We start from the raw sequence: 278,298 nt of genomic DNA, 5'->3' as shown, positions 1-278,298 counted from the left end.
TGAAGAGTCACTTAAATTGTTATGGATCTACAGTGACACATAGGCCAGATCAGGTGAGGACATTCAGCAAACCAGATGAGTTTTAACAAGAATCAACAATAGTTATTTGGTTGCTATTAGAGTGGCTTTTATTCCAGATTTTTACTGAATTCAAATTTCACCATCTGCTATGGTGGGATTCAACCCCATGTCCTCGTCCATTAGCCTGAGGTTCTGGGTTACTAGCCCAGTGATATATATGACAACACAACTGCTCCACCTCATGAACTGAATGTTCATATGTTCCTATGTGTGGGAATATCCAATACTGGGAATCATAACACAAAATAGCTGCTGATCTGTTCACATGGAAGAATAAGGAAAAGAGCCTTTGCTCAGGAAATATTTAAAAGTGAACTGCTGAAGTTAAAGTCTTTACAAAGGAAAATTAGATGAGTATGTGAAGGAAAATGGAATAAAAAACTATGCTGAATGGTGGAGGTGAAATTTATTGGATGATTGAGATTTCTGTACAACAGACTAGATGGGCTAAATGTGCTATATGTTCTATCTAACTACACATCCTCAGGATGAAACTGTCACTAACAAGGCCAGCATTTGTTTGTCATTCCTGCTGCTCCAGTGAAGGTGGTAGTGATGAGTTGTCATCTTGAGCTTGAGAAGGTGCAATGGAATCATCAAGCAGAGGGCTGGGTTATGAGAAACCATCTCCCAGTCACTCTCAGCAGAACACTGGCTCCTGGTTTGAGTCACTGCTCTGTGAGGACCCTGGAATGGATGTGTGGGATGAATTGCTGAAGTTCAGTCAGGCTCCACAGAGAGACTCTTGTGTATTCTCTGTCCCTGCCAAATGTTCTCTGCACAAACAAACATACACACATCCTTTCAGTGTTAACAAATACCACACGTAGGCAGCACCAAGGCTGGAAAGAATAGAAATAATGTCAAAGAGCTTTAGTTTTGAAAAGGTTCAAGGATTTTAAGATGAAGAGAAGATTGAGGAAGGTAAGTACAAATTTTGGAGGATCAAGAAAATCATCTTATTTTCAACAGTGAAGAGGCAGAGCTTAAGCTTATCATTTTATTTGACAAAGTACAATTTGTGATTGAGTTTGGCAGTGGGGGTGGTGATCAGGGAGCCCTCACTTCGACGCTGAGCAAATTTTCTTGCCAAGTCTGAGCAAACTCTTCTTTTATTCATTCGTGAGACGACAGTGTCACTGGCTGCACCAACACTTATTGGCCATCCTTAATTGCCCAGAGGCCAGTTCAGTGTCAAGCACAATGCTGGGGTCTGCAGTCACATGTAGGTCAGACAAGTAAGGATGGCAGTTTCCTTCCTTAAAGGACATTAATGCACCAGATCAGTTGTTCCTGACAGTCAGCAATGGATTCACAGTCATCATTAGACTCTTAATTCCAGATTTCTAAAGTTGAATTCAAATTCCACCATCTGTAGTGGCAGGATTTGAACCTGGAACCCAGGACATTATGTAGGTCCCTGGACTAACAGCCCAGTGATAATACCATGAGGTTGTTGCTGCGTTCATGGCTGTGTAGCATGGATCATGTTTGATTTGTACCCAATGGCACTCTGCAGTGTTCACGGACTGATTCGCCAGTCACATGATACCCCAAATGTGACCAGTGTATCTGGCACAGACAGCATTTTTAAAAGGCCATTGTGCACTCTGTCAGTCAGGAACTGCCCTGCACAGTTCCTGGTGTATGTCCCAGACATGGCAGACCAGGGAAAATCCCACAACCCTTTGCAGTCAGGCACCTGGAGCTCCTGCTGGATGGGGTGATACAGATCGTTTCTTCCCTATGTCCAACAGTGGAGGCCATGACACCAGAACATGCCAAGGTGGTCTGAGCTTGCCACTTGAGTTAAAGCACTCTCTCAGCTATCTGCAATTTTGGGAAAAACAAAACCTTAATGACTTCCACTCCATTCAGGTAGGTGCCACCATCTTCTATCCAATATCTCATAATCATTCTATCCCTATGACTGTACCGATCTCCCAGTGAGACTTATGCTCTATTACTCTCACTGTATCCAGTGACATCTTTGCCACTTGCCCTCACCCTCACCCCCACCCCAAACCCATAACAACACAAACCTGCAAGTCCTCTACACTGTACTCACTCACTTGGGACTCTCCCACCTGCTCCAACTGTAACAGATGTGCCATCCACATTCATTGCCCATTCTATCATGCCAGGAGGTAAACAGCTCCCAGCTCCTTAACCCTTATGAGGTCAGTGTCCTGACTATGAAATGCCCTGAGCTGGCTCTGGATGGAGGTTATCAGAAGCTGCCCTCAACTTACTGCGCAGGATCCCAATAGCAACCTCTCGACTTGACTGAAACTTGCTGCCATCCACGACAAACTTCCCAGCTTTGTGTTAACACTAAATGGCACAAAAAGACAGCAATTGAGAGTGCAGTGCTGGAAAAGCACAGCAGGTCAGGCAGCATCCCTTCATCAGGGCTTATGCCCGAAATGCCAATACTCCAGCTCCTAGAATGCTGACTGACCTGCTGTGCTTTTCCAGCACCACACTTTTGACTCTGATCTCCAGCATCTGCAGTCCTCACTTTCTCCCACAAAGAGATAGCAGTAAAATGAGCCTCATTATCTCTGGCTGAGGGGTCAAAGCACAAAAAGGCAAGCCAAGGCAAGGCAGTGCAAGGCAGACTTGCTGTGAGCATCGAAGTAGGCCCAGAGTGAGTGTGGTCCAGGAGATGCAGCCTGTTACACTCCATGAGCTGGCTACAGGTTTCCTGAATGCAGTTTCCTTACAGCAGCATTACAATGATGGTTGTCCCTACAGCATGAAAGTGCAGAAATGCCCTGTAAGTGGATCAGAATTGTCTCATAAAGGTTCTTAGAATCTGGTACATGTCTAATGACAACATCTGTGGATATAGGCAGCATTCCCTTGTAATTTTTTTCTTCGGCACAGATCTCTGAGGTCCCACACAGGTCAGCAACATTTGGAACTGGAGGTCAACTCTGCGATCCATGTTGACCTCCATGCATTATGGAGTGGGCACATGTGTGTACAGCTCCAAGGGAGTGGTGGACATGGGGTCCATGTGGCTAGTGTCCATGGAGCATGCCTGAGATGTTGGAGCCCAATATCCAACTTGGAGGTCGTTTGGCGAACCTGCCAGTTCAACTCACCAAGCACCCACCCTGGTGTCCATTTTTGGTTTACCCAACATCGAGTTTGTTAGGTGAGTTTGGGAAAGATCACAACTAGAAAAGTGATGACATGAATTGGGTCATCAATTAAGACCTTAACAAGCTCTAATCGACATCAAATGGCAACTTGTCACTGCCCAGCAAGAATCTCACCAAGTCACTTGTGAATAGCATAAAAGAAGGAGTTGGAATGAGTCTCGCTGGACTTCTCACCTGGCCCTGCCACACAACATGTGTCACCATAGCACGTGTCCTTTGGACCGCTATAAGATACCACCCATAAAAACATTGGCGATCATAGTAAAGCTGACTGAAATAAAGGCAAACTTGGGTAAGTTGTGATTATATAGTGTTCAAAAGGTTTTGCTTGGCTTTGATTGTCTTCATCAGTTAATCTGTAGAGTGGGTGGTGGACAAGCATTCCTGATGAAGGGCTTATGCTCAAAATGCCGACTCTCCTTCTCTTCAGATGCTGCCTGACGGGTTGTGCTTTTCCAGCACCACACTTTTTGACTTTGATCTCCATCATCTGCAGTCCTCACTTTCTCCCATAGACATGTATAGCATATGAACAAAATATTCAATCCACTGGCCTGCCAGATTTTATACTCCAAATGTACTGTCTCCTATTTCTCTTGCACGCTACCAGCATATCCTTTTATTCCTTCTTAATTTGCATTTTAAATTTCCTTGTAAAAATCTGTATTGTTCACCTCAAATATTCCTCACAGTAGTGCATATCACAATCTAATTAGTAGGTTATGCTGAATTCTCCAGGAGAATTTTTTAATTTGACCATCTTATATTTATGGAAACTAGTTTCTAACCCACCCATAAGGGAAGATATTTTCCCCACATCTGCCCTATCAAACCATTCCATAATGTTAAAGATTTCAATCAGATCAACATCATGCTACCTCCAGACTTGACATTTCCAACTTCTGGCATCAGAGACAGGTGCCATTTAAGTTGATGATAACCTGGATGGGGGTGCAGGGGAACAGCCAATGGCTTTAAGGGTTAAACTGTATTACCAGCGTACATTGGAAATCAAATTTTCAATATTTTGCCAATTATTATTCAGAGCCATGATTTATCTCCACCTCTCACTTTTATCTTACTAATGTTGTAGAATTGTACAGAAGCAGTCCATTCAGCCCATGATGCTTGTACTGACTTTTTGAAAGGATTATCCAACTATACCCACACTCTCTGCTCTTTCCCCAACACCCTGCAATTGATTCCATCTTGAATACTTTTGAAGATTATTATTAAATCTCTTCCCTTCATTCTTTCAGGTGTTGCATTCCAAAACATAATTTACAGTCTTAAAATATTCTCCACTACTTTTTCTGACAATGGTCTTGTTTGTGACAGTGGAATCCTTTGGATTACGTAGGGATTGATTTCCGATTAAAAACTTTCAATAGCTTTTTTTCAAGGAGGTGTTGCAATGTATAAAACTGGAAGTTTTAATATGAATTATACATGAAAATTACAACACAAAAAGAGTCCACCTGGTCTACACCGGCCTTTTAAATGTTGCATGAACCTGTTCCCGCCTCTCCCCATATAACCCTGCACCTGTGTTGTCTCAAACACTCCCTATGATAATGAGTTCCACATTCATACCACTTCTTTGGGAAAGACATTTTTCCTGAATTCCTTATGAATTTATTAGTGGCTATGATATACTGAAAAAAGTAAAGTCTTTTTGTTGTTGATTGTGTTTGTGGATTTTTGAGAGTGATACCAAGAGCTTTGCAATGAAGAAACAGGAAGATTGCTGTGTATATGATTTGTTAGTCAGGTGACCCAACCACCAAAAATGTCATGTGTCTTGGGTAGAACAAATCTCACTCATAACTTTTTCATAAGACATTATGTAAACTTTAAAAACTCTTGCCTGTAAGATACACAACTTGATGCAGCAACACTACAGATCCGGCTCTCCTCACAAAATCACCGTCCTTTTGTAGCTTCTGTAACTTTGCTGAAGCATCCCAAATGACATCCCCTGTAGCTAATCCGCATTTGGGTCATTACAGGCTGTTCAAATCCTGTTCATGCCTTTGTTCCTCCAAACTAGGCCATTGCAAAGCTCTCTTGGTCAGAATCCCACCTTGCACCTTTTACAGTTCAACCAAAATTCTGCCATTCTTTTCTTCACTCACAACATGTCACAGGAACTCACTGGAATTATGGGAGTCCTTGGTCTGTCACTCACTCACTTTTCAAATTCTAATTCTTTTTAAAAAATCCTTCTATGGCCTTGCCCACCTTTTATAACTTTCATAATCTTCTCTAGCTTTACAACCCAACCAGGTCTCTTTGATCCTTCAATTCTGGCATCTTACTCACCTCCAATTTTCATTGCTTCAATATTACTTTAGCCACCTTAATCCCTAGCTCTGGAATTCTCTCCTCTATACCACAGCTCCTTCTTTAACATATTTCTAATATTTGTTAGCCCAGTACGAACTGTTGCTTGATAATGGTCCTGTGCAGTTTGATATTAGGATGTTCATAAATGCTCTAAATGAATGCAAATTATTGAACCAGACGGTGAAAATTTTAAGCCCAACATCAGATATTAATGGTGAGGTGAAACTGGAGATGGCTCCTAGTTATGGTTGACTTCCAGTGATATCTGTGATCAGATCATCACTGACTCAGGATTAGTATTCCTGCCTAAATCAGAAGTTTGATTTCAAGCTACGTTCTAGACCATCCAAGTAAGCAGCAGCTGACTCTGAACACTGGGCAAGGAACAGCACTGGAGCCCATGCTTACTGTCACTGCCTCGGCATCTATTACCCTATCAGCAAGTGCATTCAGAGCCATTAACAATTCGCTGCAAAGTAACAACTTCTTCTCGTCTTTCCTGTCTGGCACAGAAATATAAAATTGTTGGGGACACTCCATTTGTGTGGCTGCATCTGAGGACAGGTAGAATAATGAATGACAGAATATGTTAATATTGTCAGGTGGTTCGCAGTCCTTTAAGTGGCTGATAGTGCCATTCGCCTTCACTCAGTGAACTATGAGATGAAAACAGTCTGCAATCGTGCAAACAGCAAAAAGCTGCTCTTTTTTGTTGAGAACATGTGTCACATCTAATCTACATTGTTGACAGACAAGAATAGCTGAGTGGAGAGATCATTGAGGGGGATATCAGGTTGCTGGGACTAAGTGTGGGAACCTTTTGCAATTCTACCTGATAGAGGTGAGTAGGTAATGACCATGGGAAATGCACAGAGAAACAGATATAATGTTCAGATGAAAAGCAATTATTCATTCATATCGGACAGAAATCCATTCTTTGCAAGAAACCAGTGATATTTTCAAGAACAGGAACACCAAAGAGCACAGGGTTGCTGATCATCCAACAGCAACAATTGCAATTATATGAACCTTTGATTAGATTAAATGGTCCCAAAGTGCTTCACAAGTTGGCAAACAAAATTTAACATCGAGCCCAAAAGGAAGTATTAGAGCAAGTGATGATGTAGTGATGATGGAGGAGCATCTTACAAAAGGAATGGGAAGCTTAGGACTCCAGCTCGAGTCTGTCTAGCAACAGCAGAGTGATGGCAATCAGAGATGTGTAAAAATGCCAGTGGAGGAGTGCAGAAATTTCAAGTGGGTTATGAGATTAGAGATGGCTGTAGAGACTGAACAATTTGAAAAATAACAATGAAAACCATAGAATCAAGGTATTGTGAGCCCAGGAGATGTAGGTCAGTGAGCACAACTAGAGACTTCAGAAATGAGAATTTGTTCTCCTGGATATTATTGCAAGAGAAGCATCATTGTAACATTTTTTTAAAAAGCTGTGTTTTTTTTATTAGCTTTGAACACCTTTCATCAGTATGAAATTATTGGACTTGGTGGGGGCTGGGGAAGGTTATTTGACTGATGAGAGAGATATTACTAACTACTAAAGGTTGAAAGGTTATGGAGAGCGAGCAGGAAAGTGGAGTTGAGGCCAAGATGAGATCAGCCATGATTTATCAAATTACAGAGCATGTTCAAGGGGCTGAATTGTTTACTTCTGCTCTAAGCTCTTATGTTCTTGTTGATAGAGTTTCTGGGCTGTGTTTGGACCTAGGGGACAGAACTGACTACATCAAGGACATTCCCACCACTTCACAAAACACCCAAGGCTGGCTCAATAGATCTTCTAGCTGGAAGGCAGGTCTTGCTTGACAGAAGTGGAGCCCTGCCATGTTGGAGTTCCCAAACCCACATGCTCATTACGTCAACTAGAGATGGGCAGCCTTCAGATGACCCTGGTCACCAGTGTCAAAGCTTATCATGCGGGAAACGGATACTGCCCTTTCCACTCTTAATGAGCTGACTGGCACGTAATCAGGCGAGTTCTCTCACCAGTGGGGGTGGTGTGTTAATCGCTAATAATTACACTCACCTACAGTCTTAGAAAATATGTGAGTGGTTACATCTGGGAAAGAGAGACACCCTCTCAACATCACACACAGATACCCACAACAAGATACACTCAGAGAGGTACTGGTCGTTCTGGTATAACATGCATTTCGTCAGCATGAATTGGCTATAACACGATTGACAGATTATAGACACTGTTTGGATAACACAAACTTTCTATTGAAAGGGTATTGCGATTTTCTGTTGTGGTTTTTCATAATGTGATTTTCCATAGTGCAAGGCTGCAAAGGAACACGACAGTCATATATGAAAGCAGAATGCCTTGTGCACTCTCTCCCTCCTGATAGAGAGAAAAACAGACAGTCCGTAAAGCAGGGTTATCTAGTTATTGATGAACATCAGGAAAACTGGCTAATTTTGTACCCTCCATAGCCTGAAGGGGTTGAGTCTATCCACAGTACAGGCATTCCCACCCCAGCTGAGGTTGGTTAGCTTCTGACCATTTATCAATTCGGGGTCCTTGCTGGACTGAAGCTCAGTTTAATAATGTATGTTTGACAAGCTTGAGATCTGCCTTGCACTTCAGTCAAACCCACTTCAAATGAGGTGCTGGTTTGATTGACCTCTCCCATTAGTTGTAAGTGGGAAGAACATCTGAGCTGGCCTGGCCCTTCACAGCACTGTAAGAATGCACTCAGCACCTGGCCCAGTAACACTGCCCCAGCACCGCTCTTTGTAATGACGGTGATCTCATTTCCTCTCAGACATTACTGCCAGGCCCTGTGGGAACAACCTACAGGTGTTGACAGTTTGACTTTGTGCATGTTTTATTGCCAGAGTTATACAAAGGAACAAAACATGTTGGACTTAAAGTGGCAAAAAATAAAAAGAAAGTAAACCTTTCATGAGTTCAGCTTATTGCAAAACACTTCACAGGCAGGGACTTTTGAAGATCAGTCACTATAAGAAATACAGCAGTCAATGAGTGCGCAGCAAGCTCCCACAAACAGCAATAAAATAGCATCTCCTTTATTGATACTAATGGTGTGTGATAAATAATTGAACACAGGACTCAGAGATTAGTGTCCTGCTCCTCCTTCATAAAATGCCATTGGATCTTTACATCATCTGAGAGGGAAGACAAACCTGTATGATATTCAAAAGATGGCACCCCTGGCAGAAGGGTGATCGCTCCCTACTGCACTGAACATCAACCTTTTGTTCTCAAGCCTCTGTTGTGGGACTTGAACTAACAGCCAGAGTATTTAAATATTGTGTCTGAGGGAGTTAACCTTTGTTTGCAGTGTTGAAACACTGACTCAGAGACCACAGGTACATGGCTAACTGGGAAATGCAGAGTGATGTGTACATGATACAACAAGGGCTAAGTTAGTTCTGTACTTCATTATCTGTGATATCCGCAGGGGTGTCCTCATGAAAGGCGCCTTAGAAATGTAAGTCTTTACTTTCTTCTGTTTGTACCTCAATCAGTTGTCCTGCCTTTATTAATTAGTTGAGGGTATCGGAAAAGTTTGTTGTAATTTAGCTTGAAGTCATAGAGTTGAAATCTATCCTAAATCAGTGAAGGCAATTCAATACAATGTGGTGTACGGGGCACATTAATGGACAAATGCAACCATCGATACAGCAGTCTTGTCTCCACTTCAGACTCTTCTCAATTACTAGCATGTCCTGGGGTTAAATAACTGGTTCCAATCGCAGTCAAGATGACTGTGCCACTGAATAAGAGTCCCCTGGAGAACTGAAATGAAATCCTTCATGGAGCCAGATTTATAACCCCGTAACAGGAACCAGCTTGAAAATGCCCACCATCTGAAAGAAACCCTATCCATAAATCCTGGCCTGCTGATTTTTCCAGGTTCACCTTTGCCCTTTCACCCTGAGGGCATCATCCAACATAATTATCGTTGTCCTGTTAACACTGATTAGTTGCAGTCTTTAGTTGCAAAGAGTTGCCCCGAGTTAATAGGAGCTCAGAGGCAAGAGATACTTTGCTATGAATGGCCCATGTGAACTTTTACCATCTCCCCAACCCCCCTCACACCACAATATTATCCCACTCCTCTCAGATTGACCTGGTCGCTATATGTTTTCATTCCCTCCACAGTTTGAGGATATGCATTGAGAATGGCTCCTGTTCTTGGTGATGTAAGTACTCCATTTACATTAACCTGTTTCTATAACTGAACTCACTTCATACTTCTCACACTTTTTGAACTCACAAGATTAGAGTCACATGGTCAGTTTAGATAAGGAAGATCAATTCCATTACATATTACATTCCATGGAATTGTCAACACAGAACCTCACAGCATTTTACACACTGGTGTGTTTTGGGTTGATATTTGTGTTCCACAATTCACCAAGCCTCATTCCTACCCTGCTTCATCTGACTCTATTGACACGTCATTGAATTCGATCCTGCTCTGTGTGTCTGTCTTAATTGCATTTCCCGTAACCACGGTAATGGTGAGTTCCATGCTCCCAGTGCTGTATGTGAGGATTCCTCTGAATTCACTATTGGACTTTGACTGACCATGTTAAATTTTTTAATTCCTATTTTTGTGCTAATTTTTCCCAATTGGTCGCAAACCCAGCTTAAGCTTTGATCACATGTCAGATTCCATGTAGTAGTGATTAGGTTTTAGTCTTGACCTTCACAGGGTCAGCCTATGGAAGCCCAGTGGAATTAATGGGAGGACCAGTAGGAGGACCTAAATGATTTGGGGCCTGCATAGAAAGAGGTGGGCCTCCGTGCTCGCGGGTTCCAGTGGCTGTCGGAGGGGAGGGCCGTGGCGGCGAGGGTGACCAGGGTCGTGGACGTGCTGGGTGCCGGGGGCCTGGGCTGGACGTTGCCGCAAGACATAGCGAGCAGGGCAGCGGTAGACGTCCGGTACGTGGCTACCGGCATCTGACGCCTTAAAATGGCGGTGCTCTGACCCGACGTAGTGCACCAGTTGGAGGACGCTCAGGTGTGCGGTGGGATCCCGTCCGCGCTCACCCCTGCCCGGACAGAATTTCACATTGGCCCCAAGGTCCCGTACTTCCCGCGGGAGCCTGTGCCCCACAACCTGAGCCGCCTCCGAAATTTTAATTTTGTCCCCTTCAAGGACGTTAAAAGGTGCGCCCTGTACCGACTGCTGCTGCACACCGTCCACCTCTTCTCCCTCATCCACCGCCCGGACACGCCCTGGCATGCCCATTTGCCACCGGGCGGTGGGGATGCCCAGTGGAGGGCCCTCTACGCAGGAGTCCTCCCCCTTTCTCTCGGGGATCTGGGGTGGAGGGTGCTGCACGCAGCAGTCCCCTGCAACCCCAGATTGCGGTGGTTCACGGACTCCCAGCCCAACTGCTTGTTCTGTGGTGCTGTGGAGTCCGTGGACCACGTGTATATTGGGTGTGGGCGTTTGCACTCCCTTTTTGATTTTCTTAAAAACCTTCTCCTCTGCTTTTGGTTGCACTTCAGTCACACGCTCCTGATCTTCGGGCACCCGGTGCGGAGGAGAGAGGGCAGGTCTGAAGACCTCCTCGTGGGTCTGCTCCTGGGCCTGGCCAAACTGGCCATAAACAGGTCCAGGCACCGGGCCGTGGAGGGGGTCGTTAGGGCCGACTGCCTGCCCCTCTTCCGCGGTTACGTTAGGGCCCGGGTGTCCTTGGAGAAGGAGCACGCGGTGTCCACCAACACCCTGGAGTTGTTCAGGGAGAGGTGGGCGCCGCAGGGAGTGGAGTGCATCATTTCCCCCTCCAACTCTATTTTGATTTAGTCCCTGCCCTCCCCTTCACTGTTTGTTCACACAGCATTGCCCTTTGATGTGAAGGGCACTGCTTGTCACAGGCCACTTGGGTGTTTTCCTACTTTTTCTGGTGGTGGGAATTGAATAAAGATTTGTACACCTTGTCTCTCACTGTGTCTCACACCTGCACACACACACGATGGGTGCTGGGGATAAAAATAAAAGAAAAAAAGAAAAAAAGAAGGAAAAAAAAATATAAACAGGAGTGTTCACACAAAGAGAGAAAAAAAAAGAGGTGGACACTACTGAGGCAGGTGCAAGCATCTGAGAGTGCCTCAAAATGTAGAAGCATACAAGCTGCAGCTTTGGGGTAAAACTGACAACACTAACATCTTAGATACTGCCATACCATGAGGAGACAGTGAGGACCGCAGGTGCTGGAGAACAGGGTCGAAGAGTGCGGTGCTGGAAAAGCACAGCAGGTCAGGCAGCATCCGAGGAGCAGGACAGTCGACGTTTTAAGCCTGATAATGCGCTCATGCTCGAAACGTCAACTCTCCTGCTCCTCGGATGCTGCCAGACTTGCTGGGCTTTTCCAGCAACGTCTGGTTTTGTTTCTGATTTACAGCATCAGTTGTTCTTTCAGTTTTTACCCACTTGTTTCACATCATCTCAATTTTGTCTCTTGGCCATGTGTGTTTAGAGTATTCACATTTTTGAATTGAAAGACTGATACCTCGCTTTGAATGTGATGATGAATCTTCACGAGTTTTGAGTTGTAATTTTGGTTGGATAAAACACTAAGATGAAACAATATTTGTATTTCCTTGATTTTCATTACCTTTGTATATTTATTTCACGGGACAATTGGACAGTTTTCACGCCACACCAGTTGAAAACCACAGATGTACAGTTTATTATGAATAATAATATTATTAAACTTATTTACAACTTTGCCATTGTACCCCTGACTGCTGTGGGTTTGATAATTAAAATGGAACAAAGAAACAGTCATAGGTTCACTGTTGGAAATCTTCAAGACCCATCTCTAGATTATTTCCATCTAAAAATTTTAATTATCAGAATTATCATCTCAGCGTCTCGTGCTACTGCTACTCATAAAGATGATGGTGGAATCTGGATATTAGTTTGTGAAGCCAACACAACTGAAGATGAAGCACAGTAATGGAGTGGATATATTGATGCACTCAGAGAAACAGAGAACACAAGTTTAAGTTCCATTAAGACAGGACAAGGTCCCACAAGCAACGATGTGATGACAAACAGATTATCTGTTTTGATATATCCATTATAGAATTATGCTTGGATAAAATTCCCCTGTTCTCTTCTCCCAAATAGTGCTACATCCATTGGAAAGAGCTGAGAGAAGCTCTGATTAATGCACGACCCTCAGCACTGCACTGCTAGATCATGCACTTAAGTCTGTAGAGTGGTCACATGTGCAGGCAAAAAAGCTGCCAACTGCAATGTAGCTGGCATTGGAAACTGGTCCAGGAGGCAACCATTCACCCAGCTATGAGATTATCACAGGCCTAGAAAGCCGTCAATACAGAATCAGTTGGAATGTTTAAAATGGTAGATAATTAATTACTTAGTGAGTGTGGGTTGCAGGGGATAGGGAGAAGTGGTAATAAGTTGGCAATACAAAGTTTGAGCGTTACCATTGCCAACAAGATGAGGAGGAGGCAAATAATGCTTGGTGGAGCGGGCTAAATGAAAGACTCTGTTCCTTCACCTCCATGAAATGTTCTCTCAGAATAAACTTTCCCCAGGGAATTATGGAGACAGACAAGCCTGTCACATCAGTTATCCTCAGATCAATTAAACCTTTCAAACAAAAGAAAAGAATTGGATGTAGGTTGCTGGCCAGAAAGGAATAGAATTAATCAGACACTCCAGGGATTGAAGTAGTTCTTGAGACCATGGGCCTACCACTGTTGGAATACTATCTGTCAGGGCTGATTAATGTTAGATTGCAAATGTCAGAATGATAATCCTTGAATTTCACTGAGTTGCCTCAGGGTGTAGGAACAGAGAGCTCTCTCTGTCCCTTTAGAACAGGAGTCTCCAACGATGACCTGTAACCCCCAGTAACCCAGAACATGAAAGGCCAAGGAGTTCAGTCCAATTTTGCCTCTTTCTTTTATATTGGCTGCTTTGTCCTGTTTATGGGCCCTGGTGATTTTTTGGGGAAGTCTCATTGTTGTATCACTGATGAGTAAGTCTGCCTGGAGATCATGCACTGGAAATTTCCTTGGGCATTTCCTGTTCTATTGTCGTAACTTTGGCAAGAAGCCTTATTTACAACAAAGGTGGAAGACCCTGAGGAAATCACTGGCTGTAAAAATCAAAGCATTGGCTCATTGTTTTGAGTTCAAGTCCCACTCTGGAGAAATGCGCTCAAAGTTCAGGCTGACATTTCGTGGGCTGTACTGAGGGAGAGCTGTGCTTTGGACTTCCCACAGTGTCACCACACTGTAGCTTTGTCCCAGGCCCCATTTAGGTGGACTTCAAAAGATTCTATGGCATTACTGTGGAGAGCAAACAATGTTCCATACTCAAACTGAGGTTTCATGGAGACAATACTTAGAAACATAGTCATAGAGATGTAAAGCACGGAAACAGACCCTTCGGTCCAACTCGTCTGTGCCGACCAAATAACCTAAATTAATCAAGTCCCATTTGAGAATATTTGGCTTATATCCTTCTAAACCCTTTCTATTGATGTACCCATCCAGATGCCTTTTAAATATTGTAATTGTACCAGTTTCCACCACTTTCTCTGGCAGCTCATTCCATGCATGCAGCATCCTGTGAATGAAAAAGTTGCCCCTTCGGGCCCTTTCCCCTCTCACCTTAAACCTATGACCCCTAGTTTTGGATTCTCCTACATTTAACCTTCATCATCACATTGTTATTGGTGGGAGCTTGCTGTGCACATAATGGTGACTGTGCTTCCCACATTACAACAGTGACTGTGCTTTGAAGACTGCTTCATTGGCTGTAGAGAATTTTAGGAACTCCGGAGGCTGTGAAAACTGCAATGTAAATGCAAGGCTTGTCTTCCTTTCTTCTGGTCCTTATGCCAGCTTCAAGTGTTCCACTGTAGTTTGCTTGTTATGGCAAAGAAACAAACAAAAGAACTTGCATTCATATAGTACCCTTCAAGAACTCAGAACATCCCAAAGTTGTTTACAGGCATTGAAATTCTTTACAACTTTAGTCCCTGCTGTAATATAGGGAAATACCATTGAAAGATTTTAACCTATTTTGAATCCTCTTGCAAGGAAGCCTTCCTTGAAGAAGCTCTCTTCCTCCCTGAACTCAGATTTCTCCAGTTTCCTCATTTCCCCTCCCCCCTACCTTGTCTCAGTCGATTCCCTTGAACTCAGCACCGCCCTTCTAACCTGCAATCCTCTTCCTGACCTCTCCACCCCCACCCCACTCTGGCCTATCACCCTCACCTTGACCTCCTTCCACCCTCACCTTGACCTCCTTCCACCTATCACATCTCCATCGACCCTCCCCCAAGTCCCTCCTCCCTACCTTTTATCTTAGCCTGCCTGGCACCCTCTCCTCATTCCTGATGAAGGGCTCTGGCCCGAAACATCGAATTTCCTGTTCCTTGAATGCTGCCTAACCTGCTGCGCTTTAACCAGCAACACATTTTCAGCAAATACCATTGAAACCCTGGGAGGGGTGAGAAAGGAACCAAGCCAATTTGGAGTAAGATATCTTGGGAAATTCCTCTCTTGATGATGCAAAGTACAGGGAATCAACCTGCTCCAATCAGAGAATAGGAGAGCTGAGCATTGACAACGATCTGTTTTGATTCACACTTAAAGAATTTCTATTCAGGTAGTGGTGAGGGTGAGGTGCTAGCAGTTTACTTGATACTTTCCCAGGGCTAAGGACAGTATTCACTAATGTACCCATGAGTCAGCACTTTCAGAGGAAAGGGGGGGAGACAAGATTGAATATAAAATAAAGTTAGGTTTTCCTCACCTTCCTTAGCAGCACCTTTCACCTGATTCTTGAGTAGTGATAAGAGCAGAGGAACCAGAAACCAAAGATAGGTTCTTGAGTATCAAGAAAATCAAGGGTTACGGGAGAAAGTGGGAGAATGGGGTTGAGAAACATTTCAGCCCTGATTGAATGGTGGGGCAGGCTCAATGGGCTGAATGGCCTAGTTTCTATTCCTATGTCTTATGGTCTAGTTCAGTAGGTAAAGGAGAGACAGCACCATTGAAGGCAAAATATTTTATCGTCTAATAAAATGTTTTGCCTTTTTCTAATAAAAGTATGTTCATGGGAGTCAGGGTGTAGATTTCACACATTTTTACAAGTGATTAAGTTGAAATGTTGCCATTTCGGGATAGTAGAGATATGTTATCCAAATATCGTACACTTCACATTCCTCCTCACACACACTACATTCTCTGAACAGCTGGAACATTCTGTGGATAAATAAAGACTTGCATTTAAATAGCACCTTTTACAATTTCATGACATTCCAAAGCTCTTTTTACTTAATTAGTATCTTGGAAGATTAGTAACAGGTGTGATTTAGGAAGAACAGCAGCTAAAATGCACAAAGCAAAATCTCGTAATGTGATAATGACCAGATAATTTGTTTTTAGTGATGCTGGGCTGGGGGTTAAATATCGATTCAGGAAACCAAAGGAGAACTCCCCTGCTGTGAAACAGTGCCACACGATCACTCTGAGAGAACAAATGGGTTCTTGGCTCAATGTCTTTTGCGAAAAACACATTCAAAACTTCCATTACTTGTCATGGTGGCTGACAAAACACGGTACAGAGTAAAATGATGCACCATGGATAGCAGAAATAATTCCATCCACATGTGTCATGGTCCTGAAGAGCACAACCTGGTTTGAACTTTAACTATAAGGGAGATGGCAGCCCAGTCGTAATGTTACTAGGCTAGTAGTTCAGAGGCCTGGGCAAATTGCGAGTGATGTGAGTTCAAATCCCACCCTCACAGCTGAGGGACTTTATCTGCATTTAACTGATAAGTCTGGGGTTAAACTTGTCTCATTAACAATGAGAATGAACTACAGTTTGTTAATTTAAAGCCACTATGGCTGTTTACAGAGGGGCTAGAGGTACACAAAAGGGCGGCACGGTGGCACAGTGGTTAGCACTGCTGCCTCACAGCGCCTGAGACCCGGGTTCATTCCCGACTCAGGCGACTGACTGTGTGGAGTTTGCACGTTCCCCCCGTGTCTGCGTGGGTTTCCTCCGGGTGCTCCGGTTTCCTCCCACAGTCCAAAGATGTGCGGGTCAGGTGAATTGGCCATGCTAAATTGCCCGTAGTGTTAGGTGAAGGGGTAAATGTAGGGGTATGGGTGGGTTGCGCTTCGGCGGGCCAGTGTGGACTTGTTGGGCCGAAGGGCCTGTTTCCACACTGTAAGTCTAATCTAATCTAAAAAAAAGGCCTACTCGAGGATGCAAGAGTTTCACAGAGGATTTTTCGGACTGGAGGATTATTAAGGTAGGAAAAGGCCTTAAGACCATAAGACATAGGAGCAGGCATCAAATCTGTTCTGCCGTTCAATCATGGCTGATAAGTTTCTCAACCCCACTCTCCCGCTTTCTCCCCATTACCCTTGATCCCCTTTACAATCAAGAACCTACCTATCTCAGCCTTAAATATACTCAATGACCTGGCCTCCACAGCCTTCTGTGGCAGTGAACTCCATAGATTCACCACTCGCTGAAGAAGTTTCTCCTTATCTAAAAGGTCTTTCCTTTACTGTAAGGTTGTGACCTAGGGTCCTAGTCTATCCGACCAATGGAAACATCTTCCTAACATCCACTCTGTCCAGGCCACTCAGTAGTCTGTAAGTTTCAATTAGATCCCCCTTATCTTCCAAACTCCATCAAATATAGACCCAGAGTCCTCAAACTTTCCTTAAATGTTAAGCTTTTCATTCCTGGGAACATTCTCGTAAACCTTCTCTGAACCCGCTCCTGGGCCAGTACATCCTTGCTGGGATATAGGGCCCAAAACTGAGCACAGTATTCCATATGTGACCTCGGAATGAGTTGAACAGGGATTGGTGGAGCGAGATCTAGAATATCTCCATGAGTATAGAGATAATGAATAAACATTTAGTGTGAGTTTAAATGCAGTCAACAGTGACTTAGTTAAGCTCAATTTTATTATTGAAAAAGTCCATCTCTGAAGCAGGAAACGTACCAAGCAAAAGTGGGTGATATCAAGGACTTTGTGATTCCTGATAAGACAAGGAGAGATTTAATCGACTGAGCTCCCAGGCTTATTTCAGAAAGAGATGTTGGGTTTGAAGCTTGAGATATGTCTTGGCAGAGTTGCTGCTTACAAAGTGGAAGATTAATCTTTGCTGTTACCTACTGGTTAAAGCTGGAAGAAAAGTCATCGCATTTCAAAGGTCTGGAATGAAAATAAAGATGAATTGGTTTGTTAATTATCAAACCCTGGAGAATAACCCCCAATGTTATTAAAACAGGAACAGGTGGTCGCTTGTGGAATGTGTAGAGTTAATGGGACACTCACTGGCAGGAACATTGGCTCCTGAAATGTTACTATGAGAAACTACAGCTTAGAGGAACAATAGGTGCAATCTATATCCATTCATCACTGATTTAGTGGCTAAAAGTGCTTTAAAGATGAGATCATCAGACACTTTTAAATGAGAAAATCCTGTTAGTGAGACCACTTGCTCCATTTCAGGCACCTACCAATTATCATCAAGCACACCAAGGTCAGGTATAGCACAGATTAGATACACAGCAACGCTCTCTCTCTCTCTCTCTCTCTCTCGCTGTCTACATCAGTGTTTCTGAACTTTTTCAGAAATGTTGGCACACTTCAGTGAGAGAAACAATTCCAAGAACCATTGACCTTTCTCGCGTCATTTCAATTTTGACCTTTGGCCACACGTGATTACAATGTTCATGTTTTAGAATCAGCAGACCAATACCGTGCTTGCAAATTAAAGAATTTTCATGACTTCTGCGAGTTATAATTTTTGTGTGACAGAATATTTGTTTAAGATGAAACAATGTTAGCTTTGAATTCCATTACCTTTCTACACAACTTCATGGCAACACTTGGATCGTTCACATCAGTTGAAAACCACTGCTCGACGTTGTCACTAGCTCTATCTGCACTGTCCCTGTCAAACACTGTCCAGGTCAGGTCAGCATTGGTTAAATATAAAGTAAAATCCCCTCTATACTGCTCAATCAAACAACCACCTAGTGTGAACAAATGAGAAGTGGTTCTAATCTGATGTTGCTTATGTCTTCCTACCTCCAACCCATTCTATTATTAAATGTTGACATGGGTCTCTGTTCCCATCATTAGTTTCAGTTGCACATTCTGCAGGCGCACAACCCTCTGTTTCCCCTACATGCTGTCTGAAAGCTGATGGTTTCAACTTTATACCCCCCACCCATCAATCCTCAATCACTGAAAACTATCTTTCCATCTGCAATTCTCATCATCCCAACAGCTGGAGAAACAATTGACATTTTCAAGACTGAGATTGATCGATTTAGTTGGATCAGCATTTTAAGGGATATAGAGTAAAGGTACAAAGAAGGAGTTAAGAAACAGATCAGCCATGATGTACTTGAGCAGGCATCTGGGTTTGAATGTGATTCTCCTGTTGGTATGTTCCTATTTACTCCATTCAATCTACAAACACTTTAATGAACAGTAATTCTGCTTCCTTTTGAGATAAACAGTCTCCCTACAGTGCAGAAACAGGCCATTCAGCCCATCAATTCTGCATCAACCCTCCGTAGAGCATCCCAGCCAGACCCAGTCCTCCCACCCTATCCCTGTAACCCCACATTTTGTATGCCTAACCCACCTAACCTATATGCTATGGACGCTTTAGCACAACTAATCCACCTAACTTGCACATCTTTGTACAGTGGGAGAAAACCCTAGACCACCTGGAGGAAACCCATGCAGACACAAGGAGAATGGGCAAATCACACGCAGTCACCCAAGGCTGGAATCAAACTCAGGTCCCTGGCCCTGTGAGGCAGCAGTGCTAACCACTGAGCCACCGTGCTGCCAGATGCAATAGGGAAGTTCTTAAATTTTAAATGAAGAGTCAGAAAGAAGTATTTCTAATGCATAACCCTTTGGCTTTCTTCTGTCAGTGGCTGATTGGCCTGCAGAATGTTCATAGAAACAACATGACAGAGATGAAGGACATTCAGCCCATTGAGTTGACGTGGGTGTTTTTGAAGAACAATTAAGTTAGCCCCATTCTCACTTTTTCCCTGAAGTTAATTATCCACATTTCTTTTGAGAGCTACCCCTGAATCTGTATCTACCATCTTGTTGGGTAAGGCATTCCAAATTCTAACCACTTATCTTTCCTTATGAAGATGAATTTCCCTCACTTTCAGCCTTACCCATCCTTATTTTGAATTGCCAGCTTTCTAAATGTTCCTTTTAATCTCCTAAGACACCTTGTGAAGTCTTGTTTATTGTTTATCAAACACGTGTTGTAATTCAGGTCAAAACACGTTAGTAAGAGGAGGTGATTTTGGTGGGTGTACCGGGGGTGGTGTGAGGACACTGAACTATTCTAATATTTCCTTACATGGCTCAGTGTCAAATGTTGTTTGTTGTTACTCCTGCCAAATGTTTTGGGAGGCTTGATTGCCCTTGAAGGTGCTACGTAAATGTATGCTGTTATTTTTCCACTCCAGATTTCAAACCAATTCTTCCTTCAAACTGAATAAGAGATCACAGTTTACAAAGTAGCTAAATGGTGGGAATATTTCCTGTAGAATAGGAGTCAGCATTCCAGAAATTCCTTCTGCTACAAAAGCAGTAGTTAGTCTCCATAGTAAATACACAATGTCTTTAAGAAGGTGCTCCTTTGAACATCCACATCATTCGTCCAAGGAGGCACACTTGGGATCTCTCTGCAGATACAATTCAAGCACTCTATGACTCCAGTGCTTTCATCTTTTTTCTTCTGAGACCTTTATGTTTACGACTTAAATCTTGTGGTTGTTCATCCTTTGTCTCACATTGAAAGAGTCAAAGTGTCTCTGGCCTTTGCAGACGGAGACAGATACCATGTCACTGACTTTCACAAGACCAGACGTTCCAATTTTTCAGTTGTTCTGGGAGAACTTACCTGAGATTCAGACTAACAGTGAACTATGATTAAATAATGTACCCCCACTACAGCAAATCTCAATATAATGAGTAAAATAGATGATCTTTAACATCCCAAGAATGTGTAGTTGGGCACTTCATAATTGTTCAACAGTGGGGCATTCTGTCATGTAATTTTGATGAGTACAGCACTGTGATTGAAACTGATCAGGAGAAACTAAATAATGTTTGGATTTATGCAGAGCCTTTCATGACATCAGGACATCCCAAAATTCTTTTACAGACAACACAGCACTTTTGAGATGGAGCCACAGTGGCAATGTAACAAATGTGACAGCCAAATTGCACACAGCAAGATCCCACAAATAATAGTATAGAGTCATAGATATGTGCAGCATGGAAACAGACCCTTCGGTCCAACCCATCCATGCTGACCAGATATCCCAACCCAATCTACTCCCACCTGCCAGCACCCAGCCCATATCCCTCCAAATCCTTCCTATTCATATACACATTCAAATGCATCTTAAATGTTGCAATTATACCAGCCTCCACCACATCCTCTGGCAGCTCATTCCATACACGTACCACCCTCTGCGTGAAAAAGTTGCCCCTTAGGTCTCTTTTATATCTTTCCCCTCTCACCCTAAACCTATGCCCTCTAGTTCTGGACTCCACAATCCCAGCGAACAGACTTTGTCTATTTATCCTATCCATGCCCCTCATAATTTTGTAAACCTCTATAAGTTCACCCCCTCAGCCTCTGATGCTCTGGGGTAAACAGCCCCATCCTGTTCAGCTCTCCCTATAGCTCAAATCCTCCAACTCTGGCAACATCCTTGTAAATCTTTTCTGAACCCTTTCAAGTTTCACAACATCTTTCCGATAGGAATGAGACCAGATTTGCACACAATATTCCAACAGTGACCTAACCAATGTTCTGCGCAGCCGCAACATGACCTCCCAACTCCTGTACCCAAAACTCTGACCAATAATAGAAAGCATACCAAATGCCTTCTTCACTATCCTATCTACCTGCGACTCCACTTTCAAGGAGCTATGAACCTGCACTCCAAGGTCTCTTTGTTCAGCAACACTCCCTAGGACTTACCATTAAGTGTATAAGCCCTGCTAAGATTTGCTTTCCCAAAATGCAGCATCTCGCATTTATTTGGATTAAACTCCATCTGCACTTCTCGACCCATTGGCCCCCCCGGTCAAGATCTTGTTGTAATCTGAGGTAACCCTCTTCGCTGTCCACTATACCTCCAATTTTGGTGTCATCTGCAAACTTAATAACTGTACCTAATGATTAACGAATGGTTCTTGATGATGTTGGTGAGGGGATATATATTGCCCAGGGTGCTTCACAGAAACAACTATCAGACAAGACTTGATTAAAGGTGTAGGTGCTAAGGAACCTTTTTAAAGGGGAGAACTGTAGTCGAAAGATTTGTGGAGAGAATTCCAGAACTCAGTCGCAAGGCAGGTGAAGGTACAGCTTTAAAAGATAGTCAATTATTTTGACTTCCTGGTCTTTCACGGACCAATCTTATCTGTTATTTCCTCCCCTCTGCTCTTCCCTGGCCTCTGTAAATGGTTACCACTGTTTTGATCATTGATATTGTTTTACCAGCATGTCATATTTTCTGGTAATGAATCAACTCTTGCTTGTGATTGGGGTCTGGGGTCTACATCAGTGGTAGAAGACCGGCTACTCCATAGTCTTAATAAGAAGAGGCATCCATCTTACATAAAAAGGTATTGTTTGTTGCGAGATAGCAATCAGTACCATTAATTTACATTTACAATTAACAGAAGCCAAGCATGCCATGTTTGTCTCCATTGAGATCCCACACAAAACTGCCTGTTTTTCCACCCAAAAGACATCATCAGATTGGGAGGACCTAATGTGACGTCAACTTTAACTCTTTCCGAACCAATGCTTTATACAACAACCATTCAATATTTGTCAGCTGTATCATCAGACCAAAACATTAACACACATGATGTTGCTTGACTTGTTATTATCATTTTGAGGAAAGTTTCTATGGGTTTTGCACCCAGATTCCAGCACAAATCCCTTGAAGTCTGTGGTATCGATGAAAGGAGTTTTAAATGCAAACGGTTAGCATCTGAATATACTTACTTTGGTATTTGCAGTTATCTTATGGACCAGTTTAAAATCTGTTCAACTACTGTTCTTCCAAGAGAAGGTTGAAAGGAAAATTTGACAAGAATTGTTCAAACACATATGGAGCCTGGACAGAGTAGACAGAGAGAGGAAATTGTTTTTGATGTGGAAGAGGCAAGCACCAGATGACACCAATTTATGATAAATAGCAAAAGAAACAAAGGTAAGATGAGAAATATTTTTATTCAGTGAGTAGTCAGGATGCAGAGTGCACAGCCTAAGCATGTGGTGGAGGCAAATACAATTGTGGCTTTCAGAAGGCATTTAGATAATTAATAAAAGTAAAAACGATGATTCAGGGCTATGGGGAAAAGGCAGGGAAAGGTGATTCCATTTGCAGAATGTCAGAGTAAACACAACAGGAGAAAGTGAGGACTGCAGATGCTGGAGATCAGAGTCAAGACTGTGCTGCTGGAAGAGCACAGCAGGTCAGGCAGCATCTGAGGAGCAGAAGAATCAATATTTCGGGCATAAGCCCTTCATCGAGAATTCCTGATGAAAGGCCTATGCTCGAATCGTCGATTCTCCTGCTCCTCGATGCTGCCCGACTTGCTGTGCTCTTCCAGCAGCACAGTCTCGACTGTAAACACAACAGGTCAGGCATCCTCCTTTAGCACTGTAATTATTATATAACCCTATAACTCTATGGCCTGGTCAGTCCCACAAAACTGACCGTGCATCAGGTTGCAATTCTGTCAACTGTCTTGATTCAAGAAGTCCCTTCAAATTGCGTTTACTTTTCCAAGAAGCATAGGCACTTGTTGGCACGTTTCACAATTTGTTCCGTACATAATTCACTAGGAAACTGACTAGCGTACACTAATGAAGTGATTAAAAAGATCATATTGTTTCTTAAAAGACATTTCAGGTCAGGTTTCTCACATGCAGAGGACTGGATACTTTATAAAAAGTATTTTTTTTTGTCACGAATGTTTTCTTTCAGTTGCGTAAATTAAAGTAGCCCAAGAGTATAATCCATGAAGATTTGAACTGAACCACGAAAGGAGATATTAGGAGAGAAGGAAAATCTTGATCAGAGAGTATCTTAAAAAAGGAGAGTTTTGGTGAATAAATTCTAGTGCTAATGCCTAAGGCAGCCAAAGGCATGGGCAAAACTGGTAGGGGTGATGAAAACTGGGGGTGACATGGAGGCTCAGTGGTTAGCACTGCTGCCTCACAGCACCAAGGACCCAGGTTTGATTCCAGCCTCGGGCGACTGTCTGTGTGGAGTCTGCACATTCTCTCCGTGTCTGTGTGGGTTTGCAGTGGCTTTCTCTCACAATCCGAAGATGTGCAGGTCAGGTGAACCGGCCATGCTAAGTTGCCCATAGTGTTCAGGAATGTGTAGGTTAGGTGTGTTAGTCAGGGATAAATGTAGGGTAGGGGAATGGGTCTGAGTGGGTTACTCTTTGAAGGGTCGGTGTGGACTCTTTGGGCCAATGGGCCTGTTTCCACACTGAAGGGATTCTATGAAAACCAGGATTGGAGTCAACCTCTGATTACCTCTGATTTCTCTCCAAAGATGCTGCCAGAACAGCTGAGCTTTTTCAGCAATTACTGTTTTTGTTTCAGGACTTTATGATTTGGGTTAAATTGGAAAGCACTTTTCCAAGAATCAAGTCAGGCATGGTGGGCTGAAGGTCTCCTCTTGTGCTATAAAATTCCTTGGTTCATCTTTTCTGTAGCCTTACACATTGCCTGTTGCACGTATTCACTGGGCTGTTCAATGTAGCAGTTGATGATTTTAGCACAACAGGATTCTGTTGGGCTGTCATGGCACACAGTAACTAGCTGCCATCTTCCCTGTATACATCAGAGGAGGGGGGGGGGGTGAGGTGGTGGCCGGGGTGGGGGGGCGCAGGGGGCTGCAGTGGAAACAAGTTTTTAAAAGGGAAATTGGTAAATGCCTTAAAAAGACATGTTTGTAGGGAGGGAACATGGATTGCTCTCTACACAAGCCAATACAAATCCAATGGGCCAAGTGGCCTCCTCCCATGCAGTACTATACTATGATGCCTTTAGGTCTGTCCAATAAGACATGTTTTTTGTTGTAACCTACCCGGCAGATTAATTTGCTGCAGGAATAGTTACTAAGTCCTCGCATGGACTGTTAGAAATAGCTGTGAGTCTGAGAAACAAATGGTGAGAAACAGTTGACATGGTGACAACATGTTGGAATGCCATAGCAAATCCACGCCACAGAGTGTGTGCTCTTAAAGTGTCCGTGCACCACACTGACCTCCCTCGTCCCCCGCCCACCCCCACCCCTACTCTCCCTTCCCGGGCCTGCAGCCACAGATTCCTGGTTGTCTGGCTTCAAGCCAACACTGCAGGTTCTTGCTCTCCAACATCTCCTGTTGTGGATTTAAAATTTCACCTGTCACCTATTTCCTCAAATGAATCTATAATTGGACACATGATATTGATAAAATCTTTGCTCCTGTACTATGTGTTCCAGTATCAGCGAAGGCTTCACTAATGGGCCAAATAAAGGCACATGGAATTTAAATTCCTGTCTCCTGCTGTTAATGGGTTTTGTGATATTTTTAAAATAGGTTGGAAGCCTCCTGCCCTGTTAACAGCTTCAATACTCCATTTTCACTCTCTTTGATTTGTCAGAGTTTTGTCAAACATCCAAGGCTCAACCTTACTTTTTTTTTGTCATTGCATCACATTTTTAAAAGCATTGTCACCAGAAGGTCTGTTGCGTTCCCTCCCTAGGTTGTACCAAATTTGCCTCACTTATTATTTGCTGTCTTCCTATAGAGTTTCTCACACTCACCTTATCATCCACTGTTCCTGGAATCACTCCCCATTGTCGGGTTAGGCTGGAATTGACCAGCATGCTTTGCACCCATGCCATCTTCAAAAGCCCACTGTGCACCTGGACATGTGCTGTCAGTCCCGAGCTGCCTTGAACAGTTCCTGACATTTGCCACAGACAGGGGGAAGTTGTCACTTGGAGGGACTTCATCTTCCCACAGGACCAGCACAGTGGCCATTGATACCAGGTCATGCCAAATTGATCCAAGGCTTCAATCTGGGATAGTAGGGTCTCAGCCACCTGGAAAAATATGCACCAGTGAAGGAAACAATGTCAGTGCCCTTCTCCCCTTCACCAGGGTGAGTGCCACCATTTTGTTTCCAATACCTCACTCACTCTGTCCCTGCTACCACACCCACCTGCTATTCTCGAACTCTCTCTCTAACGTCTACAGCATTTTTCCCACCTGTCCTCACTCACCCAATCCCCAACACCATGAACCCTTCTGGCCCTCTGCGCTGCCCATTCACTCACCCGGGGCACCTTTCCATTGTGCCAACAGTATTACTGGGCAACCCATTTCCATCATCTGTAAATCCTGCCTCTCTCTCATTCCAGAAGAAAAACAGCCCTCCGCAAGGCAAAGCGGGTCAAGCTGAGCAATGGGCTTCCCAACATTTAGCTGCTGAATCATTCTGAGATGAACCTGACTCTGAGCACCCCAAGCAGCTGCCTGACTGTGATGGGTGTGGGAGGCTGCCCATGACCTGCTGAGCTGGGATCCCTGAGCGAAATCTATTTTGCTGACAATTTTGTGTCTGTGCTAGACAGCATTGTAAGACATCTGTAATATTAACCCTGATGTCTCTGGTTGAAGGGGTAAAATACATATCAGCACGACAAGGCAAGGCAATGATGCTATGAGCTCCCAAGTAGGCTCACAGTGAGGGAACAGTAAGCAAAGAGCTCAGAGAGCAGCCTGATCGATTCAATGGACTGGGTCCTATCCCTGAGTACACAGTGCCCTAGCTGCAGCATATCATGATGGTTGCCAGTGCAGAATGAAGCGCAAAAACACCTGTAATAAATGTGCCATGATGGTTATTGCAGGCCAATAGAATTTCTTGCACATGGGGTATTTCTCAGATTCTGATGCCTAGTCTTAAACAAGGAGGTCATTCAGAGCAAATGGCAAGCTGAAGTTTCCCTGGCATGATTAACACTGATGTGGAGGAGCCGGTGTTGGACTGGGGTGGACAAAGTTAAAAATCACACAACACCAGATTATAATCCAAGAAGTGTATTTGGAGGTACTAGCTTTCGGAGCACTGCTCCTTCATCAGGTAACTAGTGGGACAGGATCATCAGACACAGAATTTATAGCAAAACATCACAGTGCCATGCAATTAAAACTGTGATCTTCTGCTATAAATTCTGTATTTTATGATCCTGCCCCTATGAAGGAGCAGCACTCTGAAAACTAGTACCTCCAAATAAACTTGTTGGACTATAACCTGGTGTTGTGTGAGTTTTAACCATGATTAACACTGACAGACTAATGAAAACTGGAGAGAGACAAGAGACCAGGATTGGAGGAGCACAGGGATCTCAAATGGTTGTGGGCCTGGTATAGATTTCAAGTTTGGCAGAGCGAGGGCTCAGTTAGATTTGGAAACCTCTGGATGAGAATATTAAAATCAAGGTGTTGCTATAACCAGAAGCCAGTGTGGTTTCACAAGAATTGGGATTGTAGAGTTAGAAAGGTGCAGGGCAGGAAGAAGGGAGAACTGTGGGAAAAATCAACAAAGGAAACAAAATTTACAGCTCCAATTTAACTCAAGCCAGCTGGCGAGAACAGGGCTGGGTTTGGATTGAAGGTCTGTGGAGCATAAAACCAGGTGGGTTATGAGTTAAGTGCTGTCGCTGAGCTGGTTAGGTTAAAACCAGAACATAAATAATTTTACATGACTGTTGTCTAAACTGTAAAACAGTGCACTTGTTTTGCAAGCATCGTCTGGAGATGGAACTGTGGTTGCTTACGTTACCTTCTGCTCCTTAGCTGACACTGTCTGGAATGTATCGAAAAGCTTACGCTTCTAAGATGCCTGCATAATCACCCTGAAGGAGTCTGGAAGGAGGCAGCAGTGTCTGGTCTCAGGACCTCTATGACCTTCGCACTTACAAGCACCCGAAGAAATCTAGGATCAGACACGACGCAAACAGCTGAGACACAAACCATGCCGTGCTACTTTGTAAATGCCAAATGGTTGGCTCTTGGCCAATCAATTGTCTTGAATGGGTAATGCCTCATTTCCCAAAGTTCCTGTTTTCTGTTCCTCCAAACTAGCTGCTGCCAAAGTGTGTTTGCAATTAACAGTAACTTGCCTTTACATAGAAAAGACGGGCTCACATTTGTACATTTCATGACCTTAGGACATCCTAAAGTGCTTTACAGCCAACAAAGTATTTTTGAAGTGTAATCACTGTTGTAAAGTAGGAAATGTGGTGGCTTATTTCCACACAGCAAAATCCCGCAAATAGCAAATTAATGATAAACCTTGGCCAAGTGACTGGGGATAATGTCTCAGCTCATTATCGAATGGAACCTTTTACATCTAACTGAGCAAACTTGGTCTCGGTTTAATACCTCACGTTGAGCATTGAATTAATTACAAAGCACTTTGGGATGTTCGGAGGGCATAAGAAATGCTTCAGTTTTCATTTGGAGTTTGTGTGGGTTATGTTGGGAATTAAAATGCTGAATGGTCACTTGGTTTATTTCAATCAGGATGATCCTGTAGTAATTAGTTTAATTGGCACTTTAAACATTGAGTGTTCCACATCATGGCTATGTTTAGCCACAAACCTGCCATAATTATGGCAAAAGAAGACATAAGAGCATAAGGAATGGGAGCTGGAGTAGGCCATTTGGCCCATCAAGCCTGCTGCACCATTTAATAAGATCCTGGCTGATTTTTTTGTGGAGCCAATTACCCACCCACTCACTGTAACCCTTACTTCCTTTACTATTCAAGAATCTTTGCCTTGTAAACATTCAATGAGGTAGCCTCAACTGTTTCACTGGACAGAGAGTTCCACAGATTCACAACCCTTTGGGTGAGGAGGGTCGTCTTCACGAGGATGAATCTACGATACCAAAAGAAACATTTAGAAGGTGGAAGAAAACAGGACAGAAAGCTTTATCTCCAAGAAAACAAAGCTAATTCACCCATTTGCTCTGTTGTATTTCACTTGAGCTTCTCCCATTCAATTAACTCTTTGTCCATTGCTTCTTCTCCCAGCTGTAAGAGAGTGTTAAATGATCATTAAATACAAAGTTAAATATTACAGCCCATCGTGTTTGTTGATTTGAAAATCCCTTGATTTCAAAATTTTCTTCTCAAATATTGTAATTTTCTTCAAACAATTTTCTTCACTTTGTAAAAACATTGGAGATGGGGGAAAATACAGCAGGCAGTTTAAGCATAGCTACTGGACAATGAATCTTTTAGTTTTCAAATTGGTGTTGAGAGGCAAAGAATGATATGGATGGATGTAAGGGTATGTGATGTGCTGAAACCTTCAGGAATTTGTTCATGTTCTATTGTCTATGAGCCAAGCCTCCTCTCCTTAAATGTACCAAAACTGTGTAATTCAATTATAAAAATCACACAACACCAGGTTATAGTGCAACAGGTTGATTTGGAAGTACTAGCTTTCAGAGCGCTGCTCTGTCATCAGGTAACTGTTGGGGCAAGATCATAAGACACATTCATCCACCCCAGTCCAATACTGGTATCTCCATATCATAATTCAATAATGTTGTTAAACTTGAAAAGATTCAGAAAAGATTTACAAGGCATTTGCTCGGGTTGGAAGGTTTAGGCAGGGACTAAATAGATTGGGACTGTTTTTCCTCGAGCATCAGAGGCTGAGGAGTGACCTTTTAGAAGTTTATAAAATCATGAGGAGCATAGGTAGAGTGAATACAGGGTCTTTTTCCCAGAGTAGGGGAGTCGAAAAGTAGAAGGCATAGGTTTAGGCTGAGGGGGGAAAGATTTAACAGGGACTCAAGGGGAAACTTTTTCATGTAAAGAGAGTGTATGGAATGAGCTGTCAGAGGAAGTGGTGGAGGCTGGTACAATTTCACCATTTAAAAGGCATCTGGATGGGTATATGAATAGGAAGGGTTAAGAGAGATATGGGTCAAATGCTGGCAAATGGGAACTAGATTTAGGATATCTGGCTGGCATGCACCATTTGGATCGAAGGATCTGTTTCTGTGATGTAAGACTCTATGACTCTATAACACGATGAATGAAATTTTAATGATGTTCTTCACTGGATGTATTAGTGACTGTCTTGTCTTTCGGCCTCTTGTTCTACAGAGAAACAAATTAATATTATTTTCCTCTTCTCCTTTTGTTTGCCTTTTATTTATTCTTTATTCCTCCTTCATTCTCAAATCTTAACATAATTTCCTAAGCAAAAGGATAGGTGCAGCTGCACTGAGGAAACAGTTATCTCAGGACATTATTACAACGTTTTTTTTATGAGTGGAGCAGTGTGGAGTTATTGTGCTGAGAATAGTGCCTATCTCTGGCAAAATTATTATTGTTGTGCTAACTTGATACCAAAATTTAAAACCGAAACATTGGAAAAGCAGTTGTAAAGCTGCTCAGCAATAAAATCTGAGAACACGTGGAACTTTCTTGAGACAAAAAGAGGAAAGAACTGAAAATCTGAGGACCAATATGAGAGCGAGTGACTAGTCTTCATTTCAGTTGTTATTAATGGGAAGAAAGAGTGTTGTCCAGTTACATTTCCACATACGGCCCTGGGGTGATCTGCAATTCTGCATCATGAGTATTATGGTTGCCATGGTGAAAAAGCATATTACAATGGTGCAAAGCTGTCCCATCGCTGCCATCTATAGGTGAACATTGGAAATAGCTCAGTGTGTAAGCAAAGTTAAAGTTGACCTTGCAATTCTGTTCAATGGTTCTGCTTACACAGACAGCAATTGGTTTTCCTTCATCATGTCACATCAAAAATTAATCAAGACAGTCAAGCAATTCTAGAGCCAGTAACTATTGTGGTTGAGGTTTATCCATATTTAATATCCTCCCTTCAGTTTTCCACCTCTGTCAGAGTACCCAAAAAGCTCTTATCAAAATCACAAATGACATCTTACATGGGTGTGTCAAAGACAAACTCCTGAGGTCACCCTCACTCCTTGTCTGCACTCATTGACAAGATTGATCACACAGTGTAGTTTGGAGGGAAACTAACACCACATGGAAGTTCCCTTTCAAACCATACACCATCCTGACTTAGAAAGAATGTACATGGGTCTGAAAGGGTTAATACTGATGGCTGTCATAAGCACTCCCACTATGGTAATGTTGTGTAAACTTGTGGCCAGGAAAGCTTGAGATCTCAAAGGAATTAGAGCTAACATTTGGTCTTCCTCATAATCTCTATAACCATGTTTATCATTTCAACATAAAGGTAAAGTCATTATAAGGCTGCTCTGTCATTAGAGAGAGATGACTGGTGGTGGTTTAACCTAAGGGTCACCACACCTGGGTAAGGTGGAAGGTTAACAAGAAGAAACCTTCATGCTAACCTCAGCCAGTGTGGACCTTGAACTCACTCTGCATTGCAAACCAAGCTAACTAACTTCCCTACCCTGTAACTAGCTGCTAACATACAATCATCTACAGTTTATTAACTACAAGAGATTTTCTCGTTAGTCCAGAAAGTGAAACCACACTAGAACAAACCAGCTACATAGTTTCCTACTCTTAAAGTAGATGGTGGCCACAAACTTCATTATGAGCAGCCGTTCATACAGCAGTGAGCTGGCGAGCCAATAAAACAAGAAGTGTATCACCATTCCTACAGTATCTGGGTCAGAAACTTGGATTTCTCTCCCTGACAGCAATGTGAGTGTACCTAGACCATGCGGACTGTCGCACTTCAACAAGTAGCTTACCAAACCATTTCAAGAGCAATTCGTGACGTTAATATCCCATGAACAAACCTAATTTTTAAGAATCCTTCTCTGAAATCTCTTCATCGCTGTCCTGTTGGATGGAACTGCTTTCACGTGGTACCATTCTTAATTATCTAACTGTAAACAGAGAATTATTTACACAGCATTTACTAAAATGGGCTAAACCATTCTAGAGCCAGTAACTATTGTGGTTGAGGTTTATCCATGTTTAACATCCTCCCTTCAGGTTTCCACTGCTGCCAGAGTACTCAAAAAGCTCTTATCAAAATCACAAATGACATCCTACATGGGTGTGTCAAAGACAAACTCCCTGAGGTCACCCTTGCTCCTTGTCTGCACTCATTGACAACTAAGATGCACTAAAACAGAGTTTACCTCTGGTGTCTTTCAAGGAGCAATCCTAGACCCCTTCCTATTTTTTATCTATATGCTGCCCCCTAGTGACATCATACGAAAGTACAGAGACTCCGTGCTCTATGGTCTGTTCCCCGGACGCACACCGAGATGAACATCAACTGCGCCTGGAGGATCATCAACTCGGTGAAGGACGCTCTCTGGGTGGTCCGAAACCTGTTTGTTTTCCAGCTGAAGGAGTTGACCCCGACTGAGTGTTGCAGACTGGCACATTCCAAGGTCCAGGACTACATGTTGAGGGACGCGCTGAAGCTTGGGGCAGCTGCCGCCAAGGCGCGGTGGGGAAAGACCACCGTTTAACATCTGCCTGCCTAAAGAAGAACAGGGGGCCCATGCAGTCGTTTGGGCTCTGCTGACGTCTCAACTAAATATATGGGCATATGAGTGAGAAATGCACAGACCTGTATGTAATAATGATAATTTCTGATCTGTGTTGACATATGTATGGCATGACCAAATGTACAGACCATCAAATTATTTTATGAATAAAGTATATTTTTGAAATTTAAAAAAAATGAAAGTACAGTGTAAGTTTTCACATGTATATTGATGTCTCAGATGAATGTAAAATATTCTGTGACACTCAGCAGAGGCAGGGAGGGAGGAGTGTGAGGGGTTGGGTTCTTTCTTGTGTATTACTCAATTTCTATCTAGTAATTTCCCAAATTACTACAGAAAATGCACCTCCAGGCTGTTAAATCTTTGCAATGCCCTGCGGTAATGAATGCTACATAAATACAAGTCTGCATTTCTTTTATATTATTATGAATACTGCACTTTTTGCGAATGTACTGTGGGAAACCCAGAATGTTTGACTCTAAGTTTTAAAAAGCAGAACATCAGACCAGGATGAACAGGTTAAAATTATTTAATCAAATTTATTTGGAGAACTAATGATACGCAGAAGCAGAAAGATGTTAAAGTCTAATAAACAGCAAAAACTTACATTTTGAAAGAATCATTACATACTGACTGTTACCTCTCAGTATTTTACAGGGTTTGAGAGGGGGAGCAGGGAAGGATAATCTATTGAAGGGTCTCAGATTAGCCTTAATTTAAGTCAGTAAGGACTCCCAATTTGCAAATTACATAAATATAACAAGGCAAAAATCAAGCAGTGCAAAGATTGATCTATATGGAAGGGTGACTAAAGATATTTAGATGGAGGAGTTCTACAAGATAAGGGAAAAAGCAATGAAGGAACAATCACAATGGTGGTGCAGAAAAAGTCAGCATTAAAATTTGATCTCCTGTCAGAGGAACTCAAACTTACAAAAGATAATAATTATTGCAGAAGAAATGTATGTACTTCTGGGCACTGACTCTAGGGTCTTACTGAGGCCTTAAGCCATTCCATCTCACTAATTCTCCTCCTTTGCAACACCACCACTTGAGCCTAGTATAGGTCACCTTTCTAAAATATCCCCCGAATGTAGTGTGGTGTGAAATTTGGCTGATTGTGCCCCTGTGGAGTATTGTGAGATGTTTTCTTGCATCAGCAGTGCTACATAAATGCAAATTGTTGTTGCCTGTTAACAACCCAGCATGTGCTAGTATCTCCTCTACTTTTTGTCATTAACATAAATGATTTGGATGCGAGCATAAGAGGTACAGTTTGTAAGGCTGCAGATGACACCAAAATTGGAGATGTAGTGGACTGCGAAAAGGGTTACCTCAGATTACAACAGAATCTGGACCAGATGGGCCAATGGGCTGAGAAGTGGCAGGTGGAGTTTAGTTCTGATAAATGCGAGGTACTGCATTTTGGGAAAACAAATCTTAGCATGACTTATACATTTAATGGTAAGGTCCTAGGGAGTGTAGCTGAACAAAGAGATCTTGGAGTGCAGGTTCATAGCTCCTTGAAAGTGGAGTCGCAGCTAGATAGGATAGTGAAGAAGGCATTTGGTATGCTTTCTTTTATTGGTCAGCGTATTGAGTACAGGAGTTGGGAGGTCATGTTGCAGCTGCGCAGGATATTGGTTAGGCCACTGTTCGAATATTGCGTGCAAATCTGGTCTCCTTCCTATTAGAAAGATGTGAAACTTAAAAGGGTTCAGAAAAGATTAACAAGGATGTTGCCAGAGTTGGAGGATTTGAGCTACAGGGAGAGGCTGAACAGGCTGGGGCTGTTTTCCCTGGAGCATCAGAGGCTGAGGAGATGAACCTATAGAGGTTTACAAAATTATGAGGGACATGGATAGGATAAATAGACAAAGTCTGTTCCCTGGGATCGTGGAGTCCAGAACTAGAGGGCATAGGTTTAGGGTGAGAGGGGAAAGATATAAAAGAGACCTAAGGGGCAACTTTTTCACGCAGAGGGTGGTACGTGTATGGAATGAGCTGCCAGAAGATGTAGTGGAGGCTGGCACAATTGCAACATTTAAAAGGCATTTGAATGGGTATATGAACAGGAAGGGTTTGGAGGGATATGGGCCGGGTGCTGGTAGGAGGGTCGAGATTGGGTTGGGATATCCGGTCGGCATGGACTGGTTGGACTGAAGGGTCTGTTTCCATGCTGTACATCTCTATGACTCTATGAGAAACCCGGAAAACCATGATAGATGATGTGAAGGACATCACATTTGATAAATGCTATGGTTGAGGAGTTTCCCTGTTCCTGGTGTATTGTTGGATACATGTTTGGAAAAACGCAGTGGTGTTGCGCTCTGGTTTGAGGAGGATGATGTAACATTTTGGAAAGAAATACCCGATAGTGATGGAATAGGTATTCAGAAGAACAACAGCTGCTTCAATACGAGATACAAAATTGTTCGGACTGGCGAAAATCACCAAAAACAGGAAGATCCAGGAAATCAAGACCACTGCCATGCTGAAGGCGATATATTTAGCCTCATTGTAGTTTTTGGGAAGATCCTTACTCAGGTAGGAAAACATAAAGCAAAGCAAACATAGAAAAACAGGTCCACAAACAGACAGGAGTGAATAAAGAAGATTTGTGGGACCACACAACAGAATGCTTTCAGTTTTGGAAATATCATTGATCTTCTCAAAAATTGGAATCTTAGAGAATATCCATGAGAAGGATGATATGAGCTCAATAACAGTCATTGTAAATATAAAGATGTACTGCCCATTGTATTTAACCCAATAATTATAAGCTTTTGGCAACTTGCTAGCCATTTTGAAGATGAGCACAAGCTGAAAAGATCTCACGAGTAGACATGCCAGGCAAGTTGTGTAGCCCACTGTAAATAACAGCTTCCTAGTGATACAAATCCCAGGACCAGGTTCCCCAATGAAGGAATACACGCTGCTGCAGCTGACAAATAATGCCAATAAAAGGACAAAGCACAACTTCCCTCCTGCGGCCTTGACAATGGGAGTGTCAAAATAAATGACAAAGGTGGCACCAATCAATACTTTCAGAATCAGTCCAAATCCTGTTACCAAAGCTATCACAATAGAAATATTCTCATTCCATCTCAGGTACATCGTAGATCTATTATGGCAAATCATGCTCTTTGAGGGTGACCACTGGTTTAAGTCACAAGGTATACACTCTGTAAAAGAAGATAAAAGAACTTTCACGAGCAAGAAGTTGGTCTGATTTTTTCCATTGCCTAAGTAACAATACATCATAACATAGCAAAGCACATCGAATTTGCTTTACACCAAACAGGAATTGTGAGGAGAGCTATAGAGGTTATCATAATTTGGGTTAAAGATGATTTTTCAGGAGAAATTAGAAGGCAGAGAACTGAGAATTAAATTGTGTTGGAGGTGGAGTTAGGATATGAGAATTCTAGTGGCAAAGACCATACAGCCTCTGCCAGTAAAGTGGAATGGAAAGTTTGAGAGAAATCATCGGATTCTGGATTCAGAACAACCCGAGTGTTGTGGGGTGCGGTGGAATGCTGGAGAAGGTCACAGAGGTAGAGTGAGACAAGGTGACTCTGAAACCTGTATGTTAGTGATGAGGAGTCAGGTCTGAAGTGGGTGGTAGTACCTGGATACGCAAAAGTTTTGGATGTGTTGGAATCTACAGAGGGGGAGGTTAGGAAGTCAGTAAGAATTGTGTTGGAGAAATCAAGTCTGGAGGTGGGTTAAATTATGTGTTTCCATTTTAATGAAGTTCCCTGATGTTTTATTAGGTATTAAATACTGCAGGCATGGAACAGAGGCCAAAAGCTGAAGAAAATTTGATTAATGCTTGAAAGAAGATACAGAAGAGGGTAAATGAATGCAGTCACTGTGGATTGGTCTGTTTAAAGAGCTCATTTTAATGTAAGTGTGATGGGCTGAATGGCCTCTTTCTGTGATGACATTTCTAGGTCTCTGCAATCTTTTGAATTGGATCAAAATTCCTGACAAGTTGTGTAAACTTGTCAATAAATCTGTCCAGGAAAGTCCTTTGTTTCTGCTGCATTCCAGAAGGGACTGGCTAAGACTGGGATTTTGTCTATGAGACAAATTGGAAAGAGGATTATATGTTATGAACAGAGGGAAGCATGCCCCTAACATTGCTTATCCCCACCACCCCACCTCCCATCCCTGCCTTCCATTCCTTTCTCTGGCCCCTTTCTGACAGAAACCATCTTGGCAGGAACTGCTTTATACAAACCACTTTCATTCTGGAATGTTCCCTCAACACAATCCTTGCATATGAAGCAACATGTTTGGAAACCAACGGTAACTTTTATCTGGCCAGGTTCACATTCCACGGAACAGTTTGAAGTAGGAATCTGTTTGGAACAAGACAATAGTGATTACAAATTTTAAAAACAATCAGTTTTATATGTTAACTCTTTGAAGAGATATCAATTTTCCCAATGGTTCAGGTGGCTTTAATCTCTTAAAAATCAAATAATCTCTGTGTTTAGGCCAATGGCTGCTTTACAAGATCCTTGAGGGCCAAAGATGTCTCACATCACCCCAGCAAGGGTCAGCATCTTCAGGAGGTGAGAAAGAAATCAAGAAAGGAAGTATTATTTTGAAAGAAGAAACAGGTCTCAAATCAAGTGAGAACTCAGCTAGATTACCTTGCCTTCTTGTGAATTCCATTTGATCAAGGAGCCATTAATTTGAAGCCGTCCAGGTTTGGACTTGTATGATCCAATTGCTGTGAAGGAAACGACCTCATTTTTCCAATCCCAGTAAATGATGTCATATCCTGTTGGAGGGTTTCCATTCTCATCAAAAGAAATTGGCATTCCGTTTAGGGAAAAATTGATTGTCTTCAGAGTTTCAAGAAGCTGGAAGCGGAGACAAGGATAGGGTCAGCTGAAGGGCTTTAGGCAGCTTGGCTATTCAGATAAAAATTAGATGGTCAATAACACCTCAAATTGTCATGTAGCTTGTGAGCTCCTTTCAGAATGCCATACTCCATCCATGGTCTACATAAGACCAGAGAATGTCTCAAATAATCTCAAAGTAAAAAAATCACACAACACCAGGTTATAGTCCAACAGGTTTAATTGGAAGCACTAGCTTTCAAAGCACTGCTCCTTCATCAGACAACCACCACTCCAAAAGCTAGTGCTTCCAATTAAACCTGTTGGACTATAACCTGGTGTTGTGTGATTTTTAACTTTGTACACTCCAGTCCAACACCGGCATCTCCAAATCATCTCAACTAATCTCAGTATTCTGGGGCTTCTTAAAAAGACACATATTCACAGGCTGCAAGAACCAATCCAAACTCATTAGTTATTGTTCTTACATATTCAGCCAAGTGGTTTGCTAGGATATTTCAAAGGGGAGTTAGGAGTGCAGTGGTTTTAGGGTCACACGTAGACTAAACCAGGAGAATTTCTTTCCCTAAATAATGAACTAAATGAATACTTGCAAGAATTTGGCAAGTTTGTGGGTCCTATTGATAATTCCAACTTTTAATTCTAGAACTTCCTTTCATTGACTGAATTTTAATTTCCCTAGCATGATCTCAACAGATATCTGCAGATCAATAGTCCAGCTCTCTGGATTATCCATCCAGGAGCACAACTATTTTAATATTGTGCAAGTGTAGGGCAATCCAGCAAAAAAACTTGGAGTTAGCCAGTTTTGAGAAGATTTGTAGCTCAGGTTGAGCTTCTGGGTGTAAGTTTGCTCGCTAAGCTGGAAAGTTCACTTTCAGATGTTTCGTCATCATACTAGGTAACATCATCAATGAGCCTCTGGTGAAGCACCGGTGTTGTGTCCCACTTTCTATTTATGTGGTTATGTTTCCTTAGGCTGGTGCTGCCAATTTCTGTGTTGGTGATGTAATTTTGTGTTCTTTTTCTCAGAGGGTGGTAGGTGGGATTCAAATTGATATGTTTACTGATAGAGCTTTGGTTGTAATTCCATGTTTTTATGAATTCTAATGCATGTCATTGTTTGGCTTATACTAGAATGGATGTATTGTCCTAGTCAAAGTGGTGTCCTTTCTCGTCTGTACAAAAGAATACTAGTGATAGTGGGTCATATCTTTTTGTGGCTAATTGATGTTCATGTATCCTGGTAGTTAGTTTTCTACCTGTTTATCCAATGTAGTGTCTGTTACAGTTCTTGTAAGGTATTTGTAAATGACGTTTGTTTTGCTTGTTGCCTGTATAGGGTCTTTCAAGTTCATTAGCTGCTGTTTTAGTGTGTTGGTGGGTTTGTGGCTACCATGATGCCAAGGGGTCTGAGTAGTCTGGCAGTCATTTCTGAGATGTCTTTGATGTAGGAAAGTGTGGCTTGGGTTTCTGGGCACGTTTTGTCTGCTTGTTTTGATTTGTGGTTGAGAAATTGGCACTGTGGTCATTGGGTACCTGTTCTTTTTGAATATGCTGTATGGATGATTTTCCTTTGCTGTTCATAGTTCCTCTGTACTGCAGTGTGTGGTGGCTCATTGAAATAATGCTCTAATGCAACTGTGTTTGTGTTGGAGTTTCCATTCCGAATTGCTAGTCATTGGCTGCAGTCAAAAGCACAAGTTGAGTGGTGCGTCTGGATTCTTTTATTCAGCCCTTCATGAAAATGGACAGCTTTGGCATTTGTTGCTCATCCCTAATTGCTCCTGGACAGATGATGGTGACTGCACATTCTGTGTGGTGAAAAAACACCCATCGTGCTGTTAGTGTTCCAGAATTCTGAGCCAGTGACAATGAAGGAATGGTGATAAAGTTCCAATGACTGGTCACGTGTGCAATTTGCATAGAGTGCAAGTTGCAGATCATGGAATTTCCACATCTTTGTATTCCTTGCCCTTCTAGGTGGTAGAGGTTGAATGTCTAAAAGGAGCCGTTCAAGGAGACTTGGTCAGTTGCTGCAGTTCATCTTGATACCTCCACTATCGATTGTAGAGAGCATGAATTATTACAGTGCTGACGACGTGTTGATCAAATGGGCTGCATTGTCCTGGATATTGTTGTGTGTCTTGAGTGTTCTTGGACCCGAATGCATCCAGTCAAGCAGAGACTAATTCCTCACACTCTTGATGTGCACCTTATAGTTGGTGGAAAAGTTAGTTGTGCTATTCACCAAGGGATTTGCAGTGATTATTTGACCCACTCTTGTAGCCACAGTACTTGTGTGGTAAAAACAATGACTGCAGATGCTGGAAACCAGATTCTGGATTAGTGGTGCTGGAAGAGCACAGCAGTTCAGGCAGCATCCAAGGAGCAGTATTCGTGATGAAGGGCTTTTGCCTGAAACATCGATTTTACTGCTCCTCGGATGCTGCCTGAACTGCTGTGCTCTTCCAGCACCACTAATTCAGAATACTTATGTGGCTTGTCCAGTGAAATTTCTAGTTAATAATAACCACCGGGACATCGATTATGGTGGATTCAACAGTGGCAAGGCTGTTAAATGTCAAAAATAGATATTTAAATTTTCTCTTGTTGGAAGGCACTTGCAGCTGCTGCCATTGTTTTTCCTCTTGGCAGAAGCCACAGGTTTTGAAGCTGCTTTCACGGGAGACTTGGTGAATTATTGCAGTGCAGCTTGTAGATGGTACACACTACTGCCACTGTAAATCGATGGTGGAGGGAGTGAATGTTGGAGGTTGTGGGTATGGTCCAATCAAGTGGGCTTCTTTATCCTGGATGGCATTGAGCTTCTTGAGTGTTGTTGGAGCTGCATCTATCCAGGCAAGAGGGGAAATCCCATCACACTTCTAACTTGTGTCTTATAGATGGAGTTGAGTATAGGGGAGTCAGGAAGTGGATTACTTGCTGCAGAATTCCTAGCCTCTGACTTGTTGCTTCAGTCATGATATTTACGGTGAATCAAGTTCAGCTTATGGTCAAGATAACCCTGATGTTGGGGATTTAGTGATGGAAACACCTTTGAATGTCAAAGGGTGATAGTTAGATCCCTCTTGCTGGTGATGGTCATGTCCTGGCATTTGGATGGTGCAGAACCATGTCTTGATTAAGTTGCTAGATGATGGAATTCTAGCCCAGTGTAGATGTTTCCAAGACACGGCTTTCAGGATGAGAAGAGGATCAGGATCTGATTCAATCATCATTCCTGTATTCACTGGCATATATTGGCTCAGATTAAACTTCACATGGATTTTAATTTTCTCATCCTTGTTCTCATTTCTTTATATGGCCTCAATCTTTCCTATCTTTGTAATCCTATTCAACCCCTCAGCCCTTTGAGATTTCTGCTCCCTGCCAATTCCAGCCCACCTTAGAAACACATTGCTCAACTGTTGGTAATGTTGCTTTGAGCTACTGAGGCCTTAAACTCTGTAGTTCCCCACCAAAACTCCTCTGTCTCTCCATCTGTTACTTTATCTTTAAGATGCTCCAAAAAACCTACTTCTTTGACCGTTTGCTGTGACATACTTTTTGAGGATGAAACAATTTGTGTTTGAAACTGTTCTTGTTTAGCACCTTGGAAGAGTTTACAATGTTAAAGGCACTACATAAATGCATGTTGATGTTGTTGGGCAGTGAATTGAAAAGGAAGATTCGAGCAGAGCCCATCATATTCTTGATAACACTATTATTATTCCACAATGAGTAATGATTAGTTAAACTGGAAATATTGAAGATAAAAACACTGGGTGGTAAGTGGGATGCCAACCTGTTATCACTTGCTTTGTGCCACCACATAGAAACAAGATTTACTGGCAATGATTCATGAGAATATTCATAAAATCCCTACAGTGTGGAAACAAGTCCACATTGACCCACTGAACACCCATTCACCTACTACTCTTCATTTCCCCTAACTAATGCACCTAGCTTACATATCCCTGAACACTGTGGACAATTTCACATGGCCAATTCACCTCATCTGCACATCTTTGGATTGTGGGAGGAAACCAGAGCACCCGGAGGAAACCCACACAGACACCAAGGAGAATGTGCAAACTCCACACAGACAGTCACCCGAGGTTGGAATTGAACCCAGGTCCCTGATGCTATGGGGCAGCAGTACTGACCACTGAGCCAACTGTGCCACCCTAAATATTGCTGAAATTAGAGTTTGTACTTAGTAATTTTCTAACCTGCCATGGGAAGGCACCTTCCTTCTTGCAGTTTCCTGAATCACATTGAAGTAATCGATGTAGACCATGGGCTGCAGCATACACAGCAGAGTACACATTAAACTCAATGCGCCACTCTGAATACTCCAATAGTGACTTGACACCATCAGTCTTGCATGGGACGCATTGGTTATAGGTGGCCATGAAGGTATTATCTGTGCAGTCTCGCCTTTCCTGCTGTGGATCAGTGTAGTTTATGCTTTGTTTCATACCAGAATTTAAAGTAATGATATCCCTTAATACAAATTCATTGTATCCTGGCATGTGGCCCTGCATTACTGCAATCCCTAAGATAGTGCCAATTGTCTTAATGTTGGGAATTGCTGAAAGTCTTCTCTTGATAGATATAGCTTCACTTAAAATCCAGACTTTTCCAGTGATGTTCATAGCCACCACCACCTGGAAGAAATATTCTGCATGCTGGATGTCAGTGAACATGACGACAACATTGACATTATTGGCAGTGATGGTGTCAATAATGTTGATGATTTCCTGCTTTGACTCTGATTCATTCTGTGGGATTGTGCCATAAGACGCCACACAGATTCCCACTGCATTGGCACTCGAGATAACTTTGCGTTTTCCAGTCTCCCCATAGTCACTGCTGCTTCCAATCACTGTGATCCAATTCCACCGAAACTTCTGGATCAATAGAACAATTGCTTCAATCTGATTCTCATCATTTGGGATGGTTCGCATAAAATTAGGATATTCTGTCTTGTCACTCAGTTCCTCGCTGGAGGCTCCATAGCTAATCTGCAATGGAAAGACGCAATCAGTCATTTTATATCTAATTCACCATCCAATACTTCCAACACAAATATGTTGGTGATTGATATTAAGTCTGTTTAACTCATCAACTCTGGGCTCACTGGCTTCCAATCCAACAATGCCTTGATTTTAAAATGACCATTTTTGTTTTCAAATCCTTTACTTTCTCTTTCTGTCTCTGTTATCTCTTCCAGTTCACTACCACCAGGGAAAATGGCAATGGAATTAAATTAGTTAGAAATGCCAATGTCCTGCAAATGCATGTTTTTTTTAAAAGCCCTAAAAATCACCCTTCAGGTCATTTCTGTGACCCTCCAATTCTGACCACTTGTGTATTGTGTGTTTCCTTCACAGTACTGTTGCCTTCAGCTGTCTTAGCCCCAAACTCTTTGATTTCCTCCCAAAACCCCTCAGTTTATCTCTCTTTCCCCTTCACAATGCTCATTACAAATTACCTCCTGACTTTGTACTTTGTTGTGTGATCCAATATCTCCTGATGTTTTTTTAAAAAAATCATTGACTGGATGAGGGCGTCATTGGCTGGGCCAACATTTATTGCCCACCCTTAATTGCCCACAGCGCAGTTAAGAGTCAACCATATCCCTGTGGGTCTGAAGTCACATGTAGACCAGACCAATTTCATTCCCTAAAGGACATTAGTGATTCAGATGGGTTTTTTTTTCCTGACATTCAACAATGGATTCATGGTCATCATTAGACTCTTAATTTCTGACTTTTAAAAAAAAAATCATAATTGACCAAGGTAGGAATTGAACCTAGAAGCATTACCTGGATCTTTGGATTAATAGTCCAGGGATAATACTGTGAAGCCATTACCTCCCTGTGATGTGTCTCAATTTGAAAATGCTCCTCTGAAATGCCTATATACTTGGCATATTAAAGGCATTATATAAACGTATTTTGGTGTTGTGCTTATTGAAAGGTAAGGGAGTCTGAGAGATCAAAAAAATCCAAGAAAACAATTGGTGTAACTTTACCTGAGGAACATCGAACAACCTGACAATGTTGGCTGTGATGATAGCAGCATCTGATTTCAATGGACCAATCAGGACTGAGGCTAAAGATTGATATCTGCGATCAAACTGGTCTGTTTCCACCACATGTTCTGGAGGTCTTGACACAAAAGCAAATGATCCCTGGATATCGATGGTAATTGCACAATCATCAAATATCTCATACCCCAGACTGACGTTTGGCAGAAGAGAGCTCGAGTTGTTTATCTCCTCAACTGCGAACCTCATGGTTTCAAAAAGTATATACCCGTTATCGGAAAACCTAGTGAAATATTTTAAAAACAAATGTTATTTCCAAATATCATACTGGTTTGTCAGTGCTGGAAGTATTAATAAGGAAGACAAGCCTGGTTGACCACTCAATGACTACCAAGAATTTCATTGTAGAGAATGTAAGGATTAGGTGATTTAGATGAGGGAACTCAATGCAACATCTCAAAATTTGCAGGTGACACAAAGCTGCGTGTAAGATTAGATTAGATTACTTAACAGTGTGGGAACAGGCCCTTCGGCCCAACAAGTCCACACCAACCCTCTGAAGAGCATCCCACCCATACCCATTCCCCTACATTTATCCCTTCACCTAACACTACGGGCAATTTAGCATGGCCAATTCACCTAACCTTCACCTAACCTAACCTAACCTAAGCTGTGAGGCAGACGTGGAGATATTGCAGCATTATTTGGACAGGCTCAGTGTGTGGGCAAATGCCCGGCAGATGCAGTATAATGTGGATAAATATGAGGTTATCCATTTTGGTCGCAAAAACAGGAAGGCAGATTATTCTTGAAAGGCCGAGAGAGGGGAATGTTTAATGAGACCTAGGTGTCCTCTTGCACCAGACAGTGAAAGTAAGTGTGCAGGTGCATCAGGCTGTAAAGAAGGCAAATGACGTGTTGGCCTTCATAGCAAAATGATTCAAGCACAGGAGCAAGGAAATTTTGCTACAACTGACAAGGCCACATGTGGGATATTGTGTGCTGTTTTGCACTACTTATCTGAAGAAGGATGTTCTTGTTTTGGAGGGAGTGCAGTGATGGTTTACCAAGTTGATTTCTGTGATGGCAGGATCGATGTATGAGGAGACATTGAATTGCTTAGAATTGTATTCACTAGCATTTAGAAGAATAAGGGGAGATCTCATAGAAACCTATAAAATTCTTACAGGTTAAATGAGGAAGGAGTGGATGAGTCCAGAAACAAGATCCTTGTTTAAGGATAAGGGTCAAACTTTTAGCACTGAGATGAAAAAATTATTCAGCCAGAGAATGGTGAGCCTGTGAAATTCACTACCACAGAAACATTACGTGTTTTCAAGAAGGAGATAATTATAACTTCTGTGACTAAAAATATAATTGGAGAAGATGGGATTAGAGTATTGAGCTCAAAGATCAGCCATGATCATAATGAAAGTTGGAGGGTGTGATGGCTTGTGCTTGATAGTTAGCCTGATATCAATTACTCAGTGCTGGAGAATTCTTATCTTAAATGGTTGAGATAATAGGGAATGACAGCAACAAAACTGTAAATTGTTAAAATGGTAAACCAATAGAGTAGAAATGTTATTAGAATTAGACTGTGAGGAGATTCTACAAGTTGAAAGTTAAAAAATACATTTATATAAAACCTTTTATCACAACAGATATCATAAAGTACACTGCACTACTTAAGTACATTTGGAATGTGGTCACTGTTGTAAAAAACATTTGTTCACAGTAAGCTCCCACATTAAGTGTTATAATGACCAGATCACCTGTTTAATTTAGTTAAAAAAGGGAAGAGATGTCTCATCACATTGTACCCATAGGAGTAGCATTTTACAGCCAAATAAGTACTTTTGCAATGTAGTCTTACGAGAATATGGCAGGCAGCTCTTACAAACAGATAAATGCGTAAGAGATGCAACAGATACATTCAGAGAGGTATTGAAAGCTTTACATAATCATTTCAACCTCAGAATTAATACAACTATATAAAGGATTATTTAACTGAAGAATTCAGCATCCAAGGGAATTCATAGATGACTTCAGTAATAATCTCTGCAGACTATTGGAGGGTGTGACGAAAATGACTTAAAATCAGAATTCATAAGTTATAGGCATTACTGATGAGCCTTTGTCAGATTTATTACAGTTCAAAGAAGACCAAATTCTAAGTAGAGTTGACCAATCTTTATACATGGAAGACCATGTTTCAAGTTTTCTCTCAAATTTCAAAAAACTGACTTTATATTCCTGATGAAGGGTTTATGCCTGAAATGTTGATTCTCCTGCTCCTCGGATGCTGCCTGACCTGCTGTGCTTTTCCAGCACCACACTCTTGATTTTGACACAACAGCAATTTTAATAAAATAACATTAAAAAGTGCCAAACTGAAGAGCCAAATAGTATTTCTTTTTAGTCATACTGGTTATGAAATGGAGCTACAGAAATTGAAGGCAATTGACAAGGATCCCCATGGGAGATTGGTTAGCAAGGTTAGATCTCATGGAATACAGGGAGAACTAGCCATTTGGATACAGAACTGGTTCAAAGGTGGAAGTCAGAGGATGGTGGTGGAGGGTTATTTTTCGGACTGGAGGTCTGTGACCAGTGGAGTGCCACAAGGATCGGTGCTGGGTCCACTACTTTTCATCATTTATATAAATGATTTGGATGTGAGCATAAGAGATATAGTTAGTAAGAGTGCAGATGACACCAAAATTGGAGGTGTAGTGGACAGCAAAGAAGGTTACCTCAGATTACAATGGGATCTTGATTAGATGGGCCAATGGGCTGACAACTGGCAGATGCAGTTTAATTCAGATAAATGCGAGGTGCTGCATTTTGGGAAAGCAAATCTTAGCAGGGCTTATACACTTAATGGTAAGGTCCTAGGTAGTGTTGCTGAATAAAGAGACCTTGGAGTGCAGGTTCATAGCTCCTTGAAAGTGGAGTCGCAGGTGGATAGGATAGTGAAGAAGGTGTTTGGTATGCTTTCCTTTATTGGCCAGAGTATTGAGTGCAGGAGTTGGGGGGTCATGATGCGGCTGTACAGGACATTGATTACGCTACTGTTGGAATAGTGCATGCAAATCTGGTCTCCTTCCTATCAGAAAGATGTTGTGAAACTTGAAATGGTTTAGAAAAGATTTACAAGGATGTTGCCAGGGTTGGAGGATTTGAGTTATAGGGAGAGGCTGAACAGGCTGGGGCTGTTTTCCCTGGAGCATCAGAGGCTGAGGGGTGACCTGAAAGAGGTTTATAAAATCATGAGGGGCATGGATAAAATAAATTGACAATGTCTTTTCCCTAGGGTGGGGGAAGTCCAGAACTAGAGGGCACAGGTTTAGGGTGAGCGAGGAAAGATATAAAAGAAACCTAAGGGGCAACCTTTTCACGCAGAGGATGGTACGTATATGGAATGAGATGCTAGAGGAAGTGGTGGAGGCTGGTCAAATTGATTTAAGAGGCTTCTGGATGGGTATATGAATAGGAAGGGTTTGGAGGGATATGGGTCAGGTGCTGGCAGGTGGGACTAGATTGGGTTGGGATATCTGGTCAGCATGGAAAGGTTGGATCAAAGAGTCTGATTCCATGCTGTACATCTCTATGACTCTATGACTCTATGATTAACCCTCAAATCCTAATCACCAGGGAATGCAATACAAATTGGAGCCAAGACAAGTTGGGCTCAACTCATACAGGCCTTGCATAACTTTTGGTGGTATAAACTCTTAGCTAATCTTGGTGGAATTTGTACATTTGTGGGAGTCAGAAGTGGATAATTTCTCAGTCTGAGTTTCCAATTCTCCCAGCATGGGTTGGGTTTTGTAGAGTAAGAGGAGGGAATTGGTGGGCATGTGTCAACCTTATGCAGCCTCAGGGTTCGTGCTCACTCTTGCTGTTCACACACAAACACACTCAGTCCCATCAATGCACACAGACACATTCACTCTCTCCCACCTCCCTGCAGATTCCTTCCCTCCCTCCCACACACATATTCTCTTTCTCCATGTGCACAGTCCTCAGCCACCCACACAGTTTCTCTCCAAACATAAACTGATAATGGTACATATTATACAATTATCATTTTGGCAATTTGGACGTTAAAAATGAGATAAAATAGGCATTTGGTTTCAGTTCTGTGAAGGATTTTGTTGTTAAGATCTCAGAAAGTCATTGGGAACAGTGAAGTACCTACATAATACTGAAGAGAGCAGCTGGCTTTAGTCAGGTGACTAGCAGGATTCCTGGTGTGTTAATGGATGAAGTATTTGCAAAGTGGAACTGGTATGACATAAAGAAAGGAGCCAATAGTGACTTGAGTTCATTGTAGAAGAACAGTTTCATCCCAGCAGCAGCTTGATAGTTGTGTAGAAATCTCCAGATTATGAGAGATTGGTTAGTGAAATTTCTGAGCTGTGAGAGCTGTGTGGAAATTTTCAAGCTGTCAGAATCAAAAAGCGATTTAAGGCATTAGAACTGGAAAGCATCGCTCAGGTAAGGAATTAAAGAGTTGAGATGGAAGTGACACTTCACTGGGATCAATGATTCATAAAGGCTATAGCTCGGTAAAGAGGTTGAAACTTTGTTTTGCTGACTAATATCAAAATCTTTCTAAATTGTCTTTTTGGATAGCTATGCCTGTTTTTGTCATTGTTTTATTTTGTGTAATGAACTTGTGTTATTTTGTCAAAGAACATTGACAGTCTTATGTGAATGTGCTTGGTAAGTAATCCACAGGGTAACCTATTGCAAACATTAAACCGATGATCTATCAAGCCAATGTTCATTCTGGGATCTGACATTTTTCATATTTCCATCAGCAAGATTATAGCAACAAACTCTTCCTCCCTCGCGCACACTGTCTTCCTTGCACATATGTACATTATCCCACTTTCCCCTCACCCCTTACACACAGACCTTCCTCTGTTCTATGTAATCATAAACAAACAGACACAACATTGTGTGGGCTTGGAAAGGGTTAGGATTAGGATTTAGGTTAGGGTTACATTTAGGTTAAGGGCTAGGGTTAGGTTTTGGGTTAGAATTAGGGTTCTGGTTAGGTTTTGGGTTGGGGTTAGGGTATGGTTACAGTTGGGGTTCAGGTTTGGATTGACTCTTAGAGGGACCAGATTTGTATGCAAAGGACCAATTTTCATAACACAGCACAGTGACTAACTAAAATGAGAAATCACTCTCACATATTCAATACAGAGGTAACTAGGAAGGGACAATTTCAAATGGAACATGTTTGTTTATGATTATGTAGAACGGAGGAAAGTCTGTGTAAGGGGTGACGGAGAAGTGGGGTAATGTACAAATGTGCAAGGAAGGCTGTGTGTGTGAAGGACGAAGAATTTGTTGTTATAATCTTGCTGATGGAAATAACAGATATGAGATCTAGCCAGAAGAACCCCTAACGTAACGTCAGTTAGTAAACAAGTTAATTTAACCAATAATTCAACGACTGAGGGTGACCAAGAAAGTCCAAACTCATCCAAAGGTTGAAGTAAAACATCTACATACGTCAGTTCACACATGGAGGTAGATTGAGGATAAATACCCATTGCTACATGAATATTCAAGATGTGAAACATGTAACTCCGTGAAAGGCAGAACTAATAACAGAGCAGCAATGCCTAAAGATTCTAGATATGGCAAATGTAAATATCTGTTGTCACCATTGTCTGTGAGACAAAAATGGCATTAGAAGCCCTCCAGTTCAAAAGAGAAGCTCAGGACATCAGGAAATTAATTCAAAATATCTGCCTGAACTCAACAAACTAACAGTCTTCCAAGTTTGATGTGAATACATTCGGGAAGAATAGTGAAACCTCTAATATCTTGTGAAGAGGCTCTTCCAGTTAGACCGAAGGGTGACTATTTTCATCCACATTGGATCACACAGACTCTATAAAAACAGAAAGCTGGAAGCTATTGATAGCAGCAGATAAACCAGATCATCTGCTCCTTACTGTCATAAGTGAAATTTCTCTGAGTGATACATATTAATCAGAACAACACTTTTCAGCCTTCTGTGGTGGTAATTGAACAAGCTCATCACCCTCTGAGAAGCAACATTTCCTCATCCCAGTCTGAAATGGACAATCATGTGTCCTGAGACTCTGACTGCTGGTTCTGGACCACCTGGTCAGGGAAAACATTACCCATGCACCCAGTCTGTCTGGCCCTGACAACATTTATCACATTAACTTCATTGTGATCTCCTCTCATTCTTCTCAACATTAAGACAGTGTTAGATAGGTTCTTGATTAGGAAGGAGATCAAGGGTTACGGGGAGAAGGCAGGAGAATGCGATTGAGAAACATATTAGCCATAATTGAATGGTGGAGCACTCTTTGAGCCAAATGATTTAATTCCACTCCTATATCCTATGGTCTTAAGGTCTTTAGTGAATACAGGCATAGCTGACACAGTCTCTCTTTATAAGACAAATCTGTGATCCTTGGAATCAATTAGGCGAATCTTTGCTGCACTCCTTCTATGGTAAATATATCTTTTCTTAGGTTTGGAGACTCAAACTGATTACAATACTCCAACTGTGCTCTCACCAAGACCCTGTATAATTGCAATAAGATTTCCTCACTCCTAAACACAAACCTTCTTGCAATGAATTGCAACATTTAAGACGCATTTGGATGGGTATATGAATAGAAAGGGTTTGGAGGGATATGGGCCAGGTGCTGGCAGGTGGGACTAGACTGGGTTGGGATATCTGATCGGCATGGATGGGTTGGACCGAAGGATGTGTTTCCATGCTGTACATCTCTATGTCTATATTTGGCTTCCTTACAGCTTGTTTACAATGAGCAGTGGACAAGGCTAACTAGGTCCCTTTGTACATCAACATTTCCTAATCTATCACTCTTTAAGTAATACTCTGCCATTTTATTTGTCCAACTAAAGTGGATAACACATTTATTCACATCATTTTGCATCCGCCACGTGTTTGTCCACTAACTCAATTTGCCTATAAAGCACAGAAGCCTCTTTACAATCTTCACATCACTCACATTCCCATTTAGTTATGTGCTGTAGCAAACCTGAAAATATTATACTCAATTCTGTCATCCAAATGACTGATATATACTGTGGCTAGCTGGGGCTGGAGCCCTGATCACTGTTTCATGCCCCCTTGCTTTCCAGTCTGAAAACAATCCATTTATTCCTATTCTCTGCTTTCTGTCTGCTAACCAATTCTTAATCCATGCCAAAAATTAGCACCAATCTCCTATGTTTTGATTTTGTATGCCAACCTCTTATGTGGAACTTTATCAGAAGCTTCCTGAAAATCCGAATATGCCATATTCATTGGTTCTCCATCTATGCTACTAGTTACATCCTTAAAAAAACTCCAGCGGGTTTGTCAAACACAATTTCCCTATCATAAATCCATGTTGATTTTATGTAATATAGTTGGCAAATAATAATTGTCATATTGTCACAACCTTTATTGTAGACTTCAGAATTATCCCAGCTACTGATATTAGGTGAAGCAGTCTGTAATTCACAAATTTATGACTCTCTCCTTTTTTATACAGTGGGATTACATTAACTACCTTTCAATATACCTGAACTGTCTGACAATTGACAAAATTTGCAAAGTGACATCAATATATCTCCTATCTTCATGGCCATCTGACTTTTCTACTACTCGTCAACAATCTTGTATTTTCGTCACAATTTGAATTACTTTCTTGTAGGTCAGCCAGCAAAACGTCTACTTACATTTTACACATGGGAACCTCTGGCTTTGAGTGGTTTCTGTACGATTCAACATGAATCGGAAACAGTCCTCCAATAACGTAGTCCCCAGGCAACTGAAGTTGCATCCGGCAACATTCTGCATCATGTCCAATAGCGAAGACTTGTGCAGAAAAGCACCTCACAAGTAACACAAGGTAGAACATCATTAATGTTAAGAAACATGCTGCTAGTGTCAGCTGTTTTGATGCTCTGAACAATGGCACCAGGAGTTTTGTACCCATTCCAGCATCAAACTAGTTTGGAAATACGAGTACACAAGATTATTTACCTAAGAGAATAGAATTTACATAAAATTAAAGTGAGGATGTTTGTTGTTTGCAATGCACAATTTTAAATGGGGATGATGTAGCCAAAGTTCCATCAAAAGCCATATTTCAACATTAGGGGTGAGGTTTGCCTTCTTCATGGAACCGAGCTAATTTATCCTGAAGTCCTTGTACCTATGCTGCAGAACTTTGAAGCCTTTGTGTCCCACAAACTGGAAAAGATATATGTGTGTCCACCTCATTTTTGCTCCTCTTTTTATTTTGGCTTTTCTCAAACTCCTTCTCTTGCCTTTCTCCCTGTCCAGCCTTCTTTCAGTCTCATTCCCTTTTGTATTTCATTTCTGTTTTGCTTATTCTCTTTTATTATTTCTGATTCCCTTGTTCTCAAGATGTAAATTATTATCCATCTAGAGTTGCCCTGAAGAAGTGATATTGGGTCTTGTCTTTGATCACTGTAAGCCAAATGGTGAAGGGAACTCAACCAGTGGCAGTGAAGGAACAGTAATAGTTGTCCATGCCAAGATCATCAATCACTTGGAGTTAATGGTGTTCCCACAATATTGCTGGTCATGTCCTTTTCAATAACAACCTGTATTTCTATTGCATCTTTAACATATTATAATATTCCAAGGTGCATCACGTGTGCATTACAATAAAAAATGGATACCACGTTTCTTAAGAGAATGTTAAGACAGGTGAACAAGAACTTGGCCAAAGAGATAGATTGCAAGGAGCATCTTAAAGGAGGACAGGCAGAGAGATTTTAGAAGTGAATTCCACAATTTAAGGTTGAGGCTGCTGAAGGCATGTTTGACAAAAGTGGAGCAATTAAAATCAGGTTGTCCAAAAATTTAGAATTGACAGAGTGGACATCTTGGAGTGGTAGATGACAAGACATAGGGGCAGTAATTGTGGGGGGATATTGTCAATGGTAAGATTTGTTCCAGTGTAACCTATCTGTTGGGAGTCTGGGCTCAGTTGGTCAGTACAGGAATCAGAGTAACACCAACAGCACGCAATTCAATCCCCATTCCAGCTGAAATAGATTTAGGACCTGCCTCTGGCTGCTACCCACTATAGGAGATCACAGCACCTGTTGTGGTTCAGCAGACAATCATGAACGGTCTTCTTTCTGGCAGAGCACTAGAGAATGAATATCCTGTACAGGTCATTCTGCCATAACACGCATTTCGTGAACGATGAATTAGGGACACTGTTTCTGAAGTGCCAACTTTTAAAACATGTGTTGGCTGTAACGTGATTACATTGCCAACTCTTAGCGCAGTTTCTGAAGTGTGATTTTTCTATAGTGCGGGCTTGCTCGAGAACGCAACCATTGCATTATAGAAGAACTACCAGTCGATTGTACATACTGCAGCCGCCCGCTGTTAGTGGTAAAGATGGACACTGAGCAAGCTTTTTAAGCATTGTCATAGCTGCTCCTATCCAGGGGAATGGTAGTTCATTACATTGGTATTGGAGAAGATTTAAGCTCGGTAGAGGTGAGGGTACCAGGATGAAATAGCAAAGAGCAATATCAACAGAATGCTGGGATAGCCCGAGAATAGGAATTAGTAATTCAATAGGTGGAGAAAGGATAAGGGGAAATGTAATCAGTCTATCTCAGGGTTACTGTGCATTTTTGTGAATGGTGAATGCATGCAATATTGTATCCTCGGGAATCATTGTGGTCACCCGTTGAAGCCTCTTCAATGCTGTATTTCTGCTCTGTAGCACAATGGCCATTGAGATAAATAAACTTCAATAAAAGCTGACTTATATTTCTCACACCTCGATCTGTTACTGGTTAACAGTTAAATAACTTTCCTTTATGTCTTAAACATTGTCAATCCCAAGTTTAATTTTATATCCTCCAATATAAATTTGCAAAGGCAAATCAAATTTGACTATGTTGATATAAAATATGTACTCTTGAAACATTTGGCTGAACAATTATTTCACAAGTTGCACAAATTAAAAATACAAATTCTATATTTATTTGGATCACGGACACACCAAAGGCTGAATCTTACCAAAAGTCAACTAAGTCTCAATTTCAGGGACCTTTTTGTAGGTTTCTTTCCCTAAGTGCAATGAGTTACCTCACAATCTTACACTGTCAATGTCGTTACATTTGCACTGTCCCTTCCTATCATTGATTAGGTTGAGGATGTTCTCACCATTGCCAAGACTTTTGCTATTGGCTCCATGTTTAAAGATTAATTAATAAAATGCAGTAGGTCAATTGCTGCCATCTAGAAATAGTCTGTCACATAGCATGTAGAGAAAGAAAAGTTTCTGAGGGAACATTAGTGTCACGGGTGACACTCTGTTGCAATAGAAGCACTCCTTCATGAATGTATTGTCACGTTCCAGATTACCTATCTGATTGACTGACATTGTTACTGCAGCTACAAGAATCAAAGCTACACCGACTACCTGTCCTTTGCAGTGTACACAGTTAGAATCCGGTCTACAGGAATGTTATTCTTTTCTAAACATTCAGGGCAGCATAACGTTGTCATGTTTCAGGATTGAGTGTGGTCCACATTCCCCACAACCAACTTGGAAGCACAGCCCCAACTACTGAGTGCTCAGACCTCTGACTGACCTTGTGCTGTTCCCTTCTGATTTACCGTAATCTCATGCTTGGTTGCACTGGACCTGCAGAACTGTCCTCCACTCATTCCCGGAACTGTAATAATAGGGAGTGTCTCTCACTGACCACTTCTACAGCCCAACTGACCATGTCCATGCCCCTGGTCTGATATCGGATTGATCTACCGTGCCTGTGCTCCCTGACTGACACCCATACCTTTTGACTTGATGGAGATTTATTCTCCTTAATCTTTGAGCCATGACCATTTGGTTGAAACACATTCAATGCTGCTGGCAATGTTATAGTATTGATGTAAAATAAAACAGCATGTCCTCCCCCTGGACTGATCACAGTCGACAAACACAAAAGCTGCCTAGCTTTGTGTCTGCACTAAGAGGCAAGGCAAGAGAAAAGGACAATGAGCCTGTAGCTTCTGAATGGCTTGGTAATGTGCAAAAACCCAAAGTGAGGCAGGGATGCAGTGAGCATCCAAGTAGGTGCAAAGTGAATGAGCAATAAGGGAAGGAGCTAACAGGCTGATATGCAGTCTTTTCCAATGTATTACTGTAGCTGGATGCCTGTCTCTGTGAGCAAAGTGACCTGGCAGAATGTGATGTAAGGTGTCAATGTGTTCCAACGTGCAGTATTTAAATAGTGAATTGTATTGCAAGTTAGCTCCAATGTACCACGATGATGTGACAAGGCTGGTGTATGCCTGATGCTAATCTTTGGACAGGGGGTGCAGGTAGTCACTGCCCATGGAGAGTACTCTGGGATGTTAGGGACAGCTGGCCAAGATGGAGGTCTGGAAGAGCAGGGGATGGGCTAGAGCTGTCCAGCTCAGATGGGGTAACCCCTTAATCACTCATTCTGACTTGCATGCTGGAATTGTCACTGTCTGATTTCTCTCTGCCATGTGGAAAAATAGGAAATTGCATTCAAATGAGGTGAAATTAGGTGTTAATGGGATGTAAATGTGTGCAGATAAACATCCTGCCATTTGAAGGTAAAATTCCGAACCTGCTGTTAAAATCTTGGTTGGAAAATCAGACTTCCTTTTCTCTGTGACAAAAGTTCAATTTTCCCAACTGAATCATCACTGTCCACATAGCTCTTGGATCTGGGAAAATTCAGCCCGGATTCTTACTGCCAACGTTGAAATAAAACATTAGGTAATTTGTGCAAGATTTAATACAAACTTTGACAATAGTTTCCTGTACAAATTTGGAAATGCAAATTTACAGCATAAATATACATAAGTGGGAATAGGGTAGTTGGATGGTTCATGTTTGTATAACACTGCTCACCTGACTTGTGTTTACCTATACAAAGCTGCATACCAGCTTACTCTTCTGTTTGGCTGGTTAACCATTTCCTTTTCCAAAGCTGGAACTAAATATTCAGGGATATATGACTTTCCAAAAGGACAGGCAGAAAGGAAATGTAGATTTAAAAAAAAGGTAATGATTCATGGCAAAGATATATTCCTGTGAGGAAGACAGATTCCAGGAAGTTTAGCATTATTCATGAGTGATGGACTAAGTTAGACAGCAAGAAATAACCTTGAATCAGAAGAAGCCGAATGCATTTGGATGGAGGTAAGAACTGAAAAGGGAAAGAAGACACTGGTAAGAGTAGGCTCCATGCCCCTAACAGTAGCTACATGGTGTGACAGAGAGCAAATCAGGAGACAATGAAGGTGAGTAACATAGGCTGCACACTAATCATGGCTGACTATAAACTTCATGTCGATTGGCAGAGGAAGCCGTGAGAAAGAATTTATGGATTGTAATTGGGACAATTTCCTAGAACAATATGTTGTGGATAAAACCAAAGATTGGGTTATTGTGGATCTGGTGATGTAAAATAAGGCAGGTTTAGCTAATGATGCCAGAGTAAAAGATCTCCCGTAATAATAACAAGGTAGAATTTAGCACTCGGAGGAACTTGGGTCAGAAACAATGATGCCAAGTTTAAGTGAAGCTAATGACAGGAATGAGGGCAGAGTTGGCTGAAGTGGACTGGAGAAGGAGTTTAGTAGCAAAGAAGAACAATGGAGATGTTTAAGAAAATAGTTAATCACTCACAGCAAAGATATATTCCAGTGACGAAGAATGATTCTCAAAAGGGGATTAATCAACGATGGTTAACGAGGGAAGATAGGATAGCATCAGATTGAAAGAAAAAAGAATCCTACAATGTGGCAAATATTAGGGGTAAGTCAAAGGACTGAGAAAGATTTTAAATGTACCAAAAGATGACCTGAAAAATAATAAAAAGGGAGAAAATAAACTTTGAGGGTAAATTTTCAAGTAATATCAACACAGGCAGCAAGAACTTCCTTAAATATATGACAAGAAAGACAGAAGCCAAAGTGAGTAAAGTCCCTTTAGAGAGTGAGGCTGGGGAAATAATGACAGAGAATTGGGAAATGGCAGGAAATGGATACTTTGCATCAAGTTTCATATTAGAAAGCACAAGTAACATCCCAAAAATTACAAAAGGAAGAAAGGAAATCAAAATAATAACAGTCACCGGGGATTAAATGTTCGGGAAAATAATGGGACTAAAGACTGTTAGGTTCCCTGGACCTTCTGGGGTACATCCTAAGATATTGAAGAAGTAGACACAGAAATAATGGATGTCGTGGCAATAATCTTCCAGGAATTCTTAGGTTCTGGCAAAGTCTCAAGGATTGGAAAACTGCCAGTGTAACATCTTCATGTAAAAGGGAAGGAGACAAAATATCGGTAAATATAGGCCAGTTAGTTTAATGTTTGTTATTGGAAAATATTGGAGTCTATTATAAAGGATGAAAGAACAGAGCATTTAGAAATACATCATATGATCAAGCAGAGTCATCATGGTTTCACAAAGGGGACATCATGCTGAACAAAGTTATTAGAATTCTTTGATGAAGTAACAAGCAGGATAGATAACATATTTAGATTTTTGGAAGATTTTTGATAAGGTACTATACATTAAGCTATTATATAAGAGCTCATGGTGCTGGAGATAGTATATTAACTTGGATAGAGGATTGATAAACTCATAGAAGACAGACAGTTAGGACAAGGATTTTCAGGGTGGTAAACTGTAACTAGTGGTGTATCACAGGTATCAGTACTGGAGACACAATTACTTAATATGTCGATTAATAACTCAAAAAAAGGTGCATGTATTATAATCAAACTTGCGGATCACTCAAAAATAGGTAGGAAGGCAAGTCTGCAGAGAGGTGTAAGTTACAGGAATGGGCAAAAGCTTGGCAGTTGGAATATAATGCAGGGAAAAGTGAGATCAAGCATTTTAGCAGGAGTTAAATGTTATTTAAATGGAAAAAAAATGACAGAACAATACAAAACAGAGGGCTTTGGGAGTCCTCATCTTGGAATCATAAAAAGCTAACATCCAGGTTCTGGGCCCCTCATCTCAGGAAAGATATACTGCTGTCGGAGGCAATCTAAAGAAGGTTCACCAGGTGATATCAGGTACGGAGGGAGTGTATTATGAGGAGTGGTTGAGAAGGTACTGTACTCATGGAAGCTTGTACTCATTGACATATCCAAGAACAAGAGGTAACCTTATTAAAACACACAAGATTCTGAGAGGACTTGACAGGGTAACTAAGGAAAAGAGTCTGGAACCAGACAGTTCTAATCTCAGAATAAGCCACACAGTTAAGACATAGGTGAGGAGAAATTTCTTCACTCAGAAGATAGTGAATCTGTGGAATTCTTTATCACAGAGGCTTGTTGAGATTGGGTCATTAGGTATATTCAAGGCTGAGAGAGATTTTCAATAAATAAGGAAGTTAAAAGTTGTGGGGAAGAGGCAGGAAAGTGAAGGACCAGCCGTGATCTCATTTATAGATAGAGTGTCATCAATGACCTGAGTGGTCTACGCCTTCTCTGGTGCCTTATAGTCATATGGAACCCCATGTAAAGGAAGGCAGTTGTGGGCAGGAGGGTGGAATGCCTGTCGTTCAGTTGTAGTTTACCTCAGGGAGCAATAACCTCGCACTATCAGCATTACATTAGTGACAGATATTAAATACCTGCATAGAGTGACATAAAGTGGGCAGGTACGAGTCACATTTCAATTTCCTTTTTGTTGCCTGCAACCAAAGCTCTAGAATTCCCCCATCAAATCATTCTGCCATTTATCTATCACTCCTCCTTTAATTGACTCCTTAAAATTAAATATGCTCCTGTCAAAATTTATCCACTCCCCTATCCTTAAGTCCATTGTGTTTTGCTTTGTGGTCCTCTTTCTTACTGAAGTACGTTTCCACAGATATGGAGACTTTAGGATATTCAGCCAATCTTCATCAGTGATCACTCAGTGGTATCATTGCTGAAGCAGACACTGAGGTAGATGATCAGTCATGCACAAGCATAATGGGCTGAATGGCCTACTGCTGTTCTTCCATTTCTGTGAAACACTCATTCAACCCGTGCCATTACATTCTGAAATTAAGGACAGAATAAAGGGGACATACTACTTCGCTAAAATATCTGCCTATATTCACACAACTTTCCTTTAATCTTTCAGCAGAAACAGACACCTATAGTTTGGACAAATTCAACTCAGAACTGCACTTTATTTTTCACTACGCAGGCCCATGACTCCTTTGCATTTATTCTGCCTGAAGTGAAATGGTTTCCTGGCAACAAGCACAGGTGGGATCCATTAGTCAAACAAATTAGTCAAAATTTGGATGAAATGTTCCACCTTGCACCTTTACTTTGGTTATTAGATTCATTCCCTTGGACAGTTTATTCCAACTCTAAAGGCAGATACTTGGACCTGACACCAATGGAGGCTCAGTGGGGGGGGGGGATTTCTGGCTTTGAACTGGACAGATTGTGGGCTCAAGCCCTATTCCAGAGAAATCATCATAAACTCCAGGCAAACTGTGCAAGGCTAAGGAGTGCTACTCTGTTGGAGGTGCTGTCTTTTAATTGAAGCGTTAAACTGAGTCCCTGACTGGAGCTAAAAAGTCTTATGGTGCAATCTTACAGAAAGCAGGAGAATTCCTCGTGATGTCCTAGCCAATTTTTAACCATTAACCAAATTATCCATTCATTGTCACATTACTGTCCATGGTAATTGCTGTGCTAAAATTGGTTGCTGTACCTTTCACAATGACTGAACTTCAAAAGCATCAAATTAGCTGCATAGTGCTTTCGGATGTCTTGAAGTAATAAACAGTGATAACTAAATGCAAGCTCTTCCTTCTACTATGAGTGGCAGAACTCCTGAATTACAGCCAGGGCTTTGATTTTTCATTCAAGTGAATGACTTTTGTGAGAGTTAAGCTGGTTGTAGTAAATAAACCAGATCCCATCACCAATACATGGGATTTCTATCTTAAAATTGGAGTGATTACTCATATTGCCAAAATAGTCCTGGTACACATGCAGACACAGTCCTTGACATTAGCTGGCCACAGCAGACTGCAGAAGGTGTCTGCACATACATTACAGATGAAGCAGAGCTTCCCCTCCCCAGCTTTCCTTCTTTATCAAGGTTTAATATTGAGGCTATCAGCTGGCTGTGCAAAAGAGGGACAAGTAATCAACGAATTTACAATTACTTTTGAACAGCTGCTTTTAAAAGATTCCTGTTATGTATTCACAAGGTTACATTGTATCTTATGATTGAGTATCTCAGAACAATGCAGAGATTATGCTTATTTAAATCTTTATTTATAATACTTTAAAGCATCTCAGTACATATAGGATTTGTACATAGGCTTGTTTACAGCTCAGAGCCCAGATCATTTCTGGAATATTCCCAGCACCATCTCCAACCACAAGCTTGGGCAATCAAGCAGTGTACAAGGATCATTTTGTTAAAAAATCTAACCTATTTTTCTAATCAACCAGTTCCGAGATGTTACTACACACCTCTGGAGCCAATGGGAATTGAAAACAGGACTCCCAGTCCAGGAATAGGAACACTACTACCGTACCACAAGAGGGCCCACAGGAAACAGTTATCAGAGTAGCTTAATTGAACACACGTGAAACAAAGCATTGACTACTTTAGTTCTTATATGCGTACAGGCTGACAGAATAGTGGTTTGGAATCTTAATCTAATTCGAAAATCTGATGAGTCTATCAGCTGACTCAATCACAATTAGAAGTTGCTTAAATCATTTTACTAATAAACTGTAAAAATAATGAACAGAAAACAAACAGGAAGCAACTGGCTACATTAATTACTATAATTTTTCATTATATATTAAGCCTATTAAATTGTACAATTAACTTTGGTCATGTGGAGGTATTTTTAGATGTTTCCTATATAGACCTTAAATCCAGGAATGAAATTATGGGATTCAATTGATCAGTGGAGATTCTGTTCAGGTCACTATGTCGCTGAATGCCTGATTGAGTAGAAGCTAGTGCAATAAGTTTAGGGTCAAATCCCAGGTACATAACTATTTGCATAACATAGATAACACTCTGCCATTAATGATGCTTGGTGTTTTCTCCATAGGAAGATGGGCAATTTACACCTGCACGTTCAGCAGAAGATGTGGAAGAAAATAAACTGAAATAGATAAAATAAATTGTATTGTGCTTATCTCAGAGCATTGCGCTTCAGGATGGATGGCAAAGTTTTAGGGACTATGCAGAGATGTTTACCAGATTGAAACCAGGGACTACAGTTGTGTGCTGGGAGATGAGAGGAGTGCAATAGCAGACTCAATAACAAATTTGAAAAGCGAAATTAGATAAATACTTGAAAAGGGGAACATTGCAGGAATATAGGGATTGAAGAGCTGGATGGAGACTAATTGGGCAGCTCTTCCAAACACAATAGACAGAATGGCCTCCTTCAGTTCTACAAAATGTTCCAAAGATTTATTGCTTATGTTGTTGTTTCTTGCCCATCAATAGTCAATCTGACAGATCCCTTGCACATTTGCAGAAATTAGTGGAACCACACAATATCCTCTGTTAGCTAATGGGCTAATGGCAATGTAACAGCCCAAAGTTCCCCAACACTATCTTTTCAAATAAATTTGGACTCACGGTCATGTGAAAACTTTAAAGGGGGGAGTAACTCACTCTCATGTTCCAAGCACACATCCTGCCTTCTGGTGTTGTGTCACATACAGTGGGATGGGATGGGGTGGGGGGAATGGGTACAGGTTGCACAAGTTAATGCCACTCTTGGAATTTTTGAAGGTGGTCTTAAAGGAACAGGACTTAACACAGATTCAAATCCACATTACTATCACTACCCAAATTTGATAAATGTTCCTTCTAAAATAGTCTCAAAAGTTCCAAGCTATAATCCATCATATTAACTGGAACCTCAATGGCAGCTGAGTTTTTTTTAATTTACCCATTGGATATGAGCCTATCAGGCTGGCCAGCATTTATTCCCCCCACTGGCTGCTTTTGAGAGAGTGGTGGTGAGCTGCTGCTGCAGTCCATATGCTGAAGCAAGACCTACAATGCCCTTAGGGAGGTACTTCCAGAAGTTTGACCCAGTGACTGTGAGGGGCAAAAAGGTGCCAAATGTTTATGCAACAAGCTTTTCCTTGCTTTCCAAAATAATGCCACTGGCTGCTTTGTGGCCAACAGAAAGGGCAGATAAGACCTTGATTCAATGTCATTTCCAAAGGTTGGTGCCTCCAGATGTGTAGCACTCTCCCAATACTGTGCTGGGTTTGCAAACCTTGATTACTTGTTCAACTCTCTGAAGTGAGACTTGAAGTCTTCATGCTTCTGGGTCAAAAGAAAATAATTCAATTGTGAAAACGTTGAATGGAAGAAGAAATTCTTGACAAACTCATCAATAGCCATATAACCAAGACTCACTATTGGTTAGGAGGATCATTTTCATAGATACATTCTTCATACTGTTCATTTATGGAAAATGTCTCATTTACATAAAAGGGCTCCATGTGTTTTATATTTACATATGCCTCCACTACGTGTCGCTCAGTCGTGCCAGTCAAAGAAGAAAGCTGAGGGATAACTGCTGTGATGTTGGGTGACGAGGAAGCCAGGGTAACACTCTGGAAAGGATCAAACATAAAAATATTATTGGATAAATATACACAAATACATTACTCGGTGGATGGATATACCATTAGGGCTTGATGGTTTTCTATAAAATGCCTCAACAGTGAATCAACCTCTCTCTAAAGATCAAATCCTTATTAATACTTAATAATAAACATTTATCTTTCAAACACTTTCACTAAATTATTTCTTCACTATAATATTGCTGTTTGTACGAGCTTGCTGTGTGTCAATTAGCTGCTGTAAATAGTAGAACATATAATTGCAAACCACCCTTTCTATCACTTTCAACAGGATGTCACAACCAAACACATCTTCCCCTTCCCTTCCTTGTCAACTTTCTGCAGAGAACATTCCCTCCAGGACACTCCAGTCCACTTCTCCTCCATTCCCAACATCGCCTCATTCACCCGCAGCACCTTCCCTTGCAATTGCAGAAGGTATAATAATTGCCCATTTACCTCCACCCTTCTCCCTATCCAAGGCCCCAAAGCGGTGATTCACCTGTTCTTCACTCAATCTCGACTCCTGAATTTGCTGTTCACAATGCCGTCTCCTCTACATTGGGGAGACAAAATGCAGTCCGGGCAACCCCTTCGCCAAGCTCGAGGCTCATTTTCCCATTGGGGATCCTGCAGCCTCTCGGATCCAGCATTGAGTTTCACAACTGTAGAGTCTGATTACGCCTTCCACGTTTTTTACCCACCCCACACTCACTCTTATTATGACAGGGGCTGCTTCTAGTACAGTCACCCATCCGTACATGCTCCTCGGCCCATTATCACATTATATGAGTTGCATTTAGCACAGCTAACCCCTTTCTCACTCTTACCTTTTATTATCTCCCATCCCTCTCCACTTCAGATTCTTTATAAATACCACTTTGTCCTAGCTATTGTCAGTTCTGATGAAGAGTCACTGGACTCAAAGTACTAACTCTGTTTTCTTCCCACAGGTGCTGCCAGATCTGCTGAGTTTCTCCAGCAACTTCTGCTTTTGTTTCAGTTACTGTAATTCATGCATGACAACAGTGCCTACACTTCAAAAACATTTTATTATCTGTATACCACCTTGCGATGTTCTGAAATAAAAGACCCTATATAAGCATAAGTTATTTCTTTTATGGGATTCAAGCTGGCCAGAATAATAAACACAAATTTGACTCTAACTTACCTGACTCTAACCTTCTGCTATTGCAATGGAGGTGAATGGAAACCTAGACTGAACATCTGCAGCTGTTGTGATAAAGCGTTTATGTCTGAGATGTCCATCACCTACCTTTTCCCATTAGAAATATTAGATGCTAAGAGTATGTTTTCACTTATGGGAGAGACAAGCACTCAGGCAAAACAATTTCAAAATAAAGAGTCTCTCGTTTAAAATAGAGATGAAGAGATTTTCTTTTTTTTCAGAGGTTTAACCTTTGGAATTCTCTTCTCTAGAGAACAGGAAGGCAGATTCATTGAAAAGTTTTAAGGCTGACTTAGATAGCCTGATTAACAGGAGAAAAAAAATGAGGTCTGCAGATGCTGGAGATCACAGCTGAAAATGTGTTGCTGGTTAAAGCACAGCAGGTTAGGCAGCATCCAAGGAATAGGAAATTCGACGTTTCGGGCCTAAGCCCTTCATCAGGATGAAGGGCTTATGCCCGAAACGTCGAATTTCCTATTCCTTGGATGCTGCCTAACCTGCTGTGCTTTAATCAGCAACACATTTTCAGCTGATTAACAGGAGAGTCAAGTGTTTAGTACATAGACAGGAAGATAGAAACAAATTACTGCAGATGCTGGAATCTGGACTGAAAACAACAAATGCTGGAGATCACAGTGGGTCAGACAGCATCCACAGAGAAGAACACGCTCATGTTTCGAGTCTACATGACTCTTCACAGGAGTAGAGCTGGGGTCACAATCAATTAGCCACGATCTTAATAAATAGCAGAATGGGGAAAGGCTTACTCCTGCTCCTAATTTGTATGCATGTATTGAGTGGTTTATTGCTATTTCCAGCATTTTATTTTTGCTGTTGTGGGACATTGCTGTGCACAAATTGTTTGCCATGTTTCATACATTAGAACAGTGAATACACTTCAGAAGTACGTCATTACTATAAAGTGTTTTGTGTTGACTCAGGGTGACAGAGGAATTACTAAACGCAAGTTAATTCTTACGATAAAAATTCAGTCGCAGGAAGATTGATTAGATTACTTACAGTGTGGAAACAGGCCCTTCGACTCAACATGTCCACACTGACCCGCCGAAGCGCAACCCACCCATACCCAACATATACCCCTTAACTAACACTACTGGCAATTTTTAGCATGGCCAATTCACCTGACCCGCACATCTTTGGACTGTGGGAGGAAACTGGAGCACCCGGAGGAAACCCACGCAGACACGGGGAGAACATGCAAACTCCACACAGTCAGTCGCCTGAGGCGGGAATTGAATCCAGGTCCCTGGCACTGTGAGGCAGCAGTGCTAACCACTGTGCCACCGTGCTGCCCATTGCTCAGCTTTAAACTCATTTGAACAGAAAAATCACTTCAAAAAGCAATAATAATTTATAATCTAAGACTAAAACAAACATAATTAACCTGGTTGAAATTATATTCCCAGCAGTTACCCAAAAAAGGCATATCCCTGCAGTTCTATTGCTCACTGAAAGGAAGAACTACATTTCAATAGCATCTTTCACCACTCAAACACCCTAAAGCCATTTGCATCTAATTACGTACTTTTCAAAGGAACTCTAGATTCTATTTTATTTGTTCACTGTAAATAACTACCATTTTTGTAATATGTAATGGAGTATTTATATTATATTAAATAGTCTGAATTATAAATAGAAGGAAGCCTCAGTGGTGAACGTCAGGAGGCATCTAATCTGGGAGCTCCAGTGGTGTATATATGCAATAACAGAGCCATGGTAGAAATTTACAGGCAGGAATCTAATTAAGGGTCTTGCATTGTTTAGAAATCGAAATAATGGTCTATCTGGATTGTGTAACAGTCTGGAATCCAATGGTAAGGTGCAAGAAGTCGAGATACCGTGGACTGAGTTAGATGCTAAAATCTAATTGGGTAGCTTTTCTGACAGTGGGATGGGGTGTTGAATTTATACATTGAATGAAGATACCTGGAGAGTTAAAGGCTGGAGGGTTGTGAATCTTTGGAGTCCTTTCACCATAGAGCCGTGAATGCTCAGTCATTGAGTTTTCATCATTACAATCAATAAGAATCAATGAATAAAGCAAGAAGGTAGATCAATCATGATCTTATTGAAACAGGTTCAAAGTGGTGTTTGGCACCAACCCTTCCATCCCTCCCACAGTTGCCCTCCAATTTCATACATTTGTACATTTTTCTCTTGAATGATGCCTCACATGTCATCTCAGTTACCTTTACTTGGGCTCTTTGTCTTCTCAGCGCCAACTTCTGTTTTCCTTCAAAAAGCAAATCAACAAATAGTGTCAATGCACATGGCAACAAATCAGCTATGTCTTTCTAGTAATGTTGCTAAAAGAGTGTTCTCTTCTGCTGTGCTGGTGCTTACCTTGACAGTATAGCATGATACAGACTATCACCACCGACAGGGGCAGAATGCTCATAAAGTACCATTTATTTGTGGTTTCAGTGTGTTCAACTGGTATTAACGGAGAATCAGAAGCTTCTGAAAAACACACACTGTGCATGAACAATCCATATAGGACATGAACAATGTATAATATACCCACAAAAGCAATTTTTCTCACCCAATGTTCTGTTACCAATTTCTACTCTGTAGACGTTGTTTTTGATTTGATGTTCTCTGTGTGTCTCCCTCATATAGACTCAATGATATGGGACATAAAAGTTTTTTGTTATAATTCTGGCTAGCCAAACAGCCCCATTGATCTCATCAACACAAAAGGTAATGATGCCTGTGAATGTGACCATTTCAGGCACCGAGTGTCGACATTAAACACTGCCATGTCAAATCAGGATAATTATAAATATTTTCTAATAGACCTGTTCAGAGGCACAATTACATACTGCTGGAGCGGATGGGTCTTGAATCTCAGCATCCTGGCCCAGGAGTAGGGATATCACCACTGCACCGCAAGGGCCCTCCAGCATAGCTATGTGGAGACAGTAAAGTTCCTTGTGTTCTTTCCCTATGATGCGCTTAAGCCCACTTTGGAACTGTTTCCCATTTAATGCATCAATGGGAACTTGACCCTAATTTGATTCTGTTCAAGTTCCTTTTGAGTCCTATAGAGGCAAGTCAGATAGTTTCAATGAGCTGGGAACAACTATTGGAACTAGGCATGTAAAAAACTTCTGATTTGTACATAAAACACTTCCAGACTTGATCCTAGATGAGGCTTCTCTGCACCCTTGACATCTGGTTTTCCTGTATCTAGAATGTCCTATCAGGCATGCACAGCATTCATGAAACCAGGTTGAATACAGAGTGTAAAATGTTCAAGGTGTTAAGAAAGGAAAATAAAGAAAATATATTGCAGGAGAAAAAGGAGAAACTTTGACATTAAAACCTGAAGGAAACCAAATTGGAATAAAATTAATATATCAACAAACAGATTATATAGGCTTGTGAGGAGGAGGAAAAACAAATATCTCCATTGAAGCCGTTGCCAGAAAGCAAGGTGAATGAAAAAGAGTTATTAGAAAATCTGAGATTGGATGAAAAAAGTAAGTTTGGAAAGGAGAGAAACAAACTTCTCATAAGAATATCAACAATTATTAAGTGAAAACATTGAAAGCATAACGTTAAAGTAGAAAACAATGGTAATTTAGTTGCAATGAATTAGGTAATAGGAGTTATATCTGATTCACATGTTACATTAGTGTAGAACAGATATTAACTAACTAATCTGTTCAAAGATGTATGACACACCTCTGGAGTTGGATGGGCACTTGAACGCAGATCTCCTGCTTTAGAGGTACAGATACTACCACTGCACCACAAGATTCTCCTGTGTTAGTGTAGAACATTATCTGCACCTCAGTGGTCCTCAAGTATCATACACTCAGCCTATTCATTCTTTAAATCAATGTGCATTCAGGGTATGCTCAATGCTGAACCCAGGGTAGGACAATCCTACTCTTTGCATTCTTTTCATTTAAGAAAAGGAAGACAAAGATTACATTGTGTGTTCTTGTGGGTTTAATAATGAGGTACATTCAAATAATTACCAGTCACATTTACAACAATGGAATGACCCCTTGCCATCACATTTCCTTGAGAAGCTTCACATCGGAATGTGCCACTGTCATTGTAGTTGAGGGCAGCAATCTTGTAACTGACAAGTAAATTTCCTTGCTGGTCATGGTTGAAACTAAGCCCATTTGTAGACACCGGGTGACAACTGCGTGCCTCAATTATGCACCAGTATACTACAGGCTTTTGTTCTTCACGAGTACAGAATTCAACTGTACAATTTAGTGTTAGACTATCTCCCACGGTGAGGTGCAACGTAGATCGGGGATAGATTACTCTCACTGGACAGGCACGATTTCCATTTCCTGAAATAGAGAAGCTGTAGGTCAATCTATGTACCATTTCTACACTGCCCTCTCATCACATTCCATGTATTTTTTAATACCTATACAACAGCCCTCCAGAAACAACACCTACTCTTTAAATGCTTTAGATTTGAACTTGAGAGTTTCTGATATTGATCCTTCCAGAGGGAGTTGGTGATATCAAGGAATGTTGGCTCCCAGTCATGTTTTCATGCAGTCCTCTTGAATAAGAATGACATACTCCCAAGAGCAACTGAATATTTTCCTGTTTGCATTTAAATCAATTATTTTCATAAATCAACAAAAGGTTCTAGAATCATTACAGTTTCAGCAATTTTTCTCATCTTATCTCAGTGGATAGCACTCTGATTTCTCAGTTACAGTTGAACTGTAGTTCTGGTCTCAGGAATTGCTGCATTGTTGGAGATGCAGTCTTTGAAGGAAATATTTAAAGAGGCCTGTCTGCTTCCACTGGTGCAGGCAAAAAAAAATTCTTCATGCCATTCAAAAAACAGCAGATGTGTGCTGCCTGGTATCTTGGCTAATATTCATTACAACTGCAAATGTGTTGCTGGTCAAAGCACAGCAGGTTAGGCAGCATCTCAGGAATAGAGAATTCAACGTTTCGAGCATAAGCCCTTCATCAGGAATAAGAGAGAGAGAGCCAAGCAGGCTGAGATAAAAGGTAGGGAGGAGGGACTAGGGGGAGGGGCGATGGAGGTGGGATAGGTGGAAGGAGGTCAAGGTGAGGGTGATAGGCCGGAGTGGGGTGGGGGCGGAGAGGTCAGGAAGAGGATTGCAGGTTAGGAGGGCGGTGCTGAGTTGAGGGAACCGACTGAGACAAGGTGGGGGGAGGGGAAATGAGGAAGCTGGAGAAATCTGAATTCATACCTTGTGGTTGGAGGGTTCCCAGGCGGAAGATGAGGCGCTCCTCCTCCAGCCGTCGTGTAGTTGTGTTCTGCCGGTGGAGGAGTCCAAGGACCTGCATGTCCTCGGTGGAGTGGGAGGGGGAGTTAAAGTGTTGAGCCACGGGGTGATTGGGTTGGTTGGTTCGGGCGGCCCAGAGGTGTTCTCTGAAGCGTTCCGCAAGTAAGCGGCCTGTCTCACCAATATAGAGGAGGCCACATCGGGTGCAGCGGATGCAATAGATGATGTGTGTGGAGGTACAGGTGAACTTGTGGCGGATATGGAAGGATCCCTTGGGGCCTTGGAGGGAAGTGAGTGTGGAGGTGTGGGCGCAAGTTTTACATTTCCTGCGGTTGCAGGGGAAGGTGCCGGGGGTGGAGGTTGGGTTGGTGGGGGGTGTGGATCTGACAAGGGAGTCACGAAGGGAGTGGTCCTTGCGGAACGCTGATAGGGGAGGGGAGGGAAATATATCCTTGGTGGTGGGGTCCGTTTGGAGGTGGCGGAAATGGCGGCGGATAATACGTTGTATGCGCAGGTTGGTGGGGTGGTAGGTGAGAACCAGTGGGGTTCTGTCTTGGTGGCGGTTGGAGGAGCGGGGCTCAAGGGCGGAGGAGCGGGAAGTGGAGGAGATGCGGTGGAGGGCATCGTCGATCACGTCTGGGGGGAATCTGCGGTCCTTGAAGAAGGAGGCCATCTGGGTTGTGCGGTGTTGGAATTGGTCCTCCTGGGAGCAGATGCGGCGGAGACGAAGGAATTGGGAATATGGGATGGCGTTTTTACAGGGGGCAGGGTGGGAGGAGGTGTAGTCCAGGTAGCTGTGGGAGTCAGTCGGTTTATAATAGATGTCTGTGTTGAGTCGGTCGCCCGAGATAGAAATGGAAAGGTCTAGGAAGGGGAGGGAGGAGTCTGAGACAGTCCAGGTGAATTCCACAGCTACCTGGACTACACCTCCTCCCACCCTGCCCCCTGTAAAAACGCCATCCCATATTCCCAATTCCTTCGTCTCCGCCGCATCTGCTCCCAGGAGGACCAATTCCAACACCGCACAACCCAGATGGCCTCCTTCTTCAAGGACCGCAGATTCCCCCCAGACGTGATCGACGATGCCCTCCACCGCATCTCCTCCACTTCCCGCTCCTCCGCCCTTGAGCCCCGCTCCTCCAACCGCCACCAAGACAGAACCCCACTGGTTCTCACCTACCACCCCACCAACCTGCGCATACAACGTATTATCCGCCGCCATTTCCGCCACCTCCAAACGGACCCCACCACCAAGGATATATTTCCCTCCCCTCCCCTATCAGCGTTCCGCAAGGACCACTCCCTTCGTGACTCCCTTGTCAGATCCACACCCCCCACCAACCCAACCTCCACCCCCGGCACCTTCCCCTGCAACCGCAGGAAATGTAAAACTTGCGCCCACACCTCCACACTCACTTCCCTCCAAGGCCCCAAGGGATCCTTCCATATCCGCCACAAGTTCACCTGTACCTCCACACACATCATCTATTGCATCCGCTGCACCCGATGTGGCCTCCTCTATATTGGTGAGACAGGCCGCTTACTTGCGGAACGCTTCAGAGAACACCTCTGGGCCGCCCGAACCAACCAACCCAATCACCCCGTGGCTCAACACTTTAACTCCCCCTCCCACTCCACCGAGGACATGCAGGTCCTTGGACTCCTCCACCGGCAGAACACAACTACACGACGGCTGGAGGAGGAGCGCCTCATCTTCCGCCTGGGAACCCTCCAACCACAAGGTATGAATTCAGATTTCTCCAGCTTCCTCATTTCCCCTCCCCCCACCTTGTCTCAGTCGGTTCCCTCAACTCAGCACCGCCCTCCTAACCTGCAATCCTCTTCCTGACCTCTCCGCCCCCACCCCACTCCGGCCTATCACCCTCACCTTGACCTCCTTCCACCTATCCCACCTCCATCGCCCCTCCCCCTAGTCCCTCCTCCCTACCTTTTATCTCAGCCTGCTTGGCTCTCTCTCTCTTATTCCTGATGAAGGGCTTATGCTCGAAACGTTGAATTCTCTATTCCTGAGATGCTGCCTAACCTGCTGTGCTTTGACCAGCAACACATTTGCAGCTGTGATCTCCAGCATCTGCAGACCTCATTTTTTACTCTAATATTCATTACAAAGACAACATCTTGCCATTATCCTGTTGCTGCTTATTGGACTTGCAAATTAAGATTGTGACAACATTTCAAAAGTATCCTTTGGTGAGAAAAAAACTCCTTCATCCTGGCTTCAGAAATGTAAGTCCTTCATTCTGACCAATTAGAGTCATAGAGTCATAGAGATGTACATCATGGAAACAGACCTTTCGGTCCAACCCATCCATGCCGACCAGATATCCCAACCCAGTCTAGTCTCACCTGCCAGCACCCAGCCCATATCCCTCCAAACCCTTCCTATTTATATACCCATCCAAATCATCTGTAACCCCCAAATACACACCACTATTCTGAATTTTACTTACTTATACCATTTGCTTGGTTTGGATTCATGTTTATGCTGTCCAGCGCCAATTCAGTTTCTGAATTTCCATGAGATAAGCCATGGCATTTAGCGTTCCATTGACCACATGGCTGTCTCTGTCAGTGATTTAAATTTCACTGCAATGAAATTATTATTCCATTGCAGTGCTGTGATAATGGAATGTGGCTGGAAGAACCATCATTAGTCATGAGGTTATTTATAAAAGATCCCATGGAACTATGTAAGGATGAGCACAGATGTTCGAGTGCCGTGTCTGAAATATCATCTTCACTCTACATCACATTAGCGACATGCTTTTGTATAGTATCTTTTCTGTCATAAAATGTCCTGAACTGCTTCACAGGAGTATTCTCAAACAGCATTCGGTGCCAATCCACAAGAGAAGTTTCCCCTTAAAGCTATGCATGGTCCTGACTTGGAACTATATCGCGGCTCCTTCACTGTCACTGTGTTCAAAGTCTGGAACTCCCTTCCTAACAGCACTGTGAATACTGTTAAGAAAAATTTATAACTTCAAGGTTGAATTATAATTTTGAACCACTTGTGTTAAGAAGGTGAAAACGTGGTTAGTGATTTTTAGAGATTCTTTTCTGAGTTGGGGTTTTGGTGTTGAGAAGTCTGGAAGTTTGTTTCATTTACTTTTTTTATATAAACTTGATTTGAAGAGTTGGAGGGTGGAGAGTTAACTGCTTAACACATTATAAAAATATTATACTGCTTATTAGTGACCAAGTCCATTGAAACAGAGAAATAGAACAAAGCAGAAAGTATGCACATACCAGAAATAGTATGCTGAATGCTGAATTTAGGGAAATTCATAGTGAGATTATTTGCAGTTTGTTTTAGGTGTCTCAGGGAGACACTAGATGAAGGAAATAGGGCATCTAACAAATGAATCGAAATTAGCTGACAGGAAATGGTAGCAATAGTGTGAGCTTCTTGACATCTGTAACCTTTTACGTTGTCCAGTGAAACACAGTTTGCACTTTTCTTATGTGTTAAGTGTTTTATCTTTTGTCTTAAAAGTACACTGGCAGCCTCTTGTGAGTGTATTCAGTAACTGATAGCTTAAGAAAAGCCAGGTTTCACCTTAGGATTTCACTTGATAAGTATTAAAATCAGCTGGAATCCTACAAATTAACCAATACCACTTAGACTGCAATGCTTCAAAAAGTGATTCACCATAACCTTCTCAAAGACAATAATAATGTGAAATAAATATTGAGTTAGCCAGTAATTGCCACATTACATGAATGAATAAATGGAAAAACATGTTCGAGCTGGCCAAACATGCTTGGTCAGGAAGTAGGTTTTATGGAGCATTTTAAAGGAGTAAAGAGAAGTGGAGATGTTTAAAGATGGCATTTCAGAGCTTAGGGCCCAGCAGACAAGAGCATGGTTGCTATTGATGGTTGCCAATAATGTTCCAAAAATCATCATTGCACAAGAGGCCAGAGTTGTAGGACCACAGAGATCTGTAAGGGTTGTCAAGAAAGTTGAAGTTACAGAGTCCAGGTAGGAGACAGGCCATGCAGAAATTTGCAAACAAGTGTGAGAATGCTTAAAACTAAATGATGCCTGGTTCCAGAGCCCATGTAGCTCAGTAAGTGCAGTGCTGAGGGGTGAGCAAGATTTGGTTGGAGTTAACTGCAGAGTTTTGGGTGACTTCAAGTTTATGGAGGATGGTGGCTGGGAGTCCCGTCACTGGAGTAGTGGAGCAGAGATGAAGATGGAGGATGGGAGGTCTGCAGATGCTGGAGATCAGAATTGAGAGTGTGTTGCTGGAAAAGCACAGCAGGACAAGTAGTATCTGAGGAGCAGCAAAATCAAAATTTCGGGCAAAGGCCCTTCATCAGGAATGAGGCAGGGAGCCTCGAGGGTTGAAAGGTAAATGGGAGGGGGATGGGGCTGGGAAGAACGTAGCTGAGAGTGCAATAGGTGGATGAAAGTAGTGATGAAGGTGATAGATCAGAGAGGAGGGTGAAGCGGGTAGGTGGGAAGGAAGATTGAAAGGTGGGACAGGTCATGAAGACATGCTGAGCTGGAACTGGGGTAAGGAGGGGGGATGGGAAATGAACAAACTGGTCCATGCCCCCTAACAAGCCACCCTCCCCTCCCGCACCTTCCCCTGCCACCGCAGGAATTGCAAAACTTGCGCCACACTTCCCCCCTTACCTCCATCCAAGGCCCCAAAGGAGCCTTCCACATCCATCAAAGTTTCACCTGCATTTCCACACGTCATTTATTGTACCTGTTGCTCCCGATGTGGTCTCCTCGACATTCGGACACTGGATGCCTTCTCTCAGAGCGCTTTGGAGAACATCTCAGGACACTCGCACCAATCAACCCCACCGCCCCGTGGCCGAACATTTCAACTCCCCCTCCCACTCTGTCGAGGACATACAAGTCCTGGCCATCCTCCATCGCCACTCCCTCATCACCCAACGCCTGGAGGAAGAACGCCTCATCTTCCGCCTCGGAATACTTCAACCCCAGGGCATCAATGTGGACTTCACCAGTTTCTTCATTTCCCCTCCCCCTACCTTGCCCCAGTTCCAACCTTCCAGCTCAGCACCGCCCTCATGATCGGTCCGACCTGCCAATCTTCCTTCCCGCCAATCCACTCCACTCTCCTCTCCTACCTCATCTTTACCCCCACCTCCATCTGCCTATTGCACTTTCAGCTACCTTCTCCCCAGCTCCACCTCCCTCCCATTTATCTCTCCACCCTAAGGCACCCAGCCACATTCCTGATGAAGGACCTTTGCCCAAAGCATTGATTTTCCTGCTCCTTGGATGCTGCCTGACTTGCTGTGCTTTTCCAGCAACACACTCTCAACAATGAAAATGGAGGATGTTAGGTAAGGGATTGGTTGAGAGATAGAGGTATTGGCTAAAGAAGGGAATTGTGAAATAGACAGAAGGCAATGATTTTAATTAACCTACTGGTTACTCATTAAATTCAATGATTGTGGAATCTTGCTGTGTACCATTTGTTGGTATTTCAACATTGATTGTACTTCAAAGGTAAAGGATTGGCTGTAAACTGTTTATAATGGCTTAGAGATTTGAAAACATGGTTGAGTAAAAATTTCACTTCTATGAATGTAGCTTATGATTTTCCATACATTCATTTTCAATAGACTGTCAACTCCAGTTGAACTATAACCGAAGAGGCAAATAACTCAGAAGACGAACAAAGGCAGGGGAGTCCAGAGATCTGAGACCAGTCAGCTGCTTCATAATGACTTGGTTTGCAAATACATATTGTGTTTTCTCCAGTTCTAATTCCAGTAAACCAACATTTCTGAATATACTTGCAGAGTTTATCCTCCTACAATGAATTGACCTCCATCTTACAGTCGATTATGGGTCTGGTTATTTACATAGTTGCAAATCTGCTGGTGGAGTTAAACATGTTAAAGATTTAGCATGCAAAATGCCAGAAGTTTATTGATGCTGCAGTTTCCTGGAATCCAAATTAAAACAGGATCAATATGAAAATTACAGCGATTAGTGGCATGTCAAGTTATCTGCCATGAAGTGCAGTCACTCAAATTGTTGTGTATCCAGCAACATTTCTACTGTTAACGTATGCCTTGCCCTTATACCCTACCATTCCAGTTTATCAACCTTTTTCAAGGCCACCATTTAAGACTCAGTATTGTAGGAACAAAGAATTAATTTACATTTATTCCAATATATAATTCACTTTGAGTTTAATTTTTTTTCTGCCCCTTGAAAATATTCAGCAAAAAGAATTTTAATTGGCAGTAAAGCAGGATGTTTATCTCTGCTTCCACATTGAAAAAGATGCACTATTTTATCTGTACACCCATATGTATGTGGCTCAAGATGTGTGAAAGGATGAAACCACAGTGAGTCCAATCTGCACACAGTAATGTGACTATGAATCATTTGTTAACTTTGCAATCTGCAAAACCGCTAATACCCCTAAGTGCCAGCAGCAAAGGACATAAAACCAAATATATAGCTTCATCCCAAAAGTCTTATTCAAAAATCTTCAAGCTGAATAACATAATTACTTGAAATACCATCTTCACTTTTTTCCTTCATAGATGTCAATGAACTTAGCAGAGAATATAATTATTTGGGGAAGAATATTGGGGAAGAATATTTGTGCATTTTTAGAATAAAAATAATTTGCAAAGTTAACAAATAGTTCATAATCACATTACCATGTGCAGACTGGTCTCACTGTGGTTCCATGACCTCCTCACACATCTTGAGTCACATGTATATGTGTAAACAGATAAAATGTACAGAAAATGCCTCTACTTCAATGTTGCTACAGTGATAAACATCCTGCTTTATTAATGGCTCCTCATACTAAAGGGACCATATATAGAGTCATAGAGAAACAGACTCTTCGGTCCAGCTTGTCCATGCTGACCAGATATCCTAAATTAATCTAGTCCTATTTGCCACCTCTTGGCACATATCCCTGTAAACCCTTCCTATTCATATACCCATCCAGATGCCTTTGAAATGTTATGATGTGGAGGTGCTGGTGTTAGTCTGGGGTGGACAAGGTCAGAAGTTACACAACACCAGGTTGTAGTCCAACAGGTTTATTTGAAATCACAAGCTTTTTGAGCACTGACCCTTTGTCAGGTGTTGTTGCCTTCACTCGACGAAGGAGCAGCACTCCAAAAGCTTATGATTTCAAATAAACCTGTTGGACTATAATCCACTGTCATGTGACTTCTGACTTCCAAATGTTGTAATTGTACGTGCCTCCACCACTTCCTCTGGCAGCTCATTCCATATCTCTGATGTTGTCCCATAGGTCCCTTTAAATCTTTCCTCTCTCACTTTAAACTATGCCCTCTAGTTTTGGACTCCTCTACTCTGGGGGAATAGGCCTTGACTATTCACCCTATCCATGCAACTCATGATTTTATAAACCTCTATGAGGTCACCCCTTAGCCTCCTACACTCCACAGAAAATAGCCCCGGCCTATTTGGCCATTCCCTACAGCTCAAACTCTCCAACCATTTCAACATCCTTATCAATCTTTTCTGAACCCTTTCAAGTTTAACAACATAATCTTTCCTGAAGGAATGAGACGAGAATTGAAAGCAGTACTCCAAAAGTGCCCTTACCAATGTCCTATACAGCTGCAACAACTCCTGTTCTCTATGCCAGGGTGGGGAACCTGCGGCCTTCTCGGCCGTTGTGTGTGGCCTTTTGAATGAATCCAAATTTTGCAGAACAAATCTTTTATTTTTTATTAATATGTTTTTTCATCCTTTATCATTTTTATTTTAATCTTAAAATGAATGGATACCAGAAAGTAAAAGAAAATTCAACAAAATAATCCTCACAAACTGGCCGCCACAATTAAAAAATTGGTATGTCATAAGGGCTATTTTGACACCTGCTATGCTCATGATTTAGTTATAATGCGACTCTAGAATGTTCGTTACCTTCCCCGCCTGATTGGCGCCACTACCGCTGCATTTCTGTGTGATATCATGTCAAAGCAAAATGACTTGAATATAAAACTAGGTCTATATACAATATGTGGCAAAAAAACCAAGCATTTCGAAAAAAGCTATCTTTTTTCAAAACTATTCTTCTTCAAAAGGAAATTTCAGATGAACATTTTCCCCAGTTAGCAAAGGTCATTGATGAACAGGAGGATTCTTGCGAATCATTTGAAGAGTACGCAGCTGTTATAGACTTATTAATTGGAGAATACAATGAAAGGTTCTCTGACTTTGAGAATCATGACATCACACTCAAATTAGCATTTCAACCTCACCTAGTTGATGTCTCCAAGGCTCCTAAAGAACTACAGATGGAATTGATTGAGCTCTCAGAAGATGACATTTTTAAGTCTTTATTTGACACTAAGAAAGATCCGATTGAAATATGGAAAAATGCAATAGAATACCCATGCCTTCGGCAACATGCACGAAAAATGCTTTCTTGCTTTTCAACCACTTATTGCTGCGAATCTACATTCTCCTACTTAACCAAAATCAATATGTCCTTAAGGTCACAAATAACGGATACCCATCTAGAGGATCAGCTAAAACTGCAGACCTCCACGCTGCAACCAAATATTCAAATGCTTTCCACAAAAAGCAGTCACAACAAAGTCATTAAAAGGTTAGTTAACTTTAGAATTAACATTTTTTTCTTTTTTTTAGTTAGTACATAGTACTTAGATTTTTACAAAATAATGTGAATTTTGAAGAATATATAATTAAATTTCTTGGATGCGGCCTTCCAACATGAAAAGGTTCCCACCTCTGCTCTATGCACTGACCAATAAAAGCAAAAATACCAACCACCTTCTCTTCTACCCTGTTTACCTGCTATTCCACTATGAGCCTGCACTCCAAAGTCCCTTTGTTCAGCAACACTTCCCATTACCTTACCATTAGCTCCATAAGTTCTCCCCTGATTTGCCCTCCCAAAATGTAGTACCTCACATTTAATGAGACAAATTTCCATCTGCCACTCCTTGGCCCATTAGCCCATCTGACCAAGATCTCGTACTCTGAGGTAACCTTCGTCACTGTCCACTACACCACCAATTTTGGTGCCATCTGCAAATTTACTCACCATACCTCCTATATTCACATGAAAAGCATTTATATAAATGACAAAACGCAGTGGACCCAGCACAACACTGGTCACAGGCCTACAGACCGAAAAGCATCGCTCCACCACCACCCTCTGTCTCCTATTTTCTAGCTAATTTTGTATCCAGATGGCTAGGTCTCACTGTATTCCATATGATCTAACCTTGTTAATCAATCTACCATGTGGAACCTTATTGAACACTTTACTGAAATCCATATAGATTACATCCACCACTCTGTCTTCATCAATCCTCCTGGTCACTTATTCAAAAAACTAAGTCAAGTTAGTCAGATACAATTTCCCATCTATAAAGCCATGTTGACTATCCATAATCAATCCTCACCTTTCCAAATACATGTAAATCCTGTCCCTCAGGATTCCCTCCACCATCGACATCAGGCTCACTGGTCTATAGTTTCCTGGCTTTTCCTGACCACCTTTCTTAAATAGTAGCATCATGTTAGCCAACCTCCAGTCTTCTGGCACTATGGATGATACAAATATCTCAGCAATGGGCCCAGGAATCACTTCCACAGCTTCCCACAAATTTCTAGAACACACCTGATCTGGTCTTGGGAATTTATCCACCTTTATGCGTTTTTAAGACATCCAGCATCTCCTTCAATGTAAAATGGACACTTTTCAAGATATCGCTATTGCTGATGCAAAATACTTGTTTATTATTTCCCCCATCTCCTGCAGTCCCACACATAGGATTCTCCTTAACCCTGTTTGCTAAAGCTATCTCTTGTCCCCATTTTGCCCTCCTGGTTTCCCTCTTAAGTGTAATCCTACTGCCTTTCTACTATTCTAGGGATTCATTCAATCTCTGCTGTCTATACCTGACATATGCTTCCTCCTTATTCTTGACCAGAACCTAAATTTCTCTAGTCATCCAGAATTCCCTACATCTACAGCTTTTCCCTTCATCCTAACAGGGACATACTGTCTCTGGACTCTCATTATTTTGTTTATGAATGCTTCCCACTTTCCAGCCATCCCTTTATCTGCAAATATCCAGTCCCTGCCCAAATCAACTTTTGAAAGTTCTTGCTGAATGCTGTCAAAATTGGCCTTCCTCAAATTTAGAACTCTTGACTTTTAGATCTGTTCTATCCTTCTCCAACACTATTTTAAAACTAACAGAATTATGATCACTTGTCCTAAAGTGCACATCCACTGAAACCTCACTCATTTGTCCTGCCTTATTTCCGAAGCATAGGTCAAGATTTGCTCCTTCTCTAGTAAGTACATCCACATATTGAATAAGAAAAGTTTCTTGTACACACCTAACAAATTTCTTGCCATTCAATCCGTTAACAAAATGGCAGTCCCAGTCTACGTTTGGAAAATTAAAATTCCCTTCCATTACCATTGTTTTATTCCTCCAGTTAACTGAGATCTACTTACAAATTTGCTTCTCAATTTCCCTCTCACTGTTGGGCATCTAAAGTGCAATCTCAATAGGGTGATTACTCCTTTCTTATTTCTCAGTTCCATGCAAATAACTTTATTGGACATATTCCCTGGAATATCCTCCATAGGTATAGCCGTGATGTTATCCCTAATCAATAACACCACTCCCTCTCCTTTCTTGCCCCCTCTCCCTGAATCCCCCTCCCCCCCCACAATTTCTATCGTTCCTATTAGCATTAATCTGTCAGTCATAGAGATGTACAGCATGGAAACAGACCCTTCAGTCCAACCCATTCATGCTGACCAGATATCCCAATCCAATCTAGTCCCACCTGCCAGCACCCAGCCCATATCCCTCCAAACCCTTCCTATTCAAATATCCATCCAAATGCCTCTTAAATGTTGCAATTGTACCAGCCTCCACCACTTCCTCTGGCAGCTCATTCACCCTCTGTATGAAAAAGTTGCCCCTTAGGTCTCTTTTATATCTTTCCCCTCTCACCCTAAACCTATGCCCGCCTTTCTGGACTCCCCCACCCCAGGGAAAAGACTTTGCCTCTTTAATCTTTCCATGCCCCTCATGATTTTGTAAACTTCTATAAAGTCATCCCTTAGCCTTCAATTCTCCAGGGAAAACAGCCCCAGCCTGTTCAGCCTCTCCCTATAGCTCAAATCCTCCAACCCTGGCAACATCCTTGTAAAACTTTTCTGAACCCTTTCAAGTTTCACAACATCTTTCTGATAGGAAGCATGTCCATTCCTGAGTAAATTTTCTGTAATTGCTATGATATCCCAGTCCTATGTTCCTAACCATGCCCTAAGTTCATCTGCCAGGCCTTTTGCATTGAAGTAAATGCAGTTAAATTTGTCAGTTCTACCTCGTACAAATGATTTTTAAAAATTGCAGTTTTTAAATTCAGTGAGTTGGGAACATAACTTGATTAAAAGTTTTAGCACTTGCTCAATCTCTAATTATAAATTCCTGCATATCCTTGTCCAACATCCTGCCCCATATCTTGGTCAATATTACATTCTTCTGATTCTAGCTTTTTATGCAGTCCCTCCTGACCTTTGCTCACTTTTCTAGCCTAGTCTTCAACAAATTGGGTTTAATTTCTGATATCTCCTGAAGTCAGTCCATTACTTTCTCTCCCCTTTCAAAACCTGTCGAGTAAATCTTTCTTTCCAGACCCAATCAGCTTTTCTGCATGCCTATCTCAGAATCAGCAATAAACGTCTTTTTATTTTAAACCTCCTAAATTGAAGTAAGGTTACATAATGTGGCTGAGAATCGTGGCATTCAACCACCACATAAATCTTCTCACAATCCAACTTCTCATCCCAAACTTGTCCCATTCCTGTATTATCTTCTCATGTCTCTCCTCTTAAATTCTCCTCTTAAATGGGTCAAACACCCTATAATCCACACACGCCCCAGGATGGTTTGTTTTACAGTTTCACCACGCATTCTTCATATTTGATGACTCTGTACATCTCTCATATTTATGTGTCCTTATTCTAAATTCATCTAACAGTTGAAAACATATTTCATATTCACCAAATCTCTTCATAATTTGAGAGCTGTCTTATGGAAATCAGCAATGGCCCTTATATAGTCTTCAATGAATCACCATGCACAGGTCTGAACTAGAATTGGTGACACTTGAGATTTTGATGTTCACCTTTATATTGCAGTGTGGTGTGTCAATGAGACCCTTACGTCAACCTCAATATCCTTACTGCCTGTTGTATTAAAAAATACAGCCCCATCTATTAACTGCAAGAAGCTACTCCTGGTAGTTCAGTGAATAAAGGAAAATAAATTTCTTTTCATCCACCAAGAAACCAACAATGCCAGATATTAATAGGTTGCCGCTTAACACCACTCAAAGCACTGTTTGAGACCCAAACTCTCAACGTTAACAATACAACTTCAAACCTGATGAAGTTTGGACAGTTCACAGGAAATCATAGATAATCGTCTCATGAAAGATTGGATACAAAAGATCCTTAGTTTGGATTTTCCACAGTATTTATGGGTAATCCTAAATTACATCCAGATAACCCGTGGCAGATTAAAAACTAAAAATCTTTAATTTTGTTTTTTTCATAGGATGAGGGTTTTGCTGGATAGATGATCATTTATTGCCCATCCCAAATTGCCCAGAGAGCGGTTAAGAGTCAATGATGTTGCTATGGGTCTGGAGTCACATATAGGCCAGACACGGTAAGGATGGCAGTTACCCTCCCTAAAGGACATTCGTGAACCCCCCAGGGTGGGTTTTCCAGCAATTGGCAATGGATTCAAGGTCATCATTAATCCCAGCCTCTTAAATTCAGATTTTATTGAATTCAAATTCTACCATCTGCAATGTTGAGATTCAAACCCCAGTCCCTAGAACATTACTTGGATCTCTAGATTAACAGTCCACAAGGACATCGCCTCCCAGTTTGTGATTGTGGTTACTCACAATAGGCCATGATAGCTAATGGGTCAATGTCCAATCCACAAATGCAAAGGAGATACCACAATGATACACGCTATTATTCCCAACACAATGATCAGGTTCAGCCATTTAAAATCTAAATGTAAATGTCTGCTGTTTTTCTACATTTCTATCAGCGATACAATCTTAAAGGAAGGATTTGAATGAGAACATGACTAAATTCAGTTTGCTTTTTTGCTCTCCTCTCTTACCCTCTCTATTTGTTTACAGTGCTCCATCTAAGGCTGCAATACCGTGGAAAGATTGCTCGCTGGAGCCAGAAGTGATCATCACCATCAGGAGGAGAAAAAAAACAATCAGAGGGAAAAAAAATCTTATCCCAGCACAACGGATCAAATCAATAGCAAAAAATAGGAAATAAGTTACAAATTTTAACAGCGTTAAAATTGTGGACAGTTCCATCGTCATTGTAAAGGTCATAAATACACTCTTTAAAATAGTAAAGAGCCTGCCTTTGAAGAAACCTTTTCCAAGGTTGCTCTCCTGGTCTAATGAGCCAATCAAGTAAGGGAATTAGGATTCTAAACATTCCCACATTTAAACCTATCATTATTAATTCTTAAAATTGTAGGCTTGGTATTGTCAAAAAGTTCTCACTAGATCTGATGTGTCATTTATACACTACCATTTGCAGACACTACAATTCAAAAATAATTTTAAAACATTAAGTTTAAAAAGGAAACTTTGTATTTTAAGTAAGTTATTCATCGGTCCTACCTTGTATTAGTGAGATTATCAGGAGACATTGAAGAGAAACCTGCTGCAATATGCTGAACCACATGGTTCTGAGTAAATTGCACAATCTAACATGGAGTTCTCACTGCTATCTGAAGAAAGAGAAACCACAGCTTATTGTGGCTTCAGCTATCAATCACCATGAGCTCGAAAATGAAAAGTGACCAGCCAACTTCTCACCCAGCAGCCATTCATTTCTCTGTCAATACTTTTTAAACCAACACAACTGGTAGCTGGCAAATATGTATTTTTTTATTCTCTACTTACATTGCTCCACAGTTCACTTCCCTAGTGATTCTGCTGGAACAAGATATTTTCCTAGTCAACCTGTTCAGTTATTATTATACACATCTGGAGCAAGTGGGACTTGAACCCAGTCTTTACAGTTGGCAGTACAAACTGAGAAGGCTGTAAAAAACCTCTATGGAATAAGTAGCTCTATTGAACAAAGAGGCTTGAAGACAGATTGAAGGTGTTAATGCACAAAGCTATGTCGATGCATGAGATTACATAATGTCTTAGTTTGGCTAACTTTGCAGAAATGGCGCATCTGAATGAGTCATTCAGAAATGACTCCAACAGACTAATTATAGCATGGGTCCTGAGACCACCAGACACTGTAAGCCCAAAAGTGGTAAAGTCAGAGGGGTAGTTTCAAATTCATTGACAAAGTATATAGTCACATAGACTAGGACAGTGCAATATTTTTGACAAATTACCATTATTGATAAAAATATATCCAAAAGATATAAATGGAAGGTTGAGAAGGTCAAAGCTAGTGGTGCAGACCAGATATCCTGTGCAAGACGAAGGAGAATTATAGATTGTCAGTAGCAGTTTATTTTTAAATTGCTATAAAAGTCTAAATAGAAAAGTGTAAATTCATGACAATTGTTGGCCATGAAGTAATGTTACAAGAATGGTCTAAATCTTTTAGAGATCTACTGAATTGTTGAAATACTCTAGGAGCAATCTCTGGGTGCTGTTCCCTGTAGGAATTCTTTCATTGATCAATAAGCTGCCATTTGATTCACTTTAAGTCTGACTAATGTCAAATGTCTTTAGATACTGCCAGCAAGATAAAGTGATCTTAATCAAAATTCAATGGGGGCCTTAGTCATGTAGGACTCTCTTCTCTACAGTTCATAAGGATGCACATTGAGACAAACATCAACTCTTGCTAGAGGATCATTAACTCAGTGAAAGTTATTCTTTGGTCTGCACTTGCTGACCTTCTTGAACAAAGATCTGTCAATATCAGAATGTTACACACATGGCACATTCCAAAGTTCACAACTATTTACACCTTAGAGCTAAACTCTGCATGCCTGCCACAGCCAACTGTGAATGGTGAGGGGCAATTAAATAACTCACTGGGTGAGGAGGCTCCATAAATACCTTAATCCAAAATGCATTGGCTGAACTTCCTGTGTCTTTCCTTGCTGTTAACTTTGAGAATCTTCTCACTGAAGCCAAATTTGTCTAGCACAGTAATTATTTATTTGAGGCAGCAGTGTTAACCACTGTGCCACCCTAACCAGGTGGGCTTTCCTAATAATTGATTCATTGTCTTCATTAGACTCTTTGTTCTGGAGTTTTATTGAATTCTGCTGCGGCAGTATTCAAACTCAGATCCCCAGGACATTATCTAGATTTCTGGATAAAAAGCTCTGTGATAGTACCTTTAGGCCATCACCTCATTGCTGGATCCCAGAGGGCTATTGAATATCAGTTATGGAGTGTGTTCAGGATAGTTCTAAAGAGTATTACTGGACTCACAACATTTACTCTGTGTCTCTCTACACAGAGGCTGTCAGACCTGCTGAGTGTCTCCAGCATTCTCTGTGTTAGTTTCAGATTTCCTGGATCTGCAGTATTTTCACTTTAACTGGAATTTTATCCAGCTTACCACAGTCAATCGGAACTTAGTAATTTCTGTTTCTCTTTTATGCTCACTAACAGCTAACACCATGGGTGGCACGGTGGCACAGCAGTTAGCACTGCTGCCTCACAGCGCCAGAGACCTGGGTTCAATTCCTACCTCAGGCGACTGACTGTGTGTAGTTTGCACGTTCTCCCCGTGTCTGCATGGGTTTCCTCCCACAGACCAAAGATGTGTGAGTTAGGTGAATTGGCCATGCTAAATTGCACCTAGTGTTAGGTAAGGGGTAAATGTATGGGTGGGTTGCGCTTCGGAGGGTCGGTGTGGACTTGTTGGGCCGAAGGGCCTGTTTCCACACTGTAAGTAATCTAATCTAAACCTTTTTTTTCTTCTCCAATTTGACCCTCTTGCCCTTGATTTTAATTAGGTGCAGTTGGCAGCTGTACCTTCACTACCCAAGGCCTTAACTCTAGGATTCATTCTTAAATGTCTGTCTCCTTCCTCTTTAAAATACTCCTTTGCACCTACTACTTTGACAAAGCTTTTGGTAACATGGCTGACTACTTTCTATTGCAATTCAGTGCTTTGGGATTGATCACACTAGATAAATATAAGTTGTTTTTACTCTCTGTGTACTTAGCGTCGTTGCAAAAGTGTAAGCCAACTGATACATGCAATGAATATTTAGGAGTGAATGCACATCTAACAGACACCAGCACAGAGCCCATGAACTGCATAGTGTGTAGGTGGAGTGAACTAAATTGGTCAAATGTTTCCTGTTTTTGAAAGCAGCGCAAGGCATTAATAAACCACCAAACAGGGCTTTGTTCTCCTCTGGTCAGGACCAAAAGGTAATGGAAATTTAAACAGATCACACATTAGCAGAAACAGAAGAAGAACCATTTCCAGAGGCCTCAGCAAGACATCTCATTACTCATGCATGAGTCACAGATTTTATTTTATAATAGATCAAAATCCTAAGATTAGAAATTCAGCAATAATGCATACAATATTGTCCTCAATCGTGGACAAAACAGGAAAATATAGCTCTTAGTCTAAAAGTTTATGTAAATTTCCAGTCGAGAAGGTGCATGATGGGAGATTGGAGAAACAGCAACTGTTACAGAGCATGGCACATAACGAGGTAAGATTGATGAATTAAACTGCATTTATTTCAATGCAAGAGCCCTGAGAGCTAAAGCAGAAGAACTCAGGGAATGGATGGTACTACGGATAGGTGGATAGGCCATGCTAAATTGCCCAGTGTCCAGGGATGTGTAAGCTAGGTGAATTAGTCTTGGGAAATACAGGGTTGCAGGGATAGGGTAGACAGGTGATCTAGCTGGGATGCTGTTCGGTGGGTTGGTGTGGATTCTTTGGCCTGTTTCCACATTGTAGACTTTCTGTGATTCTATGAGACTGGGATAACACACCTATTATGGAAACATGGCGGAGGGAGAGACAGGTCTGGCATCTCAATATTCTGGGATGGTATGTATAGGAAGGATTGAAGGTGAGGCAATAGAGGAGGGGAGTGATGTTTTTGATTAAGGAAAACATCATAGTAGCACTTAGAATATTCCTGAGGATCATCCAATGAAGCTATGTGAGTGGAACTGTGAAAAAAGAAGGGGATAATCATCTAGATGGGATTTTACAATAGGCCCCCATTACTCAGCGGGAAAATGAGAAACAAATATGTCAGGAGATTGCAGGTAGCTGTAGGAGTAATAAGGTCATAATAGTAGGGGATTTTAACTTTCCAAACATAACTTCTTAATACTTTCACTCAAATTGAAAAAAGTCTGAGGCTTGTTAGTTCTGGGATAATAAACATGAGCAATGGTACATTTCAGGGCATCAAGTTGATAGGGAACAAAAATTGATCGGCAAATCCCTCCCAATGCAGAGGACAGACAAGCACTCCTAAAGCTTGTACTTTCAAATAAACCTGTTGGACTATAAGCTGGTGTTGTGTGATTTTTAAGTTTGTCCACCTCAGTCCAACACCAGCACGTCCACGTCTCAAATTCAAGGGTAAGGTGTTGCCTATTTTTCTACTTGGGTGTTGGTAATTTTTTAAAATGCTTTAACTTTTGAATTAACAGGGAATAGTTTGCTACCACCACTCCTCCTTTCTCTCTGCTGAGTTTAAGGCCTATCTAATTATCAATTAGACCACTGGCAAGTCTAAACAGATGTACTTGTCTGGCATGATAAGGTAGTCAATTGCATAGTAGCAGTAGGCGCAGTTTATATTAACGTGTTGGACATAATTACTTTGGACCATCAATGTCTGTGCATAACAACAGACCTCAGCTGCTTCCATCTGTTGGGCTGATTACACTACTAGGGTGTTTAATGTAGGGCTAGGGAGGGTAATACTATTACTGCAACAGACACTTCTAGTTCCAGCCCTGAAACGGTTAATAACAGCCATGCGGGCTGAAGCTGGCAACTGCATGACTACCTGTCTGGAGCTCGCAATTGATATACATTTTGTTAATTAAATCATGGAGCCTGTAACTGCCAGCCAGTGTCAATTGTTCCATCGAAACTCATGATTGATAAAGGAACCTGTAACTGTCAGACAGTGTGAATTGCTCTATCGGAACTCATAGTTGATAAAAGTACCTGTTAATTTACTTGCTGAAACTATTGACTAAATCACGGAAAACGACTAGCCTGTCAGACACATAGTAATGAGAGTTGATTCTCTAAACAATGAACTATTGATTACGGGATCGGAACCACTGGCCCCAGGACGTCTGTGCCATTGTCAAGCACAGCAGGAGCTGGACAGGCACCTCGATGCGGCCAATGGGAAGACGGATCCCATCGCGCGCAGATGAACGGACCAATGAGGAAGGCTCACAAGGAAAACCTGACCGGGAGCTCCAGGCAGCGCGAAGTATAACTGTGCCAAGTCCGAACGGGGGGGGGCAGAACGCCTTCTCCAACGAATGCATGCTTGATAATTCGTTGTATCGTTTCCCAGTTAAGATTCTGTGAATAAACGACTGTCTGCGCCAAACCAAAGTTGCCAGTGTGGGTCTCTCCTTCCAAAAGAACACGCAAAGACGGGACCCCGCGGATCCGTCTTAACACATCCAAAGACCATGTGACATTATAATGTCCATGCAACATAAAACTTATTGCCTTCAGAGCCATCACTTTTACAACATGCATAGATTTAGGGGTTTTGTAGGTAAATCACCACTTTAATTCAGCTATTTATTATGAAATCTCACACAATCAAATACTGAAACATTAATTTAAACTTTATTGCATGTGGCAATATGAAACCATGTGCAAAATAAAACCCCTCAAGTAAGCAAGTTAAGCTTTACAACTCAACTTGGCTATTATCTGATTAACATGGAATTTAGCTACGATTCCTAATATCTCTCTATGTCCAGGGTTTGCTCATTGTCCAGTGTTGTTCTTCAATGTTCTGCTGTCCCAGTCTTGTACAATTTCTCATCCTTCAGATCTATAGGGTAGTTATTTCATGATCTTTTAGATTCTTTCATCCAAAATATTGCACCTTGCCTTCTTATCAGGAGTAACTTCTTTGCTCATTGTTGCATTTGTCATTGGCTTGGCTGTTTGAAGACAGAGCTTTCATGTAATTAACTCCTACATTCTACTACAGAACAATCATTTATCCTTGTGGCATAAGGCAGCCAGTTATCAGGCAGATGTCAAAACTGTTTTATTCAGGTAACTTTGATTCCTTTGCCCAGGCATAGTTCATTGCTTTCAATTCCGGTATAACAGTTTGTCCTTGCCTCTTAATGGTTTATTCCAGGCAAACTTATTGCTGCTTCTTTCAATAAACAGTTATCAATTTACAGTATCACAGTGTAAATTGTTGGTCAAAATAGAGAGATGTTATTTTCTGCACATGGCCTGTAATGTACATTAGTTCAGTTGGCTGGATGGTTGATTTGCAAAGCAGTGTGATGCCAACAGTGTAGATTCAATTCCTACACTGTTTAAGGTTCCTATGAAAGGCTCTCCTTCTCAACCTTGCACTGTGCCTGAAACGTTGTGACCCTCAGGTTAAACCACCACCAGTCATCTCTCTCTCTAATGAAAAAGCAGCCCTATGATGACTGTACTTTACACCAATGCTGTTTCGTCCCAGTGTTGATATCATAATGAGAACAAAACAATCCTGAAGAAATATTCATGGGAAAGAGTAGAAAATAAATGGGGCAGAATTAAAATAAAGATGAAACAAAAGTCGATGCTGAATTAACTGCTCTCATTTAGTTAAGCAAATACCAGGAGTTGCTGATTGTATCCCTGGATTAGGGAGAGATGGAAATCAAATAGGATCCTCATTCCTGACCCAGGCAATGATGCTTAAGTAGAGATGGATGAGCATAACATTGTCTTTAATGATGCATTATGGTGAAATAGTTTATAGGCTCCATTGATAACTGGCCATTTAGAGTTGGATACAAACAGTTCGATGAATCTTTTAAGAATTTAAAAACAAGAAATAGGAAAAAAGGTATTGTGAAGTTGGGTAGAGTGTTGGTGGATTGGAAGACAGGAAGTTAGAATTTAATGTGTAAAATATTCATGTCTGTAAAGTGATAGGGGAGAAAGGCAGTGTGTAGTCCCTTTAAAAGATTATGTGCTTTTCTATGCTTAGAGATTCAAAAGGATGTCTGTAGGTTTGTAGGTGCACAGAGCACCTGAAGTGAAACAGTTATATCAAAAGTTTGTACGGCTAGCAGTCCAAGCCACAGGTTTGTTTTGTTATCAAGACAACCAGCTTGAATTTAGTCAACTAATTTGAAATAAGTGAGAACAGTCCCATCCAATAGTATTTTCATCTTAGTTTTCAAACAATTCCATATCTCTCCCTCTCTCTTATCTTGTACATCTGATTTAAAAATCACTCCATCATTGATAGCTGCAGCTTCAGTTGCCTAGGCCTAGAATACCTTAATCTCATCACCTCCCTTTTATTTGGACCAAACATTTGGACATCTGACTCCATTCTTAATATACGTGCCATGAAACTGATTTATAACATCTCTATGAAGTTTCTTTAAATTTATAGTATTTGTAATATGCCAATATTCTTCACCTTGACTAGCAGACTTTTCACCTGAGTGGTGGAATGGCTCTTGGTGGTAATTCTCTCAAAACCATATAGTAACTCAAAAGTACTGTGCAGGCTACTTGCTATTTATTGCACCATGCAAATTTGAAGTTAGCACTGGATGATGGACAAATAAAACCCATTTTCCTGGTGACCCATCAAATTTCTTCTTTGGTTGGAGGAAGTACTAAATTTAGCTGAATCTGGCTAAAAATAACCAAACTGGTGCCTATGCTGGATCCTAGCCTTCTAATTCTGCAGCCTCAGACATGGTATGTATAAGGTTCTGTGCTGTTTTGAAGTGATTCTATTTTGGGAGGCTCAAACAATTTTGATGATAAACTCTATTTGGGGTGGCATGGTGGCTCAATGGTTAGCACTACTGCCTCACAGCACCAGGGACCAGAGTTCAATTCCAGCCTCTGGTGACTGTGTGAAGTTAGCAAATTCTCTCCATGTCTGCATGGCTTTCCTCCATGTGCTCTAGTTTCCTCCCACAGTCCCAAAGGATGTGCAGGTTAGGTGAATTGGTCAAGCTAAGTTGCCCAGAGTGTTCTGGGATATGTAGGTTAGGTACATTAATCAAGGGACCTGTAGGGTAAGGGTTCTGGTTAGGATACTCTTCAGAGGGTGAGTGTGGACTTGTTAGACTGAAAAGCTGTTTCCACACTGTAGGAATTATAATTCTAATTTGAACTAAGCACTTACATAATAAAAACCTTTCAAATTTAAATCTGATGGTTTTTGACAACTGAGGATCAATCCGATTGGAAAAACATTGATAGGTAATCAAGGGTGTAAAGTGGGGGGCATTTGGAAAATCAGAAGAGAACAAACTACCAAGTTAACAAACAACAGCTCAAAAGAAGGAATTATTGGCTCTCACAGAATTCTCAGAGCCTCAGAGTAAGCATAATCTAAATAAAGGTATCGCAGCACTTTAAGCTAATATTTCTGGTAAAAGACATACCTGAATGAAGAATTTAACTGAGAAGGCGTTCCTGATAGAAGATCAACAGAGAAGACACAGAACTTTCCAGAAGATGTAGCCTTGCTGTAAATTAGAGACACAATTCTATTTTTTTTATTTTGGTTTATGTAGGTGGGATTTGTATTTATTAGAATAGCATACCATTAGAATCTTGTTTTATTCAGAAGTAGTTAGTAGTTACAGGGGAATTGTTCAGTTTGTTAATAGTTCAGTCAGTTTGTTTATTATTAGAGTTAGATAAATAAATTGTTACTTGTTGATAATAGAGTGAGTGTCAGGGGTTTATTTCATTTGATCACTCCTTTCTAACAGCTTGAGGATGAGAGGCAGCTTATACCACGTTTCACACTTCTTTTAACACATTATAGATTGAGGCAAGCTTCTCCGGGTGTTTCGGTTTTAATTATCAGTGAGGGTCAACCTCAGCTTTACAATATAAGGAACCAAAATGAACAAAAGGAGATGTGATCTTTCCACAGTATGACTAAATCAGGTTGCCAACAAAGTGAAGATGGGAAGTAGAATATAAAACACTTCACATTATTCCCATTTAGATTGTCAGACACTTCGAATATACATTATTTACTTCAAACCCAGGGATTCAGAAATTGTCACAAGATATGATCCCTGTCAAGCAGCTGAGAGTTGCCATTGGCTTGTTCCTCCTCCTGGTTTTGATACAATTACAAGGTAAGACATACAGAAACTAATGGAAGTATTTAATAGTCATTAGAGGGTGAAGGTTTGGTGAAAGTATTGAATCTAGTTCAAGGAAATGGTGTTTATGGATTTTATAATCCTCTGTGCTTTCTAATGATTCGTTCTCCAGATGAGGATATTGCGAGTAATAAATCATTTCCCTGTAAATTAGTTGGCCTTCACTTTTAGTGAAGGATTTCTGCGTCTTTCACCCAATCATAATGATTGAATTGAGATACAAATGCAGATTGGGATGTTTTGAACAGCTTGGAGGATAATGATATTCCACCCACTGCCCTTATCCTTCCAGGTGGTAGAAATCATGGATTTTAGAGGTGCTCTTGAACAGGACTTGGAAAATTGCTGCAGTGAGTCCTCTAGGACATGTATGGCTGTTGTATTGTGCTGGTGATGGAAAAAATTGGTGTTTATGGAGGTGGGTAGGGTGCTGATTAAATGGGATGCTTTGCTCTGGATGTGTTAAGCTCTTTGAGTATTGTCATAACTACATCCATTGAATTCCAGAGATTCCTGGATTTTTCCTTGTTGGTGGTAGAGAGGTATGGGGAGTCACAAGCTAATTTACCCATCATTGAATATCCAACCTCGGCTTCTACACTTCCAGTTGTTTTTTTTTGTGAGAATTGCGTAATTTCCATGCTACAGATTAGTATTTAGATAACAGCTTTTGCAGAACAAGAAATATCAGGGCATTCGAAGTGAGCAGGAGTAATTGTAAAAGATGGAGGATACAACTAAAGATTATCATTAAACAGGCCAATCTTAAGAATGCTTAAAGACAGGGTGAGTAACTGTGGGTCAGTTCAGGGAGAGAGATGCAGCCAGAAAGACCCAGGTGATTGAAAATCCGACAAGACTTGGAAGGTGCCTAGGAAGCTAACAAAATGATGCAAGGTATTATTTTGATTTCAGCACAGTAACTTAAAATATCCTTGTCATGTGCTGGTTCTTGACTCACCACCCAAGCTTAAAGATAACACATTATGTTTCAGAATGAATTTTATGAAGTAAACCTTTACAGGCAAAAGAGAAACCTACCCATTCCAAAGGGCAATTGCAAGCTCATAGACCCAGTTGATGATCAAGGAGGTTAGATCACTGACCAAATAGCTCATCTTGAATGGTGGTGTGCTGTCAGCTTGATGGGATAATTTATTACTTGAAGATAAAGACAGAGATGTTTATGTGGAAGCCAGTGCAGGTGAATAGAGTCATAAAGGTGTATAGCACGGAAACAGACCCAACTCATCCATGCTGACCAGATATCTTAAATTTATCTAGTCCCATTTGCCAGAATTTGGCCCATATCCCTTTAAAACTTTCCTATTCATATAACCATCCAGATCCCTTTTAAATGTTGAATTTGTACCTTCCTCCATCACTTCCACTGGCAGCTCATTCGTATTAAGATAAAACATTTTCCATCCAAAACTTAGTGTTCTCCGTGATGAGTTGGGAAATCCTTAGCTTTGAAGGCTGTCTGTGATGATCAAACTAAATGATGTTGAAAGCGACAGCATGACCTGTTTGCATTAATTGCTCGTCATTTAACGCCAACTGTCGAACAGTTGTACCAGACCAATTGTTCAATTTAGTAAAGTTTATTGTTTAAAGCCACTTGAGCCCAAGTCACATTGAAATCATTTTTGAAAGAATAACAAATTGTGACAGTAAATATGGAAAGAAACATACAAAGGGAAAACTGGAGAAACTCAACAGGTCTGGTAGCATCTGTGGAACAGAGTGAATGCTTCAGAGTCCAAAATGACCCTTCTTCAGAATGTTCTGAAAATGTGTCTCTGTGTTTCTCTATTGTCTGCGTTTGCTTCAGCATCTGCAATGTCTTACTTTTCAAATAAATGATTTGCTTTCACATATATCTGCAGGAAGGCAGAAGAAATGTAAAGGGGATTAAAAACAATGATGTTTCTTTACTGACATTGTTTAAAAAAAAGTGGCTTGTGTTAATTGTCACCAGTTCACACGACAGCTTTGTTGGCCATTATTTTCTGTTCCTATTTCTGATCCTGGACCACAGGATGAGGGAGGGTCAGGCAGACCTGAAACAGGAACAGGGATATTCTGTGGTTTCTGTAGATGGAAGCTCATTACATATATTTAATATTCCCTTTTTTCAAGCAATCAATACAGTTATAAAGATAGAAACAAATTACTGCAGAGGCTGGAATCTGTACTGAAAACAAAAAATGCTGTAAATCACAGCAGGTCAGGCAGCGTCCATGGAGAGACAGCAAGCTAATGTTTTGAGTCTAGATGACTCTTCATCAGAGCAGACACAATTTCAAAGAGGAGCATGGGAATTATTCTGGAAGTCCTGGTCAATATACATCCTTCAATAATTATTTGGTTATTATCACAATCCTGTTTGTGGAATCCTGTTCTGTGCAAATCGATATATTACAATAGCGACTACACTTCTAGTGCTTCAAGGTTTGTGAAACAGTTTGAAAATGTAAAAAAAAAGTTGAGAAATGTAAATTTTGCATTATTTAATAATGAAAAGGTGTGAAAACCACAGAGAAGTGAAGGAGAAAGGGAACTGAAGAGGATGAGTCACCTTCCACTCTATATGTTCACCCTGTTTGTTTAACACTTGTTCGTTTTTACCTTGATTCACTAATATGTAAACATCTGAATTCTTTGTTTCTTTTCTTTCTCCTTATCTTGCCTTCAATCCTCTTTCAATGACTGTGCTCCCACAACAGTCTTACAATTCAATCATATTCTCTTTATAGCTCATTACTACCATTGTGGAAAAAGACACTTTACTCAAAAGAGGCTCGGCCCTTGCTTATTCCTGAGTAATTCAACAGTGCTGCTCTCTGTTCTCCCTCAACCTTCACTATTCAAGAAAGTTTCCATATCAAAGTTCTATCATTGCCTCAGAAGTATTATAAGCAGTATTTAGTGAAGTAACAGGCCATTTACCCCCAACTACCAAATTCTTTTTCTTTATTCATTCACCGATGAGGGTATCACTGGCTAGGCAGCATTTATTGCCCATCCCTAATTGCCGAGAGGGCAGTTAAGAGTCAATCACATTTCTATGGATCTGGAGGCACGTAGGCCAGACCAGGTAAGGATGGCCAATTTCCTTCCCTAAAAGACAATAATGACATTGTTTTTCCGACAATCAACAATGGATTCATGGTCACCATTACATTTTTAAAAATTGAATTCAAAATTGAACCCAGATCTCCAGAACATTATCTGGGTGCCTGGGCAAACAGATCCTTGCCTCTCCCCCTAATTATACTTATCTCCATCAGCTGTTCTCAGTCTTCTTTCTCCAGGATGTGCAGGTGCCGGCGTTGGACTGGAGTGGACAAGGTCAGAAGTCAGGCAACTCCTGGTTGTGGCCCAACAGGTTTATTTGAAAGCACAAACTTTTGGAGCGCTGTTCCTTCATCAGGGAACATCAGGTTGTGATTTCAAAAAGATCTGTTGGACTGTATCTGGTGTCAACTGACTTCTGACCTTTTTTCTCCAAGGCAAAGCCAGCCTTCCACTATTAAAGTCACTCCTTCTGTTAGTTGCAGAGTAGCAACAGCATTCTCACATAATAATCTCTCTCCCTGCACTTTCAGATTTATTTGGTCTTCTCCAGTTCCTGGTCTATATGCTGGCCCTCAGCAATATTATTTGTAAGCCAAGGTTCAGTTTTCACACATAGTTCATAACTTCACTCAACGTAAGAACTGGTTGCGAGCTTGTGCAACATCACATCCTAAATGAGCCATAACAACTTACTATCGAAAGGTCAATTCTATATTTTCGAGCTTCGGGATTTCCATAGTAGTCGTCAATTCCATCTTATGATCAGGTAGAATCCAATGGTGTATAACCTTGATTTGACTTTCAGCCAAGCTTCAAACCACTTCAATTATCTCTCCAACATCATCTGCCTTTGCCCTTCTAATTTCTATATGTTTGTCACCTCCACACCTGAATTTTTCAAACTCTTCTCATTTGCCTTTGAAGGTCCGTCCTACCAATATTCCAATTCAGGCCACACCTCCATCTTATCCCATACTAAGTCCTGCTCTCCCAGTGTCTTCATCAATATCCATTGTCAGTTCTTTCTCCAAAGTGTATTGACTGCAAAATTCTCTTTCTCAATCATATTTCCCTTCAGGGTAATGCTCTAACTTATCACTGAAACCTCCTGCGACTGTAGGCACCAACTCACACCTTGTACTGTTTGCACCTCTCATTTATTGTGTGTTAACAATCCACGGTAAAACCATCAGAATGGGGGTTACCTCTGTGGCTATATCCTCGTGATGGTCAGTCTTGATGACCTTCTCAACTTACGGCAATGCTCCTCTATTTTTCACTAAAGAAGTGCATCAGTGCAACAAGTTTAGATCTTTCAGGAAGAATCTCTTCTCTCATATATTCCTTCACATTTCACTCAACGGTCCCCATACTTGGGAAACAACCACAATAACAACAGCTTGTATTCATGTGGAGCCTTTAGTGTGGCAAGCCATTCTACTGTAGTTCACAGGAATGTTATCAAAGAAAATTTGACACAGAGCCATGGAAGGAAATAATGGCTAGGTTGGAGATGGACATAAGGCTTTAAGGAGTGTCTAAGTGGAGGAAAGGGAGCTTGAAAAAAGAACCAAAAGCTTCAGTGAGGGAGGGGATTGGGGCCTGGACAGTTAAAAGGGATGGTCACCAATGCATGATTACGAACAGGATTTTCGGATTCAGACTATATATATGTAGTATATGAATGTATGTATATATATATATATATATATATATATATATAGTGAATGAATGAATATATATATACATATTATATATAAGTATTTAGAATATATATAAAATATGTATATTTATACTTGTTACCAGTCAGCAGCTATTCTCTCTTTATCCCATGGTAACAGCCTTTGACTATAAGGGTTGTCAATTATCTTGACCAATTTTGAGTGGCTAATATTTTATGTTGTTTGTGAGTCACATCTAAATTTTAATACAGAGACAAAAGTCCATAGTCATAGAGTGGTGGAGTCATACAGTACAGAAACAGACCTTTTGGTCGAACCAGTCCATGCCGAACACAATCCCAAACTAAGCTAGTCCCACCTGCCTGCTCCTTGCCCATATCCCTCCAAACCTTTCCTATGCACATATCTATTCAAATGTCTTTTAAATATTGTAATTGTTAGCATCTGTCACTTCCTCAGGAAGTTCATTTCACACACAAATCACTATCCGTGTAAAATATTTGCCTTATGTCTTTTTAAAATCTCTCTCCTCTCAGCTTTAAAATGGATTAACAATAACAGAACTGTGTTTTATTAAGAAAAGATTGTTAGTGCCTTTCGCTTGATTACAATTTTGAAATTATACAAATATATGATCTTGTTTGTTCTCTCTTTCAGAAAACACTACATCCACCTGTTCAGTGAAAGTAGGATACCCCAGAGCTAAGTTCAACTGTAGTGTTGGAGACAGTCTAACACTGAATTGTACAGTTCTGTTCTGCCCTCAAGATCGTCTTGTGACTTACTGGTGTAAGGTACTTATGAACACCTGTCAGCGACTGAATAGTTCAAAGAATCAGCAGCTCGATTCACATTCTTCTGAAAACACAGAAAGACTGTTACTTGTGGTTTTCACAGTCCCTTCTGTTACCTTGGCCGACAGTGGCATATATTCCTGTCATGCTCAACAAAATGGTGTGGAATCACAGGGACACTCTATTATTGTGAACGTATTTGGTAAGGATTGCTTTCTGTATAGATATACCCGTTTAGTTCTGTGATATGGCAGTTAGCACAGTAATCTCATTTCAGGAAACCAGTACCAGCATAAAATGTTTTCAGGTCAGGTACAAAATAAAGCTCCTTTACATACTACAATTAAGCACTCTGACACCACATAGTGGTAATTCATTCATGGTGTACATGTAAGCAGCAGGTCAATGCAAGACTATTAGATCAGTGTGAAACCAAAGGATATTACAAGACCAATGGGTTAAAGGGTGTCACCAGTGGATCATTCACATCACACAAATGAAATACTTACATTTAGTTTGATCAGATTTTAAGTAAAACGTTGCCTAATTTCTAACATGTTTACTTCATTATGGGATGTGGATGTTGCCGTCAAGACTGGAATTAATTATCCATTCCAAGTGATCCAGATGCAACTTCAGAGGGCAGTGAAAAATCCATACATTCTGCTCAGGGTAGAATTTCTAGTTGGGATTAAATGGAGTTATAGAGTCATACAGATGTACAGATGAAACAGACCCTTTAGTCCAATTCGTCCATGCTGACCAGATATCCCAACCCAATCTAGTCCCATCTGCCAATGCCCAGCTCATATCCCTCCACACCCTTCCTATTCATATACCCATCCAGATGCCTTTTAAATATTGCAATTGTGCCGGCCTCCACCACTTTCTCTGGCAGCTCATTCCACATACACATCACTATCTGCATGAAAAAGTTGCCCCTTAGGTTCCTTTTATATCTTTCCCATCTCACCTGAAACCTATGAACTCTAGTTCTGGACTTTGCCCACCCCAGGGAAAAGATATGGCTATTTACCCTATCCACAACCTTCATTATTTTATAAACCTCTATAAGATCACTCCTCAACCTTTGACACTAGGGAAAACAGTCCCAGCCTATTCAACCTCTCCCTGTAGCTCAATTCTTCCAGCCCTGGCAACATCCTTGTAAATCTTTTCTGGACATTTTATCACAAGAACAACCCCTGCCCAACAGGTCCATTCTTGTGCCTTTCTGCTCCACGTGGTAGGTAAAAGACTTATTATCCAATTGAATGATGCTTGGTCGTCAGCCAAGTAACCTTTTCCCCCTGATGTTAGATATTTTTATATCAAAATATTTAAAGAGGATTCTAAAAAAAAATGATCCTTTTGAATATCTCAATGATTTTCTCCAGGTTTCCACATAGCAGTATCATGGAAACCTATCAGTTCCTGAAAACTCCAGGCCAATTTTGGAGCCTGAGCTATGGGACTTGGAGTCATATTTAAGCCAGATCAGATAAGACTATAAGATATAGGAGTGGAAGTAAGGCCATTCGGCCCATCGAGTCCACTCCGCCATTCAATCATGGCTGATGGGCATTTCAACTCCACTTACCTGCATTTTCCCCATACCCCTTAATTCCTTGTGACATCAAGATAAGGAGGTGATTTTTCCTGTCCTCAAGGGTTTCACTAAAGCAGTTATGTTTTTATGATCAATATTAAGTTGTGTCTTTTACAGTTGTTTTACTTACAGAATCTTTTTAAAACCAGAATATAAATTCTCAAAAATCCAAAGAACTGTAGATGCTGGAAATCAGAAACAAAATCAGAAACTGCTGGAGAATTTCAGTAATATCTGTGGAGAGAAAGTAAACTTAATGTTTTGGGTCCAGTGACCATTCTTTAGATTCTCCACAGATGCTGCCCAGGCCGGCTGAGGTTTTCCAGCATTTTCTAATATTTGTATAATTTCTCAAACTGCCATTGTGGGATTTGAACTTGATTTTCCTGAACTGGCTTTATAGATTATGAGTCTATAATGTAAAATTACAACTCAGGCAAGTAGTGAAATTATAGAAATATATATATAACAGAATGTCCTGATTGTTCTCTCTTTCAGAAAATACAAAAGCTGCCTGCTCTCTCTCGATACTGCACCAGAGGGCAGTTTTTAATTACAGTGTTGGAGATAGTCTAACCCTGAATTGTACAGTTCAGTTCTGTGTTAATGAAGTACAACTGCCTGAGGCTCACTGGTGTAAGATGCATGGAAATCTTTGTCAGCCAGTGACTGGAAGGACTCATTATCCAAACATAAGCTATTCTCTTCAGGACAAGGAAATGAAGATGTCAGTGATACACACTGTTACTCATGTTGAGCTGAGTACGAGCGGCTTTTACCAGTGTCAAGCAACGCAAGGAGCTGTAACCACAGTGGGCCAGCTGGTTCATGTAAATGTGACAGGTAAACATAGATTTTCTTTGTTTCACTTTACTGAGGTTACTTACATCATGATAGCATGGTCAAGCAGCCAACCGTTCCTCAAGTGACGTTGTGCTGTAAACCTTGACTTGCACAGTGGGTTGACTTGCTATCTACAGCAGTGAAGACCATTATCTGTCTCATTGCAAACAAGGCCAAAGAATCCTCAATCATCCAACCATAGAATATATTGGAAAAACTTGGAGAAATGACTGATAATCAGAGAACGCCTTTTTATAATTTTTTGTTGCGTTGAACCTAATCTAGTCTACAATTTGATTTCTTTGAGTACGTTCAAATTGCGAAGGAGTTAGATTAAGTAGACATAGAATTATGCACAGAATTTTCCATTGTAGAGGACATAATTTAAAGGGACATGAGGGCAACTTTTTTACATTCAGGGTCATTTATATGTGAAATGAATTGCCATAAGAAGTGGCTGATGCAAGTACAGTTACAACGTTTAAAAGATATTTGGACAGGTAAATGATTAGGAAAGGTTTAGAAGGCTATGGGTCAAATGCAGCAAATGGGACTAGTTTTGTTTGGGAAATCTGGTCAGCATTGGTTAAGATGGAGTGAAGGGTCTGTTTCCCTGTTGTACGACTCTGACTAATCACAAGAAATGTGACAAAGCATGAAAGAATAAAAATGATCAGATGTTTTGGAAAAACTCATAAATTTTCCCCTTAAGCCTTGAGTGGTGACTTCAGAATCACGCCATTGAGTGGGAACTACCTTATTTCCATGGATTTGAGTTTCATTAAAAACCCGACTCACTCAATTTACATTGCACTTTGAATGCTCCTCTCCACCAAGAGATGAGATGTACAAACACATGACAGATAAAACAAAACTGGGCGGCACAGTGGCAGCTGGGCAACACAGTGGCACAGTGGTTAGCACTCCTGCCTCACAGCGCCAGAGACCCGGGTTCAATTCCCGCCTCAGGCAATTTCTGAGTGGAGTTTGCACATTCTCCCCGTGTCTGCGTGGGTTTCCTCCGGTTGCTCCGGTTTCCTCCCACAGTCCAGAAATGTGCAGGTTAGTGTTAGTTGTAGGAGAATGGATCTGGATGGATTGCTCTTCGCAGGGTCGGTGTGGACTTGTTGGGCCGAAGGGCCTGTTTCCACACTGTAAGTAATCTAATCTAATCAAAACTGCAACTCACTAACCGTTTGACCTGGCCATCGGGCAACTGCTTCCTCGGCAGAGTGTTCTTGCAGAGTGTTCTTCCACCTCCATTCCTTCAATCTCATCACAGCACATTGGCGAACAACAGTCCTCACTTGAACATCAACCCTGGTCTTGGACTAACTAAATATCACCTCAGGCTTTCAACTAATTTAGACCAGATAGACACCCATCAACTGCATGCTTCTGCTTGGTCACTTTATGCACAGGGGCAGCCTCAGATCTTATGCATCAAAACAGGATGCTTTAGTGCTAACCTGGATCTTATCACTCTTAACTTGTTTTCATCATGCTCGTTTACTTTAGCATTTACCTGGAGCCCATCAGTCTCTGATTGGATAACATCGCTTGCTTAACACTCAGGTTCTTGTGAGTTCAGCTACACGCTGCCACTCTCTGCTACTTCACTCTGAATTTATCACAGAGGGAGAGGCAGACAGTGGGAGCACTGAACAGTCAGTCAGACAATGGGCAGACATGGCACGGGATGGCACCAGGCGTCATCAATACCGGAGCTGCCATACGCACTAGAAACTTACACTGCAAAGCCACTGCATGTTCTTCAAGTAAATAAAAATGTGTGAAAGAAATACAGTGCTCAAGACATCGCGGTTATGAGATTAGAAGTGAAAAATGGAAGATTGCATGACCAAATACATCCTAGGCAATGTTTTGTTTTGGAGGACTGTGCACGGTTGCATCTTCCAGGACTGAAGGTTAATGCTGCGAATTGTATTGGCACGCCATTTGCTAAGCAAGGACCCTTGGAGTGTGTGCATGGCAGAGGGAACCTGAATCCTGGGACATGACAGACTGGGCACCACATTTTAACTGCACATGGGAAAATTCAGTCCATCGTTTCAAGCTGTTGGTGCAGTCAAACATAAAACAGTCACTAAGAACTTATGTGTAATTTCTTTACCCATAGTGTTTAAAACAAAGGAACAGTTCCCAAAAAGACATGTTGAGATGAGTAGCATAGACACAGTTAGGGGAAAACTACATAAGCATACAAGATAGGAAGAGTAGAAGTGTACAATGGTACAGTCAGATGAAATTGAGCCAAAGGACACCCACGTAGTTCACAAATGCCAGAATAGGTCAGTTTGCTTGATCAGCCTGGTTCTGTGGTGTAGACCTGATATTCCAGAAACATTGTCAGATTTATCCCCGATGCCAGGTGATGACAGTGGACTTCTGCAAACTGCAAAAGACCTGTGTTGATGACAGATCAACAATAGCAATAGAGATCCACTAACAATGAAAAAGCAATGTTTTATGGCATTATATCATTAGGAAGTCCAATAATATTTGAATGCTGGTTGAACACTATGAGATTGGCTCAGTTGATAAAATTCTTGCCTCCAAGGAACAGGTGATGGTCCAAGCCAAACTAAAGCACTTTTAATTCATGCACAGGATGTAATAGCTTTGTTGGAGGCACAGATGAATCATTAAACTGACAGTTATAATTCCAATTGATGTTATTACTGTTCAGCTCAAATCTCAGAATGAAACCTGGCTTGTTAGACCCTAACTTTGTTTTGTTTCAAACTATGGAGGTTAGGTACAGACACATTTATAAGAGGCTGAGAGTGTGCGTTTAACACAGGAATAAAATTATTCTTAAACAAGAAATAATAAAATTATGTGTTACACTAGACAGAATGGAAGTCTGGAAAGATTTAATTATAGACATTAGAAAAAAGTTGATCTTCACACTACATTCATCTCAACAATATGCTTTATTATGATCGATTGACCCCAGCTCAAGTTAATACGAAGTAAGTCCGATCTTGACAGGAATCTGGTTGGATAGATCATAACTTATTTTTATTTTTGTGGCTGAAATGATCTTTTACTAAACATAAGCACTCAATTATGCAGTCTTTAGTTTAACAATAAAAATGTTTATAAACAACAGAACTGAAGATAAACAAAGAAAAGAAACCCTGTTCCTGTATTACACAGATTGAAAGGATTTTAAACAGATGATAAAAGTCGAGCACTGTTTACAGATTGAACAGAAACTCGGCTTTGTACCAGAATCAATACATCCTGTATAGCTTCCAAACATTGTTACAACTCTAAGAACATCTAACGCTGTACTTCTAGCAAGACCCAGTCCAGCTCATTCCCCACAGAGGGAGTGACTTTTTCTTTTTAATACTTTGATGGGCTTAAAATACTTAAAATTTCTACTCATCTGCTGGAACTCCAGATAACTTTTCTTAATTATTAGTATTATGCTCCTGACTTAACTTCTATTGCTATACTGTTCCTGAAGCAGCTTCAATTGTTTTGCTAGTTTGTTTTTAAAAACTTTTTAAAAACTGACTGCATTCCAACATCTCAATCTGGGATCAATCATAACTTCTCAATCTATGATAATCTCATTATGTTAAACTTCCTTTCTTAGGAACACTGCTCGCATCTTACTTCACTAAAAGACTTCTGAACACCTGATGTGTTTCTCTCCCTAGGAACTCTGGGTAACTTCCTCCCTCTTGGAATCATGGGTATTGTAGTTTCAGATACTAATAATTGATTCCAAATGCACAAGCTGTAATTCAGAAATAAAAACAGAAATTGTTGGAACAGCTCAGCAGGCCTGGCAGCATCTGTAGAAAGAGTTAATAGTTCAGGTCCGGTTCTGAAGAAGATTCACTGGATCCAAAACTTTAACTCTGATTTCTCTGCACAGATGCTGCCAAACCTGCTGAGCTTTTCCAACAATTTTTTTTAAAATTCCAAATACCCAGACAAACCTATATGCTTAACTTAAATTCCAAGGAGCCAAACTTGCAGTAACTGTTATTAGGATATGTATACACATAAATGTCACAGTTTCATCAAACCTTACAATACTCAAACTTCAGTGAGAACTATCTTCATAATAAAGCTCCCTGCTCACACTCCAAATGGGACAGTTGCAACCAATTTTCTCATGATGATTTTCTATGTAGTAGATGCTTTAGATGCCTTTTGCTTTTATCGGATGTCTCCCTGAGACACCTGAAACAAACTGCAAACTAAACTTGGTATTACTTTAAACTTTAGAACAAATACCAAGTTCCTAGATTCAGCGATCCAGCTGCCTTGCCTCAAACCTCTGGCACTCCCACATCTTGAATTGTTTCATTTCTATGCATGTCTAGACTCCAGCCACTCAGTGAAAGTAGGGTTTTATTTGTTCTCAAATACACTGAATTATTTACCCCAATAGTTTAAAACCTCAGTGAAATGCATGTAAACAGAATAAATCTCCAGATTCTCTGATATCATTCATAGTGCAAAGATAAAGTGAACCTAAACCATGTCACCCTGACTTAATGAATAAAATATAAAATGTAAATTCAACTTAAAGTTACACATTAGCTCTTAACACAACACTCCAATTTGTCTGTTGTGAATGTAACAGCCCTTGGGTTACCATTTGACAAAAAATGCATATGTTGCCTAGTATTCTAGCCCCCTCCTACTCCTTATGTCACCACCAATAAACTAAAAGAATGGAAGATGTACTTCATTTAGTATTGATGGTATATTGCTGTGTACGTACTGATGATTGTGGTTGCCTGTACAAGGACAATGACTGGCCTTCATTGTGTTAAAAATTTAATATTTTCTACAATTTAACTTGTTTTTGTGTATCTTCCAGAAAGTTCACCAACACATTCCGTGTGGAGGTGGTACAACATCGGCAGATGGGTCGCATTTGGTTTGATGGCCATGATGCCTCTCTCATTGTGTATCCTGGGGAGTGGCTAAGGTAGTGACCAAGATAAGATTTTGACACTTCCATTAGTTAATGAAGATATTAATTTATAACAGGATTCTGGGGCCCTCAGAACTGCACGTGTACAAAGCCAGAAGCCTGATGGTCACAAGGTGTTGGTCCTTGGGTCTCACCTACCTATTTGAGGTTTGCTGTAGGCAACGCCTGTGCCTCTAGAAACAGAACACACTAAAAGTAAAAAAACAATTTGGGCCCTTTTCAACTCTCATCATTAGCAGTAGCTATTCTGAAGAAGGGTCACTAAACTGGAAACATTGATTCTGTTTTCTCTCCACAGATGCTGCCAGCACTGTTTGAGTTTCTCCAGCCATTTCTGTTCTTGTTTCGGTATTAGATAAACTAGAGAAGCTGGGATTGTTCTTATAGCAGAGTACGCTATGAGGAGTCTTTTTTATGCTTTGTGGGACATGGGCATCACTGGCTGGCCAGCATTTATTGCCCATCCCTAGTTGCCCTTGAGAAGGTGAGGGTGAGTTGCCTTCTTGAACCGCTGCAGTCCACCTGCTGTCGGTTGACCCACAATGCGCTGAGGGAAGGAATTCCAGGACTCTGACCCATTAACAGTGGAAGAATGGCAATATATTTCCAAGTCAGGATGGCATTTGTCTAGTGTGTGTTACTTGTCACTTGTCAACCTAAGTCTGGATATTGTCCAGAACTTGGCTCGGAGGGGAACTTGCCAGAGCTGGTGTTCCCATGTATCTGCTTCTTCTGTTGTCCTTCTGGATGAAAATGGTTATGGGTTTGGAAGGTGCAGTCTGAGGACCTTTGGCAAATTTCTGCAGTGCATCGTAGATAGTACTACAGAGCACTGGTAGTGAAGGGAGTAGATGCTTGTTGATATAGTGCCAATCAAGTAGGCTGCTTTGTCCTGGATTATATCAGGTTTCTTGAGTGTTGCTGGAGCTGTATCTATCCAGGCAAGTGTGGAGTGTTCCACACACTCCTGAGTTGTGCCTTGTAGAAGGAATCATAGCACCAGGGACCCAGGCTTGTTTCTGCCCTCAGGCACCTGACTGTGTGGAGTTTGCACATTCTCCCTGTGCTGCATGGGTTTCCTCCAGCTGCTCTGGTTTCCTCCCACAATCCATAGATGTGCAGGGTAGATGGATTAGCCAGGCTAAATTGTTTATAATATCCAGGGATGTGCAGGCTAGACGGATTAGCCAGGTTAAATTGTTTATAATATTCAGGGATGTGCAGGGTAGCCTGATTAGCCAGGCTAAATTGTTTATAATATTCAGGGATGTGCAGGGTAGACAGATTAGCCAGGCTAAATTGTTTATAATATTCAGGGATGTGCAGGGTAGGTGGATTAGCCAGGCTAAATTGTTTATAATATTCAGGGATGTGCAGGGTAGGTGGATTAGCCAGGCTAAATTGTTTATAATATTCAGGGATGTGCAGGGTAGACACATTAGCCATGAAAAATGTGGGTTACAGGGACAGGACGGGGGTGTGGGTCTGGGTGGGATGCTCTTCAGATGGTCAGCATGGACTCGATTGTCTGCTTCCATGCTGTAGTGATTCAATGATTTGGGGAGTCAGGAGATGAGCTACTCACTGCAGCATTTCTAGCCTCTGACCTGCTCTTGTAGCCACTGTTATGAGTCCAGTTGACTTTCTGGTCAATGGTAACCCCCAGGATGTTGATATTGGGGGAATTGGGTGATGGTAACACCATTGATTGTCAAGGAGAGGTGGTTAGATTGTCTCTTATTGGTGATAGGCAGAGCCTGGCATTTGTCTAGTGTGTGTTACTTGTCACTTGTCAACCTAAGTCTGGATATTGTCCAGAACTTGGCTCGGAGGGGAACTTGCCAGAGCTGGTGTTCCCATGTATCTGCTTCTTCTGTTGTCCTTCTGGATGAAAATGGTTATGGGTTTGGAAGGTGCAGTCTGAGGACCTTTGGCAAATTTCTGCAGTGCATCGTAGATAGTACTACAGAGCACTGGTAGTGAAGGGAGTAGATGCTTGTTGATATAGTGCCAATCAAGTAGGCTGCTTTGTCCTGGATTATATCAGGTTTCTTGAGTGTTGCTGGAGCTGTATCTATCCAGGCAAGTGTGGAGTGTTCCACACACTCCTGAGTTGTGCCTTGTAGAAGGAATCATAGCACCAGGGACCCAGGCTTGTTTCTGCCCTCAGGCACCTGACTGTGTGGAGTTTGCACATTCTCCCTGTGCTGCATGGGTTTCCTCCAGCTGCTCTGGTTTCCTCCCACAATCCATAGATGTGCAGGGTAGATGGATTAGCCAGGCTAAATTGTTTATAATATCCAGGGATGTGCAGGCTAGACGGATTAGCCAGGTTAAATTGTTTATAATATTCAGGGATGTGCAGGGTAGCCTGATTAGCCAGGCTAAATTGTTTATAATATTCAGGGATGTGCAGGGTAGACAGATTAGCCAGGCTAAATTGTTTATAATATTCAGGGATGTGCAGGGTAGGTGGATTAGCCAGGCTAAATTGTTTATAATATTCAGGGATGTGCAGGGTAGACACATTAGCCATGAAAAATGTGGGTTACAGGGACAGGACGGGGGTGTGGGTCTGGGTGGGATGCTCTTCAGATGGTCAGCATGGACTCGATTGTCTGCTTCCATGCTGTAGTGATTCAATGATTTGGGGAGTCAGGAGATGAGCTACTCACTGCAGCATTTCTAGCCTCTGACCTGCTCTTGTAGCCACTGTTATGAGTCCAGTTGACTTTCTGGTCAATGGTAACCCCCAGGATGTTGATATTGGGGGAATTGGGTGATGGTAACACCATTGATTGTCAAGGAGAGGTGGTTAGATTGTCTCTTATTGGTGATAGGCAGAGCCTGGCATTTGTCTAGTGTGTGTTACTTGTCACTTGTCAACCTAAGTCTGGATATTGTCCAGAACTTGGTGCATTTGAACATGGACTGCCTCAGTATCTGAGGAGTTATGAATGGTGCTGGACATTGTGTAATCATTAACCAACATCCTCACTTCTGAAGTTATGATGGAGGGAAAGTCATTGATGAAGCAGCTGAGGATGGTTGAGTCAGGACACTATCACAAGGAACTCTTGCAGAGATGTCCTGAAGCTGAGATGACTGACCTCCAACAACCACGACCATCTTCCTATGTACCAGATATGACTCCAACCAGCGACAGTTTATCCCTTGATACCCATTGATTCCAGTTTTGCTAAGACCATTCATGGTACACTCGGTCGAATGTCAAGGGTGGTCACTCACACTTAACTTCTGAAACTCAACTCTTTTATCCATGTTTGAACTAACACTATAATGAGATCGGGAGCTGAGTGGCCCTGGCGGAATCCAAACTGGGTGTAACTGCACAGGTTATTGCTGAGCAGATGCTGTTTGATCAGTGTTGATGACCCCTTCCATCAGTTTACTGATGATGGAGAGTAGACTGATGGGACAGTAATTGGCTGGGTTGGATTTATCCTATTTTTTGCATAATAGACATATCTGGACAATTTCCCACATTGTCAGGTAGATACCAGTGTTGTAACTGTACTGGAACAGCTTGGCTAGGGGAATAGGAAATTCTGGAGCATAAGTCCTCAGTACTACTGCCAGAATGTTGTCCAGGCCCATAGCCTTTGTGGTATCCGGTGCTTCCATTCGTTTCTTGAAATCACATGGAGTGAACTGAACTGAAGACTGGTGTCTGATACTGGGGATCACTGGAGCAGACTCAGATATGCATCCATCTGGCACTTTTGGCTGAAAATTTGAACATAACAAGAGAACAAAGACTTCAAATAGTTGGCAAAGGGATCAGAGATGAGCTGAGGATATTTTAGAACAAATTACACAATAACTTTCAAAGGATTGGTTAAATATTTGAAGGGAGAAAATTTGTAGGGCTATGGGAATAGAGCAGGAAATTGGGCCTAATTGGACAGCACAGGACCAATGGGCCAAATGGCCTCTTCCTATTTTTCTATGATGTATTAACCAACAGCAGGATCTCCAAAAGCACTGAGCTTGTGTTTGCCCTGGTGGGGATTATCTCCTTATAATTCTCACCTCCACCTGCAGGGGTTGTGTAATGTTATAACATCTCAAAAGCTGGCCTGTATAAGACGGTTATGTTGTAAACTGTCTCCTTCAATTCAAGGTAAAATGGGATTTTTAGGAGAGGGGTAAAAAATGCCTACAGATAAGTCCATGTGACCTGGTTATCGTTGAAACAGAGCCCCAGATGAAAATATATTGAAGGTTTTAATATCAGAGCACAAAGGAAAAGGCAGCTGTCTTGTGCAGACTCACCCCCTTTGACAAAAGTAGGGTCTGGTGGCATTCAACCAGGTGGGACAGTTACTGATAGGAAATCTAGATTAGAGTGGAGCTGGAAAAGCACAGCAGGTCATACAGTATCCGAGGAACAGGAAAACCGACATTTCGGGCAAAAGCCCTTCATCAGGACGTCGATTTTCCTGCTCCTTGGATACTGGCTGACCTGCTGTGCTTTTCCAACACCAACTCTAATCTAGACTGATTTCCAGCATCTGCAGTCCTCATTTTTGCCTAGTTACTGATAGGTACCCCACCCCACCATTTTCCCATCTGGGCCCTGATTAAGTCCATGGTCGGGAGACCTGCAGCTGTCTTTATGCACCTCTGTCAAATGAGGTCCTTAACTTGCCAATTAATGTCTATGTAATTCTGTCATCTTGATGTTTCTGGCATTCACCTTTTTAGGCAGTTGTGGGGTTTTGGAGGGGGGAGGGGGCGGAATGAACTCATCATGCAGGAAGCATGAGAAGCAAACCCTGGTACGTCTGCTCATGGGCTCTCAGTGGGATCCCTTACTCAAAGGCACTCAATCTGATTGAGGGAATTGACCTGAGGAAGAGATGAGGGTTGAAAAGTGTGGGGCTGGAAAAGCACAGCAGGTCAGGCAGACATTCCTGATAAAGGGCTAATGCCCAAAATGTTGTCTGTTCTGCTCCTTCGATGCTGCCTGACCCACTTTTCAACCGTCATCTCTTCCTCAGGTGAGTTCCCTCAATCAGACTGAGTACCCTTGAGTAAGGGGTCCCACTGGGAGCCCATGAGCAGACATACCAGGGTTTGCTTTTCATGCTTCCTGCATGATGAGTTCATTCCCCCCCAAAGCCCCAACAACTGGCTGCTATTGGTGAATGCCAGCAACATCAAAATGAGGTCATTACATAGACATTAATTGGCAAGTTTTCCAATGCCACACGTTTTGACTCTGACTCTACAGCATCTGCAGTCCTCACTTTCTCTCTGAGGGAGAGGTGGACCTGCTGAAATCAACCTTGCCCCAACCTTTTCTGCCAACCTTCCTCATCCTTCCTACCTTGCAACTGCAGTCTTTCCAACATGACTTGGTTTTAGATAGGTCCTTCTTTGATCTGAGGCCTCGAATGAGTGTAAAACCAACAGCAGCCATTGCCTTCCTGGTGGCGCTACTGACTACAGAAAAGGTTCCCGTCTCTGATTGGCTGAGAGTTTTGAGCAGGCAGGACTTTCGGATAAGGCCCAGTACTGGCCAGGTTTGCTGCTGAGTTGTGCACAATGTGTAAGCTTTACAGAACTAAAGCAACACAAGGCTCTCAGTGACCCAATATCCCAAGCTCAGAGTCAGTCAGACAGAGATTTGGTGAGGCAAAAGTGAGGACTGCAGATGCTGGAAATCAGAGTCTAGATTAGAGTGGTGCTGGGAAAGCACAGCAGGTCAGGTAGCATCCAAGGAGCAGGAAAATTGATGCTTCGGGCAAAAGTCCTTCATTCCTGAAAAGTCAATTTTCCTGCTCCCGATGCTGCCTGATTTGCTGTGCTTTTCCATCACCACTCTAACCTAGACAGAGATTTGGTGAAGACTACCAAAAACAGCTGCTGCTATGATAAGTAAAGGAGAAGGGCTGTTATTGCGTTAACCACCAAGCAGAGTACTTGCCAGAATAAATTCCCAGTTCAAGATGCAAGGCTAGTGGAGATTTAAAGATCAAGTAGTCAGCAGGCTGTGCCTTGTTACTGGAAATCCATTTGATTACGCACAAGAATCTGTTTGGGGGGGGGGGGTTAGAAATGCCATAATCTACCAATGTACCTCCTAGTTTGCCATAGTCACATGACATCTACCTTGAGGATGTCACTGCAAATATCCATCTTGAAGCCAGTTCAATCAAAACGCATTCAATCAAGATTGCTGTACTCTGTGGTTGTAACAATTGGAAGGTTCCCTGTGGTGGGACAGAGAGAGGCATTCTTGCTTGCTGAAACCAGGGGAATCTGGGCACTTTATACATAAGGCAACATCTTTGCTGAGATTGCAGTGTAATATGTAAATGAGACATGGGTTTTCAATTGTTAGGAAGATAACGGGAGTTCGTTTTCTGTCATTTGATGTCTTAATTGCCTACTAAGTAATGTTTAGTCGATATTGATTTATTTTGTTTGTTATAGTTAAAGTCTTAAACTGTGAAATCTTGTCATGAAATCCTTTGCATTACTCATGGGCAAGTTCAGTTTTTTTTTCAAATTAACTGATCTGTATGGAGATCATGGCAATAACGATATAAACTTTGTGGCTGTGGGATAACAAATATTTTGTTTGCAGGACCAATGTTCAGCTGATATCACCACTGATCCTTGCTGTTCTCTACAATTCATCAACCATTGGTAGCTCCAAAAGGAACAACATCTGGCCACGACATATCCCACAAGCAAAATCACACTGAAGCAGCACTCTTCAGACAGCCCAGCATTCAATATGACCTTATTAATTAAAATTCACAGAAAGATTTCACGCTAGCAAGAACACAGGCTATAGCAATTATGCAGAATCTTATCTTCTTGTTGAGAAAACAGATTATGGACTGGATTTTACGTGCCCCTGTTAATACATCTAAAGGCAATCATGCTGATGGTGGTGCTGGTACTGCTGGTGGTGGGGATGTCATAAAATTCCGCTTGATGTTTGTCTCTTTTTGTTTCATAATGAATTCCAGAAATAAATGTTCTGAGAAAGTGTTGTAATTTCTTTCAGGAATGAATATTTCACTTTTAAATAGCAGAGATGATCAGCAATTAAATGATCTAAATTTTAGACTTCACTACCGTTAGAACACAGGTTATTTATAACTAACTGTTCTATCTACTCCTCAAATTCAACCAAGTTTCCAACATATTGAGGTTGAAGATTTTATGAAACGTGTTGTATATGCAATGGTATTTAGCCATACATGTCAAACAAAGAATTTGCATCATATCTGGGAGTCTCAGAAACCCTACTTTAATCAGGTTAACCAAACTCTTTGAAACTCAAATTGTCATTAGCAATTGTGACTTTTATACCTTTCTTACACGTGAATGATGTGATCTGCTATCTATATCTTGATAATACACAGCCACATAAAAACATCTCCAAGTAAGGAAATCAATCAGCACCCATTGCTTATCCATTCTCAATAACCTGCTGCTTTCCTCACCAATGAGATCTTTATAACTTCAAGCTAAAAAGAATCAGGAGAGTTTACATTGTGTACTTTTCCCACATTTTCTAAATCTATTTGATCATGTGTCAGTCAACACTAATATGATTTAAACTCAAAAGTGGAACATGAAATCATGACACAGATACTCTGTCCTAACAGCCAGAGGTCATCTCTACCATAATTCACACAGGTTAACATAAGTAAACTTGCAAACCTTATTAGTTCTAGCATCCTTAACTTGGCTAAAATAAGACCATACCGCTTTCTTTTCTCAATTGTGATTGCCACCTGAGTTCTCATGCAGTCAAAGCCAACAACCTCTCTCACTCTTGCCTTCCTCTCTTTCTTTTAAAAATCACACAACACCAGGTTATAGTCCAACAGGTTTAATTGGAAGCACACTAGCTTTCGGAGGGACGCTCCTTCATCAGGTGGTATTGGAGGGCTCAATCCTAACACACAGACTTTATAGCAAAAATTTACGCTGTGATATAACTGAAATTATACATTGAAAAATTGATTGCCTGTTAAGTCTTTCATCTGTTCGAATACCATGATAGTTTCACTTCTTTCATGTGTGAATCACAAAACCTTTTTTTAAAAAGTTGCTATAAATTCTGTGTTAGGATTGAGCGCTCCACTATCGCCTGATGAAGGAGCGTCGCTCCGAAAGCTAGTGTGCTTCCAATTAAACCTGCTGGACTATAACCTGGTGTTGTGTGATTTTTAACATTGTACACCCCAGTCTAAAACCGGCTTCTCCAAATCTCTTTCTTTTGTCCTTCTCTTTCACTCATTCCACATCGTTCCCTCCATCTCTCTCTCTCCATCCTTCCTGCTCCTTCCCTTCACCTCTCCTCAGTCCAACTCCACGTCTTCTTCCTATTCTCACTTTCTAATTAAATGGGTGACTGTAAAGGTCAATCCAAGTTCATTGGTCACTTTTTCAAATTTGCATAGATCTGATACTATTTTAAGATTCACAATTTAAATATCACAATCTTCTCATTAACAAAGGCTAAAAGCCAACATTCTTACAATTATATTAGCACTCTAAGTTGGTCTGATTGACTCTTTCTGAACACAAGAACAGAGGATATAACCTTAAGGTATTGGGCTCTGTGGTGCAGTGTCCCAAACTCTTGGCCAGGAGCCTGAGTTGAAGTCCCAAAATCAACTTTGAACAGGTTGATTTTTAAAAACGTTTCTTCTTCCAGAAGGTGCACAAAGAGAGCTCTGTGCTCAGCAGCCTGAAGGAAGAAGACGGCTCGACAACGTCATCTCAGGCTGACGTCATGAGGATCAGTAAATCCTTCTATGCCAGTCTGTATGACGCGAAGCCGACCGACAGCGCGGCCTCCCAGTTGTTCCTGTCGTCTATCACGGAGGTCTTAGATGACAGAACACGCGAGAGGCTGGACCAGCCGCTATCTCTGGATGAGCTGACCAAGGGCCCTTGAGTCCTTCGAAAAGAATAAAACTCCCGGAAGCGATGGCTTACCGGTCGAGCTCTATTCCGCTCTGTGGGACTTGATTGGCCAGGACCTGCTGGAGGTGTATGTCAGTATGCTTCGGGCAGGTACCATGAGCGAATCCATGAGGAAAGGCATCATCACCCTCATCTATAAGCGGAAGGGGGAGAGGGAGGAACTCAAAAATTGGAGACCGATCACACTGTTGAATGCAGATTACAAAATCCTGTCAAAGGTAATTGCCAACCGGGTCAGGTCTGCTCTGGGGTCAGTGATTTACCCTGACCAAACCTGTGCTGTGCCAGGCAGGAAGATCGCTGAGAGTCTCGCACTCCTCAGGGATACGATCGCCTACGTGCAGGACAGAGGGTTGGACGCCTGCCTGATCAGCCTGGACCAGGAGAAAGCCTTTGACAGGATATCACACATGTATATGAGAGATGTTCTCTCCAAAATGGGCTTTGGGGAGGGAATCTGCAATTGGATCAGACTGCTCTACACCAACATCGTCAGTGCAGTCTCAATCAATGGGTGGGAATCAGATAGCTTCCCAGTCAGATCTGGAGTCAGGCAGGGCTGCCCTCTCTCTCCAGCCTTGTTTGTGTGCTGCATAGAGCCATTTGCCGAGTCCATCAGGAAGGATGCGAGCCTGAGAGGGGTGACTATTCCGGGCAGCAGGGGCCTGCAGGTTAAGGCCTCCCTGTACATGGATGACGTCGCCGTTTTCTGCTCGGATCCGCTGTCCGTGTGCAGACTCATGTGCATTTGTGACCAGTTTGAACGGGCCTCGGGGGCCAAGGTAAACCGAGGCAAGAGCGAGGCCATGCTCTTCGGGAACTGGGCCGACCAATCCTCGATCCCCTTCACCGTCAGGACCGACCACCTGAAGGTGCTGGGTATTTGGTTCGGGGGGGCTGGGGCGTGCGCCAAGTCTTGGGAGGAGCGTATCAGTAAAGTGAGGCAGAAACTGGGCAGATGGAGGCTATGGTCGCTCTCCATCACGGGAAAAAACCTGGTCATCAGGTGTGAGGCACTGTCATTGCTGTTGTACGTGGCACAGGTCTGGCCTATTCCCAGAACCTGCGCCGCTGCAGTCGCCCGGGCCATCTTCCAGTTCATATGGAGTTCAAAGATGGACCGGGTCCGAAGGGACTCACTATACAAAGATCTGGGCAACGGGGGAAAAAATACACCCAATGCCACCCTCACCCTGATGGCCACCTTTGTGTGTGGCTGCATCAAGCTGTGTGTGGATCCCCGGTACGCAAACACCAAGTGTCACTACGTACTGAGGTTCTACCTGTCCCCGGTGTTGCAAAGGATGGGCCTGGCCTCGCTGCCGCGGAACGCTCCGAGTAGTTGGACCGTTCCGTACCACCTGTCCTTCGTGGAGAAATTTCTGAAGAAAAACACCTTTGACCACAAGTCCATCAGGAAATGGTCAGCACGTAGCGTCCTCGAGATCCTTCGGGAAAAGGAGAGGGCGGATCCTGTTGAGTGGTTCCCTGAGCAGACTGTCAAAGCAATTTGGCAGAATGCCTCATCGCCAGAACTTTCCAACAAGCACCAAGACATGGCGTGGCTGGTGGTGAGAAGGGCTTTACCTGTGAGATCCTTTATGCATGCCCGGACTCTCAGCCGCACCGCACGCTGCCCTCGAAGCGGCTGCGGGGGGGACGAGACTGTCACACACCTCCTTCTGGAATGTGCCTACGCAGAGGAAGTTTGGAGAGGAATGCAGTGGTATTTGTCGAGGTTCGTCCCGAGCAGCACCGTGACGCGGGACTCCGTGCTCTACGGCCTGTTCCCAGGGATGCACACCGAGACGAACATCAACTGCGCCTGGAGGATCATCAACTCGGTGAAGGACGCTCTCTGGGCGGTCCGAAACCTGTTGATCTTCCAGCTGAAGGAGTTGACCCCGACTGAGTGTTGCAGACTGGCACATTCCAAGGTCCAGGACTACGTGTTGAGGGACGCGCTGAAGCTTGGGGCAGCTGCCGCCAAGGCGCGGTGGGGAAAGACCACCGTTTAACATCTGCCTGTCGAAAGAAAAGCAGGGGGCCCATGCAGTCATTTGGGCTCTGCTGACGCCTTAGCTCAATATGTGAGTGAGAGATGCACAGATCTGTATGTAATAATGATAATTCGGAGCTGTGTATGTAAATGTGGAAATATGAATGGCATTACCTAATGTACAGTGTATCAAATTATTCTATGCATATTTTATGAATAAAGTATATTTTTGAAATAAAAAAAAATTTTTTAAAAATCTATAACCTTAAGGTTACCACAAACCTGACAGATATGAAAGGCTGGAAGAAATCTGAAATGTTGAAGGATAACTTTTTAGGGAAAGCAGGGTCTATTACCACAGAGCAAGCTAATCAGCAGAAAAGGCCATCTGGTCCATTAATCCCATCATCAGTAATGACGGCTGAAGTATTATGATTAATGGCACAGGCCTTGTTCTTCCCCAGTATGGTGAGAAGCCGCAGTCCTGCCTTTGCCTACAGCTTCCCCTCTCTGCATGGCCCTCATCCTGTGATTGCCTCCCACCCACCACGCCCAGAAAGTCAGCTACATTGCCTGCTGCTGCAGAACTTCATTGCTGTGCAGCCAGCAGCATCCACCCCTGAAATGGCACAATTACTCACAATGGATGCCAGCCTCTGATTGACCATCAGCTTCAGGTGAGGCAGGAATATTGTCGTCCAAGTGATGTGCCAAAATGCCGACCAGCTACACACTTTCCAGTTTGTGGTGGTTGATGGGGGAGGGGTGACAGGCATATTGTCCTCACAATTTGAAAAGATAACAGGAACCCAAGGCAAAGTATTATGAAGAGTTCTCCACAGCCTGAATGCTTCAAGTACCCTGAATTGTAAGCTAAATATGGTGAACATGAGAGTGTTGTAGACATACTGATCTTCAGATCGCCAGGAAATACAATAAAACTGTAAAACTGTGTGAGGCTCTTTAACCAAGCTGTACTGTTGTACCTACTGAGGCCCCTGTGGGCTGAAAGCACAGTCTCGAGGTTTGAAGTTCAGCTTGGTCCAGAGACTTGGCCTAGGTGGTCTGAAGGTAAAAACAATGACTGCAGATGCTGGAACCAGATTCTGGATTAGTGGTGCTGGAAGAGTACAGCAGTTCAGGCAGCATCCAAAGTGCAGCGAAATCGACGTTTCGGGCAAAAGCCCTTCATCAGGAATAACGGCAGTGAGCCTGAAGCATGGAGAGATAAGATAGAGCAGGTTGGGGGTGGGGAGAAAGTAGCATAGAGTACAATGGGTGAGTGGGGGAGGGGATGAAGGTGATAGGTCAGGGAGGAGAGGGTGGAGTGGATAGGTGGAAAAGGAGATAGGCAGGTAGGACAAGTCCGGATAAGTCATGGGGACAGGGCTGAGCTGGAAGTTTGGAACTAGGGTGAGGTGGGGGAAGGAGAAATGAGGAAACTGTTGAAGTCCACATTGATGCCCTGGGGTTGAAGTGTTCCGAGGCGGAAGATGAGGCATTCTTCCTCCAGGCGTCTGGTGGTGAGGGAGCAGCGGTGAAGGTTCAGTGTTGTCATGGACTTGGTGAAAAGGCTAAAATCAGAGCACATTTTAAAAAAATAATCTTTATTCTTATGCTGAACTTTTATTGATTATTCTTTCAAATCTGTAACAAATATTTATGTATCTGTACAGAGGAACCCTGTACCTAAGATGATGCCAAAAGAGCTATATTACAAACCTTTCTCTGCACTCATTCGAGTGCACATGACAATAAAGCTAATTCCTTTAGTTTGCTCATCACTGAACAATGCGTACCAATCTGTCATGGATTCATCTTCATTAGATTAGATTTTATCATGTAGGTCCTCAAACTAATGGGCTAAACAATTCTTATACTCACTTTTCAGGAGAATGTAAAATGCCCAGTGGCATTATTGCTGGACTATTAATCCAGAAGGAGAAAGTGAGGTCTGCAGATGCTGGAGATCAGAGCTGAAAATGTGTTGCTGGAAAAGCGCAGCAGGTCAGGCTGCCTGAAGAAGGGCTTATGCCTGAAACGTCGATTCTCCTGTTCCTTTGATGCTGCCTGACCTGCTGCGCTTTTCCAGCAACACATTTTCAGCTATTAATCCAGAAGCCCAGGGACCAGAGTTTGAATCCCACCATTTGAATTCAAGTTGAATTAAAATATCTGAAATTAGTAGTCTAATGACCATGAAGCCATTGTTGACTGTTAGGGAAAACCCATTTGGGGGTTCACTAATGTCATTTAGGGGAGGAAACAAGAGTCATAGAGTCATAGAGATGTACAGCATGGAAACAGACCCTTTGGTCCAACTTGTCCATGCCGACCAGATATCCCAACCCAATCTGGTCCCACTGCCAGCACCCAGCCCATATCCCTCCAAACCCTTCCTAATCATATACCCATCCAAATGCCTCTTAAATGTTGCAATTGTACCAGCTCCACCACATCCTCTGGCAGCTCATTCCATACACGTACCACCCTCTGTGTGACAACGTTGCCCCGTAGGTCTCTTTTATATCTTTCCCCTCTCACCCTAAACCTATGCCCTCTAGTTCTGGACTCCCCAATCCCAGGGAAAAGACTTTGCCTATTTATTCTATCCATGCCCCTCGTAATTTTATAAACCTCTATAAAGGTCACCCCTCAGCCTCCGATGCTCCAGGGAAAACAGCCCCAGCCTGTTCAGCCTCTCCCTGTAGCTCAGATCCTCCAAACTTGGCAACATGCTTGTAAATCTTTTCTGAACCCTTTCAAGTTTCACAACATCTTTCCAATAGAAAAGAGACCAGAATTGCGCGCAATATTCCAACAGTGGCCTAACCAATGTCCTGTACAGCCACAACATGACCTCCCAACTCCGGTACTCAATACGCTGACCAATAAAGGAAAGCATACCAAACGCCTTCTTCACTATCCGGTCTACCTGCGACTCCACTTTCAAGGAGCTATGAACCTGCACTCCAAGGTCTCTTTGTTCAGCAACACCCCCTAGGACCTTACCATTAAGTGTATAAGTCCTGCTAAGATTTGCTTTCCCAAAATGCAACACCTCGCATTTATCTGAATTAAACTCCATCTGCCACTTCTCAGCCCATTGGCCCATCTGGTCAAGATCCTGTTGTAATCTGAGGTAACCCTCTTCGCTGTCCACTACATCTCCAACTTTGGTGTCATCTGCAAACTTACTAACTGTACCTCTTATGCTCGCATCCAAATCATTTATGTAAATGACAAAAAGTCGAGGGCCCAGCACCGATCCTTGTGGCACTCCACTGGTCACAGGCCTCCAGTATGAAAAACAACCCTCCAAGACCACCCTCTGTCTTCTACCTTTGAGCCAGTTCTGTGTCCAAATGGCTAGTTCTCCCTGTATTCCATGAGATCTAACCTTGCTAACCAGTCTCCCATGGGGAACCTTGTCAAATGCCTTACTGAAGTCCATATAGATCACATCTACTGCTCTGCCCTCATCAATCTTCCTTGTTACTTGTTCAAAAAACTCAATCAAGTTTTGTGAGACATGATTTCCCACGCACAAAGCCATGTTGACTATCCTGAATCAGTCCTTGTCTTTCCAAATATATGTACATGTACATCCTGTCCCTCAGGACTCCCTCCAACAACTTGCCCACAACCGAGGTCAGGCTCACTGGTCTATAGTTTCCTGGCTTGTCTTTACCGACCTTCTTAAACAGTGGCACCACGTTTGCCAACTTCCAGTCTTCCGGCACCTCACCTGTGACTATCGATGATACAAATATCTCAGCAAGAGTCCCAGCAATCACTTCTCTAGCTTCCCACAGAGTTCTCGGGTACACCTGATCAGGTCCTGGGGATTTATCCACTTTTAACCGTTTCAAGACATCCATCACTTCCTTCTCTGTAATCTGGACATTTTGCAAGATGTCACCATCTATTTCCCTATAGTCTATATCTTCCATATCCTTTTCCACAGTAAATACTGATGCAAAATATTCATTTAGTATTTCCCCCATTTTCTGTGGCTCCACACAAAGGCCGCCTTGCTGATCTTTGAGGGGCCCTATTCTCTTCCTAATTACCCTTTTGTCCTTAATATATTTGTAAAAACCCTTTGGATTCTCCTTAATTATATTTGCCAAATCCAAGATGGAGGGCGGGAAAAATTTCTGGCTGTGAGAACTGCTCCTTTTTTTGAGGAATTTTAGGAGCTGGAGGTGATTTCCTCGAATTCCAGGAGCAGCAATTACTGTTTTATATGCTGTTGCATTGTTTTGGAACTTTGGAAAAAAAAGTCAAAACAGCAGCAGTTTAAAAGGGAGAAGGGCAGACAAAGGAAACACATGGTGAGGACAGAGCAGGGGAGAGAGAGAGAGAGAGAGAGACAACCTGCACAGTTACGGCCTTTGCTGTTTGAATTCGTGTATCGCTGGACATCGGAGTGCATCTGGGAAAATTAACAAACAGTGAAATTCACAACTAATCTTGGAGGAACTGTTGGGCGAAGTTCACAACACAGAATCAGATAAGTTAATTGTTGTTTTAAGTCTGTCCAAGAGAAAGGCTGTGAGTATAGTGAATTCTTTGGAAACTACTGGGCTACAAGTGACACCAAACCCATAGCAACATGGTTGACACTTAACTGCCCTATCAGCATTAGAGATGGGGGATAGGTGCTGCCCTGCATCGTGATAACCTCATCCTGTGAATGAATAATTTAAAATAAGATCCCATGGTGCCATTTCAAAGAGGAGTAGGGGAATTCTCCCAGGTCAATATTGATCCCAGAGGCATAGTCAATAAAACAGTTTCTTAAGTAATTTATTTCATTGCAGTTTGTGGAAACTTGATATTCACAAGTTAATTGTTGTGTTTCCTTCGCAAAAAGAGTGACTACATTTCAAAAGGTACACCATTGGCTGTAAAGCTCTTTGAGAAGTGCTGATGTCATACAGTCCTAGAGCTGTACAGCACTGAAATAGAACCTTCAGTCCAACTCATTCATGCCGATCAGATATCCCAACCCAGTCTAGTCCCATTTGCCAGCACTTGGCCCATTACCCTCTAAACCCTTCCTAGTCATATACTCATCCAGAAGCCTTTTAAATGTTGTAATTGTACCAGTCTCCACCACTTCCTCTGGTAGCTCATCCATACAGGCACCACCCTCCCTATGAAAAGGTTGCCCCTTCGGCTCCTTTTAAATCTTTCCCCTCTCACCTTAAACCTATGCCCTCTAGTTTTGAACTCCCCCCCACCTGGAGAAAAGACTTTGTCTATTTACCATATCCATGCCCCTTATGATTTTATAAATCTTTATAAAGTCACCCCCTCAGCCTCTGGCACACCAGGGGAAATGCCCCAGCCTATTCAGCCTCTCCCTATAGTTCAAACTCTCCAAGCGTGGCAACATCCTTGTCAAACTTTTTCTGAATCCTTTCAAGTTTCACAACATCCAGGGAGACCAGAATTGCACGCAGTATTCCAAAAATGGCCTAACCAGTGTGTTGTATAGCTGCAACATGACGTCCCAACACCTATGCTCAATGCACTGACCCATAAAAGCAAGCATTGCAAAAGTCTTCTTCACTATCCTATCTATCTGCGACACCACATTTAAGGAACTATGGACCTGCACTCAAAGGTCTCTTTGTTCAGCAAAACTCCCCAGGATCTTACCATGAAGTGTATAAGGCCTGCCCTGCTTTGTCTTTCCGAAGTGCAGCACCTTGTATTTATCTGATTTAAACTCCATCTGCCACTCCTGAGCCCATTGGCCCATCTAACACTCTTCACTGTCCACTACACCTCCAATTTTGGTGTCATCTACAAATTTACTATCTATGCCTCATAATCATTTATGCAAATGATAAAAGCATTGGACCCAGCACTAATCCTCATGGCACACCATTGATCGCAGGTCTCCAGTCTGAAAAGCAACCCTCTACCACACCCTCTGTCTTCCATCTTTGAGCCAGTTTTGTGTCCAACTGGCTAGTTCTCCATGTATTCCATGTGATCTAACCTTGATAATTTCATGGGTGATTCAATACCAACATCATGGCCACTCTGCAAGCTGGCAATTTTGTCACCTTTTCAGATAATATCCTGCCATGGACAAACCATCCCTGGACAGTGAATGACTGAGGTGCCAATATACAGCCCCCTGTACCTGTGTCACTGCTATTTTCAACTGTAGCTTGTGGGTGCACAGTGGCTCAGTGGTTAGCACTGTTGCCTAACAGCACCAGGGACCCAGGTTCAATTCCAGCCTTAGGTGGCTGTCTGAGTGGAGTTTGCACATTTTTCCCATGTCTGAGTGCTCTGGTTTCTCACAGTCTACAGATGTGCAAGTTAAGTGGATCGGTCATGCTAAATTGAACTGGAGTGTGCAGGCGAGGTGGGGATTGGATGCTGGTTGGAGGATCGGTGCAGATTTGACACTAAATAACCTCTATTTGCACAGTAGGGTTTCTATGAAAGTTGCTCTAAATCAATGTTCCTAAGAAAATGCTGCACTAATGACACTGTTAAAGCAACAACAAAACTCCACATATGTATTTGGGCAAGGAAACCTGTAGTTCTCATTCCGTCTGTATGTGACTTGGACCCACAGCAAACGGATCGATTCTTGATAGCTCCCAAGAAGTTACCCAGTTCTATCACACCACTTTGGATAACTAGAAATGGGTAATAATCTCCTCTCAGTGCCACCCACATCCTGAGAATGGTTGTCATAAATAGCTCAAGCAGCTAGTTGGATAATATTTTAGAAATCCATTTTACAGTCTTATGGTAATCAAATCTTCAATAAACACACCTCATAAAATTACACAGCTTCATTCAGTGAAATGTATTGCTCTCAAATGTCCACATGGATAACTATTAACAGTCGAATCATGTAGAATAACTCCTGACTTGCATTTTATAGCACCCATAATGTCTTAAAGTGCTTCACAGGAGTTTTACCAAAGAAAATTTGTGCTGAGGATAAAAAATTAGAAATTAGCATAATTTTGATATGGTGGTAGATATAAAGCGTAGATTAAAGGAAAATAGAGAGAGGCAGAGGAGTTTAGGGAGTAACCCAGAATTTAAGGTCTGGACATGTGGGAATGTCTCCATCAGTGGTGCAGCAATTTACCTGGGGATGCGCAAGACCAGAAATGAATGAACCTAGGGAATTTGGATGACAGTTACGCTAGAGGAAGTAACTGCTAGAGATGGTTAAGGCATGAAGCGAGATACCAGACATGCAGCAATAAGAAAAACACAAGTCAATTTAAAATGTCAAATATTATTATAAAAAGGCATAACACATCATTTCTGAGATGTAAACTTCTGGATTTTCTTAAGAATGAACACAATACAGTAACATACTGTACAATTATTCCAATGGATCTTCAGGTTTGACTTTCAAATTTACTTTGTAACATAACTCATAAAGCAGCAAACCCCTCTGTGAGATTAAGTCAGGACCTAAACGATTAATAGACACATGTTGCCAGAATCCTTCATTGATTCATTTGCGAGCGAAGGAATCATTTTTCCAGAATTTGCAAGATGGAAAACTTTGCCAGGTAGTCTCAGTCAATCAGAGACATGTAGCTTCAAACCTATGCAAAGTGTAATGGCCATACTATCCTGAGATGAAGGAGTTCAATGTTATTTCCTCTTTAAAAGAGCATCATTTCCTGCCAAATGGTTAGAAGATCGAGAGCTCACAATGAGGCTTTTGAGGAAAATGTTTCAGCTCTTTAAATTACATTGTTGAATCATTGCCTTCACCATGATATTTCTGCAGGATTTCCGTTGCCCTGGTTCTGCATATGGTTACATAAATAATTTGACTTGAAGAATGCTCCTTGCTTTCAAGAGAAATGAACTGCAAATGATCTCCAGAAAACTGTTGTAAATGCGATGGATGGTAATTTGCACAATCATGAGCAAGTCAGATTAAGACTGATGTGAAGATTAACATTGTCATTTTGAAGGAACATCTGAGTTCAGAGTGCCTCATCATCTGTTCCTTTCAATAACGCCCATGAGTTGTCACCCTCAGTTATTTTGTGGTTCCACACTAACTTCATATGGACTTTGGGTGCACGCACTTAAACCAGACCTTAAACTTCAACCAGTGTGATTGAACTGGTGTAGTCACAGGCCAAAGTTGGAAACTTTGACACAAGAGACATTACAATGGATTCAAAACAAAAGGTGCCAGAATGGGGGTGGGAATGGCCTTCACAGTTAAGCTTGACATGTGGAATCCAAGCTCTGATCTGCATTGTCACGTCAGAAAGGTTGAGCTCCCAACTGGAATGAATGCAAGAACAAGCCAATCAGTCAGCAAACTCAGGTTCCTTTGCATATCATGAGAAGATAGAGGGTAACATTGCACGAACAAAATGGCGATAGTGCTAAGTATCTTGTACATGTCACACCTTCATAGTCCTTATTAATACTGTTACCAAAAATGATCTATTAGGCGACAACTAGTCTAAAGGTATGAACTTAAAAGTAGTCACTCACTATACTCTTCTCCCAATAATTGCTATGTGATTTAGATATTCTATCCTGTTAAAAATCGACCATTAATTGTCTAGTTTTACTGCAAATGGTAGAAAAGCCAAGTGACACAATGCAGTCCTTCTACCCAACCAAAGGTAATGAATTCCATTTAGTTTTATCCTATTCCCACTCCTATCAAACCAGACTTAAGAAAGTATGCCAAACACTGTGACTGATAGGTTGATACTAAGGAAACTGCAAGCACAAAGCTGAACCATCTAATATTTAAGGGTAGATTCACAGATAAAATATGGCCACAGAAAATAATAAAATACTTGGGCATTAAGAACTTTCAAAGGACATACCTTCCATGGCTGAATAGACCTGGTTCTTTACTCCTGAAAAGAGAAGGTTCACAGATGACCTCATAGATGCCTGTAAAATTGTGAAGGGCTTTGATCAGGGTGAGCATAGATGACATTTCCGTTTGGGAGCTAGTCCAAAGCTAAATGGAGTTCCAGGGAAATTTCTTTACTCAGGGAATGTGGAACTCACTGATACAAGGAGTAACTAAGGCAAATAAAATAAATAAATTTAAGATTCTCCTTCAATTTATGAAGGACAAGGAAATAGGGGAACAAATTATTGAGGTCACAGAGTTAGATGAAGTAATATGGAGAGAGGCTTGTGTGTCCGAGTACAAAACGGGGCAAGTTTACTTTGTATCTTAATCACATGTCCAGTAACCCAAAGAAGAGAGAGATATTGCTTCTTTCTGAAACACCTTAAGCCTTTTTGAGGGGCAGCTATCACTGCCATTTAGCAGTTTGTTCACTGTTGGGCAGTGGCATTGGTAAATGTTCAAATGTGAGTCTCTCGCTCTTTCCCTTCCATCTCTCTCTTTTCAACCACCTTCTCTATCCTGACATCCACACTTCCTTCCAAAAGAAAGATCATCTCCAAGTAATTGACCCATAAAATTACAGGATCGGAGGTGGCCATTCAACCCATTATACTGGGCTCTTTGAAAGAGCTATCCAATTCATTTCAGCTCCAATCCCTTTCCAAATGGCCTTTCATCCCCTATAATTCAATATTTAATTCCCTACTGAAAGTTACTATTCAATCCATTTCAATAGGAGCAGGTAGTAATAGAGAAATCTTTTCAGGAAATACTTTCCAAATCATTATTAATCTTCAAGTCTTTTTGAAATCGCAATCTTCTCTGGGTCTTTAGTAATTATCTAAATTCTACAACCTTGGTCACTGATTTCCCTTTCAATTTCTCCTATTTATGCTGCCAAAACTGCTCGTGACAATTGTACACTTGATTTAAATCTTCCCTCAGTGTTCTCTGTTCGAAACAGAAAAAAAAACCCAATTTCTCCAACTCTCCCTAAATTGCAAAACTTCATAATCATTTCCACTCAGACTCTTCAACACATGCAAAACCCTTACATTTTACCTCAAGGGTGGTGCTCAGAACAGGACACAATACTCCAGTAGGGTCTGAACTGGTGTTTTATAAACTTTTAGTACAACTTCCTTGTTTTTGTGCCCTTGATGAATGATGTGCAAGGCAAAGCTGTAAAATATTTTAAAGTCTTTGCCTGAAACCTATTTGAGGTGTAACCTGAAGTGTTATAGTTTTTTTTCCCAGGAAGGCAGTGGAATTCTGTCAAAGCATTAGATATTAAAATAAGGATCCAGAAGAGTCATGGGTCCTGATAATGTATAGGGAGACCGGGAGGGAGGAGGGGAGCATACTTGTGAGACGACCAGCCCCTGATGAGTAAACAAGTAGAAAATGGGCAAACAATTCTATCCCCCTGCCTCCCAATTCATAGCTGATCCTTCCTGAATTCCTAAGTTACAGTGCTTTCCAAATCCTGATAAGAACATACCGGAGACGTTGCTTTCAAATCACTGCCAAAATATCAAGTTGGGAGCCCTATTTGAGTATTATCATGAGAGAACAGCCCATCTGGGAGCTCTGATATTGACAACAGTTAAAACAGAAACTGGTATCTGAGGCTTGCACGTTGGATTGGGGTTTGCAACTGCGATAATTTCACTCTGCCCAATTATCCTCCACTCCCATGTTATGGGAATATAGGTTTAAAATACCTCCATAAAGATTTGATTGTTACACTCTTGATCTTTCATGACAAAATCCACTTTCTTCGGTTAATGAGGAATCCAGGACGAGTTTTCAACGGCGTTTCAAATAGGATGTAAGGTGTTGGAAACAAATTTCTTTGTCTGTTTGTTTTATATAAAATAGTCCATTATCAAATGTTCTGCTCCTCCCCTATTAAGTTCAAAGTCTTTCCTTCGCCATTAGTCAATCCTCGTTGGATGGTTTTGGTTGCTGTCCACTAGAGCTCTTCTGTTCTGTTGTCCATTACAATGGTGCAATATCATCGATTGCTTAGTGACTTGGAATTTCTGTGATTCTCTTGATGTACTTCTCGGTTTTTTTGGCAACACCAGGATTAGAACCATGGCGATGATATGCAAACTGAAGTACCAAGTTCTGAGGAAGCAAAACAAAGCATCTGAATTAATAGAATCATTTAACATTTGACCCATTGTGTTCCTTTTGACTCTAGATAGGAGACTGAGCACAATTCAAAAAGGATTTTCAATGATGAGGCCAGAAATGCAGCAATTTTCTTATTGGCAGAGATTGGCACCTCTTTTTCTGGAATAGAGAAGATTAAGAGGTGGTGGAACAAAAGGTCTTTAAAAGCATAAAAGGTTTTGTTAGACACAGAGAATATGGCCCTAGGGTTTTGCTCCCAAGACAGAACATTTCCTGGCTCGGTGAACCCAGCCTGGGTTCTTTCTTTCGAGGATGGTCAGGTTCCCTGGGAAGGAAGCCAGACGAACCTGGAATGAGAGCAGAGGCTTCTGGCTGTGAATGTGGGCTGGGTTCAAGGCCAGCTTGGCACATACCACTGTTTAATAAAAGAATAATACTGAAAACATTCCTTCAAACCTCATAGCTCACACACTGTTGCCCCGCCTCACACACTCGCCATATATTAGCCATGCCAAGTCCATGCCATCTGAAATGCCCTTCTGCCACTGTATAACCCTCTACTTATCTTTATGGCCTTTCAAAGCCCCTATGTCACATATACCCACCCCTCATCCTTATGTCCCTCAAAGTTCTTATACCATCCTTATACCCCTTTACTCATATTTTTACTCAGAATAGTAGGGATGTGGATCAGCCTGCCTGCAACAACAGTAGACTCGCCAATGTTAAGGGTATTTAAACAGGCATTGGTCCTACATATGGATAGTAATGGAATGTAGGTTAGATGGACATCAGATTAATTTCTCAGGTCGGCGCAACATCGAGGACTTACACACTGCCTATCCAATCTTGTGCTCCTCTACTCGTTCTTATGGACCCTCACAGTCCCTATGCCTCTACTCTGCCTTTCCATCAATCACGATGCCCCAATGACAACCGACAGTTCTGTAGCCACCACCCAGACCGTTATTAGCTGCTACTGGAGACAGTGAGGAAAGATGGGAGGACGATTCAGCGGAATATAGATGCCAGCACGGAGAGTTTGGATATTGCTCGCCTGCTCTTTCCCTAAAGCCCTGCAGTTTTCTTTTATTTTAAATATCTATACAAATTCCCTGTTGAAAATTACTGTTAAATTTGCTTTCAGCACTGTTTCAAGCAGTATACATTCCAAATCACAACAACTCTGCATGAAGAACAAAAGCCTCCTCATCTCACGTCTGTTTTTTTGCCACTTATCCTAAAATTGCAGCTTCATAAACAAAGAAGGAACATTCCTGACATTAGCTGACTAACAACAAACAAAATGACCAGGGATCACACAACTGCAGGACTGGAGCAGGAGCTCATCATCTTGGCTCCCATTCCAGTGACTATTTCAAAATAAATGAAATGAAGAATTAACTGTTGACAGATTAATCAGGTAAAGTTGTAAAGTTATTACATCATGACAGGATTGTGGAGAAGACAATGACATAATGGTAATACAGGACTAGAAATTCGAGGCTAATGCCCTGGAGCCCCTGATTCCAAGCCCACCGCAACTAGTGGAGTTTAGGTTTAATGAATAAATCTGAAATATAAAGTTAATCTCAGTAACGGTGACCATGACAACTATTATCAACTGTTGTACTAACCGACCTAGTTCATTAATGTCCTTTAGGGGAAAAAAAATTTGCCATCCTTACCTGGTCTGGCCTACATGTGCCTCCAGGATAACAATGATGTGGTTAACTCTTAACCACCATCTAAAATTGCCTCGCAAGCCAGTCAATTCAAGAGCAATACAGGTCAGCCAAAAATTGACTTCATCAGTTACAGAAAAGGAATAAGATAGATGTCCTGATTGCTTTGATTTTCCTGCTCCTTCGATGCTGCCTGACCTGCTGTGCTTTTCCAGCACCACTCTCTAATCTCTGATCTCCAGCACCTGCAGTCCTCACTTTCTCCTGATTGCTAATTACTTTACCATTTATTAATGAGAGTCAGAGCTGAAAATGTGTTGCTGGTTAAAGCACAGCAGGTTAGGCAGCATCCAAGAAACAGGAAATTCGACGTTTCGGGCCAGAGCCCTTCATCAGGAATTAATGAATTAATGAGAGTCACCCTATATTACAGCTCCTTGGATGCTGACTGACCTGCTGCACTTTTCCAGCAACACATTTTTCAACCCTATATTACATTCTGCTATCCCCCAGGAAGAGAAGGAGCATGGATAATAAATCATTTTGACCTACTTTGTTAGTGTGACTGATTTACTCACCTGTAAAACTCGAACGATGAGCTCAGAAACGGAAGGACAAATGGTACCACAGTATAACTCACAACCACCTGCGTTGTCGCCCATGTCATCACATCATAGAATGTCTTGTAAGTCGATGAGCCGAGGAAGAAAGGCCTCAAATTATTCCTAACCTGCACGCAACCAAATACACACAGAAAACATTAAAACTCCTTTGAGTAAATGGTGTTAAGATACAGATTAGTTGTGATTTAATTAAGTGGCACAATATAAGGGGAGAATATCCAAATGACTCATGTTTCTACATTCAGAGAACATTCCACTCTGCCAATCCTGCCAAATTCTGTATTCCTCATTCACTCAGTACCAGCTGTGAGTCTTAAACCTTGGAATACCCTCCTTAAACCTCTCCTCTGACTATCTCTCCTCCTTCAAGACGCTTCTTAGAAATCTATTAATTTAACCAAGCTTTTAATCACATGTCCTAATATCTCATCAGGTGTCAGATTGATGACCACTCTTTTGAGGTGCCTTGGGGCGTTGTCCTATGTTACAGGTGCCATACAAACACAAGTTAGTTCGGACATTCCTTTACTCTCAGTAAATGCACTGTTGGACCATTTTGTTTGCTGTAAGTATCTGCTTATCCCTAATGATCTTCAAGAATGTGGGAATGACTTGCCTTCTTGAATTGCTGCAGTCCATAGGGATGGGTAGACAGGAGTGTTAGAGAGGGTGTTCCAGCATTTTAATTCAACAACAGTAAAGAAATGGCAATATAACTCCAAATTAGAGCAGTGTGTGACTTGGAGAGGACATTACAGATAATGATATTCCCATGAGCCTGCCACCTTTATCCCCCACATGCTAAAGGTCAAGGGAAGGCACTTTTGAAGGAACTTAGGTTGAGTCATTGAAATGCATCTTGAAGATATCATGCACTGCAGCCACACAGGGGTAGGGACAGCAATCATTGTCCATTGTGCTGCTCCTGGCCTTGATCTCAACAACAGTGGGCCTCCTATACCCGGTCTTGGGGCTCTGATGTATACCCCTGTCCTTTATCCCTGCAGCCATGATGTACTGGCAGTGGAAGGCCATAAATGTTGAAGGTGGTGGCTGAGGTGTTGGTAAGCAGATTGTTCTGTCTTGGATGGTGTTGAGCTTCTTAAGCGTTGTTGGAGCTGCACTCATCCAGAGAGTCAGACAGTATTCCGTCACACACCTGACTGAAATTTCATGCAGTACTTTGGGAACGCTGCACTGTTGGAGGCACTCCTTTTGGATAAGTCAATAAACTGAGATGCTATCTGACCTCTCATGTGGATGTAAGTGGCCCCACAGCTAGCGGATTCATAAGAATGAAGTTCATCATCTGAGGAAACAGTTATGAAGGTAGATTGGTGGAGTTAGGATAATTTTCATTGGAGAAAAGAAAATTGAGAAGAAATTTTATGGAGATATTTTAAAATCATTAGGGGTTTGTACAGAATGTTCTCATTCATGAAAGATTTGAAAACAAGAGGGCACAGGTTTTAAGTAATTGGCAAAGCAACCAGAACTGGTGTGTGCAAATCTTTATCACCCAATCAGTGCTAAGGTCTGGACTGCACAAACTGAGAGTATGTTGGAGATAGGTTCAATTGAAGCAGTGAAAAGGGAATTAGACATTATCTGAAAAGGAAAAATATGCAGGACTATGAATAGAAGGCAATAAAATGGCACTAAACGAATCGCTCTTTCAGAGCCAGTGCAGACATGATGGACCACATAGCCTTCTTTTGAATTGTAATAATGCCATGATTCACTATTTGGAAGAAAAGCAGGTTAGTTCTCCCATTTGTATGAACCAACAATCATCTGTCAATCAACATCCCTGTTTGTGGCAACTTATAAATCAGTTCCAATGTTTCCTACATACAAGAGTCACTTTGCCTCAAAAAGCTTTATTTGTCTATAAAGAGCTTTGAGATCTTCCAAGGTTGTAAAATGCTCTATTTAAATGCAAATTCATAGGGAAACACAATACTCTAGTGTAACCTAGAGGGGCACCCTTGGCAAATGACAGTGCTTCCACAATCTGGGATGGGGAACATTCCATTCTACTCTGGGATCTGGTTGGAATGTTTGGGGATGTCAATGTGGGTGATCTCACGATAATAGTGGTGTTGAACTCCAGCAATTTCATATTCCACAATTTTTGAGACGTAACTGTGTAGTTAAGAAAGAAACAAGGCTTAGCTGTCCAGCATTACTTACTGCTCTCGCTGCTAGTGTCATGATTGTGCCAGTGATAAAGGTGAAGTAGTAGCCAGGGTAAACTCCATGCCAGATTGCAGACAGAAGGAATGTCAATAATGTCGGATTAAATGGACATCGATCATAGCAGACTCTAAAGGGAGACAACAGCATTGATTATTAACATCCAGCATCATCATAGAACCATTTCAGCAAAGGAGGAAGCTATTCAGCCCATCTTGTCTGCACCTGCTCTCTGAATGGGAATCAAAGTGAGTGCCATTCTCCTGTCTTCTGCCCATAATCTTGCACGTCGCCTCTTTTCAAATCACAGTCTCATTGTGTTTTGAATTCATTGATTAAACGCACATCCACCACAGTCTCAGGCAATGCATTCCAGCCCCGGATCACCTGCTTCCTTCATGTCAAAGTTTTGTGTCATATTATTTTTGCATTTTTTCACTAATTCCTTTCATTCTGTGCACGTTCAGTCTCAATCCTTTCATGAATAGGAACTTTTTCTCCCTATTTAGCCTTTCCAGGCCCTTCATGTTTTCAAATATGCTAATCAGATAGCGTGTCAGTTTTTTTCTTTCCAAGGAGAATAGTCCTGATCTCTGCAAACTATCTGCATAAAATGAAGTTTGTCTTCCCTGAAACAAGTTGCTTTTTTTTTCTGCACTCTCTCCAATGAGTTCACATCTTTTCCTGATGAAGGGCTTATGCCCAAAACGTAGATTCTCCTGCTCCTCAGATCCTGCCTGACCAGCTGTGCTTTTCCAGCACCACACTCTTGTCTCTGATCTGCAGCATCTGCAGTCTTCACTTTCTTCACATCCTTGTAAAGTGGGATGTCAAAAACTGGATGCAATACCCAGTTGAGGCTGAGCTAGTGTCTTATACAATAGAGTCATACAGTCATAGAAGCATACAGCAAGGAAACAGACCCTTCAGTCCAACCAGTCCATGCCGGACATAAACCCAATCTGAACCAGTCTCACCTGCCTGATCATGGATCATATCCTTCCAAACCTTTCCCATTCATGTACTTACCCAAATACCTTTTAAAGATTGTAATTGTACCCACATCCACCACTTCCCCATGAAGTTCATTCCACATGCGAACCACCCTCTGTGTAAATAAATTGCCCTTCGTTCTTTTTTACATTTCTCTCAATCCTAGGGAAAAGACAACTACCATTAACCGTATCTATTCCCCTCATCATTTTACAAACTCTCAACCTCCTATGCTCCAGTGAAAAAAGTCCCAACCTTTCCTTTCCCTCCACTCCCAGCAATATCCTGGTAAATCTCTTCTGAACCCTCTCCAATTTAATAATATCTTTCCTATAACTGGATGACCAGAACTGGACACAGTATTGCAGAAGAGGCACTACTAACATCCTGTACAATCTCAACATGATGTCTCAACTCTTATACTCAAAGGAATGAAGGCAATCATGCCAAATGCCTTTCTAACCAGATCAACATAACCTTGCTTTTGTACGATGTGCCCCTACTAACAAAGCCTGGGATATCATAAGCTTTATTAGCCATTCTCTTGACCTGTCCTACCAACTGCAATCACTAATGCACATATATACCCAGGTTCCTCTGCTTCTGCAACCATTTTAGAATTGCATCTTTACATTTTCACTGTCGCTCCATGTGCTTTCTACTAAAGTGATATACTTTGCATTTCTCCACATTAAAGTTGATCTTCCATCTTTCTGCCCATTCCATCAACCTGCCTATGTCCTTTTGTTTCTGTTTCCCCAGGTGCTGCCAAACCTGTCGAGTTTCTCCATTAGTCTCGGTTTTATTTCAGTTTTCCAGCATCCGTAGCATTTTGCTTTTATGTTTACCCTTTTCAAGTTCAGCACAAGTTCCTCTCTGGCTGATGATGGAAAAATTCGGATTGTTGGAGAGTGGGTGGGGCTGTTTTGGTTATTTGCATGGAGTGAGAGTGAACCAGGAAGGCTTGATGTTGGGATGAGGGAAGTTGAATACTGTCAGGAATGAGGGAGTGAGTGTCAGGGTGAGGGGGTGATGATGAGGCTGAACACTATCTGCTGTTAGGAACGGTCTAGCGTAAAATGGTGAGGGGGCATCCTGTTTTGTCAATCCCTCACCTGAGGAGCTACCAACAGAAGGTTGAAAGGTCCAGGTAACATGGTAAGAGAGCAAATTAAATTGTAGTCAGCATGCGATGTATCCTCCCTGATGCAGACTAAAAGATCTGGGGCTCTGATGAGACATGAGACCTTTGCACAATACATGAACTCTTGGTCTATTTGTTCACATTATAATGGACTTGCACTGTCTTTCCAAGACAAGGAGATGTGTGGCTTCAAGAAGGAGCAGCAGCAGGTGGTGGTGCTTTTGAATGCTATTATTAAATCTGCTTCACCCCACCATCCAGGCAGTGTTGTATAAAAAATAATTATCCACAGGACCCAACAACCTAGGATAATATACGAGAGCAAAATTCTGCAGATCATAAATAAAAGCAAAGTGCTGGAGAAACTCAGCAGGTCTGGCAGCATTTATGGACAGAGAAACAAAGTTAACATTTTGTGTCTGATCTGACTCTTCATTGGAATCCATGTGCATCTAAGATTCATACCAGTCACAAAACATCAGTTTCTCTCTCCACAGATGCTGGAAAAGCAAAGCACCACTCTAATCTTGACTCTAATCTCCAGCATCTGCAGTACCCACTTTCACCTCTCTACAGATGCTGCCAGACCTGCTGAATTTCTCCAGCACTTTGTTTCATTGGAGCACTAAGTAACATGGTATGAAGTGGACAATGAACCTTTGACCAGAGCTACCTACTCTTTGAGCCACAGTGCTGTTTGTATGTTCCAGTTGTCAATAAACATCTTCATGCTTGTTGCAAACTGAAAAAGAAAAGCAGCAATATATTACAGTTCATCCAGCTTGTGGTAAACGTTTGTGAGTATACGTGTAGGTGCAAGGTAACTATAACTTCTTACCTCTACCTTGACGATGTTGAGATTGGAGAACAAGTCCCAGCAAGGCTTCCCTCGACCGTCGTATCCAGAAAAGCCAAACCCTGCAGCATTATTGACGGCATCAGCTGCGTGCAAAGCAAACACATTCAGAGCTAGTCCCATCACGTGGTACCCACAGCCCAAGGGCTGGAGTCAGGCACCACAACCTGTTCAAACAAAAGCTGTTATATTACAGCACAGATAGCAGACCATGCTGACACTGTATCTTTAAGATAGTTACACAACATCATTATATGTGATGTTCCAGGGTAAAATTACCCCCCTCCACGTTGGCATTCATTCACTTGTTGTGTAATGGAGTCAGTGATGTTATGTAATCATGTATATGTACAGTAACATACAGTAGAACTCAGACTGTATACGTTTATGGCATTGCATCCTTGTAAATAGTTGTCAATAAACTTTGAGATATCAAATCCAAAAGAACCTGACCATCTGCGATATATATTATGTGGGCTATAAAAGCACAAAAAGCATTTAAAACCATTTTTCACATCATGGGGTGTCTGCCACAGTTCAATTGTAGCAAACTCACTTACAAGGTGAAAGGCTAGAAACTCAAATCCCAACTCCAGGAACCTGAATACAAAATCTAGGCTGAGATATCAGTCACTGTGAAAAATCCTGTCTTTCAAATGAGATGCTAAACTGAGTTTGCAACTGTCTGCTCAAGTGGATGTAAAAGATCCCTTCCCACTAGTTTGTAACCGAACAGTAGAATCATTCTCCTATATGGCCACCATGTATCCCTCATTACCCAAATGCTGTAGGTACTTGAGGCAGTGTCACTGTCATCTCACCTTCGTTATGGTCTTACTGAGACACTGAAAGCTCATTACACCTCACTTCAGCCTCTGCTGTGTGACAGAGGAAAGACACTTGTCCTAATTTGTCTAGGAGAGGCTACATGGAGGTTTTAATCCAGAAACCAGAGTGAGGTGTCAATTCCCTCTTCAGAGCATTGGAATAGGGGGAGACCATTCTGATTTTAAACCTATCCCACCATTCAATTAGAATGTCACAAACCAAGCTGTATTTACAAACTTTGGTTTTAGTAACCCATAATTCCTTCCCTAACGAACATCTATCAATTGTCATTTTGAAATGTTCATGTGATCTCCAGCATTTTTAAGGAGAGAATTCCAGATTTCCACCATTCGAAGCGATTCCTGCCATCCCCCTTGAACAGCCTGGCTCTAATTGTAACATTCTGACCCCTTGTTCTGGAGTGTCCCACCAGAGTGGAATCATTTCTATCAAATCTTTTTCTTACCAAGAACTCATCTGACTCATTCTTTAATCTTTTACTCTCACCTTGACAATGCAAGTCACCTCCATATTATTTTTTTCAGTCCTTTTAACCCAGGTATTATTCTGGTGTAGCTGAGCCTGTATACCTTCTCTAGCCTGTATATCCCTGATGACATTCAATACCCAGAACTGAATAGAGAAACACAGAAGGTCTGGCAGCACCTGTAGAGAGAAAACAGAGCTAACATTTCAATTCCAGTGACTCCTTGACAGAAGTGTACGACAAAGAGTCACTGGATTTGGAATGTTAACTTAGTTTCTCCCTCTACAGATGCTGCCATATCTGCTGAGCTTCTCCAGCACTCTGTTTTATTCCATTCACTTTGTTACTTATGTTTTGTATCTACCTGCTGGTGTTTAATGATTTATGTACTTAGTCCCCAAAACTGCTGTCTAATTTTATCCTTACCTATAGTCCAGGCAAAATAATATTTGGGTCTGCAGGCCAGGCTGGAAATGTAGAGATACAGTAAGCGTACAGGGATTGATGCTGTGGCAATGAAGGTGCTGTCTGTGTTGTAGGAGATGGGAAATACATCTAACAAGTACAGATGCATAAATACACAAACAGTACAGATCAGGATCTTGCATCCTACAGCACCCTGCAGAAAGAATCAATTAAATCTCAGTCAATAAGGAAAATCCACAGCAACAGATGATTCATGGTAAAACATTGTAAAATCCCTAATACACGAGATATCAATCAAACCCAAACTCTCTCTAGTTCATTGCCAGCTTCCCCAAATGCGCAATGCTCAATGTATATTTTTTGCTTCTAAACATATTTTGTTTCATGAATGAACAGCTGAATCCAACAAAAGAATCAAAAGGGGAGATGAGCATTTTTAAAAACTTGACAACTTGTTATCATCTGGAGTGCATTGCTTAAAGAACTGTGGAAGCAGATCAAAAACCCACTTTCCCCCAAAAGGAACAGGAGAAATACTTCAAGAGGAAAGTTTTGCAGGGCAATGGGGATAAGACACTTGTTGTGAAATGTTATTGAGGTTCCTTTGTTACAACGCTGATGGAAACATTCCTCCTTTGATGCTGGGGTTAGTTGAAGTTCTAAACACACAGATTTGTTGGTGGCTATTGACATCAGGATATATGGATCAAAGGCAGAAAACTGCAGTTGAGGCATAGATGAGCTAGAATCCAAATGAATGGTAAAACATGGTAGAATTAAATGGGCTCCTCTTGTTCCAATGATCCTATTAACTCAATAAGATATTGCAAGCACTACCTTTCATAGAATTTCAAGAAGAGTTTCCATACATCTAACTCCTTTTATGAGGATTCTGGGTAATCCAAGATGGAAGACAGGAAAAATTTCTGGCTGTAAGAGCTGCTCCTTTTTTTGAGGTATTTTAGGTATTGGAGGTGATTTCCTTGAATTCCAGGAGCAGCAATTACTGTTTTATATGCTGTTGTATTGTTTTGGAACTTTGGGAAAAAAAGTCAAAACAACAGCAATTTAAAAGGGAGAAGAGCAGACAAAGGAAGCACATGGTGAGGACAATGCAGGAGAGAGAGAGAGAGAGAGAGAGAAAAAAAACCTGCACAGTTACTGTCTTTGCTGTTTTTGAATTTGTGTATTGCAGGACATCGGAGTGCATCTGGGAAAATTAACAAACAGTGAAATTCACAACTAATCTTGGAGGAACTGTTGGGCGAAGTTCACAGCACAGAATCAGATAAATTAATTGTTGTTTTACGTCTGTCCAAGAGAAAAGCTGCAGTAGTGAGTATAGTGGGTTCTTTCTTGATTATATGCGTTTGGAGATACGTCTCTTGATTAAACTTCAAATATAAGCCATAGCTATTATTTTAACCTGGGGCGGTGTTTGTAGAGGAATAAGACGGTGTTATTTTCTGGGTCTATAGATTGTGAAGGAGCAAAAATAGCCTTTGCAGAGGTATGTACTTCTTGTCAGATGTGGGAGTTTAAAGAGAGTTTAAAGGTTACTGCGGATTATATCTGCCATAAATGCTATTGGATGCAAATCTTATCAGATCGAGTGGATCGTTTGGAGAGACAAATAGAAGCGATGAGGAATTTGCAACAGCAACAGTATGTGATGGATGGCAGTTATAGGAAGGGGCGAAAGTCTCAGATACAGTCACATAGATGGGTTAACTCCAGGAAGGGTAAGAGAGGTAGGCAGCTAGTACGGGAGTCTTTTGTGGATATACCCATTTCAAATAGGTATGCTGTTTTGGAAAATGTAGGGGGTGATGGATTCTCAGGGGAACGTAGCACGAACAGCCAAGTTTCTGGTATTGAGACTGGCTCTAATGCAACGAGGGGGACATTGGCTTCCAAGAGATCAATTGTGTTAGGGGATTCTGTAGTCCGAGGTACAGACAGACGTTTCTGTGGCCAGCAGAGAAAAAGCAGAATGGTGTGTTGTTTCCCTGGTGCCAGGATTAAGGATGTCTCAGAGAGGGTGCAGAATGTTCTCACGGGGGAGAGAGGCCAGCAGGAGGTCATTGCTCACATTGGAACCAACAACATAGGAAGGGAAAAGGTTGAGACTCTGAAGGGAGATTACAGAGAGTTAGGTAGAATTTTAAAAAGGAGGTCCTCAAGGGTAGTAATATCTGGATTACTCCCAGTGCTACGAGCTAGTGAGGGCAGGAATAGAGCAGATGAATACATGGCTGAGGAGCTGGTGTATGGGAGAAGGATTCACATTTTTGGATCATTGGAATCTCTTTTGTGGTAGAAGTGACCTGTACAAGAAGGACAGATTGCACCTAAATTGGAAGTGGACTAGTATACTGGCAGGGAAATTTGCTAGAACTGCTTGGGAGGATTTAAACTTGTAAGGTGGGGGTGAGGGGTGGGGTGGGACCCAGGGGGATAGTGAGGAAAGAGATCAATCTGAGATGGATATAGCTGAGAACAGAGGTGTGTCAAACGGCCAGGGCAGGCAGGGACAAGGTAGTACTAATAAATTAAATTGCATTTATTTCAATGCAAGGAGCCTAACAGGGAAGGCAGATGAACTCAGGGCATGGTTAGGAACATGGGACTGCGATATCATAGCAATTATGGAAACATGGCTCAGGGATGGGCAGGACTGGCAGCTGAATGTTCCAGGATACAAGTGCTACAGGAAGGATAGAAAGGGAGGCAAAAGAGGAGGGGGAGTGGCATTTTTGATAAGGGATAGCATTACAGCTGTACTGAGGTAGGATTTTCCCAGAAATACATCCAGGGAAGTTATTTGGGTGGGACTGAGAAATAAGAAAGGGATGATCACCTTATTGGGATTGTATTATAGACCCCCCAATGGTCAGAGGGAAATTGAGAAACAAACTTGTAAGGAGATCTCAGCTATCTGTAAGAATAACAGGGTGGTTATGGTAGGGGATTTTAACTTTCCAAACATCAAATGGGACTGCCATAGTGTTAAAGGTTTAGATGGAGATGAATTTCTTAAGTGTGTACAAGACAACTTTCTGATTCAGTGTGTGGATGTACCTACGAGAGAATGTGCAAAACTTGACCTACTCTTGGGAAATAAGGTGGGGCAGGTGACTGAGGTGTCAGTGGGGGAGCACTTTGGGGCCAGTGACCATAATTCTATTCATTTTAAAATAGTGATGGAAAAGGATAGACCAGTTCTAAAAATTGAAGTTCTAAATTGGAGAAAGGCCAATTTTGACGGTATTAGGCAAGAACTTTCAAAAGCTGATTGGAGGCAGATGTTCGCAGGTAAAGGGACGGCTGGAAAATGGGAAGCCTTCAGAAATGAGACCACAGGAATCCAGAGAAAGTATATTCCTGTCAAGGTGAAAGGAAAGGCTGGTAGATATAGGGAATACTGGATGATTAAAGAAATTGAGGGTTTGGATGAGAAAAAGAAGGACGCATATGTCAGGTACAGACAGGATAGATCGAGTGAGTCCTTAGAAGAGTATAAAGAAAGTAGGAGCATACTTAAGAGGGAAATCAGGTGGCCAAAACGGGGACATGAGATAGCTTTGGCAAATAAAATTAAAGAGAATCCAAAGGGGTTTTACAAATATATTAAGGACAAAAGGGTAATTAGGGAGAGAATAGGAAGCCTCAAAGATCAGCAAGGCGGCCTTTGTGTGGAGCCACAAAAAATGGGGGAGATACTAAATGAATATTTTGCATCAGTATTTACTGTGGAAAAGGATATGGAAGATATAGACTGTAGGGAAATAGATGGTGACATCTTGCAATATGTCCATGTTACAGAGGAGGAAGTGCTGGATGTCTTGAAACAGTTAAAGGTGGATAAATCCCCAGGACCTGATCAGGTGTACCTGAGAACTCTGTGGGAAGCTAGAGAAGTGATTGCTGGTCCTCTTGCTGAGATAGTTGTATCATCGATAGTCACAGGTGAGGTGCCGGAAGACTGGGGGTTGGCAAACGTGGTGCCACTGTTTAAGAAGGGTGGTAAGGACAAGCCAGGGAACTATAGACCAATGAGCCTGACCTCAGTGGTGGGCAAGTTGTTGGAGGGGATCCTGAGGGATGGGATGTACATGTATTTGGAAAGGCAAGGACTGATTAGGGATAGTCACCATGGCTTTGTGCGTGGGCAATCATGTCTCACAAAACTTGATTGAGTTTTTTGAAGAAGTAACAAAGAAGATTGATGAGGGCAGAGCAATAGATGTGATCTATATGGACTTCAGTAAGGCATTTGACAAGGTTCCCCATGGGAGACTGATTAGCAAGGTTAGATCTCATGGAATACAGGGAGAACTAGCCATTTGGATACAGAACTGGCTTAAAGGTAGAAGACAGAGGGTTGTGGTGGAGGGTTGTTTTTCAGACTGGAGGCCTGTGACCAGTGGAGTGCCACAAGGATCAGTGTTGGGCCCTCGACTTTTTGTCATTTACATAAATGATTTGGATGCGAGCATAAGAGGTACAGTTAGTAAGTTTGCAGATGACACCAAAGTTGGAGATGTAGTGGACAGCAAAGAGGGTTACCTCAGATTACAACAGGATCTTGACTAGATGGGCCATTGGGCTGAGAAGTGGCAGATGGAGTTTAATTCAGATAAGTGCGAGGTGCTGCATTTTGGGAAAGCAAATCTTAACAGGACTTATACACTTAATGGTAAGGTCCTAGGGGGTGTTGCTGAACAAAGCGACCTTGGAGTGCAGGTTCATAGCTCCTTGAAAGTGGAGTCGCAGGTAGATAGGATAGTGAAGAAGGCGTTTGGTATGCTTTCCTTTATTGGTTAGAGTATTGAGTACAGGAGTTGGGAGGTCATGTTGTGGCTGTACAGGACATTAGTTAGGCCACTGTTGGAATATTGCATGCAATTCTGGTCTCCTTCCTATTGGAAAGATGTTGTGAAACTTGAAAGGGTTCAGAAAAGATTTACAAGGATGTTGCCAGGGTTGGAGGATCTGAGCTACAGGGAGACGCTGAACAGGCTGGGGCTGTTTTCCCTGGAGCATCGGTGGCTGAGGAGTGACCTTACAGAGGTTTACAAAATTATGAGGGGCATGGATAGAATAAATAGGCAAAGTCTTTTCCCTGGGATTGGGGAGTCCAGAACTAGAGGGCATAGGTTTAGGGTGAGAGGGGAAAGATATAAAAGAGACCTCAGGGGCAATTTTTTCACACAGAGGGTGGTATGTGTATGGAATGAGCTGCCAGAGGATGTGATGGAGGCTGGTAGTATTGCAACATTTTGGATGGGTATATGAATAGGAAGGGTTTGGAGGGATATGGGCTGGGTGCTGGCAGATGGGACTAGATTGAGTTGGGATATCTGGTCGACATGGACGGGTTGGACCGAAGGGTTTGTTTCCATGCTGTACATCTCTTTGACCACAGGATGCCTCAAAGTGCTAACTAAAGTGCAAAGTGCAAACAGCCAAATAGATACTATTTGTGGAGTGACTGTTGTGTCATAGGAAACAAAACAGTGAACTTGCACATGACAAGCTTGAGGATGCAGTGAGATAATGAGTTTATAACATTATTTAACAATTTCATTGCAGGGATAAATATTGGCCAGGACACTAGAGAGCATTCCACTGCCCTTTTCTGAATGAACAATCATGGGATCATTTATATCCACTTAAAAGCATAGACAAGATCCAGGTTTTTAATGTCTGATCTAAGCGGCAGCACCTCTGACAGTGCAGCACACCCTCAGCATTGCACTGGAATATCAATTTGAAGTTGAGCTCAAATCAATGGGCTGGGACTCGAAGTGGACATTCTGACTCCAAAGTGAATGCTTTCCACTGAGCTGCAGCTGATATCTAAATAGTAAACTATTCGAACTCAGAGATATCCAGTTGTATAGGTAAAACTATTTGTTTAACATTAACACTGAACTCTGCAAGGTGACTTCAGTCACTTATCACAATGAACCATCAGTTCAAGAGGATGCAGTGACCAACTAGAGCCACTATGTGGAGCTCTCTACAGAGAAAACAGAGACTGCAAAGCACGCTCTGCCTCAAGTGGGATACAACTTCCAAAGAATCAGGTTTATCAGCCAGCACATGTGGAAAACTAAACTATGTCACTTTTTTGACAAGTTCTGTATGACAAAATGGAGTACTTTGCCAGCTGGGTTTAGCTGAAGGCCACTCTGGCCAGGATCTTTTGCCCAAGTCCATGGCAATGCCACCTCACTCAGCACGATGTCTGGCTGGTACAGAATTAAGGCAGTGTGCTGCAGCTGTGGCCTGTGAGTAAAAGAAATACACCCCAATGCTCACCCTAATTCTGCCCATCACAGACACTGGGTTCTCCTGCCAAATTAATGTCTTGCTTTGGGGGGTTGTTTTCTTTGTTCCATTCACTTTCAAAAGCAAAACCGTTAGGTCAGATGTTACTGACTAATTTTTCTGGGATCTTGCTGTGCCACATTTCCTGGATTACAACGGTGACTGCACTTCACTCGGAGTACTTCGTTGGCTGTAAATATCTTTGGGGCATCCTGAGATCAAGGAAACTGTCAGAGAAAGGCAAGTACATGTTCACTAAAGGAACAGAAGGGTATACTGGTGAAGTTAGATAAGCAGGAGGAGGCTAAAATAGAATAGAAATACCAGCTCAGATCAGTTGGGCTGAATGGCCTACTTCTGCACCATAGCCTTAATGAAATAATGCACTAGCCTTTTTATACATTCCCTCTACAACTGAATTTGTTTCTTCACTGTTTACATCAGCTCTGATGCACCAGCAGCTCCCTTTAACAATCACTGGACACACACCCAGGACTGTATTCACCAATTCTCTGACAGACTTCAGCCTGCAGCTGCTGGAGATGACCATCCAGACTCCAACTGCTATCTTTGGAGTTCTGTCACTGACAGTGTGATTCCCCTGACTGCTGGTGGCAGTTCTATTCACCCCCCAAGTTTCATTTGGACTAATCCCTTGATGGTGAACATTCCAAGCTGACTACTGACCGTGGCCAAGTCTCTGGACTGAGACCTCTAACTGATACTGACAATCCTCTCTGACTGTACTGGTGACTAGTCCCACTATGTTCCCACATGGTTGAATAAATGTGGAGGATATTCGCCACACAGGCATCTGCCATATGCTGTAGGTGCTAGATTGATGACTGAGTGAGCCGTGCATGAAGACATTTCATCATTACATTAGTACCAATGACCTTTGATCCTGGTTGAGGCATCAATGTGCAAACAGGCCCAACCTGGCTCAGCTTGGATACTGTGAACATGCAGATGAACACAAAGTGAGTGAGCACTTAGGGAACAAGCAAGCAGCCCCAAGACACAACTTGGTCCAATCCATGACTTATTTGTCTGATCATACTGACAAAGCATCTCTGGTGTAGCCTTTCAATGCTAGTTACTAGTGTGCCGTACAATGCAAGTCTGTGCTTCCTAAGTGGCCTACTAGTGCAGTGAAGAGGTGAAATAATGACTTTGAGGAGTTGACAAGTGTTGGATGCCAATGTCTATGGAAAGGGATGTGAACAGCTGATGCCCATGGATCGTGCCCTGTTGGGGCTGATCAACATGGAGGGTCCTCACAGCCAGCGGAGAGCTGAAGTCGCTAGGTACCCACCCTGACAGCCATGTTGAGGATTCCGGTTTGATAGATGAGCCTGGCCAAACAGAGTTCGGGTTCGTTAATGAGCTGAGATGTAGCATTAGTGAGGTGTCTAACAAGCTGTAATCCCCATCAATTGGTGACTCACTGCAGCCTAGTGAGAAACCTGCATCGCTGCTCAGCAAAAGATGAAGTAAATGCTCCTGATGTTGAGATGAGCATCGCTGGAATTCTTGTCCAATTCCATGAGAAATCTCCCCAGAGCCCCGATGGCTCAGGCCCTATAAAGTCCCACTGGAACTTGGAAACTGGACTCTGTACTCCAAATTGAGGCTGTGCCAGGTTTAACAATACTTCCATTTTTTAAATCTATGCCCTTTTTGCGGAAGAACAGTTCACAAACTCTTTCAACCTGTCCTGTAATCATCCATGCCAAATGTACACACACACACCCAGATCCCTCTGCTCATGAATCCCCCTTTACTAATGTAACAAAGTCTAAATTAGCATTACAGTCCATAAATGTAACAATGTATTCATGTGGGTGCTTTTTACCTTTTAAAGAAAATTTTAAGAAAAGCTAAAACAACGTCCAGTATTTTGGCATACCAGAGATGAAGGTTCATTTGGAGGGCACTTGTTGCTTTTCTTCCCAATGGCAGGATGGTTCATTCCAACCTCAAAGTTTCTGCCCTCAATGAAGCTGATGTAATCATTGTATGAGTTCAGAGGTCCTGCAAGGATGCCCATGAAGTTGAGATTGTAGCTCAAATACTCAAGGAGACTTGGTATTCGCCTGAAAGCACCAATAAAAACATCATAATTCAAAAATGTTACAGGAAAAGCTACATACAATTAAGATGTTGCATCACAGTGTTTAATGGAAAGACAATGGTGAATGGGGGAGCCAGTCGATGGTGACATTTAAATATATTTTATTGGCCGGTGGCGGTATACATTTCAAGTCAATGGCTTCCCCATTTGAAACAAAATCCTTAGCTGGTCAAAAGCTTTGACCTGTGCTTTCTCTGTCTCTCTCACTGGCTATTTCCTATTCCCAACAATATGTAACCTCAGTGTTATTCTGTATCAAACCAAGAGAGAACTAACTGTGATGATAACAAAGGGTATAGATTAAGAACAGTAAGCTATAGGTTCACTGGATTATGACATTGAATCTTTTGGATTGTAGTTAAGAACATATAATTAATTCACTTCTAGCCAGCTCCTTCTCCGTTAAGAAGAAAATCATTTTCAAGGTTTGAAGCTCTGATATTTTTTTGAACAAAATTCTCACTCTAGCTTTCAAGTCCCTTTACGTACCCAGCTCTCCCCATCCATCTAATCACTACCAGCTCTACAAGCCTCTGCAATCTGAAACATTGCTGATGTATCAGCACTCCGCCATTCTCAGATGTGTCTTAATTGCTAACAGCCTCAACTCTTGAATTCACTCCTTAATTCTCTTTCCCTGTCTAGTTCTCTCTCCTTCTTTAAGACCCTCCCAGAAACCTACCTCTGACTAAACATTGGTCATCTGCCCTCATATATCCTACGCAGCTTGGTGTCAAATTCTGTTTGGTAATATTCCTGTGAAATACCTCAAGCAAATGTGCTGAATTGAAGGTATGATATAAATGCAAGTTATTGTAACTTACTACTTACCTAAAACTACCAACAAATATGACAAGTGTTATCGCAAATGAATAAGCACAGTTGAAATTATATCATAAAGTGCTACAAATAAAACCAAGCTGTTTCTTTGCTCCCTATTTTGGTGGAAGTGATTAATGCAAAGCTTTCCAACTGGAAGGTGCAACAGCTAACAGGGTCACCAGACAAATTTCTGGGTTCACAAACTCTAAGGCAGCACTGGTTTCAGTCCCAGTACGAAATACCAGTAAAACCAGTAAATGAAACATTTTGGTCCGACTGAACTTCATAATGGGAGAAAGTTTGGGAAGCGTTGGTTTAACAAGTTTGGATTAACATCTCAAAGTTTTTCAGATGGATGGTATTACTCACAAAAACAGTTATCATTCTTATTTTCCGAAGAAATCACTCTTTGCAAATCCAGCCCACATCTTCCTGCGTGTGTATTCTATACCTACCTCACCGCTAAACGCTTCTGAGATGTACTCAGTTCACTTTCATCTCGGGTCAGACCTGAATGGAATCAAGACAAAAATGCTTGGAATTTTTCAGCACAGCGATAAAATGCATTGATTTCCTGGAAGTTATCACAGAATAAAAGGGAAACCCCCTGTACAACCCCCTGGGTTGTAAACACGTTCAGTTCCGGAGTCAACTCACAAGTCGATTTATATACCATGCCAGACAGCATATAGCAGTTTTTCATAGGTACATGAAACCGTCATATGTTGGGTCTTTAAAATGGCACCTCTGTATATCATTGCATTTGTCAGTCAGACATTCATAAATTGGGGACCCAATGTATCATTATTGCAGCTCAACACACCTCAACGTGTATCAAGTGCACCAATCCAATTTGCAACATGACTAATTTTACACAGTTTAGCACCACCATGGCCAATAGGTGCACAGGTAGATCCCATTAATTGCAAGTTAACTTTTTTGACCGCGACTTGTTGGGGAGGGAATGTTGGCCAGGATGTTACATCGAGGAAATGCTACACTTGGAGCAGCAACGCTGTTGGAAATTTCTGGTGAGGGAATGTGATCGGCACCCAGAGGAATCCAATGCTTCTCTTTGAAATGGACCCAAAACATTAACTTTGATTTCTCTTCACAGCTGCTGCCAGACCTGCTGAGCTTTTCCAGCAACTTCTGTTTTTGCTTTTCTATGAAGGGTTGCCACAGGATCGTTCACGTTTACCTTGACTGGTGCAGCCAAGGACCCAATCAAGGTTGACTCTCCAGTGCTGCGCTGAGGTAGTGCTGCACTGTTACAGACCCATCCTTCCAGGAAATGTAAAACTGGGGCTCATCTTCTCTCTCAGATGGTCACAGAATAATATGGCCCCTATTTCAAAGGAGACCAGGGGAGTTCTCCCTTGATGATAAAAACTGAAAGCTTGAGGTTTAAAGGGGCACTACCTAAATGCAAACCTCTTGCATGGATTTTTAATTTTATTCTTTTCTGGGACATGGAGTCCCTGGTGAGGCCAGCATTTATTATCCCTCCTAAATTGTACGGAGTGGCTTACTCGGCCATTTCAGAGTCAACCGCATGACTTTAGATGTAGAATCACATATAAGCCAGCCCATGTAAAGATGGCACATTCCCTTTCCTAAAAGGCATTAGTGAACCAAATAGGTTTATATGATAATTAACAGTAACTTGATGCTCACAATTACAGAGACTAGCTTTCATTATTCACTTATTAATTGAATTTAAATTTCATCAGCTGCAATTTGAATCCAGCTCCCCAGAGAATTAGCCTGGGCCACTTGAGTATTTAGACCATTGATATTAAAACTATGAAATGAGCTTCTCTTTTCTCTTCTCCAGAAGGAAAGCATCTCTAACGCCCTCACTACTCCGCTAGATGACTCAGCTTAGATTCCAATGTTTCAACCTTCATTCCACGTAAGGGAGCATACCAAACTGAGTCACAGCCATGTGTTTATTGTAGTGATAGTTCGTGACATTCTGTTCCAGATCGGTGATGATTACATCTGTCAAGTGCTTTTGTCCCTACCTCAGAGCCAAGAGGCCTAGGTTTAAGTCCCACCTGCTCCAAGGGTGTGTCATACATCTCTGAACAGATTAATTAGAAAACAACGAAGTGTTCTGTTCCCTCTGAGTACTTTCTCATTTAGATTCTTAAGGAGAGGCAGAGATGTAGTGATATTGTCTCTGGGCTAGAGTCCTACTCTCATGCTATGGAAGGTGGGTTGGAATCTCACCTGAGCAGTTGGTGAAATTTGAATCCAACAAAAATCTGGAACTAATAACTAATCTAATGGTGACTATGCGTCGATTATCACAAACAATGCCCTTTAGGAATTGAAATCTGACCTCCTTACTCAGTCTGGCCTACATGTTGTCTCAGACTCACTACAAGTCCTCAGGTGGCACTGTGGCAAGCACTGCTGCCTCACAGTGCCAGAGACCCGGGTTCAATTCCCACCTCAGGCAACAGACTGTGTGGAGTTTGCGCATCCCCCCTGTGGGTGTGCTCCGGTCTCCTCCCACAGTCTAAAGATGTGCAGGCCAGGTGAATTGGCCATGCTAAATTGCCCGTAGTGTTAGGTGTGGACTTGTGGGGCCGAAAGGCTTGTTTCCACACTGTAAGTAATCTAATCTACAATGTGATTGATTCTCATCTGCCATCAGAGATGGTCTAAAAAGTCATTCAGTTCAACAGTAATTACTTACATAATTAAAAGGACCTTGGAGGTTTGTCCTCATTTCCCTGAAAACTGGTTTGGCTTTGTCTCTCCCCTCCCTTGTAAATTGCTGTTTTTTCTGTATACAGCTGTTAATATTAATTGTTTGTAAACTGCACTGTTTAATAAAATTTTTAAAAAATAAAAGGATCTTGGCTGCACTTTTCCATTCTTTCAGTGGCCAATCCCACCAAACCCCAGGAAGAATGGGAAGATGGAGTGAAAGGATGTGGGGGCAGCGAGAAACAAAAGGTCAAAGTTCACTACCCTTATGCTAGCTTTTCACCCACATGAGGGTGGGAGTGTTGTGAGGGAGCTCTCAGAAGTCTATTGAAAATCTCCAGTAGAGGGCAGTAGAAGCCAAATCAGGAGTGCGCACCCTGACAACTTAAAATAATTCATGATTTGGAGATGCCGGTGTTGGACTGGGGTGTACAAAGTTAAAAATCACACAACACCAGGTTATAGCCCAACAGGTTTCACTGGAAGCACTAGCTTTCAGAGCATCGCTCCTTCATCAGCTGATAGTGGAGGACTCAATCCTAACACAGAATTTATAGCAAACACTTAGTGTGATGTAACTGAAATTATACATTGAAAAACTGATTGTCTGTTAAGCCTGTTAGAATACCGTGATAGTTTCACTTCTTTCATGTGTAAATCACAAAACCTTTGTTTAAAAAGTTGCATTCTCAGGTTTGCTGTTAACAATGGTGATAGCTAGACAATATGTTGAAGGTGTTAGCCTCCTGTGTTCTCTATCTATGACCTGAGGTTTAGATTGATTCTAATCTAAAAAGTGAGATAATGGAGTTTTACATGAATTCATGCAGTTTTTGAGCTCAGAGTTCTACATGAATGCAAGCAGTTTTTGAGCAAAGTACAATGTAACCCTGCAAGTACAAATTCACCCCACAAAATATATGTGTGCATGTGGGTCTTTGTCTGTGGGTGTGTGTGTCTGTTCAGGTTGGGGGTTGTGAGTGTGAGAAAGTGTATGTGCAGTGAGTGTAGAGTGTCTTAAGTCTGTGAGGGGGTGCACGTGTGAGTGGAGGAGTGTGTGTGTCTGTAAGGGTGTGTGTGGTTGTCTGTGTGCGCCTCTGTCTATATGTGTGTCCATACGTTTGTGTGTATAGGTGTGTGTGTGTGTGTGTGTGATCTGACTACCACCTGATGAAGGAACGTCGCCCTGAAAGCTAGTGTGCTTACAATTAAACCTGTTGGACCTTAACCTGGTGTTGTGTGATTTTTAACTAAAATAATTCAGATTGATTGGAATGATGCACCTTCATCCCATTTCAGACAAACTAACCGTGCAATAATTAGAAAATTCAAGCTGGGGAGACAATGCCCTAATTGCTAGACTATTAATCCAAAAACTCAGCTAACATTCTGAGGAGCCAGATTCAATTCCTGCCGTAATTTTGAATTCAATTTTTTTAAAAGTCTGGAATTGAGAATCTACTGATGATCATGAAACTGTTGATTGTCGGAGAAAACCCACCTGTCTTACTACCATCCTTCAGGGAAAGAGATCTGCCATTCTCTACTAATCTGGTCTACATGTGATTCCAGACTCACAGCAATGTGTTTAACTCTTAACTGCCCTCTGGGCAATCAGGATGGGCACTGAACGCTTAAAAAGAATTTTTAAAAATCCAAAGGCCTTCCTGTCTACAAAGTTCAATGTTGTGCATTTGACTCGATTTGTTACTCTTACGCGTACAGAAGTACAGTATTGTCTTATGTGCATTACAGGCAGACCATATAAGTGTATCAGAGTACCAGAACAGACTGCATGATACAATGTTACAGCTTCTAAGAAGGTGTAGAGAGAGATCAATATTAATATTAAAAGATCTCCATTCAAAAGTCTGATAACAGCAGGGAAGAAGTTGTTCTTGAATCTGTTTGTGTGTGTATACAAGCTTTCATATATTCTACCCAATGAAAGAGGCTGGAGGAGAGTATAACCAAGCTGAAGGGCTCTCTGATAATGTTGGTTGTTTTTCTGAGGCAGTAGGAAAATAGATGGTGTCAATGAATGGGAGGCTGGTTTACACAACAGACTAGGCTGTGTTAACAACTCTCTGTAATTTATTATGGTCTTGGGCAGAGCAGTTGCTATATCATGGAGTGATGCATCCAGATAGGATGCTTTCTATGGTGCGTCTATAAAAAATTGTAAGGGTTTATCCCCAAAGTCTATCCCTCAGTGACTAAATCAGATTGTCTGGTCATTATCATGTTACTGTTTGTGGGGACTTTATGTCCACAAATCTTCTGTTGCATTTCCTACATCACAGTGATTATTTATCACGTGAAAATGGCCACCATGCTTGCGCAGACATGGTCTGTAATGTAGCTGGGCTATGATAGGCTGTGAAAAGCATCAGTGCGTGCATATATTGCTGATGTCACAGGCTGGAGTATGGGGGTTGCGGGGACCAGAGAGTCAGGGGGTGAGGAGGAGGTAGGGTACAGTCTGGGACAGATGAAGCAGAGACTCCTCCCTCCCTGACAGTAACTGCAGTGTCCCCACATAGACTGAACCCATAACTGTCTGCTCCCCTTCTTCCAGATCCACCTCCTCATCCAGCCACTGGAATGACGCCCTGCCCATGTGCAGGCAGGGCCAGGAATATCAGCTGACTGTCACACGATGCTCCTGCGTGAGCATGCTCATTGCCACCATCTGGTGGTGGCAGACATGATAAACATGGCCTTAAGTGACTGTGGGCCAAAGTACTCCATTGGCTAGAAGTATTTTGGGCCATCCTAAGCTACTTAAAGGCAAATCTTTCTTCTTTCAAAAGGAATCCATAGGAATATGAAAGTTGCCACCATGATCAATAAGTAGCATGGATGCAGTTAAAAGGGAACAAGAGCGTTAAGAGAAATGGAAGGATATGTTGTAATGGTTAGCTGCAAGGGGCATAGGACGATGTTTGGACCACTAATAATGGCCTGGATCTGAAGAGCCAAATAGCCAGATTATGTAAACTTAGTATGTTGTTAGATTGGGATCACGGATAGGCCTATCAGCCTTGGTCTGTTCTACCTTTCTCTTTGATGATGACTGATCGGTATCCAAACTGCTCAAAACATGAGCTGAATTATTTTCTTTCATTTCAAATTTCTTACCGTCACGAAGTTCAAACGCCAACTTTGTTACTTTCTGTGTGATCACCATCAATGGCCTACAATTAAGAGAAGACAGTTCAGTACATAAACAATAAAAGAGCAATGCGTAATTTACTTAACCCCCTTCTGGCTTTTTGTCTTTAACTGAGATGTACTTGTGAAATTGCAGATAATACTAGGTGACAAATCAAGGACCAAGGTCTGGGAATAATGCATACAACTGAATGTGACACACCCTTCAGGTTTCATTCACAGCATCAGTAACTTGTTAAACTTCATACCTAGATGATATCACCAGCAATCATAAATTAAATGAAAGCTAAAGGTCAAATGTAAATTAAACTGAATGATTTCAGATCAATGGTTGCCTTTATCAAAGTTCTTTCTAATGAGTCAATTTCCAATGATGCAACTTTCTTTTATATATTTGACATTCTTAAAGTAAATGATGGTGATTGTCTTTTACTCTAGGACAAAGGTAGTTATGAGGATGAAAAGTTAATGGGTTAATATGGTGACAATTCCTATCACTAAGTGAGTGATAAGGAAGCAATAAAAATATTATCAACATTTTTCCTTATACACCCACACACAAGATTATTGGATTGTAGGATTCAAAGCAGCAGAGGGAGAAGAATCGACAATAGCTTGTAAAAGGGAATTTGATTTTTAAAAACTGTGAAAAGAAAATAATAAATGTGCAAAAGGGGCTGAAAAATTGTTACTACTTTGCATAGCCCTTCTAGGGAGCTGCCAGTAGAGATGATTGAATTTGTTTTATTTATTCACGGGATCTGAGGGCATTGCTGGCTAGACCAGCATTTATTGCCCATCCCTAATTGCCCAGGGGTTAAGAGTCAACCACATTGCTGTGGGTCTGGAGTCACATGTAGGTCAGACCCGGAAAGGATGACAGTTTCCTTCCCTAAAAGATATTAGTGATCCAAATGCATTTTTTCCTGACCACCAACAATGGACTTGATGACTGCAGATTTTTTTAAAATTCAAATTCCACTATCTGCCATAGCAGGATTTGACCCCAGGTCCCCTGAACACTACCTAGGTCTGTAGATTAACAGTCCAGTGATGATACCACCCGGTCATCGCATCCCCTGGCCTTGTTTTATTCAGCATGGATCTCAATTGGCCTGAATCTGAAGAACTGCCATTTGTCTTGTTCTACTATGCCCTTCATCCAAGCACATAAGGTAATGCTATGGACAATTGCACAGAGATCCTGTCTTGACCCTTAATCAACCTTGATTCAATTTAGGAGACGTCAGAGTCAAACAGCACAGAAACTTACCCTTTGGTTCAACTTGTCCATGCTGACCAGGTTTCCCAAACTAAACTAGTCCCATTTGCCTACATTTGGTCCACATCCCTCTAAATCTTTCCTAATCATCTCCCTGTTCAAATGTTATTTAAGTATTGTAATTGTACCCTCATCGACAACTCCCTCTGGCAGTTCATGCCACATATAAACCACACTCCATGCGAAAAAGATGTCCCTCAGGTCCTTTTTAAATCTTTCCCCTCTCACCTTAAATTCATGCCCTTTAGTTTTGAATTCTACTACCCTAGGGAAAAGACTTTTGCAATTCACCTTATCTATGCCCCATGATTTTGTAAGCCTCTACAAGGTCACCTCTCAACTTCCTACACTCAAGGGAAAAGCATCCTAGCCTATCCAATCTCTCCTTATAACTAAAACCCTCCAGTCCAATCAACATCCTGATGAATCTTTTCTGCATTTCCAATATAATAATATCCTGGATGTAGGTTTGCTCGCTGAGCTTGAAGGTTCATTTCCAGACGTTTTGTCACCATACTAGGTAACATCTTCAGTAGGCTTCAGGCAAAGCACTACACATGATTCCTGGTTTCTATTTATACGTTTGGGTTGGTTATGTCATTTCCAGTGGTGATGTCATTTCTTGTTCTTTTTCTCAGGGGGTGGTGGATGGGGTCTAACTCGATGTGTTTGTTGATAGAATTCTGGTTGGAATGCCATGCTTCTAAGAATTCTCGTGTGTGTCTCTGGCTTGTCCTAAGATGGATGTTTTGTCCCAGTCGAAGTGGTGTCCTTCCTAATCTGTATGTAAGGATACTAAGTGAGAGAGGGTCATATCGTTTTGTGGCTAGTTGGTGTTCATGTATCCTGGTGGCTAGTTGAATACACCTATACCGGGTATTCAAAAAGAATGGATACCCAATGAACACAGTCCACCGATTTCTCAGCAACAAACCCAAACAAGCAGACAAAACACACCCAGAAACCCTAACCACTCTCCCCTACCTCAATGACATTTTGGGAATGACTGTCAGACTTCTCAGACCCCTTGGCATCACGGTAGCCCACAAACCCACCAACACACTAAAATAGCAGCTAATGAACTTGAAAAACCCTTTACAGACAACAAGCAAAATTAATGTCATTTACAAAATACCATGCAAGAACTGTAACAAACACTACATTGGACAAACAGGCAGAAAACTAACCACCAGGATACATGAACAACTAGCCACAAAACAACATGACCCTCTCTCACTAGTATCCTTACCACTTTGGCTGGGACAACACATCCATCCTAGGACAAGCCAAACAGAAATATGCACGAGAATTCCTAGAAGCATGGCATTACAACCGGAACTCTATCAACAAACACATTGAGTTAGACCCTGTCTACCGCCCCTGAGAAAAAGAACAGGAAATGACATAACCGCAGGAAATTACATCACCACAGGAAATGACATTGCCAACCTGAAGAAACCCAAACATATGAGTGGAAAGCAGGAATTATCAGCAGTGCTTTGCCCAGAGGCCCACAGAAGATGTTACCTAGTAGGGTGACGAAATGTCTAGAAGAGAACCTTCCAAGTCAGCGAGCAAACCTACATCCAGAACCTCAACCTAAGCTACAAATCTTCTCAAAACTCAGAACACCCTTCCAATAGCTGGGTGATTTGAATTGTGTGCAGCATTCCAAAAGTGGCTTCACAATATCCTATATCGCTGTAACATGAAGTCCTAACTCCTCTACTCAATGCTGTGATCAATGAAAGCAAGCATACCAAACACCTTCTCCACTACCCTGTCTACCTGTGATGCCACTTTCAAGGAACTATGGACCTGAATCTCGAGGTCACTCTGTTCAACAATGCTCCCCAGGGCCCTACCATTAACTGTGGAAGTCCCGCCCTGGTTTGTCTTACCAAAATGCAACACCTTGCATTTATCTAAATTAAACCCCATCTGCTGCTCCATGGCCCCAGTGGCTCAGCTGATCAAGATAGAATACAATGGCACAGGATGGCACACTGATAGAGGATGGTGCATGTTTTTCCATGTATTTGTCTACTGAGTGTGAGCACTGCTGGAAAGGCCAGCATCAATGGCTAGGACAGCTTTTGCAGTCCATCCCTAATTGATCTGGAGCTACATGTCCACCATGGGTTGTAATAGCAGATTTTCCTTCTGCTATTGCAAAAGGGTAGTAGTGAAGCAGATGGATTTTGAACAACAATGAATAGCTTCATGGTCACCTTAACGGAGACTAACATGACATTCCAGATTTATTCATCAATTTCAAATTCTACCAGCAGGCACAAAGGATTTCAACATGTTGTCACCAAATCATTAATCTGGGCCTCTGCATTTTACTGGTCACTGTACCAACATGGTACTATCTCCCCCTTGCCACAAAATACCCCACCAGTGACCTGATTTTGAAGCTACAGTGTTTATGTTGCTCATTCTTAAATTTCGGTTAATGATGATCCTCAAGATATTGATGGTCAGAAAATTGACAATGGGTTAAAACCATTGAATGCCAAACAGAGGCAGTTGGACTACCTTTTCTTCAAGATGGGAATTGCCCAGCTCTGTCAGGAATTTAATGGAATTTTTTTCCACTTGCCTGGGTGAATGCAGCTCCTACAATATGCAAGACATTCAACAGCACTGAGGACAAAGCAGCCTAATTGCTCATTCACTAATCCACCACATTAAATCATCCTCTCCCTCCATCACTGACACAGCATGACTATAATGTGAGCTGGATATAAGATGCATTGTAGATGGTCACCCAAGTTTCTTCAACAGGAGCTTCTAAACCTCCAAAACCTGAAGTATTGTCTGAAGTTTGGTCTCCTAATCAAAAGGGAGATATTCTGGCAATGGAGAGTGCAACAAAAAGTTTACCAAACTGATTCCTGGGATTACAGGGCTGACATGCAAAGACAGACTGGATCAGTTAGGATTATAATCACTGAAGTGTAGAGAAGAATGAGTAGGAATTTCGTTCTCGCTATAGTTCCATAATTTGTTGATTAATTAAGTAAACTTCAACATTCCTGCAACATCTTTCATAATCTCAGGATGTTCTAAACTGATGTCCAGTCAATGCAATTCTCTTCACGTGTGGGCAATATTGCAATATAGGGGATGTAGCAATCAATTTGTGCTTTGCAAGAGTTCACAAGCTGCAGTACAAGTAAAAGATTGGGATGTGTTGAGTTCATGTTAAGTCACTGCACAAATCCAATTTCCATCTTTCAAAGGCGAGCCAACTTAGCAAGTTATCACCAACTCCTGCTCTAAACCATGCAATCAATTTATTCAATCCCACAATGGTTAGTATTTCTATGAAATTTTCCTCTCTTGTACCCTCCAAGTCCCAAACACCACTATCCTCTACACTTGCTCTCCCCCTGAATCCCTGTGCAGGTTACAATCAGGATGAGTGCACAACTTGTTACTCCAGCTCATTATATTGCAGGAACTTGAAGCTGTGATTCTATCTTTTCTTAGCTGTTCTCCAGCTTAATGCAATTCAGCCCTCATGCAAAATAACTAGTATTCCCTGATATAATATTCTCTTCATTATCTCACCACCTCAATCTTTGGGGTATCCTGCATAGTGATCTTTTACCTCAGTTTCTGCAATTTATTTATTCCAATTAACATTGTTCAAGTCTAACAGAACCAAGTGTTCCCAAGGTCATAAAATAATGCACGCGCTTCAGTATGTCATCATCAAATGAGCTTCCATCTTATTTTGAAACAATTGCATACAAGAACTACTGGAAGAGAGGGTCACATGACGCATCAAATTCAACCCTGCCACTTAAGGGCTACAATCTCATTTTAACATGGATGCAAGACAGTCATTTATTCACTCTAGCAAAAAATTTAGCCAAGTTTGTTTCTATTTTCATTCCAAATTAATTCAACAGAAATCCAGGTAGTGTGCTGTCTTGGGTTATGAAACCTGGACCTTCCTCAGAATGACTGGTCTGTGGCATGACAATTTCAGGAACCGTTAGGCGTTCATATAACAGCTTGCACTTACATTCTGCCTTTATCATAGTAAAAATATTCCATAACACACTTCACAGGAATGATACCAAACTTAGAGCAGACGATGAAAACTTTAAAAGAGTATCCTTAAAGGTGAAGAGCAGGGGAGGCAGGTGGAGAGGTTTAGGAAGAAAAATACAGAATGCAGGGGACATCTGAAGGCTCACCCATCAGTAGCAGAATGTAGAAAATCAGGCATATACAAGAAATTAGGATGGGCCTAATACTTAAGAGCGTGAGTCCATGTCCCTTGGTCATCCCCTTGCTGTGAGGTAATTCTCTGAATCTCAATTTTCCATCTTATTTACCAGCTTAAATAACCTAGCAAGATCATCTTTGAGTCATCACGTTCTTGGGGGGAACATGATCTGTTCAAATGTTCCAATTTTTCACATCTCATTGGCCAGGAGGTTATGAGTTAAGGGTACAGCTACAAAGGTAACAGAAATTGTTTTAAGGTTTAAGTAGGGAATTCCAAGAGATTCATTCTTACCTAACCCAGTCATTGGAGAAGAGATCGGATTGGTTGGAATAACATTTAGATTTAGATTGAAGTTTTATTGTCATGTGTACTCAAGTACGGAGTACAAATGAAAAGTATACAATGTTGCCACACATGGAACCACCTTAGGTACAATGTACAAAATCTTCAGGGACAGTACAAAATCTTTGTTTTATCGCCAATTCAGAATTACTTGAAAGTGTTCATTAGGTTAAGACACAATATAAGTTATTGTAGTTGGTAATTTTAGTGGCGAGTCCAATTAAGTAGAGAGTGCTATACCTGACCATGTTCCAATCTGAACTGGTGAGATAGATGATAGCTGACCACTAGTTTGAACCTATTCACATCGTCATCTGATTCTTTAAAGTACATAGTCATTTAGATGGAGGATAAAGGAGTTTCTGTGATCAGCTTCCTGACCATAACCCAAGGGATACATGACAGCAACTTACCAATGGACTCTTCAATAGCACATTCCAAACCTTTTTCTTAACTTTATTCATGGATGGTGGTCATAATTGACAAGACCAGCACCTGATTGCATATCCCAAAATGCTGTTGGAAAAGTGGTGAAGAGCCACTTTCTTCAACTGATGCAGTCCATGGGGCTAGGTTCACCTATATTATTGTTTAGGAAGGGAATTTCAGTATTTTGACCCAGTGACTGTGAAGGATTGGTGATAAAATTCAAAGTCAGGATGGTATGTGGTTTGAGAGAACTTGGTGGTGCCAAAATGCACCTGCTGTGTTTGTCCATCTAGGTGACAGAGATCACAGGTTTGGAAGGTGCACCTGAAGGAGTCTTGGTGAGTTATTGGAGTGGACCTTGTAGATGGTACACACAGCTGCCACTGTATGTCAGTAATGAAGGGAATGAAGGTTAAAGGTGGTGTCAATCACTTGAGTTACTTTGCCTGGTTTGTGTTCAGCTTCTTCAGTTTTGTTGGAATTGCACTTAGCCAAACATGTGGACATCATTCCACCATGCTGCCAGGTTAAACTTGTAAATGGTGAGAAGGCTTTGGGGAGTCAGGAGGTGAGTTATTCTCAGGAGATTCTTAGCCTCTAACCTGGTCTTGGTGTCCCTGCATTTATATAGCTAGTCCCATTCAGTTTTCGGTCAATAGTAAACCCTAGAATTTTGACAGTGAGGGATTCAGTGATGGATGACATCCAAAAGGACAAGGATGGGTCCATCGAAATTCCAACAGGACAAAGTCCAGCTGTCGTCCATACACTATCTTGACTTGAACAAAGATCAGCCTTTCCTGCATTATTGGTGGAACAAACTGCTGGAACTCCCTATGTAACAGGATTGTAGGAGTACCTGCAGCACACAGACCACACTGGGTCTAGGTGGTCAGTCACTTTATCCATCTTAAGTAGTAACTAATATAAGGCAGTAAAGCTAGCCTTGCCAGCAATGCCTCAGTCATTTTTAAAAAGAAACTCACATCTCCATACATGAGAGAAGAAAAGCTGTCGAGATTTCCTTGAGTCTTGCCAACGTTTTGGCAAGAATGGGTTTATTTGAAAGTACATCAGGTAGCTAGTAGGGCAGGATCATAGGACACAGAATTTATTGTAAAAGATCAAAGTGTTATACAACTGAGGTGAGGTATTAAACAAATCTAGATTGCTGTTAATCACCTAAAGTAGGGATGCAGGTTTCGATTAATTATTATGTAAATCCCAGAACTTCTTTCAACTCACAGTATGGAGACAACTTAAAGTTTTATCAGTATATAAAAGAAAGGTGACATCTCAGCACAGGCAATGCATTAAAGGTGTGAGGTTAGAGTCTATCTATATCCCAACCTTGAGTCAGAGTGGTTCTATTTCCAAAGTCAGAATTTATAAAATGTCACATGGACTGACTGCCTACAGATTGTGTGCTTTTTGAACAAAATACAATGTATCTGCAAATACAAATCTGCAAATGCAAATTCACCTCATAGATTTACACACACACACACACACACACACACACACACACACACACACACACACACACACACACACACACACACACGTCCCCATTCTAAGTGATTAAAGACTTAATAGTAATCTAGGTTTGTGAATACATCTCATCAGTTGTATGATGCTATGATCTTTCACAATAAATTCTGTGTCCTATGATCCTGCCTCATTAGCTACCTGACGAAGGAGCAGCATTCAAAAGCTTGTACTTTCAAATGAACCTGTTGGACTATAACCTGGTGTTGTCTGAATTTTAACTTCGTACACCTCAAGCCCAACATCGTCACGTTTTAATGATATTGTAGGCACTTACATAGAGGCAACCAGTCAAATCAGTGCATACATTATGAAGTAAACATCACACAGAAATCAATAACATTTCAGATAAAAAACACAAAGTATTACTCCTATACTCACCCTGAGAAGTCAGCAGACCGCTCTTTGCCGTCAAACCAATAAACCCGGATGATTTGACACATGGTCAGATAGGCCATTGCTATCAGGAAACTGTATCTGAAACAGCATAGTAAATCATGAGTCAAATGACATAACCTCACAATAGCTGCTGTTATAGATGTTCCTGATATTCTAATGCATCAACCAGCTCCTTACACTCACCTCTTCTGAAATGCTACTGAGACCAGCATAGAATTAGGAAAGAAGAGCAGAGTCTGTGTTCACCCAAGTTGCTGACAATGGCAAGTGGGGATTCTCAAGGATTCCAGGACTCTGATGATCAGATCCAAACCAGCCTACACTTGTATCATGCAGAGATTTGCTGAGAACCCCATGCTCACACTCTCACTTGCAATTGAGTGTGATAAATCACAACCGAGGATTCACTCCCAATCCGTGCTTTAGACTCCAAAAAAACAGCCATCCTTGGCCTAGCCTTTTCTCCAACAATTCCTGTGCTGTGGTCTAAGGTGTTTATATAAAATAGGTTGTTCCAGAGAGTTCACACATCATAGCATCCAGAATGTACATTAGAAGAAAATTCAAGCAGTTGTGCTAAAATGTCACAATGCGCACTGGATTGTTGACTATGTATCTTTGGGCCATGTCTCAAATTGAGCCAGGATTGACAGGTTGCAAGTTTCATATTTCTTCACCTTCACTGGCAAGACCATGATTTATTTTAAATAAGTAAGTTGACAAACTTGGATAGTTATGCTGATTAATGTGGGACTAGAGTCATAGATAAGATTGGCAACAAAAAGGCAATTGTTTCTGAATGGGCAAACAAATTTTAACAACACACCTGAATTACAGATTGTAAACTACATGATGTCATACCTTAGACAGGGACGTTATGAGCTTTCAATCAATACTTTCACAACTGCAGGCAAACAGCTTATTAAAATAACTGCATGTCACAACTGACACTGAAACTACAAACACACTAAATCTCAGGCAGAACTACCTTTTTTCCCACTTAATAGAAAATGTTTTATCATACTATGATCACTTCAATCAAACACTTTTCACTCATCCAGGACAGTTTTCCAAGGGTGGGAACTTTCAACTTCCTACAGTAGTTAGGAAGGCAAATAGTGTCAGTGGGGAATGCAACCAAACAACAGCCCCATGGCCTTTAGTCTAGGCCAGGAGTAGGGAACTTGCAGCCTTATAGGCCATTGTGTGGTGGCCTTTTGAATGAATCCAAATTTTGCAGAACCAATCTTTTATTTTTTATTAATATGTTTTTTTTCCATCCTTAATTATTTTTATTTTAATCTTAAAATGAATGTATTTAAAATACCAGAGTGTAAAAGAAGTACAATGAAAGGTTCTCTAACTTTGAGAATCATGACATCACACTCAAATTAGCATTTCAACCTTACCTAGTTGATGTCTCCAAGGCTCCTAAAGAACTACAGATGGAAATGATTGAGCTCTCAGAAGATGACATTTTTAAGTCCTTATTTGACACGAAGAAAAATTCAATTGAAATATGGAAAAATGCAATCGAATACCCATGCCCTCGGCAACATGCACGAAAAATGTTTTCTTGCTTTTCAACCACTTATTGCTGCGAATCTACATTCTCCTACTTAACCAAAATCAAGATGTCCTTAAGGTCACAAATGACGGATACCCATCTAGAGGATCAGCTAAAACTGCAGACCTCCACGCTGCAACCAAATATTCAAACACTTTCCACAAAAAGCAGTCACAACAAAGTCGTTAAAAGGTTAGTTAACTTTAGAATTAACATTGTTTTTTCTTTTTTTTAGTTAGTTAGTACATAGTAGTTAAATTTGTACAAAATAATGTGAATTTTGAAGAATATATAATTGAAGTTTCTTGGATGCGGCCTTATTAGATTACAACTAACATAATGTGGCCTTCCAACATGAAAATGTTCCCCACCTCTGCTCTAGGCAGTACTGATTGACTGAGACAGGACTTCCACTCTCTCGCTCAGTAGTTCCACTTTAGAGGGTTACCAGGTCACTCCGAATGAGAATGGAATACAATATGGGAAAATGGGAGGTCATGCACTTTGGTAGGAAGAATAGAGGCATAGGCTATTTTTCTAAATGGGTGAAAATTCAGAAATCTAAAGTGCAAAGGGACATGGGAGTCCTAGTCCAGCATTCTCTTAAAGTTAACTTGCAGCTTGAGTCAGTAGTTAGGAAGACAAATACAATGTTGGCAATTCTTTCAAGAAAACTTGAATAGAGAAGCAAGGATGAACTTCTGAGGCTTTGTAAAACTCTGGTCAGACCACGTTTGGAGTATTGTGAGCAATTTTGGGCCCCATACCTCAGGAAAGATGTACTAGCCCTGGAGCATGTTCAGAGGAGGTTCACGAGAATGATCCTGGGAATAAAAGTCATTTGAGGACTCTGGGTCTATAGTCAATGGAACTTAGAAGAATGGCAGGTGGGATCTACTTGAAACTTACAGAATACTGAATGGCCTGGACAGAGTAGATGTTGGGAAGATGATTAGTAGGAGAGGCTAGGATCTGATGGCACAGCCTTAGAGTGAAAGGAGAATGGAGAGAAGGAAAAACTTCTTCAGCCAGAGAATGGTGAGTCCATGGAATTCATTGCCAAAGAAGGCTGTGGAGGACAGGTCATTGAGTATATTTAAGACAGAGATAGCTAGGTTCTTGACTGTCAATTGGATCAAATGTTACAAGTAGAAAATGGGAGAATGGGTTTGAGAAGCTTATCAGCCATGATTGAATGGTGGAGCAGACTCAATGGGCCGAATGGCCTAATTTCTGCTCCTATGTTTTATGATGTTATGTTGAGAGAGCTCTTAGACGATGAGTGCAAGGAGGGTGATGTGAGGGGGATGGAGATCTTGTTGGAGAGACTATTTGGTGAGGCAGCATTTGTGTGAGAGACAGGCCTTGGGGTAACTGGTGGGGGGAAGAGGGGAAGCAGATGGGGCAGTGGAAAGGGAAAAATTAGCTAAACGTGGAAAGGGGCTTTTCTAGAGAGATCCCTTACCTTCCCATTCAAGGCCTGAGCAGATGACCTGTCACACCCTCCTTGTGCCCCTGAATTCCTGCTAAGGTAAATCCGACCCAAGTAGAATTGCAGACTGGTCAGAGACTGGTGGGAGAACCACACAGGGAATTTTGCACCTTACCACCCCCTCCCCCACGTTCTGCCACACCTGCTGGCAGGGTACAGTAAAATTGTACCCAGTGTGTACCGATGTAGTGCTGCATTATCAGAGGTACTATCTTTCAGGCAACAAACTAAACTGACATCCTTTCTGCCCTCACAGAGAAGGTGTGCGTTTTACAAAGTTCTATACAACATTGTTGTATACAAGTTTAATCCTGAAACTTTGTTTTTTAATTCCAACACTCTGGAAACTAACCCTTACAAAATATTTCTATAAAGAACCTACAGTAATGAAATGTTTAATATTCAGTGCTGTAGCTGCACATGCTTACTGTAAATCTACAGTCGTATTTGCTAAACATAGGCTGCACAGTGTTAGGAAGCAGTGTGTTACAACTTAGATTTTTATCTAACATTTCTCTCAGTCAAAAACCACAATTGCCCACTCTGTGAGTGGGCTGTGACTCCCTGCACAAAGATTAACAATTACTCTTTCATATTTTCCAGTGGAAAATGTACAGAATGCTTACATTGCAATATGTATACATTTTGCAGACTTTCATTTTCATTGTGACGATTTTCATTGGGGCTGGGAAGGAGAAAATAATATTTGATGAAACAGACTGATGAGTGCTGGGAGGTCCTGTGGAAAACAAAAGCTCCAGGAATATATCCCACTAGAGTAAACAGCTATAAACCCTGAAGCTGATGCAAGATTAACTGAGGTTAGATCAATGAAATATGGCTAGCCTTCCAAAATTAGGATGGTTTTAACACAACAGGCAAACACTGCAGAAATGAAGCAGGTTAATGAAAGTTACAGTTTGAACCCTTTGCAGTTTACAAATAAATAGTGTCATCTCCACAAAGAATCCTAGAAACTTGCAAAACAGCATGACGTTATTTGGCTTATCACACCTGTTGTAACGTTTTGAATGATTAGATGTTCTTAGTCCCACGTCACTGCATTGTGTGTCTTCAGGCTCAACTATTGGGTCCAACTCCCTATGAAGTCAGTTTCCCACGTACCTTCTCAAGCAGAATGTCTGTTTTTTTCATTAAAAACATTTCTCTTCATCTCCCTTATCGATATTTGGCCATGGACTTTATACTCTCTGGTTCTATATACACATGGGTGTCTGAAGGATTTGTTTTTATCTATTACTGATTGATTCGCTCCTGATTAACATCTCCTCAACCTGAGAATGGTTTGAACTCAATCAGTTCATTAGATTTAAATGCCCACTGTTGTTCCCATGTCGTTCCCTTGCCAAGCTGCCCATGAAATTTCTAAGAACTTAACTTCTAAAATTGTCAAAATGTTTGTTCTCCTCAGAATATGGAAGTGTTAGTTCTGTTAGCTCAGTTGACTTAACAGCTAGTTTGCAATTCCTGATGAAGGGCTTTTGCCCGAAACGTCGATTTTCCTGCTCCTCGGATGCTGCCTGACCTGCTGTGCTTTTCCAGCACCACTCTGATCTAAACTCTGGTTTCCAGCATCTGCAGTCCTCACTTTTGCCCACCTAGTTTGCAATGCAGAGTGATATCAATAGTGGGTTCAATTCTCACACCAGCTGAAGACTCTCCATTTCAATCTCCCCCCTTGCCATGAACCTCAGGTTAAACCATCACCAGCTGTCTCTCTCTGTTGCCTAAGCAGCCCTGTGATGTGGCAATACCATGGAGACTTTACATTTATGTTTCTTACAGCAGCAAGAGATGTTCATAGTGGTTAGGCCGAAGTAACTAACTGACGTTTAGGGTATATAAAAGTGTGGAGCAGGGAGTGGATGTGATGCAATGAAAACCTAAAGATTTCAACAAAGTTAATCACCACTATTACTTTTCCAGATTCATTTTTTTTGTATTCTTAGCAGTTAATATCCTTCACCAGTAGATTAGTATTCCCAAGTTCCTTTTTGTACAAGGTATGGCACATCTAACCTTTGTATAAATAATATTAATTGCTTAAGAAAGGTTTAATTGCAAATGTGCATTTCATCAGGACCACTGCATCACAATAGTAAAGAATGGTCGAGATGTGTATTTCTGATCATTGGCAGTCCTGTAGAGTGAAGGCCCAGAAACTTAAGCTCATCTATCCATCTCCTAACTCACACCAAGCTTTATTCATCCATCATTGCTGCCCCAGCTGACTGACAATGGGCATGGTATGATTTTAACATCCTTGGCTTTGTTTTCAAACCCACCACAGCCTTGTCTCTGCATCTCTATGGCCTCCTCCAGTCCTACAAACTTCCAAAGTCACTGGGTTTGAGTCTAGTTCCTCACCCATACATTCCAAATTTCATCAAACCAACTTTGGCAGATGTGCATTCATGAGCTTTCAAACAAACTGCTTAAGCCCCATTATCTCTCCGACATTGCCTGCTTTAAGACACCCCATGAAACCTCTCTCTTTAAGCAAAAGTTTGGCCACATATCCTCATATCTTCACAATGGGTTTACAGTCAAAATTCAGCTTCATAAAGCCACTGTGGAATACATTAAATGTAATGCATTGATGTTTCACTGATCCCCTGACCAAATGTGGCATAACTACAACCCCAATCCATGAGTCAAGTCCAAAATCATTGAAAGCCACTATGCATCCTGCTTGAGAGAAATTGAAAATTGATATTCAAAAGATTGTTCTCTAGGGTTATTCCATAACTGACCTCCTTTTCTTTCGTTGTCTGGATGTAGCAACATTGAATCTTATAGAAGGATGTTCCTGACAACTGGGGAGTCCAGAACCAGGGACTCACAATCTAAAGTTACGGTGTAGGCCATTTAGGTCTGAGAGGAGGAGAAATTTCCGAACTCAGAGTGGTGGGCCTGTGAAATTCTTTGACACAGAAAACAGTCGAGGCCAAAACACTGAATATTTTCAAGAAGCAGTTAGACAAAGTTCTTAAGGCTGAAGAGATCAAAGGGTTTGGGGACAAAAGCAGGAACAGGGTACCGAGTTGAATGATCGGACATAATCGGATTGAATGGCAGACCAGGATCGAAGGCCAAATGGCCTATTCCTCCTTCTATTTTGTATATTTTTATGATTAAATATTAGGTCAGATTACCTCATGAAACTTGGTCATTGGTTCAAGACCGCCTTAAAGGAGCTGAGGGAAGGTTGACGTTGGGGATGGGGGAAGGGAGTGGTTACCTAAGCTCAGAGACTCCAGGCAGAAGAAGGCACGACCTCCAATGGCTGGGCAATGACGGGGGAATGGGTGGAGGGTTGGTGTAAGTTGGCAGGTGGAGGACACCAGAATTGAAGAAGATATCCCCACGATTGTGGGACTGCTGGAAATGGTAGAGACAGTGAAGCTGGTGAGGTGAGGCAGACGGATTGCTGGGATTTGAAATATTTCAATTTGAAGATGTCAAATTTGAGATGATCGCCAGACCATTTACAGTGATTGTTCTCCTTGGAGAGAAGAAGGCTGAGAGGAGATCTGGGAGATTTTCAAAATGAGGAACAGGCTGGACAAGGTAGATAGGGAGAAGCTTTTCTCATTTGTAAAAGGAATAAGAACGAGGGGGTGTTAGATTTAAAGGGATGTGCAAATGAAGCAAGAGGTCAGGAAAAATGTTTTCACATAACGTGTAGTTATGTTCTGTAATGTACTGCCTGGAGATGCGATAGAGGCAGGTGCACAATCGAGGCATTCAGAAGTGGCATTGGATGTATAGAAATGGTCTGCAGGAATATGGGGAAAAGGCAGGAAATTGGCACTAGGGCCAGAACCAGTGCAGACACAATGGGCTTAATAGCCTCTTTCTGCATCATAACAATTCCATGATTCTGTGAAGAGTCAGAACAATAGGATTAAACACTGGAAAGCAGAGAGCACAGGCTGGGATAAAGACAAACAAAGCAGCTTTTGTAGAAAAGCAGACTGACAAGTAAAATTCTCATTTGGAGAAATTGGTCAAAAGTGTGATACGGATTCTGCTTCACAATCTAGGGCACTCAAAATGCAAATCTGATTCTCAACACGAGCATCTAGCCAGTGGAAACATGCCTGTGGTTTCTCAAGTATGTCTGTTGGCCTCAGCTTTCAGTGAGTCCACTTCCTAAATAAAGAAAATACTGCACATTCTCCAACAGTTTTCCATTCAGTATTACACACAGAAGACAGGCAATATCCTCACTTGCTACATTCCGGTGGAAGGACTGATGAATCTCTCAAAACATTAGTTTCTCTGTTCTGTGGATACATTAGAGATGCTTAGCAATATTACAAATAAAATAAGGACTATCCCAGCAGATCATGCGATAAAGATAATATAATTAAGGTCACAAGATTCCAAATAATGGTAATGGAGGGGAATGTGTCAGCCAGTTTACACATTGCCAACCCAATCGCAGCACCTCTGACATTGCAGCACTCCCTCAGTACCACATTGAAAGTGTCAGGTTATGGGGTGTAGGTTTGCTCGCTGAGCTGTAGGTTTGATATCCAGATGTTTCATTACCTGGCTAGGTAACATCATCAGTGGCGACCTCGTAGCCCTACACACGGATGAAAAAAACCACCAATTCGACTGGAACAACACATCTATCCTGGGTCAGGCTAAGCAAAGACATGCCAGAGAATTCCTAGAGGCCTGGCAATCCAACCATAATGCCATAAACAAACACATAGATCTAGATGCCATCTATCAACCCCTCAGAAAACGAACAGGAAATGACATCACCACAAACCCCAGGAACCCCATCCAGGACAAACATATAAATAGAAAGCAGGAGACAACAGCTTCGCTTCACTTGGAGGTCGCCACTGATGATGTTCCCTAGCCAGGTAATGAAACGTCTGGATATCAAACCTACAGTTCAGCGAGTAAAGATACACCCTAATCCTCAACCTGAGCTACAAACCTTCACAAACCTTGCAAAAAAGGGTCAGGTTATATTGTGTGCTCAAGTCTTTGGAGTGGAATTGAATAGACCTTCTGTTTCAAGGATAAGTGTGATTCCCATTGATTAAAGGTGTGTTATTGGCCTCTGCTCTTATGGTTAAATAAAAGAGGTAGAGTATGTGGATCATTGAGAATGATTTTTGTATCATAGAAATGCTCCTTCTCAGGAACAATTCCACCACATAATGACTCATGGTTAAGGAATCCATTAGCAATCATCATTAAGATTTCGATATGAGTAGTAGAGAATTAACCAGATGACTGAACCCGTACATCCAGTAAACAGGCTTCAGAAGCAAGACACATCAGCAGTGAAATACAAAAGTTTATGGCTGTAACAACTACTTTAATCCAAGACCACTTGAAGAAGATAATTGATCCAGAGGTACTTTGATTAAATATTAGCATTACCTCAGAAAATGAAATGGTTACTCACTTGTGAATTCTCTTCATGTGCACGGTCACCATTACGCAATACAATAGGATTACTTCTCCCAGAAAGTAAACAGTATAGCTAGAATGGAAAAAAAATCACATTCAATACAGGACATTGAGCCACATTGACAAAGAGATAGGTAGGAGAAAATGAGGACTGAAGATGCTGAAGATCAGAGCTGAAAAATGTGTTGCTGGAAAAACGGAGCAGGTCAGGCAGCATCCAAGGAGCAGGGGAATCGACTTTTCGGGCATAATCGACGTTTCCTGAAGAAGGGCTTATGCCCGAAACGTTGATTCTCCTGCTCCTTGGATGCCGCCTGACCTGCTGCACTTTTCCAGAAAGAAATAGGTAGTCAAATGATTGATTTAAAAATCATGATTAGGGCATGTGCCCATTGTGATGGCAATAGTACTAAAATAAGTAATCATAACTCATAACATACTTATAGATATATAAAAATAAACATATAGTACAAAATAATAAAAAGGATAGTACAATTATAACATTGCAGTACACAAATGGCAACAACATTTCAAAGTGCAGGTATTTTTTAATTTACAGAATAAAAGTGAAAGGTCTGTACTTCCTAGATTTTCTACTGAATTAAGACAAATTACAAAGAATGCCAAGTACGGTGGCATGTGGGCGGCACGGTGGCACAGTGGTTAGCACTGATGCCTCACAGCGCCTGAGACCCGGGTTCAATTCCCGACTCAGGCGACTGACTGTGTGGAGTTTGCACGTTTTCCCCGTGTCTGCGTGGGTTTCCTCCGGGTGCTCCGGTTTCCTCCCACAGTCCAAAGATGTGTGGGTCAGGTGAATTGGCCATGCTAAATTGTCCGTAGTGTTAGGTAAGGGATAAATGTAGGGGCATGGGTGGGTTGCGCTTCGGCGGGTCGGTGTGGACTTGTGGGGCCGAAGGGCCTGTTTCCACACTGTAAGTGATCTAATCTAAGAATTAGGCCATTCAACACAACAAGTCTATGCTGGTGTTTACATTCCATACAAACTACAAATAGCCAGAATTTTATTCACATACAATGTTCTGTATGGCATTCAGGACATTCCTACTCATATTGACAATTGATTTTTTTCAAAGTACAGACATTTTTCTTCTGTTAAGGTGATAGTTAATTGCTCTCAAATGGCATATCAGGTGAAAGATCAGTTAATCTTTTCCTGATGATGTTAATTACATAGAATGTACAGCACAAGAGACCATCCTTTTGATTTTTATGATCGACACAGGCTCCTCCCACCCTTCTCCATCTGACTCAAATGCAGCTATCCAATTTACCCTAACTACTTCCTGCATAGCAAGTTTCACATTTTCACCATTTCCTAGACAGAAGCCTTTCTCCTGAAGTGTCCCATCACCTTACATTTATGGCCAGTCCTAGATTTGATGTCACCCACAGTCTTCATTCCATTTCTCTATTTAAACACTTCATTATGTAAATGACTTTTATCAGGTCACCCCTCAATCTCCTTTTCTTCCCAGAGTAAAGGGCCCAAGCCTTTTTAGTAGTTTCTGATAGTCACATCCTCTCAGTTATGTTGCCATCCTCATAAAACTTTGTGTTGCTCCAGTGCTTTGATTTCTTTCACATATAATGAGCAGGGTGTCCGAGATTATTTAGGGACAGAGAGTATACAATAGATTTTGTGGATAGAATGCTCTTGGATACTGTGAAGGTACTGACTGATCTTGTTTTGCCTGTTTATCAAATGGAGAAAGCAGGGTGTGTGGGAACACCTACTTCAGGGGAAATCTCCACCATAGATTGCACAACATTTTGAAAGGTGACTTTGGTATCTCAAGGTATCTCAACTCACCACATAAATCAAGCATTCACATCAGATTTAAAAGGTTATGAATTTAAAACCCCACCCCAGACTCCTCAGCATTATATCTCCCAGCACAACCGAGAAAGTGCTGTATTGTCAGAAATTATGCCTGTTAGATGAGACAGTAAACATCTGTTTGCTTTCTCAATCGGACACAAATGATTCCATGGTATTATTTTGAAGGAAAGCATGGGAGACCCCTCTGGTGTCTTGGTCAATATTTAATCACTCAACCTACCTCACTATAACAGATAGCCCAGTCATTGTCATATTATGTCCATGGGGTGTGCTTTACACAAATAAGCTGTATGCTACCAAAATTATAACAGTGACGACAATTCATAAGTACCTCACTGGTTGTAACATGTTGTAGTATGCCCCAAGGGTGTGAAAGACACGCTATAAATACAAGTTTTTTTTAGATCATGGAATCTATGTACCTCTTTTGACCAAGTATTTTAGTCACCGATCCTAGTAGTCTCTTACGTGTCTCCATTTGTTTGAGTATGCTCTTGTAAAATGCCTTGGGGGGTTTTATGCTCTGAATAAATACAAGTTGTCATTGTTGCATATGCAGTAGGAAGCTATGTCCCACCTCAGTAAGATATCTGTTTGAATTTGGGTTCACTGCCTTAGTTTATATTTTTATGAAACTTCTCTTAATAGAGTCATAGAAATGTACAGCATGGAAACAGACCCTTTGGTCCAACCCATCCGTGCCGACCAGATATCCCAACCCAATCTAGTCCCACCTGCCAGCACCCGGCCCATATCCCTCCAAACCCTTCCTATTCATATACCCATCCAAATGCCTCTTAAATGTGGCAATTGTACCATCCTCCATCACTTCCTCTGGCAGCTCATTCCATACACGTACCACCTTCTGCGTGAAAAAGTTGCCCATAGGTCTCTTTTATAACTTTTCCCCTCTCACCCTAAACCTATGCCCTCTAGTTCTGTACTCCCCGACCATAGGGAAAAGACTTTGCCTATTTATCCTATCCATGCCCCTCATAATTTTGTAAACTGCTATAAGGTCACCCCTCAGCCTCTGAAGCTCCAGGGAAAACAGCCCCAGCCTGTTCAGCCTCTCCCTATAGCTCAAATCCTCCAACCCTGGCCACATCCTTGTAAATCTTTTCTGAACCCTTTCAAGTTTCACAACATCTTTCCGATAGGAAGGAGACCAGAATTGCATGCAATATTCCACAGTGGCCTACCAATGTCCTGTACAGCTGCAACATGACCTCACAACTCCTGCACTCAGTACTTAATGTTGCCAAACTTCATTCCAAGGCTCTGTTGTGTTTTCGGTCAATGGACTAGTTTGTCTCAATCTCAGTGCACTGTACCCAAATAACAATCCGTAAAAGAGAATATGCCATAAAGTTACACCAAAGAAAAATCTCAGTACAGCAGACTTTCCATGATCTGGTTTCTATTAACAACACAAAATCATTTCAACCATATTAAGGAAAGCTTGAAACAAATGCTAACCTCAGCATTGGGTTCATTCTTGGTTGGTTACTACAATGTTCCAAGAGAGCACTTGTAATTATAAAGCATATTTGATGCCTTGGTTTGGTATCTCTTTTCAAAAGGAGTACTTCAGAACATGCAGTACTGCACAGGGAATCTGGGATTTGTGCTTCTGTCTCTAGTGTAGAATTTGATCACAATCTGTTGACTCAGAGGTGGGACTGCTGGCCATTGAGTTAATTTTGACATCTCATAAACCGACTGACATCATGACCTGCAATTTTGTCCAGAAGGACAGATTCTGGGGACAGCAGAGAGGCTTTCCATCTCAGCAAAATGGTGCTGTTGGAACAAATCACACAAGCCCATGCCTTTGCAGTAGGGGATGGAGCAAATAGCAGGGTGAGGTTGGAATTTTCACATCTCTGATTAACAGAGGCACCTGTACATGTTAAACTATAACTCCATTCCACTGATCTGATTTTGACTCATGGTAGTTTCAAAGCATGAAATGTGTATTTTAGACCTGGTAGAGGAAAGGCTAAATTTACTTGTGTTCTTTCAAAAGGTGGCATTCCTCTTTTAGAGACGAAATGTGCTCATTTTGATAGGTCACAGGATACTTTCAGAGAGGCAAGGCACTCTTCAGGAAGGCTAGTCAAATGCCCTTTTGGATTGTTAGAAGTAGACACGAACATGTGCGGAAACGTTGTGTCAAAGGGAATGGTGTCATCGGCCCATCAAATATTTGAAAAAAAAAATCTGCAGTATTTACACACTTCACTCTGTTCATCAACATAAACTTGAGAGCTGTCATTTTAGGGTCAGTACTATGTGATTGACCTTGAAATCTATTGTTGTCATAGTGGAATGCCTGACAGTTCATAGTTTGGTTGACAGTCCCGATTGTTTATTGGATTATGAATAGAAATGCTTGCTTGTAAAAGAATTAAAGGAAGTTAAATCTAGTTAATGGAGTTTTAAAATCAATTAGAGTGTTTTTAAAGTAATTTAATCGAGAGACGCACAAGGAGTTTATTTCGTATTTTAACAGTTCCTTCTAATCCCACAACTTCTACTATTTAGGTAGCAGATCTTTGTTGAAGAATCAGGCTTCCTTCATTCCTTAATCTTTCAAAATAGCTTTCTGGAAGATTAGTCAGAAGATATACAATGTGTCACTTTCCTCTCCAATAACAACGGAGGATATGAAAAATAAGATTGGGTCATTAGATTGTGGGGGATGGTGAGGTAGGCGTTGATGCTGGGAGGGGGTGAAGGGGGACTGTTTCTGTTAATAATATTGATGACTTTGGGCATATTCCTAAATATTTTGTCAGATGACTTCCATCCTCCAACTAAAAAAAAGCCCTTTCTTACCCAGTTACCAAAGAGAAATAATCAAACAAGGTATTTTTTTAAAAGCCTTTAGAATTTTTCTCCTTAATTTTGCTCTAAACAGGGTCCAAGAAATTATATTTTTATTCCTGGAGACTCCGTGGCAATCTTAGGGGGTGGAATGTATAGGTGTGAATGAGATTGGAGGTTGTGGGGGGAGACATAAAACATTATAATGATACAACACACCAATAACTTATGCCAGAGAATAGATTATAAGATTTGTCCCTTTAGTTTTCTAGGAAGGCCTTAGCTACAGCATCACCAAACCCCTATTTAAAAGATAAAACTTGCATTTTTACAGCAGCTTTCACAATCTCAGGGCATCCCAAAGTGTTCACAACTCATTACTCAAGGAGCAAAATGTTGTGCAATTAATATTTGGCAACAGCGCAGGAGGGTGGGATGGGTCAGGGAGGATAAGAGTTGGGAATGAAAAGCTACATTTCGGGTAATTGAGAAAGGAAACTGCTTCAGCAGCTGCTTCAGTAAGCAGGATGACAGATGTCAGGAACCACAGCCAAACCTACGTGATGAGGTCAGCTAAAACTATGTAGCCAAGCAACAGAACAAATAACCACGACAAACCTCAAAGCCTGTCATACATTTAAATAAGTGATGAAACATATTTTTTTACACTACACAACATACACATGCACATGCACATGCACTCCTATATGTATGTGCATGTGGACATGTGGATGTACATGTGCACATACCAACATGCAAGTAAACGTTTGCTGTCCAAATTTTTTTTACTGCTGTTTCTTTTGCTCTGATTGATTTAGGATGGCTGTATCGCTTTTTTTTTCCATGGACCTTTGTATATATAAAAAAAGAGCAGCAAGGGCATTCTACAAGAACACGGTCTCATGTTAAAAATGAATGAACTTTGGCTGTATCTTAATCCTGATTTGCAGTTCAAGACAAATTGCCTCTCTGTTCTCTTTCAAATCATAGGTTTATTCCAACCAGCTCTTTAGTTAATTTTAAACATTAATAATTAATTTCAGGAGATCCTAAAATACCTTAGAGTCAATAAAATATTTTTGATATGCAGTCACAGTGATAAAGTCAAAAATATAGCAACCAATTTGCACACAGCAAGGTTCCAGTAAGAGGAAAGTAACAATAACTGGACAATATGTTTTTACAATATTAATCGAGTGATAATTAATACTGAGGAAACCTCTGCTTTTTTTCAAAATAGTGCCATGGGATCTTACCCATCAGTTTTACTTTGCATCCTGAGAGATGTCACTTCTCATCCTGCAACACTCCTCTGGCACTGCACTCTATGCATTAGTCTAAAGTGTGCTCAAATCCCTGGAGTGAGTTCAAACCCACAATTTTCTTTCTGAGAGGAGAAAGTGCTACCCACCAAGACAGGATTAGCAAGCATCAACGAGAGGGTAGTACTTTTGCTACACACATGGCACTAGACACTGAATAGAGGAAGTATTCATATTGGTTGCAACTGAGAGCATTGCTAGTCAGCAAATGGATAAAGACCAGGAAATCCCTACGACTCATCCCTGAGATTTCCAATGCATGCCTAGCCAAGTCACAATGGTGGATCAGAAGCAAATTCCTGGCTGAAGTGTCCTTCAGAATAATGATTGTTGTTGGTTATCTTGAAATGCTGGCAAGCTGAGCAATTATTATTCTTCCCCAGTTGCCACAACAACAGAGTAAACAGTACACTCAGGCAAGAAAACTATGATAATCCTTTGTGAATTCCTGGTTAGCACTCAAGTGAAATGCTGCATCAAGGTCTGCACAACAAAGCTTGGAATGTATATCGTAGGTTTGTGCCTTATAAATATAAGAAGGTTAGTGGCAAGCTGAGCAATAAGTGGAACCAAAAACACAAACTTATGGAAGCAAAGTTTATGGCTGAGTTTCTAAATGAGTACTTTGTATCTTGTCTTTATTGGAGAAGAGGATGCTGCCAATATGGCAGTAAGCAAGAGGGAAGTAGAGAAATTGGCAACAATAAAAAATAGAAAAAAAGATTGGCAGTAATTCTGTTAAGAAAAGTTACCCAAACCCAATGGACGTCTACTTGGCAGATGAGGGAAGTAATGGTAGAAATTGCAGAGACTCTGACCGCTGTCTTCCAATCCTTCTGAAATAACTGCACATAGGCATGTATCCCATCACCAAGTCACCCTTTATTTACTTGTGTTTAGATCAGAGTGGTGCTAGAAAAGCACAGCAGGTCAGGCAGCATCCGAGGAGCAGGAAAATCGATGTTTTGGGCAAAAGCCCTTCGTCAGGAATAGAGGCAGTGAGCGTCCAGCGTGGAGAGATAAATGGGGGTAGGTTGGGGGTGTGGCAGGGGAGAAGGTAGCAAAGAGTATAATAGGTGAATGGGGGTGGGAATGGAGTGAAAGGTCAGAGGGGAGGGTGGAGCGGATAGGTGGGAGGGGAGATAGGCAGGTAGGACAGGTCATGAGGACAGTGCTGAGCTGGAAGTTTGGAACTGAGGTAAGGTGGGGGGGAGGGAAAATGAGGAAACTGGTGAAGTCCACATTGATGCCTTGGGGTTGAAGTGTTCTGAGGCGGAAGATGAGGCGATCTTCTTCCCGGCAATGGGTTGTGAGGGAGCGGCGATGGAGGAGGCCCAGGACCTGCATGTCCTCAGCAGAGTGGGAGGGGGAGTTGAAATGTTGGGCCATGGGGCAGTGTGGTTGATTGGTGCGGGTGTCCCGGAGATGCTCCCTGAAGTGGTCTGCGAGGAGGCGTCCAGTCTTCCCAATGTAGAGGAGACCGCATCGGGAGCAACGGATACAATAAATGATATTGGTGGATGTGCAGGTAAAACTTTGATGGATGTGCAAGGCTCCTTTGGAGCCTTGGATGGAGGTGAGGGAGGAGGTGTGGACGCAGGTTTTGCAATTCCTGTGGTGGCAGGGGAAGGTGCCAGGACGAGAGGGTGGGTTCTAGAGGGGGTGGACCTGACCAGGTAGTCACGGAGGAATGGTCTTTGCAGAAAGCAGAAAGGGGTGGGGAGGGAAATATATCTCTGGTGGTGGGGTCCGTTTGGAGGAGGAAAGTGAGCACGGGGGGTTCTGTCCTTGTTACTGTTGGAGGGGTAGGGTTTGAGGGATGTGGATCTAAACTCTGGTTTCCAGCATCTGCAGTCCTCACTTTTGCCTACTTTATTTACTTGTGCACAGTACACTGGCTGCAGCCAGCCAGCTCGGAGTCAGTCACTTGAACTGTGCAGATTCTTAATGCCCTGTTTTATTTTTTTTTTCTCTTTTTTTCTTTATTTAACCCCCACACTACCGCCTAACTGCAGTAGTGCTTATTTTTCCCCAGCACCCATGGTGTGTGTGTGCAGGTGTGAGACACAGTGAGAGACACAAGGTGCACGAATCTTTATTCAATTTCCACCACCAGCAGGATAGGAAAACATCCGAGTGGCCAGTGACAAGCAGTGAATGCCCTGTTTTTTTTATCAAAGGGACAATCCAATTTATTTTTTTTTTTTTGTTTTTTTTGTTTAATTAACCCCCACACTACCACCTAACTGCGGTAGTGCTTATTTTTTTTCCCCAGCATCCATGGTGTGTGTGCAGGTGTGAGACGCAGTGAGAGACACAAAGTGCACAAATCTTAATTCAATTTCCACCACCAGGAAAAGTAGGAAAACACCTGAGTGGCCAGTGACAAGCAGTGAATGCCCTGTTTTTTTATTTTTTTCTTTTTTTTCTCTTATTTTTCTTTCTATTAACCCCCACACTACCGCCTAAGTGCGGTAGTGCTTATTTTTCCCCAGCACCCATGGTGTGTGTGTACAGGTGTGAGACACAGTGAGAGACATAAAGTGCACAAATCTTTATTCAATTTCCACCACCAGGAAAAGTAGGAAAACACCTGAGTGGCCTGTGACAAGCAGTGAATGCCCTGTTTTATTTTTTTTTTTTTTTTTTTCTTTTTTCTTTGTGATCAAAACAGTGAAGAGACACCTGTTTTTTTTTTTTTTTTTCTTTTTTTTTTTCTTTTCTTTTTCATTAACCCCCCACACTACCGCCTAACTGCGGTAGTGCTTATTATTTTTATCCCCAGCACCCATGGTGTGTGTGTGCAGGTGTGAGACACAGTGAGAGACAAGGTGTACAAATCTTTATTCAATTTCCACCACCAGGAAAAGTAGGAAAACACCCGAGTGGCCTGTGACAAGCAGTGAATGCCCTGTTTTATTGGTCAGTCTGGGCTTCCTGATTGGTCTAGGTGAACAACCCCAATCAAGAATCTCATAGTCAAGCGATCCACTTGGTTCTAATCTCTACACCTTCTTAAAGATGAAAAGTGGCATCAGAGAAAGGAGAATTGCTTTGGTTACATCCCTGTTTAAAAAGTGGGACAGGAATAAAAATGGTAATCACAGGCCAATTAGATTATTGTCATTTGTTGTGGTTCTGTTCGCCGAGCTGAAAGTTTTTGCTGCAAACGTTTCGTTCCCTGGCTAGGGAACATCATCAGTGCTATTGGAGCCTCCTGTGAAGCGCTGCTTTGATGTTTCTTCCGGTATTTATAGTGGTTTGTTCTTGCCGCTTCCGGGTGTCAGTTTCAGCTGTAGTAGTTTGTATGTGGGGTCCAGGTCTATGTGTCTGTTAATGGAGTTTGTGGATGAATGCCATGCCTCTAGGAATTCCCTGGCTGTTCTCTGTCTGGCTTGTCCTATGATGGTAGTGTTTTCCCAGTCAAATTCATGTTCCTGGTTGTCTGAGTGTATGGCTACTAGGGATAGCTGGTCGTGTCGTTTTGTGGCTAGCTGATGTTCATGGATGCGGATTGTTAGCTGTCTTCCTGTTTGTCCTAAATAGTGTTTTGTGCAGTCCTTGCATGGTATTTTGTAAACTACATTAGTTTGGCTCGTGCTGGGTATTGGGTCCTTTGTTCTAGTGAGTTGTTGTCTGAGTGTGGAAGAACAAAGCACTATAAATACCGGAAGAAACATCAAAGCAGCACTTCATAGGAGGCTCCAATAGCACTGATGATGTTCCCTAGCCAGGGAACGAAACGTTTGCAGCAAAAATTTCCAGCTCGGCGAACAGAACCACAACAACGGACACCAGAGCTACAAATCTTCAACCAGACTTTAGATTATTGTCAATTAAAGGGAATTATTCAGAGATAAAACTGAATAGGAAATGGAAAAGTATGGAAAGAAGCATGGTTGAAAATTTTATTTTACTAAACCAATTAAACTGTTTGAAGACGGCGCAAAATGATTGATGAGGGTAGTGCGGTTGATATTATATTTATGGGCATTCAATTATAATTTGTTGAAGTGCCAAAAAGTAGACTTACTGACAAGATTAAAATTTGTAGGATTAAGAAGGCAGAGGCTGTCTGGATACCAAATTGGTTAATGGAAGAGCAGCAGAAAGAGGTGGTGAGGGCTTATCTCAAAATGGAAGGAAGTGCCCAGTGTTATCCCTGAGCAGATTGTCCCATCATTGGGACAGTTACCTTTTCTGACATCAATGACCTGGATTAGGGCACACTGGAACAATTTTAGTGTATGCAGTAGCACAAAACTCAAAGATGTTGCAAACAGTGAGGAAAAGAGGACATAAATAGGCAGACAAACAGCAATTTGAAGAGACAAAAGAAAACCAACATGATATAATTTTAAAGGTCCTGCAAGAACAGAGAAAATTTGGAGTTCATACATACAAATCTTAGGAAGGGCATGTGTTATGGTCCCTGATGTTATTACTGGACAAATCATATCCCAAAGTGAAAACCTGGCATAGTGGATCATGTTTTGTTTTTAATTAAGTGGTCCCTCACTGAAACATAAACACAGAACACTGCAGATTTTCTTTAAACAACTGAACAGCCGTATATTAACAAATTAAAGATGAAATAGAGTAAAACAAACTGTCTATTTATGATACAATTCAAAGTATAAGTATAATCTAATCAATCCCAAAACTTTCCTTAATAAAATATGGAAAAAAAAATCATATGTACAGTACCCAAAGCATTCCTTATATGGTACTCAAAAACAGCAGTCATTCAGTACTCACATCAGAGGTCCTGTCTCTGACACCTTGATAGTTTTAAATCACTTATGATTTTACCTTATGGGCTGGAACTGCAGTGGACTCTTTTCTAAATATATTAAATGTTTGATCTTAAGTATAATCAGCTTTCAGTAACCTCTTCAAGGTTTTATCACAACACTTGCACTAATTGCTTACTCCAAGATACTGCCTTCCCTTCTCAGGAACCTTCCCTGGTTTACACTTCATCCTCATCAATGGCATTTTGCTCAAAACCTAAACTAAATGAAAAAAATCTCTTTAAGCCCTTAAGCTTAAAAAAAATCAAGAAGACACTAACAAAACTTGAGGCTGCATTATTTGCCATGCTAATTCGCAAAACAATCCAAGGAAAACAAAAATCTGTTGGTGGGACTCAAAATCAGTAATCCTAAAGCTAGGCCTCAAAAACTGTTTTAAAGAAAATAACCATGACTACCGAAATACTTACAAGCTAATTATTGCCTTCAGGCTTACAGAAAACTCGTAAGTTACTAACTCACAAACCAAGAAACCTACAATTTCCACAAATGATGTTGAATGTATGTGTACATAAATCACAATGGACAAGCTGATAAGATTGTTAGAAATGCATACAGCATCACAAGTTTATAAGTGAAAGCATGGAGTGCAAAAATAAGGAAGTTAAACTTTATAAAGTACTGATCAGGCCAGTCTCAAATTCTCTGATTAATTCTGGGAACCATGCATGAGAGAGGATGTCAAGGCCTCAGAGAGTATTCAGAGGAGATTTTCTGATAAGGGAGGTATCAAGGACAAGGGAATTTGGTTCCATGGGACATTCTGTTCACTGAGAGGCCGGTTTATGCACCTCTCATCCCCTTCATCCCTTACACCATACCCCACCCCCGTCCTACCTCCCTCTACTGTTATTGCTACAGGGCTGATTCAGTTTTGGACCCACTTTCATCCAGGGGAATGAGCAGGGCATGTACACAATTGTTAAATCCAGCCTACTGAGTAGATTCAGGAGAGAAGTTGATGATTGTTCTTGGTACATGATAAAGTAAGCAATATGGGGACAATGCAGGAAGCAGATATTGAGGTCAGCTATGTTCTCATTCAATGATGGAGCTGGACAAAGCATCAAATGGTCCATTTCAGCTGTTTCTAATGTTGGAAGATGAAGTGGGGATTGAGTTAAGCTGAAGTGCTGCCTTTCTCGACACAGAAAAGAATATAACACTAGTCCTTTACAAACATGGGTACATAATGCTTTTGTGAATCCAGTGGTTAAGAATGAGTTTGACAAATCACTTTCTTTGAATTAGTCAGCATGCTTTTCAGTTTGGTGCAAAATCCTATCACTTTTTGTGGTCGTGCAGCACGCAGAAGATATGGGAGCAAATATAGGTCAAGCGACCCTTAAAGACTGAGCAAAGCAGTCAAGTATCATAAGAGGCATTTTTTATTTGTTCATCAGATGTGAATATCAATGGCTAGGTCAGCATTTATTGCTCATTCATAATTGCCCAGTAGACAGTTAAGACTCAGCCACATTGCCTTGAGTTTAGAGTCAAGATGAATGAAGGACAGCAGAATTTCTTCCCTAAAAGGTAAAAGTGAACTAGATGAGTTGTTAACAACAATTGACAGTGATTATAGAATTTCTTTTCAAACAGGCCTGTTCAGATATGAGTGGCATGTCTGGGGCTGGTGGGACATGAAGCCTTCTTGCTCAAACTTATGGTCGCTACCACTGCATCACAATAGTGGTTACATGGTCACCATTAATTCTAGCTGAAAATGTGTTGCTGGTCAAAGCACAGCAAGCCAGGCAGCATCTCAGGAATAGGGAATTCGACGTTTCGAGCATAAGCCCTTCATCAGGAATGAGAGAGAGTAGCCAAGCAGGCTAAGATAAAAGGTAGGGAGGAGGGACTTGGGGGAGGGGCGATGGAGGTGGGATAGGTGGAAGGAGGTCAAGGTGAGGGTGATAGGCCGGAGTGGGTGGGGGCGGAGAGGTCAGGAAGAAGATTGCAGGTTAGGAGGGCAGTGCTGAGTTGAGGGAACCGACTGAGACAAGGTGGGGGGTTTCTCCAGTTTCCTCATTTCCCCTCCCCCCACCTTGTCTCAGTCGGTTCCCTCAACTCAGCACTGCCCTCCTAACCTGCAATCTTCTTCCTGACCTCTCCGCCCCCACCCCACTCCGGCCTATCACCCTCACCTTGACCTCCTTCCACCTATCCCACCTCCATCGCCCCTCCCCCTAGTCCCTCCTCCCTACCTTTTATCTTAGCCTGCTTGGCTACTCTCTCTCATTCCTGATGAAGGGCTTATGCTCGAAACGTCGAATTCTCTATTCCTGAGATGCTGCCTGGCCTGCTGTGATTTGACCAGCAACACATTTTCAGCTGTGATCTCCAGCATCTGCAGACCTCATTTTTTACACCATTAATTCTAGATAAGTATTGAGTTCTGATTTCACTATCTGTCATGGTGGGGTTTGAACCTCATGGCCCCAGAATATTAGCCTAAAGTTATGGATTACTAGTCCAATGACATTACTCCTATGCAACTGCCTCCCCACAGAGGGAATCACTGCCAATTAGAGAAGAGTCTATCTCACTACATCTTATGAAGTAATGAAGCATATAATCAACAGAAACAATTGTAGCAAATGAGTGTCATTCCAATATTTGGCTCTGGCAATGCACGAAAGCTGCTAAATGTGGCCTCCAAGGGCTTGTGTCACCCGCAGTGTTCCATAGAGAAGTTTCAGACATCTCTTTGGCATCAAGTGAATGTAGTTTTGAAATATTGCGTGGAGTCCTCAAATTGAGATTTGACAGAGGAAACTAAATACTTTTCAGTCATTCATCTGAAAGAATGTTTGTGGTTAGCAGATTAAGTCAAAGACTGTTTCCTGTTAAAGATATCTGACTCATTTCTCCACACTTCTTGAGAACTGTCTTGCCAAATTAACTCCAAAAAAGCTCCTCTAAGTGCTCAAGGTTATTACTGTAGAGTTGCACATATGAATTAGGAGCAGGCACAGGCCATTCGGCCCCTCAAGTCTGTTTTGCTATTTGTTAAGTTTTGTGGAGGATTTGATTATGGCCTTGACTCTTCTTTCCTCTTTATCCCCTATTCCTTTTGGGTTTGCTTACATATTAGAATAAAGCCCATGGATTCCATTCCATTCATACATTGTTTATTGTATTTTTTTGCTCATTTTTATTTCTGTCCTCTTTATAAGTCTCTTGACTGAACGTTACTTTCCAGTACACTCCTGACCTCACTGCGCACATATAAACATTAAAAGGTACATAGTGAAACACAGTCAAACATACACACATATGTATACACATATACACAAACACCTGTATTTAGTACACATTCATTTTTCAGCAGGGTCCATGACCTACTTCATGTTCTGAATGCATTCTTTACCTTTCATCCAGATACCGGCAGAGGTGTAGTTTCAGATTACCTATCTATCTCTCTGTTCAAGATTTGTAACAGTCTGAATTGCCTTGAAAGGTAAAGGGGAAGGGGAGTATCTAAGCGATAAAGGAAAAGGAGGGTTTACCAAATAAAAGGACAGTATTGGATTCACTCATATTTCTAACAAATAACCAAATATAACCAGGCAAGTGGTCTGACTGGATGAACAACCATAGGTTTATATTGCGCAGAGGAAGCTTTCAGTCCGTCATAACAGTATCAGCCTTTTGAAACAGCTAATCATGCCACTCTTCCACAACCCTGGAAAATCTCCCTGCCAATTCCCTTCTGAAAATTACAATTGAATCTGCTTCCAATGCTTTTGCAGGGAGAGCTTTTCAGATCAAACCAGCTCACTACTAAAAAACAAAGCCTCTTTCTGATTTTTTTGGAAATCTTAAACCCAGGTCCTTTGTCTAGCAACCCAAGTACAGTGTGTGCAGAAAAAAAAACTCTCTTCATTTATTGTATCAAAACTCTTCATAATTTTGAACACTTCCTTCTTCTGCTCTAACGAAAAGAATTCTAACTTCTCAAAACTATGTATATAACTAAAGTTATCAACCCAATCCTATTGTGATAAAACTCTTGCTTTTTCCAAGAATAATTTCTACACTTGGTGCTCTGGCACTAATTGAAACTCATGTGCATTAATTAGTAATTATGTAGCTAAAATGTTGTTTTCTCAGAGTACAAATAAGGCAAAGTTGCTTCGTGCAGAACTCGTCAGTACCAGTTTCTGGTTTTAGTCATCCTGCTTTACAAATGGAAAAGGTTTTCAAATGTAAGTTTGCAAAACTACCTACCTGCCAAAGCAGAAGAATGCAAAGTGAAGACCCAAGAGGGTGGCTACCACATGCCTGATGATATGGTTGGTCTTGCTTGGATGGAGATAGTTCCGAAATAGGAAAGCTGTGAATAATCCGAACAGTTGGCACATTGCAAAATTTACCTTTTAAAAGAAAATTACATTTGAAATGTTACAGATTGGAACTGGCTATAATACCAATTTAGAGTCATCTCTTTGTGTCTTCAATGCAGTAAAAGACCAAGAAGCTTCACATAACAGTGGAGAGGGATAGGTGAACAAACGTTTTCCAAGAAGGGTCGATTTTAAAAGGGCGAGGCAAGACGTAAAGAGCCAAAGAGATTTAGGGTGGGAATTCCAGAGATTACAGCCCAGGCAAATGAGAAACAAACACTAATGATCAGTGACAAAAATTAGGAGTGTACAAGAGGTCAGGATTAGAGGAATAAAGTGAATTTTGATGTATTTGATTTGATTTGATTTATATTTATAATACAGTAATAAGTTTCCAGCCAGAGGAAGTTACTGAGGCAAGGAGAGGCAAGGCCAGTGAGATATTTTGAAGATATCAATGAAAATGTTCAAACTGACCCTTTGATAGACAAGGTGACACAGAAGGTGACGGGCACATATCAACATCTTAGCTTGAACACACTTACTTTACACTGTCTAAAACCACCCAGTCTAGGGATTGGATTTGGGATCTTTTCTCACCTACTTTATTAGCTCTTTGTCCAACTCAGTGTCAAACAATTTACCTGACACAGCTCCTGTGAAGGGCCTTGTGTCATTTTTATCATGCGAAAGATGCAATGTAGATGCAAGCTGATGTGATTGTCTTTTAAGTGATTCCACTATATCAGTAAGAACATCTAATTCCCATTTTATGGGAGGGAAAATGTTGCTCTTTAATTTCCAAACTACCTCCAAATGTTTCATAACTTAATATTTCTCAATAATTTCTTCTTTCAGATAACTGTATTACAACACTAGCCTGTTGTCACAATATTGTGACAATGATTCATTAGTTCCCCTGCAGTGCTCACTTGACAGGAACATTCACATGACAGCTCAAAAGATGGGCAAACATGAAAATATAGATATGTATTACACACATGCATTTATTATATATAAACACGCAAAAAGACATGCACAGTTATACAATATATAAAGATATATAACTCATTTCATTTCCTCATAATAGAAGGTATTGCAATGGGTACTGCATGGGATCTAGACTTTTTAATTGGATGTGAAAAATGTTCCTGGCTTTAGACTTATTTGAGTCCTCCCTCTCACCATCTTCCCAGTAAATCAATAATTCTTTCAGTTTAATTTTCTTTGTTTTTTGCCTGAACTGGAAAAGCCCTTCAATGTGGCTTCCAATTTTTACCCCTCTTTCATCTTCACATGGTCCAGCTATGACTTTTCTCTTCCCTTCCTCAATTTCTTTGTCTCCAAACCTGGGAATACTTATCAGCAAATATGCAAGATATGTCCACGAGCTTAACCACAGTTATCACCTTAAAAACAAAATATGCTGATTATATTCAGTGGGTCAGGCAGTATTTGGTGAGAGATGTCAATGTGCTCTGATGAAGGATTTTCAACCTCAAACATTCTGTTTATCTCCCCAGATACTGCCTAACCTAAAGAGTATTTACTGCAGATTTCCAGTATCTACGGTATTTTTCCCGTGTTACATTTCCCCACACACTGCCCCATCTTCATCACAATTTCTTATGATGCAACTTGTAACGCTTGTTCTTTCACCTCCTCTGACCTCACCACCTGAGGACCCAGACATGCCTTCCAGGAGAAACAACAATTTACATGTTCTTCATTTAACTTGTGGTCATTAAGCCACAGCAGTTCTGATCACAACGCTTTTGGATGTGATAGCATTAGAGAGAGGGCGCTGAAGAGATTTCACTGGGATGTTGACTAGATTGGGACAATTCAGCTCTGAAGAGAGACTAGATAGGCTGGGGTTGTATTCCATAGAGCAGAGTACCTGGCTCTCACAGTGACCTCACTGTCACCCCAGAATGCAGTGTTCAATCAAGCTCAACCCAAACCCAAGCGACTTCAAATAAAAGCAAAACACTGTGGATGCTGGTAATCTAAAATAAAAACAGAAAATACTGGAAAAACTCAGCAGGTCAGGTAACCTCTGTGGAGAGAGAAAAACAGAGTTAAAAGTTTTGAGTCTGATGCAACTCTTTCATTTTCTGGACTACTTTACTGACAGTAAACTCTGCCCACTTTCTATGTCCTTCTTTCCATGCTTCAGTCTCAATCCTGGTTTAGCTGTTGGACTGTTGATTATTTTGCTGTTCACTACAGAACAACCTCGGTTATGGGAACATCAATTATCCGAATTTTGAATTGTACGAACAAGATCTCAAGGTCCCGTGAAAACGTTAACAGTTATCCAAACAATCAGTTATCTGAACAAAACACTCCACGCCTGGCTCGTCTGGATAATCAAGGATGTTCTCTGTTCTGATATTCACAACTACACTGAACATTTCTTCTTTCTTGATTTGTTTCATTACCACTTCCTTTCCCTCTATATTGTCAACATTTTTGTCATTTGATGTCTTCCATTTTCTGCCCTATTCTCTGTTGCTCTTTCTCCATATTTCACCATTTGACACAATTAAAACCTATTTCTAATTTTTCCTTCATTCTAATGAATAGTGATTGACTTTTATTTCATTTCTTGATGGGATGTGGGTGTTGTATAATTCCAGAATAAACCAAAGTGTCTGCCAAGGCTAACATGATATTCTAAAACCGCTCACATTCAAAACCCTCATTAAGTAACTGATGAAGTACATACACAAACTATACAATTTCCCTCATTCTGATTGTGCTTTGAATTCCAAATAGCCTAACTTAGGTGTGTGAAGTCTGTTGACATCACAACAGCGCCCCGAAGTAAAATAAGAACACAAAAAGAAACAATTGATCTTGATCCTTCTCAATCTTTATTTTCTTTCCTTAGCACCGTAAAAGTGAAAAAGAAGGGACTGAAAAGAAAGATTCAAATTATGAGGTGTTTAATAAAGCAAATAGGGAGAAAGTGTATCTTCAGGCAAGGGGGGAGGGTGGTAATTGAAGGTGATAGACATCATCTACTTAGCAACAATGCTAGAGAGGAAATGAGAAGACATATTCCATTCAAACAAAAAACAGTTTTGATCCAGAATGCAATAATTAAAAGCGTGATGGAATCAAATTTCATTTGCACTTTCAAAAGGCAAAGTGAGTATGCTTTAGAACAGAACCAAGTTACGGGGTTCTGGGAAGAAAGCTGGGGCATGGGTCTAAATTGGACAACACTTTCAAAGATTCAACACAGACACTGGGCTGGATGAAAGGAGTCTGTCATTCTAGAAGGCATAACACTCTGGAAATAGTGGGGAACCAAAGGTATAAAGAGATTGAAGAATTTTAAAATATCTATTATTAAAGAAACATCAATGGAGAAGTGATTAAGGAAAAGTCAACAAATCTCCTGGCCCTAATGGCCTATATCTTTAGGTGTAGATATAGTGTATGCATTGGTTTTGATGATCAAGAACTCCATTGAACATATAATGTCCGGTGGATTGCAAAATAACAAGTGTAACCTTGCTATTCAAGAAAGGAAATAGTAAGCAAAGAGAGTTACAGGCCAATTTGTCCAAAGTCAGCCATAGAGAAATTGTTTTATCCATTCCTAGGGATATGATAATTGGACACTTAAAAAGTCATAATATAATTGATCTGAGTAAACATGGATTTATGAAAGGTAAATCATCTGTTAAGAACGTTTGAGGTTGTAACTAGCAGAGGAGAGCAAGGGAACCAACTGATATAGCATACTCGATTTTCAAAAAGAGTTCTGTAAGGTACTACTCGAGAGGTTATTACACAACATTACAGCCCTTGAGATAAGAGTAATAAATTAGCATAGTTGGAAAGGTAATGGCCTAGTGATATTATCACTGATCTATTAATCCAGAGACCCAGGTAATGTTCTGGAGACTTGGGTTCGAATCCCGCAAAGGCAGTTAGTGGAATTTGATTTCAATTGAAAACAAATCTGGAATTAAGAATCTACTGATGAGCATGAAATCATCATTGATCATCAGGAAAACCAATCAGGTTTACTAATGTCCTTCAGTGAAGTAAATCTGCCAGCCTCACCTGCCCTGGCCTACATATGAATCCAGAGTGACAGCAATACGGTTGACTCTCAACTATCCTCTGAAATGCTCTAGCAAGCCACTCATTTGTACCAATTGCTACAAAGTCTCAAAGATATGAAACCAGACAGATCACTTGGCATCAACCTGGGCACCAGAATAGACAACAGCAGAAACAGCCCTGTCGACCCTGCAAAGTCCTCCTTACTAATATCTGGGGGCCTGTCCCAAAATTGGAAAAGCTGTCTTACAGGCAATGCAAGCAGCAGCCGGACATAGTCATTTCCATGGAATTATACCTTACAGACAAGGTCCCACCGTGATGACAGACCAAGCAGGGATTGTAGCATGGTCGGGGGGAGTTGCCCTGGGAGTACTCAACATTGACTCCAGACCCCATGAAGTCTCATGGCTTCAGTTTAAGCATGAGCAATGAAACCTCCTGCTGATTACCACTTACCGTCCTCCCTTTGCTGATGAATCAGTACTCCTCCATGTTGAACAACACTTAGAGAAAGCACTGATGATGACAAGGGCACAAAATGTACTCTGGATGGGGGATTTCAATGTTCACTGCCAAGAGTGGCTCACCAGCAACACTACAGATTGAACTGATCAGGTCCTAAAGGACATAGCTGCTAGACTGGGTCTGTGGCAGGTGGTGAGGGAATCAACAAGAGGGAAAAACATACTTGACCTCATCCTTACCAACCTGCCAATTGCAGATGCATCTGTCCATGACAGTATCGGTAAGAGCAACCATGACACAGTCTTTGTGGAGATGAAGTCCCACCTTCACACTGAGAATAACTTCCATTGTGTTGTTTGGCACTATCACTGTGCTAAATGGGACAGACTTCAAACAGATCTAGCAACTCCAGACTGGGCATCAATGAGGAGCTGTGGGGAGCCATCAGCAGCAGAATTGTCCTCCAGCTCAATCTGTAACCTCATGGCCCAGCATATCACCACTTAACCATTACCATCAAACCAGGGAATCAACCTTCATTCAATGGAGAGTGTAGGAGGGCATGCCAGGAGCAACACCAGGCATACCTGAAGGCGAGGTGTCAACCTGGTGAAGCTGCCAAACAGAACTACTTGCATGCCAAACAGCAGAAGCAGCAAGTGACAGACAGAGCTAAGCAATCCCACAGATGGATCAGATTCAAGCTCTGCAATCCTGCTACATCCAGTCATGAATGGTCGTGGATGATTAAACAATTCACTGGAGGACGAAGGTCCACAATTATTCCCAGCCTCATTGATGGAAGGGCCCAGCATATCAGTGCAAAAGATAAGGCTGAAGCATTTGCAGCAATCCTCGGCCTCTTCCAGTGGTCTCCAACATTACAGGCACTAGTCTTCAGCCAATTCGATTCACTCCATGTGATATCAAGAAACAACTCGAGGCACTGGATATTGTAAAGGCTATGGACCCTGACAACATTCTGGCAATAGCACTAAAGACTTGTCCTCCAGAACTTACTATTCCCCTAGCCAAGCTGTTCCAGTACAGTTACAACACTGGCATCTATCTGACACTGACGAAAATTGCCCAAGTATGTCCTCTACATACAAAAAGCAGGACAAATCCAACCCACCCAATTACTGTCACATCAGTCTACTCTGGATCACTAGTAAAGTGATGGAAGGTGTCATTAACAGTGCTATCAAGCAGCACCTGCTTGGCAATAACCTGCTCAGTAATGCCCAGTTTGGGTTCTGCCAGGACCATTCAGCTCTGGACCTCATTACAGCCTTGGTTCAAACATGGATAAAAGAGCTGAAATCCAGAGATGAGGTGAGATCGAGAGCTCTTAACATCAAGGGTGCAATCGACCGAATGTGGCATCAAGGAGCCCTTACAAAATTGGAATCGGAGGGGGGAAGATGTCTGCTGGTTGGAGTGATACTTGACACATAGGAAGATGGTTGTGGCTGTTGGAGGTCAGTCATCTCAGCTCCAGGACATCTCTGCAGGAGTTCCCCAGGGTAGTGTCCATGGCTCAACCATCCTTCAATGACCTTTCTTCCATCGTAAGGTCAGAAATGGGGATGTTTGCCGACAATTGCACAACATTCAGCATCATTTGCGACTCCTCAGATACTGAAACAGTCTATACCCAAATGCAACAAGATGTGGACAATATCCAGGTTTGGTCTGACAAGTGGCAAATAACGTGTGCCACACAAAAGCCAGAAGAAACAAACAATCTAACCACTGCCCTTGACATTCAATGGTGTTAACCATTGCTGAATCCCCCACTATCAATATTCTGAGGAAACTCAACTGGACACATCACATAAACACAGTGGCTACAAGAGCAGATCAGAGGCTAGGAATACATCAACAAGTAACTCACCTCCAGACTACCCAAAGCCTGTTCACCATCTACAAGGCACAAGTCAGGAGTGTGCTGGAATACTGCCCACTTGCCTGGATGAGTGCAGCCCCAACAACACTCAAGAAACATGTAACCATCCGTGACAAAGCAGGCTGCTTGATTGGCATCACATCCACAAGCATTCTCTTCCTCCACAAGTGATGCTCAGAGGCAGCAGCAGTGTGTACTTTCTACAAGATGCATTGCAGAAATTCATCAATGTTCCTTAGTCAACACTTCCAAACCCACAACCACTTCCATCTAGAAGAACAAGAGCAGCAGATATATGGGAACGCCACCACCTTCAAATTCCCCTCTAAGCCACTCACCATCCTGACTTGGAAATATATCATCGTTCCTTCACTGTAGCTGGGTCAAACTCCTGGAATTCCCTCCCTAACAGCAATGTGGGTCAATCCACAGCAGGTGGTCTGCAGCAGTTCAAGAAGGCAGCTCACCACCACCTTCTCAAGGACAACTAGGATCAGGCAATAAACGCTGGCCAGCCAGTGATGCCCACGTACCACAAATAAAGGAATAATTTGAAGATTGGTAACAGATAGACGAAAGAATATAAATTAAGAGCTCATTGCAACAAAAAAAAGGTACGTGTTGTCAAGGCTTTTTGTCTTGCTCCGATCAAGGCAACTTGTAGAAATATCAAAGCAAAACCAAGACAACATTCATGTTGTAAAAAAGGTGAGTGTTGATTGGTGGGTAAGTGGAATTTGATTTGTAGTGGCATTGCCACGGAGAGAGCATCGGTTAATGATGACTGACAGTTGTCTGACTGTTAGTTTTTGTTAAAGTTTTAAACCAGGCAGGTTGCTTTGATTGGTTAGAGCATTGTCCTTACAAATGAACTGAAGTGGGCACATGTGTCTTTCTGTTTGCAAAAAACAGGCCCTGTCTTTTAGTGTATGCAGCTTCCTGTACATGCAAGTGCATCACATTGCAAGCTCTGATCAGATGAGCCAATGGACCGAGGAGTGGCAGATGGAGTTTAACTTAGATAAATGTGAGGTGCTGCATTTTGGAGAGGCAAATCAGGGCAGGACAAATATGTTTCACGGTAAGGTCCTGGGGAGTGTTGCTGACCAAAGCGACCTTGGAGTGCAGGTTCATAGTTCCTTGAAAGTGGAGTCCCAGGAAGACAGTGAAGGTGTTTGGTATGCTTGCCTGTGTTGGCCAGTGCATTGAGCCTGTGTAGGACATTGATTAGGCCACTTTTGGAATATTGTGTGCAATTCTGGTATCCCTGCTATAGGAAGGATGATGTGAAAGGGTTCAAAAAAGATTCACAAGAATGTTGCCAGGGTCAGAGTGTTTGAGCTATAGGGAGGAGTTGAATAGGCTGGGGCTATTTTCCCTGGAATTTTGAAGGCTGAGGAGTGACCTTATAGAGGTTGATAAAATCATGAGGGGCATAGATAGGGTGACTAGACAAGGTCTTTTCCCCAGGGTGGTGGGGATGGTCCAAAACTGGAGGGCAAAGGTGAGGAGGCAAGATACAAAGGGATGTAAGAAGCATTTTTTTCACGCAGAGGGTGGTGTATGTATGGAATGAGCTGCCATAGGAAGTGGTGGAGGCTGATACAATTACAACATTTAAAAAGTGCCTGGATGTGTGTATGAATAGGAAGGATTTAGAGAGAGATGAGCTAAGTGCTGGCAAATGGGACTAGATTTATTTAAGATATCTGGTCAGCATGGAGCAGTTGGATCGAAGGGTCTGTTTCCATGTGGTATAGCTCTATGACTCTACGAATCTATGATTGAGAGAGAATAAATGTCTTCATGGAAAGAGCAGAGAGGTTTTGGAATTCACCATCAGGACGGCCAAGAGTTACTCCAAATAGACAGCAGAAGACCTTTAGACACTTAGGGAATTAAGCCATATAGGGATAACGCAAAAAGATGTAACTAAAGTGAAAGATTTGTTATGATCTTATAGAAGAGCAGACCAGGCCCAAAGGACTGCACAACCTTCTCCTGCTTCTGCTTCTGAAGCGACATTTCTAACTCCATCCCTCAGCCACAAGCATCGTCGGCAGCGAAAATAAACCTACTTAGAGGCCATTCTTGACTGACTACTGGAGAAAGATTTGCTTCAATCAACTCTTCCTTACAACCAAGCAGACCAGGGGCTCACCAGGTTGGCCCACAGTCCCCAGAAAATAATCCCTGGTTTCATGATCTTCACTAAAATTGCAGAGTGCAACACCTGACGGAATATGTTCTTTCCATTTTCCTTTAACTTTTTCTTCCATTTATTGCAAATTTTCACAGATTTCAAAATTTTAAGTCAAAAATCATGCAACCAAGTAACAGAAGACTGTGCTCACTTTACCTGAGGTGGGGGAAGGAGGGTCAATGTGAGAATAAACATGTTGAATAACCAGTAGAAATTGTGCTAGGGTGGCGCAATTGGAGGAAAATCACATTGTAAGAAAACCTTCAGGAGTGCCTCTCATTAAAGCAGGAAATTGAAGCAAAGCAGCAAATCATTCTCTCTCCACTCTGACTCAGAGTAACTGAGATTTTGTTTTAGCTTCCTTCTCCTAAAAGATGTTCTGCTGGACTTCATTTTTGGTAATGTCAGCTGCCCTTCCATATCTCGTTCAAGTGAGTAACCTTAACATAAGCTGAGAGAGCTGGAACACCATTTGATTTGAGGTGCACATCCAATGTCATCAAAACAGGTAATTATAAAGATTATGGACTGTCATTTAATCAATCCACCCCGACCGGCACTGGAGCACTTAAGCCAACTGGAGTCTCTATGTCAGCCATCGATCAATGGATACACCCTAGCTTCACAGCTAGAAGATCATGGGTACAGGTCTCAATCCAGAGGTTTAAGCACATAGTCTGATCCTCCTAGTGCAGTACTAAGGGGCTGCTATACTGTTAGGGTTCCAAGTTCCAATGCTAATCTGAGGTCTGACAGTCCTCTTGTGTGGACAGAAGAGATGCCATTCCCTAGTGCAAAGATCAGCAGTACTCTCCCCATTATCGTGGCCGACATTTATCCCTTAACCAGCACCTTTAAAACCTTTGACTTCACCATTATTGCATTCTCAAAATTGGGCTAAATGGTTTCAACCATTATAATGATTGATGATATTTCATAGGGTGTAAAATGACATAGGAAATCCTGAAGTTATTGAAGGTGCCTTGAATCATTGCTATGTTACATTGGTAACACCATGGAGTACTGTACAGTTTTGGCCTTCATATCTAAGGAAGGGTATACGTGCCTATGATGGAATGTGACATAGATTCACTAAACCGATTCCTGGGATATGGAGATTGTCCTATCAGAAGTCATTGAATATTCTAAGCCTATATTTGCTAGAGTTTAGAACAATAAGAAGTGATTTAATTGAAATATATAAGGTTCTTGAGGGGTCTTGATAGGTTAGATACTGGGAGGAAACTTAATGTGTAGAACATTCCAAAGCACATATCAAGGCAGTAACACCACTCTAGGTTAAGGCATAAGTACACCACTTCAATATATTGAATGTAATTTGTGACTCCAAACTTTTATTGGGCGCAGTTACAGGGTATACACTGGACTTCAATCTGGTCTCAATGAGCTCACTCCAAAAAATCAAGCGTATTCTTTGTAGTGATTGAATAGGCTTTAAAAGAACAAAGACCAAAGAACATTACAGCGCAGGAACAGGCCCTTCGGCCCTCCAAGCCCGCACTGATCTAGATCCTCTATCTAAACCTGTCGCCTATTTTCTCAAGATCTATATCCCTTTGCTCCCTGTCCATTTTATATCTGTCTAATATATCTTAAATGACGCAATCATTCCCGCCTCTACCACCTCCATTGGCAACACATTCCAAACACCTACCACCCTCTGCATAAAAAACTTTCCTCATACATTTCTCCTAAACCTTTCCCCTCTAACTTTGAACTCATGAGTTATTTGAATCAATAGTTTTTTTTTAACTGAAGTGGCCCAAAAGGGACTAATCTTTGTCAGATTAGCAAAAGAATTGAGATATTTGTATAAAATGAAAATAACAATTAAAAAATACAAATCAGGAACATTTAAAATTAACTTTTGGCATGCACATTCACCAGGACATAGTCTGTCAAGCACTAACCCTTCCTTAGCAAAAGCTACTACACTAATAACATTCTGTATTGAATTTCAAAAGTTTATTTTATTAAAAAGGAAAAAGCAATTATTAAAATATTAACTAGTATTTGAACTGGCTAGTTTAATATTTGGAATACTTCCAATGTTTCAAAGGAGGAAAAAAACTTTTGATAGTTGGGATAGACTGCCAATTAGTTACCTAATCATACAACTGGGTTGTTATAGATTATTGAACACAAAGTAACATTTAACTTATCTCTTGCACTATATAAGGCAAAAATACTTCAAATGATTGGACAGAACATTAACAATAGCATTTATATAGAATCTTTGCTGCATGTTAAAACCTAGCACAGCCAATGAATTACTTATAAAATGCAGTCACTGTTTTCCTGTGGACAAGGAACAGCAGCCAAACTGGGCCAGCAAGATCACACAAATTGCAAATACTTTGATGGTGCTGTTTAAGAGACAAGTTCAGTTCAGGCTTAAGACAACTAGTGAAATAATGCCAAAAGATGGGCGTTGGGTTAACATCTTGTCTGAAAAAGGCACTTTCTACCATGCAAGTACTTCCTCAGAACAGAACTGAAATATCAACCCCGAGCTCCTGTCTAGAAATAGCAAGTTCGTGTAAATAGAGATGAGATAAGAGCAGAAAATAGTCGAATGACATTTTTATTTCATTTCCAGCATCCGTAGTGTCTTGATTTTCAGTAGTCATGAGATGTTGACTGAATAATCTGCATTTTAGTTACGGTTCAGGGATGAACACTGGGCAGAACACCAGAGGAAACCCCACTGCTATTCTTTGAAATGTTCCCGTGAGTTCCTTCAGCTACTTGATAAAAGCAGACAAGGGCTCTGTTTATCTTATCTGAAAGACAACACCTCCTCAGTAAGGCACTGAAGCATCAGTCTTGATGTTATGCGTGAGTGTCTGGATGGGAGTTTGATGTGAGGAGTGGGGAGGAGGGAGAGGTGGATGGTGGGTGGTGGAATACTATTAAGTCAAGGCTGGCCCCGAGTTCCATACTAAAGCACGAGCAAAATTTCCATTTAGATAAAATGTTTCAAACCAGAGCAATCCCTTTCTTTTTTGTTCACCCAGAAATGTATGAAATCGTTACCTGTTCTATGGGTAAACGGAGTCTCTCGCTGAGAGGCAGAAGTAGCTCTGATCCACCGCTGGAACCCATGCTTGCACCCAGCAGATAGTGAGAGGCGAGTGGCGATCTCCTTCCGGAATGCACCTGAAACTGACAGAACTCTCACCTGAAACTGACAGAACTCCGAAAGCCCACAAACTCCCTGCTGTGTCTCGCCTTACACTCAGTCCCCGGAGCTGACATCAACTCCTCAAACTTTCTGAATAAGTGCAGTTGATTGGACAACGTCATTGTTTCCAAAACATGGGTGGGGAGAGGGAGACCTAAGTCAAGAGATCCCCCAAGGAAAGAAAAATCTGGCCGCACGCAAAATTTAAATTTCAAAAGGGTGTTTCCCCTCAGACGCGTTCTCTCGAGAGCAGAACTTTTCGAGTAGGTGCAGAACTGAGCCCATAGCACACCCTGTTGGTCATCTGCTCAATGCAGTGGGATCAAATCCTCATACATTGATCATGTTCTTCTGCAAAAGGGACAAATTTCTTGAGTTTGTGTAAAATAAGGCAAAAACAAAACCCATTCACTGTGCTCCTAATATTACATGAGTGAATTAGCGTACATCCATACACACTCATAAATTGTACAGCATGAAAACAGACCAACTAAACCATGGCAAACATAATCCCAAACTAAGCTAGTACCACCTGCCTGCTCCTGGCCATATTCCTCCAAACATTTCATATTCACGTACTTACCCAAGTCTTTTAAATCTTGTAACTGTGCCCACTTTCTCAGGAAGTTCATTCCACACACTAATGACTCCCTATGTAAAAATGTAAGAATTGCCCCTCCTTTTTCCAATCTCTGTTCTCTCACCTTATAATGTGCCCCCTAATCTTCAAAGCTCCCACCCCCACCCCTCACTAGGGAAAAGATAACCTACCATTAACCCAATCTACACCCCTCAAGATGTCACACAGCTCTATAAGGTCACCCCTCATCCTCCTACGCTCCAGTCAAAAAAGGTCCCAGCCTTTCTTTGTAACTTTAACCTTCCATACCCAGTAACATCCCCCAGATGAACAGAACAGTCTTCTTTTGCAGAGGACAGGTGATAATTTAAAATTCATGTAGCACTTTTAACCCAGTAAAACATCCCTAAATAATTTCACAGAAGCATGAACACAGAAAAATAAAGGTATTGTGCCACAAAAAGACATAGACAAGTGATCTATAGCTTGGGTGAAGATTGGTTGCAAGGATTATGGTAATGGGGCTAGAGAGATTTAGTGGGGGGAGGGGGGGATTTTCAGAGTTAAGGGCTCAAAACAACTGAAAGTGCAACCACTAATGTAAATTCAGTTTGCTCTAGAGACCAGAATGAAAGGAGTGAAGAGATTTTGAAGGGTTGGAAAATGGAAGGTAGCTTGAGGTAGAGAGATACAGAAATAAGCCTTAACTCTGAGAGAGATTGGATGTAGAGATTATAGCAATATCAATAAATACCATTCGTGACTCCTAGCAAACTGGAAATCAGATCAATCTATAGATTTTGAATATTTTGCTTCACTGTCACTGTAAACAGATGCTCTACTTATTACCATCCAACAACATTTTGACAGTCTAGGGGAGCTCCTATAGGTTTGTGTGTGGGAACACTTGATTTTATAAGGAACATTATACCATGAAATATATATGATTTAGAGAGCATAATTACAAGCTGGTTCTCAAGTCAATTAGAAATCAGAAAAAATGAGCACCATTAAACTGATCTTCTTTATTTATATCCCTTTTGAAGTCTGTCTGTCTGCCTCAGGGTAAGCCCTAATGTCAGCCATGAGAATCTTGAGGCACTTACTAAGGAAAGAATAACTGAGAGAGTTTCCCCTCAATGCTTGGACCTCTGAGACCCAATCTAGATGGAAAAGATTCCTTGGAAAAGGTGTAAATCAGTTATTAGATTAGATTACTTACAGTGTGGAAACAGGCCCTTCGGCCCAACAAGTCCACACCGACCCACCGAAGCGCAACCCACCCATACCCCTACATTTACCCCTTACCTAACACTACGGGCAATTTAGCTTGGCCAATTCACCTGACCCGCACATCTTTGTGACTGTGGGAGGAAACCGGAGCACCCGGAGGAAACCCACGCAGACACGGGGAGAACGTGCAAACTCCACACAGTCAGTCGCCTGAGTCGGGAATTGAACCCGGGTCTACAGGCGCTGTGAGGCAGCAGTGCTAACCACTGTGCCACCGTGCCGCCCATCAATATTATATCCAATTGGCATATAAACTCAAAGACCAGTTAATCTGCCCTTGGTGGTTGATGTTTGCCTAGGCAGTGCTTTCAGCACGTGGACAAGTCATTCAATCCAACTGTGCCTCCTCCCACCATACTGCTGATGAAAGGACTAAAATGTTAACTCGCTTTTTCTCTATTCATTGATGTTGTAGCTTTCCTAACTATTTCCAGCATCTTTTATCGTCTGTTCACCCCCACCCTGACTTTACCTCATCATCTACCTTCTCCTGAAATAAATCAAGGCTGTTCACATTTATGTTTTCTCCCCACTCTCTGAATGAAAACATTTCTCTTGAATTTCATATTTTTTTTGATTATCTTATAGGTATGGTTTTTTTGTTTTCAACTCATCTGAAAGTGGAAACATCTACTATACTTCTACACTACTGGGGACTCATGCATCATCTTAAAGTCCTCTTTTAATGCTCTTCTCAACTTCTCTTTCCAATGAATGGTGCTGAGCCTATGTTCTTTTTTTTATTATTCATTGCATGTAAGCATCGCTGGCTAGACCAGCATTTATTGCTCATCCCTCAGTGCCCTCGATCTGAACAAATTTGCCAGGCCATTTCAAAAGGTAGTTAAGAGTCAACCGCACTACTTTTGATCTGCAGTCATGTATAGGACAGGCAGACCAGGTATGGATTGCAGATTTTCTTCAGTAAAGGCTGTCAGAGATTCAAATGGCTTTAACAGCAATCAACAGTGGTTACACAGTCACTGTTATGCTATCTTGTTATTCCAGATTTTTATTGATTCAGCAATACCGTGGTGGGATTTGGACCCATGTCCTCAGAACAGTAACCTGTAGTTCTAGATTGAAACTCAGTGATATTACCACTGCATCCCCTTAGTTGATTAGTATTCTTACAAATCCTCTTTATACATTCTCCAGGGTCTCTATATTCGTTTGTAATATGGAGAATAAGATTGTGCGGTGATTTAGGGAGAAATGTTGACTCGGCATTGGCAGACCTCCCTGCTCTTTATTATGTAGTAGCATGGTATCTTTTACATCATCATCAGCCAGTAAACAGTACCCTATTAGCATCACATCCACAAGTTAGTATGTTCAACTATACAGCACTCTGTCAACAATGAATTGAAGGATTCAGTACTCAAATGAACACTTTCAGAAGAGGCGTGTTAGCAACTCGAAGAGACGGTTGAGCATTAAAGCTGGTAATGTACATTGCTTCCCTGATGTTACAGAATGGATGCACATTGACTGTACTTCATTTCAACTGGAATGAAAAGGCATTCTCAGCAGACAACTGTAAATAATCAGAACCACAGACCCAGATGGTTCCACTTTTGCCCCATCCATTTCAAGGGAGTGGGGATGGCCTCGATTTACAGAAAACCACCCGAATTTGCAGCGTGCCTCTGCAGAAATGATTTTAATTAGAATCTTAAACATACTAAATAGCAAGGGGAACCTGAAGAATGTGATTTTCAGAAGACAAAACTACTCTTTTCAGTCCCCTCTCAAACACAGCTCCCTATGTTGAGATACACACCCAGAAGAATAAAATTCTTTTCTCCTCCTTTTCTGAATGCACCAACTCTTTACAAGGACTTTCGTACTGTACCACATTGACCAATTTTTGATTATAACCTTAAGCTTATCAAAGTTCACAGGGTATTCAATTATAGGAGAAGCTTCATATATTTATTTCCCATCAGGAGTCAATTATAGAGTCATAGAGATAGACAATATGGAAACAGATCCTTCAGTCCAACTCGTCCATGCCAGCCATGAATCCTAAATGAATCTATTCCCATTTGCCAGTACTTGTCCAATGTCCCTCTAAACCCTTCTTATTCATATACCCACTCAGATACCTTTTAAATGTTGTCATTGTACCAGCCTCCATCACTTTCTCTGGCAGCTCATTCCATACACGCACTACCCTCTGCATGAAAATCTTGCCCCTTAGGTCCCTTTTATATCTTTTCCCCACTCACCCTAAACCGATGCTCTCTAGTTTTAATGGCAATCAGAAGTAGGAACTCTGTCTGGTTTCCTCATCTACCCCAGCTTTGAGCCAATGTTCCCAATGCAGTAAGTCCTACCTGCGGTGGAGATGAAGAAAGGAGCTGCCATGTATTGTCTAGCTAATGAAACATTAAGTAGGAGGACATCATGGTCCAGAGTCTGGACTGAGTTTAGAACGTTGCAACTTTACATAACTTTGAAAAGGAAAGGACAGCATTTTTACTTTATAATTATTCTTTGGGATACAAAGAAAGCTAAAATTTATTGTGCATCCCTAGATGCATTCAGGAATATGGTGCCAGACTGTGTTCTTGAACTTGGAGTCCATGTAGTGAAGGTACCCCCGTGCTGTTGTTATCTTGGGAATTTTAGGATTTTGACAATGAAGGAGAACCAATGCACCACCAAGTGGGGTGGTGTGTAATTGGGTGGAGAATCCAAGGTGATGGTATTCATATATGTTGGCTGGTTGAGGTGATGCTGTCTTGGAATGTATGTAATACATGACATCACCACCAGGAGTCCCCAGAAAGCCTTTGCAAACATTTAAAATGGAAATCCTTTATTACAAACTGTAACCCAACTATAAATATCATATTTGAAATTTTGCTAATGAGTGAAGCAAATCTTGTTTAACTTTGCTTGGACCTTCTCCACAACTGTAACTCCATATTCCAAATCATCCATTTTCCCTAGTATGATCAGGTGTACCCTAGAACTCTGTGGGAAACTAGAGAAGTGATTGCTGGACCTCTTGCTGAGATATTTGTATCATCGATAGTCACAGGTGAGGTGCCAAAAGACTAAAGGTTGGCTAACATGGTGTCATTGTTTAAGAAGGATGGTAAGGACAAGCCAGGTAAGTATAGACCGGTGAGCCTGACGTCAGTGGTGGGCAGGTTGTTGGAGGGAATCCTGAGGGACAGGGTGGACATGTATTTGGAAAGGCAAGGACTGATTAGGGATAGTCAACATGGTTTTATGCGTGGGAAATCATGTCTCACAAACTTGATTGAGTTTTTTGAAGAAGTAACAAAGAGGTTTGATGAGGGCAGAGTGGTAAATGTGATCTATATGGACTTCAGTAAGGCGCTCGACAAGGTTCCCCATGGGAGACTGATTAGCAAGGTTAGACCTCACGGAATACAGGGAGAAGTAGCCATTTAGATACAGAACTGGCTCAAAGGTAGAAGACAGAGGGTGGTGGTGGAGGGTTGTTTTTCGGACTGGAGGCCTGTGACCAGTGGAGTGCCACAAGGATCGGTGCTGGGTCCTCGACGTTTTGTCATTTACATAAATGATTTGGATGCGAGCATAAGAGATACAGTTAGTAAGTTTGCAGTTGACACCAAAATTGGAGGTGTAGTCGACAGCGAAGGGGGTTATCTCAGATTACAACAGGATCTTGACCACATGGGCCAATGGGCTGAGGAGTGGCAGATGGAGTTTAATTCAGATAAATGCAAGGTGTTGCATTTTGGGAAAACAAATCTTAGCAGGACTTATACACTTAATGGTAAGGTCCTAGGGAGTGTTGCTGAACAAAGAGACCTTGGCATGCAGGTTCATAACTCCTTGAAAGTGATTTGGAGATGCCGGTGTTGGACTGGGGTGTACAAAGTTAAAAATCAGAGGTGAAAAAGGTGTTGCTGGAAAAGCGCAGCAGTCAGGCAACATCCAAGGAGCAGGAGAAATGATGTTTCGGGCATAAGCCCTTCTTCATGAAGAAGGGCTTATGCCCGAAACGTCGATTCTCATGCACCTTGGTTGCTGCCTGACCTGCTGCGCTTTTCCAGCAACACATTTTCCAGCTCTGATCTCCAGCATCTGCAGCCCTTACTTTCTCCAAGTTAAAAATCACACAACACCAGGTTATAGTCCAACAGGTTTAATTGGAAACACTAGTTTTCGGAACACCGCTCCATCAGGTGGATGTGGAGGACACAATTGTAAGGCACAGAATTTATAGCAAAAGTTTACAGTGTGATGTAACTGAAATTATCCATTGAAATTACCTTGATTGTCTGTTGAGTCTTTCATCTGTTGAACTACCATGATAGTTTCACTTCTTTCATGTATAAATCACAAAACTTCTTTTAAAAGTTGCATTCTCAGGTTAACTGTAACAATTGGTGTTATATAGACAATATAGAACATAGAACACAGAACATAGAACATAGAAAAATACAGCGCAGTACAGGCCCTTCGGCCCTCGATGTTGCGCCGACCAAATCCTACCTAACCTACACTAGCCCAATAACTTCCATATGATTATCCAATGCCTGCTTAAATGACCATAAAGAGGGAGAGTTCACCACTGCTACTGGCAGGGCATTCCATGAACTCACAACCCGCTGCGTAAAGAATCTACCCCTAACATCTGTCCTATACCTACCACCCTTTAATTTAAAGCTGTGTCCCCTAGTAACAGCTGACTCCATTAGCGGTAAAAGGTTCTCAATGTCTACCCTATCTAAACCCCTAATCATCTTGTACACCTCTATCAAATCTCCCCAATCCTTCTTTTCTCCAATGAGAACAGGCCCAAGTGCCTCAGCCTTTCCTCATGCGATCTTCCTACCATGCCAGGCAACATCCTGGTAAACCTCCTCTGCACTCGTTCCAATGCCTCCACATCCTTCCTATAGTATGGCGACCAAAACTGCACACAATACTCCAGATGAGGCCGCACCAGAGTCTTATACAACTGCAACATGACCTCAGGACTCCGGAACTCAATTCCTCTACCAATAAAGCCCAGTACACCATATGCCTTCCTCACAGCACTATTTACCTGGGTGGCAACTTTCAGAGATCTGTGTACATGGACACCAAGATCCCTCTGCTCATCCACACTACCAAGTAGCCTACCATTAGCCCAGTAATCCATCTTCTTGTTACTCCTACCAAAGTGAATGACTTCACACTTAGCTACATTGAATTCCATCTGCCACCGTTCTGCCCAGCTCTGCAACCTATCTATATCCCGCTGTAACCTGCCACATCCTTCTTCACTGTCCACAACTCCACCGACCTTTGTGTCATCCACAAACTTGCTCACCCAGCTTTCAAGCCCGTCCTCTAGATCATTTATAAAGATGACAAACAGCAACGGTCGCAAAACAGATCCCTGTGGTACACCGCTAGTAACTGCACTCCAAGATGAACCTAGTCCATCAACTACTACCCTCTGTCTCCTTCCAGCCAGCCAATTCCTAATCCAAACCTCTAATGGACCCTCAATGCCATACCTCCGTAGTTTTTGCATTAGCCTACCATGGGGTACCTTATCGAACGCCTTGCTAAAATCCATATACACCACATCTACTGCTTTACCCTCATCCACCTCCTTAGTCACCTTCTCAAAGAACTCAATAAGGTTTGTGAGGCACGACCTGCCCTTCACAAAACCATGCTGACTATCCTTGATCACATTATTCCTATCCAGATGTTCATAAATCTTATCCCTTACAATTCTCTCTAAGACTTTGCCCACAACAGAAGTGAGACTCACTGGCCTATAGTTACTCGTGCTGTCCCTACTCCCCTTCTTGAACAAGGGGACCACATTCGCTATCCTCCAGTCTTCTGGTACTATTCCCGTTGACAATGACGACATAAAAATCAAGGCCAATGGCTCTGCTATCTCCTCCCTAGCTTCCCAGAGGATCCTAGGGTAAATGCCATCAGGCCCAGGAGACTTGTCTATTTTCATCCTTTCCAGTATTCCCAAAACCTCCTCCCTACATACCTCAAGGCCATCCATTCTAATCACTTGTGACTCAATATTCACACCAGCAACAGAGTCCCGTTCCTGAGTGAATACTGACAAAAAATATTGATTTAGTGTCTCACCAATCTCCTCTGCCTCCACGCACAACTTCCCACTACTATCCTTGACTGGACCGATACCTACCCTAGTCATCCTTTTATTCCTGACATACCTATAGAAAGCCTTTGGGTTTTCCCTAATCCTACCAACTAAGGACTTTTCATGTCCCCTTCTCGCTGCTCTTAGCTCTCTCTTCAGATCCTTCCTGGCAACCTTATAACTCTCAAAATGTTGAAGGTGTTAGCCCCCTGTGTTTATCCTTGAAAGTGGAGTCGTAGGTAGATAGGATAGTGAAGAAGGCATTTGGTATGCTTTCCTTTATTGGTCAGAGTATTGAGTACAGGAGTTGGGAGGTCATGTTGCAGCTGTACAGCAAATTGGTTCGGCCACTGTTGGAATATTGCATGCAATTCTGGTTTCCTTCCTATCGGAAAGATATTGTGAAACTTGAAAAGGTTCAGAAAAGATTTACAAGGATGTTGTCAGAGTTAAAGGATTTGAGCTATAGGGAGAGGCTGAACAGGCTGGGGCTTTTTTCCCTGGAGCGTCGGAGGCTGAGGGGTGACCTTACAGAGGTTTACAAAATTATGAGGGGCATGGATAGGGTAAATAGGCAAAGTCTTTTCCCTGGGGTTGGGGAGTCCAGAACTAGAGGGCATAGGTTTAGGGTGAGAGGGGAAAGATATAAAAGAGACTTACGGGGCAACTTTTTCATGCAGAGGGTAGTACATGTATGGAATGAGCTGCCAGAGGAAGTGATGGAGGCTGGTACAATTGCAACATTTAAGAGGCATTTGGATGGGTATATGAGTAGGAAGGGTTTGGAGGGACATGGGCCGGATGCTGACAGGTGGGACTAGATTGGGTTGGGATATCTGGTCGGTACGGACGGGTTGGACCGAAGGGTCTGTTTCCATGCTGTACATCTCTATGATTCTATGACTTTTGTGGGAATCTGTAAATCCATGCTGGACCTTTCCAATGTTTCTTTATTATACTGCTCAGATTAGATGTTAATCTTAAGGGCCCTGTCACACTGGCCTCTAAGAAATTGGCTAAAATGTATTGATGAGGAAGACAGGAGGCCAGCCAGGACTCCTTCAGAACAGTCAACTTCATAAATAACAAACAACTGTAGAAGAGCTGAGGCAAAGGAAGAATCAGTCAATGTTACCCAAATGGAAACAGGTGGTCGTTATGCTTACCTTAGCAAAAGCTCATCTCAAAGTCAATGCACCAAGTTTATGAGCAGTCTGGTGCAGTCTCAGCCAGTGACCAGGAAGAAGGACAGAACTAATGGGAAGGAATCTGAGATGGACATCAAGGGCAATGGCTTCAGTCTTGCAAATATTTTGTCTGATGAAATCTCTGTTCAGCCAACTGTAGATGTCAGACAGGTTGCATGACAATTTAGAAACAGCGGAGGGGTCAAGAGGAAATGGTGATGGTGAGGTAACACTAAGTAATGTACTGAGTACATGTGAAATCTGACTGTTTTTGATGAGTCGCTGGGATATAGATGGCACAGATATAAATGAGAAGTTAGACAGACCATGGATTGATCCTTGGGAGACCTCATCAGAATGGTGCAAAAATGTTAAGAAAAGCTACAGTAGATGTTCCTCTGGCTACGATTAAATAAACATGGAACTGGATGAGAGCACCCTGCTGGAGAACAATGAAGAAGTAATGAAGCCAGGGCACAAAACATCATTTTCTTTTTGAGAGTTCGTCTTGAAACTTACTCAGAAGCTACTTTAATTTTCCGGACCTAGCTTTTGGTTTTCAGGGATTCTTTATCCATTCTCACTATCTCATTTATTAGGGTAGACTGTCATATGATTACAATAGATTTTGTATTTATGCTGACACATGGCATATTTGTACTTCCACAGAGCCAGAATTAAAATGTTAACATCATCAAGGTTATCAATTTTCTACTAAATTAAAAGCTATAACACCCATGGAAAGCTTTAATTTCTGAGTATTTAAATGGCACAAGACAGCAGACACTGGTTAACAATGAAAGATTTTTCAAAATAATTGACACACATTCTACACACAAAATGTCATCACTCTAAGTAAGCCTTCTGCGGAGTGTTGAGGTCACAGCCTATATACTTCTACCACAGATATACAAAACTGAAATGGTTTAACAGGCAGTTGCTGCTGTTTTTAAAGACATTTCACATTTAAATTTAACAATTAACACAAACATTCATTGCAGTGGTATCCATTCCATTTTACCCCTGTAGGAATCCTTGTACTTATGCAGCTTTAAACTAGAAATTCCACATTCAGTTGCAAGGAACTTTTAATTCTGGTCATCAATATTTCCTTGTTGACAGCTTTCAATTATTCTTTTGCAGTCTCCACCTTGTACTGACTGATGATACCCTCACCAGTGAACCCAAAGGCCAGGCTGGGTAAGAATGGCAGACATCCTTCAAAAGAGTGAGGTGTGGTGACCCTAAAGTTAAACTCACCACCAGTCATCCCACTCAAATAAGAGAGTAGCTTTATGGTCCTCTGAGACTATGGTGACTTTCCTTATTAATGAATGAAATGAGATTTTACTTAACTGATTATAGTCGTCATGATCACCATACTGTAACTAGCTTTAGGGCAGCATGGTGGCACAATGGTTAGCCTCACAGCGCCAGGGACCTGGGTTCAATTCCCGCCTTTGGCAACTGTGTGGAGTGTTCGCACATTCTCCCCGTGTCTGTGTGGGTTTCCTCTGGGTGCTCTGGTTTCCTCTCACTATCCAAAGATGTGCAGGTTAGGTGAATTCGCCACGCTAAATTGCCCATGGTGTTAAGGGAATGGGTCTGGGTGGGTTGTTCTTCAGAGGGTCTGTGTGGACTTGTTGGGCAGAAGGACCTGTTTCCACACTGCAGGGAATCTAATCTTTATATTTTCATGTTAATTAATGAAATTCAAGTTCCTGCCTTTGCCATGGCATAAGCCTGGGCCCCCAGATTACTAGTCTAGTGATGTTTCTATGACTCCATCTTTTCTCCCCAGGATAGATTGAATTGCGATCATTGCTAGATAAAACCATGAGCCATCACAGATTAAAAGATTAGATTGATTGGAGTTGATGAGGCAAATTAGTTGAGAGATTGTGTAGAGCTTAAACACTGACATGGAAAGATTGGGCTAAAAGGCTTGTTTCTGGGTTGGAAATACAATATAACTCAATGTGATCACAGTGGCTACTGAGGCAAGTTACTGTGAATAAACAACACGAAGAATCTGGGTCACTAGCAAGAGGAATACAATAATTTTTTTTAAAGGATAAGGGCCACCATTCTTTGAGGATATGTCTTTTCTTTATCCCAAGGGTCATATCATTAACTTTCTCCATGTCTGGTAAAAGAAAATAGAAGGCCTGTGTGCCACTGAATGGAGAGAATATGCAGAGCAGGATAAATCAAACCTTCTTCCTTATGCACATGGACTGACTTTTGTTGAAATACAGGATCTCAGGGATGGTGGTTATAGAGGTGATATATTGGAACCATCAGCCTGGGTTCTCAGAACCAAATTCAGTGCCTCTTGTTATCAAGAGTGGCTCTCTCCAGAATGATAATCTCCACAGTTGAACAGCTGATGGATATTCCCAATTTCAAAGTCATGCAGGAAGAATGGCTACTTGGATGAAGTATCAAAGGACCATGAGTACCCAAAGAGTGGTAAAACATCGGAGCAGGAGTAGGCCACATGACCCCTCAAGCCTGATCTTCCATTCATTATGATTATGGCTGACCTGCCTACAATAATGAATTGTCTCTCAGATGGAGAGAGAGAGATGCCTATGTCCTTTGGGAAAAGTGGCTCTTTACATTATATCTGTTTATAGGCTCCTTATGTCCTCCTCAGGACTTATTTCTTTTATGTTAGCAGCAGATTTAACAACCATTTGTTTGGTTCCATCATCCAAGTCATTTATATAAATGGTAAAACGTTGAGGGCCCAGTAATGATCTCTGCGGCACACCACTCCTGCCAATCAGAAAATGACCCATTTATACCTACTCTCCGTTTCCTGTTAGCTAGTTAATCTTCTACCCTTGCAAATATGTTACCCACTATACCACAAACTTTTATTTGCACATGTGGCACATTATCAAATACTTCTTGAAACCTATATATTCACCAATTCTCTTTTTTCTACATCATTTGTTACTTCCTTAAAGAACTTAACAAACAACAAATTGGCTAAATATGATTTCCCTTTCACAAAAACATGGGCAATTGTTTTAGCCCTCTCTGGTATGATGACATGAATAGGGAGAGAGTTGGCTTTATCTTGTGAGAGTTAAAAATTAAGATTCTTAACATGAGGAAAATTCACCAATTCAGTCCTCAAGCCCCAGACAGTAAGATTAGAATCTTGTCCTTGATGAACAGCAAGATTATACAATTCATTTGCATAAGTGTTCACATTAGCATCGCATTTTCAATTTTTATCTCCTCCAATGAGACAATAGATGCTGCCAAATCCTGGCAGATAAAACAAACCTGGTACCTGGAGATAAAAACAGAAAGTGCTGGAGAAACTCAGCAGGTCTGCTAGCATCTGTGGAGAGAGGAACCAAGTTAATGTTTTGAGTCCAATATGACTCTTCTTCAGAACTGCTTCAAAACCTGGATTTATTGTGTCCATGTCCATTAAAACCCGTGGAAAGCCTGTGCTGGCGTCAAGCTTCTCTCTCCCTTGGAGGCACCGTTTTGCATAAGGTACCTCCAAGGACAATGACTACACTCTTCTTGAATCCTTCATCCTTGCACTTGACATCAGCAAAGCACCAGCCTCGGAATATCTTTGGAGCTTGATATCAGGCCAACTCTGTTGCCACTTGACACCTTCAGCCACCTACTGTTGAACTGAGGGACAGCCAGGACTTACATACTTCTGCCAGGCCACTTTGCACTAAGACCGTAAGACCATAAGACATAGGAGTGGAAGTAAGGCCATTCGGCCCATCGAGTCCACTCCGCCATTAAATCATGGCTGATGGGCATTTCAATTCCACTTACCAGCGTTCTCCCCGTAGCCCTAAATTCCTCGAGACAACAAGAATCTATCAATCTCGGACAACCAGGCAGCTCATGGATCTATGAAGGACTTTTACACTGACAAGGAGACAGGCATCCTATACATCTTAGCTTGCATTTTTAATGCACAGCACTTATTTGGCAGTATCTAGCCTCAGTGTGTTAGCCACATTTTTAGCATGGATGGTCTTTACTTCAGAGTTACAGGCAGCTAACCTTGTGGTTTATGCTGCTTTTCAGTGGAGAAGGAGACACAAGCAGCTTGTGGCAGTGGGAGCAGTGAAGTATAACTATATCAGTCACAAACTGGGGGGGGATATATTGTTGTGAGGTTCAATGCAGCATCACCATGTGTTAGAGCTGATGTGACAAAGCACACTGCAAAGCACAAAAGTCAAAGGGAGAATCCTTAGTGAGGTGAAGGTGGGTTACATTCAGTCGGAGTACCATCAGAGTCAGTCAAGAGGCTCATCTAATTACAATCCATGGGGTTGTTTAGAGACAGTCAAGTGTTTGGTCCCACATAAATCTGAGCATCCACGCCCTACAAGAACAGGGATTGAACCACAATCAGTCCTTCAGTTCAATTGCAAGCTGTCTGGGATTTACATGTATTTCAGTCAGGATGCTATTGTGAGATCAATCCGGGTATGGCGGCACTGCTTTCCTGCCAAGTCATTCCGGGAGAGAAGGTGTGCCCCTGTCAGTTCATGGTATTCAGTTACTAATACCAAGGGAACTCAACAAGGACAGGCTTTGACATTGTGGGGAAGTGGGCACATCAAATCTGGGGATGAACTTCATTGTACTGGGTCACTGTGAGAATGATTGTAGAGAAAGGTCCAGTTGTAGACAATACCAGGGGTGACCCCATCAGGGGACTGGAAGTGCTTGGAGTGTGGTGGGGTGGGAGTTCAAGCAATTCACAATTACACTGGCTTTGACACGGGTGAGTTCAGGACCAGCATGGGTATGGTAATCTCCAGAATGGTGGGCTCTTGGGTAAAGCTAGCAGCTTAATAATAATGTAAAGTGGCTCAGTGGAAATGGGAGAGGCTGAGGGGCATCAGGGTGACAGGAACAGCAACACAAAATGTGTTGATGTGAAGAATGGGTGGAATCACAGATGGAGCCTGCATTTCACTCACAATGACACAAGGTTGGAACTTTGCCAGAGTGGACTGAAAGACAACTGCGTAATAACTTCATAAAATGACTGTGACCACATACAAAGTGGGAGATGCAAGTGACATTTATATCTATGGCAGGAGAGTTACAAACCTTGATTTTGAGGTCCCGCAAGAGGAAATGGAAGTAACCTCATCCATCTGCCTTCAATTCTGACTTTATCTGGAGGTCATCAATTGTTGAATAATGTAGATAACCAGTTATGACCTCAAGCAATCATGAGCATCTCTTTGCAAGCACTGAGTGTCTCCTCATCATGTAAGTTCAACAAGTACTTTTTTAACAAGAAACTTAAAAGTGAAACTTGACGTTCCTATTTGGCACTGGAACCCATAGCAAGTACTAAAATGCAACACACTAAAATTGCTACATTCTCACATGAAAAGTATGTCTGCAAAGATCTTGACTGTGATTTGTAAAGGAGATTTATGTTTTGGAGGCGGGTGCATGCTACATGTTGGTAGAAGTCTGCTCCAAATGGAACTCAGACACATTATTATCCGAGCATATCATTGATCAGTGCATTACAATGACTTTCTTCAGAAGACTCCATGTCACAAAACGTTTGTCAAGGAGGGTGAGGGCTCAGACGTCCCTTCAATATCACTGAATGAACTCTCTAATTTTACCCAAGGATACTTTCCAACTGAACTGAAATGACCATGACCCTGCCTGGCTTTGCCCCTACCCAACAAGAACAGCAATATCCAGCAGCTGCCACACAGCCTCCAGGTCAGGGCCCACCAGGAAAGGTAGGCAAATAGTAAGACCCAGAGTGTATAGGCTTCACCACAATTATCTTCAAATGTCCAAATGGCATTACCAACGAAGATCATGGATGTCACGTTCCACTGTATCAGAAACCTGACTGCTGCTCGAGGAGTCAAGAGTGTGGTGCTGGAAAAGCACAGCCGACCAGGCAGCATCCGAGAAACAGGAGAATCGAAGGGCTTATGAAGGGCTTATGCCTGAAATGTTGATTCTCCTGCTTCTCAGATGCTGTCTGAAACACTGAGATTTTCCAGCACCACACTCTCGATTCTGATCTCCAGCATCTGCAGTCCTCACTTACTCCCTGCTACTTGAGGAGGACTTGTGGTCACAAAGACTGAATGTAACAAATCCATCCCTCTGGGGAATTAAGGTCACAAAGGTCATTCATTGTTAGGTAAATTAAGGGGACGTGGAATGCACTGTCTGCAACAGTAATAGACTTGCCAACTTTAAGGGCATTTAAATGGTCATTGGCTGGGCATATGGACAAGAATGGAATAGTGTAGGTTAGATGGACTTCAGATTGGTTTCACAGGTCATACAACATCGAGGGCCGAAGGGCCTGTACTGCGCTGTAATGTTCTATTTTCTATGTTCTAACTGGTTTGTTTCAGGGAACAACTGTGAACTTTTAAGGTATCTCCAAATACATGAGTCACGGGTCTATGTGGGATACCACTAATGCTATTTTTGCTAGAGCCCACTGCTTTATATCCTTTCTCCTTGATGGTGACAGTCATACAGCTATGGAATTGGAGTGGTCCACCATCGTTGTCTTCTCCCTATCAATTGCACCCAGTCACTCACTCATTATGTTTGTGAACAGGAAAGGATTCCACTCCCTTAATGTTCAGATAATTTATGACCATTGAAGCCATATTTTGGAGGTCTGTGGCAGATATCCTGGGAGCTGACATGTTATAAATGTACTGGAATATTCATAGGTACCTGGCTCTTTCCTAGATCACAGACCATACAGGTAGGGCAACTAGATGCCCAAGGGTTACTCCGCCAAACATGAGTCATGACAACATCTCCACTGTTTTCTAGCTTACTATTATTACAAAATATCATGGACCCTTCAACATTCAGGTCACAGTGCTATTCACGAAGGTAATTTCAGGATTTTTATCCAGAGGTAGTGAAGGAATGATGATATGATTCAAGTCAGGATGGCTTATTACTTGAAAGGAGATCTGGTGTGATGATTTTTACATGCCTTGGAGATGGTGAGCTCGCAGCTTTGAAAGGGGCTGTCGGAATAGTCTTTGTGAATTGTTGCAGCACATCCAGTAGATGGCACACATTGCTGCCATTGCATTGGGGATGAAGAGGGTGAAGGATTAGAATGGTGGATGGGGTGTCAATCAAGTGGGCTGCTTTTTACTGTACGGTGTTGAGCTTTTTGAGTATTGTTAGAGTTGCACTCAATGAGGCAAGAGGAGACAATAACATCAGACCCTTGACTTGTGTCCTTTAGATGATGGAGAGGATTTGGGCATCAAGAGAATAGTTACTGCTGCAGAGTTCCCAATCTTTGATGTACTCTTATAGCCACAGCATTGACATGGTTGAAGGGATACGTGGTAAGGTTTCAATCAGCTAGTCCTGGTTATTCCAAAAACTCAGTTTGACCCAAATCTATCCTACTTGGCAATTAAGCCTCTTGAAGAAATAGCAATCAATCCTGGTTTTAAAATGCATCTTACCATATCATCAGAAAATTTCAAAAGAAATCAGATAACAAATTATTTTGGAGTACTGTTGAAGTTGGTATTGAGGTATATGTGATACCTAATGTAATTTTTTTCCAAGCTATGATGTGTTTGTCACTGGAAAGCTGTAACTTACTGCCCGTCACTAATTTCCTGGAGAGGCTGGTGGTGGGCCTCCTTTGGTTGTTGTAAGTGAGGGGCATCTGGGCCTCTTTAGGTGGCAGTTAAGAGTCTAAGAATATAGGATGTTTAGTTGTCGATTATTTCTTCATGAGATGTAGGTGTCATTGGCCAGATCAGCATTTATTGCTCATCTTGAATTGCTCGTGAGAAGGTGGTGGTGAGCTGCCTTCTTTATCTGCTGCAGTCCTTGGGGTGTAGGGACACCCATTGTGCAGTCAGGGAAGAGGTTCCAGGATTTTGACTCAGCAACAGTGAAGGAACAGTACATTCTCCCAATGTTTGTGTGGGTTTCCTCTGGGTGCTCTGATTTGCTCCCACAGTCCAAAGATGTGCAAGTTCTGGCTATGCTAAATTGCCCATAGCATTCGGGGATGTGCAGGCTCAGTGGGTTGGCCCTGGGAGGTGCAGGGTTGCTGGAATGGTGGTGGGGTGAGGAGAGGGGGTGTGGAGGTGCGGTTCTGTGTGGGATGCTCTTCAGAGGGTCCAAGTTCCAAGTCAGGATGGTATGTAGCTTGAAGGAATATATAGGTCAGATCAGCAAGTTTCCTTCTTTGATGGACCTTTGTGAATTGGTTAGAATTTTAAGAAAATCTAATGGCTCCTCTTTTACTGAGATTAGCTTTTTCATAGAATCATAGAACCATAGAGCCCCTATAGAATGGAAACAGGCCTTTTGGCCTAACGGGTCAACACGGACCCTCCAAAGAGCATCCCACAGAGAATGGCTCCCCAACACCCCCTCTCCTTACCCCATCCCTGCAACCCTCCATCTTGCATGGCCAATCTACCTAGTCTGCATATCCCTGAGCACGATGGGCAATTCAGGAGGCCAATCCACTTAACTTGCACATCCTTGGGCTGTGGCAGGAAACCGCGCATCCAGTGGTAACCCATGCAAATACATGGAGAACATATAGATTCCACACAGATAGTTGTCTGAGGGTGGCATACCTACCAAGCTGGGATTATAGATAGATTTCTAGATGATATATCCAGCAAAGTCTTATTTACTAATTCAAAGGTCTACCCACTGGAACTGTTTAATCACATTTGCTGCTTGTAGGAGCTTGCCGTACATAAATTAGCTGCTGTGTTTCTTGTATTACAATATTGACTATCCTTTCTCTACTGTAATGTATTTTGTGATGACTTAGTAGATTAATGGGAAGTCAGAAGGTGAAAGGGAAGGAGGAACTTAAAACAGTCACAATCTCTGGAGAAAATATACCAGGATAACCAATAGCATGAAAGGCTGACAAATTTCCCTAATCCAATGTCCTGCTTCCTAGGGTCTTAAAGAAGATGATGCTATGATTGTAATCTTCCAAAATTCCCTAGATTCTATAAAGGTCCCCATGGATTGAAAATCACAATTGTGATACCACTATTCTTCTCAACCTCATCCCTCATCTGAGGTATGGTGGTCCTCAGGTTTAACCAGCACCTGTCACCTACCTCTAATTAGAGAGCCACTCTATGGTCTGATAAGACTATGGCAACTTGACTAGATAAACGATTGACTAACAGGAAATAGATAATTGAGATAAATGGTTAATATTCAACATGACAAACTGTAGCTAGTGGAGTGCCACAGGGTCCCAATGGCATGGTCTCAACTATTTGAAATTTATATCAATAACTTGGATGAAAGAACTGACAGTTTTGTAGCCAAATTTGCTGATGATACAAGATTAAGAAGGAAAGCAAATTGTGCAGATTATATGAAGAATCTGCAAAGGCATATCAATAGATTAAATGCGTGGGCTAAAATTTGACAGATGAAATATAATGTGAGAAATGTGAGGTTGACCATTTTGACAGGAAGTGTAGAAAAACTGAATATGGAGACTACAGAATGTTATGTCCTAGAGGCATCTGGGTATCCTTGTATGTGAATCACAAAATATTAGTCTCTGGATAGAGCAAGTAATTAGGAAGCAAAGGAAATATTGGCATCTATTGCAAGTGAGCTGGAGTATGAAAGTAGCAAAATCTTGCTGTACTTGCATTGGGAATTAGTGAGACCATATCTTAGGTATTGTGTCCAGTCTCCCTACTTAATAAGGAGTATTTTTGGATTGGAAGCAGTCCAAAGAAGATCCACTGGGCTGCATCCTAGCTTGAAGGGGTTATCTTTGGATGAAGGTTGACTGTTTAGGCCTTTGTTCATTGGAGTTCAGAAGAATGACAGGTGATATTTGCTTAGGCAGCTGGGGAAATTTGGCATGATGGTGAATACCCTTGCCAACTTTCATATGTGCACCAATGAGAGCATTCTGTCTGGATGTATCACTACCAGATATGACAACTGTGACATTCAAGATCAGAGACGGTTACAGAGAGTGGTGAACTTGGCCCGGACAATCACAAAGGCCAACCACCCATCTATAGAATCCATCTACCAGGCCCACTGTCAAGGAAAGGCCGCCAGCATTCTCAAAGATCCATCCCACCCTGGTAATGTTATTCTACAACCTCTACAATTGAGAAGAAGCCTGAACACACACACCAGCCGATTTCGCAACAGTTTCTAATCTATTGTTGTTAGAATACTGAATGGACTCACAAACTCTTACACAGAAACATCTGCCTGCACGTATGTTTTGTTTTTGTTGCTGTTTACCTATTATTTACTTATCTATGCTACTTAACTAAGTGATCTGCCTGCATTGCTTGCAAGACAAAGCTTTTCACTGTACCTCAGTACATGTGACAATAAATTCAATTCAATGTTTTAAAACATGTAAGATTGTGATGGATCTTGACAGAGTAAATACTGAGAGGATGTTTCCTCACATTGGGTGCTCTGAGAACTAGGATGCACAGTTTAAAATGAGGAGTTTCCCAATTCAAGGTAGAGATGAGAAGGTTTTTCTCAGTTGTTTCTGGAATTCTGTTCTTCACAGAGCGCTGGAGACGGGGTAGTTGAATAAATTCAAGGCTGAGTTAGATAAATTTTCATTCTGTTGTGGAGCTAAGGGTAATGTGGGGCAGCAGGAAAGTGGCGGTAAGGCCACAATCCATTCAGATGCAAGCTCAAGGGCTGGATAGCTCACCATTGCTCCTATTTCTTTACAATCTTATGTCTGTAGGTGGTGAAGGCACTCAAAAGTTCATTTAATTTAAATGTAAAGGATTTTGGTACAAATGCAGATGGCAATATTTTTTAGTGTATCATTAAACTTGTTATTACCCAGCCATGTTTCCAGAGGCTTGGTAAAAAGATTATGTTACCAGGACAACGCTGCACTAGGGAGGAGTTGCACTTGTTTAGAAAATTATCAAAGTATTTTAATTAGGCACTTTGTTATGTAGTCATTAATCTTATGCAGCCAATTTTGCAGCCTACAAGATTCCAAACAATAACGAAACGAATGATGCTTTAGTTTTTTAATGTAGAATTTTACCATGTAGATTCAGATATAAAACCAACCTATGCCAATGTTTATCCTCCACATGAGATTCCACCTCATCCATTATCTAGGTATTGTTAGATAGCTTTCTCCCTTATCTAGCTCCCTTTTAATTGGTGCTGTTTGTCACAATTACTTGAGCTTGTAGCAAGTTCCATATTCTCTCAGAGTAAAGAGGTTACTCCTGAATTCCAGTGGGCAGGTAACAATCAACCACATTGCTGTGGCTCTGAAGTCACACATGTTCCAGACCAGGTAAGGTTGGCTTTTTCCTTCCCGAAAGACTTAGAATCCTTACAGTGTGGAAACAGGCCCTTTGGCCCAACAAGTCCACACGAACCCTCTGAAGAGTAACCAAATCCAAATCCATTCCCCTACCCTATTATCCTACATTTACCCCTGACTAATGCACCAAACCAACACATCCTCAAACACGACGGGCAATTTAGCATGGCCAATTCACCTAACCTGCACATCTTTGGATTGTGGGAGGAAACCGGAGCATCCAGAGGAAACGCACACATATACGGGGAGAATGTGCAAACTCCACACAGATAGTTGGCCAAGGCTGGAATCAAACCTGGGTGCCTGGTACTGTGAGGCAGCAGTGCTAACCACTGAGCCACTGTGCCGCCCACATTAGTGAACCAGATTTTTCTTTTCCTTGGCAATCAACAATATTGCATGGTCATCATTAGACTTTTAATTCTAAATTTTTATTGAATTCAAATTCCACCATCTGCTTTGGCAAGATTCAAATCCAGGTCTCCAGAACATTGCTTGGGTCTCTGGATTAACAGTCCAACAATAATACCACTCGGCCATCACTTCAACACATGGAAGCATATATTTCTAATTATCTCACCAAACTCTACCTGTAATTTTAAATACTTCTATCAGGTCACTCTTCACCGTCTGCTTTCTCTTTAGTAAAATAAACCCAACTTTTTCTTGAAATTATGTAACCTGAGTTCTTAAATCAGCCTTGGAAATAATTGTTCCACATTCTCCGGTGCCTTCAGAGCATTTTCATATTACTGGTACACACTCTTAATTTAAGCAACCTTGGGACACAGGCTGTGTCAGACTTTGGAACATGCCAGTCTTCAGAGAGATAATAAATTGGAATGCACTGGTTTAGATTGGAATGCTTTAATATGGTAAGTATGGGCTGCTGCAAAACCAACTGATATGATTACCAAGCATTTTAAGTTAATATCATTTGTCTGATGATGTTAAATAACTGCTCGTGCATTGGATTTAATATCCCTTTCATGCATTCCCACTTCACTATGTCAGCGCAATCTGGTTGAGGTCAGAACTATATAAAGGTCAGAACTATGTACCGTACTCCAAGAGAGGTCTAACCTAAGTTGTGTACAAGTTTAAAATAACATCTTTCCTTTCAATTCTATCCCTTTAGAAATTAATCTCAGTGCTCTGACCTCATTAACCTGTTATAACATTGTTATTTTTAGTGATGTATGCATCTGTATCCCTAGAGTTCTTTGCTCCTCTCATTTTGACTCTAATTTTGCACATTTACTAATGTTCACTACCTCACACTTACCTATATTTAAATAAATGTGCCAGATATCCTTTGACCTGCTTCATTCACCTTGTACTCCCACCACAGGCAGATGGATGAACCAGAGAACGGTTTTGGAAATGGCTGTCCTCTCAGGAAACTCCACCTCACAACTTCTTTGCAGTGACACGTGCAGATTTTGCTCTCCCAGTATGATATGTGACATGCTGAAGGAGGAAGTATTTCACTGCTCTCTTGTTATTTCAAAACGTTCAGATTTTTTTTTTGTGATTCTGGGCAAAGTGATTCACTTCCTTTGGTACTCATCTCTTCATTAGAGACAAATAAGTTGCACTTATACAGCACCTAGCCTGAGAGGAGTAAAAAATGGAAAGAATTTGTGACTGGGAGAGGTGGCAGGTGTTGGGAAATAGATTTATTTATAGCCATCTCTGCAACATTTGAATGACGGTGACCTCTGAGACATCATGCTGTAATGGATGGGTGAAAGTAAGTTCCCTCATGCTTCTAAACAGTTCAGGCTTAATGTGTTAACATTACTCTGACTATTATGAACAGTTAGTTTTGAGATCCTATTTCCCTCCCTTCTCTCTCTCACACACATGCTTTGCCACTCCCAATATCTCTCCTTTTCTCTTGTCTCCTTCTGCCCATCTGTTTCTACTCACTTTTTCCTCTCCTCTTTGTTGACTGTTTCCTCCCAATGTGAAAAGGTGTTTTCTTTCTTCAAATTCCACCGCCAAGGCACAATACAGTCAGTTCATACAGCCTTCTATTCCTTGAACCCTTCCTGAATCTGACAAAGACTTGGGTTGGAGTTCCTCCTGGGATGCCGCTGATCTCAGCTGCAATGGCTTTGGGAAAGTTACAATTGGCCACAATCCCTCTGGGTTAAGGCAGAGGTAAATCAGCCAGCTCCCTGTTGCTGCTCATTATCCAAACACCCTGTCATTGAAAGTGCTTTTGTGTGTTGACACTGCATGCTGGAAGGGCTTGTGTGTGACAAGGATGCAGAATTAGCAATAACAGCTTGCATTACTTTATTTTTTTAAGAAAACCTTGCATTTGTGTAATGCCTTTCTCAACCTCAGGACACCATGCAATATTTAATGGCCAACAAAGTAAGTTTTGAAAAATAGAATTACAGCAGTTCAAGAAGACAGCTCATCACCACTTGTTGCAGGATAATTGGCAGTGAACAACAGATGTTGGCCCAACTAGTGGAGGCCACATCACATGGACAGTTAAATACGAATGCAGCAGTCAACCTGTGCATAAGAAGATCCCACAACCTGATTATAACTAGATATTCTATGTTATAATGCTGTTTGTTGAGGATAGAGGCTATCAAGACCCTGGGGTGATCTCCCCTGTTTCTCTTTAAAGCAGTGATGTAGGGTCCCTGACAGGAAAGAGATGTCATCGAAAGGAATTCAAAAGGAAGCGCCTTCAACAGTGCAGCACTCCCACAGTACCCCGGCAGGAATATCAGTCTGGATTACATGCTCAAGTCTTTGGAGGAGTTTTTAACTGTGTTGTGTGTGATTGGATAACCAGCAGCCACTCACTGTAGTGCCAGAGCAAACAGCATTTCAGGAGACAGTCCTAGCGTCCTCCAGTTATATTCAGTCCAACTTGTCTGTGGTGACCAGATATCCTAAATTCATCTACTCCCATTTGCCAGTGTTTGGTCCATATCCCTCTAAGCCCTTTCCTATTCAGACACCTTTTAAATATTGTAATTGTACCAGACTGCACCACTTCTTTTGCCAGCTCAATAAATACACACATCACCCACTGCATGAATAAGTTGCCCCTTAAGTCCCTCTCATTTCTACTCCTCTCACCTTATGCCCTTGAGTTTTGGACTCCCCTACGCTGGGTAAAAAAGACCCTATCCATGCCCCTCATGATTTTATAAACTTCGATAAGGTCATGCTTCAGCCTCTGCTGCTCCAGGGAAAATAGCCCCAGCCAATTCAGCCTCTCCCTTTAGCTCAAAGCCTCCAAACCCAGCAACATCCTTATAATCTTGCCTATACCCCTTCATGTTTAACAACATCGTTCCTACAGCAGGGAGGCCAGAATTGGACGCAATATTCCAAAAGTAGCTGAAGTCACAACTCCTTTACTCAATACACTGACCAACAAGGGCAGGTATGCCAAATGCCTTCTGCATTACTAGGTAGAGAAAGAGAGCAAAATCATGCCAAATAATGATATGGGAATGCAGCTTAGTAAAAGGAAAGCAGGGACTAGAAATATAATTTGTTTCCACTAAAGGATCACTATTGTATCCAAAAACAGAACCCTCTGCGAAATATGAAGGCATTCAGCATGTTGTGGGAGCCTCAGCTGGAGTCAGGTTCTGTGCGGAGCCTGTCGCTTTAAGAAACCGGTTCGAGTGCTGTGATTGGCCACCGCTGTATGTATCCCGGTTAGTTTTACGCCAATCAGCAGCGGGTATTTGCAACAGATGGCGGGAAATATGAATTTCGCGGCACAGGCTTTGGCGCCAGAGGCTGAGTTTCAGACTCTGTGAATCAGGCTGCATTCAGCAGCTAGTACAGTTTCTGCAGCCATTTTTCCCCTCTGAATCAGAGAGGACCTTTCACAATCCATTGCATCCTGCTGCATCCAAAGCAACATTAGCTGCGAGACCCCGTGCAGTTTAATCTAGAGACTTTGCTAATCATTTATATGCCTGCATTTGTTGACTTTGTCTTTTATTTTGTGTCCAAATCCCGGTTTGAAGTTAACCATTTTTTTTGCCCCTCTCTCTCTCTCTCGTTGCAAACAAAAGGGGGAGAGTGGGGGGAAGATTGCAGCCTTGCAAAAAAATGCCAAAAGGAGTTTCCCCAGCCCCGGGCAGGGGGATTATTGGGGTGGTGACTGGTTCCCAGAAAAAACTTAGCAATGTGGAAAATGGAAGTACGGGGCTATGTAGCCCCCAAATCCCTACCATCCCTGCCAGTTATTTCACCCAAATTGCAGGAGCAGTGTACTCTGATCACAGTGATTGTTTGTATGCAACCCCTCAAGGACCTGAAGTTAGAACAATAAGGACCAGCACAGGGCGCCTGCCGGTAAGTATAATTTATAATTTATATATTCATTTTGAAATAGATGTGCATTTATACTTGTGTGTTTAACTCAGTTCCTGCAGATATCAGGTCACTCTGCATTAATCATCATTCAGGGAATTAACTTCGCTATTTCTGACCTGTCTTTTTGCAAAAATACAAAAAATAACCCTACTTTGTATACGTATGGGAGTTGGGGGGGAAGTGGGGGTGTGAAAAAACAGGTTTCGCTTTCTTGCTGTGTAACTGGATCTATTGTAATAGAGAAACAGCTCAGATGGCTGTTTACTGTAACTCTTGGCTGCCTTAATTTTGCATTTATTTCAGGGCAAGCGAAAAAAGTTTCTCCAGCCTCTCGATTTATCATCAAAACACGTTGACCATTTTCTTAGGTGATCAAACTGTCACTGTCTGAAATTTTGCTGGGCTTGTCTTGAGATTTAGCTCTTAGGTTCAGAGGACTTTCTCAATATTTATGTTTAGATATGGGGGTCAACATTTGAAGATTTTGGTGCTTTCATGTATGAAATTCAAATGAATGAAAGTGAAACTAACCAATCATTGGCACTTGACTGGCACTCAGCCTTTAACCTCATCAGTCAATATTTTTACTGGAGGGTGGGGGAAGGATATTTACTGCCAATTATACAGTGTAGGCAGCTTGGGGTTCAAAGTTAAAATGCAACTGACAATACACTGCCTGGCAGAGAACTTTGAAAGAAATTGTATGAAAATGTCATGATTAATTTCAAAAGGTGGGAAAAGTTGCTGCTGAATTTTCTTTTTGATCCTCTTCATTATGAAATATACCTGTTTCAATTTTAAACATCTTCAGTGGCTTAATATTTAGATCCAGTACTGTATCTGAACAGGGCACTCATAGCCCCACTCAACATCTTTGAGGGTGAGGAAATATTAATACAAGACTATGCTCACCTGTGACACCTTTTTTATTATTGAACTCATCGAAGTTTCCTCTCATGGATTGGGGAGCTTGTAAAGCACAGATGATGTCTTCAAAAATGCACCCGTCATTCCTAGTTTTTAAACCATGTCTGATTTGGTCATGGCCTACTTTTTGTTTTTGGGGGGTTGGGGGGGAGATTGGGAAGGAGTTTCTTGTTGACTGATCTGCATTTCTGGGGAAAGACTCCAGTAGTGGAATTTTATTTTTCCAAGGGTGCCTGTATTTATCTCGTGAATGCTGTATAAATGTTGCTGCTTTGTCTCATTGTTCTTCTTCCTATAGGATTGGAGTTCTTGTTCAGCTGCTCCCTCCATTGCTTCTGAAACAGGGAACATCATTTAATCCTCTGAGTCCTACCTTTGCCCCAAATACCCTTTTTAATATATATGCAAACCAAAGATAGTAACAATTGGGTTAGCATTTGTTGAGAGTCTTCCAGGACCCTCTGGAAAAATCAGAAGGCTGGCAAGGGGATTTAATTAGAGGCAAAAATTCAGTTTCCTGATGGGTTAAGGTTTTGCAGTCAAGTTCTCAAGAACTTTCAGATGGATAAACTTTCCTAATCTTCATTCTTAAGAGCCATTTCTGCATTCATTAGCATGTCATGAATGCTCATTAATAGCCCAGCCAACTGGAATTGAGTTAACAGGTGCAATCCCATAATCCAAAATGGCAAGTCCATGTATATACTTGTGTATTCACAGATAGTCTACTCTGGCAGGCACAGGCCTTAATGTGCATACACTATGTCCTCCATACTCAAAACTTCATCGACTTAGCTCCTTTCTAAACAAGTTGTTGCTTTGCGCAAATGTTTAAAGGGTGAAGCCTGACCTGGTTAATCAGCTGGTGACAAGTCTGCCATATGCAAACTGCATCCCTGTAGTTAAATACTTGTAAAGAGTGAGGCATCTCCATGTTCAGCAGCTCATGAGAAGTCTTAGCTTTATGCAGTATGATTTAGATTAGATTACTTAGTGTGGAAACAGGTCCTTCGGCCCAACAAGTCTACACCGACCCTCTGAAGAGCAACCCACACAGACCCATTCCTCTGCATTTCCCCTTTCACCTAACACTATGGGCAATTTAGCATGGCCAGTTCACCTGACCTGCACATTTTTGGACTGTGGGAGGAAACTGGAGCACCCGGAGGAAACCCACGCAGACATGGGAAGAATGTGCAAACTCCACACAGACAGTTGCCTGAAGTGGGAATTGAACCTGGGTCTCTGGCGCTGTGAGGCAGCAGTGCTAACCACTGTGCTACCGTGCCACCCTAAAGTATGTAAGTGTTTAACATGTCAGCGTTGGGGATGAACACTGGGCCATCCATCAAGCCTGCTCACATGAGGCAGCCACATCAACAAACCTGATTGGGGCTGGCAAATGAGGCTGAACTCAATGGCGTCATCTTTTGTGTTTGTACCTTAGTTTTCAGCAATGGCTGGTATGAGACAATCAGTTATGTACGTTGTCAAGTTGTGCTGGAAGGTCAATGAGTTGATGTATGAACTGCTGTGTATTGTAGCTCCTTTTACTGTTTTGTATATGAACCCTGGCAGTTGTGTGAGAGTCAGTACTGCTGGTGCATGCAGTGCTGCTTAGGTAGCTGCAGTTAAGTGACAGACATTGATTGCACATGAAGGATCCATTGGAGCTGCGTGGTAGCCAACTTCCTGTGTTGCTGTTCTCTGCAGATGCAGCTTGACAATGCTAACGCTCACCCAGAGCGACATCGAGTGGTAAGTACTGTGCCAGAAGGCAAGTTATTCACCAAGAGAGCCAGGTTCTCTTGAGCTGCCCACAGGCACTACCTCCACAGCTACCAGGCTACATTCATCAGTTGGGCTGGCCTCTTGTTGTCATCCACAGGGTAAAGAGCTTCCCTTCTCTCCAGGACAGCTCTCAGGAGAGCCTCTGAATGTAATGCCCACCTACCCATAAAAAATTGTCATTTTGCACACGTGTGTATGTAATGAACTGAGAAGGCAATTGCCCAAGAAAACTCAGCCCATACCCCCTGCCTTTGAAACTGCCTTCAAACTTGGGGTGGAATTTTCATTTTGCTTTTTGAGCGAGTGTCTTGAAACAGTGCTTCTTGGCTTCTTTTCTGAAAAATTTGGATTTAGTTTGTAGACTTGTATCCCTTTCATTCTAGGCTACTGACTTACTGGAATTGGTTTCTTCCAAGTTAACATGGCAGTTTCCCTTACAATCTTGAAAACTTTGCTGGAGCAGGTGATGTAATAGGAGAAAGTGAGGACTGCAGATGCTGGAGGCCAGAGTTGGAAAGTGTGGTGCTGGAAAAGCTAGCGGAAGAAATGCTCGATGTCTAGCTGCGTGTCGAACTCATTGACCTGGGAGCGTAGGGGGATGAAGGTGAGGCCTCTGCTGAGGACTGATCGTTCATCCTCAGAGAGGGGGAGGTCTGGAGGGATGGTGAAAATACAGCAGGGCTGGGAGCTAGGGCTTTTCCAGCACCACACTTTCCAACTTTGGAGCAGGTGATGGCCTAGTGGTGTTATCAGGGATATCAGGTTTTCATCGAGAAACCCAAGTAATGTTGTGGAGACCTGGGTTCAAATCCCTCCTTGGCAATAAAACTCTGGAATTAGAACTCTAATGATGTTCATTTGGAACCATTGTTGGTAGTTGGTGTAAGAAAAAACCCAGTTCACTCATGCCCTTTAGGGAAGAAAAGTGCCATCCTTGGGCAGGAATACACGTGACTCCAGCCCCATAGTAATGGTTGACTCTTAACTCCCCTCTAGGCAATTTCAGGATGGGCAATAAAAATGGTCAGGCCAGTAGCATTCATCCTGTCAATGAACAAAGGTCATATTGTACCCATCCAACCCTCGACTGTGTAATTCTTCACTGATACGTGGAGTCCAAGGGTTACAATAAATCCATATTGTACTCATTCCAAAGTTGGGCATGTATCCCTTGGAATGTGAGAGAATAAGAAGTGATCATGTCGAAATCTCTCAGACCCCAGGAGGGGGAGTCTGACAGAGTGAACACTTCTTTTTAAAAATAAAGTTTCCTCTTGTGGTGGGCACCATAACTAGGAGACAGTATGTAAAAGTAAGTGGCCTCCCAAGTAAGAGTAGCAGTTAGGAGAATTTATTTTCTTGATGTCTTGAGTCTGTGGAACACTCCCTCTTCCTGAGGAAGCACTGGAGTCTTGGTAGTTGAATATTGTTAAGGTTGAGCTGGATGGATTCCTATCAGGCAAGGAAGTCAAAGGGAAATGGAAAAGTAGGGTTGTGGGCACAATCTGATCTGCCACAATCTTCTCCTGAGGAGGCCTGAGGACCTGAAAGTTGAATAGAATGTGCTGACTGTTTGTTTGCCCATGGGGGATGCTGGTCCTGATCCCAGTCCTGTCCTTGCTCTGCTGTTCAGATGGGCGTTTTGAGTGAGCCGTTTTTGTAGGTTAGTGATGAGGGTGCAGGAAACCTGACAGCCTAGCTCACTCACCAGTCCAAAGACTCAGACAGGAGATTCATGCTGACTCTATAGTATATTTCTGATGGCACCCCCTCCCTCAGCAGTAGCACCATTTTGGAGGATTGTATACAGTGTGTGGGCAAGGTTGTTTGATTGAACCCTTGGTATTATTTGTGTGGCTGTTATCCAGTCCTTAACCAAGCCCTACCTATCCTCATACATTTTGTGCTTGGTGGTCCTGTTTAAATGTTTTGGTTTTGGAGTGGAATGTCCTTCTGCTATTATCCAATTGATTGTTAAAACTTAACTCTGAGAATCATTTGATTAAAATTAAATAGGAACATGTAAATTCATGAAAACAGGAGATTTGGACTTTTATGGCCTTTATCTGGGCTATGATACGTACCCTTACACAGGCTGCCAATACTATCTACGTCCAGCACCTTTGTTGGCAGGATGTTGTCATGTCTGCTATAATAAAATGAGAGTGTGGTGCTGGAAAAGCACAGCAGGTCAGGCAGCAACCAAGGAGCAGCAAAATTGATGTTTCGGGCATAAGTCCTTCATCAGGAATGAAGGCCTTAGGAAGGACTTATGCCCGAAACATCAATTCTGCTGCTCTTTGGATGCTGCCTGACCTGCTGTGCTTTTCCAGCACCACACTCTCGGCTCTGATCTTCAGCATCCGCAGTCCTCACTTTCTCCTGCTATAGTAAGTGGCTTTCCTGGAGTCTTGTTCTCTTTGAAATAAATTGTTCCCGCTTTCTCTAGATCTTGAGTAATGTTTTTTCTTTCCCCCCTCGCTTGTATATTCTTCCATCACCTTCATTTGTGTAATTGTCCCCCCTCACAAAACTCAGATCTCTGTTCTTCTCTGTTTCTGGTCTTTTGTAGTTCCTGTTTTGATTGTTGGCCATTGGTGGCCATGCTATCATCTACCTAGACACTTCACTGTGGAATTCCCTCCCTAAGCCTTTCTGTCCTTTTTAACTTGCTCTTTTCTGAAGCCAACTTTATGATGAAGTTCTAGGCCACCTGTCCAAATATTTTTTTTCAGTGGATTAATGTTGAATAAAAACCAAAATAACTACAGATGCTGTAAATAAGAAACAAAAATAGCAATTGCTGGAAAAGCTCAGCAGGTCTGGCAGCATCTGTGGAGAGAAATCAGAGTTGATGTTTCTGGTTAAGTGACCCTTCCTCAGTTCTGCCAGACCCGATTTAGTGTTGAATGTTAACACTCCTCCATATCACTTTGGTGGATTTTACATTTTTATAGGTGATATATAAATGCAGTTTGTTGCTGGAATCAACTGCATCGTAATTACAGTTTTTTTTATTTATTAATGAAGCTCAGTCCACCTTGCTTGCAAACATTTTCAACTGGTGATGAGTTCAGGGCCTTGTTTACACATTTACCCTTCGTTAAGTTTTCTGATTTCATGTTGCTTTTATATGACGTGTTGTGATTCATTCCAATTCTCTGGTTGTTTAACATGCAAACAGAAAAATTAAATTTAAAGTACAAGACAGGGTTGGTCCATTTCATAATGTGAAACAAATCTCCATTTCAGGAGTGTACCTGTTTTTGGGAAGGGCTGTGGGAGACTGAGAGCCAGTATAGAGATGGGCTGAATGGTTTCCTTCATGTTATCGAAATGAGGAGAATCTGAAATGCTAGTCTAAGAGCCCCTTCATATAGCTCAGTGTGCCTTCACTCTGTAACTAAGCAGGTGTTGTTTTTTGTCTCAATAGACTTTGTTGTTTTCAGGTTTATGAATGGAAGTTTATGGTGCTGATCTTTGTTTTGAAGCTTTGAATGAAAGATTTAGGGAGATGGCATGACAGCTAAAATGTCCTGCAATTACGAGCAAAAAATCTGAGGAAGGCAAGGTCTTCATCCAAAGGGAGTAAGAGTTATGAAGTAATAATTACTAGAGCAAGCCATTGAAGTAGCCAGTGTTAATTAGATAGATTTTACGATTGACCAGGAAGTCAAAGGTATTGGGGCATAGTGGGTGGGTGGGTGGGGTAGTGGAGTTGCAGCCACATCAGATCAGCCATGGTCCTCTTTACTGACAGAGAGCAGGTTGGAGGGACCAAATGGTCTGTTTCAAATTTTTATGTTTTGTTTGATTGTTCCAAAGGCAATTGGGTAGGTGTTTGGAAAGAATCTGATGAGCCAATGAGACCGAATTGCGGAAAACCAGCTTGTTTTTTTGGGCCTAATGATGTTTTCCGACCTTTTCTTCCCCCCCCCCCCCTTCAGATTTCCTATTATCCTAATCAGCCCTGTATGATACAAAACAGAAATTACTCAAAAGGCTCAGCAAGTCAGGCAGCATCTGCAGAGAGCAGTCAGCCATGTACGGTGCCTGTATCTTTCCATGTTCTGCCATTCCAGGTGGACATTCGAGTTCGAATGCTGTGTGGTTGTCGCATCTGGCAATTGGTTGTCATTCAGCTGTAACTTCACTACAGAAAGCTGACTTCAAATTGGTCAGTTTTGGAAGGAGTCCATTTTAGACATGTCCAAGTCAATGCTGAATTATATTTTCTCTTCTTTGAAGGACAGCTAAATTGGCTGCTAGTTGGGACTGATGGCTAACCTCAGCAAGACTGTCTGTCTGTCTGTCTCTCTCCCCCACCCTCCCACATTGTGCAAAATATTGGCTTTAGATGAGACTAGGTGCAAGCAATGCACCAGAAGTGGGCACAACGGAAATGAAACACATTCAAATGCTCACCAGCTAGTTTCAGGGGCTACCTTTTGAGGTCAAGTTTAAATTATCGCTGAAACTCTTTTATAAAACTGGAACAGGACAAGCTTATTGATGTCCACCACTCGACCTTGTCCCATTAAACCATCCTCTGCTTCTGCTGTTGTTTGGAGGGCAGACATTTGCTTTCGTGTGTTTTTTAAAACTTTTAAGCTGGTGCATTTCTTTGTTCCTCTTGTTCCCATGCACTGGGTATTGTTTACTTCAATTAATTTGGTGTCTGCCTTAAAAATGTACAGAATATAAACTGTACTTTTCTAAATGTCACTTAGGCCCTAAGGACATGGCAGTGGTCATGAGCATAAAAACTACAACTTGTGCCCATATAGACAGAAACTTCAGCTCTGTGTCTGTCTCTCTGTGTCTGTCTCTCTGTGTCTGTCTCTCTGTGTCTGTCTCTCTGTGTCTGTCTCTCTGTGTCTGTCTCTCTGTGTCTGTCTCTCTGTGTCTGTCTCTCTAAGTGCTTTACAGGAGAGTTATTGGACAAAATCTGGTACAGAGGTGCATAGCTTTAATAGCATAAGTGTCCAAACATTTAGTCAAAGGATGAGAATTTTTTTACAAGTGAATCTCAAAGACAGAAAGAGAGGCTGAGAGATTCAGGGAGGAAATTCCAAACCTTTGGGCCAAAGCAGCTGATGGTAAAACTGCCAATGGTGAAGGAATTCAGAATTGGTAAGGATGTCAAGGGATGATCTGATTAAGGTCTTTAATATTTGGGTTTCAATATAGAGAGATTTGTATAGAGAGAGTACTTCCTCTCTGAGGGGAATCTGAGCAAGGAGGCACAATCTTGAAATTAGAGGTAGGCCGTTCAGGACAGCAATCAGGAAGCAATTCTTTACATAAATGTAGTTGAGGTCTGGAACATTATCAGTCGCCAGTATTTAGTCTTTTGGGGTGAAAAAGAGGTCAGTGAAAACTTTAAAGATGAAGGTGGAGACTTATTCCTTGCATAAGGTTATGGAGCAAAGATAGATAATTGGAGGTGTGAAATTTGATGCATTTACACCAAATTATTTTTACAATTTCCCCCCCCCCCCCCCCAAATTCTCCATCAACTCAAATAGCAGCTTGTGTGGCAGTGACTGCACAGGGCTTTGCGAAATAAATATTCAGGAAGATCCAGTTAGGTTCCAATGATCTTCACTTGTTAACATGATTCAGGTTCTCCACCCAGTAGGTCCTGAAGATGTGGAGGGTTGTTTAGATTTGAATGAGGCAGCAACCAGGTGGTGGTTTTTTTTTAAAAAACGCGCATGTATTGTTTTGAATACTTCGAACACCCTTGAATGCTTGTGTGAGTGCCATGAAACCACAACAGATGTGGTCCTACTCCTATTGCCTTCTTGCTTCCCTTCACTCCAGCTGTCGTCATGGTGGGTGACACTGAGCTGTGCTGAGGTTAACACTGAGACCAAGGCAAGGACAATGTGAAACAGTCAGCTAAAGCATAACTGTAGAAAACAACCTGATCTCCTCTGGGGACACTCTTGAGATTAAAACAAGCAGATTGGTGGAGATCAAGTATTTTATTGATTTACAAAGCAAGCTGCAGCATAGGGATAGGCTATTTGGCCCATCTGCTTTTTGCATGCTTTACACATTCATCTTATCAGTCTATCCTGCTGTTCCTTTTCTGCTTATCTACTGTGTAACTTTCCCTTGTGTGCAATTATGCTACTTGTCTCCCGTATTCCCACAAGGTTGTAAATTCTCCATTCTAACCAATCTCTCAGTAGAAGTATTTTTATATTGTCAGTTTCTTGTTTGTGACTCAGAAACATCATCTCAGTCTACTCTTTTATTTTCCTTTTCATCATTGTCATGGCCTCTGTTGAGTGAAGTTAATCCTAATCTTATACTTGAGCTGCACAGGCTATCAATATGTGACAATGCAGTCAATGATTGTTCAAACCCAGTCAGAAGTCTTGTCAGACAATTGAATGGCCACATCTGGGAGTTGCCTTATTTGTCTCCAGATAAACCTGCAGTGCAATACTCAATTTGGTAGGGTAGTTCGATGTCACCAAAACTATGATACAGTCAGAAATTTTACAGATAGGAGTATCAGATCCCACTCACCCAAACCCTGACCTACATTGCCACCTGATCTGGTGATGTCTTTGTTTTCAAATTTCTACCTTTTTTGCTTTCTGGTTCATCCATGCTTCGTTCTTGACAATTCTGCACCCTTTGATTTTAATTACTGTACCATTGTTGGCTATGCCTTCAATTACCTAGACCTCAAACTCCTGGGCACCCTTTCCAATATCCCTGTCTCTCTACTGGCCTCTCCTTTTGAGATCCTCCTTCATACCTACCTGTCCAATCAAGCTTTCTGACAATCACTTGATGTGGTTTAGTTCCATATTCAGCTTTCAAACTTGCTTGCGAAGTGTCGTGCATTAATGGTACTGTGTAAATCTAAGTTGTTGTCCTGACTTGGGTTAGCAATAAAATGTTAGGAGCATACTCACTGTGGACAATATGCATGAACTTAGCTGCTGAATTTCAGTATGGCCAAGTAGACTTTGACCACCCTGAACTGTGGCTGTTGCCAACCTGTGGCATCTCCTCTGGATTGTGTGGCTGTGATCTATCCTTTGGGCTTGAGGTAAGAGTTTGTCCTCCATAATCAAAGAAAATAGTAACTAGTCTGTCAAGCTTGTTTTGGCGATTAGCAAAACCTTAGAACTGTGACTATTAGACTCTGTCCTTGCTGGGTGAGGCAGGGGTAGAGGATGATTTCAGATTGTGGTTATTTTGCATAAGGCACTTTTTGAATGGTGGGTCACCCAATCAGCAGCTTTGCAGGAGGAGTGAAGGCTAGAAGTTGGGTTGTTAGACTGCAAGGGTAATTCTGCATCTCCTATTAGTTAAATGGTATGCCATAATTGGAGCTACTCAAAATTTAAGCCTTGTGTCTTGTGATTGTTGAACTATTGTTCTCATAAATTTGAATTCCATTACCATAACAGGAAGGTGAATCCTTTACAAGGATGGTTGGTCTCTGTGAATTGTACATGCACACAAATAAAGCATTGTTCTGAGAGGGGAAGAGGTGAGGGGCTGATGGTGTGATGGGGAGCAAGAGACAGTTGAGGAAGAGAGTGGGCCAACAAGAGAGGAGTCTGGCAATATAAAGCACAGTGAGTTCCATCCTTTGAAGTTTGGCTGTTGGGAGACCTTGTGGTTCAAACAAAGATGTGAGGCAAAAATGGAGGAGGAAGCAGAAAAGGTAAAAAAAGAAACCATGGTTTTGATTAGTCTCTACACCTCAACCACAGAACGTAACTTTTATCTTCATGGGTGCAGTCGATGTAATTATGATCTTGTCTATGATCTAGATAAAATGTGCCATAACCGGTTGGTTGAGGTGGGGCCTCACCAGACTTTTCTCTTATAGCATCTTTACAAATGTAAAATAAAAAGAATCAAAAATGTTACCCCTTCCATCCCCACCCCTCTCAGAAGCTCATGTCTCAGCATGATTTCTTCTTGACTGTTGTGATATTTTTACAGTGCAAACAGGCCATTTTGCCCAACACAGTTGGCTGCTCACACACCATCTCCTATTCCACCTTTTCCAACCCTGTCATTTTAACCTTCCAGTCCAATCTACCTCATGTCCTCTTTTGGCTTCCACCTAAATGCCCCTTTGCTATTCAACTCAATTTCTTCCTGTGCTTGTGACTTCCATAGCTTTATTGTTATTTGAATAGATGGGATTCTGAGATTCCATACTGGATTTATTGGCGACAATTGTAAATTTATACCTCAGACTTTTGTGTTGTGCAAGATTTTGTATTGTCCCCAATGCCCTTTTGGTGGGGGGTGGGGGGGGGGGGTGGAAAAGTCATCTTTACCTGCACTCTGTCAAACCCTTCCATAGTGGTCTAAAATTTCATTTTGGTACAAAAATGAAGAACTAATACCCTGCCCCCATGCCTGAAAGCTATGCCCCTTGGCATGGAGCACAGAGAGAATTTGATGTGGCTGTGATTTTATTTTCTGTTTCTCTGCCACTCCCTTATTGAATAGCCCGCCTAACCAGTCATGCCTAAATGTTTAACAAATGGTTGCATCAATACAATACTGGCTGCAGCCCAAGGCAAATCTTTCAAATCCCTTTAAACTCTAATAGTCATGTTTGCGATTTTAGCTCTTGCCAAGGGGCAGTCCAATTGTTGAATTTATCTCGATATTTGGTTCCTTAATCCATCCCTGTCCTCAATTCCTGTCTTGCAACGAACACTGTTACCTGTCAGGACTTTGATTCATGCTGTTTAGTACTGCCTCACAACGCCAGGAACCCGGGTTCGATTCCAGCCTCTGTCTGTGTGGAGTTTGCACATTCTCCCCATGCCTGCATGGGTTTCCTCCAGGTGCTCCGGTTTCCTCCCACAGTCCAAAGCTATGCAGTCTAGGTGAATTGGCTATGATAAATCACCAGAGTGTTCGGGGATGTGTAGGTTAGGTGCATTAGTCCGGGGTAAATGTAGAGTAATAGGTTAGGAGAATGGGTTTGGGTGGGTTAGTTTTTGGAGGGTCTGAGTGAACTTGTTGGGCTGAAGGTCCTGTTTCCACCCTGTAGGGATTCTATGATTCATACCAGAAGGCTATGATCAACCTCTTCCTCGACCCTATTACATTACTACCAAGGTACTTGAAGCACATATTTCCATTAAGTCTTATGGTGACAACAAACAGTGTTATCCTCATTGTGACTTTTCTGAATTAATATTCATTTTAATTGAATTCATTTAAATTCCTGGTATGTTTCCTCACTTGTGCCATTACCTGTTCACCCATTGACCCTATGTTTGAGGTTTCCATTTGCTCCAGGTTCACCAGGTTTTTAAGTTATTCATTCTTGTTTTTCGATCTACGCATGGTCTTGTTCTCTCCAAATGTCCTCATCCCATTCTACAACCCTCTCAGATCTCTGTTCTCCAATTCTGGCCTCTTGTACATTTTTGTAACTCCATTGGTGATTATGCCTTCAGCTCTAGGCCCTGAGTTCTGTAAATTCCACCCTCCCCACCCCACCCCAAAAAACTGCTCCAGTTCTCTCATCTTTTGTGTTGTTCCTTAATGGCTTTTGGTGAACAAAACTAGTGTCATCTTGTGCGTTCATTTTCTTTGTGTAACATTCCTGTGAAGCTCCCTTGGGCATTTTTACTTAGAGTCATAGAGATATATAGCATGGAAACAGACCCTTTGGTCCAACTCGTCTGTGCTGACCAGATATCCCAACCCAATCTAGTCCCACCTGCCTTGATTAACAATGTTACAGAAATGGCTGTTCTTCAATTTTACACTCCATTTGGACCTGGGCCTCTGTCCTTTTTGGAGTCTAGACCTTCTTTCTGGTCTCCAAAGCTGGTTGCTTAGTTGGTGATGGTGGAAGGAGTCTCCATTTTGTCTACAGTTCCTTGTGAAGAGCTTCCTCATCGCTCTTTGGAGGAGACTGTTGGACTGCGAACTTTGAACCTGGTGGATTGTATATCGGTGGCTTTGGCAGCAAAAGACGTGGTATAAGTTTGGATGAAAACATTCCTTCCGTTTACTTCAGCCTGGCAAAGACAAGTTCCAACTTGAGTGCCAGTATGGGGTAGTTATTTGAGTGATAGAGGGAAAATGCAAGGGCAGACTTGCAATGTGCAGGGAGTTGCCCTGGTTTAATTTGTGATTGCATCTCTCCTGTTCAGTCCGATCCCTGCTAACACCCTCTAGCCATGATTGTAGTTAGGGATTTTCTTTAATGTAAAGCCCAGAACAATTTGCTCATCGAATCGTCTGGTGTATCTCTTGAAATCAGTGTCTCTCCGTCTTACCATACTGATGGAATGTTTTTGTGAATGTTGTTCATTTTGTTTGGGACTGTTGGATTAAATACTGACTATTACCTAATGCTTAATTCACTCTAATTACCTCAACATTGATCTCAAAAGTGCGTTGTTTGAACCCATGGTTGGAAGCCATTGGGAGTGGTGAGGAGCTGAAGTGCTCCTGACTGAGGCATGGCTGGTGCATCGGGATCAAGACACTATAGAAGGCCAATCTTTTATTTTCTGATCTGTTTTTCACATGGTCTGGCTATTTAGAGTCGTACAGCATGGAAACAGACCTATTGGTCCATTCAGTCCATGCCGAACATAATCCCGAACTGCCTGCATTTTGCCCTTATCCCTCCAAACATTTCTTAGCCATGTACAGAGGAATCTTGATTATCCGAATGTCAATTATCCCCGAATTTCAGATTATCCAAAGGAGATCTCCAGCTCCCGATTAAAAGCATAACATCAAAAAGGTGTTTCCAACACTGATTGCGTCTTGTATTTAGAGTGATTGCAAACTAGCTTGGCTTCCTGAAATGATGCTGAGAACAGTCCTGGACATTGATGGGAGCCTAGGCACATTCTCCAAATGACTGATCATCTTCTTTTTCTCTCTGTCTTTCCACGCCCCCCCGCCCAACACACACACACCCTGGAGTTCTACACAAACCTCCCCTGCTCTCCAACATTGTCCTGTATAGTAATGTGGGTGGGGCAGGGGCGGACTGGACAACGGGGTTGGGGGGGCAGGGGTTCACACGCAGTGTGCTGCTGCCTAGTTTTCTGAATGGGGACCGACTTAGCAAGTGCTCGCTGTGTCAATCCCATTGAACTGACTGGGGGCGGGAGGCTTGAGCAATGCTGCAGGTCTCTTACACGTGTGTGTGTGTGTGTGTCTGCTCAGAAACAAACCCTGAGACCGGGAGAGTGAGCAAGGCAGGCAGATCAAGGCATTGAATCAATTAGCCAAATAATCAATTATCTGAACAAAATAGTGCCTGCCCATCTCATTCGAATAATCGAGGTTCCTCTGTACTTATCCAAATGTCTTTTAAATGCTGTAATTATAACTGTATTCACCACTTCCTCTGGCAGTTTATTCCACATACTTTTGTTTTGAAAGTTTCACCTCAATATCTTTTTAAATCTTTCCCCTCTCACCTTTTTAAAAGATGCTCCCCAGGCTTGAAATCCCCAACTCTAGGGAAAAGACATTTGCTGTTCACCTTCTGTATACGCCTCATAATTTTATAAACCTCCTAAGGTCCCCTTTTTTTTTGGATCGGGCTGGTGCTCATCAACCACCTTGGTATCTTTGAAGACAAGACAAGATGGAAAACTCAGCGGACATCCACGGATTGTTGAACAGGAAGGAGCTAATACATTATTCAGGTCAAAGTGCTGGTTTGAATATGTAAAGTGAACAGGGAGCCCAGGGAATGAAAAAATTCTACAACTTGCAAATGACTACCAACCACGGAGAGTAATAAAGGACACCACATTCTTGTTGATGCACTGACTGAGATCTGGCTGTGTTCTGCCTTTGTCTTTTTACTCTTTATTTCTGTTTATCCGGAGGCTACTGGGCACTCTCGTTCCCTTGATTTGAATTGCAAACAGAATGCGCTCAGCAGCTGTAAAGAGTGAGTAGGCCCCATTGCATGTTTCTGTTGTGACTCTGTCTTTATGATCCATTATTATCGCAAGTCCAATTCTGCCCAAATTGGCAAACTGATAGGCGTTCAGTTCAAACAGCTCGAGAGAGCAAATAGTACCTTTCATATGCCCATTAGAGATTATCACGAGATAAGGCTTTAATGTTACATGGGATTGGGAGTGGAGGTGTGCAGGGGGGAGGGGGAGCCTCTATCCAATGTCTCTTTTTCAATTACCCTCCTTTGCCAGTGGCACTGGATCACACTGTGCAATGTGCAGGCTCTCACAGAAACATTTTAAGATCAGCTCAAATGTTTTTCTACCACTAAAACATTGGTGCCCAGTAGGTGACAATTCTCCACTCCATTGTCCATGCTGGGATGAGTATGACATTTGGGAATGCCTCCTTAACACCTGCTTTCTGTGCTGTGAAGATCGCTTTGTGTCACTGAAAGGAGTTTGTACACCTTGATTCAGGCTTTGAGGAATGTGCTTCGTCGCAGTGGTGTTGGAGTTTGTGCTGTGGTTTTCTGCCTTGCTCCGTCCTTTTGTTTTATGCCTAAAAACGAATGTTGGCTGAAAGAAGAATCTTGCAGAGGTTTTAGCAGATGGGAGATAGAGAATCAAGTGGACGTTTTCTGCATTGTACGATGATCCTGCTTATTCCCTGCACCTCTGAGCAAATAGTTGAACTTCTGACTTTGGTTACTGTGTAGCAGCATCTGTCTGTCCATGGGGTAAAGAGACATTGGGTTAACAATGCGCAGCCTGTTGTTGGGCCTCACCGTGTGGTTTTATCACTCCCACCTTATCTCCTCTTGTTGAGTCAAAATTTTTGAAACAAAGAAACAAATTTGCATTTAGAGTCATAGAGATGTACATAACAGAAATGGACTCTTCTGTCCAACTTCTCCATGCCGACCAGATAGCCCAACCTAATCTAGTCCCATTTGCCAGCACTTGGACCCATATCCCTCTAAACCCTTCCTATTCCTATACCCATCCAGATGCCTATTTAAATGTTGTAATTGTACCAGCCTCCACCACTTCCTCTGGCAGCTCATTCCATACACATGCACTACACTCTGCATGAAAAAGTTGCCCCTTAGGTCTCTTTTACTGCATAGTTTTCCCCTCTCACCCGAAATCGATGTCCTCTAGTTTTGGAACCTCCCCCCCCCAACTCCAGAGAAAAGACCTGGCCTATTTACCCTATTTATAAAACATCTCTTCCCATTCTCAGGATGTGCCTTTTTAAAAGTACTTTTTTTAAAAAGTGTTGCCGTTCTTATGATGCATAGAATGAGCACCCAATTTACAGACAGCAAGCTCACAAACTGTAATGTGACACCCACCAGTTTGTTCATTGAGGGATAAATATTGACCAGGACACCAGGGAGAATGTCTGTCTTTGGCCTGCTTTCAAAGAATGCCACGAGGTCATGTGCAAAGAGATGGCACTCCTGACAATGCAGCACTGTGAGGAATTGGAGGCTATTAGCCCAGCTTAAGAGGAGGATACCACCCAGTCTGCAATTCCAGACTCCACCCTTTTGTCATATCTACCACAGTGTCTTGGAGTTTCAGAATGGAAAGCTAGCTTGCTGTGATTCCCTGCTGGTTGATGCTCCAGTTGATTTCTCCACCTCCTTATGATGCCTGGCTTGTTGTGTTTTGTTTACCCTGGATTCCAGCATTTGCAGTTTTTTTTAATTGTCTGTAACCAAGTTTGATACTCTAGTAGCTATTTTTATTTCTGTCTCCAATGTAATTCCGGCCAGCCAATCCACTGGTGGACGTTATCACAGAATCCCTACGTGTGGAAACAGGCTCTTCGGCCCAACAAGTCCATACCAACCCTCTGAAGTCTAACCCACCCAGACCTGTTCCCCGACCCTATTATCCTATAGTTACCCCTGACTAATGCACCAACCTACACATCTCTGAACACTATGGGACAAGTTAGCGTGGCCAATTCACCTAACCTACGCATCTTTGGATTGTGAGAGGAAACCGGATCACCCAGGGGAAACCCTCACAGACACTGAGAGAAGGTGCAAATGCCACACAGAGTCATCTGAGGATGGAATCAAACCCAGGTTCCTGGTGCTGTGAGACAGAAGTGCTAACCTCTGAGCCACCATGCGCCCACATTTAGATGCCTCTTTATTCAAATGACTGGCATTGACTTGAGATCGACTCTCCCAGTGACCAGCTATTCTCTGTTCTACTGTCTACACCCGATTCCCACTCCCCCGATTTTTCTGAAAGCTGCTTTGGCAGGAAGCAGCTGTCTTCTCAATTGCCCCTTGCCCCCACTCACATGTGGTATAGAGACACAGTGCCCCGTTAGGGAGGGAGTTCTAGGATTCTGATCCTGAAGAAATGGCCGATATGTTTCAGGATGGTGTTGAGGGACTGATATTCACCAGACATCTGCTGCCCTCGCCCAATCCACAGGGTAGAGATGATGGGTTTGGAAGGTACTGTCTGAGGAGCCTCACTGCGGTGGGTCTTGAAAATGGTACACACTGCTGCGACTGAGCATTGGTGGTGGAGGGACTGGGTTCTTCCAGGAGTAGAGCTTTACTCTGTATCTAACCCCATCCTGTCCCTGTCCCTGGGATGGGGTGGGATAGTGTTATACTCTAACTCTGTTGTCAGGAAGCAACCAGCCAAGAGGGCATAGTGAATTCCCATTTGTTGGAATAAGTGACTGCTGTTTCTAAGCACCAGGGCCTGCAGTTTGTGGTGTTATCTGAGTGATGCTACACTTCTCTGGAGTAGGTTCTGTATACATTGACTATTGGAATTCAAGGAGACTTAAAGTGGATTCCCTGTTTACCTAATAGCTTCTTAGCACTTTTCCTGTATTATTTAAGTGTCTTTCTCATTGGCTTGGTTTTTGTGTCTTTTCTTTAACTTCACCAGGCACTGTCTCTGACTGGGTAATGTGACTTCACATCCTGAGTGGTTTTTGGCTTTTAGTTTCCTTCCCCCTTGGCCAATGTGACTCATTGTTTCACCATGGTTACCCATGAATCAGAACTTTAATGTTCAAGTCCAGAAACCTGACTGGCATTTTCACTCCTCCTTCATGTGCTAGACAGAGGGAGTGCTACACTGGTTGAAGTGCTGTCTTTTCAGGGCAGTAGTTAAATCAAGGCTCAGTTCGTTCTTAGAGTTGAAGAATATTTGGCATTCACCTATTTTGAAGGGGATTAAGGCAGATCTCTCCAGTATTAATCACTTGAGAAATGTTTAGTTCAATTATGTGCATAGACTGAAGGTGCTGTGGAGATGATTGAAAGACTTGATAGAGGTGTTCATGGTGGTCGAAACAACTCTGATGGACAAAACTGCTCCCCATTGGTAACTGTTGAGCCCGAGGACTGCAATGTGAGATAATTGGCAGAATAACCAGACTTGAGGAAAAATTTCTTTTATGCAACAAATAGAATGCATTGCCTGAGTTGTGTATGGTGGAGTTAGATTCAACCCTGACTATCCAAAAGGGATTGGAGAATTATCAGAGTAAAGGGTTCCAAAGAAGATGCATTAAACTCAAAATATTAACAGTTGGTGCCAAACCTGCTTCTCCAGCACTTGGTGTTTTTATTTTAACATCACAGAATCCCTACAGTGTGGAAACAGGCTATTCAGTCATCCATTTTCTCCCCCCCTCCACCAAAGAGAATCCACCTGGCCCACCCTGTCATTCTGCATTTCACATGGCCAATCCACATCTTTGAACTGCAGGAGGAAACCAGAGCACCCAGTGGAAACCCACACACTGGGAGAATGTGCAAATTCCACACAGATGCAGTCACCTGAGGCTGGAATCAAACACCGGTCCCTGGTGCTGTGTGAGGCAGCTGTGCTCACCACTGAGCCACCAGTGCCTACAGTAATTTTGCTTTTAATAAAAGTGAAGATTTACCAGCTATAGGGGCAAAGTGGAGAGCTGCACTTGCTGAGAACCTGCATAATTGGTTAATTCTCCTCTTTCTGTGCTGTAACCATTCCAGATATTTGTAATCAGTCTGCTGAGATTTGTTACGACGCACCTGCCCAGCAGGTAGAACCTGAACCCAGGGACACTCTCTCTGTACCAGAAAAGCCCTCCCTCCTGTTGTGGATTGGAAACCCTATCTGCCTATCTTCAAGGTTTTATTTGGATGTAGCTTTCAGTAGCCCGATGGTCTAGGCAGATTATGGTGACTTCACCTTTTTACTTTTAAGATCTCCTTTTTTTAAAAAAATCTATTTGTTCAAACATGTTATGACCCACCTCTGGGGCAGGTGTGACTCGAACCCAGTCTCCTAGCCCAGAGGTGGAGACACCAGTACTGCACCACAAGAACCCTTTCCCCCGACTTTGAAACTGAGACCAACTCTTACAAATTGCCTTGATTGAGATCAGCTAGGTAACTTCTAAGTTACAACCTCACTAGTGTTGAATAGTGTTGCTCAGCTTTATGTAAGTATGATTACATACACATTGGAAATGGAGGACTGTGGTCTGTTGATGTGAAGGCCTATTGCTTACTTTTAAAGTTGGCGACAGTAATATCCTTTATAATGCTCCTGTATAATGTGTGGAGCTGAGTGCTGGGGTGATCCAGTTCATTGCTGCTTTCTCAGTGCTCCTATTTATATAACCCATGCTGCTCCCAGGCCTGTGGAATGCAACTTATTTGCATGGATACACTGGGTTCTTCAGCAGTTCATGTTGTGCTGAGAGATTTGAAAAGGCAGTAACTTGCGTTTATTTCACACGAAATCACTGAGGCAGAAATGTAGAAAAGTACTATCCTAGTAAATGGAGGAAACTCAAAAATCTTGCAGTACAGAGGGATCTGGGTGTCCTGCGACAGGAAGAACAAAAAGTTAGTCAGCAGGGGATAGATAGTGATTAGAAAGGTGCAGGAAATGTTGGCATTTCTTATTTGAGGTTTGGAATATCAAATTACAGCCCGTTCTGCAATAATGCGATAGTTCTGTTCACATACAATCCCATGTTGTAAGAAAATCATGTAATAGTAGCACCATTTAAACTAATGGGGCCAGAATCCCGTTATAACTCATATACTGTTTAAAGGTTCGTGCTAAAGAAACTGTGTTCCCCAATTCATCAATTGCATTACTGTGAATTTGCATTAACAAAATGCAAGTTATAGCAGAAAGACCTGTAGGTTGTTTTGTTACAGTGGTACTAGACATTTGGATGAGACCACAGTGTGCAATTTGGTTTGACATATTTAAGAAAATAGATATTTCAGACTTTTTGAAGAGAATGTTCACTTGAGTAAGAGATTAGTTTCTGAGGAAAGGTTAATCAGGTTGGGTTAGTATCCACTACTGTTTAGAAGAATGAGCGGTGATCCTTTCTGAATCATGTAAGCTCCGAAGGAGTCTTGGTGGGATGAATGCTGATAGGATGTTTCCGTTTCTGGAAGGAACAAGAATTCGGAACAAAGTTGTTTTTTTTTAGCAAACAAAGTCTCCCATTTCAGCCTGGCATGCGAAGATATTCTGTCTCTCTGTCTTTCCCCTCCGTCCTCTCTCTCTTTTCTTTCTTCCCCCCCCCACCCTGTCCAACTTTGTCACCCTCATCCGCCCCTCCTTCTCTGTCCCTTCCCCCTCTCCATGTCTCTCCCTCTCCCACCCAGGGAGGGCTGAGAATGTATACACCTTGCTGTCACTGAACGTTAAGGCAAAGGTTGATAGATCCTTGATTAAAAAGGGATGTAGGGAGGGGATCTGTGGGCAAGCAGGAAACTGGAGCCAATGCGATGATCTTATCAAATGGTGGAACAGGTTCAGGGAGCAAAATGGTCTTTTTACATACCAAATCGCTATAGAGTGGAAGCAGGCCATTCGGTTCAACAATGTCCCCACTGATCCTCTGACAAGCCTATTAGACTATTCGTTCATTCCCAGGCCATTTGGCTGACTAGATCTATGCCAGCGTTTGTGTTTCAAACAAACCTCCTCCCACCCTAGCTTCATTTTGCCTTATCAGTATGTCCTTCTGTTCCCCCCTCGGTTGTGTTTATCTGTCATTCTCTGTACTGTGTCAGTAACACTGACAAGACTTGCTGAGTCCCACTGTTAATGGGAGTTTCATTGAATTTGTTATTGAATTAATTGTTGAGGGTCTTTGTGTTCTTTGCCAGAAATGTGAGTGCATAATTCTAGGCATTTAGTGGCTCATCTGGACTGAAGCCCATCTGTACTGTCAGGTGGAAGTTACTGATCCTAAGCCATAGTTTAGAGGCAGAGCTAGGAGAGGATGTGGGTTAGTCATGAGGACCGATCAAGACATCCAAAGTACTTAGAATTAGCTCTTAAATCCAACATGTCCTTTTTTGTTTTCAATAAAAGTGCTGCAGCCAAAAGATGATTGCAGCTGTAAGTTCAGTGGCTGTCTGGCAGAATCCTTTTTCAATGTTGCACCTGTACAAATTCAGGGAAATCTCAACAGAAATACTGAAAAGGAAAAGATAAAGAGGCTGATTGTTCTCACCAGGGAGCCATCTTCAGTCATGTTTTTGTTTTACTCTTTCAAGGGTTAAAAACTGATTGTGGCCCCTAGTCTGTGTATGCGTCTGATGTACTAGTGTGGCTAATTATCACAGCATTAGAATAGTTACTAAGCACCCCTACATTACAGGTAAGAGATCAAGGCTGTCTTCTGCTCTGAATCCTGGCAATCAGCTATTATCGAAAGGCACCAGAACAAAATTTCAATCAACCTGCAGAACCAAGAATCTCTAAATCAAGTGTTTGGCTCCCACCTTCAACATGTCCTGTACAATATAATGGCCACAGCATTCTACTATCTGTGCTTTATGATGAACTCTGACCTGTAAATATTTTCCATAACGTTTCTCCTTATCTTTTTAGACGCCCTTATTTGTAACCTGTATCTTGCATTATTTCTTCTTGCATTTAGTGACCAATAAGCTCACTCTTCTACTATCACATAAGTCTGGTTAAGTTGATTCATTTTAATACAAATTAATTTGTAGAAGTGTTCATAAGGGAAGGAAGTCTTTCTAAATAAACCTTGTCGCAACTGACTGAAAGAGATGGAGTTGACAGCTGAATGACAAAGGGAAGCCGGTTCCTTATTCTTCACACGGGAGCTTAACAATTTGGGGTAAGATATTGGGAACCTCACCCTAACGACAGTTGTTGGTGGTATCCTGGCTAATACTTATGCCTTCATGGGCATCACTTATATTTTTATTAAAATTCACTAATTTTTGATGTGGCTGTTTCTGGAATCTTGGCTGTCTTCAAAGTTGGGCTGTCACATTTCTTCGTGGAGAAAGTGAGGTCTGCAGATTCTGGAGATCAGAGCTGGAAATGTGTTGCTGGAAAAGCGCAGCAGGTCAGGCAGCATCCAAGGAACAGGAAATTCAACGTTTTGGGCATAAGCCCTTCTTCAGGAATCTTCCTGAAGAAGGGCTTATGCCCGAAACGTTGAATTTCCTGTTCCTTGGATGCTGCCTGACCTGCTGCGCTTTTCCAAAAACACATTTTCAGCTCTGTCACATTTCTTGCATTACAATAGTGGCAATTTCACAAAAAAAACTGTAAAATAGTTTGGCACCTCATGAGGTTGTTAAAAAAAAGTACTGGAGAAATGTAAACCTTTCAGTAAAGGCCCGTGTGTTTGGCTGGCTTGTGTCTTGAAGGGATCTTGTTAAAGAATTGATGATGAAAGGGATAATGGATGAATCCAAAGTGTTTATGTGTGTGTGTTGGAAGGAGATTGGGCATTGTGAAGTGAATTGCTTTGTGCAGTTGGGAGCAGGTGTGGGTGTTCCAGACTTGGAGTTCCAAGCTCTTTCAGCAAAATGTTCCAACATGTTTCAACCTTTTGCTTCAGCAAAGTTGTGCCTTGCCATTTGGAAACTTGTCTCTTCTACTTGTGTTTGTACTTTCAAGTCTTTTCAAGGAAAGCTTGTAATTTGGAATCCAGCCATTGTTGCATTGGAGTGAAACATGACAGCAAAGTTGCATACAGAACAGCAATGCAATGAAATGATGTGCAGATAATTTGTTTTCGAGTCTTTTGTGATTCCTCAGAGTTTGGGCATGCCCAGCTGACTGTGCACACCCCCAGGGCAGTGTCAGAAACTTGTTCATCTAGGGTCCCAGTCAGGCTTCTCCCCGTCCGACACCTACAAATGCTGTTGGTCTATCCCAAACAGGATGTGATTTGGGTTCAGTTCATTGAGCTCCTCATGGGATACTATTGTCATAGAACATTGCAGCGCAGTACAGGCCTTTCAGCCCTCGATGGTTTCACAGGTCAGCGCAACAATCTGAAGCCCATCTAACCTACACTATTCCATTCTCCTCCATATACCTATCCAATGACCATTTAAATGCCCTTAAGATTGGTGAGTCTACTACAGTTGCAGGCAGTGTGTTTCACACCCCAACTACTGAGTAAAGAAACTACTTCTGATATCGGTCCTATAATCTATCACCCCTCAATTTAAAGCTACGTCCCCTCGTGCTAACCTTTGCCATCCGAGGGAAAAAGGCTCTCACTTTATAATCTATTAAACTCTCTAATTATCTTTGTTTCAATTAAGTCACCTCTCAAATCCCTCAGCCTTCCTCGTAAGACCTTCCCTCTATACTAGGCAACATCTGAGTAAATCTTCTCTGAACCCTTTCCAGAGCTTCCACATCCTTCCCATAATGCGGTGTCAATGACTGTGTACGCAGTACTCAAAGTGCGGCTGCACCAGAGTTTTGTATTGTGTATTGATGTTGGAATCTCTTTCTTTTCCCTATTTATAAACTTCATTGGCAAAAAGTGTGGTGCTGGAAAAGCACAGCGGTCAGGCAGCATCTGAGGAGCAGGAGAGTTGACATTTCAAGCATTAGCTCTTCATCAGAAATGTGAAGTACTTATGCTTGAAATGTTGACTCTCCTGCTCCTCGGGTACTGCCTGACTGGCTGTGCTTTTCCAGCACCACACGTTTTGACTCTGATCCCCAGCATCTGCAGTCCTCATTTTCTCCCAGCTGTTATCATTGGGTTGAGCTTTTATGTGAACACAAACAAACGAAACAGACTATTCAGCCCCTCAAAACTTGTTCTGACGTTCAATTGTACCATAAAAAAGCAGTCGGAACAATTGAACAAACATTCCTATTTTTAATTTGTTGAGATTCTGTTAAAGGGAAGCATTTCTAATCCTGGAGAATCTGTCTACCTCCTGTCCCTTGGAGATTGTGACCAGAGTATAGTTTGACACCCTCATCTGAAACACTGCCAGGTGTGGTGTCGAGGAATTGAAGCCAGTTTCCTAATTCAGTTGCAATGTAACGTAGTTAGTTCTGATGTTATTATACAGTGTCTTTGAGCAGCATTGGGTCAGGAAGTTGTTACTTCAAGACCAGTTCCAGAGGTTTGCACACCTCGTGCAGCTGAGAGTCTGAAGTCTTCAATGTTGTGCAGAATTTTGTGTGCAGAAGTTTGTACGCACCAGGTTCCACCATCTCCAAATGATCTCACCTTTTTGCCTGGCCAGCACTTTTTCTGTCTGAATGCAGTTGGCTACTGTCCACAGACCCAAGGACAAGAGTACAATGCTGAGGTGCCTTTCAGAGTTAAACTGTGTAAGCTCTTGCTTTTCAGGCTTGCATACTTTAGTGATGTGGAGGAGAGCAGGTAGGAAGGTGTAGAGTAACCTTTTCCACCAGCAAACCCCTCCCTGCTGCCCCAGCCCTTGAATTTGTTTATTAGCCCTTTTACAATTGTGCCTCCCATCTCTTCCTACCCAGTTGTCTGTCCTTTCCTGTGCATTTGATAGGCATTGACTATCTTCCCCCAACACAACATTCCTGCTGAAGTGTTTCAGGAGTTAACAGCTGCAGCAGCATACACATAGCGGAAAATGGAGTGACAGGAGGTGAGTAAGCAAACCTTCCGCTGGGTCCTAGCGCCAGCCTTGTTTTGTCCCAGTTCACATGTCCTCTTGTGAGGCTGTTTCCAGTCCCACCTTTCTATATGCGATTGGCAGTAACTCCAAAATAGCATTGCTCACCCTCCCAAAGTCTCAGCCTGGGTCTCTGACTTGATTGATCTGAGGCCAATCCAACCCTACCCTGTAATTTTATACTGTCGTTTCTTTAAAGATTAAAAAATGTGACTTGCAAATATAGTAGTACTCTTTTGAATTGGATACTTGTGAACTGTAATTGTGCAAACAGAGTAATTTAACAGAGAAATCTTTCCCTTCGATTAACAGGGTGGGTACCTCTGAGTTTGAGAAGCCTTACTGAATTGGAAATCTCCATTTGTGTGCCCCTAAATGCACAGTGCTCTTTTAATTCTTACAAATACTGTAAACCCTCTGAAACTGGGAGTTGGGGAGAAAATGGGGAGAAGGAAAGAGTGACTTTCTTACTCTTCCTCCCCCTGAGGTTAGGGGAAGGAGAGACAGACAGAAACAATGGTTTGTGCAGGTTTATGCAGAATAACTGCAGGCAAATTAACAGAGCCTTAGAGTGTGCCAATGAAAATGTCCCGCACCCACAACATGAGTGTTACGTTCACGCACTTGCAAACACACCTGTCAAGATGATAGCTGCCAACAGGTGTGGCCTTGTCATGGTGCAGTGTTAGGTCAAACCTGAGGAAATCCAGCCTGTCGCATCAACTGCTGCCTATTTGCCAGAGAGTCTCAGTTTAAAGCTCAAAGGCCCTGCTTTCATTGAACAGCATCTGCTGTTGTGGACTATAACCTCTTCCTAAAGTGGAGGCCAGTCCATGGCACACATTGGGGCGACAAAGGGTTATGTCCATGGCGATCAGGGATGCTGGGGCCAGGGATCAAAGTCTTTGGTGAGAGGCAGATATGGAGGCTAACCCCCTAATGACTGTTAGCAATACAGTGAACCTCGCTCCTGCAGTGAGTAGGGGGGGGTCAGCTCATAAAGGGGCAGAACCTCATCAGCCAATTAAACATCAGCAAATTGTTTTTTTTTGCCAAATATACGATCATAATATGCTGAAGCAGAGAAGACTCTTGCCATTTTATACAGTCTGTCTCTGATGTGCAGATTTCACCTTGTCTCTGGAATTCAGCTGTTTTGTCCATATTTGGACCAAGGCTATAATGAGGTTAGATGCGAAGAGGCCCTAGTGGAACCCAATCTGGGTGACTGTTAACAGGTTATTGCTGAGTAAGTACCCTTGCCAACCTCCATCTGATGAATGGTGGTGGTGGTGTGAGCTGGGTAATTAGAGTGATCAGATGTTTTGTTTCTCGTGTCCAGGACATACCTAGGCAATTTTCTATATGTTTGAGGAGATGCCCGTGTTGTAGCAGCACAGGAAGAACTTGGCTAGAATCACCGCATATTCTATAGCACAAGTCTTCAGGGTTACAGCTGGGATGTTGTCAACAGCCGTCCCTTCTGCATGCAGTGGTGGTTCCTTGGAATCCCTTTCTCCTGTATTAAAGAGGCTATTATAAGTGCAAGTTTATGTACAGTTTTGGTATGGAATGACCTAATGTTCTCATGCTCCGGTATCTGTTATCTAAGCCTCCTTTTCTGTTCCATGATGGTCAAACACACTCCTGATAGTGGAAGGAGATGTGATGGCTTGCAGTTCTAGTGCTCTACATGACTGATGTTGACCAATGGTTCTATGATGAAGAGACAGGGGTGACAACAGCTCAGCAGAGCATGCAATGTTGAGATCACTGAAAGATAATTTGAAACATGGGCCCTGAGGGAGAACCAAGCTAAGATCAGGGAGCCCAGAATTTAAAAAAGGCTTCTTCATCAGCAAGATGATTAAAGACCAGAAAGAGTAAAGGTATTTTATTTTTGCTGTGAAGACCTTTTGTCCATTTTCCCCGTACAATCATATGCTGATTTTTGAGTCGTCCTGCAGCTGAGTGAACAACATAATGGAAGCCATAACTACTAGAGTGCCTGGAAAATAAAGTTTTGCTTTGGGGAGTCTTTGTTGAATCCCCTGAGGGTGGTCACTATCTGAGAGGTTCCTGGGTCTGCATTGCCCCACACAGCCATGAAATCTGAAACGGTCTCCACAAAAGTGCAAGCCAAACAGAGAACAGCCAGGGAATTCCTAGAGGCATGGCACTCATCCACTGATTCTATCAACAAACACATCGACCTGGATCCAATATACCGGCCACTGCAGCGGACAGCAACTGACAACCGGAAGCGGCAGAGGCAAGCCACTATAAATGCCGAAGGAAACATGACAGAAGCGCTTCACAGGAGGCTCCCAACACTGAGGATGTCACCTAGAAAGGGGACGAAACATTTGCAACAAAAATTCCCAGCTCGGCGAACAGAACCACAACAACGAGCACCCGAGCTATAAATCTTCTCACAAACTTTGGTCTCCACAAAAATTGGTAAGCTCAGGATGAAGGGGAGTTCATGGTGTGAGTCAACTGCCAAGTTCCCAGCCTGAGCTTGAGAATTTTGCTAAGGGTTAGAGAATCTAGATGGAGTTAAGGTGCAGGTTAGCCATGAATTAACTGAAGGGCCGAATAGGGTTGAAAGGTATAATGGCTGCCTCCTACCCCCTATTGCAGTCAGAAGAACAAAAGCTTTATGATCCCTACTTTATCATCTATCTTGCATAGCACTGGCAGCCATGTGCAAGCAGAATGCTGAGTGGAGGCCTCTCTGAGCCCCAGTGCCACAGGATCAATCATCCCTCCAAATTGTGTAGCTCCTCCGAGGTTCTGATTGTGCTTATTGTCCTACCAATACATGGATCTCCTCTGACAGATGTTTATTCTGAGCTCCGAGAAATAAAATGTAAAAGTATTCTACATGTCCGTGGTTGGATATCTGAGGGTTTCCTCCAGTCCATAGCTTCACCGTCGTCCCTAATTGCCGAGACACTGAATGGGTTCCTACTCGTTTTGGGTGTGAAAATGAGTCCGAGAGTGACTTTGTGTAGTGCCTTTACCTTCAAACATTCTAAAATGCTTCACAGAAGGATAATTGAGCAAATGTTGACCTCAAACCATGCAAGGAGATGTTGAAACCATGATTGAATGGCGGAGTGGACACGATGGGCCGAATGGCCTTACTTCCACTCCTATGTCTTATGGAAACAGGATCTTGGTCAAAGAGAGAGAGGTTTTAAGGGAGCAACTTGGGAAAAAGAATGAGAGGTAGAGAGATTTGGGGAGGGATTTGTATAGCTTAGAATGGAGGCAGCTGAAGGTGCAGCTGTTAGTGACAGAATAAAGGAGGCCAGGGACGCTGTAGGGGCCAGAATTGGGGGAATGCAGCGATCTCCAAGGTTTCTCTCTGGTTAAAGCGCTGAACTAATTAACACTCCTAGCCGAGCTCTGGATAATTTGATAGCAAATTGAGCAATGTTTCTGCAAATTGCACCTGCCCTGACGTGTCTTGTTTGCTGCCTGGTCTATAGTATAATTTTAAAAAAACAGCAATGTGATCATGACCAGATTCTGATGCTGATTTAAGGGACAGATGTTGCCCAGGACAACTTCCCTGCCTTTCCTCAGCATAGTGCCATGGAATCTTTTGTATTCAGCTGAGCAGACAGGTGGCGCCACAGTTTAATGACTCTCCTGGAAGGTGGTATCTACAACCATGCAGCACTCCTTCAGTACTGTGTTTGGAATTCATGTTCTGCAGTTGGTGACTTGGGTCATGATGCTACTAACTGAACTATGCCTGGCACTGACTAACTTTCGTGCCCAGGTTCTGGCAAGCTTGGTGGTGCAATAGATTGCTCCCTAATTTGATGGGTAACTGGCAACTTCTTACAGCAAACACAAAGTGGCTGGGACTCTTGTTATGGGGATGAAGGTGAAAATGGAGATTTACAGTGTACCTAATGCAAAACTAGTGACCTCCAATTGCTGGATGGGAGCTCTTTCAATTGCCACTGCTAATGTCAGTCACTGAAAAGCTGTTGGATGATTAAAGTCCTCGAGCTGCCCCGGGAGTCTCTGGGAGCCCATTGTGTGGCTGTGACAATGCTATTCAACACCAAGATAATTCACAGCACAACAGAAAAAGGATATCATTCAGCAAGTTGGGAAACTGAATAATGGTGGCGCCGGTGGGGGAGTGTGCAAGAGAGATCTGAATGCACGGTGACTCTGCCAGAGTTTGAGAGGCATGCGTGGTGTTGGAGCAGCCTGGCCCTGGCTGTGTGAACCCGCTCCAGGAGTTTGAGAGCAGCATGCCGTGAGACCACGGCACACTTGTCTCAGGGGGATCCACTGGGAATGGGCTCGAGGTATGAACTTTGAGAGCAAGCATCTGGAGAAATAGCTTTGGAACTGTGAGGCTGGGGGTTGAAGGTGAAGAGGGAGTAAAGGGGGACAACTGGAAATGGGATCAAGTAGTAAGTTGGAAAGTAACAAGGCATTCGTCAATGGGTTAGCGAGCATGGAAAGCAATGGAGTGAGGGTCTGTATGTCACAACTGGAATCCCTCACCCGTACACCTTTCAATACACTCTTACTCCAAGATACCACTCAACCTGATCTTTTGTTCTTGACCTAACACTTGTGTGGAACTTGGAGCATTTCTGAAATAAAATTGGATTCCATTTGCTACACACGAGGGTGATGTACAATATTAAAAGATATGGCACTTAAAGTTGCTGTTGTATCCTTGAAGGAAAGAGCCTATGTCCATGTGCACTGGATGAGGGGAAGGCTCTGAGCATTGTGTTCCTCTCAGCTGGCCAGAGGTCCCTCTCCATTCTCTCCAGATATCTGGCAGAGGGAGGTCATGGACGGCAGAGGGAAGTCCATTGAGGGCGGTGGCTCCCATCTGAATGATAATCAAAGGCCAACAAGGGGTAGAAGTCAGATAAGGGGATAGCTTCTCGGCCTGTTATATCTGTTCAGGGTTAGACTTGGAACTGCAAGGGTCTGAGATTGGTAAGTGTTCTCAAAATAAAGCTCTTCGGCCTGCACTTGGTTTACAATTCCTTAATTGCACAAAACCATTCAATGGCCAAATTGGAGGTTTGTTGAGTGAGGAGTTTGGGGATTTTTTGAGAGAGAACTATCACAGCCACAACCCAGTGACCAGAGGAGAGCAATGAATCTCAAATGGATCCTGCAGGGTATCCTTCCTCTTTTCCTCTTGTGTTTTGGGGAGACAATGAAGGCCCCTGTCTAGCAATGCAACTTGCTGCTACAGTGACCATGAAAGACGGGAGCTGGACTATTCAGCCCATTGAGTCTGCTCTACCATTCAATGAGATTATGGCTGATCCGATCATCCTTAATTGTGACTTTCCTGCTTTATCTCCAAAACCCGTTGTTCCCTTACTGATTTAAAAATTTATCCTGGTCTAGAGGACCAGTAAACATCCTAACCTCGATGGCTCTCTGGAAAAACATTTCACGATTCACTACCCTCAAATTCCTCCTCTTCTGTCTCCAACTGGGAGACTCCTTACTATGAGATGGTGCCCTCTGATGTGTGGGACTCTTGCACAAGGGGAAACAATATCTCCACCCCCCGCCCCGAGGATCGTTCCTGCTCCAACTGGGGTAGCATAGCAGTAATCAGCAGCTCTTCAGAAGATGTAGGGAGGAAGTGAGGCCTTGTCTGTAGGCCCTGAGCAACTCGAGTAGTTAGCTGCCTGTGTCAGTGAGAGATTGGCTGGGTGCGGGTTGTTCGTGGTATCAGACCAATTGAACAACAGGCTTCAGTTGTCACATTTGTGATAACAAGGTGTCTGGGAAAAAGACCTGGGTTTGGAATCCAGCCAAACAGCGTGAGATCGCCCTTCAAAAGACTTTTGCCATGACAACGCCCCTAGTGATGAATGGCTGCAGTTAATGGTTTTCCTCCATGATGCTTTGTGGTTTCAAAGCCCTCTGAAGATGCAGCAGCTCCGCTGGTGTGGTTTGTGGGGCTGTTTGAATGCTGTGGGCTCCTGCACTGTCACAATTGCAGAAGCTCTGGCCTGCTGAGCTATGGGTGTGACTTGTCTCAGAGCCAGAGTGTACACTCTAAATGTTCCAAGCTTTCGTGTTGAATCAGAAATGCTAATGATTGTGACAATTAGCTTCTAAGCTCTTGGGCACTTGTTCCTATTTTCTACCTTCCTTGCAGCTGCTGAACCCTCTTCTCTTTTTCCCAGATGCACTGCCTCACAGTCAAATAGCTGCTTCCTGCCATTGCGCCTGGAGGTAAGCATTGGCTATTCAACTTTTGGGAGCATTGCAATGGAGGCCCAGTATCCACATCTGTGCTGGGAGGATTCACTCACTCTCTGCTGGTTGAGATCCTGCCTGTTATTTGTCCCCATCAAGCACAGTTGTGTTGCCAACCCTTCAGGACTTTGTTGGACTCTCGAGGAATTGGAGGATCATCTCCAGGCCATGTCAGCACTAACAAAAACATTCCCGGGAAAAATTATCCTTGGGTCAATTAACATTGGCTTCCGAGAACACCTCTTGATGCTAGCTGTGTAAATATTGGAGATGAGGTAGTGAGCAGTAGCAGGTCACTTTGACGATGGAGATGAGAACCTGACTTTCTGAACGGCTTTGGAATTGCATGTTTTGAGGATGGACAGCTGGTTCTGTGTAAAAGTGGTCAACTGTGTAAATGGCTGGAATGTGAGGTTCATGTAGTTAGAGTCGTGAGGCTTTGCTCTTCAATGTGTCCATCAGCTGGCAAGGCAAGCAAAGGGTACATCAGTCATAAAGCAGTGGGGCATTTCAAGACTTGGGGCATGTTGTAAAGATGAGAGGAGAAAGCTTTTAAAGACAAGGGGGGGGCGCAATTGTTTTTTAAGTGGAGCAGTGGTAGATGTGGATACAGTTACAACATTTCAGATCTGTATTTATTTAAATGAATAAGACATATTTAAAGAGACGTTGATCAAGCGTAAGCAAATAGGACTAGTTTAGTTTGAGATTATGGGTCTGGTTGGACCAAGGAGTCTATTTCCATGCTGATTGTTTTGGTGGCGACTTTGGCACTGCCCTGGAATCTTCCAGAGTTTTGTCTCAATGAGTGGTGCATTTCCCTGCTGAGTTGTTGCAGGAATTCACTGCTTTTATGAGGCTGTAGGACCTGTTTCTGGATTGGGTAGAGGAGGGAGGGTGCTGTGGTCACTGTTTAACCCTCATTCATTCACTCCCTGCCTTTTAACCATGTTTTTGCAATTGTGTTTGCATGATATTGTTTAACTGGGCTTGCATATTGTCACTCGATGTAAAACTGTTAACATCAAGCCTAATATAAATATTATCATTTAATTATACAAAGTGCATTTTTTTCGTATTACAAGAGATGTGCATAACTATAATGGGTCATACAGATTCAGAATGTTCAAGGCCATTCATTTGAAGGAAGACTTGCATTTACATAGCACCATTCCTGACTTCCAGGTGCTTAAATACTTTAAAAAAGGATGAATTACTACTTCTGTAATTGCATCTTGGCTGTATTATTAGGACTGGGACCTTTTTAACGAGCTGACTAAGTAATATTTATTAGTCAAGACACTAGAGAATTTTGCTGCTGATCTTTGAATGAGTGCTGTACAGTCTTTTTACTAGCCATCTAATAGGTTTATGTCTCCCTCCAGAGGCTGATAAGTTCAGCTGCGCAGAAGGAGTTATGTAGGCATCTATCTGTAGAGTATATTTTAATGTCAGTGGCCGTCTTGTTAGTATCTAATTGCTTTAGTGATGGTAACTATTGAGGAGGTCAAGATGAGAAGGCAAACTGGTGTTGAGAATTTGTCCATTGCTTGTATTAAAATGAGTATAAAGAAGAGTGGGTGATACATGGCTCAGTGGTTAGTACTGCTGCCTCACAGCGCTAGGGACCCACTTCGATACCACTCTCGGGTGACTGACTGACTGACTGTGTGGAATTTGAATGTTCTCCCTGTGTCTGTGTGGGTTTCCTCCAGGTGCTTCAGTTTCCTCCACAGTTCAGAAATGTGCAGTTTAGGTGAATTGGTCGTGCTAAATTGTCCATAGTGGCCAGAGATGTGCAGGCGAGGGATAAGATTGGGTGGGATGCTTTTTGTAGGGTCAGTGTGGACTTGATAGGCTGAATGGCCTGCTTTCACACTGTGTAGGGATTCTATGAAGAACCTTTCAGAAGGAAGGACAGTGAATTTGAATGGCACAGAAAACTACACGAGTAAATAATGAAGCTCTTCCAAAAACTCTAAATATGGATAGTTTCTCATCAATCGGTTGAAAATGCCCATTCTGTGCAATTGAAGATTTTTCCACAGGGTCCACTTGGCCCCAGACTGCCTCGCAAAATTAAAAGCGGGTGCACCTCCGATGTGTCCTTGATGTGAAGTGAACGTGGGCATGCTCCCTCATTGTCTTTGGTCCTGCCACAGACTGGGCTTACTGGAGTGCCGTGGCAGGCGAAATAGAGAAGGCCTTGGGGATGGAGATGGATCCGGTATCTCCTCCTCTTAGCTTTGCTCATTCACTTTTTCATTCGATGCACACACAAAAAAAGGCTTTTCAGTGTCCTCCCTTTTTGTGCAAAAAAGAACATTCTGTTCAGGTGGGTGTCTGAAAATCCCCCGGAGCTGTCGGGCTGGTGTAAACTAACCATGGAACACATCGCCCACGCCCCCCTCGCCTTAGACTTTCTCACTAGCATGGTGCACCATATAACCAAGAACTTTTATAGGACACGGCGTCCCTTTTTGGACTATTTTGGTACACCATACTAATAAGAGCCTTTATATAGCCATGGCAATTCTATTTATGAATCTGGTATCCAGAGAGGAAAAACTACGAACATATGAATATGTATAAACTTATGCACTCTGATCGAGGGCTGTTCTTTGTTTCATTGAGCTTTTATTATGGTGGTGATAATAATAATAATAATAATTAGTAGTAGTATTAAGATTCTGCTTTGTTTTTGGTTTAGTTATTAGTTATTATCTATTTATCTACGTGATTAGTGGGTTTTTTTAACATTGGTTTGAATTGTTTGGTTTTGTATATGTTATATTCAAGAATTTTTTTTCCCCCCAAAAAATTTTAAAAATCTGTTCAAAACTGTTTTTACACCCTTCTGGAGCAGGGTGGACTTGGTCAGAGGTAGGAACACTATCACTGTGGTGGGCCTCCTGGGTTAGAGATGGGAACACTACCACTGCCTCACAAGAACCCTTAGAGCCAGTAGGCTTGGAGTCCATTTAACACACCCAGCTCTGCCTCCCCCAGTGTCTTTTAACCAGTGAAAGGTTTTTAAGAGTAAACTTACAGAAACACAAAATTGGGGTTACTTGCAATCTAAGTTGGTTGCAGCCATTCTAAAATTGACCCCGATCCAGTCCCCTCGGCAGAAATTCCTGCCTGTGGTTTTTATCCCTATTTGTCTCTACTTTATTGAAAGAGGTTGGGATTATATCTACCTGCCTCTGTCAGTTGAATGGTACCTTGTTTGCTGTCTACCTTTATGTTAAAGAATGAATGTGTGGTATACAGAGCGGAGGTGGTAAAGCAAGGCTGTTTTTTTTTTTAAGGAGTGTCTTGACTTTTGTTTTTGAGGCTGTCCTAGGAGCAGAATAACTTTAGGAAATTTTAGATTGCAGCATTTTTTTTAAGACTTAAAGTTCCGATCTCAATCCCTTTTATTCCCCCCTCAGGCAAAACGCAAACTGGACCTGGAAGGCAGCGGTCATCAGTATTTACCGGAATTTCGAACTCCGAAAGGCAAAGGCAAAATGCCGGCCAGGATACCCAGTCCGAAAAGTGAGAATATGTCGTTGTGGTGGGTCACGGTGAAAAAGGGAGGACTTTCCACGGTTCTGTGCAAACCGTGGTAGAATTGAGCTCCCTTAAGTTGATTGATCTGGATTTGTGGGGAACTGATATTTAGGACTTGTTTGTAGCTTCTGTTCTCTCCTCTGTCTCATCAAGCGAAGAGAGAGGCAGCAGTAATTATCCGGAGTTTCCGATCTTGATCACTGGACTTCAGCCCAGCCCTTTCCAAAGGGAGTGAAGAGATTTACAAGGAGCTGTGTAGTTGAATAGGCTACCCTTGTTTAGTCTAAACTGCTAGGTGAGATCGGCTGGAACTAACGCAGCCACGCTCTGCTGGGGCCTAGTGCCCTCAGGTGAAAACCGAGTTGAGAGGACTTATCCCACCCTGCCATAGCTTTCCACAACTCACTCGGTCATCTCCACTGTAAGCATCTACCTACAACAATTTGTCTTGAAATGGACTTTTTAGGCTCCAGTTATTGAGTGGCCATCAGCTATCATTTTTTTGCAAGTGTCTACAAGTGGTACTGAGGTCAAGGGACCTCCATTATAACAGACTGGAGAAGCAGGGAACGCAAGCCCAAGATGGGACCCTGAGAGGTTTCCTGGCTGGTTCAACAGGGAGCTCCACTGGTGAGGAGTTTGGTTATTACAGCACACCAATATGAGGTAATTGGCCAAAGAAACCGAACAGAGCTGAACAGAAAAGCTTTACAGTGCCCCATAATCTGAAATGCGCTGCCCAATGGGGTGGTGGAAACGGTTTCAATCATAACTTTCAAAAGGATGTGTAAAGTTAGCTGGGTCCTGGGAAAAGAGCAGGATGTGAGACTAACCAGAGTGACGATGGACTGAATGGCCTTTTCTGAGTTTTATTCTTGTAAATGTTGATATTTTGCTCCCTTGTCTGTGGGAAATCCCCTCTCTCTCATATCTGAACTCTAGAGAGTACAAGCCCAGTCTCTTCCATCTTTCCTCCATGCTGTCACCTCAAGAATTAATCAAATGAATCTCCATTGCACTTTATGGGCCATCCTTCCTTGGGTCAGGCCTAAAAATGCACCCACTGCTCCAGATGTGAGCTCACCAAAGCAATATACAACTGAAGCAAGACCTTCTTTATACCCGTACTCAAACCAACTTGTACTGAAAGCCACTGTTCCACCTACCTTTCTAAATGTTTGCTTGTTGATTTTATGAACTTCCTTATCTCTCTCCTTCTCTGATGTTTTCTCTGCCTGCACAATAATGCATTAAAACCGGTGTGGTGTTTTATTTTTAATTGCCGCTCACAGCTCCCAAGTCTCCTGGGGAGAAGACTCGATATGACACCTCGCTTGGACTTCTGACCAAGAAGTTTGTCCATCTCCTCAGCGAGTCTCCAGATGGTGTCCTGGACCTTAACCGAGCAGCGGAGGTCCTCGAAGTCCAGAAGAGGCGAATTTACGACATCACCAACGTTCTGGAAGGAATTCAACTCATCCGTAAAAAATCCAAAAACAACATTCAGTGGATGTAAGTCGTTCCTCGTCCTCTGGGCTTTTCCAAATGAACCCAGCCTTCAACTTGTGATTGAGTTTCTGTACCACTGGTGAGTCATTGCTCACACGACGTGGACAGCCCTATGGACGTTTGCGATATCCAAGTACGTTGTGGGCCCACTGTCCCCGTTGGTCACTTGATATTGGAACTGGGTCAATCATAGTGGTCCCTAACGTGAGACCGTTTCCTCTCCCAACTGACTGAGCATCCGTTGCCAATAAGCCATTGGCATGGCCCATAATGAAACATGGTCCCTTTTCCTTTATGTAATTATTGAAAGAAGTCAGTGAGGCGAAGGGGGCCATACTCATGTCCAAAGATTACCTTGAGAATTGTATGGTGTCCACATCCCTGTCTTCAGTCACAATCTCACCTGCCTTTTGTCTGCCAGTTAGAGTTGAGAGTGGGAAGGGGCTAATATCTCCAACCTATCCAAACAATTATCACCTTACCAGCCCTTTGGCGAATTGGAGATGGAGCAGACTCTTCCTTTAACTAATTGGTTGATTCTCCAAACCAATCAAGCAGCTTATTCCCTGGCTCCAGGTTTTCTAAAGTTACATATAAGCAAAACTCTTCAGAGAAAATTTTTAAAACAACGGTTTAATCCCTATGTGATACTTCTGCATAAACTTTGATTACAGCAATATCTTGAGAATTAATTTTCAATTCCAGTGTTTAGGAGTTTCTGGGGAATTTTGGAAGGTTGTTGTGACTTGTTAAAGCTTTATTCTTGTGGATATTAAAAGCACCATTATAGTCTCCGATTGTGATGTTCCTTCCTTTGCCTCCTGTTTTATTTTAAAACAGAACTTGGTGCTTGGGATCAGAGACACCTCCAAGAGAGCCCTAAGCTCCAGGTTGCAGAAATGGAGCTTACTCACTCTCTCGCTGGCTCACTGACTCCGCCTTCCTTTCCACAGGGGCCGCAGTCTGTTTGAAGACACATCGGTGGTGGCGAAGCAGCAGTGCCTCAGGCAGGATCTGACTGATCTCATGAGGAAGGAGCGCTCCCTTGACGACCTCATCCAGAACTGCAGCACGCAGCTGAAAATGCTGACGGATGATGAGGAAAATCAGAGATATCCTTCCATGTGTTAAGTATTCTGTTCTGCATGTCTCATTAATGAGTTGCATCTCTATCCCAATGGTGGAGTTATGCCCCGTATCATTGTGTCTCTTCCTCATCTTCGATCTGCCCTTTTTTAAAAAAAATTCTAGCATCCCAACATCTGCAAAAGCAGATGTATCTGGTCATTAGTCCTCCCTGTTGTTAGTGAGAGCTTGCAGTGTGCGCACTAGCTGCCCTGTTTCCGATTTGGCCAGAGTGACTACAGTTCAGAAAACCCCTCCATGTCTGTGAAGTTGCTTTGGGATGTGCTCAATTTGTGGAAGGCACTAAATGAATGCAGCTCCTCTCTTGTGAGTCTTCCAGGGGCCTTGCCTCATGGCTTTGTTCAAGCATAGGGATGTTGGTCGTAGCGATTGAGTGCTTCAGTCTGGGAGATCCGAGGGGGTGTAATGTGAGTCTACAGTCTCTTGCGAGCCTCACTTGTCCCCTGCCTGTCAATCTTCTCATGGTGGAATTGGCCATTGCTGGGTGAGGCTTTGTGACATTGTGTGTGTCTTTGGAATCAGTCTGTTCATTTCCACCTTGACCTGTGCTCACGCTAGCCTATGTCACATACCAAGATATTCGCTCAATTGACAGCTTCCAGGACCAGACAGTGATCGCAGTGAAAGCACCACCGGAGACCAGGCTAGAGGTGCCTGATGTCTGTGAGGTAAGGCATGCTGTCCTTCCTGATCTCTTCACCCCAATGCCCGTGGGTTGGGCTGTGGTTTCAACTCCCGTTCGGCAACTTGCACACAAATGCATGGTGGTCACACCAATGCAGCATTGAAGGAATGATGCACTGCCAGATATTCTGTGGAAGCTGTGTGTGCCATCTTGGGTTTCTAGAAGGTTCCAGGGTGGCTTTTTTTTTGTTTTAAGAAGCTTCCGGGAGATTTCCTTCAGTTAACATTTAAAACCACATTTCTGCTCGCATTGCTGTTTGGGGGAGTTGGTTATGTAAATTGGCTTGTGTGGTCCCTACATTCCAACAATGGCTACATGCTCAAGGAATTTCCAAACAATTGTGAATGGTGCTGTGCACGCGCAGATTAGCACTGCTACCTCAGAGTCAGAGACCCGGGTTCAATTCCCGCCTCAGGCAGCTGTCTGTGTGGAGTTTGCAAATTCTCTCCGTGTCTGTGTGTGTTTCCTCCGGGTGCTCCAGTTTCCTCCTATAGTCCAAAAAAATGTGCAGGTTAGGTGAATTGGCCATGCTAAATTACCCATAGTGTTAGGTGAAGGGGTAAATGTAGGGGAATGGGTCTGGGTGGGTTGCTCTTCGGAGGGTCGGTGTGGACGTGTTTCCACACTGACTGCAATGTCTTAGATTAGATTAGATTAATGTGGTTTGGAATATCACCATAAAATAGCTTTGAAATATCATCACTGTTAGTGTTTTCATCAGCAGTGTGTTAATAATTGGGACGCAGCATAGCAGTAACCTCAGGTTCATGGTCTGGCATCGTTGGTTTGAGTCACACTATTACAGATAGTGCAATTTGAGTTCAATACAAATCTGGAATGAAGTTAGCTTAATGGCGATCGTGTAACCATTGTCAAGTATTGTATCAGCTATCTGGTTCACTATTGTTCTTTCTCAGGAAGAGAATCTGGTGTCTTTACGTGGTCGGACATAAATGTGACTCCAAACCCACAGCAATATGGTTGATTCAGAACTGCCCTCTGGATAATTGGGGATGGGCAGTAAATGCTGGCTGGGTCAGTGAAGCTCACGTCCCATCAGTGAATACAAACAATGACCTTTATTTACATAAACATTGGCCCAAGAATTCCGAAGGATGCCACACAAAACCCAGTCGGATGCTGAAGCCGAATTAAAGCAATGGTTTTATGGATTAACACGATCCTCTGACCTCAAGGTTTGGTGTAAACAGGGCTTCAGCGACCAAGCTGTCATTAAGAGAGTGGGGACCTGGAAGAGGGTGAGATGCTAGTGACCATGCAAAGCATTGGATGAGACAGTGGCTTCACTTTGTGATGGGGTGGTACAGGGAGGTGTGTGAAATCAGTTGATGACCCCCTCTATTGGAGGAATTTACTCCACGAGAGAAGGTTAGTGGATGATCTGAATGAGGTTTCTGTCCTGGGTGTTTGAAAGGAAAGAGAGAAACCTTTCTCGGTTGGTCAGGGAGTCTAGGACAAGGTGACCTTAAAATCCGAACCTGGTGATTTGAGGAAGACCCTTTCTGTCCAAGCACAGACATGTTTGTTCGACTCTCCCACCCTGTTCTCTTGCTCAGAAGCTTTAAGACCCTGAACTCACTGAATAGAGAACTGCTAGACTTGCTCAACATTGCCAGCACTTAGCTTCTCTCCCAAACAGAAAACAGTAAAATGCTTCTTCAGAAATTGTGACTCGCTCTTCCTGAGAAAAGGCAGCTGAAGCTTGCTGAATTAATAGTGTGGTCCATGGGTCTTTGTTAGGCATAGGTGTGAAATGATACACTTTAACCACAATCCCCCCTGAATCGTGATAACTGAATGACACCACCTGATCCAAACTTAACGAGTGGAGACTTAATTTAGTTTATAAATCTCCCTCGGGGCTGTTGTAGTGCTGTGGTTGTGTCCCTGCCTCTGAGCCCGGAGGCCCAGGTTTAAGAGCTGTGTAAGAACAAGTTGATTAAAAATATCTATAAACTTTTCTAAACCAGGCAAAGTGCTTTGGGACCACCTAGTGGCCAGGGATGGAGCTACACTGTTATGGCAGATGCCAACTGCGTAAGTTTAGAATTTGCAGTATCAAAACCAATGCATCCTTGAAATTCAAAATGTGCACTTTTTTTGTATTTAACTAATTTCTCTCATGCTCTGACACCTGTTCCACCCCCACCCCTCCCCAGAATATACACAACTCTCCCGACTAGCACCTGACTTCACCACTCCTCTAGGAAAAAGTGAGGTCTGCAGATGCTGGAGATCAGAGCTGAAAATGTGTTGCTGGTTAAAGCGCAGCAGGTCAGGCAGCATCCAAGGAACAGGAAATTCAACGTTTCGGGCATAAGCCCTTCATCAGGAATCAGGCTTATGCCCGAAACGTTGAATTTCCTGTTCCTTGGATGCTGCCTGACCTCCTGCGCTTTAACCAGCAACACATTTTCAGCTCTTCACCACTCCTCTATTTCCTACACCCCTCTGACCTCTGAACTCCTCCATTCTGGCTTTTTATGCATCTGCTTTGTTATTTTGCTTTACCATTAGCGACAGTACCTAAACTCTCACCGCTCTCCCTGGACACTCTCTGCTTCTGTCTCCTCCTTTTAAGATGCTCCTTTAAAATCTCCCTCCCAGCTATTCTTTCGGTCACCTGTCCTGGTGTAATGTGACCTGGCAGCCTTTTTTGTTTTATCATTGTTCCTTCGGACCATCTAGGAATACATTTCCATTCAAATGTCCCCATTAAATTGCAAGATGTTGTTGAAACCCCTCATTGGTGCCACCTACATGAATTAACTAGTACTGCAGGGATTGTCACACATTGAAAGTCTAATGTTGGGTGGAATCAGCTGATCTCTAACTTCTGAGATTGACCAGCACCGTGTACTCCTTTTAGCAGGAGAACCTGCAGATTTACCTGAAGAGCACTAATGGTCCAATTGAGGTGTACCTTTGTCCAGAGGAAGCAATGGAGGAAAACAGCCCAATGAAGTACAACACACCTAAGAAGGAGGAGGGTGCTGTCTCTGCAATTCTCCCAAAGGTTGAACCGGGGACACGTGCTCAAGTCCAGAGTGAAACAGAATGTCCGAAAATTGCCTGCAAAGTTGAAATTAAGGAGGAAGGTAATTCAATGTGGGAGGAAATCCTGGAGTCATCCACTTCAGGCCTGGGCAAGCGAGTTTGGGGTTGTTTTGTAAAACAGAAGGGCAGAGTGGTTGAGACAATCTTTGTAACAAACTAATGTAAGCAACAATTCCTAGGATTGTACACCAGAGCAGGACTAGGTTATTTGGCACTGCCATTCATTAGAGGTCTTTGCTCATCTGGTTTTCACACATTTCTACCTTCTGCTGATGCCCACCCTTCCCCCTAAGCACGGACTCCCTTGTAGAACAAGAATCTGACTTTTCTAGTCTTAAATTCAGCAATCTAGCCCGCAAGAGAGATTTCCTGAAACTAGGGACCATCAGAAAAGAGATTCCCCCTCATCGGTGTCTTAAATGGGAGACACCCTATGGTTAAAATTTGCCCACTCCCTCATTTGGTGCAGTATGCTTTCAGTATCTACCTTGTCGAGCCTCTTCAGCATCTTGTTTCAATAAGATTGGCCTTCTAAACTTCAGTGGGTGTAAGCTCCATCTTTCTTTATAAGGCAACCTGTTCATCACAGGAATGTGCCTAGTGAACAGTTTCCAAGTTTTAAGAAGACCAGTGATGTCTAGACACAGTCTTGTCAACACCCTGCCCAGTGGGAGCAAGTCTTTCCTGCTTTTTAGACTTCATTTCCTTGCAGTTAAGGTCAGCATTGCAAAAGCTAGTGAAATGTTGACACTTATTGCAAAAGAGCTGAATTAACATGGGGTGGAGGTTTGTCAGTATAACCAGCCCTTTAAGAGTCCTTTGGGCAGTTAAGAGGTTACATCTTCTAAAGGATGTATTGGTGCTGGATGGGGATTCTCACAATGATACAGTAAGTAACAGTTAAGTTGTAAACAGCTTGCATAGACTAGGCCGCTTGTTTTTGATTGCATACGGATGATTGGGCCAGTATCCCATTTCAGTGTCGAAATTGATTCAAAGGAATGGATCAGGAAGTTAGAGAGGAATTAGAGTGGGAGGCATGGTGGCCCAGTCGTCAGCACTGCTGCCTCACAGTGCCAGGTACACGGGTTTGGTTCCACCCTTGGGCAAATATCTGTGTGCAGTTTGCACATTCTCCCTGTGGTTTTCTGTCCGTTGTTCCGGTTTCCTCCCATAGTCCAAAGCTGCGCAGGTTAGGTGGATGGGCCATGGGAAATAAATAGGATAGGGTCTGGGGTCTGGGTGGGTTGCTGTTCGAAGAGTCACTGTGAACTCGATGGGCTGAACTGCCTGCTTCCACACTGTAGGGATTGTATGACTCTCAGAATCATTTTCTCTAAAGAGAATCTTGAACAAAGGTAAGGCAGTATAAAATTCGAGCTAGACCATTTGTGTGGGGTGTCAAAGTATTTCTTCACAAAGACAGGAAATGGGAAATCTTATAACAAAATGCTATTAAGGCAAGATGTTGTTGAAAATTTTAAAACTTGTAGATTTAATGTGCGGTAAAGATGTTGAAGGTGTTGAGGCGTAGAGGGACAAATGACTCCTGTGCTGCCTCAATCTGTGATTGATTTTATGAAGGTGAGGGGCTGAACAGCCTGGTGCTATCTATTTAACGGTACTAGGTTCTGCCAAATTAAATCATGTCTTTCCACTCTCTCTCGTAGTTCCAGATGACCTGAAGCCAGTTTTGCCGAGCTCGCTGCTGGACTGTGAGGATGGGGTGCTCGGCCTGTCACATCACCTCCTCCAGCAGACAGAAGACCAACTCCCCTCCACGTCCTATGGCGATACCCCTTTTGTCAGCTTCTCACCACCCTTGGACCGGGAGGATTACCTGTGGAGCCTAGAGGATGGCGAAGGGGTCAGTGACCTCTTTGACTCCTATGACCTTGATGAGCTGCTGCGTAACTAGTCCATTTGACCCTACGACATCCCACCCCCACCCTCAGATCCCCTGCTCCATCAAAGGTTCCATCTTCCTGAAGGTGATGAATGACTTTTAGAGAGAAGGCGTTCGCTCCAACGGTCTACCCATGAATGTTTCAAGGGGCAATAGCGGACTTCTTGCTGATGTCGTCAAGGCATCTTAGGAATTGCCAGGAGCGTGATGATCCCAGTGTCTGGAAGCACAGGGATTGGCTGTGGGAACCGGGAGGAACGTGCAGAAGATCTGCTCCATGTGATTTTTTAGTCTGTGCTGCCTTGAGTTTGGAATGGGGCTGTGTCAAAGAGGGAGTCTCGCCACTCTGTCACTGTTGACATGTTTGTTGCTGGTTTTATCAAATTTGACCGTATTGATGCTCAATCATTTCAGGCCCAGTTTACAATTCATGACAAACTTTGAGGTGAGCAATGGGGCAGACAATGCAATATGTTGGGCTGCCTTTCCCTATCACCACTAGTTTTAAAATAAGCCTTGCCCTCCAATCTTCCTCACGTTGTTTTACAGATTTTGGGTGGGTCACCTGTCTTTTATTCCCAGCTTTCTTACTCCCCTGCCTTTGAGCTGTGTGAATGTTACTCTGGCTCCATTTGAAGACAGTGAAGTACATCACTAACCATAACCCCATTGTATTGCACTGTGCCCCTTCCATAGTTTGTACCCCTCTTTGTCTTGTTTCCAATTAGTTCACTCGCTTGCAGAGGGATCATGTGGAGGTATTTGCTCCATTATCTCCTCTGGCCCCTGAGTTTCTGCCATTGGACTTTTGCGTGACCGAGCATGTTGGCTTTTGTTTACAAAGCTTGTAGTTTTTTGGGTCCCCAGAACAGGGTAATCTGTAAAATCGCCAGAGACTGAGCACAGGATTTACTTCCCTGTTATATGCAATTCCCAGGAAATCAAAATGAGTTGTTTTTTATTTCACCAAGTCCTGTTTTCTGATTTGGAAACTGTGGAAGATGGGCTCAGCCGCCTCTTCCAGGCTGTGAGTGGGTAGATGAAGGATGCAGCCTGGGTTGAATCAGTAATTGGAAAGTGAATTTGAGATCACCATCCAATCAACCACGATCTAATTGAATGGGAAAGCAGACGTGGCTCAAGGGGCCCAATGGCCTGCTCCTTCAAATTCTTGGTGTTCTTTACAATTTCATCCCCAGGTGGAATTGGCTGCATTTGCTGTAAATGAACTCGTGCAGTGGAAGTTTCTAAAACTCTTCCTTTTTAAAAGAATGCTCCATCATGTGACCTGATTTCCAATCAAATTTCTCTCTGTGCAAATCCCACATTCTGCCCGTAAATCGTTAAATCTCCTCCAAAGTGCATTATGAGCCTCCGTGTCGTGAGGGCCAGACACTGGGGAGAAGTCGAGAGGAAAAGGTTGAAGAGGGATGACTTGCGGATGTCTGCAGGACCGTGGGCAGGTGACCAACATTGCCCCTTAAGTTGTCCAGCCGTCAGGGGCGTGCTGACACACTGACCCCAAGCCATTGAATCATACAGCACGGAAACAGGCCCTTTGGTCAGCATGGACGGGTTAGGCCAGCTTTCCCAAACTGGCTTAGTCCCATTTGGCCCATATCCCTCTAAACCTTTCCATTCCACGTGCCTGTCTAAATGTATTTTAAATATTGTAATTGTACCCACCTCCACCACTTCCTCTGGCAGCTTGTTCCATATATGCACCACCCTGTCCGTGAGAAAGTTGTTCCTCAGGTCCCTTTCTAAATCTTTTCCCCTCTCACCTTAAACCTATGCCCTCTCATTTTGGTCTTCCCCTCCCCTATCATTCACCATATGCATGCCCCTTTATGATTTTATAAATCTCTGTAAGGTCACCACTCCGCTCCAGGGAAAAAGACATGTTCTACACACAGCCCTCTAAGCTCTGAGAAACTTAGAAGGAATGTTGCAGGGGAGGGTGACTAGGCTCGGGGGGATGGGGGGGGTTGGCGATGCTGGGGTTACTCATGGTCAATATGGTTATGTGTGGGGAGACTCCCTCCAGTGCGAGTGTGTTTAATGGATTGTTCCTCTGTCGACTGTTTACTGATCTGAAATGGATTTTTGGATTTCTGATGGTGCTTTTTTTTTAAGAAGAAGAAAATCTTAAATGATGCCAGTTTTAAAACTCTGCTTAAATTTATGAACTTTTGAAATTGCTGTTTCTCAGGGGATAAGGGTGGGCACCGGTCACTTCCTGTGGATGAAGGTGAGCACCCTTGATTATCTTGAAAGTCACTCTGGCTGTCGCTGAGGTGTTGGCAACCAAGTTAACTCTTCCTTTCTCGTCCTTTTCTGTGATGATTGCTTTCATTTTGAGGTGCCACAATATGCGCGACCGATTAAAACATTTTTCTGATAGGAGAAACAATTCCTTTCCAAAGCCGCATTACGTTGGCACAAGAACGGAACGTATGGTGTCACTAAAACTGTGTCTTTTGAGCTGTGCGTCGCCATTTGCCGCCTCAGTGACCCCACCGCTGTGTGAGTTTGTGGTGATTTCTTGCATCTTCTGACCTACAGCAGTTCAAGTCTCCACTCTGTGGTGGATGAATGCTTTTAATGAGCTGTATATCAAGAAGTGCCACTCATTTAAATTTAATGGTGATGTTTTTATAGTGAGCCATTCCCTCTTGTGACCGTGCTAGCTGACTTTGCTGAGGGAGTTGTGCCTGTCGGCCCTGGCCTACCCTCATACTTCTTAACAGAACTGACCGTAGTCCTGTGTCCTGTGTGTGTGTGTGTGTGTTCATTGCTGATGACCACCTCCTGACCAAAGCAATGTTTGAACATTCCTGTTTTCGAAACCGTGCAGCACCTGGTGAATCGCCAGAAAAGTTGGTAAATCTGTGAATACTTTTTGAAACTTAACAAAAAAAAATTGTTGATGTGTACATAGAGCAGAGATTTTAGTGGTAGGCTTTATATAAAATTGTGTATAGTTGTTATTTGAGGTGGTGTGTGTGCTTCGAGCAAGTGCTGTTTGAGTTAAAGATGTTGTACAGAATCAGTAGCTGATAATTTGGGAGGTCAGCAGGAATTGTTTTAGGGAGTGGTGTGGGTAAGATCAGTGGCGAAGGAGAGTAGCTGCTTTGGACACCAGTGATGTGTGAAAGTATCCCACCTCTGCAGCTTTTCCTTTTTTTTTGTTTGAATCCTCCATTCTATTTATTCATCAGATAGCCGCAAATTGATGAATGTAAGGAGAGTTGAGTGTGACAGACTCCATCTCCACATTATGCTCCCACCCAAGATCTCAACAGCAGTTCTCATCTCCAGTTCTGGTGGGATTTTTGTTATAATTGTTGGGGAGAGAGCAGGTTTTTGGTACGCTGGATGTTTAAAACTGCCAGGTGTTTGGGAGCTCTGCAATTGCATTGCTTCTTTTTTTAGACTTGGTATTTGATATCTTGAAAGCTCTGAGCTCACTGATCTAGAAAAGAATTGACTGGTGTGGTCTGATCTGATTTTTTTTTTCACTAACCCGAGACCATCATGGTTTAATAAGCTCCTTTTGTGCAGTTCTATGTTTCACGAATAGGTAGTGATGGAACGGATTAGGAATTTGTGACTAAGTTGTCCAGTTTGATCTTAATAAATAATAGAAGCAAAATGCTGCAGATTTTGGCAATCTGAAACAAGCTATGAAAAAGCTGGAGAAACTCAGCAGGTCCTGCAGCATTTATGGAGAGGAACAAAATTAACTTTGAGTCCAGCATCTCTGTGCTTCAAAATGCTTCTATTCATACTGGACTCTATTTCATTCTGTTTTCCTCTCCACGCATCAGGCCAGACCTGTAGAGTTCCTCCGGCATTTTCAAAACTTGTTTTAATCCTTAATGGACCCCCACTCATTTGGTCTCGGTCTCTCACCGGCTTTCCTGCTGGGTCCATTCAAAAAGCACCACCTGCATTCCTTGCAAATTGAAGTCTTTGTTGTTTTTGAGAGGTATCGGAGACAGGTGTAAGCTCGTCACCATGACAGCGATAGTCCCTTTTAATCGGGTCTAATTCAGCCTGACCAGGGACACTATTAAAGGCAGCTCCTGTTCTCACGCAGAGCAGCCAGGACTTGCTCTCGTTTAGTGGGAACTCTATTCTGGATGCCTGCTTCCATTTGATGAAAACGACAGTCCCATGTTGGATAAGTTTGAAGTTGGTCAACTTGGGGTATGTAGGCTTGCCTCGACCTACTGTTAGTGGTCTCACTGTGTTCTAAACATGTCACCAGCCATGTCCGCCTCAGGAGCTGTTTTGACCCCAAAACAGGGTTGTACCAGTTTCTGTCCCTTTGCCTGTGCCCACTGGCCTCCATTGGCAACAGTTCATGATTAGTGCTGCAGATCCGGGTGGAGCAAGGACTCTGTTTGCAGGTTATGGAGACAATTTCTGTGGGGTGGTGTTAAGTTAGACAGGGCTTTTAAAGAGCTGTCACAGGCACAACCAGCCTGCTGTGCTGTAAGATCCAGCAGATCAGGAGGATGGTCTGATGAATCACCAAGGAACTTTTCTCTCTGTTGCCTCAACTTGGTGTTTGCAAAAGCAATCGAAGCTGATGTCTACAAAGCTGCCACTTTGCACTGGGGATGTGGGATTTCAGGAGAGTTGTACTTGTATCAGCTCTGACCAGCAGAAAGCCCTGACAATTTCATGACCCCATCCTGAGACAGCAGCAGGCTGGTTAATGACCAGCATTGTCACTGAAGGCTGACAGATGGCATGGAGGATGTTGTTACAAGGACACTTTATTCTCCCTGTACTGTGTGGGATCAACTTGTCTGATCAGTTCTTTCGTCCAATTTCAATTTTATTTTTAACTGCGTCAACTGTCCCTGTCGAATGTTGTCAGGGGCTCCTGCCCTGGATTGCCTAGCCCCAGCCCCATTGGTTGGCCAATCATCCTTGTATTTTCTGCATCTTTCCTAACTATTTGGATTGTGAACTCCTCCTCCTTTACCCAGTCCGATCATTCTGGACTTTTTTTAACTAAAAGGTATTTTTTAATTCTGAGTTTTATAGCAAGTGCAAAGAGAAAAGTCAAACTTTCTGTTTGAACACCCAGATGATTTTGTTACACTCCAGAGGATTGTCTCTGATTCCTGGAGACTCCTGAGTGGTCAATGTTGCTGATGTTTGGGTCTTTGACATCTTGTGGACATTTGACCCAAGTGTTGAAGGTATGAGAGGGAACATGGTTTTCTTTTGTAACTGTCATGTCTCTCTCTCTAGTGAGTGTTTCACTGAATTTATCATTCTTTCATTTGATGCCTAGTCCTTGTGATTTTGCTATTTCAGTTGATAAAGATTTTAACTCTTTCTTCCAAGTTTAACATCCTGGCAAATCATTGCTGTCTTTAATTTCCAATTCTCTGGACTCAAGTTTTGACCTTTGAGGCAATCAGGGACTATTTTTCCAATTTGCCCAACATCTTCCAAACCCAATGTATCATGCTACATAGAATGGAAGTCTTAAGTGTGTGGTGCTGGAAAGGCACAGCTCATCATGCAGGATTTATGCCTGAAACGTTTATTCTCCTGCTCTTTGGATGCTGCCTGACCTGCTGTGCTTTTCCAGCACCACACTCTTCGACTCTGATTTCCAGCATCTCCAGTCCTCCATTTCTCCTATGTAAGATGGAAGTTTATTTTCAGCTCTTAAAGCTCAACAGAATCTCAAACACTGCAGAGTTTCACATTTGGGGCCAGTTGGTGTGTACAGTTTATTGGGGCCAAGAACATTGCAAAGTTCTCTTGCTGTGCTCTCGTGTTGCAAAAACAGTTGGGTGTGTGGCACCCTGGCAATAGTACATTTGTCAAACCTGCCCATGTTGTTCCCTGCTGCATAGGTTTCCTTCTCCGAATCCTTGTGTGCTCAAACCCAGCTAACATGTCACTGTTTCCTTCCTCTGTCATCTCTTGGAGCCTTGAAACTGTGGGTTAATCATCATCTTCCCCCTGCCCACCCATCTCCCTTTTCTAGAACTGATTCTGTTAAATACTCTGTCTCACCCACATAGGCTGGCCTACTCCTGGAAAGTTCATGTTCAAGAGAAATTGATTCATCTTAATAGCACTGACCAAAAACTGTCCATAACTTTATTCAGGTTAGTGGATAATTGTCTGAGTGAATTTCTTTATATATTTTGAGGGGATTTGAGGAATTAATAAAAAAAACAAAAAGAAGGATTCACTTGATTCCAAATGAATTATGCAGTCTGTAGTTGAATGAAGTAAATGTGGCTGTATATCATGTGTTCACTAACTCCCCTTATCAGTTATTGTGTCCAGATTTGGATAAAATCCAAGCCTAATTATCATTTTTTTGCCTCTGGCCTTTTAAAAATTGTTCCCTCGTCGTGAACAATTGTACAACAATGGGATACTGACGTGGGCAAACTTTCACTTGTATATTTATATTGCTTAATTAGCTTAAATATCATCAATCAGACATTAAAATGCCTTGTGTGAAAGTGTGATTTGTAGCATTTTGTATCTGGTTTTTAAGAGTTTAACTCTTGGAGGTTTATACAGTTTCTTGCAGCTTAAGATTCAGTTGTTTTCCTTTTCTCCGCTAAGCTGGGTCAATGGAAGAAGTATCTTCATTCTGCTGGTTTATAAGTGAATGGTTTAGTACACCCCAGCATCGACACCAGACTCACTTCTGTGGTATGCCAGTAACTGGAGTTGGACTGTTGTAGCCCATTGAGCCTATTGCACCCTTGCTAATGTTCTGAAAGAGCAATCCACTTCCTTAAATATTTATGTTGCAAATCTTTTATCTATTTTCACTTTTTTCATCTTCGAATCCAAAAATAGGATTTTTATTTTTTTCCATCAATATGTGGCACAAATGTTGCTTACGTTTCGCCCAGTGTTGTTCCTTGAGTTCTGGCTCAAGCAGTTTGTGTTGGCAGGTTGTTTGACCATCTGACATTTGGATTGCACATGGGAGACCAGTCTTGAACCGGGGAAGGGAAAGAGCACAAGTGGTGATGGCATCAGAGATCTCATACCTCACTTCAGAGATCTAATATGTAAGCTGTTTCATGACACCAAACAACAGGACTTTGGAATGGCATACTATATTATCAGTGTCCACTTTTTCTGTGGTGTCAAGAGCACAAGTCATTTATCTTGATGCTGGTTGGACCGTACCACTACTTTCTGACCTTTTGTCTTTTGATGTCTTTTCATGCAACATTTATACAGCTGGAGAGTCTGTTGCAGTAATGAGGGTATGAATAGTAACAGTGTACAGTGAACATTGCAGTTGTACCATGATCCAACCACAGTGTAAACAGTTTTGATTGGCTAATCCAACAATATTATTTGTTTGAGTGACAGGTTTAGTCTGAGTTTGCAGTTCCCCTCTTTTTAGTTCACTGCCCCCAATCCAGGTTCTTGTCTATCTCCTTATGAAGCCAAAATCCAAACTAAATAAATGATCATGCAATGAGGTGGGATGGTCCTTTTTCTTTTTTTGTGTGTGGAATGCACTGTAGAAGTCTCTTGGGACTGGTTGCAACATGACCTTTCATTTCTGCTTCAGATGTCACCAGAAGCAAAGGGACTGGACAGTAAACGCTATTAATGGAGAGCTGGAGCTGTTGTACAGACCCTGTCCCTCGTGCCAATGCCCTGAAAGCAGCATTCACCCAGGGATGCTTGAAACCGCTTCTGTTCACTAGAGTTTGGACTGGAAACCCAAGTTGAAAGTCCCAATTCTTGGCACAACTAACAATACAGGTTACTGAAACTAATAGTCGTTATCGTATTGTACCCATCCTTTATAGGGTCAAATCCAGGGGAGCTGTTTGATATTGTAGTATGTAATAATGTGTTGGACATAATGTATATTTCTGCACTTTTTTTTCCTCGATTTTCCCCTCCGCCCCCTCTCTTTCTCTGTCGGGAAGAGTTTCCAAACTGCACCCAGCTTGGTGAGCCCTGTCAAAGGGTGGTCTGAAGTTAGCTCTTGTGATTTATGTTTGTCTTCTGTGTTCTCCTTGGTGCAGGGTTTTTTTTTTGGAATAATGAGGCACTGTGTCACAGATTCTGGTTGGATTGATGGTGAAGGAGCCTGCCAACACTTAGTATCTAGACTTGGGTGTGAGGGGGTGTCTCAGGTAATTGACCAGCACCACCTTTTTAGACAAGGCTTAGAATGAGTAAAGGGACCGTTTGGAAATGCCTTGGATTGTTCTAGCAGCTTTTATCACCATAGTGTGAACAATGTGTACAACAACCTGAGCTGGGTGTTGTTTAAGGCAGTCCATTCCAGCATTCTTCACAATTGAACACTGATCAACAAGGAGGCTTGTCTATTTAACAAAACTCTGGGAGGGAGAGGCCAATTTGGATGATCGCAGATTGGCTTAGCATTGTTTCTGTAAATGGATTCTCCATCTCTGAAGAGGTGGTCTATAATTGTAAAGTTGTACATAGGAATGAGTGTATATTTACCCAGGTTTGAGCTGTTGCCTTAGTTTCTAGTGATTATATTTAAATGTTTGTTTCCTTTTTAAATAAACATGGAAAGGAATGCTAGGATCGTAAACGTGTAAAAGTTGTGGTTTTTTTTAAATGCAAAAGTAAGTGTGGCACTTGATTTAGTATTGAATGAAATTTTAAAAATAAAAGATTGATTCTCCAGGTCTCTGGGCCTTCCATTAGGGAGGTTAGTTTATTGTCTTTTGTTCTCATTCCTGTCTACACTTGCCTACATTTTTTCGAAAAAGATAAAACTTATTGGGCCTTATGAAGAAGGTATTCACTGGGTTCCACAGGCACTCATTACCAACCTGTTTCTTCAAGTAACAACTGAGCTGCTGTGTGTACCACTCCTCTGAAGACAAACTCAATAGTACAGAGGACCCTCGATTATCCGAAGGCCATGGGCAGGGAGTATTTTGTTTGGTTAATCAAAATCTGAATAATCAATTGCTGGAAATAACATTTAGCCAAGCACTGGGACCTTGCGATCTTGCTGAATAATCCGATATTTGGATAATCGAGGTTCCTCTGTAGATAAAATTGCATAGCACTTTGTCTGACCTAGATATGTGTTTCACAGCCAATTAAGGACTTTTGCAGTATCAGCAATATTGTAGGAAATAAAACAAATGGCACAGAGGCAATGAGCAGGTTATGTTTGGAGGATGTTGGCCATTTGTGCGGGATGATGATGATGACGATGACTGCTCTGTTGTGCCTCCTTGAAACCACAAAAAAAGCTTTTAACATCCACTTGACACAGCAGCCAAGGTCTATTCTGAAATGCAGTCCTTGCCTCTGAACTATATACAACAAAGTGGTAGCCTTGACCTCTGCTCATGTTTCTACGATGGAAAGTTGAATCCAGAATCTTTCAAATCTCAAGGGTGTGTGTCATACCCTGACTTGAATACTATCTGTCTAGCTCCACCACTATAATAGCTTCTCAGTTTTGACTCCCTGGATTGTGAATAGGAACACAAAGCTAGACTTTGATCTCCTCTGATCTATTGCAGCCTGAAAGGACTGCCCCCATGAGCTGAAAGCTACCAGGATCTCAAATTGAGCATAGACCAACTTCCTTCATTTCTATGACGTGTTGGTATACACTTACTGCTACCTTGATAAAACTGGGAGGCAGCTTCACCTCCCAGCCTCTTTTCAATTGGAAAGTCTTCTGTCCTGCGTTAACTCATTTTGCTGTGAAGAACACGCTGACCGCACAAACTTGCCTACTTCTGTGGGTCCCAAGTTTCTCTTGATGGTGAGTAACATAGTGAACAGACTTTGGGGAGGAACAAGGTGCATTTTATACAAAGGTGAGGATTAAAACAAGAGTGGAGTGGATGTGAAACTTGCTGCATCATGTCTAGAAACCGGTTTGACTACAGATCAAAGCGAAAGGGAGGCATATTAAAAGTCAAATTTGTAGCTATGACTCATTTCTTTCTCTCGCACACCTGTTAGTAAGGTGCAAGTCTCATTGTAACACCTGTAAAGCAAAGATTTTTACTGGTTGTCATCTATTTACATAATACTGATCCATAAGGACTTGAAATCCCAGGCTTGCTTTTGTGACAATCTGTAAGGACAGGTTTGTATTTTTGATGACAGGGTTTCCTATTGTTTGATGATTCAGTGGGTGAAACATCCCAGGCAATGCTTGCTGCCCCATTGCTGTTTAACAAGACCAAGACATGGGTGTGCATTAGACGAGACCAGCCTCCGACTCAAACATGAGGATTATCTTAGAGTTGTTCTCCAATCTTAATGAGGGGAAGCTCCATGGTGCCAGTAACTGTCACTATAAGCTGTCTGCAGATTTTAGTTCTTGCAGCAGGGAGGAAGGTTTCTTTCACAACAGATTAAGCACTTATGGAAGTTATTTTTTTATTGGGCATTGTAGATAACAGGTTTTCCAGTACAAAGTACTTTTGAATATGATAGATTGTCAGGTCTTTACATGTCCATTTCAAAAGTTCTGCTGAAGTCTGCCAATGGTGGATACAAATGAATGGTGATGGAGAATGAATGAAGGAGTCATGGAGATTAGGGGTGGAGTGTTGATTCCAAGGGGTAACAGTGAGGTTGGGATATGAGGAAGTGTAGGAATGAGTGGTAGAGGTGAGAGGTAGCCAGTATAAGAACTGGTTAGGAACCAAGCAGCTATCCACGGGAACAGAAATTGGCTGCCATACGCCTTTGACACTGCCCTGGGACTCCATGATATGACAATATGTGAGAATGGGTAAGAGTGATGGCCTCATATTTCTGAACTCAAGAGATAGCCCAGTTGGCATTTCAAAACTCACTCAACACAAAAATCCAAACTCCTTTGATAACCATGAAGGGGAGAGAGTTCCATATTTTCGCCATTCTTTGAGTAAAGAAGTGTTTCCTGCTATCAGCCCTGAGCAGTACACTCCATTCTCTGAACAATACAATGAGTGGCTATGTTCAGCCTTTTCCCATAGTTTGGCTCCAGTAACTCTGTGCTGCCTTATCTGAGACCAATATCCATCAGTTTAATCAACCTGTTCAGCCCTGTCATCACATCCCACCTCCAGGGCAGGTGGGACGTGAACTAGACCTTCTGATCCAGAAAAAGGGAAAGTACCACTGTACCACAAGATCCTTAAGGCAAACAGGTAAATGGTAAAATCAACATGGTTGCACAACTTATGGAGGTTTTAACCAGAGGGTCAGCATACCTCAGGAGAGGGGTGAGATTAGGAAGGTGGGACGTTCATGATAACCTCAGCAGGTACAGGAACTGAACCCATACTGTTGACATGACTCTACTTTGCAAAACAGTACCTAACCTCCCCCCACGATTTATATAGGTACACAAAGCTGAACTCCAGCTGCTGGCTAACCAGACCTTTGTTCAATTGCATTATAATTTCCATCTCTTCATAGTCCAGACACTTTCAGTTGAAGGCTGACATTTTGGTGAATGTTTAAAATACTTTACTGTGTCCAATAAATTTTATTCATGAAGTAAAGACTCTTAAGTCCGCATCTCCAGGTTCTGAGCTTCTCCCCATATACAAAAGAATTGCATTTATATAGTGCTTTTTACAATTTATTCCTTTTGACCTCTGAAGGTAGCATTGAACTCTGTGATAATTACTGACGCTTGGCACTTTTTCAATTGGGTTTGTCCTGTGGAAAAATGGACTTCAGTTTTGGTCGTCTTCTCACATCTGGGTGTGGGCAGGAGTGGTGCTGACACCGTATTGTGTTCCTGATTCAAGAGATCTTTGATTGAACAGGTCAGGAGGTGCTGCAGATTTTCCCAATGTTCTGACATGTTTGGTGAAGTCTTTTAATCCCAAGCAATATCAATAAATGGAAGACGGTGCATTTTAGTCAAGGAACAATTGGGCCTGTCTGAACTTTGGAAAATCAGAGGATAATTGGGGTGGAGGGGCACTGAGTTTTGGGGGTAGAGAATTGCAATTCATGGAAACTAATTACAGCATAATTAAGATATAAATTGGCAGACAAATCATTTTTAGAAGAAAATGAGAAATAACATTGATGAAAACAGAAAATGTAGTTTTAGCAGGCTGCATATGTGTTGAAAGAAACAGCATTAATATTTCAGATCGATGATTCTTTGTGTCCGTCGAATGAAGTCTGGATTGGTTAATTCACTCATGAATAAGTGAATTGACCCAAAAACTCCTGATCAATTTTGGGGTCCCGTGAGGTCAATTTCCTGTGAAGGATACCTATCTTTTGATGTAACTTAAGAAAAACATTGGTATAGGCTGGAGAACTCTGAACCAATGACTGGCAATTGCCCTGAACACAGTAGATAGGCTTAATGCTCCCATACTTAGCAAAATGTTTGTACTGTTATCTCCTGAGATTAAAGTGTCATTTTTACACACTGGCAGCAATTGCCATTATTATTACTGTGTCTTTTTGCTAAAGTACTTACAATGAGATTAACAATGATTGGACGCATCATACTTAATTTTAGTCCACTCCTACAATCATTTTTTTAAGAATTCAACATTTCTTGCAAAACAAATGGCAGAATCATCAGTAGGAGGCCATAGCTTACTTTCGCATTTTCTCCTGACACCTCAGCTGTCACACAGACACATTTTGTACCTCTTTCTTATATATACTGCCAAGATTTTCACTTTTCAGATGTACAGCATCCATGTACCCCACAGTGTATCCCCCAGTGTAATGCAGGGAACTTTGGCAGCAGGTTTTGACACAGCAGCACACCATAAACAGTGCTGAGATGATATCCAGATAATCCTTTGTTTAAACAATGTTGATTGTAGAGTAAACATTGGCCAGAACACTGACCATAGCAAGTGTCAGAAACTCCTGTCAAGGAGGGATGAGGTAGCAGCAAGCAGAGTCCCTGTTGTTGATTATTGCTAAACAACAGATGTGGACACATGTTGAGTCTTGTGTATGCAGTGCCCACAAGTCCAGGCGCCGTGCCAGAAAAAAAACAGTCGCACTGATTGGAAATTGAGTGTGGCAACAAAGGAATTCAACTGGGAAATTCACTCTGTTCAGCAGACTTGCACTTCTTGCTGACTATCACTTAGAAATATAGATGTTTACAGTATGGCAGATCATGTGAATCAGTTTATTTGTGCCAATTCTATGAAAGAGCTATCCAATTAGTCACATTCCACCTGCTGTCACCCACCAATTCTACAGATTATTTCCCTTTTCAGTTCAAAATCCAATTCCCTTTTGAAAGTTACGATGGAATCTGCTTCCACCAATCTTTCAGGTACTGTACTGCTAAGAACAATTCATCTCAGATTAAATAGTTCTCTCAATATCTTACACAGGGGGATCTTCGTTATTTAACCATTCACTGAGCACTACATGTCTAAACACTTCTGTGGTATGCCTCTCATAAGCATGCCGAGAGAGCCTAATGAGCTCAGGGATTTATTTCTGAAACTAGGTCAAATGTTCCATTTGTTAAAGTTCAAACACAAATACTTAGATACCTTCACAGCGCAGGTTTTTCACATTCGGGTGAGGAAATCTTCCCAAGAGAAATTCTGTTGTTTCAGCAGTACCTTATTTTCTACACAGGTCTTGAGGAAACAGTTACCATGAACGTGCTAATGTTTGTTTGTTTTCTCAAAATTTTGCTCATTTTCAGTGAAAGCAAAGCAGGGAACAATACAAAGGCAGACACGACACAATAGTACTGAAGAAAGAAATATGCGTTTGTAGAAAGATAGAAATGTTTTCATTTATATCTGATGTCTTTCATGATCTGATGTCCTAAAGTGCTTATCAGCCAAAAAAAAAGTTTTAAAGAGTAGTCACTGTGCAACATAGGAGATATGGAAGTTAATTTGTACACAGCAAAGTCCAGCTCTAAAGTGAGAAATTAAAGCAGAAATTGCTGGAAAAGGAAGAAGTTCTGAGGGTCACTCGATTTGAAACATTAACTTTGATTCTCTCCAGTGATGTTGCCAGACTTGCTGAACTTTTCCAGCAATTTCTGTTCTCATTTCTGATTCACAGTATCCACAATTTTTATCCAGCACTAAAGTGATGTTGGTTGATGAATAAATGTCATCCAGCAGGAAACCCCACCCCTAATCTTTGTTTGAAATAATGCTGTAAAATCTTTCACGCCTATCTGAAAGGACAAATGGAAAGTTGTTTTTAACATCACATAAGCACCTTATCAGATCTCTCATTCTTCAAATATCAGGAATTACTTAGGAGTGCAGTGTCTGCTGAAATGGAGCCAAACACAACTGTTCCACCTACAGTTCTTTTACAAAGCTAATCTACCTCCATGATTACAGGAAATGGAAACAGAGGAGTGGGATCGTGGATGACGAGATTTTCAAAGTTTAGTCAAAAAGAGAAAAGAAGCATATGTAAGGTTTAAGAAACGGAAATCAGACAAGGTCCTTCAGGAACATAAAGGGAACAGAAAATAACTTAAATAAGGAATTTGGTGGGCTAAACTGGACCACAAAATATCTTTGGCAAGTAGGATTAAGGAAAGCCCCAAGTCATTTTATACGTCAATTAGGAGCAAGAAGGTAGCTGGGGAAAGGGTAGGTCCATTCAAGGACAAAGGAGGGAATTTATGACAAAGGAGCTAGAGCAAATGGGTGATGTCTGTAATGAGAACTTTGCATCGATATTTGCGAAAGCGAAGAACATGGATGATGGTAAGGTTAGGGATGGGTATGTTGATATTCTAGGATATGTTGAGATGGTGGAGGTGTTAAGAATCTTGAAAACATTAAGGTTGATAAATCCCCAGGGCCTGATGGGATTTATCCCATGATACTGAAATTGACAAGTGAGCAGATTGCTGGGACCTTAACGAAGACCTTTAGCCACAGGTCAGGTTCCAGAAGACTCGACAAAAGTCAATGTTGTTTCTTGATTTAAAAAGGGCAACAGGGATAATCCAGGAAATTATTGGCCAATGAGCCTTACATCAGTGGTAGGAAAATTATTGGAGGAATTTCTTACGGACAGAATTTACTAGCATTCTGAAAAGAATTAACTTATTAGGAATAATCAGCATGACTTTGTGCAGAGGAGGTTTTGTCTCACAAATTGATTGAGTTTTTTGAAGAAATGATGAAGATGATTGATGAGGATAGGGCAATGAATGTTGTCTACATCGATTTTGTTAAAGCTTTTGAAAAGGTCCCTCATGTTAGGCTGGTCCAGACATTTCAGTCGGATGCTGTTCCTCGGATGCTGCCTGACCTGCTGTGCTTTTCCAGCATCACACTCTCGACCCAGAAGTTTCAGTGACAGGACATCCAGAGTGAGTTGGTATGTTGGACACAAAATTGGTTCAGTCATAGAAGATCAGGGTAGCTGTGGAGTAATGGAGGCTCATCAACTCAACTAGTCCACTGAAAAAACACACCAATTGTCTGACTTCAGTTGTTCAGAGCAAAAGCATAGGTTGTGTTCTCAAACAAGTTCAAAGCAGTGAGAAAGATGTGGTTAATGAATTATTCCATCAAAGAATAGCTCAAACTGAAATTAGTTGTAAAATACGAGTAGCTTTGGTTGCTAATCTGTGAAAATTAACCAGCTTCTACAGGAAAGCAAATTTACACATTGTGTGACCACATTTTCTTCCAGCAGAAATAGACTGCTTATAAAATAACACCACTGCTCTTGGGCAACCACAGATTCTACTTGGACTGTAACTTTAACCTCGCAAAACATTCCATAATCCAATACAGGATCATTAACACAAAGGAGATATTAGAACTGGTGACCAAAAACCTGACTAAACAAATAGGTTTGAGATGCTTTTTAAAAGAGGAGAGTGTAACTGAGAGGTGGATAAGTCGAGGGAGGAAATCTCACAGCTAAGACAGCTGAAGACAACTGTGAAATGATAGAAATTGGACGTTTGGCAGAGACCAGAATTGGAGGAATGCATTGTGAGGTTAAAGCTGTAGCAGTGACTGGGGCAGTAAGGCCTTTTAAATAAAGAATACTCTGGTGATACTGTAGGCAAAATCTATCTATGAATTACATGGGGATTCATGACCTCGGTCTGCTGGTTTACGTACCTTTGAGATTACGTTTTTGTCTGTGTATTTTTTAAATAGTCATTAACTAAATTGCTCATTCCACCGCCCTTTTTAAATACGTAACACTGCCGGCTGCTTTATACCTCAGCTTGATGACCTGGTTTATGACTACACTGATCCAGGTGAATATCCTATTCCTTTTTTAAGGCAAAAGACAATTGGACAAATGTAAATCTGGATTGACAGTATTACCCATTTTTGCCAGTCAGCTCAGAATATCCTTGGACTAAGTCTGTTGAGGCTGGGATACATTACAATTCATGTATAAAGGAGCAG

General features: G+C 42.1%; 5 protein-coding genes across 9 annotated transcripts; 2 read left to right on the top strand and 3 right to left on the bottom strand.

Annotated features, from left to right (window-relative positions):
* Nucleotides 1-34,538: 34,538 nt before the first annotated feature.
* LOC132829806 (taste receptor type 1 member 1-like) lies at nt 34,539-43,466 on the bottom strand. Its single transcript, XM_060847170.1, has 5 exons — nt 43,203-43,466; nt 41,395-42,189; nt 36,947-37,159; nt 36,463-36,649; nt 34,539-35,467 (listed from the first exon to the last, which is right to left on the bottom strand). Exons 1-5 carry the CDS (start codon nt 43,464-43,466, stop codon nt 34,539-34,541), a joined length of 2,388 nt encoding a protein of 795 aa, XP_060703153.1.
* A 17,977-nt stretch (nt 43,467-61,443) lies between these two features.
* LOC132829805 (uncharacterized) lies at nt 61,444-82,194 on the bottom strand. Its single transcript, XM_060847169.1, has 6 exons — nt 82,131-82,194; nt 67,124-67,453; nt 65,481-65,597; nt 65,327-65,370; nt 61,719-61,918; nt 61,444-61,625 (listed from the first exon to the last, which is right to left on the bottom strand). Coding segments are annotated over exons 1-6 (756 nt in total). The 3' UTR covers nt 61,444-61,624.
* An 8,473-nt stretch (nt 82,195-90,667) lies between these two features.
* Nucleotides 90,668-110,898, top strand: LOC132830083 (uncharacterized). Its single transcript, XM_060847558.1, has 5 exons — nt 90,668-90,833; nt 96,281-96,619; nt 98,525-98,869; nt 103,743-103,853; nt 110,476-110,898. The coding sequence occupies exons 1-4, from the start codon at nt 90,764-90,766 to the stop codon at nt 103,850-103,852; spliced, it is 864 nt and encodes a 287-aa protein (XP_060703541.1). The 5' UTR covers nt 90,668-90,763; the 3' UTR covers nt 103,853; nt 110,476-110,898.
* Nucleotides 110,899-122,147: 11,249 nt separating this feature from the next.
* LOC132830004 (lysophospholipid acyltransferase 2-like) lies at nt 122,148-216,076 on the bottom strand. Of its 5 annotated transcripts, XM_060847462.1 has the most exons (14): nt 216,003-216,076; nt 193,982-194,110; nt 182,146-182,291; nt 167,079-167,156; nt 158,544-158,639; nt 150,280-150,335; nt 144,873-144,927; nt 143,371-143,557; nt 135,126-135,318; nt 133,367-133,470; nt 133,206-133,270; nt 130,389-130,521; nt 128,151-128,302; nt 122,148-125,878 (listed from the first exon to the last, which is right to left on the bottom strand). In XM_060847462.1, exons 2-14 carry the CDS (start codon nt 194,048-194,050, stop codon nt 125,683-125,685), a joined length of 1,530 nt encoding a protein of 509 aa, XP_060703445.1. In that variant the 5' UTR covers nt 194,051-194,110; nt 216,003-216,076; the 3' UTR covers nt 122,148-125,682. The 5 variants fall into 5 exon arrangements, with proteins under 5 accessions (XP_060703445.1, XP_060703444.1, XP_060703446.1 ...); XM_060847461.1 differs by lacking the exon at nt 216,003-216,076 and having other exon boundaries at nt 193,982-194,332; XM_060847463.1 differs by lacking the exon at nt 216,003-216,076 and having other exon boundaries at nt 158,544-158,633; nt 193,982-194,332.
* A 2,455-nt stretch (nt 216,077-218,531) lies between these two features.
* e2f2 (E2F transcription factor 2) lies at nt 218,532-263,861 on the top strand. Its single transcript, XM_060847299.1, has 7 exons — nt 218,532-219,067; nt 253,448-253,553; nt 254,861-255,080; nt 256,031-256,189; nt 256,777-256,891; nt 259,799-260,027; nt 261,657-263,861. Exons 1-7 carry the CDS (start codon nt 218,822-218,824, stop codon nt 261,902-261,904), a joined length of 1,323 nt encoding a protein of 440 aa, XP_060703282.1. The 5' UTR covers nt 218,532-218,821; the 3' UTR covers nt 261,905-263,861.
* The last annotated feature ends 14,437 nt before the right edge of the window (nt 263,862-278,298 follow it).

The sequence above is a fragment of the Hemiscyllium ocellatum genome, chromosome 30, assembly GCF_020745735.1.
Source record: "Hemiscyllium ocellatum isolate sHemOce1 chromosome 30, sHemOce1.pat.X.cur, whole genome shotgun sequence".
Classification (NCBI taxonomy): Eukaryota; Metazoa; Chordata; class Chondrichthyes; order Orectolobiformes; family Hemiscylliidae; genus Hemiscyllium; species Hemiscyllium ocellatum.
This window is presented reverse-complemented; position numbering and strand designations above follow the sequence as displayed.

What these genes read in the sequence shown, in the direction of transcription:
- LOC132829806 (XM_060847170.1), bottom strand. Translation starts at nt 43,466, where the DNA reads ATGAGGTTCGCAGTTGAGGAGATAAACAACTCGAGCTCTCTTCTGCCA. An exon ending in AAGGTGCCTTCCCATGGCAG is followed by an intron (nt 37,160 to 41,394) that starts GTTAGAAAATTA and finishes CTCCGCTTCCAG; the next exon opens with CTTCTTGAAACTCTGAAGAC. An exon ending in GCCAGAGAAAGGAATGGAAG is followed by an intron (nt 35,468 to 36,462) that starts GCAGGGATGGGA and finishes CTTCTTTTACAG; the next exon opens with AGTGTATACCTTGTGACTTA.
- LOC132829805 (XM_060847169.1), bottom strand. Translation starts at nt 82,194, where the DNA reads ATGTGGTTCAGCATATTGCAGCAGGTTTCTCTTCAATGTCTCCTGATA. An exon ending in GATAATCTCACTAATACAAG is followed by an intron (nt 67,454 to 82,130) that starts GTAGGACCGATG and finishes TCTCTATTTCAG; the next exon opens with GAAATGGAAATCGTGCCTGT. An exon ending in CATTGTTGTAAATGTGACTG is followed by an intron (nt 65,598 to 67,123) that starts GTAATTATTTGA and finishes TGTGTTTTTCAG; the next exon opens with AAGCTTCTGATTCTCCGTTA.
- LOC132830083 (XM_060847558.1), top strand. Translation starts at nt 90,764, where the DNA reads ATGATCCCTGTCAAGCAGCTGAGAGTTGCCATTGGCTTGTTCCTCCTC. An exon ending in GGTTTTGATACAATTACAAG is followed by an intron (nt 90,834 to 96,280) that starts GTAAGACATACA and finishes TCTCTCTTTCAG; the next exon opens with AAAACACTACATCCACCTGT. An exon ending in GGTTCATGTAAATGTGACAG is followed by an intron (nt 98,870 to 103,742) that starts GTAAACATAGAT and finishes TGTATCTTCCAG; the next exon opens with AAAGTTCACCAACACATTCC.
- LOC132830004 (XM_060847462.1), bottom strand. Translation starts at nt 194,050, where the DNA reads ATGGGTTCCAGCGGTGGATCAGAGCTACTTCTGCCTCTCAGCGAGAGA. An exon ending in GGCGTTTGAACTTCGTGACG is followed by an intron (nt 144,928 to 150,279) that starts GTAAGAAATTTG and finishes GATTCCATTCAG; the next exon opens with GTCTGACCCGAGATGAAAGT. An exon ending in ACAGCACTGTGGCTCAAAGA is followed by an intron (nt 130,522 to 133,205) that starts GTAGGTAGCTCT and finishes GTCTCCCTTTAG; the next exon opens with AGTCTGCTATGATCGATGTC.
- e2f2 (XM_060847299.1), top strand. Translation starts at nt 218,822, where the DNA reads ATGCCAAAAGGAGTTTCCCCAGCCCCGGGCAGGGGGATTATTGGGGTG. An exon ending in GATGATGAGGAAAATCAGAG is followed by an intron (nt 256,190 to 256,776) that starts ATATCCTTCCAT and finishes ACCTGTGCTCAC; the next exon opens with GCTAGCCTATGTCACATACC. An exon ending in AGGTGCCTGATGTCTGTGAG is followed by an intron (nt 256,892 to 259,798) that starts GTAAGGCATGCT and finishes TACTCCTTTTAG; the next exon opens with CAGGAGAACCTGCAGATTTA.